The sequence below is a fragment of the Tachypleus tridentatus genome, chromosome 1 (genome assembly GCF_004210375.1).
Source record: "Tachypleus tridentatus isolate NWPU-2018 chromosome 1, ASM421037v1, whole genome shotgun sequence".
Classification (NCBI taxonomy): Eukaryota; Metazoa; Arthropoda; class Merostomata; order Xiphosura; family Limulidae; genus Tachypleus; species Tachypleus tridentatus.
The window spans coordinates 70,628,093-70,841,319 of record NC_134825.1 but is presented as its reverse complement, the minus strand read 5'-3'; the positions used below and the strand labels follow the sequence as shown (position 1 = coordinate 70,841,319).

At 32.8% G+C, this 213,227-nt stretch overlaps 4 protein-coding genes across 14 annotated transcripts; 3 read left to right on the top strand and 1 right to left on the bottom strand.

Moving 5' to 3' along the window:
• Positions 1-4,347: 4,347 nt before the first annotated feature.
• LOC143251799 (transcriptional adapter 2-beta-like) lies at positions 4,348-59,622 on the top strand. Of its 2 annotated transcripts, XM_076503044.1 has the most exons (18): positions 4,348-4,655; positions 4,770-4,867; positions 11,723-11,782; positions 13,650-13,750; positions 16,235-16,272; positions 16,707-16,757; positions 24,733-24,789; positions 25,264-25,367; positions 27,847-27,919; positions 37,062-37,224; positions 38,006-38,085; positions 43,321-43,392; positions 46,783-46,847; positions 48,942-48,994; positions 49,754-49,788; positions 51,225-51,310; positions 52,145-52,207; positions 54,456-59,622. In XM_076503044.1, the coding sequence occupies exons 1-18, from the start codon at positions 4,649-4,651 to the stop codon at positions 54,576-54,578; spliced, it is 1,329 nt and encodes a 442-aa protein (XP_076359159.1). In that variant the 5' UTR covers positions 4,348-4,648; the 3' UTR covers positions 54,579-59,622. The 2 variants fall into 2 exon arrangements, with proteins under 2 accessions (XP_076359159.1, XP_076359166.1); XM_076503051.1 differs by lacking the exon at positions 11,723-11,782 and having other exon boundaries at positions 4,518-4,655.
• A 4,910-nt stretch (positions 59,623-64,532) lies between these two features.
• LOC143251817 (ubiquitin thioesterase OTUB1-like) lies at positions 64,533-93,658 on the bottom strand. The gene is made up of 8 exons (XM_076503060.1): positions 93,505-93,658; positions 86,304-86,362; positions 85,529-85,627; positions 80,766-80,884; positions 68,435-68,519; positions 68,013-68,116; positions 65,576-65,666; positions 64,533-65,393 (listed from the first exon to the last, which is right to left on the bottom strand). Exons 1-8 carry the CDS (start codon positions 93,587-93,589, stop codon positions 65,196-65,198), a joined length of 840 nt encoding a protein of 279 aa, XP_076359175.1. The 5' UTR covers positions 93,590-93,658; the 3' UTR covers positions 64,533-65,195.
• A 9,907-nt stretch (positions 93,659-103,565) lies between these two features.
• Positions 103,566-144,753, top strand: LOC143251762 (synaptosomal-associated protein 25-like). 5 transcript variants are annotated; one of them, XM_076503022.1, is made up of 8 exons: positions 103,566-103,835; positions 108,875-108,999; positions 117,108-117,149; positions 124,970-125,018; positions 133,475-133,592; positions 138,612-138,740; positions 140,984-141,128; positions 142,840-144,753. In XM_076503022.1, the coding sequence occupies exons 2-8, from the start codon at positions 108,919-108,921 to the stop codon at positions 142,900-142,902; spliced, it is 627 nt and encodes a 208-aa protein (XP_076359137.1). In that variant the 5' UTR covers positions 103,566-103,835; positions 108,875-108,918; the 3' UTR covers positions 142,903-144,753. The 5 variants fall into 5 exon arrangements, with proteins under 5 accessions (XP_076359137.1, XP_076359143.1, XP_076359123.1 ...); XM_076503028.1 differs by lacking the exon at positions 124,970-125,018 and adding an exon at positions 124,325-124,373; XM_076503008.1 differs by having other exon boundaries at positions 142,933-143,148.
• Positions 144,754-164,500: 19,747 nt separating this feature from the next.
• LOC143251722 (BTB/POZ domain-containing protein 3-like) lies at positions 164,501-211,920 on the top strand. 6 transcript variants are annotated; one of them, XM_076502973.1, is made up of 3 exons: positions 164,501-164,749; positions 208,663-209,077; positions 210,379-211,920. In XM_076502973.1, exons 1-3 carry the CDS (start codon positions 164,671-164,673, stop codon positions 211,424-211,426), a joined length of 1,542 nt encoding a protein of 513 aa, XP_076359088.1. In that variant the 5' UTR covers positions 164,501-164,670; the 3' UTR covers positions 211,427-211,920. The 6 variants fall into 6 exon arrangements, with proteins under 6 accessions (XP_076359088.1, XP_076359108.1, XP_076359113.1 ...); XM_076502993.1 differs by lacking the exon at positions 164,501-164,749 and adding an exon at positions 182,812-182,953; XM_076502998.1 differs by lacking the exon at positions 164,501-164,749 and adding an exon at positions 182,911-183,130.
• The last annotated feature ends 1,307 nt before the right edge of the window (positions 211,921-213,227 follow it).

Sequence of the window (213,227 nt, the reverse complement as noted above, 5' to 3'; positions counted from 1 at the left end):
AGCTTCAGTTCATTTCATAGACTGCTACAAACACCTTTTAGCTACTTTTTTCTTTACAATCTGTTTTATTCTTTATTTTTGTGAGTTTCTGTTTCAACTCTTAAAATTGTGTCACAAACAGAACACCCATTATAAACTATTATAAATACCATTACTGTACTTTATTATTTACTTTACATGTTATTTTGTTCAATAAAGTTATGCCTACTTGAGTTTGTTTTTCTGACTGTGTAAAATGTTTTTAAATGGTCAAGAAAATGAAGCTTTAATGCTTTGTGTGAAAACAAAAGAATAAAGAAAGTTGAAGCAAAGACCATGAGAGCTACTGCAAATGTTTTTTAGAGTTGTGACTAGTTAATAATATTTCAACCATGTGTTTTATGCTGTTGCTAATAAGACCTTTCATTTATCTGAACTCAATAACTAAGTAATATTGAATATACAAGTAGTAGAGGCTGTGACATACTGATGTACTCTTAAATAATATTCATTGTGGTCAAAAGATAATTATATAATTAAGAGATTTTAAATGTGTTTTCTGGTAAACAGTTGTATTTACTGATTTTTGTCTGCTTAAGTGTATGAGAACAGAAAGACAATCCTTTAAAAATATTGATATTTTTGAGTTATAACTATGATATTATCATACTTTAAAATGATTGTAAATGAGCATTCAATTATATTAAATATAAAAATATCAAACTAAAATGTATTAAAAGCAAAGGAAAAACATGAAGTACTTTGAACATTATTTAAATGCTTTATTGGAACTAACTGCTTAAGTGCTAATGTAAAAGTAAAATGCCATTAAATTCTAAAACAATTAAAGATGAGAGTTAACCTGAGAATAGGAGTAGCAAGTTATTCTCCACTGGCATGTCGAGACAGTTTCTTTAAAAGCTTTAAATAGAGAGATTTATTTCTTTGCTTAACAACAACAACAAAAGTCTAACAATTAGTCATTTCTGTGACACGTTACAAATGTTAATCAACACTAGGCAGAAACTTGACAAGCCACGCTTCAATAAGTGTGATGAGCTTATTAGACACTGCTTGGAATAGAGAAGTGAAAATTTTTAGCATTAAAACATCTCAATCTGTAATTATATAAAACAAAACTAAGTATTGCGATTAACAGTATAAAAATCTAAAATGGTAGATTATGGTTTTGGTACATTTTTAAAACGAAGCTTTAAAGCTTATACATTGCAATGTTAAGCAATTTTAATTGGAAATTAACCAATAAAGGAATCTTGTTTCATTTTCCTTATGCTTTTAGTATTTTTTTCTTGCATCAATCCTGTAATGGGCCCCTCAGTGGTATGTCTGCGGACTTACAATGCTAAAGACCGGGTTTCGATACCCGTGGTGGACAGAGCACAGATAGCCCATTGTGTAGCTTTGTGCTTTATTCAAAACAACAACAACAACAATCATGTAATAGTTTAGAAGAAAATAGGAAATCACACTGTGTGATATAGAAAAGCATCATATAAGAAATAATATGTTGAAAGGACATCAGAACTAGGTTCAAATTTGATAAATATACCAATAGAGAATGTTTATGAGAATAACACTCAAATATGTCTGATACCCTCTAATAGAGATGACAAAACTTAAATTGTTTTCAACCAGATCTATAAAATTCAATACATCTCTGAATCCTACAAAGCACCTGTTGAATCCAACTTGCTAACATGGAGCATTTATCTTCCACTGATTTTTAAACTATCCTTCATTAATGATTAGGAAAAAACTGATCACACTATTTAACAAAATTTTTACTTTTTCTTGTTCCTTGGGAGAAAGTGTTATTTCCAAATTGCTTATGCCAAAAGTAAATGGAAAAGACCTATTTTTCTCTTCTAACTTTTCCAGAACATTCCAGGTACATTCAGTATTGAGTAGCTGATAGAGAATTTTCAAGAACTTTCTAGAATGTTGTAGAACTTCACTCGTCAAGATGGGCTCTGTTTCTGCCACAATGTATCTGATCTGCACAAGGCAATTGGAATTGCCTGTAACCCGAACGAGTGGTGCTTCTTCATTGATAGCTCATCCAGAAGCCTTAGAGCTGTGCTGCTCCATAATGAGAATAAATATCTGGCTCATTTGGTGCATATCAAAGAGGAATACAACAGCATAAAAATCTTGCTAAAAGCCTCGAAGTATGATGAGTATGGGTGGGAGGTTATTGGAGACTTCAAAATTGTGGCATTCCTGATGAGTCTCCAAGGAGGCTTTACCAAGTTTTCCTGTTATCTTTGCTTTTGGGACAGCAAGGACACCACAGCACACTACAGCAGGAAGCACTGGCCACAACGGGCCAAGTTCTCTGTGAGAAGGCACATTGTTAACTGTGAGTCACTAATGGACCTCTAGAAGGTGTTGTTCCCACCATTGCACATAAAATTGGGTCTTATGAAACGATTTGTCACAGCTCTTGGTAAAGAGTCTGCAGCCTTCAAGTACCTTCGAGACTTCTTCCCTAAGCTGCCCGAGGCAAAGGTCAAAGTTGGTTTCTTTGTTGGACCACAAATAAAGAAGATACTGGAGTGCACAGAATTTCACAAGAAGGTCAGTAGGAAGGAAAAAAAAATTGGGGCAGCTTTGTCGCAGTGGTTCGGGGCTTCTTAGGTAATCAGAAGGTCGAAAATTATGTGGAACTGGTTGAGACTCTGGTCAAGAACTACGGCAAAATGAGCTGCAGGATGTCTCTGAAAGTCCATATTCTTGACGCTCATATTAATAAATTCAAGGAGAACATGGGAGCGTACCTAGATGAGCTAAGCTAGCGCTTCCACCAAGATAAACTGGACTTTGAACGCCGCTACCAAGGAGCGTATAACAAAGACATGATGGGAGACTATGGCTGGGGGCTAATACGTGAAAGTGATTTACATTACAGTCGCAAATCTCGAAAAACTACTCGCTTCTAAACATTTTTGTTCATTTTTTATAACTTTAGTATAAATACATGTAACAACTATTTTTAATAGGATATGGTTGTATACCTTGATTGGTTTATATGTACACAGAATATTCGAATATAATTCATAAATATAATTACTTTCTTCAATATCGCACCATTAATCAAAGATGTTATAAACAATTGTTTTTTTGTTTGCGTGTAATTAAATGCAAAGCTACGCAATGAGCTATCTGTGCTGCTGGTATTCTAACAGAACCAGCAAGCAACCCATTAGTGCATCTTTCGCCAAGATTTGCTAATACTGTGTACATCATAGTAGTTTTGACCTCTTCATGCTCAAATCTATCAAACTAGAATACGAAAGCAAAGTTTGAAGTATTAATTAAATATCAAACACGCCTAAAGTATATTATTCCAATATAGAGTATTAACCAACTTTTGTTACTTCTCATTTATATACTTCTAGGTGTACGAAATAATAATTGTATTACATAGAGGCGTAAATCAGTTGTGCTTTTTTTATTAATGTTATTTCAGTATGTTATAAGTAATCGAGAAATTGCCCGAAACTAGTCAAAACATGCATATAGTTATGTTTCCAAAGAAACTTGATTTTCGTTTATCATCTTTGACACACATTTGATAAAACGTAAAGTTAAAAAAATGAAAAAATGACTTAATAATTTTAAAATTATATTATTTTCAACATGCTCTACTACTGATATCATACGAACCTAACTATGGTTACCGATATTTTTACCAGCTGAGTACAAATACTATAAACTAAAGCAGCCTCATTTATGTCACGTTAATTAATCACAGGATAAGCAACTATTATAAATTTGAGAGATAAAAACTAAACCTACCATAATATGACTTGCTTCAATTATTTATTTATATTTTATTAGTAAAGTAACTACAATAATTATTTGCCAATACGTTTAATTGGCTATATAATGATGCCTGGTGCGGACATTTCATTTTCTTAGGTTTTCGTTTTGAACACGTATTGACAACTGTGATGGCCCGGCATGGCCTAGCGCGTAAGGCGTGCGACTCGTAATCCGAGGGTCGCGGGTTCGCGCCCGCGTCGCGCTAAACATGCTCGCCCTCCCAGCCGTGGGGGTGTATAATGTGACGGTCAATCCCACTATTCGTTGGTAAAGAGTAGCCCAAGAGTTGGCGGTGGGTGGTGATGACTAGCTGCCTTCCCTCTAGTCTTACACTGCTAAATTAGGGACGGCTAGCACAGATAGCCCTCGAGTAGCTTTGTGCGAAATTTCCAAACAAACAAACAAACAAACAAAAGACAACTGTGAAGAACAGCTATATTAAATACGGCATGAAATGTCTGTTTTACAGCGTTTTTAGGAATAACTACTTTATATATAAAGCAACGCCATAACGCATCCTGATATACAAAGCAGAGCAGAGAGCATGGCAGTAGTTTCGGTTTAAAATTATCTGATCTTAATCTGAAGCTAATGATTAAATATAACCGGGGGCGTTCAGAAGTATTGTTTCTCTTCGCCCCGTCCATGGTAGTGATTGTTGAGTGACTTATACATTTAGAGTTTGCGAGACAAAAACTCAAAAACAAGATCAGTGTATACATTTATATATAGCTTCTATTTGATTACTTGCTGTTCAATAACACGAACTGTACTGTGGGACAGAGTTTGACGTCACTCGGCGTCTCTCGTCGACAAAAGGAACATGGCGGGTAAGTTTTGTCCTTGGAAGTTAATTTCGGGTTTTGTAGCATGGAGGTATGTAACATCCAGTTAAAATAACAGAAAGTAGTGTTTAACATCGTAATTTGTATTTATTTTTACAGGACTTATTGCTAAATATCATTGTAATTACTGCCAGGAAGATATAACAGGATTGAGGGTGAAGTGTGCCGAGTGCCCAGACTTTGACTTATGTTTACAGGTAAGTCACATGACTTATTTTATTCTGGCACTCGTTCTTTCGATTGACACTATCAGGAATGGGAATTATTGTGTAGCGGTAGTTCCAGTTTAGCTGACAAATTATTCCTCTCACAGGCTGCTTTAGTTTGTAGTATTTGTACTCAGCTGGTAAAAATATCGGCAACCGTAGTTAAGTTCGTATGATATCAGTGGTAGAGTATGTTGAAAATAATGTAATTTTTAAATTATTAAGTCATTTTTTTCAACTATACGTTTTATCAAATGTGTGTCCTTTATTAAAAATTGAGTCTTTTAACTTAAATAAAAAGTTAAGTTATAATTTGCATGTGGCAAATTGATGATGGTAAAATAAAAAAATACAATTGTAATGTTAAAGTACTGAGATACTGATTTAAAGTATTGAAATAATAATATCTTTATAGTCGTGTAGATTTGAATATAATTTCTCTTAGTGTTGGTGGGAAGTACACAAGGGTGCCCTCAGAAATGTTTTCAAGAGGAAACAAAACATATGTAGAGGATCAACTTTTATAATGTAAAGTCAACAGACTAAAAGATTGTGTTTTGTGTGCTTAAATCCAAACACAGATTTACAGTTTTAATTCAGATTATGAAAAAAAATATTTAGTTTAACTACAGTGCTGAGTTTATATCATAATACATGCAATTATTTGTGAAATTGCCTTTTCCTGCAGGTGTCCTTGTAAGTACAAGTTAGTATTTTTTGTTTTCAATGAAAGGGTATTCTGAAAAATTAAAAGAAAGTTTTAAATATATGAAGATGGTTAGACTAAACTTGTATAGTATTTCTTTGTATGTTGACATACTACCTCTAGTACCTGTACATGTATCAAAATAAATATTTAACTTAGTCATAAAAGATATGGAAAAAAATAAATATTGTTATATAATAGCGTGAACAATGGCATAAACTGTTGTTGGAGTTATACTCATTATGTTATCTTTGTTATGATTGCATGCTTTTTGAAAACCATTGTCATTTACATTAGACTATGCTAAAATATTTATAAAAACATTTACTGATTACAACCATGAGTCACCCTTGAGAACTTTTGACACTGTCAGTAAGGGAAAACAGTAGTGCTATCCCATAGCTACTACACTAGTCTATATATCACAAAATTTTAGGATCGGACAAGAAACAAATATTATTATTTGTTTATTAAACCTAGACTTGTTGGTTAAGGGTATTTAGAGTAATATGCAACTCTCTTTATCTTAATATAAAAATAAGTACTTGTAATATGAGTTTAACATTTGCCTATTCTAACATTTTGTAACACAAGTATTCTCACCAGAGTACATTGGTATGATAAAGGAGTAGAAATTCTGTAGACTATGAATAAAATTGTCACCAATTTGAGTAAAATATTTTTATCAATATGGGAAATGTTCGTTTCCAGTCCAGACTGAAACCTAAAATAAGATTACTGTAACATGCTGGCTTACTTTTACGGCAGAAGTGAAGGTGGCTAGATAGGCCGGTATGAGTACTAGTTGCTTAAATATAAATTTTAAAAAAATGCTTAAAAGTAAAAAGTAATGTAAGTTTAACAAAAAAACAGGGCACCATCTGACAGACAGTGAATCTAGTAACATACTGTTTATTTTGTATTTTATTTTACAGGCAACATTTTTAAAATTGTTATTATCACAAATGTAACAGCCTTAAAGCATATGTTGCAAATTATTGCTCCCCGAGTGCGTTAAGCACTTTCTCAAATAAAACCTTTATAAAATGCATTCAGTGATGTAAATCAGTGTGTGCTGTATTCTAGTTTTCTATTTAACACTAAGTTTTTTTCCAGTTCTAAATAAATATATAAATAACAGAGTTACGAGAGTGGATATTTCTTTTCTTACCTCACCTATCTTAGTGTTTGTTTGTTTTTCACAAGTTTTCATAGTGGACACTTTTGAGGTACAGTTAGCTCAGAGGTAAATTGCTTGTTTCACATCCACACATATCAAGGGAAAAGCATAGTCTTGTAGACTGCATAAGTTTATGGGTGAAGGAATGGGAATGAATATGTGTAAGATAGATAGGTTAAAGAACAAGAAACACTAAAATCTGTATTAAATAGTGTTTGTAGAATATGCATAAAAAAGAACCTTTGGGGTAATTGTTTAAACTTGTGTCTTTTTATGTAACATGGTTTAAAGGTGTTTCATGCCTAAAGCAAAACAGTAATTAGAGCAATCAGTGTCAGGGCATACAAGTGAATGTAGGCATTAAGTTTCTGGTTTTGTATGTTTTCAGTCTTACTACAAGTTTTGTATTTTAAGCAGTTTAATATAGAAGTAGTGAACATGCTCTTGAAGTGGTGACCGACAACTGGATTTAATACCCAAATTTGTGGTCTAGAAGCCTTGGGCAGAGAGTATGTCTGGAGCCCAGTATTGGCAATATAATGTTTAATATACATGTAATACTTTTGGTTAAAGAGAGGTTACAATAAAGTGCGTAACTATAAAGCTTCATTCTTGTCATTATGAGTGGTATTTGTAATGAAGTTATGGGAAATGAAAGGTTTTTACAGACATTCAAGAGAATGTAATGTTTGTAATAAAGTGAAACAAGGACAGTTTTCCATATAAATACTAGTTAATTAATTTTAATGGTGTTTATATTTTAAACTGTTTTTGTTGAAAAATTTCTTAAGATATTCCCAACAGTTGCAGGAATGTATTGGAGGGATAAAACAAATACTCAGTATTGTTAAGGTAATCTGTATCTATAGATTTAGTGGGTGGAGGAGCTTGTGGTGAAAGTTTGGAACCCACTTCCCTACTTTACTTGATCAGATAGAAGTGGTTACTGAGAAATTGTTTAATGGGTTTGGGATTATTATTCATGTGAATACTGTGCAATAATTATGGAAAAGCAATTTTAAACACATTGTTTAAGATTGTATGGAGTTAAATTGTGAGGAAGAGAGATTTTTTGAAATGGTGCAGCAGGATGGTTTTCTGTACCAAGTGGTCTTAGAGCTAATTAGAGGAAATGCCATTTTAGATTCATTGCTGGCTTCTAATGAGGATATGATTGCACAAGTTGAAGTAGGGTTAAATTTAGGAACTAGTTGTCATTACATAGTTAGGTTTAATGTTTTGTTATATATTGAGATAACAGGAAATGAAATTTATAGTTCCAAGTTTTCAGAAAGCTAATTTAAGACCATAAGACAAGATTTATTATCATCAATGGACTGATGAGTGGGTTGAAAGTTGATGAGAGGCAGATTTGAGAAGTACTTGAAAATTAATTGCCTTTAATTCAGCATGTTTCAAATTTTGTAAATATTCTTTGTTGTATTATTTGTACTGTTTTCTAAACTTGCATTGTTCTATAGCTATAACGTAGTAAAATTAAGTAAAACTAAGTAAAATTTGTTATTGATATTTTTATATGTCTGAGTTTACTTATTCTTGACTAAGTGGCGTAATAAAAGTAAATATTCAAAACATTTTCTAAAATCTATATCAGGAGATGTATGTACCCATCATAAAATAAATTTGTTGATCTTGTCTTTCATGTTGGCAATCGTGTATTTTTTTCATATAACTTGTATTTTAAGGAGTGTTTAAGTAAGAACTTTAACATGTTTTCTCTTGTAATTTTGTAAAATGTTGTGATATACAAAAGCTGTAAATGATTTCTGAAGAATTGGACTCTTACACATTTATGTAGATGTGTATATATATTTTTTTTATTGTATTCTAGTAGTATACATTCACTATTACAGGTTTTATGTCACTTATATTGATTATATATTAAGCAAGTCATTTTTATCTGTTGTTTATGCAACTATTCTATGACATATTTAATCAATTTGATTTTTATAGATGTTGCTTTTACATTCAGTGATTATGTTTGTATAGTGCTTATGCCATATTCATGCTCAGAATTAATAATGTTTTGAGTTTACTTAATTGCTTCCTTACTAATTTTCAGTGTCCTATTAATGCATGACAAACACCCCATTTGTTTTATACCTGTCAACTTATTCTCTGTATGTCAATCCTATTCATATTTGAAAATAAAACTATACTTCCTGAAAGCATGTACTTACACTTTTTTATGTTTTACCTTTCTGATTGTTTGTGAGATTTGGTGGTTTGTCTAAAAATGTTTTGAAAAGCAAACAGTTTTTCCTATTGATTAGGGCAGATATCTTAGTTTGTGTTTACTATAAATATGCTATTAATCTTATAAAGGACTGTTTATGTATAGGCTTATATATTGCTATGTAGACATTTTTCAAATTTGTTTCTTAAGAATATACATGTAAATAAATTGCTTATAAAATTGTAAAATTCACAAGGGATAGTAATTTAATTTAGTCGATGAAGGGTGGTCATCTAGTAACATTTTAGAAGCTAATCTATTGTTCATTTGAAACAAAAGTGGTTCCTATCTGTTCATCTGTAATTATTTTAATTTTACACTGTCAGAAATTGATTAATCTGTTTCTTATTTAGTTAAGAAAGGTCAGTGTATATTGCAGTTTTCTGTTTTAGTTTAAAAGTAAACACTTTTCAGTTTAATTGTAACTTCTAGGTAAAATTTTAAAGCGTTATTAAGTATTCTATTTTTGTCCTGTTTAAATCCATGTGTACATATGTTTATACAACTGTGTTGCTGTATTGCTTTTAGATTGATAAACCCTTTCCGGAGCGTATAGTGAACATTGCATACAATTTTATTTTGTTTTTGCTTTACTTTACATGGAATTTTATAAGATTTAACCATCACAGATATAAAAGGAAAAGACATAAATGCTAGATAAACCAATAATTTTTCAATGTATGTTATATTTTGCTTATTTCAAATAAAATTTGGCAATATGACATCCTACAGATAGAGAATGGTGTACTGTGTTACATACATTCTATTTTTATAATATGGTTTTATGGTTATATTGCAAAAACTATTGGCCAGCTTATGATACTTAATCTGACTTTTTGCCTACTTTAGTTGTTTTTTGTTTTTGTTTTTAGTATATGATGTCTTTATGTATATTTACCTTTCTGTTCTGGATTTTGTTCTTGTAAGACTTGTGTTGTTTGTGCATGTGTGTTTAGTATCTTGTTTTACAGTCAGGAAGTGAATGGATATATGTAGCACAAGATTAACACATTTTTCTGGCATGTATATGAGGTAACTGCTATGAAAATGTTTAATTGTTTAACATAAAAACAAGAAGGTAAGAAATGATGCTTAAAGATTATGAGATCCCAAGTGTTAACAGCAGACTAGCTCAGGAATCCATTTTGAAAAGATGGCTAAGAAATATCCTTTACATCACTGTAGCTTAGATGCTTATTGTCAATAAAGATCAAAGTGTTTGTAACTAAAGCTGAGTGGTCTTCACTTTTAAATATGTGTATTGTAACTTATTAAATTATCCTCATTGAAAAGATGAGAATCCTCCTACATTCATAGTTTCCTGTCACTCAGAGTAAGTTTAAATTATCTGTTAAACATTCATGAACAACTGTTAACATGCTTAAGAAAATATAAAGTGAAAATTGATGCTTGTTTCTAACCAGTACACATCTTTTAACACTTTATTTGTACAATAGCACTGTGCCAGTCATTAACTTTTTATAGTTAAAGCTAGTAGAAAAGCTCTGTTTTATATTTGAAAGAAATATTTTCCCCATATATACACCTTAATAAATATGGTTATGATTGTTCAGGGGGGTTACCTCCCACTACCACCACAATATAAATAATTCTGGGTGTAATGTGTAATTGCATTCAGAATTCAATAATTATATACCTAAATTGCTTAAGTAATAATCAAACCATCTTAGGAGTATAGATAATTCTTTTTAAGGTGTTTGATTAAATTACTCAGACATGGAGACAGTGATATCAAGTGTTGGGTTGAAGCTGGAAATTTGACTGTCTTGAGATGTCAAAGATAGTTTTTACTGATATTAAGTGTGTGGAGAAATGTTCTTTTTGAGAGGTTAAAAGTTTTAAATTTTGTTTGGATGACTTTGCACTGACTTGTAAAAGGTAAGTAATATGAAATTATATTGATTCTTTAATTCTCTTCCAAAAATATTTAAACATTGTGGATGATGCTTTAAACTTTAGTAATCTTTGATATTTTGCAGAAATTTGTAGTTTTTAACTTTTCTGTGACTTGTTATAACAAATAAGAGATGCAGACAGAGAAAAAAGTACATCTAGCAATTAAGGCATTTTTCTGGGTGCCTGAGTATTGGGCCAAAGTTTTCCCACCAGTTGTTGTATTAGTTTACTTCTTTTTTTTTTTTTTTACCAAAAAAGGCTGCCTGGAACATTCACTTTGGAAATTTTTAATTCCTTGGACTTTTTTTTTTTAGTATGATAATTTACTATTGATGTTATGTATTTTTCAAGATAGATCAACAGGATAAAATAGAGGACTGCTAAAACTCCAACCTATAACCTTAGCAAACCTATGTGTTGGTTAATGCATTTGGAAGAATCAACCCCAGAGCTCTGCACATTTTAACTCTTACATTAGTTTCCCCTCGTGGAGTAAGTTCATCCGGAAAGGGTTTAAAACCCACAGTAGTATTGTCTCATGGCATTTTTTTATTTATTCATTTCTTTTATTTTATTTTTTCCTGGATTTACACTTCTGTGACAAAAACAAAGACTGCATGTAGATTAAATAAACTCCTTTTTTAATCTCCAGAAGTGTTCTGCTTTTGAGTTAAATGCCATGAGTTATATAGCCTGTAACATTTGCATGTATGTAAGTGTACTGACTAATGTCATGCTAGATCCAGCTTATCTCATGATTATTTTATTTTTACTTTTATTTTTCAGTGTTTCTCGTGTAGAGCTGAAATAGGAGAACACGAGTTCAATCATCGTTATCAGCTTATAGTGCGTAATTTTCCTCTTCTTTACTTATATTAGAAGCCTAATACAGATAATTATAATAGACCACAGCAGATTAAATATTCTTAAAGATTTCACTATTTAACATACTTCTGATCACAATTTGATGAGCTCTTGTTTTATGAATTAAAAAGAAAACACTTTGAAGCTTCTCTGTAGCAAAGGGGTAAAAGTTTCTATATAACAGGTAAAGTGTTGATGTATATTTAAATACTAAGCTTTTCAATCTACAACAATAAGCAAGAACTTACCACTAGGTTGTTTGATAAATAGTTTTAAGATTCATATAGTAACAAAAGTTTGCACACGTGATTATAGGTTTCGGTTTTGTACCTTGCAGTGGAGTTTGTTTTTTTTAAGTCTTGTTGGATGTTCTTGTTTATTCAAAAGAAAAAGAAAATTCAGAAAAGATAAATCACATTTTTTAAAGAAAGGTTTCCATCCGAGACTTGTAGCCTTTAAAGAAAGTGCAAAAATAGAAGAGTGCCAGAAAAATGTCAGTTTATTGTAAAAACATACAACAGCTGTATATTTGCCTAATTATATTACTGAATAAATGTTACATATTTGGTCACAAGTGTACTGTCTCAGTGTAAAATTTTACTGCTTTATATAAAGATGTTTTAATACTAACTGTTATTTTATTTATTCATTGTAGATGTTTTTAGTTGTTTTATGTTTTAGTAGTAGAGTAAATCAAATGTTGGAGGTGTGGTCATCTGAAAACTCTTACACCCATTGATAACAGTTGTACACTGGCTCAAAAATGCTTAGTATTAGGCTTAATCATTTTCATTGATTGTGAGTTACAAAAAGTATCTTTATGAATAATTTATAAAACGTTTTGATAGTGGTGACCAAAAATCATCTGCCCTATGTTATTGGACTTAATAAATTTCATCTGCTGCTTGAAATAGAAACTCATTCATTATTTCTGTTGATGCTGAAATATAGTAACAATTTAAGCTAAAGAAGCAGCATTTTTGTAATATACATGCATCTTCATGGAAATATAATTAAATTATGAATTGATGGTGGTTTGATACTTAAAAATGAATGTTTCAATCAGCTTCAATGAAACTAGACTTTTAGAAAGCAGTTGTAACTCATTCTTTACATTTATTTAATGTGTCAGCTTATGCAGTTAGAGTGATAATGCCTACTTCCTTTTCCTTTAATGTAAGTTAAATGTTTTTAAAATATATATTTTAATAAAATTAAAAAAAACATAAGTTATCTGAACAACAATTTCATATTTTGACTGTTGTACTGTAAAATATATTTTATCAAAAGTAATGTGTGTACCATTATCCTCTTTCTACTGATAATTATTTTGTTAACTAATTCACTTTTAGTTTTCAATAACAATGTTCATTTTTATTAGAGCCTGATTTAATTGTAATTAAACTCAAATAAAACGAAAACATTAAAATTGGTTAGATTTGTCAAGATACTATTGAATTTAATGAAAAAGTTTTATAAGTTACTTTCGGAAGCCAAATATTAATTGTATAACAAATTTAATATTCTAAAAACAAATCAGAGTTAAAAGTAACAGTTCTGTAAGTTTGAGAATTACAAATAGCCTTTTCAAGTATAAGATAGAGGTTAATATGAAATTAAGTAAAAGAACAAACTTGGGTGCAATAGTTTTTCTAAGTACAAACAAATTTAAGTTGAGTACATTGAACTTGAGTAGTTATTTTATAGTGGAGGTATGAATGTTATAATTAAAATCACATGGACTGAAAGTAGAATATTCAGGTATTTTTTATTTTGAAGTAAGTATTGCGTTTATGTATTCATGAACATTAGATAATTTATAGATCAAATGTGTGTGCTTCTGTTATAGGACTGTGGTAATATTCCTATATTTCAACCACCTCACGACTGGAAGGCTAAAGAAGAACTTGCTTTACTAGAGATTGTTGAACACTTTGGATTTGGAAATTGGTAAGATTTAATGCAAGGTTTAAATGACTAGAAGTACCTTTAAATCTACAAGTTTTGTGACAAGAAATGTGATACTTAATGTTAAAAGTAATGTATGTTATAAATACAAGGCTCAGTGAACAACATCAAAATAAAAAGTATCTAATACTCTTTTGCATAATCTGTTGTAAATTAACAGTATTGGTAACTGGATTTGTCTTTGACTTAATACAGCAATATTAGGAGTTGAAATAGTTGTAACCTTAGTGTGACTGAAAATTGTTACATGGCTAGAGCAAAAGGCACTTAACTGAATTTTTTTTATATAAATGTTTATAAATATTTTTTATTTACTTTGCAGTTTACCAAAAGAGAGTGAATTTTTATTTTTTAAGTAGTGAATCTGATTTCTTTTGTTTGTATATTTTATATTATTGTGAAAGTACAAGTCATGACTTCTTTAAATGCAATAATTTAAGTACAGCATGGATGTGAGAAGGTTGTGTGCTTTTAATATTTCTATACCTGAGATAAAGTTCATATTCTACAACAATTGAACTTACTTGAATGGATGGAAACTGCCTGTTGTAGAAACACAGGTGTGGAGGATGATGTTTTTAAAGTTTTCTGCCTTTCATCTTGAAGCGAAAGATGGAATACTTTGAAGTGTCGTCCTCTATGTTTGTGTTTCTACAACAGACAGTTACTACTTATTCATGTAAATGTCATTGTAGATACTCTGCCTGAACTCATTGTTTTGTACAAGTCTTTGTACAGCAACTCGAGTATGACTCTGCTCTTAAACTTGCTGGGCTGTGTTTCCAAGAGCAGAATCATAGTCATTTCAAGTTGTACAGAGACTTGTACAAGATAATGAGTTTAGGCTTATCTCCATCCAGTACATTTAATGGAATGATCACTGACATCAGTAATCTAAAAACTGTAAATAACACATTGTGGCATCAGTCTGTCTTAACTATGTGTTACCTCATTCTTCTGGCCTTTGTCCTGTACATATGAAAATCATCCGTAAGCACCATCAGTAAGCTTCTCATCAAAGTGGAAACTGGTGAATAAGAAAAAAATTACACCTTTTTTGTATGGTTAAAAGTTTGTTCTACTTGTACACTGGTTAATTTTATTTACTTTCCTTTTATGAAATAACTCCCTGTATAACATTTCTGAAACCAGTAGTTTGTAAATATTTGATATTTTATGGTAGATATCATTGTAACCACAAAAGTGTTAAACTGTATTCATACTTGAAATCAGTAATGTTCACCATCCATGAGAAAAAGTACCTTATTAAAATTTTAGTTTAAAAATGAGCTATCATCACAGAGTAGATTTTATTGAAGTATATTTTTGTAGATGCGTAGTTATCAATAAAAGTGTCTTGCTTTTCTGTTATAACACTTGTGAGAGTTTCAATAATGACAAATAATTTGTTACACTTACTCTTTTTATTTTGTAACTCGTATTGTAAATCTCAAAGTTACTCTTTTTTCTTAATAATTTTTAATTGTTAAACCTGAAACATATCATTTTATGTGGAAATTTCACTTATTCTAATTATTGCTCAATTATAAAAGTACTGCCCAGTTATAAAAATATTACCCAGTTATGATTGGTGTTGATTGATATGGTAAATTCCAATATCTGAATTTTTGATGTATATATCACAAACTCTTTGTAATAAGATTATAAAGAAGGAATAATATCATAACACTTTGGTTTATCATGCAATACACAGTAGACAACTTTTAATTGGGCTTGACACTGAATTTCAGTGGAGTAATAATTTAGATTATTGTGTTATTGGGTAAAAAATAGTTTAAGAATAAGAAAAGTGCTGGTGATATAAAAGTTTTAAAGTGTTGAGTCAATATTTATGATACTAATCAAACTGAAAGAGCATGGAATCAGGTAATAATCTAATCCATAACTTTGAAGAATAATATTGACAGTGTCCTTGTCTTATAAGTGAAGTCATTTGTGGTTAATTCCTGAGGAAAAGCCATTAGATATTCATTTTTAAATTTAAGTTCTAAATAGCAGTTCTGAATTCTTAGTGTTGCATAACATATAAACTAGTGTTTACATAACATGTAAATTAGAAACAGATTGTTTGGCCTATCATGGAAACTTGAGTGTTGATATCTAAGACTTGCAGAAATTTAGTTAACACGGTAAAATTAAACACTGTGATGAAAATAGTCTTTGAAACTACTACTGACAACTACAATGCCTACATTATAAGTTTAATCATTACACAAGAAATATTTTCAGTAAATGAATGGAGGGTCAGTTTGAACTTAATGAAGATAGGTGGAATGTTCTCGGATAGCTCAATCTTAACTTCAGTGGAGTGTTTCAAATGGCATTTGTAATCAGTTATATTTACTTTGAGTCAATTTATTTAAATCTTAAATTCAAAGATACTTTAGTTTTTTCTGAGATTGAATACAAATGTGTTTTTTTTTTACTGTTTGTGTTTAAATTTAGGGAAGATGTGTCTGAAAGCATTGGAAAGACAACAGAGGGTAAGAAAGAGAAAATTATATTTAACTGCATGCTGCAGTTGTTGTTTTAATTTCACAACTTAGATTACCTTCCCAGATTTATTTTAAAAATATATATTCTAGAATAAGAGATATAATTATCTTCTTTGTTTCCTCTTAGAATAACTTTTTTTTCTCAGTCTCGCTTGATGTTATTTTGATCTAGAATTCTTGATTTGGATTTTTTTATTTTTTGTTAGAAAGTCAAACAAATGTGGAATTTTCATTGTTTTTTTTTTTGGTGTATTTGTTATTTTGTTCAGGTTGCTATACATCCTTAGGACCTTGTCTCATCATTTTGTCTTATTAGATTGTCATGTTTAAATAATGTTGAAAACGAATACTGAGTGTATTTTGGAGATTAAATTCAAATTCCTAATATTAAAAGAAGTTAATTTTGTTTATTGTATCCACAGAAGTATGTGAACATTACAACAACTTGTTTGTTTATGGGAACATAGGAAGAGGTAAGGTTTTCATTGTTAATTAAACTTTTGTTTAAATCATTGAAATTTTAATGACTTGAAACTAACTGCTCTTAGGAATTTGCAATTCTCCCTCCTCATTATGAAATAAATAAAAGCAGCAAAGTTAAGTCTTGTATTTCAGCTATTCTAATATAAATTTTTTGAGTTTACTGCATTTTTGAAAGTGTGAAAAGTTTGTAATGTAGCATATTTTAGACCACTAAAATGTTGTTTAATTCTTTTGCAATGGGTTTGGTATAATATACTTGACTTCCTCTATACATTTGCACACATTAACTGTTTGCACTATACCTTTTGATACAGCACGTGTATCTTCAGAGAATTTGATAGACTTTTAGTAAAGATTGCAATTCAGTTGTACACAATTAGATTTATTTGTGAAAGTATCAGGACTGTTTCCTTGCTCGTCTGAGTGCAAAGCAATTTTATGTTGTGATTAAAAAATTATTCTTTGTCCCAAAAATCTCAGATATTATTTGCATAATCTCTAACACCTAAATACATTTCAAATGTTTGTTTTCAGTAAGACTTTGTATTTTGTTATTTTCTGTATCCTAACTATGTGGAGTCTTTCACTTGAAAAACCTTGTAAACATCATAAAAAATTAGGAAATAAATATAAATTGTTTTTTGTGCTAGAATGACAATACGTAACACGAAAATATAAATGTTTAGTCTAAGTAGCTTAAGACTCATAATGCTATATATATATTTATTATTATATTGACCTTCCAGTCATGCTTAGCTAACATGACATAACTTGTATTGACTCTGTAGACGTGCACTCATGTTGCACATCCTATAATATAAAATTGACCTTTAGTCTTTCCTGTCTCCTCTCAGTGTGGATTCCAGTACGTGGTGAGGGGCCCTCCCAGGGAAGGTTCTGTTCTTTCAGTTTACCTTCTATGGGATCTAAACATCCACCCATGTGTTTGCTATGTGTGGCAACCCGTGAAGGGGAGGAGAGGATCCTGGGGGGTGAGGGGTCCAACCCTAACACACCACTTTGGCCTTGAATTCCTGTAGACGGGTGACTCCACCTTGGGTAAGTCAGCTGGTCGATTTGAGTTAGGGTCAACCAAGTACCAGTGTTGGATGTTCTCAACAGTTGTTGTGGACATTGTATCTAATGTTGGTGTTTGAGTATAGTGCTCACGAAACTCTGGCGTTGCTGCACTGTCCTTGTTTGACATTGTAGTGCATCTCCTTATAGGGCTCCTTGGTGGGTGGGGTCAGTAGGCACCAAAATTTTCCTCTTTTTTTTTATTATGGATCCTCCAAATACAAAATTAAATAAAATAGTGAAAAACCAGTCGATAGGTAAATGACTATGTCTTGAAGATTCTGAGCAGCAATCTTGAACATATGTACCACCTGTTGTAAGTCATTTTCTTATCCTACATTCTCTTTCAGACAAACCTTTAAGGGAAATGTCTCCCCTTTTTATTCAGAAGGGCCTGGAGGGACTTGCTGGCTCTCCAAAGTCAGTAAAGAAGCTTCGATTTGGTGACATATTGGTAGAAACATCTACATTTCAACATAGTGAATTCCTCTTGCATTCAACGGCAATTGGGGATATACTTATTGAGATTACACCTCATACTGCTTTGAATTCATCATGAGGAGTTATTGTTGAGAGGGATTTCAAGAACATCCCCGAGTTAGAGATTCTTACTGGTTTCTCTGCTCAAGGAGTTTCTGCAGTGAGGTGTATCTCCACTCCCAAAGATGTAATTACAGTTCTGACCAATATCTTTGTTCTGACATTTATATCACCATGTCCACCTGCCACCATCAAGGCAGGTTATCTTAATTGCAGGGTTCGGCCATACATTCCAAATCCTCTCTGATGTTCCCAGTGTCAGAGATTTGGTCACTCAAAGATGTCATGTCGTGGTTCCCTGACGTGTGCTCATTGTGTTGGCAAGGACCATGATGCCAACAAGTGTGAAATGGACCCTCATTGCATCACTTGCAATGGCTCTCACCCATCCCACTTTTGTTCTTGTCCTAAGTGGTTGGAAGAAAAAGAAGTGCAGATTTTGAAAGTGATTCATAACATTGCTTATCCTTAGGCTCGAAAGTTGCTGTCCACCACTTCATCTCAGACAAATGCTGCTGCACTTCGTTCCATAACTACAGTGGGAGTGCAGACAGATCTCTCTGTGCCTCCCAAAAAATTGTTCTTAAATCAAATGAAGTCTTTTGACCTCCATGGTAAAAACGTTGATGAATCAACTTCAAAACAATCATTCTTTCATGTCCTCAATCACTGGAATCCCCTTTCAACAACAAAGACCTGCCCAATCAACCCAGTGCAGGATCCATGGAGGTTGATAGACCTCCCTCAAATAAGGACAGTAAGGAATAAGGTCGTGGTCGTAAACAGAAGGGTTCTCCATCCAATTAGCCTACACATAAATAAAAACGGCCACCCTGATACAATGGAACTGTTGAGGTCTGTGTTCTAATCTGGATGACATCAAAAAACTGATTGCTTCCTACCATCCTGTATGTTTTTCCTTACAGGAAACATTTTTCAAACCTGCCAATACAGTCACCTTTCCGCAGTTTTCTTTGTGTAGATATAATAGGCTGTGTGATGGACGAGTGCATGGAGAGGTGACACTGTTGGTTGATCAGCATGTCACCACCCTATGTTTGCCACTCAACACACACTTGGAAGCCATAGCCGTTCGTGTTTCCTTGGGTCATACCATCACTGTTTGTTCTATGAAGAGACATATGATCAATCAGACCTTGATGCTTTCATTGAACAGTTGCTGTCTCCCTTTTTAATCCTGGGGGACTTTAATGGACATCATCCCCTCCCCTCTGGGAAGGTGCTGGTATTGATAGGAGGGGTCGCTCTGTTGAGCATTTGCTCTCTAATCACAATGTTTCTCTTTTCAATACTGGTTCTTGTACTTATATTTATGCATCTAGTCAGTCCTTTACTGCTATTACTCTTAATTTGCTCCCCTTCATTATTTTTCATTTTTCACTGAGGGTTGACAATCCACGAGGCAGTGATCATTTTCCTATAATTTTGAGAGAGATTGGCTGTGGTCAGTGCCACCTGACCCATCTGCCCTGGTGGAAGCTGGATCTGGCAAACTGGCCCTCTTTCGCTGTTCTCACAGAATTTGATCCTGCCATCATCTGTAAGCCATCAATAGACATCTGTATGGCAGCAGTAGCTGACTGTATTATATAAGCAGCTGCTCAATGTATTCCTAAAACCATGACATGTTTTCTACTATATCCTCATCCGTGATGGAATCCTGCCTGCCACATGGCACGGTAGGCTTTAAAGCGGGCCTGGGATACATTCTATAGATACCCTACACTCTCGAACTGCTTCGCTTTCCAGCGAGTCCATGCACATACTCAGTGGGTAAAATGTGAAAGCCAGAAGGAATCTTGGATTAAGTTCACAACCGGTATATCTTCTACCACCAATTCCAAAGTCATATGGGACAAGATTCGAAAGGTCAGTGGGCAATATAATTCTGTTCCCTTCTCGATCTTGCTCTCTGATGGCCAGGAAGTAGTTGATACCCAGAGTATTGCCGATTGAAAGTTTTTGCTGGGTATCTAGCACTTCTGCTTGTTCCTTCACCTTCTTAGCCATCAAGAGTTGGGCAGAGCTATCACCTTTCCTTTCTGGTTGATTATTTCTATGATTATAATTGCCTCTTTACATTGGTGGAACTCAAGCTGGCTCTTCATTGGTCTGGTAGTACATTGGGTGAACCTGATGATGTACACTATGACATGCTGCATCATCTATCTTCTGCTTCTCTTGCTGTTCTTCTGGTTGTTTGTAATTGGATGTGGCAGAAGAATGTTTTTCCAGATGCCTGGTGCCTGTCTATTGTCCTTCCTTTCTCCAAGCCTGGGAAAGATCCCAAGATTCCTACAGACTACCATCCAGTTGCTTTGACGAGCTGTCTCTGTAAGACCTGAGAGAGGATGGTTAATGCTTGTCTTGTTTGGTTCCTCAAATCAAACAACCTCCTCTCGCCCACCCAGTGTGGGTTCTGACAACAACGCTCTACCATGCACCATCTGATTCGGCTTGAAACGTCAATCAGAGAAGCCTTTCTGAAATGACAACATCTTTTGTTGAAATATATAATTCAGAAGGCTTTTGATACAACATGGAGGTATGACACTTTGTGAGACCTCCATATATATGGGTTATGTGGCCATTTGCTCACTTTTATTAAAAATTTTTTAATGGACAGGAGATTCCAAGTTCGTGTGGATTTGACACTTTCCCGTTCTTTTCTACAGGAACTTGGAGTCCCTCAGGGCTATGTTTTGAGTGTCACATTTTTCAGTATAAAAATTAATGCCATCATTGAACAACTCCCTCTCACTGTTGCGAGCTAGACTCCGTGTCAATGACTTTCACATCTCATGTCAGTCATCAAACATGAGGTATATTGAGTGGCAGCTACAGACTGCCCTCAATTGTTTACTGAAGAGGACCACAGCAAACAGCTTTAACTTCTCTCTCTCTAACACTGTTTGCATGCTCTTTTGTTACGAACTCCATATATGATCCTGAACTCCATATAGGAGAAGTTGTGCTGCCTGTGGTCCTTGAGTTCTTGGGGCTTATCTTTGACCGTAAGCTGACCTTTATACTACACATCAAGCAACTATGGGTCAAATGTGCAAGAGCACTGAACATTCTCCATGTCCTCTCTTCCACCACTTGGGGAGTAGATTGATGTTCTGTGCTAAAGATATATTGTGCTCTTATTTGATCGAAACTCGACTATGGATCACTGGTCTATGGCTCTGCCACACCCTTAGCCTTAAAGATGCTGGACCTTATTCATCATCAAGGACTTTGGCTCTGCACTGGAGCTTTCAGCATTTCCCCAGTTCAGAGCTTATACATACAGTCTCATGAACTTTCTTTGCACCTCTGTCGTTTGCAGATGTCTTTACTATATGCTTCAAAACTTCTTTCCTTATAAAAGCATCCTGCCTGGGGTGGTGTTTATCTTCCTCGGTGGGCCATATGTTTTCAGAACAGACGATTTGCCATTGCTCCTTTTGGCCTTCGTATCCATGCACAGTTGGATGAATCAGGTCTGTCCTTGGATAACACTGCTGTATCCACTGGGTCAGCCCCATCCCACCATGGCTTCTTACAGTCCCCAGCTGTGACCTATCTTTAAGTCATCTGAGAAAAGCAGACATTTCCGATTGGAAATACTGTCTGTATAAATCGTTTGTTTGGCCTCGGTGCTACGTTTCTTCCTAAGCCTAAATTGTATATCTCATTTGTTTGGCTACAGTGCTACATTTCTTCGTAAGCCTAAACAACTGATACTACGTTTATTCCCATACCTTAACAACTGATTTACTTATGGTATGTTATTTGCTGAGCATCTTTCAAACCATCCTTCCATTCCTATTTATACAGATGGTTCGAAATCAGGTGACTTTGGGCTCTACCATGGTTTGTTGTGGTTTGATGGTTGCATGCAGGAATCCCCTCTACAGTTTCTGTGTTCACTGCTGGACTGTATGTCATTTCTCTTGCCCTGGATCACATAGAAGCTAAGCAGTACTCAAACTGCACTATTTATACTGACTCGCTTAGTTTGGGTTGACATAGCCTAGCTGCTTTGTGCCATAAAACACTAAATGAACCAACCGACCAATTTCCCTGTCTTAGCTGTGTTTTAGTGGACTAGTATTCTTAATATACAGTTATATTTCAATTAATATACATTATATATGTATACAGATTGTTAATATTTAAAAACAAATTATTAAACTTATTTTTATTAAAATATAGAAAAAATATAAAGAAGTAAAGCAAACAATTATCTTTTCTAGCTGTGACCTTTGAACTCAGTTGCTGCTGGGCATAGGTTGTTAAGCCTTTTAAAATTTCACACATAAAGGATACCAAACAGTGTTTTTTTATAGGTTATATATATATATATCAGTTGAATAACCCCCAAAAAAACTGTACTTATACCATAGAATTACACTATAATTTATTAACCTTAGTAACTAAGATCTATTTAGATTTTTAAAAAATATGAAACTTCAACCAGATTAAAGACACAACCTATCTTCTTTAAATCTTGATTCAAAAGAAAGCAGTAGCCTTTTCACAGAATAAAGTGGCTGAGAAAACCACAAGGGGACATTCTAAATTGTTCATTGGTTATTCACATGTCATATATTGAAGTAACTATATATAAGGGATCATTCCCAAAAATGAAAAGAGATGAACAGGGTCACTGTCTTTAATTCAGTACAGAAGCCATATCTCAGTAAAATAAAAATACATGATGTTCTTGTTTTATATTATAGCTTGATGATATTAGTAATTTGAGTTTCTACTTTGTATTTTAACACCACAAACATCTAATTTGTAACAGTGCTTTATTTAACCTACCACCTGACTCACTAAAATCTATATTTGGATGTGTTCTTTTAATATTTATTTTTAAAATAAGTTTATTCATATATAATATTAGTTTGAATTATAATCTACAATTTGATTCCACATTTATTGACATAAGCTCATAAAACAGTTATGATTCAAATCAACAAACACAATAACGTGGCCTTTGACACATGACTTGTTGCAAAAGGGTTAAGTTGCATTGTGGTTGAATGCTATCTCTACTGAAATCTGACAAGGTTTTTAGTTGGGCACTTTGGACATGAAACAAGAATAAAAAGTTATATAACTTACTGTTATATTGTTTTTGAACTAAATGTGACCTAATGACATCCAAAGTTGCACTTGAAACAATGCCTTTCAAGAAAACAAAATGAGAGAAAATGAGAAAATATTGTGTTAATAACCTTGACACGTCTTTGTCCAGGGAAAGAAAACATTACTGCAAGAATAGAAATAAGGTTGTAAACAGTAATGCTGAAAATTCTTAGTCATTAATTCAGCCAAAGAAAAGGCTGAAACCTTGTCTAGATGGAAGAAAAATATTCTAAAGGTAGCAGCAGAAATCAGGAAATGACAAGAGATAGCACCATAAAAATGTATAAGAAAGATAGTTACCTAGAGCTTAATCACTCTTAAGATTTAGTACCAAAAAAAACCTATGAGAAGTGTAAAATATTTATGAATAAAAAAGGAAATTATAGCAGCAGAAATCAGGAAGTGACAAGAGATAGCACCATAAAAATGTATTAGAAAGATAGTTACCTAGAGCTTAATCACTCTTAAGATTTAGTACCAAAAAAACCTATGAGAAATGTAAAATATTTCTGAATAAAAAAAGGAAATTATGAACTAGGAATGGGAGTATTAAAAAGTAAGGAAACAAAGTATAAATGTGCATGATAATGTCTACAGTACTTGATGGTTTTTGATACAGTGCAACCTTAAAGAGGGTGTGGCTATCATTCCTCCCATTTCTAGTTCATTTTTTTCTCTGAACTTTGATTACAGACTTGAATTGGGTTTTATCAGTAACTAACTCTTTCTAAATAAAAATTAGCAGTTTTTATTCTATTCTTTTGGCCCACTTCTTACCAGTTAGATAGCTATAGTGTCTCCCATAATCAAAGTAATGACCATTGAAGCTTCTTGTGTCGCTTCTTATATCAAACACCGTGCTCATGAAACATGCAGGGTATCAGGGTCATCTAATTTGATAACATACATGGATCTATACTTGCTAACTGAAACAAAGTAATTTACAATAGAGTAATTTAGCTATATACACTCTTCATTTAGTTTGAACAATTACAAAGTTAGCAAAAGTGCATAAAGTAAGAATGGATGGAATGATAGCCATACCCACTTTGGGGTTGCACCAGTTAGATATTTGTGATACCCTCTTTTTAAATTTAAAGAAATGTAATAACAAACTTTTGATATGGCTGTGGTTATGTTCATATACATTATTAAAATTTACTGTATGATAATATGTGTTTATTATAGCAACATGGTTATCAAGGAATGGTCACCAAGTTCAAGACCACACTTGCCCAGAAAATGGTGAGTGATTCTCTAATTAAGATGAAAATCACCATTTTATACTAATTATGTTAATGCTTTCCATGTGGAATCAGTTAGTGTGACTGACCTTATTACCACAAAATAACCATCAGGGTTTTCTCTATAATAACATTTAATGTCTTTTGTATATATTCACAAAATTTAACAAGGTCTCATTAAATATTATAAGTCTTTTGTATACAAAACAAAAAACATGTTTTGATCAGTGCTGACATCTCCACATGTAAAATGATTTCCATGTTAAGATTAAAAATACTTTTCTTTACATGGAAGTTTTCAAGTGTTATTTGAGTAATCTCTAAAACCTCCATTGGTTCTAGTTTCAGTAAATTGTTCAATATAGCAACAGTTTTGATGATAGGTACTTTTATATCATATATAATTAAATTTTAACAGTTTTTTTAACATTTATTTTATTTTGTACCATTTATTAACCCCATTTTACTTTTACAGGTCCTTTATCTCCTAGCCTCACAACACCACTACCTCCATTAGAACTATCTTCACAAGAACAACAAGAACTGGGATATATGCCTGATAGAGATGATTTTGAAAGGGTGTGTAATCGTACTTTTATACATAAGCATATATTTATGCATGTATGGATGAACTCTTTCAACACAGGTTCAGTCAAAGGAAAGTGCTGGATAGGTATTTAGGTTAATTTATAATTTCGTTCTCCTTTGGGGAACGAAAAATAACCAGGGGTGGTTAGAAACTATTGTTTCTCTTCACCCCACATGAGGTAAGAATAAATTAGTCACCTGATCACGAAGATAATTAACTGAATTGGAGTGGCATGTTGGTTGTTAATCAAGAGCGATGGTCACTAATGACCTTAAGTTAACAGTTTTATGTATCTAATTGAGGAGCGTCGGGAAACAGCTGAGAAGTAGGCCGACGAGCCGGAGGAGAACGAAGGGAAAAGGTTCAGCACAACATTTACAAGCTTCTGAAGAATTACGTGGTGTAAATATTGTCGAAGTGAAGGGAGCAGAGAGATGCAAACACAGTATGCCGACATAATTAAGACACATGACTTGGATTGACTGGATTTTAAACACTTAAAATTTAGGCACTAAAGTGACGGACCTCTTTTCAGGGCTGGGATCTATAGATCCTATGAAACTGAACTTTTGCTGTGGGGGGGGAAACGGGAGTACCCCAAGAAAACCCACTTTCACTGGTGGGGTGCCAAATAAAGGCCCTGACCATGCCCAGAAGAAGAGCTGTAAGGAAAGAAAAATACAAGGATTAATTACAAGAGACATACAGTAGCACTAACAATAACAAAGAGATGTGCAAATGATAAACATAGATTGCAACTAGGGTGCATTTAAAACGAAGAATGTTCTAAAGGACATGACAGATCATCTGTGATGCATAGATCTGATTTCAGCTTGGGCGTAGGAGGATTGATGATGAAATTCTTCTTTCTAGGTGGAAAGTGTATAATCCGGGTTTCTTCCTGTACTAACTTGCTGGATGCTCTCGTGAGTCACATGTTTCCAGGAAACTGGGTTTCTTTATGATTCATGGCTATGCTTGTTTGAGAAACAGCGTCTGCTGTTTGGATATTATCGGTCGAAGCAGAGAGTTCACGAATTTTAGTCTCTTCAGTGGTTGTTTGGGTGCTCTGAGATGTTTCGTTACCAAAATCTGTTTGGGTACACTTGTTGGATGATTGATTTATAACTTGCGGAGGGTAGATGGGCGAAGTAGATACTACGTTAGGTTGCAAGACAGGTTCAGGTTGTTTAGGTGTCCTTGGTTTGGTTGGGTGGCATCAGGGGCGTTCGGCACAAAAATGATAGTAGCAGCCATTCCATAGAATGGTATTGGCAATATGTTTACTGGGTGTTACAATTTTCATGATGTTGGTAGCTTGCTGGGAGGATTTCAAGTATATATTCACGGTGTATATCACGGACTTGGTTTGGTTTTCAACTTCTAGAGTGGAAAAACACATGGAGGAAATTTTAAGCCTTTGATTGGTCATAAAACCATGAGAGAGAGAGAGAGAATCAGGCACACATGAGGAAATATTTTCAAAATTAGAAGAAGTAGGTGGGGCCAGCTGCTTTGTTTGATTTGCTAAATACAGTTATATCTCAGCAAAGAGATATTCATATTGGTAATTTGAGTTCCTGATTTATGCAAAACTATATAATTTATCCTTTGATATCATAAACATCTAATTTGACCAGTGCTGCATTCAACATACCATGTGAAACACAAAAACCAATGTTTAAATTTTTATATTCACTTTCAAGTTAAGAAATGGAATAATGTATAATAGTAAAATTTGAATTGCAATCTACAATTTGATACCAAACGTGTTGAAATTGAATGCAAATTACCAATATGGCCTTTGACCCATGTGACCTGTAGTGTTAGGGTTATTCAGTAATGGTGAAAAACTGACTTGAATAAAAATAGTTGCATTTTCTGGAGTAATATTAATAATTTGTGTATTTTTGTATGATTTTTTAAACAACAAATACAACTCTCTCTAGTTGGCACTACAGGCTATAAACTTATAAACAGGTGATTTGTTCCTCAAAAGTTGATGCTTTTTATTTATTAAAACATATCTTGTTAATTAAGCTTGATTACTTCAACAACTATGTTCCAAATGAAAGATCAAGATATTTACTTATTTCTTACATCTTATTGGAAATGTATTTGTAACAAAGAAAAACTAGTTTCTTTTAAGATCAATTTAAAATCTTTTATTATTGACTCTCTGTTAGTAATGAAATAAATAGCTATAATGAATGTGCAAGGTAGAGCTGTTTAACAATAAAAACTTTTGATTTCATGAGTTTATGCCCCATATTTTGATAAGTTGTAAGATAAGTACTTGCTATTTTTTCCCTCACCACACTCCCTAAAATTATTTTAAAGATATGAAAATGAACATAGGGTAATATACTTAAGGATCAAGGCAACATTAAATATTTGTTTTATTTTCCACATTTTTGTTTGTGGTGGAAAGAATTTCTTTTCCTCAAATAATTTTTTTTTTTTTTACAGGAATATGACAATGATGCAGAGGCGGTAACCTGTAATCTCAGCATTCACAATGATGATGAAGACATTGATATAGGTAAACACTTGACTCAGATATCTCGTGTGAATCTTGAAACTAATTCTAGTATCACTTTTCAGCAACCATTTGTATCATACTTTTATTATTGTGAGACTTGGCTTGTGTGTTTTCACATAGTAATTTCCATACAACTTTATGCTGAGAATAATGAGAGATAAAAAAATTTAAGAACTAAATACATTAAACACAAAACAAGGCCATAGTTGTAGTTCTTTTAGAATTTCAATTTGTAAAGTGATTTTTTTTCCAAAAATCACAAAGGATACTACATTTTAATTATATGACAGGATTTCTGAGTAAATTGTGTTTAACTTTTATATCCATAACTTTTTCTACAAATATATTACAGTTGTGTTGTTTTTTTCATAGGTCTCTCACTATGGATTTGGTTGAGTTCCTTATCCTAAATTAACCTTCATAGTTTCTATACTACAAGTAAATAATAAATCTTTATGTGTTATCTGTTATTTTCTTTACATTAACTCTATAAAAGGCTGGTCAATTTGATCAACCTTGTAACAAGTAAAAATGCTTTGAAGTAAATCTAAATTACCCTTTTTTCCTTTTAGAATGACTTCAGATTATAATGTGAAACAATATTTGTTTATCCTAAATAACTTTAAACTTGTAAAACATCTGTTTATACATAAATTTTTGTTGTTTTGCTGCATTTTGAACTAAGCTAAACTAATTCCTAGAACAGAAGTCGTAAACCTCTTTGGGAACCTTTAACTCATGTTATCTTATCATATTAAACAAAGGTTGCAAGTTGTTCACTAGTGTACCACATGAAAAATGTTATTTTTCTTTTTTATTTTACTTTATCAAATTTTAAAAGTTTCTAATTTTTGTTATTTCTGTTACCTCTTGTTTTTTGCTGTCGATTGTCAATTAAACTTAATCCTACTTTTTTATACAAACAGTACTACTGCAATAAATAATTTTTATTTAATCAAATAATACACCAAAGAACACAGAATAATAACATGAAAAAAGCAAACAATGTCCCATAACTATTACAATTTTTCTAGCTTTCTAATAATCCGACAAGCTGTGCTTATCGACGTGTTTACCATGGAAATAAAGTTTTGACTGAAAGTGAAATATTTCATTCTCTGTAAAAACAACTTAATATGACACATCATTTTATTGATTAAAGCCATGGCTTTTATTAATGGTAAATAATATAGTATTCAACAGAGAGAACTATTGGCAGTTTGTGAAAGAGAGGAATTGAGAAGTGGGCATGACAAAACAGGTCTGATTTTCTATCTTGTAGTTTATAATGCAATAATATTGAGTCTATAAAAATTATGTTGTGCCTGAGTTTTGACAGTATTAAAATAAGTAATTTAGATTAAATTACTTTTCAGAGGGATAAATAAAGTGAAAAAGAGAGAAGGCTTAGAGAGCAAATTTTACAATTCTCAGAGTATGGGAAATTGGGGATTGTTTTTTGATATTGTCTTGTATAATTAAAACTTTTATGTTAAAAATCAGATTATTAGCTGTGTTTATATGCCAAATTTGTATATTATGAGAAGAAAGTAGTGACATTTGCACAAAATGGTTCTCGTTCTGGAAGAGTTAATAAACCTTTCACCAAGTTTTTATATTATTGGAGGGTAATTTTTCTATAGATAAATAAAAACCAGTATGAATAGAAGCAACTTCCATATGATTGCTAGTGTAACTCACCCACTGATACTAATTTTGAAATCGCAAAGTGCTGGCTGGGGGGGAATAGAAAATAATCTATTTTTATAATGTGAAGGGATGTATGTTTTTATCTGCCATAATATACCTTAATGCTGAATATATCTGGTAAGAGACCTTTGTCAAAGTCAGCTGCTACACTTAACGAAATGTTCTGACCAAGCTCTAAAACTAGATACAAAAATGTTACATTATTGTGCCAAAAAAGTTGGGGTAGGAATGTATTTCCTTTTTTCCCTTTAAAATAATGGGAAAGTGTTTTCAATTTACATTTCTTTATTCACTACGTACTTAAAGAATGTATCTCTTTCAGAAGGATACCTGTAAGTATATCTAAGTAGTAATATAGTTTTATAAAATGGTAGTACGTGGTTGCTACCTCTATTCTAAATCAGCAGAACGTATAATACAATACTTGCATTGTATTTTATATGTATGTAAGTGTGCAACATTAACCACCAATTTGTCAAAGTTTAATATGAGTGTTTTTCAATTCAAAAGTAAAACTGTAATTTCAGTTTGTAAAAAGTATCTCCAAATTTTAGTTGAAGTGTTCATAAATAATTGTTCATATGTTATATTACTTTTAAAATGATACATGAAAGTAAGTTTTCATTCAGGATATGTCTGATACGATTTAAATATATCTGTTCTTTCATTTCTGTCTGGAAGCATAATAGGAATTTTAAGTTAATTTTGTGTATAACTAGAGTCAGGTGATTAGTGGTATTTGCTGATTAATTGTGATCATTGATTGATTATTTTCACATGGCACTAATTTTTCTATTTTCAGCTTGTTCTCGGTTTTTTAAAAGCATCCATTGTTTAATATGATGAACATCATCAAGTACAACAACTTAGGTGGGTGCTGCTAACTGGCTTTATTTTTTTTCTAATGAATAATTTAAGAAGAAAAAAAAATTAAAATGTTGCCAGTGGGCATTGCAAGACAGTTGCCTTTCCTCTGGTTAGTTGTTCAAAATAATGAAAGAAAAAAACAATACAAATAGGAAGAAAGTTGCTGGTGGTTGCTAACAACTAGTTGCTCTCCCTCTAGCCAGCAGCTCAAAATTAATGATAGTGCCAGATAGGCTTTATAGCTTTATCATAGCAAAGACAGAGCAAAGAACCATAGCAATGGAAACTGAAGACCTTTGAATGGTAAATCCCCCTTCCCAACTCACCAAAGCCAAACAAGCTTGAAATAAAAAAAACAAAACAAAAACAGTTGTAAAGCCTCAAACCAAGCAGAGCATGAACAGCTCATTGCCTGACTTTGTGGTAAAAACAATAAACAAACATAATAGCAATGTATCAATTACATTAATGTTGGAACAGCTAAATTATACGTTAAGTTAGTTGATTATTATCTTTATGGTTGATTTAATAATAATTTTAATTGATTGTTGAAATAATTGCAAACAGCAGCAATGAAAACTAATTTTGATAACCAATGTAACCCTAATTTCAGAGAATCAATTGATTTACTTGCAACTAAGCTTATAATTGCTTCTCATGGATATTTGATTATTCAGTTAAATTGTTCAACTGTAATGTGTGATAAGCAGCAAAAAATTTGGGTAAAACAAATTTATGCTGTTTTAAAAAAAGAAAAAAAAGGCAGTAAAGTATTTAATGGTAAGGTAAGAAAACTTGTGATATTAGATGGCCTTTGCAGAGATTATAATGATTTATAAAGTGGAAATGAAAGCATTATAAGGCATAATTGTATTTATATTTAAAAATAGTAAAAAAAATTATAAAGAATGCCAAATATTTTTAAGCAAATAACTGTGTGTGAACAAATGATTAGAGAAAACAACTTACTAATAATCACATTAAAATAAATTTACATTTTACAGCACAGAAAGAAAGTGCAGAAACACTAGTGCTTGCTGAAAAATCAATAAATCAAACAAATTTAAATCTTACTTTGCTAAAGAAAGCCAGTCAAAATTGTTTTTCCCTTTTCAGCTAAAATTAGTTAATCCTTTGCATGAAGGTATGGGTCATAGTGCTTGTCATCGTGCTTTGTAAATTTATATTCATAATTTTATTAAACTACTGGTTAATGAATGCATGTCCATAAATTTGAAATTAAACTTTAGTTTTTTTTATTCAAATTTTTATAATATACGTTATATAGTTTTGTAGTTCAAAAGTATTACAGTTATGACAGAAAGTGTTCGTACCCCTGGGTCCCGAGTAGTTTTTTGCTCATAACTTAAAAAATATCACGATTAGGCTAATAGACGTATAATGTATTATAAATATTATACTAACGCATACCCACATAAATTTTTATGTAAATTGAATGACAAATAAACTGTTTATAAACAAATAACTAAACATAGGAGGGGAAGAAAGTGTTCGTGCGTCTACTTTAATGGTCAGTTTTGTAGCCTTTCAGGTGAATTACTTGGCGCAGTCTCGTTCGTTTTACAGTACACGACTGGTGTTTTCTTCCATTCTTCTTTACAGAAGGCGTCCAACTCTTGCAAGTTTTTTGGATGACGCTGATGAACCCTGGTCTTCAACTCATGCCAACGTTTTCAATTGGGTTGAGATCAGGTGACTGCGATGGCCACTCCAGAAAGCTTATATGGTTCCTCTGCAACTAGGTTTGCACATATTTCGATGTGTGCTTAGGGTCATTGTCATGCTGGAAGATCCAATGACGCCCAAGCCACAAGTTCCAAGCATCATTCTTGATATAGGTGCCTAATATATCAACGTACTCTTTTTTTCATGATTCCGTTGACGGGGTGAAGGCTGTCTACATCAGAAGAACTCAAGGAACCCCATAGCATGATTGAGCCACCTTTTGTTTAACTGTAGGGACAGTGTTCTTTGGAAGATTTCGTTCTCCCTTCTTACTGAAATATTGCAAACATCGTGTGGCCGAAAAGCTCGATTTTAGTCTCGTCTGACCAAAGAATACTCTTCCAATAGGTAAAGGGTTTATCTACATGCTTTCTTTCATACCTCAAACATGCTTCTAAATGAACAGGCTTTAAATATGGAGTTCTACGAGGATGACATGCTTTGAACCCAGAAGAAAGTAACATGTTCTTAACTGTAGAGGTGCTTACTTCAACTCCAGTTTCCCTTACCAGATTCAGTATTTCATTACTTGTTAAATGAGGGTTTCTAATAACTTCTCTGAGAATCTTTCTCTTGGTTCTCTCTGGAATTTTGGTGGGGCATCTGGAACGAGGGAGGTTAGCAGTTGATCCTGTAAGCTTAAACTTGGCAATTGTGCTTTGAACAGTAGATTTGGGCACATTAAGTTATGTAGCAATACTGGAAAGAGACACACGAGACTTGTATTTTACAATAATTTGGTTTTTTTAAATCACTGGACAGTTGTTTCATGTTCACCACGGTGACACAGCAGATGATGGAGACGGCATTAAATTGCCAGAAGTAAATTTTTGCTGGTTAAATTCCAATAATTATGAACTCAGCGTTTAGTTCTGGAATGGTATAATGTAGTTTATTTGCTAAACTAAACAAAATGTTTATGGGAGTATTAGTTTTCACATGTTCTGAACTGTACGAACACTTTCTGCTCCTTCTATTTTTTGTTATTTGTTTATAAACAGTTTATTTGTTGTTTAATTTACATAAAATTTATGTAGATGTGTGTTTGTATAATATTTATAATATATTATACGTCTATTAGCCTAATCGTGATACTTTTTAAGTTATGAACAAAAAACTACTCAAGACGAAGGGGTATGAACACACTGTCGTAACTGTAAAACTAAAATTACTAAATACCAATTTTTTGTGTTGCATGTTACATAATTTTCTGCTTTTGTTCAAAGTGTATTGTGAGCATCATAAAATATTAAGTCTACAGTTTCTAACAATTTAAAAGCTCAAATTACTAATATTGGCAAACTAGAATATAAGATAAGAATCTCCCACCTTATTTTCATATATAATATTATATTTGATGAAAACCACCTATGTGACTCTATTCACCTCTTCCTCATTTGAAACTACTTGTTTAGGTGTGTGTTTATAACATATCAAAAACACTCATTCTGAACTATGTAATCCTGTCAGACTTCATAAAATATTTATGTGGATAGAGCTGTTATGACCATTGAAGTGTTTGAAGAGTGGTGACCAAGATGATATGCTAATCAGAAATTAGATTTTTTTTTTCTTTCACAAATATAGCTTAGAAACCCTTTGTTGGTGGTATAATAATTTGTAATTTAATTTGTTATTTCAAAATGCACATATTAAACCTAGAAAAACCTGTTTTGGACATTCTCCCCAAGTGAAATTTGACAAGGCTTAGTAAATACAGTGCAAAAATACAAAAAGCTTATTAACATCGTAAGTACTAGAGGTGATTGTTTTTTATATAATTTATATTTACTGTTCTAGGTCCTAAGAGTAACTGGGTATCAAGAATTTATTTGTAAACAGCAATAATATATAAACATATAATATGTGCTAACCACTTTGTCACTGTATTGTACAAAATACTGGAACACTAGTACTAAGACTAAGAAAGGCAAAACATTTGTATTTTGCAAATGCCAGTTTTATGTTGTTCAGTATGTTAGCATGAGCTGCACATGCACCTCCTTATTTACAACTTGTTGGCAGGATTATTACTTAAACAATAAAGCAAAAAAATTAATAAAAATAAATAGAAGTATAATTTTACAACAATTAAACTATTTGAAAAAAATATTTGTAGTTTTCTATTTCAATTTTTAGTCATTTCAGAAAGAAAAAAAAAAAAGAGTAGTTTAGATTTATTTCCTAATTCTGTATTATCATAAGGACAGTCAAATTTACCAACTGCCATATAAAGTACAAAAAATAATGTAATTTTTTTTCTAAACAAATGTTTAATATTTATTTAGGAGGTGACAGAAACTGTGCAACTAAAATTTGATAACTTATAGATGAAGAAAAGAATTTGTAATATTAAAATGACCTTTAAAAGTTGAATATTCATAATTCTGATAGAAAAAATTCACAGGCAAATGTTTAATTACAATATATTAATACGTAATTTAAAAACATGATTTTTTTTTTGTATAAGATTCTTGTAATGTTTACTGATGCTCTGTGAAATTCTGCAATGTTATACACGTATCAAAAAGTGAACATAGTCATCACTGTGGCTAGTTATGTAATCAGTTACTGTGGGGTCACTCTTTTACTCTTGTGAGTAGTGTACAAGCAGAATTAATGCATACCATTGAACCCATTTGTACCAAGAGAAGTAGTACAAGCTAACTTAATTATTTAGACAGTTTAGTAGTTGGACATGCAAGCTTTGTTTTATTGATCATTATCATAAGTTAATTACTTATCTCATTCTTTTTATTAACATTTTCACTAAGAACATCTTTTTCTGGTCATGTAATAAGTGAGTTACATTCAAAATATAAATAAAGTACTTTCCTGTTATGAATAAACTTGACATAAAACATAGCTAGTGATCCAATTTTAATATTTGGTACGTTCTGAGTACCTAATTTCACAAGACAGTATTTAAAATAAATTCTGAATTTCCTTGGCATGAGAATTGTGACATATTTTCTCTTGCTATCTCTTTCTCTAATTTATTTATCATCTCTCTGAGAAGTATGAAATTTAATGGAAATTACTCATGATGATGTTTTCATTACTCAGGCATGGCATTATTTTTATAGCTTTCAATCTTTAAATTACAGAGCCATAAAAACAAAAAAGATCATCTTGCCATGAACACCTGTAACATTTTCTCTTTCAGGAATTGCTGATAGTTCTCTCTGATGTTAAATACTACATTATTTAGAATTACTAGAAAGCCAAGTTTTGATCTGTCAAGTGATGTATTATATTGCTTTCTGTATAGACAACTGCATGTTTCCTTTCCAGTTTAAACTATTCCCATGGGAAACACACTTATGAGCTTAGCTGAATTTTTAATGTTTCATGTCACATAGTTAGGAAACCAGAAAAATTGTAATAATTATGAGACTTTACTTTTTGTCTGTTTTTACATTGTGTTCTTTGGTGCATTATTTAATTAAATAAAAATTATTTAGTGCAATATTACTACTAGTTTAAAATAGTAGGGTTAAGTCTAATCAACAGGAAAAAAAAAAGACATAGGTAACTATTGTATTTCTTTTTTTTCATGCATGTTTTTTTACATTTTAGTTACTTTTATAATAATAAATAAATAAGAACTTTTTTAGATTAGGTAAAATATAGTTAAATAATAATTTTCATTTGCTATGCTAACAAGCAACTTGCAAATAGACAGTGTAATATGAACTGCACTTTCATCACATGAGACCAGACTCACCTTTCAATAGTGTTTTGCTGTAATGCACAGACTTTATAACTGATAACATTAGAAGTGTTCTTGCTGACATACCATGGTTGGTCTGTAACAGACAAACTTTTGTGTGCCATTTGTATTTAAAAAAGTAGGGTTAAGTGTCATCAACAATCAGCAGTAATAAATATATATAGATAATTACTTGATTTCATGTTTTTTCATATGTATTTTTCATTTATTATTATAAAAATAACTAAAATGTAAAAATTAAGAACTTTTAGATTAGGTAAAATAATTTTTCATTGTTTATGCTAAGAGGTAAACTGTAAATTATATAATTTGATAGGTAATGTTAGGTACATATTTTCTAAATGATTTAAAAATCTTATGGTAAAGATATTAGTTAGAAAGAGTTCAAAGTGCAGTAAAACGGTAACATTTAGATGCAGACAGGTGGATACTGTTGAGGGTTTAAAGCTACTTAGGATAAACAAATGTAATTTCATGTTACAATTTGAAGTCATTCTAGAAAAGAAGGGCGGTTTAGTTTTATTTTGATTTCTTTTCATTGTTATGAGGTTGGTCAAATTTAAGGTTGAGAAAATAATAAAATAAAAAGTTTTACTGAAAGAAAAACCATCTAAAATTTATTTACTAGGGTGTAGAGATTTAGAGATGAAGAACAGTATTTTTAATCTTAACATGAAATTCACTATGCACTCAGAGCAGTCAACACTTTGGTTCCATATATTTATAGAGAACTTTTAGGGAACAATATTGTATCAAAAATTGTATTTTTTTTCTGCAAATGACTTAATAATTACTGAAAACATGCAATATATTGTGAAGGTATATAAAACATATCAGAAGTTATGATATAGAAACTATAATGATTTATTCTGTTTTTATGTTCTTAGTCAGTTTGACTAATCTTGTTGAGAGTTAATTTGCTATTTTATGTGAAACCAGTCAATGTAATCAACATTCGTAAGTAATCCATTATATTGATAAATGTGAGTTTATTAATTTTTTCTTTTATTCAAGATATGAAAGTAGAAACTTGTAATTTTCACTGCCTAATCTTGTTTTGTTTTTTTTATGTTTTCCCATTTACAGCATTAAAGTTAGCTCACATTGATATTTATTCAAGAAAATTAAAAGAACGTTTTCGGAGAAAAAAGATAGCCAGAGAATATGGCCTAGTCAGTCAGTTTTTCAATAGTTCAAGCTCTAATAAGCAAAAATCTATGAATACTAAAAAATCAGCACGAGAAGACAAGTAAGTAAGAGATTGTTGAAACTTAATGCACTTATTGCATATTTTAAATTGAGCTTAACAACTTGTTTTTCATACCCATCACATTGATATTTGTCTTTTTTAATGTGAAAACAACTTGTGCAGACATAATTCATTAGTAACTTATGATAATTGATAATGTTATAAAACTATTGCTTGAGCACATTTTTGCTAATGGTTATATATTTAAAATGTAATTCTGTGGTGATAATAGGGTTTAAGTCTTCAAATACTGCATTAAATCTCTTCCTTTTTACATTTGATACAAGATTTTCTGAACTTCAATTTGATGAGATTAGTTACAAAAACTGTGAACAAATGCAGTGTCTTATTTTTTGTTAGTTTTTTATATTCTTTTTGTGTAGTTTAATTTACTTCGTCCCTTTCCAAATTTAGTATGTATGTACTGAGCATTAAGTTTTTATGATGCTTTTACTAATATTTGAGGTAATAAATGACTGTTTAGACATATATTTTATTCAGTTTGAGGCATATCATTTTTGCAGTTGTAGGAAAGTTTTTATCTACATGTCATTTTCAAGGGATTATCTTGGGGTCACCAACACTGTTGATGTGACTGGCATAACCAGTTAGCTTTTTCTTCTGTAAAATCTAATGTTAAAACTCTAGAATTTCGTATGTATTTTCACAATGATTTTTTTTTTCTGCAGTGATAAAGTTTATCTGGCTTACTGGATCTTTATTATGTTTATTCATAAAACATTTCTTGTGTACATGGATGCTTTTTTATTATTATTATTAGAGATATGCAAGAAAAGATGAGAGTGTTTTGCCAGTTTCAAGCTGCCACAGAACAAGAACAGTTTTATCAAAACCTGCAAAGTAAGTTATCTGTTTTTTTATATATTTGTTTCTTAACTCTAGTTAGTCACTAAATTTTTGTCACCAGGACTTTCAGAGTGCAGTTTATGTTGTCTATCCTGGAAATGAATGAGAAAATATATTAGCCCAGGCTATTATTTTATGAATAGGTTTCATGATTGAAGTTACACACAGTTTGCCTTCTCTGTTTTTCTAATCTTCTTGATACAGTTAGGTCAAAGTGTTTGTTATAGTGTTATCAATGTATATGAAGAAACCTGCTCTCAAAGTTCAGTGGTAAACACAATTTCACTTTTTTAATTTTGAAAAAGGAATAATTAAACAAATCCCCAATTTCTTGTATAAGAATCATACATTTCTTTGCATGGTCTTGTTCATCCTTTATTTCTTTATCATAGTACATATGTTTATAAGGCAATATCTAATTTTTATAGCCTTCAATCTTTGTTTATACAGGTGTAACTAAAAAGTTACTCACTTGCCACATCCTCTCTTTAACAAATTGTCAATAATGCTCTCTGATATTTTGTATTTATAAATAATAGAAAGACAATATTTTAATTTACCAACTGATGTATATTGCTACATTATAATACTCACTACAGAAGATTAGTTATATCTTCTGTTGTTTGAAAGTTACTTTCTTCCTCAGTGTAGATTGAGTAGTTGAGAGTTATTTTAAGACATACATGTCTTAGTCAGAAAGTCAGTTAAGTTATAATAGTAATAGGACTTTGTGCTATTATTCTGTATTTTTATATGCATCCTTCAGGCAAATAAAAATTGGTTCATCATTTCTCTCTATGTGGAGGTTGACATGACACAACTGAGTGATTTTCAAAATTTATTAGAACTCCTTAATTATCATGGTATATGGGTAAACTGCATTAAAAGTTAGGTAATCAAATTTTAATATAAGTTTTAAGTTCTTAATTGTATAAGAAATTATTTTAAAAATCTTCAATCTCTCTAAGTATGAGGATTGTAATATTCACTCTCTAGGCCTCTTCTCTTCTCTAATTTATTTACCACCCCTCCAAGAAGTATGAAATTTAACATAAATTACTCAAAGTATAATTTTTATACCTTCAATATCATTTATTTATAGGACCATAAACTAGAACTTCAGACCCACCCGTTGTAATATTATTTATAAACAATAGAAAATCAAAGTTTTAGTCCATTAAATGACATATTACATTATGTTGTTTTCAGTATGGAGAATTGTCCATTTTGCTACTAGTTTAAAGTTTCCTCGCATGGGGAAACAACCAATCTTTGATGAATTTATTGGCTGTCATTGTATTTATAGTTCAGAAACCTGTGGACATTGTCATGTTATTATCATTTGTTCTTTGGTGCATTGTTTAATTAAATAAGAAATTTAGTGCAGTAGTACCATTACAAACTCAGCTGATTTGAATGAGTCTGTAGTGAGAGGATTAACAATGGGTGTTGCTCTTTAATCCTATCATCATGGGTATCCTTTACTGTGCATGACATAACATTTTAGCATCTTACATTCAACATTTTATTAAACTACTTTGTGTTTATTTTATACCAATTAGTATAACATCAAATCTGAGTTAATAATCTATATTTTAATAATATCTCAGTTTTAAGTTCTTAACTTTACAAGGCAATGTTAGAAAAATTTTTAATTTCTGCTAGTGTAACATCTCTAGGCATCTTCTTTTCTCTATTTTTCCAAAACGAACAAAATTGAGCGTAAATCACTCATTGTTAAATCTTCATTGCTCAAACAGACTGTAATTCTTAGTCTTAAATTTTTGTTTCATTACAGAACTGTCAAGTACAAAATCAGACCCCTCCTGCCACATTTACCTGTTTTTATTCTGTCTTTCAGATTTGTTAGTAGTTTTCTCTTACATTTAATAATATTATCTATGAGCGACAGGAAGTTGAGTAGTACATAGGTAATGTAATTCGATTACAGAACATGAACTGCTTGTGCTCCAATTTATTTACAACTTATAATGGTGCAGCCACAGTTCAATGAACAATAAAGTTTAATTATAAATATAGATGTATACTGTTATGAGCTTAAAGCTGCTCAAGCTAAACAAAGGTAATTTCATGTTACAATATGAAATCATTTTAGAAAGTAAAAAAAGGGGTAATTTAGATTTATTTTTGATGGTTACAAGACTGGTCAAATTGACCAATCATGTTTTGAGATAGAGTAAAAAAATAACAGATAAAATATAAAGTTTTACTGGGAAAAGTTTGAAATGTATATAGGAAGTTTTAGGGATAACACAGAGAAAATTTGAGATGAAGAAAAGTATTTTTAATCGTAACATGAAAATCACTGTGCACACAGACTATTCAGAAGAAATACTTTACTAAAATATATGATTTTTTTGTGTGAAAGTTTTATAATGTTAACTGAAAGACTGCAAAGGTTTCTTGGTGAATGTATATGTTTTATGTTCTATTTTCTCCACCATTTAACTCCAACTATTGTCATTAACAGTGCAATAAAATGTTCAAAATTAAGAAATTTGAATATATAAGTACCTTTTATTAGTTCGTTGAATAACCTTAAAATATCTTCTTACTATTTAATTTATTTAATATTTAATTTCAAGTATTTACTTTTTTACAAATTTTATATTTTTACTGTTTTATTTTCCTTTTCAATTTTTTATCTTGTACATTGACTCACTTCAACAGATGTCCTCAGGCTATATAACTTTATCATCAGCAGAGATGGCTGACAAGATATAGTTTGTATCTGCCATTTTAGGAAAAATATTTTGAGTAAGGTGAAGTTTAGAATAATATTTTTAAAAAATCATCAAACCTTTTAAATGTTAATTTTAAAATATGAATAATACATAATTACCTGAAACATAAAAGTAAAACCTGAATACAATTTAACTGTGAATTAAACTATTATGTATAAGATCGGAAAATTCCCAAGCAATACAATTAATATTCTCAACAACACTTAGTGACAGTTTGCATATCATTTAAAAATAAGTTATCACTAATATTTCTTGGTAAGCTTGAGAGATTAGACTCAGAAATTTGTTCTTTTTGTTGGTTATAAGCATGCCATCACAATTCTAGAAAAGGCTGTCATTTAGCAACAGATTATTTTGGAATGTGGACATGGCATCCATCAGAGGGGGAGAAAGAAATAATTAATGAATCATTAATCTATTTTAATATGGAACTTGAGTTCAGAACACAACTTTGTACAGGTAGTAGCTTGTCTAGACTGTTGCTGAGATTAAGATGAATAGAAACAGAAGAAATCAAAGCTCAAATATTTTTACTGAAAGCATATCATGTAACAGAAAAACTGAAGATTTAATTGTTCTGTAAATTTGTTTTGAAATAAAGGAATAATTTTGATTGTAGAAGACTTCGGATTATAACATATTTGATAACACTAGTTTCAGTAAAATACACTGATAGTAAAGTGGGTTAATTAAATTTTGAATGCAACTCAGTCGTACTTTTTGGAACATGCAGTGAAAGGAATTTGAAACTTGTACCAGAAGTCATGGGGTTAACTCGTACTGTTGACTGAGTTTCGTTAGTTAATTGGAACTCTTTTGAAACTTATATTTGGAATATTGACTCTTCTAGTTTAGATCAAATTAAGAAAACTTAGTAGTATTTTTATCTTTAACTTGCCTGCTAATGTACCTTACTGTTCTTGCCACTGAACCTCAGAATCTATGACGAAATCATAAAAGAAGCCACTGTGATAACTATGTTTGATTTCAGTGATGCTTCAGAGTTTGCATTATTGCCTTGAGTGCATGGGTTTTGCATAATGTTTATGTCATCACAGCTGATGGATGAGGACACATTACTCATTGATGAATATTAAATGCAGGTTCTGGAACTTATGTTAGTACATTTAGGCCTTTGAAATTTAAAATATAAAAATTGTTATAGGAAGTTTTGTTCAGCTGTCTCATCACTGGAAATGCCAATTTAGGGAGAATCAGTTCACTTGAATGTATGTCATTTAGTGTACCAGTTCTTTCAATGAATACCATAATAGCAGACCTAGCACCCCATGGAGTTGAAGAGAAGACAAAGAGCCAGAGCTCCAAAAGGTCTAAGAATAAATCCTGTTAAGTCTAAATCTGCCCAGATGAAAGCCCTACATAAAATACAGTGTGTGGGTATTTCAGTTCTGGTTTTGGAAGTAACCACTACATAACACTAGAGCATCAACTTCAACATCTGTACTCTCAATTCATACAATGGCTTCGAAGTTGAGGGTTGAAAGGTTAGGTTGTCCACAAAGCTTCTCACTGAGTTAGAATAGCAATTCATCTTAAATCATTCAGTAATTTTGAAATATCACTCTCAAAATCAGAGAGTCAGGTGGATAGGAGCTTAACTGGTTTATAATCATGAAGAAAATTGTCTTTTGAAGTATAGAGACCTGTATGTACTCAGTTCTTGCATGAGAGGTGCCAGACTGCAATGGCACAGTAGAGATCTTAATCTATATTGGAGTATTTGTTTTTGTGGCTTCTCTAGATGAGTACCTCCAATGAAGAGTGTATATGTATGGTCTAGGATTAAGGTTTTGCTTTGTATACTTTTGTTTAAAATTTACATTTAGAAATCTTGTGTTCATTTGTACAATTCTGATTTGCATATTTTATATATATGTAATTATTTCCTGTGATGAAGCTTTGTCAAACTGATACGAGTGTTTGAACAGTCTTCATTCTGCTGTTATCAGTTTAATACAATTCCAGAGAGTTTTGTTTTTTATTGTGTTGTTATTTGTTTACTAATACTTGTGTCAGTGGTAACTTTCTTCCATACTATCCTGAAAGTAAATTTAAAAGATCATTAAATCCTTTACTCACGTATTCTCCAACTAACTTCTTCAGTGAGTATGGCACAAAGAGCCATTTGTGTATCTTTAAGCTAAACATCAAACAAATGTATTGAATCTCCAGTTAGTAGGACCACCTGAATGCTCTGTGAGAATATCCTTTTGTATTGTAAATGCTACAATATTGCATTTTTGTATATTTATTTCATCCAACAAGGCTCTTAAAAATAGTTTACTTGTGAATATTTTTCTTATAATTGATAGTATAGAACACTATATAAAAAAATGAAAATGTGTAGGAGAATATAGTCATATTGGGGGCACAAAAGTTTGCAATTTACGTAAGCAGTTTATTGTTATGAACTAATACAATTTACAGAATTTCCTAATTTCAGAAGAAAAAGAAGTGAAATCAAGGATTAAAGAACTCATGAGATATAGAAGAAATGGTCTCACAAAATTAGAAGGTAAGAAAGATATTAGTGTTTTTCATCCAGTTTTTTATGTTTTATTGCAAGATGTCTAAGAAGAAGGCTTACGTGATCAGGTAAATATTTTTCAGACATAGTGGTAATAAAATGTGGCTAATGATAAAAGCCTCCTTCGTAGTGGCTCAGTGATTACCTTGAGAGCTTATGCACTAAAATTCAGGTTTTAGCACCCATGATGGACACAGTGCAGATAATCCATTGTATAAATGTGTCTCAGGACAGCTGGTATGGGTTTCTTGTCATCACAAATTCCATTGTATAGTTTTATGTGTAAACATAAAACAAACATTGCTGATAAAGATTAAAACCTACAATGTTGTAATGTGCAATGCCTTGTCTTTGAGCAACAACTAAAACCTAGATTAACAACAAAGAAAGGAGAATTATAGTTTTCAACTGATAAAAGTTATGTCTGGATTAAGAAATTCAACATGTAAGCAAGGTTGTCAGGAAAACAAAAGTTTAATTGTTGAATTAATTTTCTTAGGCATAATTATCCAGTTTCTGATGACATTCTTTTGCATTTGAGCTGCTTGTTTTAATGTGTCTACAAGAATATTAAGGTGATTATATATGTATATATATATATATATATTCACACTGATGGCCAAAATCTTAAGGCCAATGAACATAAAGAAAAAAATATGCATTTTGCATTGTTAGACTCAACCACTTATTTGAGTAGAGCTTCAAAAGATGATAATAAGAAAAGGGAAAATAAAAATAAATGTTTTATTTAATAGGGAAAATGTGAACACTATGAAATTAGCCTAAATACTAGCTGGTTAAAACTTTAAGACCATACGAAAAAGAAGTCCAAAACAGGATATGAAACGCCCAGCAAGAGGTCTCAGTAGTGAGTTGCACGGCCGTCATTGCAAATAACTTCATGCATTCACTTTGGCATGGTCGATATAAGTGTTTGCAGAAGGCTGGCTTCAATGTTATTCCAAGTGGTGAAGATAGCTTCACAAAGATCATGCACTGCTTGGAATTGACGTACATTTCTATAAACATCCCTTGCCATCCACCCCCAAACATTTTCAATGGGGTTCAGTTCGGGCAAACATGCTGGATGGTCCAAAAGAATCACGTTATTCGCTATGAAAAAGTCCTTTCTCCTGTGGGCATTGTGGATTGCATGTTTGTCTCACTGAAAGATCCAGTCATTTCCACACAAGCAAGGGCCTTCAATCAATAATGATGCTTTCTTCAACATGCCAATGTAGCCAACTGCTGTTTGACGTCCCTGTATAATCTGAAGCTCCATTGTTCCATAGAAGGAGAAAGCACCCCAGATCATGATGGAACCTCCTCCACAGTTTTTAAAGCCTTTTTCTCGTAAATGCCATTTTATTGTTCTTGAGCTGCATTCTGTGTCTGTAAGGGCCTTAATCTGGTTCAATGATCGGCTGGTGTTTTGCTGGACAACCCGTTGAATCCTCGTGCTTAACGCTGGCGAAATTTTCATGGGCCTACCACTTGAAATTCTCATTCCATATCCCTCAGAGTCTTTTAAGAAATTTACAACAGCAGTTTTACTATGCCCAATCTCACCAGCGATGGCAAACTGAAAGAGACCTTGCTTTTGCAGCCCAACAATTCTGCCACATTCAAACTCTGTGAACTTTTTAGCCTTTGCCATGTTTTTACCCAGTGTAACAGTGGAGATTTCAGTGGGAGATGTTGACAATGCTAATGCTTGAACACAAATGACTAAATTTCGTAATGTGTTTACCGATTAATGCTTCATTTTTGTATGGTCTTAAACTTTTAACCAGCTAGTATTTAGGCTAATTTCATAGTGTTCACATTTTCCCTATTAAATGCTAAAACATTTATTTTTATTTTCCCTTTTCTTATTATCATCTTTTGAAGCTCTACTCAAATAAGTGGTTGAGTCTAACAATGCAAAATGCATATTTTTTCTTCATGTTCATTGGCCTTAAGATTTTGGCCAGCAGTGTATATATATATCCTAGAAACAAGAAAATTTTGAATCTTCTGCTCTGTCATTCTGCTAAACCGTACCGTAGGAAATTTAGTTTTTTCTCCTATCTCATTTTGTTAGGAGTATTAGTAGCAATTTATTTATTTCATTATCTAGCTGTTCTTGCCATTTCTTAGATTAACTCGCATATGGTATAGTGATAAGAATTTTTTGTCTCTAATCACATAATGGATTGTGAAACCTCAGTGAGCTTTGTTTAGTAAGATAAGATTTTAGTGGTAGCTTGTACAAATCATTATTTATTTTCTGAATAGCAAATATTATTTACATTTCAGATACATTAAAAACTTGTTTTTGTACATGATTTTAAAGCAGTGGTATGGATTAAAGGCCTTTTTCACCTGTTTAAGGTTTATTTGTTCCACATTATCAATAAGATATATTGGAAAGATATTTATGTACTTAACTGATGAACTAGCAATTTATTTAAATCATTTTTGTATACATCATTTATCTGTTTTTGGTGCTTACTTTTCTTCTAGTAGGCTGGTTCAGGAAACCTATCTGAAATTTATGAGATATTTACCAGAAAAACAAATCACAAAAAATTGTCAGTAAATTTTGATAATTAATTAATTTTATAATTATAGTTATTTGTACTAAGTATTTAAAAACTACATTTTTTTAAAGACTGATTTATAAGAGTAAATTTAACCCCTGTTTTGCTGCAGCAAACCCAAAGTCTAGTTTGTAAGTTTTTGTATTGAAACTAAAAAAATACAAGCCTAGGTGTTGTTTATTTCATTAAACTCCTGGCAATTGTTTTAAAATATTTTAACAACCAAGAAGCTAGGTTTAGTCTTATTTTAGCAACTAAATGTCTTGGTGTGGTCTGCTAGTTAGGGCACTTGACTCGTAACCTGCAGGTCTCAGGATAAAACTGTTGCTGAAAGTACTTGTTTTTGCAGCAATTCATGCATTATAACACGATGACCAATCTTGCCACTCATTAGAAAAGAGTAACTCAAGAATTGGATTATGTATTGCTTTAGGCCCATCATGGCCAGGTGGTTAAAGCACTAGTAATCCAAGGGTCCTGGGTTTGAATCCCTGTTGCACCAAATGTGCTTGCCCTTTCAGCTGTGTTATAATGTGACGGTCAATCCCACTATTCGTTGGTAAAAGAGTAGCCCAAGAGTTGGCAGTGGGTGATGACAAATAGCCGTCTTCTCTCTAGTCTTACACTATAAATTAGGGATGGTTAGTACAGATAGCCCTTGTTTAGCTTTGCACGAAATTCAAAACAAAACAATGTATTGCATTTGAACAAAATTTTGAATGAAAACATAAGTCTATTAATAAAACTTCTTTGTTGTGTTCTAAATGAAATAACATTGGTTATTATTATCTTATAGAATGTGCAGCATTTGAGACTGCCAGGTACAAGAGGGAGAGAAAAAAAGAAAACAAGAAAAAATCGGTAAGTTTGTGAACTATTTTTAGCACCCAGTCTGTAAGTCATGGAAACATTTTCGTGGACTGATTCCCAAATAAAACTTTCTAGTACTCTCTTTTCAAAAATAATTCAAACAGAAATATGAACTTTTTACAATATCTGGAACCTGTACTACCCACCATTATGTTTTAACTCGTACAGGTTTCCAGGCTATGAGGAAGTAAAACCCGTACCCTCTTGCAGAATTCCATGCAAAACACAGTAGTAGTACAGTACATGATCTGAATACTCATACCTTTGAAGCCCATTTCTTCAAGTTTTTTTATAGTGATGGCATTTCCAGTCATCGTTGTCTTTGTGATGATGGTTTCTCTTTGGAATCACAGACAGTTACCTGCCAAGTTGGTTACAGGAGCTAGTCCATTGTGTGAAAGATGAGATGGCAGCAGCTGTACCAGAGTTGCATGAATAGTAACAGCAGTATCAGAGGTTGGCAGTGGCAATAGTAGCAGTAATACTAGGGTAGCATCATCAGCATGGCACATTAGAGAACATAGACCAACCAGTTATTTTATGTTGTAGACCAATCATGGTATGCCAGCAAAAACACTTCTAATGTTATCAGTAACCAAGTCTGTGCATTTTTGTAGCTAAGCACTATTGAGAGGTGAGTCTGGTCTCATATGATGAAAGTGCAGTTCATATTACCCAATCAAATTACATAATGCACAGTCTGTTTGCGAGTTGCTCGTTAGCATAGCAAATGAAAATTATTATTTAACTGTATTTTACGTAATCTAAAAAGTTCTTAATTTTTACATTTTAATTACTTTTATAATGATAAATAAAGAACACGCATGAAAAACAAGAAATACAATAGTTACATGAGTCTTTTTTTTTGCTGTTGACTGTTGTTTAAACTTAACCCTACTTTTTATTCTCATGGTACTGTTGCACTAAATAATTTGTATTTAATTAAATAATGCACCAAATAACATAGTATAATAACAAGCAAAAGGTAGACAATGTCTCATAATTATTACAATTTTTCTGGTTTCCTAACTATGTGACAAGAGACATTAAAATTCAGCTAAGCTCATAAGTGTGTTTCCCATGGGAATAGTTTAAACTGGAAATGAAACATGCAGTTGTCTATACAGAAAGCAGTATAATACATCACTTGACAGATCAAAACTTGGCTTTCTAGTAATTTTAAATAATGTAGTATTTAACATCAGAGAGAACTACCAGCAATTCCTGAAAGAGAAAATGTTACAGGTGGGCATAGCAAGATGGTCTTATGTTTTTCTTTTATGGCTCTGTAATTAGATAAGATTGAAAGTTATAAAAATAATGCTATGCCTGAGTAATGAAAACATGATCATGAGTAATTTCCATTAAATTTCATATTTCTCAGAGAGATGATAAATAAATTAGAGAAAGAGATAGCAAGAGAAAAAATGTCACAATTCTCATGCCAAAGAAATTCAGGATTTATTTTAAATATTGTCTTGTGAAATTAGGTACTCAGAACGTACAATGCAATGCAAGCATGTAGGTAATGTAAATCATTAGCATAACATGAGCTTCATGTGCCTACAAGTGATCTACAAGTTATAATGGTGCATACAGTAGTTAGTCATGGTTCAAAGGGCAAAAAAAATTAAATTATAAATAGATGTATACTGTTACAAGCATAAAACTTTTTAACATAAATGGAGGTAGTTTTATGTTACAATTTAAAGTCATTCTAGAATCTAAAAAAAGTCATTTGGAATTATTTATTGTTTTTTTAGGGATTACGGAAGGAAATTTGACATGAAAAATATTTTTAATATTAACATGAAAATCAATTTGCATGCAGACTATTCAGAACAAATACTTCACTAAAAATGTGATTTTTTTTGTATGTGAAAGATGTATCAAATTAAGTGAAAAACTGTCAGATTTTGTGACGATGTACACACTATATTGAAAGTTGGAAGTATTAAATCTATAAAAACTTTAAATGAATATAGAGAGGCCAAATTAACTGAGCCCAAGTTGAGAGAGTTAATTAGTCTTTCTGCTTGCTACACAATAAAAAATGAAGTTAAATTTGTTACCTTTTTTTTATAGGGTAGTAGTGGGTCAGTACACAGAAGGTCAACTCTTGTATCAAAGAAACCAGAGTAAGTAATGGTGTTTGTAGATAATTTCAATAATGCTTCTTTCATCTTGTGATATTTGGGTATTGTGATATTCCTTGGACAGTTCTCATATTGTAACATGGAACAAGCTTGGCAGAATTTAGTATGCAACGATTTTATAGGAATTGATATTGATAGTAAAGGTAGCATACTATGAATACTTAGATGTTATTGAAGTGACATTAATTAAATGATTGCATACCAAATTATGCTCTAGTATTATTGTTCAAAAAATTAAGAGGTTGAAAGAGTTTCACAAAGATTAATAAAGTTGATTTTGTTTAAGTTCTTATTTGTAATAATTTGTTTAATATAAAATTTGGGCAACAATATTTTCTGAGTTTGAAAATTTTACAATAATTGTACTGTTTAAATTATAAACTGAATTTTCAAAATGCATCAAAATAAAATAAAATATGGCTGTTGATATTTTCTCAGATTAAATATAAACACCAGCATTCATCAGGAGTTCACACAGTACATAAGATTTGGTGACATTGTAGTTCTAGTATTTCATGTTTATAAATATATGATTGCTAATTAAAATGCACCCAATGCTTTTCAGTTTTACTAACTTTCCTTTTATGTTTATTGATGAAACTTTTCCTATTTAAAAAGTTAACAGGTGTGACAGTTATCAAGTGTCATAATGCAGGGTTTCGTTTTCATGTCTTTTCATTTATATTGTTGACTATTTTTTTCAGTTTTAACTATTGTATTTCATTTTTTCTGTCTTGATAGAGAAAAAGATGGAGAAAGTGGGCAAGATAAACAAGGTAACTATTTGTTCATTGCAGCTTGTATCATCAGATAAAGTAGTCACCATAGACATGAGTTGGTGATATAATTACTTTTATTTTTGTGATACTTCACATGTGGTAGTTTAGAGAGAATGTGTGGAATAGTTGGATTAGAACTCTACCAGGTCATTGTATGCAATACTTGTTGTTTCAATAGATAAAAATATATATGTAGAGGAGCGAACAACGTTTTGACCTTCTTCGGTCATCGTCAGGTTCACAAAGAAAGGAAGAGGTAACTGACCCAAACGAGCCGTTTTTACATATATTTTTCTCCACAAGTGGGTTGTCTCGACATCACTGGTTTCAGTAGATAATGTTTTTACTGGTTGGGTATGTTGTGTCTGTTGGGGGTGTTATGTTAATAAACATATAGTTTGTTTAATTCTTTCATCACTGTTTTTGTGTATGTTCTGATAGGAAGAGAGGAGCTTTAGTCTAGATATTAAAGCAATTAATAAATTGCAGCTAAAAGAAGGGATACAGTTATAAATAAGTCCAAGCATATTAGAAATATAAATATAGCTGAAGCAAGCAATATATATATTTATAGTAAGACTGACGTAAATAGAAAAGTGAACCAATATCATTTTTTTTATACTTACGATATTAATATTGAAAATATATCAATATTACATACATGCAAAAAGTATAATTAAAAGTTGAACATTTTTTTGGAAACATACTTTAGTAATTTATGCTACTGAACACCTGATTTTTTGCAGTCTGTTTTCATTCTTGGTACAATAATAAAATTATTTTAAAATAATACTTTTCAAAACAAAACAATACTTTAATCATGAACCAAGTGTATTAAAACAGCCAGTCACCTTTTTGACACCACCAACATTAAAAGTTACTGTTTTAAAACTATTTAAGGCTGGGAATATGAAAAAACAACAACAAAAAAAAAAGATTTTCAGTATGAATTAGCAGCAGTATGAATTAGCAGCAGTATGTCTAAGGACACAGCAGATAGTTTAATGTGGATTTGTTCTAATAAAAAAACGAAGTATTTCCCAAATTAAATTCCAGTAATGAATCAATTTGTTTTTTTTTTTTAACTGCTTTAATGCAATATTCACCACAAGTGAATGGCGTGTAAGCTTTCCACTGTCTGTTTTATTTTGTAGATGAGTTGAAAGGAGAGATCAGATAGAAGTTTTAGATTTTCCTGATGTTACATACTGAGCTTAAAAGTTTATCAGTCTTTTAGAATTGTTGTACATGTGTGAACAGAATTGTAAATTAAATTAATTACCTTCTAGCAATTCAGTGTATGTTATTCAAACAGAAAGTGAAAATGTTTATTTAAAAAAGTAAAAGTGCATTATTATTGATCTGAAGTTTTAACTTGTGAATGTATGTTGTAATAATGGATTGTATAGAATTAATATTTTTTATTTTTTTAGAAAAAACAGTTTTAAAAGAAGAAATTAAAGAGGTTGACATTTCAACATTACCAAACTATCAGCTTCTTTCTGCCAGAGAAAAATTAGTAAGTAAATTTTAGCTATTACTTTTGTATGATAACAGCATATGTTTTAATTGTCATAATCAAGTAATAATTTATTTAATATCAGGTGACATGTCCTGTTTTTTCATTGTTATTTAATAGAATTACTTTAAACTAAAAATAGGGTAACTGTTATTTCTCACACAAACTGTAAAGTAGTACTGTATGTCCTCTTGACAGTTTTATTTACTTCATAAATGGTTCTTTGGATGTTTTTCATAGTCAGGCTATTTAATCCTACTGATATGGGTCTTCCTGTTGTCACAGGTCAAAGGCCAATTTGTAGACTTACATTCAGTATTTTATTGAACTGCTATTTCATGAATGAATATCTATATGTTTGGTATCAAACTGCAGTTGATAATTATGTTTTAGTAACACATATTAGTTAACTTTTTAATTTAAAGTAAATATTAAAATAACACATTGAAATATCAATTTTTATGTTTCACATGTTATATTGAATGAAACATTATTTCAAATTAGATGTTTTTGATGTCCAAAGGCAAAGTATGTAGTTTCTTATGGATTAGAAACTGCAATAGTCTTTATTCTGACCATTAAAGCTGCTATTCAAAAATTTTGTAGAGGGTAAATGTAAGAAAACAAATATTAATAGTTTACTTCATTTATATAGAAACTACATGGATAGTAAGTGAAGAACATCTTGTTCTAATTTCACTTGTAATGAAGTATGTAGATTACATTATGTATGACTCATTTCTTTTTAGGTCTAGAAAGGTTTTGTTTGTATAGTTAAGTTTGAAAAGTAACATGAAAACAGAAATATAGTTTCAAACTTGAATTTCATTTCAGTTGTGCTCCACAGTAGGACTAAAACCAGCACAGTATATTAGCTTTAAGGCTGTTTTACTAAAGGTAGGTATTAGAGGAGCAACTACTACATATAGAACAAAACTTAACTGTCTGCATCTAGTGGGATTTCTGCATTTATAGTGATCTAAAGTTAGAATAGACTTTCTAATAAAACATTGTGAGCCAGTATAAAAAAAAATAAAACCTAACAAAGTTTGTTTTTATAAAACCTAACAATTTTGATCAGAGTAACAAAACGTTAATAGGCACAAAATTTTACTGATAAATATTTTAGTTGAAGTTTTTATAAAACGTGTTAGTATGTTTTATGTTAAGCAAGAATATCAGCTTATTTATCTTATGTATTATTTGCTTAAATTAAGTAAAAAAATAAATTGACCTACCACTGTTCAGAAATGTACAGCTATTTATTGATTACAAGTTGTACAGTTTTCAGCATTTAAACTAAAATGTTTGCAAAGTATTGAGGAAAAGAGTTTAATGCTGATATATTTGTGGTTTCAGCTTGTAAGTTGGATCATTTTGAAATGACAGTACTGGAAAACTTTTAATTCGGAAGGTTTAACTAATCTCTAAATGCTAACATACCAGTTCTTCTGAATGACATTAAAGTTAATTCAAATAAAATAACAACAACAAAAAATAAATAATATGTTATTAATCCTCACCCTAAGAATCTTGTTTGTAGTTGTTCATGAAAGTTGGTGGCAGTATAAACAATAAAAATAGCATCTGGACCACTACTATGTCTGTTGTATTTCATCTGGTCTGATGAACTCTTCATCCATACAGGATACAGCAGGTGTATTGGGGTTTATATAGCATATTGTTTTTTCTTTCACTCATAAATTCTTGCAAAAGTCTAGCTTTCATTAACACTGTTGGAGAATCCTTTAACATCTAGCTATAAAAATGTTCAAGCTGTACTTTAGAAAATTATAATTTGTTTAAAAAAATGTATTTAATAATCACTCACTTACAGTTCTGTTGGTTCAGTGAAAAGCAGTAATTTACAATGCAGAAAACTTGATGTTTCAACACAAAATTAGGACACGTTTTTTTCTTCATCAAGTTTTGTCAAAATCAGTTCATAATAGCTGCAGTAAACTAGTACATTTATCACTTTAATTACTACAGTGAATAAAGCTGCAGTAAACTAGTACATTTATCACTTTAATTACTACAGTGAATAAAGCTGCAGTAAACTAGTACATTTATCACTTTAATTACTACAGTGAATAAAGCTGCAGTAAACTAGTACATTTATCACTTTAATTACTACAGTGAATAAAGCTGCAGTAAACTAGTACATTTATCACTTTAATTACTACAGTGAATAAAGCTGCAGTAAACTAGTACATTTATCACTTTAATTACTACAGTGAATAAAGCTGCAGTAAACTAGTACATTTATCACTTTAATTACTACAGTGAATAAGTTCTTTTCTCAGCATTACCAGTACTTTAAGTAAACAACACAGGCAGTTAATATTGACAACATCCAACTAGTAAAAGTCCACAGTGATCTTGTTTTTCAAGCAAAATATAACAAAGTTAAAAATCCTCACAAGTAGAAATGAGTTCAGATTCATGAAAACAAAAGTACCTAACCAAGAATTTAGCTTATACCTTTTTCATGGCAAATTGGTTTAAACGTCTTATTAAGTAAAAACTACTGCAAGTTAAGACATGTCAAATTTAAAATCAATGTGACTTTACATTGATGAAACGGTAGAGTTCAGAGGGGTTCACATGACCAATAATCATAAAAATTTTCTTCTACCTGTGATAAAGAATTTTTAAGAAAATTTTAAAACCTTATAGCTTAACTAATATCAATATTTTACCCTGTGAAAAAAAATAATTTTGGTAAACACTCATGGTTATTAATTCACATTTAGCACACTTCTTAATGTTTAAATGAAAAATTATAATCCAGTTGATTTTCTGAATACTTATGAACATGAACAATTTTTTTAATTACTTTTTCTTTATACTAGTATACCACTTATATCCTTCATACCATGTGATATTCCATTGTAAAAACACTAAGTGGAAATCCAATAGAAGGATTGTTGGACAAAAGTTTGTTTTGAAAGTTAGGTAGCACAAATGTTATAGTTAAACATTTAGCAGTGTAATTTAAATAAGTGTTACATTTGTAGAAATTAATTTCTTGTTGGTAAACAGGATGTCATTAAACCAGCAAGAAGTTTTTTTTATTATTATTTGTTAAATGGAGGACTCAAAATATTGATTGTTTCAATCAGTAAACTTTTATATATTTCAGGACCACTTAAAAAAGAAGCAAGGAAACACTGTCAAACCTAAATATCCAGCAGGTCTGGATAAAACTATGAGGAAAAAGATTATCAACTACTTAGTCCACAGTGGATGGATTACTGCACGTTAACTTCCATTACCTCAGGAACCTAAATATAAGAGGGAACATATTTATAAACTAAATGTCAGAACTGTTGTGTCAGTAGATAACACTAGGCTAAGTGACTTCATGAAGAGCCATATTTTTGGTGTGGTAACTGGTAGATCATCCAACTTCCTAGTTTGTATTGTATAAATTCATTAAATGTATAGGGTAGAGTATCAGTCATTGAATAGTATTTTTCGGGAGTCACTTTTGACTGGTATGTACATATTTGTTTGTTTTATGCTGCAAGGTTGATCATGATGTAACAAACCATGTAGAAAAGTATGAATTGAGGTGATATATGAATTTTGATCCTTGGTACAGGACAAAATAGCTTGTGAAATATTCTGGGCCATTGGATCCCACCAGGTGGTACAATAACCTTCAGGGATATGTGTAGGTCTTGGAAGGAGTATGCAAGCTACCTCTTAAAATAATCTAAAAAACGATAGAATTAAATTCAGCAAATTAATAAAAATAAAGTACCATAATGGTACTTTGACACTAGTTAAACTTTCAACACTATAAACATTTGTGTTTGATTCAGTTAAGTTTGCTTTTCCAGTCATGGTTTGAGGTGCTTGTGTTTTGTATTGCTTTTACAGTTGCAGCCTTCTTGCATTAAGTACAATATATTTCGACTGTGATGTTTATTGTATAAAAATAAATGTTTGTGATGTATTGGCATAGAATAAGGACATGTGAAAGTGTAATGTGTAAAAATGCTAATGGTTAGTACTACATGAGTGAAATACTCATGTAAATAAGGATCAGCTTAGGAGTACTTAGTCAAAAAAAAAAGGTGCAGCAGGACATAATCATAAACAAAGTCTGCTATAGGTTTCATTTTTGTTGAAATTAAACACACTAAGTTATTGTTTCTTTTTACAGCAGTATTTTTTATTAAGGATGCTTGTTGCATTTTCTAATGATTTTGAAACAAAATTTAGATAATAAGAGATGCAGATAACCTTTAAACTTTAATTTTAGAAAATATTTGAATTAAAAACATTTTTTACATTAAATATTCATAAATATTTAAAAAATTATTTTCCACATAAATTAACTTGCAGTATGAATATGTAAACTGTGGGCTTTTTGAGTTACATAATGCCAAATACTCACCACCAGAGGATTACTAGTTGTTTTAAAAGATGTTTTCTTTTTTATATTTTAGTGTACCAGTTCAGCTTCTTCAAAAGAACAATGGTTTTAAGTGAACTTAGAAATCAGAATTTTCTGAATCTTACAGTATTTGACTTATAAGTATAACTTTACAGAGTAAATTTATTCCTATAATTTCATGTCAGTTTTTTGTTACAAAGTGAGAATTTTTTGAAAGATGTTCATACATTGTGTTACTTAGAAGATTTTAAACTGTAAATACGTAAAATTGTTGAGACAATCAGTTTGGCTGAAATAGTTAATTTTAAGAAATATTATGTCACTAGCTTATTTCTTATGTAAGATCTCGTATAACAAGGTATTCAATAATATTTACCATAAAGAATACTTGGTTTTCCAGTTTCAACTAGTCTATAAGGTTTATAGAGGTTTTTAACATTTGTATTAGGAATCATTTACTATACAATTTTAAATTTTCTAACATTTATAAAACAATATTTCATTAAAAAGTTCAAATTAGAAACATATGCATAATTGGAAGAAATTAAAAATTTACCTAAGGGTTAAATAATGCATCCTCTGTCATATTAAAACTGCAGTGTAAACATTTGTAATACCTGGGTGAATGACAAAGACATGTCACTGCAGAATGGATCTTTTGGGGATTTTATCATAAACAATTTTATTTATTGAAAGGATTCATCAAAAGGAAATAAGTTACAGTTATTTGACTTTCTTTTATGGAAGATGAATATAGATATTATTTTAACTCTTTGGTGACATTTTTCCACTGATACTGGTGAAAATATGCTAAGTTTGAAAGATATTCATGAGATATTCCATTATTATCCACACACATAGAATAGGGGAATTAGTTCTTTCTATAGAGGAGACATTGGTATTCAGTGTACATAACAATGTTTGTTTCATTAAAAACTAAAGTAAAAGTGAAATTATAGACATGCTAATATCAATGTAATACTGAGTTGTATCAGCTTGGGAAGTTATAAGTATGAGATCCTAAACTTTACTGCATTTTGCCAAGGATCATGCATCATAATACAAAGTTTTCCAAGTTTTCGTACTTGCAAGGTGTACACATAGATATTCAGAATAACTTTAGGAAATATAAACCCTATTGAATGTGTTTAGCTTAACAGTAAGCTAAGGTGTTTGGCTGTATCATAAATATTCTAGATGCATGATTCAAATGGCTTCTAATTTTTAAAAACATTACTGGAAAAGAACATGTGTGTACAACACAAAGAGAAGGTAGGCTAGATAAATATGGTTTCTATGAAAGCAGGGTAGTCATGTAGCTACACTGGAAAAGTATAACAGTTGAAATTCTAGAACATTCCAGTGAAAGTTTGATCAGAAAAAGTGACAAATTAGTTGAGGTATTATGCTATTTTTTGTAATAAATGCGTGGTCTTTATGATATCCTACATCTAAAAGGACAATTCTTATGCAAAGTTTTACATAAGATTACAGATTCTTGTCTGTAATCACAAATAAGAATGCATATTTTTTCTGCTCTTTTTTTTTTTTTTATTGTTAAGGGAATAGCTTTTTAGTCAGAAAATTACACTGAGAACACTTATATTTCATATGCTGCAAAAGAAACTTTTCTTACACCATCAGAACCAAGTGAATTGTTACTTAGTTTAAATAATATTTGTATCAATTTTATACGAGACATGTTAGTACAACAGTTACACTATGTAACAAATTTTGTTACTGGATAGTATGTGTTATTTCTTAATTGCATGTTAATTGCTAGACAACAGTTACACTATGTAACAAATTTTGTTACTGGATAGTATGTGTTATTTCTTAATTGCTTATGTTGTAAAAGTACAGAAAATAGCCATTATTCCCTTCAAACTTTGCTTTTGTGACCTGGACAATTAAATTTAGTGATTAACCTATTTTCCATGCAAAAACACGCAAATTTGCATTTATATAAGGTCTGAATAAAAGAACATATGAATCAAGATTTACGTGTATTTATACTAAAGTTATACAAAAATGTTTAGAAGTGAGTAGTTTTTCGAGATTTGCGACTGTAAATCACTTTCAAGTATCACTCCCAAATAAAGTTTCCCATCATGTTTTCATTATATGCTCCCAGGTCACAAAAGCAAAGTTTGAAGAGAAAAATAGGTCTTTTTCATTTACCTTAAGCATAAGCAATTGGGAAATAACACTTTCTGCCCAGGAACAAGAAAAAGTAAAAATTTTGTTACATAGTGTTATTAATATAATGTTCTGTTGTGTCTACAATCCTATAATCCACTTGCCTGTTTATTACTGATTTCATAGTCTGTCTCTACATTTCTTTCTATGAGTATCAATGAATTTTGAACTTTTATGTAATTTCCTACTGTCACAAAGAAATCAACTGGCTAAATGAGAAATTCCCCAAGATATTCTAGAATTAGATTCCTACAGCACAATAGGCACTTGCATTAGTGTCTTTAAGCTGTTGTTGTGTACTCTAGTAATTTTTATACCTCATGTTAATAATTATGACATAATTAGATCACCTACATACATGTAATTAATTACCAAATCAGCCCCATGTTAAACATCTAATGCTTAGTTAATTAAAGTCACTATTACTTAATTATTATTATAGTTTGCTACATGGTCGTGGGAACAACTTCAGGTCAGTTATTTATGTAATTTTAACCATTATACATTCCTGATAAATTTAATCTTATTTGCCTTTTTTTTTTAATTTGTAAGTTAATAAAATTATATGGTAGTTTAAATTAAGTCTTTATTTATATACAGGACTGGCACAAAGTAAGTTTTGAGTTTAAACTTACAGGTGGTGGAAGAATTATACAGTCTATAGTTTTACCAGATATCGTAGACATGCGAAACCTAAATGGTCAAAGGAAAAGCTCCTACATGGAAGTACAAAATAATTTTTGGTCACAGTGTATCTGCAGAAAGCAATTGCATATTAGTGTAAGTTATATTGAATGTTCAGTATGCCCTCTATCCATTTCCAACAAAAACTGCAGACCAGGTGAGACGTGATAAAAAGCAGCACAGTGTATATATTTAATAGTATGCATAACGTAATATTTTTTTTTGTACCAAGTATCAATAATTAGTAGTGTAATAACTCTTAATCAACAAGTGAATGAATGAGTTCTGACATTGATCTCGTACTTAACTGTAATACGTAACAAAATATTGACAAGGAAATACAGTTTCAAGGTCACATTTCAGTGCCACCTGTGTTAATTTTTTTGGGGTGTATTCATTGTGTTTTTGTGCATGTGACAAAATGAGATTGAACAGTTACCCTGCCACATACACATTTATACTCAACATATTTTGTGCCAGTTCTGTGTTTAAATTATACTTAAAAACCAAGGAAGCTTTCAAAGTATTCAGATGAAGGTTTTGCTGCACTAAAATGAGGAAAACAAACCAAACCAAAGGTGTTTAAGTTTCTTCCAGGATTGGCCATGCATTAATATTTAATCTGTACTTCTCAAAATTGAATCTGTCTGAGCAGAAAATATATGATCAACTTATTACTTTCAAAAGTATCTGTCTTACCCAAACTTCATACTAAAAAACGTAAGTGTTTACTACTTGAAGTAGTAATTAAAATAATTAGTTAAATGTTATGGTTTTTGTATTATTATTATTATTCGAGATCAATTATTGAGTATAATGAAAAATAATAGGAAGGTATACTCTTATGTGTAATGGAGTAACTTTAATTATTTGTAAGATAATACATTTGAATATTTCAACAGTACTCTAATAGACAGCTACATGTTAGTGCCAAGAGGTGATTTCACATCACTGAAGTTTTCACATTATTTATTGTACAGTTTTGTAAAATGTATATAAAATAAAATCTCCAACCTTTGAACTTGTTTCTGTATCTTTCATCAGAGCAAGTGTGAAGAAATGTTTACAAGAAAATATTTTAATTATAGCATCATATTAACCATGTTCTTGATTCCACAAGTATCACTCACTGAAATATTCACACTTTTAACTTCATCAAGTACTGAAAAACTTGGATTTTAAATTTTTTTAAAAATTAAGTTAGAGAACCTATTGTTTAGCCTTGTATTCAAAACATACCTTGGAAATTAGTTCCAGGAAACAAATTTAAAATTTCATAATACAAGCAGCAAAGTGGATGGAAAGTAATTTCAGCTTCTAAAACTTAAATCTGTAGTCCGTATTAAAGATTTATTTCTTAAAAGAAGAAATTAGAATATTTATTAATACAAAAATAACTGTTACTTGTTAAATACCACCTACAAATATTTAATGTTTAAAAATAGAAATTACCTTGAAACTGACCTTGTGCTTCAAAAACATAATTGGTGAAATAATTATATAGCTACATTACAAATTTCCAACTGTGTTGATTAACAAGTGTTTTATCTTTATATATAAAGTTTCCAAATACTTCTACTGTCACTCTTATTATTGACACTTTGTGTGTGTGTGTGTGTGTGTGTGTATATATATAGTGTCAATAATAAGAGTGACAGTAGAAGTATTTGGAAATTTGCTACTGCTGACTGAACCTCAAAATTAATAACATGTTTCACAAGTACTAGACAATCCTATTAAAAAAAACAACTGACCTACACTTTTGTCTTATTGCCAAATTTCATAAAACAAAAATATCTGGTTGTTTCTATATGCCTGGACCCATGCAGAAGTAAAGTTCCAAGGTTTATTTCACACTTTGAAGGAAATAAGACACATGAAACAAAATAATTTCTTAGAAACATGAAGCTTATTACTGATTTAAGAAAAAGTTAAGAAGGCACAGCAAAATAAAGCATAAGGAATCCCAATCAACTGAATGTTAAGAGTTTACACATCTATAATTTGCTTTTAAGAATCAAAATATAATGTATATAAAGAAACATGTCCCTCCCACTTTTCCATTAAAGAGGAACCATTCCAATCATATCTAAATAGTAATAATGGTGTATTCTCAAATAAAATATAGCAACCAATCTCTAAATCCCCACACTAGAAACTATTTATACTCTTGAGAAATGCAACCCTACTGCTGTACAAATCCTAAGGTTTTGTACATTGTTGCAGTTAATTCAAATGAAATTTTTCTTTGCCCTTTTCCTCTTAGTTTGTTTTAATTTACAGAAAACCTTTGACCACTAACATAGTGCTAATGAGGTACTTTTCAGTCTTGTTGTTCCTACTAATTTCTATGAAACTTGCATCCACTTAGACTTCATATCTTTACCATAAAATCTGTTTGTGTAGACTTAAATTATAATTAATTCACAATTTTATATTATGAAATCTGATGATATAAACAGCACCTACACCTCTACATCTATTGTATTCCAGCTGACCTGATGAGTCATAGCATTGAGCAAAAATGTGATTGATGTATTATAACATGTTCTTCTTTATTTTCATTCATAAATTCTTAGAATTACTACCATAGTTTTATTCTTCTGACACTATGGTTGCTTGTTTTCCAGTTCTTCTGAATGATAACAAAGCTATTTCAGATGAAATAATAATAAATAAATAATTAGTGTTAAAAATATTGTGTGATTAACCCTTACCCTAAAATACTTTTCTATATGATTTAAATAGATAATTATTACATTTCACTTAATGTAACTTACATCATAACAAGCATTATTTTTGAAAGCCAATGATATAAATATCTTAACTACAACTATATCTTTCATATCCCAGTTGGCTCATAAGCCCTGCTAGTAGATATAATGAGATTAACATAACAATCTTTTTTACTTTCATTTGCAAGTTCCTAAAATTTGTTTAGGTTTTTTTTTTTTTTATGAGAGATGTATCTACTAAATAAATAACTTTCAATTATTATACATCAGGCAGACATCTAGTTAATAAAAACTTTTTAATTCATGGTATGTTGAAGTTTGTAACTTAATATAACTCTTATTCTGTTTTCACATAAACTGATGATGTTATTAAGGACAACCAACTATTTCAGAATTTATGTCAAAGTTAAAACAATCTAGTGTTTATAATACATATCACACATGATATAATAACTTTCATGACTCAGGACATTAATAAAATTCATAAATAATAACCTAAATGTACACCTTAACTTTATTTTGGTTCTCTAATTCAGTGTATGGCAGCTTGAATTCTTAAAAAAATGCATATTAATGATTTCCAGTAGGTTAACCTTTGAGATGAGTTGGTAAAGCAAGGGTCCCAGGTTCAAATCCTATTTGAGGGAGACAGATTGGTTTGATTTGTTTTGAATTTTGTGCAAAGCCACATGAGGACTATCTGCATTAGCTGTCCCTAATTTAGTAGTGTAAGACTGGAGGGAAGGCAGCTAGTCATCATCCTCCACTGCAACCTCTTGGGCTACCCTTTTACTAATGAATAGTGGGATTGACTGTCAAATTATAATACCCCCACAGCTGAAAGGGTGAGCATGTTTAGTGTGATGGGGAGAGGGAGACAGAAAAATGTTGGATTACCATAAGTAAATTTCCCACCAAGTTACTGGTCATCCTGAAACAAGGTCCAAGAACAGACCTTGTTTGCAAATGGGTAAAATGTGGTAGGTCACATTAAAAAGTAGCAAAGTGCTCTTCTCACAATTTGCTAGGGCTTAACCATTTAGTTCACTTGTTAGAACACTCATCTGGGGGTGTGACAGGTTGTGGGTTCAATTTTATATTGTTGGTATTGTAAGAAATTTCTTGATAGATAATAAAAATAAAATTTGGAAGTTATTGGGATGAAATTTCATATTCATCGAATAAAAAAATAGTATTAAAAATTATAATGTAGTATAAACTATTAATTAAAAATTGGTTTATATGGTAAAATTATATTGTAATAATTAAAAAATGTAATTTATAATTTTTAAACAAACATCGTTTAAATAAATATCAATATTCATGGTAGATTTTAGTATCATTTTTTTTATTAAATATTAATAACTTAAAATGTATTTTAGCAAACCTATAAACATCATAAATGTTTTAATTGTACAAATTAATTTAAGCTTTACATTCAAACTACTTCCTCTAAACAATAAGCCAATCTATATTAAAATAATTGTATAATATCCTATATATCTCAGATATTTGACTATAAATTTCCCTTTAACAAAAGCTAAAATAAAATAATCAAAAATGTTTTTTCAAATAGTTAATATTTACAATATTTTTCTACAGATACTATATTTTACAATGTGATTTCTAACTTTCAAGTAGTAACTTCCCCCTAACTAAATGTACTAAAATAAAAATTTTCTTATTGGTTGGGTGCATTATAACTTGAAATTAATGGATTTACAAGACTTATTCTTTCTTGTCTGGAACTTTCCATGTAATTTGTTGGTTACAATCATCACTGGAATTGTTATGGTTGTAATTCTATCTTGTGAGGCATAATCAAACATGAGCCATGAACTTCCATTTGGCATCAAAACATTCAACCTTTAAGATGATCATTTATCTTGTTGCTTTACATAAATATATTTAGTCACTATCATGGTTAGTAGCTAATACAATCATCTGAGAACTCCTCCATAGGATGAACAGGACATCACCATCTCTAGAAAGATCCATGACAGAATCCTGGTCTCTACCACTACAGAAACAGTCTTCCTTGGGACTGTCCTAAAGATGGCTACAGATTAGCATCCAAAATATTGGATAAAGACTAGTTAGCAATTATTATTTAGTAATAAAAAAGTAATTAATAATTAGACTTGGATGATATAGAAGGTTACTAATCATTACAAATGATTGTTATCCAACAGCCATAACCTTACCAGGAGTACTCCAAAGCTAATTACCAAGTTGTATTTGGTAAAACTGTGCATCTACATCAAAATACAGTGATGCTAGACACTAATAATACTACATTAAGTACATACTCATAATTCTAAACATACTTCTTTTGTATATATTCCTCAATATGTTACAATAGAAAAAGATCAGCTAACAGATTTAGTAATGGATTTTAATTCATAACAAATTTCCAATTAGGCCACTCACAGGCACAATTTCTTTACAGTGACACCATAACCAACAATGGTAAGTAACTATGTATCATATAGTTAAGCACATTTGGTTGGTCATGTTTTTTACCATTCATAGTAAATTATAAACTTAGATTGAACTCACAACTTCAGTTGAGCTTTGTCTACTCATAGTAAAGTACCTATGAAATGTACAGATAAAATTCCATGATTACCTTTAACTGCAAGTAAAACTGCTTATGATTGAGAAACATACATAGGATTATTGTTCCGTGTATTAAGAAAAAAACAACTGTTTTTTTTCTCGCCATTTCATTTTATAAATTATTGTCCATACTGCTAAATTCTGGATGAAACAATTAGGAACATCTTCTTAAATGTTTAGTAAAGCTCATTAATATCCCAAATGTTATGAATAATTACTAGTACTACTGTTTATTTTTTTTAACATTTTAGATTTAATATAAATACAAGAATAAAATAAATCAGTGGTACAATGTAATTATTATTATTACAATGTAATAATTCAATGGTACAATGTAATTCAAACAAACTGATTCTCTCCCCCCCTTTTTTGTCTTGTATTTCTAAGCAGGTAAAAATAAACCCCAGTGGATAAGAGTCAAGATAGAATGAAATAGAAACCTCTACGACATAAAAGAATTGCCAAAACCAAAGGATATTGTTCTCAAAATAGTGTTTTGATGAGTATTTAGGATACTCCTTAAAACTTGCAGCTTAGAATAAATTCTCTAATAAAAAACAAAGACAAGGTCTCTACATATGTTTATAAATAAAGAAAAAAAACTACTGTTTTATTCAGTAAATGAAAATAATAGTTTCTTCTCAAAGTTTCTATTTGGCTTTTACACAGTTAACAACAATTTATAATTAAGTAGTGCAAAAATACCTTGATTCTCTTCCTGTATGTAATATTATTAAAACTTATGACACTGAAATGAAAGAGGTTCCAAGAAACAATGGCAACAAAACAATTATTCAAATTACATAACTGTTGTCCGAAAGTTACCAGTTTGTAGAAGACCAAAGTGGCTTCTAGTTAATAGAACAGTATATATTTTTTACAATATTTACTGAAGTAACATGATACTAAGTAATGTTATTTTTACTGCTTACAAAATGTTCTACTGACCTCAATTGAAAAAAATATATATTAAAATATCAAGAGTCTTTATCATACTGAAAGGTTAACAGATATGCAGTGAGCATACTTGAGAAGAAAGACACACACTGGGCAAAAGGAAGAAGAACTACTGGTCAAGATTCGTTATATCAATCAAACACAACCTGAAAGTCTGAAAGCTGTTTATAACACTAATCACAAAAACTCTAGTGTTACCAGCCATTTCATCCAGAAGGTGTTTTGTTTTCTGTGGAATAACCTGGAATGGTTTTTACAGCTAAACTTTTATTTTATTTTCCAATCATTCATAAAGTATATCATAGTGGCCTGGTCTATAAAGGAGATGAATTCTAGGAGCTTTGTCTTCAGGGAAGTTGTGAGCATTAACCTTATCACTTTCTCCTCTGTCCATGTACTGAATCTTGACTCCTACTCCAAGGGTAAGAGTAAGGGCTATCACATGAATATGGTCACTTTCCTTGTACATAGGTTCCACTTCCTGAAAATATAATGTAACTCATTCTTTACTGGGAGCACACCACACACAAGCTAGAAGTCCTATTTTCACCTAATCAAGATGTAAATTACTCATAATACTAAACCATACAAAATCATCACAATAGTTTTCATGGTTAGCATCCTTAAAATAACATTTTTATAACTAAAAATGCATCATCCTACCTGGTGGCAGAATTCCAATACTGTCCTGTCTCCTTCAATAAAGTTAGAAAAAAAGGCTTCTTCTTTGCGTAAATATCCAGAAGTCAGGAGTCTATTTCAAGAATGGAATGAGATAAATACTGTAAAGTTGCAGTACATGCATTTTAAGTTACCAGATATCAGGAGTTTTAAGCAATAATGTGTGCTCATGACATTATAAGAATAATATCATTAGTAAAATATCTATTACATGAAATAAAATATCTACACAGCTTCTGAAATAAAGAATTTGTTTGTTCTACCAACATTGTTACAACTTTATGATAAAAAGTTTAGAGAAAATGAACTTTATACTTGAGATATACATAATTTTATTTTTACTTTAACCAACGTCTTCTAAACTTTATCAAAATGTGCAAGTTCCTCCAGTATGCACTACAAATTTTGAAAGACAAAGTTTTTACAAGTCTGTTATTAAATCTATCAAGTTTTCGTTTTTACTTCAAATATAACCAACAAAAGTTTATTAACTTCTCTATACAATTTTTCAATTCACAGTTTAAATGTCATGACCAAATACACATCTATAGTGTAAAGGATTTGTGGTACATATTTTTAAGTAGTTCTGAAAATATATATATTATTTTGGCAAGTGAAGTGAGTGCTGTTCATTTACTTTTTTTAATTTATCATGAACAAGTTACATACACCTACTATATATGAATCCTAATCACAACAACAACACGGTATACATTTGTACTATTAAAAGCCTTTAAATGAAAATTAGCAAATATAATAGCCTTAATATATGACATAGTAGAGGTAAAACATACATACATGAGGAAATTCAACAATAGAGTATAAATAAAGCAAAACATGCACTAAAGCCTACATAAAGGATACAAATAAAGCATGCAATAACACCTACACAAAGGATACAAATCAAGTGAAATGTGTAACAAAGCCTACATAAAATTAATCAAAACAAACTCATCAAATGAATGACACACAAAAAATGAGGAAATGGGAAAAACAAAACTTATCTATTGGTCATGACTTTTTGAAAGAATAGTTTAACACACAAATAAATGTTAGGTATTCTCACAGTAGTTATGTAATTTATTGTTTTATCTTTTTTCTTCCACGGGCATTTGTTAATTTCTTTTTCTGTGTCACTTTTCTCTGATAGAAGCCCAAAATTATTAACTAAAATCTGTTTTATTTTTGCTTTCTTATACTTGTTACTGTGTATGTATTTAACTTTTTATTTTACTTGAGTTTATAGCTGTTCAATAACATCCTTGACTTAAAGCAATTCACAGTAAATACAGTCTGAGAAATATTTTTAAACTTCACTTAATGTAGTTTCTTTACTACTCTACAAAATAAATTTTACCAGTCTTTTGTTTGTTTGGTTTGAATTTTGCACAAAGCTACACAACAGCTATCTGTGCTAGCCATCCCTAATTGAAATGTGTCAGAATAGAGGGAAGACAGCTAGTCATCACAACCCACTGCTAACACTTGGGCTACTCTTTTAACAATGAATAGTGAAATTGCCTGTTACATTATAATGCCCCCACAGCTAAAATGGCAAGCATGTTTGGTGCAAGGTGAATTTTAACTCAGAACTCACAGATTATGAGTCAAGCACCCTAACCACCCAGCCATGTTGGGCCTATCTTTTATGCATTTAATCACGTTTTTAGTTTTCAACATAAATGCTGTCATGTCACCATCAATTTCATTAGTATGTTTTGTAGCTGCTTAATTTTTATAAAACATAAAAGATAACATCCAAATTGGGTTTAAGTCCAAGATTATTTTCAGAATATGAATTTATTTAGATGCCCTGCAATACCAGAAACAAAATAAAACGAAAATTGAATTTTTATTATTATTTACTATGAGATTTCTTGCTAATAAGCACAGCCCATACTTAACTTAAACACTTAAGACAAGTTACAATGTTTTATAAACAGAATCAGTCATGTTCAGAATAGTTACAAGTTACTTTTAGTTTATAATATTTCTCCTCATACATCACCCACTTCCACAACTTACATATTCTACTTTCATTAAAATAACTCAAAGAAGAATATTGGAAATGCACTGATTGCCTAAAGGTTGATAATGCTACAGATAGAAACTGAATTTATCATTTGGAAATTTCCTATAAATATCAGTAACAAGCTATACAATAGTTAACTGTTCAATATATGAAACTGAATTTACAAAAGTACTATAATAGTACACAATCTATAGGAGAAGAGAAATCAAGTACTTACGATTTGTAAACTTCACACCAAAGTTCTTATTGTCAAATATGCAAATGATAATAATTTACTTAGGGTGTTCAAAGACAAAATAAAGCAAAGCAAATACAATGCATGATTAAATGAAAAAAATAAAGTAAAATAAGTTGATACAAATACTAAAATATCTGTATTTCTCTTACCTCATATATACCACAATGTAGTCTGAGTATCCCTGGTCATTCAGTATATTAAGGAGTTCTTCTTCTGATATCTGTGACTCAATTTTATTTAGTACTTCCAAGAACTGAGGGAAAGTAAATAATTATTTAACTAAAACAACTAAGTCATTATATTTAAAATAAACAGAAAAAGTCCACATTTTTAAACCTCTTATGTTATAATACAATGAAAAAATATCAATTAACACAGAAAAGAAAAAACCAAATTAAAGTTTTGTGTTTAGACAAACAAAACTTTTATAAAAACTGTCAAATCAGATAAAAGTTAGAAACTGTTCAAAAATCTCAATGTCTAGTTTTTAAATAAGCTTTGTACATTTAGTAATAATATTTAATGCATAACAGAAAGACTTGTGTCAAAAAAGATGTAATTAAATACTTACTGTATCATGAAAATCTTCTATAGTAAATTGAGGAAATCCTAAGGCAATTAAATCTTGTTTACTTCTGGCAACAACAGTTTTAAATCTGCAGGCATAAAAATGTCATTCACCAATTTTCCAAAATTCTTTGATAAGAAATAAATCAGAAAAACATAACTTTATATAAATAAATTAAAATGAAACAGAAAAAAAAAAGCAAGTTCTTAATGTAATTTTATAATATACTATTTCAAGTTTTCTACTTATGGTAAACATGTCAAAAAGGCAACAAACTCACTTTTATATATGTTACACATGTCTGCCTGTGTTCACAGTTTGACAATTTAAATGGCACCATGTTGTTTACAGGGAAGGCATCTCCAAGTAGTGTAGAAATGTGATTGTAAATGTTCTTTTTTCTTTAGAAATTACAATGAATAAATACTAAAAAGTGACAACATACCAATTCTAAAATATTGTGGAGTTAAAACTTTATAGTTAGAAATATTATGTATTTTAATCTTAATTTGGAAATTTTATATGCAAATATGCATTCAACAAGTGACAGCTGCTCACCAGTTGTAACAGGATGAATGTGCTTATAAAGCCATATTGTTTTTTTACATAATTTACCTATTGCTACACAATCATAGGTTAGCAGCACAGTCACTGCATGATCAAATTCTGAATTTCTAAAATTAGTAAAGTCAAACATAAACCAGCATTACAAGAACTACTTAGAAAATCTGATTAATGGCCTGTCAAAAGACATCTAAGGTCAAAAACTGAGTTCATTGTTTTTATTTCGTTAAAAAAATAAGCATTAAACTGTTGACAATGATGGAAATACATTAATTATACCAAACAAGCTCTTCAATATTATGTTTTTACTTTAGATAAGATTTGCATAAAAATTTGGCACAACCAATGTATAATTTTCACTTTTTGCATTATTAGCAATTCTACAATGCATAATTTTAAATGGTTATCAACACAACTTTAATTTTGTTACAGTAAACAGGAAACTATCATAAAATTAAGATACAAAAAACAATAGTTGTTGTACATAGAAATACTATCAAGTAGATAGACCTTGGCCCACAGGGATAATAATAATAATAATAATAATAGAGAAAAAAATTTAAAAAAAGGTCTTTCTTTTAACATTTGATTACAACTAGATAGTTGTTTATCTTAAACATTAAATTCTAAATGGCTGCATAATCTTTAGAATGTTATAATTTTCCTATATTAAAAATTTATTTCCAATAGGCATTTCATTCCACTCACATAAAAACTTATTTCAATTCAGTGCTGCCCTTTATATGTAAAAATATTTTTCTCATGCTATAAGCCTTGACTCTAAGGTTCAAGGAAGGTTCAAATGATTCAAATGTGTCTTGTATGCAAAATCATCACATGCCAACCCTCCACCAATAAGAGTGTGGTTGGTTGGTTTGGTGTTTTATGGCACAAAGCAACTAGGCTATCTGTACCAAATATATGGTAAAAAGTTAAAATTAAAGTAAAATTATCAAAATAATTTCATAAAAGGAAATCAAGGTAAAACAAAACAAAGTTTAATATCTGAATTAAAAACATAAATAACATTAAATCCAATTTTTACATCTAGTCTATAGTGGTAAGAGAAAAACTACAGTAATACAAGTTGTAAAAGACTTTCTGTAGCATAATTGTAATTATCATAACTCACCACAATGAGTAACAGGTAGTTCAAACAGCAGCATTAGTCACCTGAAGTCAGCCTTTCCAGTCCTGGTTTTGAATTATTTAACATTACGACCATTTTCTAATTTCAGGTCAAACTAGATGTACTTTGAGTCTTAAAATGGGAATCACATTAAAAAAAAGGTATGATGTATAAATTAAAAAACTTAAATAGCATTAAAAAGATTAATAACTTTTAAAAAACTAAAAATATTTCTAGATGGACAGTGTCACAATCACCAATAACACTGTCTAACGTCACAGAAAAACCTTCGTACAAAGCATGTTTAAACTGGTGCCATCGTTGAGAATTGTAACAACGGCAAGACAGTAAAATGTGGCTTATTGTGACCCAAGTATCACACAGACAACACATTGGTGCATCAGTCCGAGATAAAAGTAAACAATGAGTTAAAAAAACTCTGACCTATGTGTAGTCTAGTTAGGCCAACTTCCTCTTTCTGATCCTTATGGATGGCCAAAGTTCAATAGAGGGTTTAATTTCAAAAAGCTCATTTTCACATTGCTCTCTCTAAATTGACTGACAACTGGCACAGAGCCAAACCTTGAATACAGGACCATAGTCCACATATGGATCAGGCACAGTAGTGATAATGCCAGAGCAGACAGATTTAGCTGCGATGTCGGCGAGCCCATTCCCACCAATACCAATGAGGCCTGGTATCAAGAAAAACTGGATAGAAGTAAATGTGAAAGAGAAATGGGCCAGTTGGTTTCAAATATCGGTGATAACAGGGTGAGAACTAATGTGAAATGATTCCAGGACCAGTAGAGAACTAAGCGAGTCAGAATAAAGAGTACAATTTGAGTACTGCTTAGATTCCATGTGATCTAGGGCAAGAGAAATGGCATACAGTTCAGCAGTGAACACAGAAACTGAAGAGAGGATTTTGCACACAACAAACCATGACAGAGCCCACAGAGTCACCTAATTTTCAACCATCCATATAAATAGGAAAGGAAGGATCATTCAAAAGATGTTCAGCAAATAACAGACAGTATTTCCAATCAGGAGTATCTGCTTTTCTCAGATGACTTAAAGAAAGGTCATACTTGGGGGCTGTAATAATGATGGGAAGGGCTAACCAGTGGATACAGCAATGTTCATACAACTTCACCTGGATACAAAAGACACAAAGAGCAATGGTAGATCGTCTGTTCTGAAAAAACATGGCTCACTGAGGGAGGAAACACAACCCCAGGTGGGATGCTTTGGTAAAGAACGAAGTTTAGAAGCATACAATAAAGGCAGCTGCAAACGGCAGAGATGTAGAGGAGGTTCACGAGCCTCTGTGTATAAGCTCTGAACTGGGGAAGTGTGGAAAGCCCTGGTGCAGAGCAGAGGTCCTTGATGATGAACAGGGTTCAACATCTTAAAGGCCAAGGTCCTGGCAGAGCCTTAGACCAGTGATCCATAGTCTAGTTTTAATCAAATAAGAGCACGATATATCTTTAGCACAGAACATTGATCTGCTCCCCAAATGTTGGAAGAGAGGACATGGAGGATATTCAGTGCTCTTGTACATTTGACCCATAGCTGTTTGATGTGTGGTATAAAGATAAGTTTACAGTCAAGGACAAGCCCCAAGAACTTTGTCTCAGGGACCACACGTAGCACAACCTCACCAATACGAAGTTCAGGATCAGACTGAATACCCTGGTGGTGTCAAAAGCACACGCAAATGGTTTTAGAGAGAGAGAAGTTAGAACTGTTTACTGTTGTCCACTTCAGTAAATGACTCAGGGTAGTCTGTAGCTGCTGCTCAATATACCTCATGCTCGACAACTGACACGAGATGCGGAAGTCGTCAACAAATAGCCCATTTGAATAGTAAGAGCGAGTTGTTCAGTGGTGGCATTAATCTTTATACTGAAAAGTGTGGCACTCAAAACACAACCCTAAAGGACTCCAAGTTCCTGTAGAAAAAAAAAAGGAAAGTGTCAAACCCACATGAACTTGGAATTGCCTGTCCAGAAAATATGTTTAATAAGAATGAGCAAATGGCTACCTAATCCATATATATGAAGGTCTCGCAAAATGTCATACCTCCATGTTGTATCATAAGCCTTCTCAATGTCAAAGAATATTGATACAAGATGTTGTCATTTGAGAAAGGCTTCTCTGATTGATGTTAAGTCGAATCAGGTGGTCCATAGTGGAATACTATCACCTGAACCAACACTGGATGAGCGATAGTAGGTTGTTTGATTCAAGGAACCAAACAAGACGAGCATTAACCATCCTCTCTAAGGTATTACAAAGACAGCTGTCAAAGTAATTGGACGGTAGTTTGAAGGATTCTTGGGACACTTCCCAGACTTAGAGAAAGGTAGGACAATGGCCTGGTGCCAAGCATCAGGAAAAACATTCTCCTATCAGATCAAGTTAAAAACAATCAGAAAAATAGTAAGAAAAGCAGGAGACAGATGGTGCAGTATTTCATAGAGTATATCATAAGATCTGACCAATGCACTACCATACTGATGAAAGGCCAGTTTGAATTCCACCAGTATAAAAGGATGATTATAATCACAAAGACAATCAGCTCAAAAGGAAAAAAGTGATCACTTTGCCCTAGTCTCAATGGTCAAGAAGGTTGAGGATGAAGCAGAAGTGCTAGATACCTGGCAAAAGCTTTCACCTATAGTATTGGTGATGCCCCGAGTATCAGCTACTTCCTGGCCATCAGAGAGCAAGATTGAGAGGGGCACAGAATTATATTGCTGACTAACCTTTCGAATCTTATCCCATATGACTTTGGAACTGGTGATAGAAGATATGCTGGTTGTGAACTTAATCCAAGAGTCCTTCTGGCTTTGACATCTTACCTGCCAAGCATGTGCATGGGCCTGCTGAAAAGCGATGGAGATCAAGAGTGTGAGATACCTACGTAAAGTATCCCAGGCCCGTTTTTGAGCCTTCCATGCCATGTGGTAGGCAGGATTGCACCATGGACAAGGATATTGTGGAAAATGTGTTGAGGTTTTAGAAAAACGCTGTATAATACAGTCAGTTACTGTTGCCAGACAGTTGTCTACTGATGTCTTACAGACAATGGCAGGATCAAGTTCTGCGAGAGTAGTGAAAGAGGGCCAGTTTGCTTGATCCAGCTTCCACCGGTGCATGCAGGTTGGGTGGCATTGACCACAGCCAGTCTCTCTCAAAATTATAGGAAAATGATCACTGCCTTGTGAGTTACTGTCAACCCTCCATGAAAAGTAGGAGAATAGTGAAGGGGAGCAACTTGAGAGATCAATAGCAGTATAGGACTAACTAGGTGCATGAAAACTAGTATAAAAACCAGTATTGAAAAGAGAGAGGTTAGAATCAGAGAGCATATGATCTATGGAGCAACCCCTCCCATCAATATCAGCATTTCCCCAAAGGGGATGATGCCCATTAAAGTCCCCCAGGATTAAAAATGGAGACAGCAACTTTTCAGTGAGAGCATCAAAGGCTGATTGCTCATCAGTTTCTCCAGGCGACAGGTAGAGAGAACAAACAGTGATGTCTACAGCCTCCAAGGATGTGTTGAATAAAACTGCCAAAAGGTGACTGTATCAGTAGGTTTCATAAATTTTTCCTGTAAGACAATCAGGATGGTAGGAAGCAATCAGTGCTTTGATGTAATCCACATTAGAATGTAAACTTCGACAGTGCCATTGTATCAAGGTGGCTATTTTTATTTATGTGTAGGCAAGTTAGGTGGGGAAATCTTCTGTTTACGACCATGTCTTTTTTCTTTATTGTCTTTATTCAAGGGAGGTCTGTCAACCTCCACAGATATTGCCCTGGGTCAATAGGGCAGGTCTAACACAATGAGGGTCCATTTCACACTCACAGGCATCTTGGTCCTTGCCAATGCAATGTGCACATGTCAAGGAACCTCAACATGATGTCTTCGAGTGACCAAACTGCTGACACTGGAAACATCTGAGAGGGTTGGGAATGTATGGCCATACCTTGCAATTAAGATAACCTGCCTTGATGGTGGCAGGTGAACAAGGTGATGTAAATGTTAAAATGAAAACATTGGTTGGCATCATAATTCCATCTTTATGAGTGGAGATATGCCTCACTGCAGAAACTCCTTGGGTGGAGAAACCAGCGAGAAACCCTGACTCGGGGATGTTCTTCAAATCCCTCTCCACAATAACTCCTTGTGATGAATTCAAAGTAACATGAGGCTTATACTCAACAGGTATATCCCCAATTGCCTTTAAATGCAACAGAAGTTCACTGTGTTGAGATGTGGATGTTTCCACCAATATGCTGCCAGATGAAACTTTTTGACTAAGTTTGAAGAGCCAGCAAGTCCCTCTAGTCTCTTCTGAATGAAAAAGAGAGAGGCATTTGCCCTAAAGGTTTGTCTGAAAGAGAATGTAGTATAAGAAAATGAAGTATAGATGTTGAAGATTGTTGCTCAGAATCTCCTAGATGTGGAAATTTACCTATGGAATGTTTTTTCACTATTTAAGTTTTTATTTGGAAGATTCATAATAAAAAAGTAGTATTTCAGTACCAATTGACTTCACCTACCATGAAGTTCTATGAGGGGATGTACTACAATGCCAAACAAGGACACTGCAGCAACACCAGGGTTTCATAAGCACTATACCCAAACACCAGCATCAGTTACAATGACCACAACACCTGTTGAGAACATCCAACACTGGTACTTAGTTGACCCTAGAGGTGGCCACCCAAAGGCGACCCACCTACGGGAATTCAAGACCAATGTGGTGTGTTAGGGTTGGACCCCTCAACCATCAGGATCCTCTCCTCCCCTTCACAGGTCACCAGAGGAGGTAAACAGAAAGAACAGAATCTTCCTTGAGAGGTCCCCTCACCACGTACAGGAATCCACACTGAGGGGATAAGAGCGTGATACACTCTACTGATGCATGCAATTCTTTCTGTTCAATTCTAATGAACTATTACTTCGAGTTTTGGCATAAACGGAAGCATCAGTTTTCATTGAAGAGAATGGGTGGAAAGGGCAAAAGGAAGTAAGTACCTATCAGAATTACATGTTCAGTATAGAGAAATTATAAATTTATATACATTATAAAATACCACACTGAATAGGTGGAGGGACCACCACAAGTGAAAGACAGATCTGAAAGACTCAATAAAAGAGTAAATCCTGACACAAAGAATTATACACCACTTCTGTACCAGGTATACTCTTTGCTCAGTGTAAAAAAAAAAAAAAAAAAAAAGATGTCACAGATATGGGTAGAAATTGGGAGGAGTTCATCCAAAAGAGTACTATAATTCAACAGGGATCCAAACCACATAATATATGAATCTCAATCTCTTTGTGCATCAAGGTAGATGTAAATAAAAGGATGTTCCTACAAATGTAGAGTGGCTAGGGAATGATCTACTGCACATGGCAAGTCAACTACACCCAAAATCAAGCAGCCAGGAACAGATATCCAAGTTGAGATAGGAAAGAGGATCGTACTGTCAGCTAGTCAACTACAATCCACAACCCAACTGTCTGGTGGGGGTAAGAAAGAGGATCATAATGCCTTCACCTTAACTGCAAGAGGCCAGAAGGAATCTCTTACCTCCCCAATCTATTAACGGGACACATGATAACACTATTAGAAATTTACTGACTGATCCAGGAACCTAACATCTGGCATCGTAAAGATGTCTTTTGAACGCTAACCATCTCGTTCAAACTGACAAGAAATGCCTTTAGTGCAATAACAGTCTTGGAATAATAAAATCATTGAGGAATAGCATAAGAGGAAGAACCACATTAACGTGCAAGAACCTCTGCCATGACCCACAACATGAATGCAGGAATATGGGTGTTATTGAGTGAAGAAATGCAGAAACCTGTTATATATATGTGTGTGAGGACTTATGTTGATTGGTTCAGCTTTTTATCCAAAACTCAGCTATTGAACTGATATCCGTGTGGAAGTAGGATGAGGGATTCCAATCAAAGGGGTGAATACATAATGGAGGACATCTCATCATCTACACCAGCAGATCCCACTGCCCTACTCTCAGCTGAATGTTTTTATAATTTTATGTATATGATATATTTCATCACCACATTCAGAAAGATGCTTCCATAGTACACTACCCCAGCAGCTTGGAACTAGAAAGTGATAAGGACTCCCATACTCCACTAGAAGAAAAATGGAGAGAAAGTGCAGTGGATAGTTCAGAAAAATGACAACACCTCAATCAGTGCAATGGGAGGACATGAAAACCCTATTTTTAAAATATATACACATATAAATATATAAATATTTTTAGTATATATACTAAAAAGGTATCTGACCCACTCACAATCTCATTGAAATTTGAAGAATGACATCAGGTGGATGACGGTACCCCAACAAGAAAGAAACTGCTACCCAAAGCAGAGAACTGGAGATGAAGGTATGAGGTGTAGTCCCAGTGCTAGATAGACAAAGTACCTCTAATAGTTGATATACATGGGAAAGGGAAAGTACATAATCGAAGTGAAGACTCCAGGAAATGATGGTGGCAAGAAGGAGACAAGGTATAAAAAGGCCAATCAAATCGCAATCCAAACCCAACAGATAATAGATGAAGAGGGAAAAAAATCACAGATTAAGAAGTAGAGAAAGGGAAGAAAATTGCAAGAAAAATATTCAATGGAAAGAAGCATTGAAACTAATGAAGCAGCCCACAGCATGTACTAAATAAAAGTTATCTAGATCCAACCTATAGTAAAGGTAGAAGATGGCAAGAAACAAAAAAATAAAAAAAGAATATACCACATGAACCTACAAAAAGTAAGCTAATAAAATTGATCCAGAACAAAATAAACATATTGAGCTTAACAAGCAGGTAAAACCAGATCTGTGCCAGCCAGGAAAGATCAATCAGAAATAGCTCAACTTAAATGACATGGTTAAACAAACTTTTGGGGAAAAAAGAAGAAAAAACTAATGTTATAAGCTGGATGTAATCCCATCTGATTACATTGACAGCTAGGACAAACAGATGAGGAACCAAAGAACAAAAACAAATGAGGTTACTTGGAATCAATAAAAGATTCAAGAATTTCAGGTGGAGGAGTACCCACAGGAAGCAGAGCCACCAAACATTTACAGGATCAAAAGATCACTCTTTGAGAGAAAGTGTGTTGAATTGGAAAGTCAATCAGTAATGAAGACAAACATAACTTGGAACATAACTTCCTAAAAAATGTATATCAAGTGGGTGGGTTCATAAAGGGAAATATTGTCCATGTGATATAAGCTATCATCATCATCAAATAGTCAAAATGAAACCTGAATAATCTAATTCAGACAAAAGCACATTGAACTGGCAGAAGAGCCAAAATGTGAAGAAGATAAAACTTTTTTTTGACTGTAGACCACTGTCCTGAAGCCTCCTACCAGAAGAGAGGGAGGGAGCTGTAAACCTGACAATGTGGGGAAATATGTTCAACTATCAATGAATGTTGCTGAAGAGGGAAGAAAGGAAGTTAAAAAAGAAATCCACAGTAGTGGCTCAGATAAAAGAAAACACCATCAAATGCATTCATGGAGGAAAATGGATGGTTCTGGTGAAGAGGTTGTTTAAAAATACACTCCCCAAAGAGATTATGATGTGAGATATGGAACAGGAAGAACTTATTCAACTACCCAAACTGATTGTGCAATAAGTAAATGAGTATGTTAAATCTACCTCCATTTGGAAGGAGCTAACTGAAGCTAGATATATATCCAAATAAAAGCATAGGTAAACTTGCCCAAAATGTGTAAGTTGGGTGAAATGCACATTGCTCCATAAAAAGACATATATTGAACTGAAACAAGTCCAAAGGGCAAGACACAAAACTAGTACCAAATCGTGTGGTAAAACAGCGTGCTAAAAAATAAGAACTTGTATCAAGGGCATTCTCAGTCATGCAAAACTAGCCTACCCAAATGTGATCAAAGACTAAATATTAATATAAAAGTCAGTGTGGCAGAATCAATCGATCCAGAACACCTATCAGCATTATGCATACACAATTAATAAATAAAACATGAAGGACAGGCAAAGGATGGAAAGACACCAGACATGTAAAGTGAATAAAGATAACAATGGTTAAGAATGAAACAAAAGAGCTACAAAAAAAAAAAAAAAATGAATCTAGCATTGCAGATACTCCATGCAAGACTAAGTTCCTATGAGCAGTGAATGGTAAGTAAATGGTAGCATCTCACCCTAAAAAATCCATATAGCAAAGAAGCCATGTTGAGAGGGAAAGAACTGAAGATGGTAAATGCCTCGGCATGGAGGGAAGAAGGAACAGGAATCCCACAAATATCCCCAAGTATAATAGAAATACCTAGGAAAGGAAGTGTAAAGTAAACATTACCTTTAAGAGATAATAATAAGAGTAATATGTTTGTTTGTTTTTTTGAATTTCACACAAAGCTACTCAAGGGCTATCTGTGTTAGCCATCCCTAATTTAGCAGTGTAAGACTAGAGGGAAGGTAGCTAGTCATCACCATCCACTGCCAACTCTTGGGCTACTCTTTTACCAATGAATAGTGGGATTTACAGTCACATTATAATGCCCCCAAGGCTGAAAGGGCGAGCATGTTTGGCGCGATCGGGATGTGAACCTGCAATCCTCAGATTACGAGTCGCACGCCTCAACAAGCTTGGCCATGCCAGGCCATGGAGTAATATGAAGCTGAAGAACTAGGTAGGAAATAAAATACATAGGATTAACAGAGATCCAAATAAAATAAATTAAAAAGAACAACTGCCTGATGGTGAGCCATGGCAAAAAGAATTAACACCTTGTAGGGAAAAGCTTGCAAGTACCACTGTTGAAAGAAAGATAAAAAGATCATCATGAAGCAATGTCAAGAGATGAAGAGGAATATTCTGTGAAATGCATCTAAAACAAACCAAACTGAGATAGGCCTAGAAAATTCTGCAGTAGAGATCTGGAAGGTAATCCATGACCAGGTGGAGGAAAAGTGAAAACATCTCAGTCATATGAAATGAGTTCAGCCTTTGTAGGAGGAAGAGAAGCACTTCTGAGAGCAAATAGTGTGGATCCTGGCCTCCAAGGTTCCTCACAAATGAAGGTAATGGTAAGAAATATAAATCATAAATTAAATAAAATAAACAAAAAAATGAAACAGTCAATATTTGGTAAATGTTAAAAATTTTATTATGAAAAAGCATATGTAGTGGATGTTACAAATTGAAGAAAACAAGATGCGTAACCTAATTACTAATTAACCCATAAGTAGAAATACAAGTAAATCAAAAATAACATACACTTGTTAAGCCTAACTGAATAGTGCTAGACAAAGGATATCACTAAGCTCTAAAATAAAAATCTTAATCTAACAAGTATGTACAATATTGGGAAAAGAAATTTATATCAAACTCAATTCAAAAGTTCTACACAAACCTAGTTAATATGAAGAAATATAAAAGATAAACAATAAAGAAAATGAAACATGTTATTTTATAAAATGAAGTAAGTGTGTATTAATAACATACATACAAGATGTGGTGTATGGAGGGAACAAAATATATTTAAACTAATGATTGGTGTACCAGTAAGATCAATTATAGGTAATCCTATAATGACTAAGACTCATAGCAAGCCTAAGCAAATGATATATGACAAAGGATACAAGTAAGCCTAATTTCAAACATGAACTTGATGAGTACAAACCAATCAAATGAAACTTGTTATGGAATCCAAATAACTATAGGAAATTGTATTACATTAACAATAAAATTATTAAAAATCATAACAGTATAACATCATGTCTTTCCAAATTTGCAGACTGTATTTCAAAAAGTGTGAGTCCTCAAAAGTAAGGAGAGGCCCAACAAGGGTCAGTTCATTGAATAATCCGTCTCCCACAAAAATAAAGCCAATAATTTCCTGTGCAGTACATCAGCTAAAATCTATGTAAATGTGTTGATAGAGCACATAATCTCTTAAGTGAGAATTTGTAATTTGTAATTCAAAATTAATAACCAAACACAACAGTGAAATAAAAAATTTTTGTATTGAAGTAACAAGTTCTGTAACTCAGAAGAAATATAAAAGAATTCCACTTCAGAATAACTCAACAAGATACAAAAGTCACTTCTGTATAATAAATAATAAACATGGTGATAAAAGCTGATAAAAGTATGGAAAACAAAAAACTTGAAGAAAGCACAAACTAATGTTACAGAATTAGTACACCAAACAAGAAGTAACAGTTAAGTAGGATCTAATAGAAGAAGTCACATGTCAGGATAGTGTTGCACTCTTAGTGGTGGAGGGTTGTCACATGATGACTTGCATGCGAGATGCATTTGAATAAACTGAATGTAAAGAACATGGGAGTTTCAAGGCTCGTGGCATCCATAAAACATTTTTGCATACGGAGGGCAGCACTAAACAAGAATAGCTATTTATGTGAGCACAGGTAATGTACTGTATTGGAATTTTGGCTATTGATTTTTGAAAGATATATACCCTTGCTTTGAAAGCTTTAGTTAACTATAACACACTGAACAATAAAGACCAAACAGTTCACAAACTCTTTCCAAAGAGAACTTACATACTTTTTTGCAAAACCTACCTGAGATATTCTTGTTTGTCATGTAGTAAACTTTCAAGATAAGCAAAGCTAAAGGCTCTGAAAAAGCAGTTACCATCTGGTCTTGTCCTTCGCATGAACTGGTATTTGTTTTTCAAATCCTAGATAAATGAACTATAATAACTTGGAATTGACCACACTCATACAAATACAAAACATGCATTTATAACCCTAGATTACTGCTTCATGTATGATCACATGAAGCTTAGATCATTTCTAGGCAACCTCAGTAGTTCTCCAAGTTTTAATGACAAAATCTTTATTTAAATTTTAAAACTTCCACATGCCAATAGTAAACAATACTTTACTACTAGCCAGATGAAAGTTTTAGGGTTATGGTTCAAGATTTAGTACTCTTATATCTAATTCATGTTCTCTTAAATAGAGTGCCAAACAAATACATAGTTGTATGTTGTATAAAAAATACTAACACTAAAAGCAAACAACTTAGCAATAACACACAAACTAAAACACACTTTAGTTAACAATGACTGAGTTAACTATCAATCACAGTTAATTTTATGCAACTGAGTAAAATATTAACATTAACCACAACCCAATGAAAGTCTCAAAGTGGGCCAAGCCAAGTTGTAAGTATGCCAACAAATTATTACAACATTCCAATAACAAAAAATCCTAACAGCCTAATTGAAAATTCACAATTTATAATGTAAAAAGTAAAAATAATAATTCAGAAAGTTTTACGTGCAGCATTCCTACTCTTTGGGCTTTTCTCAAGATCTTGAGATTTAGAGGTTGACCTTGGGATCTTAAAAATTTACTATAAAATTCCATCAGATTTTGTATTTTTCAAGATATAAGGATTATAAAGTTTTTCAGGTTTCCTTTCCAAGAATCTTGAGTAGTAAGAAAAAATTAAGATATGAAACATTATCTTGGTAACATCCTGTTCCAAGAATCAAATGTCTGATATTTTCTGGATGTGAAGCAAGGCCTGTCTGGATTGATAAAGCAATAGGGCATTTAAGCCAAGTTGTTCAACAGGTGTTGTCACGTCACGACATTGCATAAGACATGAAAAAACTGTCTCTTCTTCTGCAGAGTCCATATTTGGCATCTTGTAATTGTACAATGCACAATGGTGAGTTGCAATAGTAGTATTCACCATCTCAGAACATTGCATTTTTCAATAATAATCTGTCTTGTTTAATAGAATAGTATTCATCTTGTAAAGTTTAGTGGTAAGACATACAACTTTTCTCCTTATTTAAGCTGTACCTGTTAATGTGATTTCAGTTCTGTTGGTAGAAAATATGTATTTAATATGGCAAACTTGTATTTCTGTTGTTTCCAGTTAAGAGGGTTCTGCTATCTTGTGTTCACTGTTCTTTTTAAATTGCCTGTCTTTAGAAGAAGCTAAATTTAAAATAAATTTAGCATCATTATTTCTTATCTTTACATTATAAACTATCCACCTTAATGACAATAACTGAAGGCTGAAAATATTTAAAGATATATTCTTGGGGTGCAGCAATCCAATATTAATTCACTTCACATTGATATACAACATATTAAACATACTGTATTCTCTACATGATACTTAAACTTTATATTCTCCCATGCAAATAAAGTAACTTGTTAAATGATTAATGACAATAAAATATTTTTCTCACAACCCTCAAATTGTTTCTTCTTCCAACCTTGGGCAACTAAAAATGAACATTAAAGCTGAAATTCCCTTCACTGAATATTTAAAAAAATTTTTGAATAAGTTTCATTCACTCCAGAGATAAGTGTCCATAATGATACCACAGTTTGTTAAATAGTATACACAGACATTGAACACTGATTAGCTGAAGGATTCAAACTTGATGCATTGGAACACGAGCAATTCAAATGAAATATACTTTTATTTTCTCATAGTGCGACTATAAGATGAAGGAAGAAAACAGTCTGGTTTTAATGAAGCATAAAACCACAAATACACATACTGCATTCCAAGCTAAACAAAGAACAGTAAGATCAGTACTTTTTACAACAAACAAACAGAACAATATATCAATAAAATGACTGTAAGAGCTGAAGTTTTGCTATTTGAATTCACAGCTGAGCAGAAATTTTTTCCTTTATGTCGACCATCTGAATGAGGTAATGAAAACAAAGCTTCCAGACAGTAAAATTTCCCAAAAGATCAAAATGGAAAGAAACAAGTCATTGCATTTGACAAAAGAAAAAATCACTTTGGAAAAGAGTCAGTTGTTGTTGTCATTTTGCAAGTAAAATAAGTTTTGTCTATTGATGAATACACTGACTTTCTATATCCTAAGTTCTTGCTGTTATTTTGAGATTTTACCACAGTAGGAAAATAAATAATATGTTTGATGAGGAATCAATTTATATCAATAATATAACTGGATTTAGAAGTGATAACTGCTCAACAATGATGGGGGAAATACTGGCTTCCAAACTCATCTGAAAGGCATGGACATCCACAGTTATTAAATTTCAAACAAGGTTGGTCAAATTGACCAATCTTGTAACCAATTTTGCATTTTTAAGGATCCCCTACTATAACTTATAATACATTTTGTGTATCTTCACAAAATGTGGCAGATGTTTAGTAAACATTATAAATCTTTTTTAAACAAAAAAGCAAATGTTTTAATGAAGTATTTTTACTAAAGATTTGTCTGTGAATATATACAGCTTTCTATATACTAGTCAGAAGAACTGTTTTTTTCACATTTTTCCTTGCCTCAGATTCTATTTGTGTAATCTCTAAACCTTCTAAATAAATTTCAAATGTTCCTTCATGTAAAACTTCAAATTGTTTTATATTATTTTCTCTACCCTAGCTTTATACAAGCTTGGTCAATATGACTGACTTCAATCATAAAATAAATCTGAATAAATCTAAATTAACCTTTTTCTCTTTGTAGAATGACTTCAAATTGTAATATGAAAATTCATTTGTTTACCCTAAACAGCTTTAAGCTCATAACAATACACATCTATTTACACTTAAATTTTATTGTTTTATTGCCCTTTAAACCAGGTTCTAACTATTATTTGTGCCATTATAAGTTGTAAATCACTTAACAAATGTACAGCTTGCATTACACTTTCAACTTATATTATCACCAGTTGCTTGTGAGCATACCTCATGAACAAAAATATTATTATTATTTATTTCCCCTACTTTATGTTTTCATTACTTTTGTAATAATGAATAAAATATACACATGAAAAACAAAAAAAAAGTTCTCACTTTTTTATTTTTTTGCTGTCATCTGCTAATGATATTTAACCTACTTTTTAAACTAATGGTACTATTGCACTACATTTTTTATTTAATTGAATAATGCACCAAAGAACACAGAATAGCAAAATGCCAAAAGCAAACAATTCCCAATAACTATCACAGTTTTTGTGGTTTTCTAACTATGTGACAAAAACCATTAAAACTTCATATGAACTCATTAATGTGTCTCCCATGAGAATCAAGCTTGAACTGAAAGCAAATTTGATAATTCTCTTTACAGAGAACAACGTAATATGACACATCATTTGACAGATGAAAATGGTTGCTTTCTATTGGATAAATACTACATTGTTGAATGTCATAGAAACTATTGGCAATTTGTGAAAAAGAGGATGTGACAGATGGGCATGGCAAGAGGGTTCTGGTTGACTATTTCATCGCTCTATAACCAAATAAGATTGAAGGCTATGAAAGCTATAATTTACTTGATGAATGATGAAATTATAATAATTAACTTATATTAAATTTTGTACTTTTTTGGAGGAGTGGTAAATAAATTATAGAAAAAGGGATGCCCAGAGAGCAAATCTCACAATTCTCCCACTAGAGGAAATTCCAGATTTTTTTTTTTAAATATTGCCTTATAAAAGTAACAATTTAAAACTTAAGTACTACTAAAATATGAATTATTAATTACACTTTTATGCCATATTTATTGTGCATACTCTGAAAAGAAAGTAGTTCAATTAAATTTTGAAGGTAGTACACTAAAACCTCGTGACATGAAGAGAGGGTTACTGAATAAAACAATACATGTTTTAAAGTAAAGTAATAGTTTTGTGGTTCATCTATATAAAAAATCATTCTGAACCTTTATATTAGAAAATTAAAAACTTCCACTGTCATTTTTTTTTCTCAAAATTCAAATGTAAACTGGAGAGATTTTCATAAATTTTAAACTTGACAAAATTCAAAATTAGTGATAAACAACTGGTGTAAGTACAAAAATTTTTTTTTACAGTTATCAGATTAACTTCATATTTTTTAAGTAAAATAATTAGCTTTTAAGCTCTTTTAATTTCTCAGTATATCTTGATTTCTTATTCTTGATATTTTGATAACTATTTACACAAAAAACTATTAGCATAGAAACAAGAAAGCTTAACACTGTACATATACAGAAATGAAAACAAAATTAACAAAGTATAACATTCCTTTGAAAGGGTAGTTATATAACTTTGCTACCAAAAGAACTAAAAGTTGGGACATTTTGTACTGGATTATTTAGTTTAAAACATTTTTAAAGCTAAAGTTGAATTTCACCAAGAGAAGTTAACCTTAAAGCTCACAAATCTAAATGTGTTGTTTGGAATTTGTGTATACAAAACCTAACCCATTACACCACTGAAGATTTATTAATTAGTGGAGTTTTTCATCTAATCACTAAATTATCATCTATTCACATGTTGTTTCAGAATTTAATAAAAGATGTTCTGACAGACATATGAAACTGGTGCATTACCTTTATTTTTTGTATGTATATCTTATCATCATCTGCATACTCATTCTGAAGGCAGGACAAATCAATTAGAGGCCCAATCAGAGGAACCACATCTGCAATCTAAATATAACAATAAATACATTTATAAACATACAGCTTTTCCTATTTTATTATATACATAAAAATGGGATAAGTTATATGTATATAAAGATCATTATTCCATTTCTAAAATCTTAAAAATATCAAAACTTAAGAATTTGTAGATAGCATACAATGTACATTTGCATATATAGATTGAAACATATGCTTACGTACAGTATAACCTTGACATTAAGAGCACTTTTCTGACTGCATCCAAATGCCCTCAAAAGCAAGATGCTCTCAATATAAAAAATGTGCCACAGTTATAAAATCCTCTTTCTCTTTCAGCAAATTTATTCATCAACCATTATTCACAAATGCTTAAATTTTTGTTATTTCTATTAAAACATAGAAAATAAATAAAAACACCTTTGAAAAACAAAGATTCTGAGTACTTACACTGTTATGAATAAATTTATTTGATAAAATCTTAAAAATATTAAAAATGAAACTAAAGACACTTTCCATAACCAGAATATCAAGGTGACTATTATTGTGATATTTATTTTGGTTACAAATAGTAGAAAAAGAAAGAGACTAAAAAAGTCTGCCCTAAATGGTAGAATGCCTGTTGTGTCAAGGTGCCCATTAATTAAGGTTTTACCAAATAAATATTTAAATATGTGCACAGTTTTAAGTCTACACACCACCTTACCTCTCTCTCAATTTCTTTTACTTGTGCAAGAATAGCTTCATCTGGGTTAACTTCTGAACCTATAAAACAGAAACTCTCCATGAAAAATAATATCCTAATTTTATTACTGTTTTGAAAAATTATTATGTGGTAAACAGGACTGCTTATAGTTAGACAAACTACTTTTTATAAACATTATAAATGTCAATGCTCAAATTTAGCCATTTTCTACTGTATGTGAAATAATAATTTGATACACAATATCATGAATTCATTTTTGGTGTCATGTGTCAGTACTCAAATAAATTATCTGTTACTGAGCTTGCTTTAATAACTTTAATGAGTCATATGTAATATTTTGTTTGTCCACAAGTAACTTGTAGTACAGTATACCAGCCTTTTAAACCTTAAAGAGAATCTATGCATGTCACGATAAGATTAATGAGAGAAATCAGAGTTTCTTTACTGATATTAAATCTCATTATTTGGAATTTTGACTTAATGGTTCTGCTTTATTTATGTAATATAATGTTAACTACTGAATGTATTTCCTGTAAAAAGTCAAAATATGATTCTCAATAAACAAAAACAAAGTAAAATGAAATGCCTTTTGGTGATTACAAAACAACTCTAGCAGGGTCGAAGCAGTTATAGAAGTGAGAAAACTATCACCTTCTCTTGCTGCCAGTCTTAGGATCCAACTTCAAGATGTGGTCATTTACATATAGACTGTTTTTTCACTATTTTATTAAGATTTTCAATTGGAGTATCCATAATAAGGAAAGGGGAATTTTGGTGCCCACTGACCCCATTCACCATGGAGCCCCATGAGGGGAGGCACTACAATGCCAAACAAGGATACTGCAGCAACTCCAGGGTTTTGTGAGCACTATACCCAAACACCAGTATCAGATACAATGTCCACAACACCTGTTGAGAACATCCAACACTGGTACTTTGTTGACCCTAGCCCAAGTGGGCCATCCAACAGACTCAAGGGGGGCCACCCCAAGACCACCCGTCTACAGGAATTCAAGACCAAAGTGGTGTGTTAGGGTTGGACCTCTCAACCACCAGGATCATCTCCTCCACTTCATGGGTTGCCATGCACGGCAAACATGTGGGTGGATGTTTAAATCCCAGAGGAGGTAAACTGAAAGAACAGAACCTTCCCAAGAAGGTTCCCTCACCATGTACAGGAATCCACACCAAAGGGGATTTAAACACAACAAAAAATCTCTGTTACAGACAAATTGGTGGGAAGGCACACAAGTGCAATCCTGTCCAGTTCTGACTAAATCCATCTGTTGCCAATGCCCAAGGATGAAGTACTGGTAACCAAAATTTTCATAGTTGAGAGTTCCATTGAGAGTGATACATCGATTATTAGTATCCTGAACCAAAAGCAAATTCCAAATAAACCTCCTAGTGCTGCATCCATTCAATCAGGGTAATATTGTTGGGTTAAGATAAATGATCTGCCATTAAGTTCATCACCTGCATAGCATGACAAGACAGCAGGCTGATATGACTGGATCACCCTGGTGGGAAATGTAAGATAGCACCTTGAAATTGTCAGAATGAAGCATGGTGATTTTTCACTTCAATAATTCTAGACCCTGAAACACTACCCTTTAGACAGCAAGATGCTTCAAAATACTGATGTGAAGCAAAAATTTTCGCTCATCCCCAAGTCCAGAAACTATTGACCATTGATATACACACCCTATCAATGAAGGGAGGTATCTGTGAGGAGATGGATTACTGGATGAGGGGATGGAAAAGGAACAGCTACTGTAGTATTGTTTTGGTATTACTGGATCACTGTTCATGATCCATTGGTCACTCAGTGACCACTTAAAGGATCTCATGTGAAATTAAAGACTCAAGGGGTGCCCACATCCTCAAAAGAGAAAGAACCATTCATACAGTAGAAGGAGAAATGAATAAGAGTCTGACTGCCCATTCCATAGCAAAGAGCCAGATTGAAATTAGCTGAGCCCAACTGATACAAATGTTGAAAAAAGTTGCCCAGATAGACAATGTATTGAGTTAGTATGAGAACAGCTCTCTCAGTTCTGATAATAAAGCCTACGTTGGTGGCTTCTGATTCTGGGTGAAACGTTCCACCAACAGGAATAACCAGTCATCCATATAATGGTGTATGTACAGGCCTGGAGAATGAATGTGATGAGAAATGAAAAAAAGCTCATATTATTCTGCAGAACACATATGGTGCAAATGCCAGTCCAAAGAGAAGAGCCCTGGGCTGTAGTACCTGACTATTGTGCATGAAGCATAGAGAGCAACAGGATAACTCCACTATGGGAATCTACAGATAGGCATTGGCAACATCAAACTTTGTCATCCATAGTCCTGGTGAAAAATGCTAACATAGGGTGAGGAATGATTCCATTTTGAATCTGGGAGGATCTAAAAATTGGTTGAAATAAGAAAGATTGATGATTGGATGCCAATCTTCCATTTTCTTGGCCATAACAAATAGATGGGGATAAAATTCCAGAAGAACTGACTCAACTCTCTGAGAACCCTAGAATAACATTCCATAATCTAAGGATCTGTTAGAGGAGAAAACACTACACATCAGGGGATAATGGTGGTGAAATATGAACTGAATGACCAACCCCAATGCAAGAACCTGAAGTATCTATAAATCTGTAGTAAAGGGATTCTATGTCCAGAAAATGTTGTATCTGTGCTCCCAAAACCCCATTGGCACAGGGTAGTCACTTACCACACTAGTAATGGTCTGCCTAAGTGGAGAAGCCTCTTTAATAAATCTGGATACCAAAAGATTGAGAGGTTGAAGAAGTCAGGGTCAGGAAACATTATGAACAGTAGAGCCTTGACTCCCTGCAGAAGTAGAAGAAAGTTGAAAGGCCTATGATGACAATGACGAATGTAAATGGACAATATCAATTTATGATTCCAACACTTCTGGAATATCCACAAACATCAAAGAATGAAAAAAGAGCTTCGGGTAACTCACAGAAAGTGGCAACCGGTAGAGACAAATGATCTCCAACAAGGCATCTTTTACCCGATAAGTTTCAACAGCATACCAGCCAAGAAACCAAAGAAAGAGCAGAAGATGATAATCGTATTAAGGTAAATGTCAGCCAAAGTAACAAAATCATCATCATATTCATGTGGTAATCCCAGAGACTTCTGACAAAATTTGTAGGAATGTTAAATATTTCTAAACTGTAGTGAAGGTCAGATGAATCCCAGAATATGGTGACCTGTTATCACAGGCTCCCTTCTGGAAATCCACATTTACAAAAGTGGATATATGCATCGTTCTGGCAGTAGTAAGCTAAAGTATGTTGTTCTGACAAATATGGTGGACAAAGCATAGTTATCCCTTCGCATGACTGAATAGTATACCTCCGTATATAAGCAGCAAAACTGAGAAAACCCCAAAACCTCACACACCTGAGTAACCACCTAAAAAATAGAGCTGGAGGTGGCTGAATTTTTTTTTTTTTTTTTTTAAGTTTCTTCAAACTTGGTGATACCACACAGTGAACTCATAGTTGATTCCCACTATCACTAAAGTTCCTTTACTTTTGTCTGTTATTGCAAAACTACTACTGCTATATGCAAATATCTAATTTTAAACTGCTGAACACAGGGAGGGCAACTGATTGGCAATCAACACTTGCCATGAACTCTTGTTGTTTTTCCCCTCTTGAACTGCTTATTACAGAGATGGCTACTATTTGCCACATTTTCTTTTTCTTTCATTTTTTTCTTTACTTTATCTTCTTCAACTGCTAACTATAGGAAAAACAAATGATATGCAGCTTTACTGCCTACTTTTTTTTTCACTTGTATTCACTATGATTATTACAGTCATAAATTAATCAATTAGCAAACATTATTGCATATCTTGCTATAAACAGAAATATTAAAACACTAAACTAGATAAAGTTGAGCTAAGTTTTTTCCAGGATTTTAAAAAAGGTCAAAAATCAGATTCTCTTTCTTTTTTGGCAGCCAATAGACAATGAGCAGGTGCCTAAAGTTGTAGAGCTATTAATATTACTCTTATTTTTAAAGGAGAGATTACCTTAAATTTTTCAGCTCTTGTAACTTCATCCTCATCAGTTATTAACAATGAATCTAAAATTACCACTCCTCTGGTTGGCTTCATGACCACATTATATATTAACTTAAAGAATACGTTTTAAAAATTACCAAATTTTTTATATTTTTATTTTGAGAGGATGATATTTTCAGCTAGCACTCTTCTTCAAATCATACTGACTCACCTCAATAACCTTCCTTCTTCACTAGTTAACTTTGTACAACCTAAATCTGTGTATAAAAACAGATCTCGCCTCAATATTATTGTATCAGTAACTGTATTAATAATAACCTTTATTTCATGAAATAATTTCTCACTGACAGCACCTATATCACTAGGTGACCTGTAACAGCTGCCAATTAAAAGCCTTCTATTCCTAGAACTATTCATCCTCTTTGATTACTAGCTTTGTCTTCAGTCCCCACAAGTTACAGCTTAAAACTTGTATTGAGGGCCATTCTACTCCCTCCTTACAAAAAGTTATTACAATTATATAGTTTAAACCTGGAATTTAAAACTAATTCCCATTGTTAATGTTTTTTAAAATCTAAACAAGTTTCAGTAATGTAGTAATTCTCATTCTCTGACAGCCTTCCTTTCCAATTTGAGCCCTGAACTCATCAATTTTCTAACTAATATTCATAACACCAAATTAACAACAGCTAAGCTTATTGTTAACCTATATTTTTCTTCAAAATTATTATTTAATCTGTGTCCTAATTTTTTTCCAATTACCACTTAACCCTAGCAATCTTATCTATTTTTGCCCTCACAATTTCCCAAACTCCCTCATCACATTTAATGTGTGCTAGCTTTAATATGATTTTTAAAGCTTTCCTAAAAACCATACTACCTAGCATATTTAAATAGAGTCCATCTATAGCATATAATTCACTTTAATCTGAATATGTCACACAGGACTATCCACAGCAACTGACTATCTAATCATGTCCCCAATAATCTTTTGTTTAATTGAACCTTTTGAAGCAATTCATTCTGTACATAACCTAAAGGAATACTTCTGTAAAGGTCACTAATACAAACCTGAACAAAGAACACACTAATCCTCAGTATTAGAAACATATTTATCTTATATACCAAAACATAGTAAAGGTGTTCACAAGAATCAGGAGTGGCATGAATTTATTATTCAATGCATGTATATATAACAAATGATAAACTGTTGAGCGACTCAAACTAATCAGTGGTTATTTTAAGTATAAACAAACAATCACACACTTCACAAGAACAGTAAAAAGTTCTCAGGCCATACTGACACTTTGATGATTAGATATTACTGGCCTAAAAGTAAAATGTTATTTAAATTTAAAAAATTATATGAATCTATTTCAAGTTATGTTTTAAAAGAAATTAGAAGAGATCTTCGTACTTACAAAGTATAAGATTAAAGTGGTTTATAAGTAAACTTTGTTTGTGCTATGTTGAGTGGAAAAGAAGAAAAATTATGATAGTTTCCATAAAAACAAGCATGGTACATTTGTTATCACTACTTGGTCTTACAATATACAATGCTGTCCCTGCATATTCCTCCTTAAGAAGGAAAAATTATTCTAACCCTTTAGCTTAAAGTAAACCGTTGATTCTCCTTGAACTCTTGTAAGGTGTTGGCCTCTACTAATGCTTATGGCATTTCATTCTATAACTTAATCAACCTTACAAAAATAAACCTGCAGTATAGCCAGTCTTTTTCAGTAATAAGATCATTTTAACCCTTTTTTGTTTAAAAGAAAGTCAATTTAGAGATTTCAACCTCTCTCCACATAATAACCCATTCATGGCATTATTTTAGTAGTCATCCCTCTGTCCATCCTCTGAACATCTTCAGTGAGTTAATACCTTTCTTAGATAAGGAGACCAAACATATACAATATTCAATGTGAGAGCTAACAAACAATTCGTATAAAACAGAGATAATTATTCTTTTCACTTAAAACCAACGTGTCTACAAATTAGGGTAAAAGTGCATCCTTCAATGTGAAATTTTAACCCTGAGGAGAAAAATTTGTGCCAAAATACTCTTAAATTTCATTTTGCATGAAATCTGCAGTAAGAATATATTAAACCAATTTTAGTATTATCATTATTAGCTTAATAATGTAAAGACACTAGTGCAGTAGCCACAGTTATGGCTTTGAACACATCCCAAAACATTTTCCCTTCTTTTTAAGAACAATAAAATCCTAAAACAGATAAATTTCATTATAGAAATTCAAATGATTCTAACACAGCACAAACATCTTCAGTACTACCTGCGTCTGAAATTCTTGGAATTATAAGTCCAATGTATTATGTGTTTCCCCAAACTTGATTTACAAAATATGGTTACTTTACCACATTAGTTTTATAATTAGAAACAAAACACTGACTCAATAACTTTAATAATTAATCTACCACTATCCCAAAATTCTTCAATTACACCAGTTACTATGTGAAACAAATTACCCACCTCACAGCAATGAAAATGGTTTATCTTGCACTTTTTTTATAAATAAAGGTCATTTGCCAATTATCTGTCAAACTTATCACTGGATGAAAAGCACTCTGTACTGCAATATGTTAACATCTTCAGTACAGTTAAATATACCCCAAAGTTTAATATTATTAACATACTTTATTAATTATGTATAAATGTCATAATTTAATAAAGTAAGAAAAAGACACAAAGCACTTAGTCCTCAGGCATACCACTACTATTACTATAGTGCAAGTAATAACAAAGGATAAAAGTGTCAACGTACACAACCAATATAAATCAAAAGCCACTGCAATTATCAATATCATTCAATAATCATCATTATTTTTGAGCTAGTAAAATATATAGTATAAACCTTGTTACTTGATTTTTAAAAATAAAAAAATTACGGATTTATGGCCGTGATATTAGTGCCAATAAACAATTTTATTTTATACTTTATACATTGCAGTTTTAAGTGATGCTGCTTTTAAGTTTTTAAAGGACTTGTTAATACTAATTTAAACATTTAGAACTAGAGGTTCATTTCATACAACTTCACTGTGTATTTTGACAACATTGAATAAAAGAGTTATTTATAATACGTTAAACGTGAAAGTTTGTCGATGTTTACTTACTCTTTTCATTCCAAGAACTTTTCTCGTTAATTATGTTTTTCTTGTCATTCTGTTCTTCCCCATTAAAAACACTATCGTCTGCCATTTTTAAGTACTTTTATGATGCCCTCTACCATTGACAACATTATTCTTATATACATATATATGCTAGTCCAATTTCAGTCCGTGAATGAAAAAACAAAATTTATTATTCCTTGGGTAAGACTACGCATGTCCTAGGTCCTAATAATAGTAGCTAGCTTGCTTGTGCTGTGAACTGTGGGATTCAATGTTCTCGTCTCGTTGCCACAAAATGATTTTCGCACTTTGGAACATAAAGGTGCTGAAAAGAGTGATGATAAAACCCTATTATACATGTTCAAAGACAAGTTTCATATATCCTGTTGACTACTGTTGACTATATATCCTGATAAGACTCTCTATCTTATCTGTTGAAAATTAGAAAAAACTATGCAAATCTAATCCTTTTTGGGTTTGGCGCAAAAATTCGTAAACAAATAATCAAACTTTTTAAATACTGAACCTATTGGTCCATACCATGAAATAAGAGTCCACATTAAATATTACAATAACAGGCTATCCTAAGCACAGAATTAGTCTTAAAATGGAATGGAACAGAAAATCGTACTTTAAGGGAAATGTATTGTGGAAAATATTAAAACGATAATAAAATTCATTTCTCGTGAGGAAATAGATACCAGAAAAATTAAAGGTAGTCAGAAAGAGAAATGTATTTGAAGAAGTAGGAGATAACCAGAATTAAGTGGCATTGTGCTAAAAAATAATGTACATTGTCAGAAGAAAACACATCTTTCAAAATGAATGAAAGTTATAAACCTGTGATATCATTATTGTAAGCTAAATTGTCAATGTTATAATTTAGTCGCCTGCTAAAAGGAGAAGGATCGTTTAGTATGTAGAGGCAAGTGTTCATTATTTATAAGTACGAGTATGTGGCTAGCAGTGTTACGAACACTCAAACATTAAACATAAGACTTACATATCAAGTTTTATGTACACTCTCAGACATATTTTAAAAATAAAATCATATTTTCAAACTAACAGCTTTCTACATAGTGTTGTGATTGGTTGACGACTTAGATAAGATCAAACATAATATCATACTGATTCACAAAATTCACCATTTTGCTTCATTGAATAAAACAATTTTCTACAAGGCTCCAAGTTCGTTAGTTAAAGAAAACAGACCATGAGTCAACAGGTACACTGATAGGAAGCCTCAAAATATGTATCAACACTGGTCCTTCAACTTTCATAGTTAAATCAAATTTGATAATGATAAAAGAGGAAAGTAGGTATGCTGATGCAAATTGCAAGTGAGCGTAAAGTTCCAGCAAGAAGAAAGTTGGAAGCTTCCTTTATCGGAAGAAGATTCCCTACACCTCATGATGTATAGGTAATATTATGGTGGTACTGGAGATGTGACTACAGTATGTCAAATAACCAGATAACTACAACTTGCCAAACAGATAGAGAATTACAATGAAATAGGAGTCACGAAGGAGCAATAGAACTAAACAGAGAAGAAGGATGGATCAATAAGTTTTTATATGGAATATCAGAACGTGAATGAAGTCAGAAAAAAGGATGCTTACTCATTGTCAAGGACTAATTCTACTTTGGATGTTCTATCTGAATTAAAATATATTTGAACTTTGAATCTGAAAATCGGATATTTGGATGTGCAAGTCAATAAAGGAAGTGGATAGAAGGCAACCTTTAATGAAGGAAATGAAGCATGTAAGATGCCTGCTACATTTTAATGATTTTGTTTATTTATTTCTGAATTTTCATGCAAATCCACTCGAGGGTTGTCTGCGCCAGCCAACCCTAATTTAGCATTGTAAGACTAGAGGGAAGATATCTGGTCATCACCATCCACCGCCAACTTTGATCATCACATTATATCGTCTCCACGGCTAAAACGGCAAGCATGTTTGATCTGGCGGGGATTCGAACCCGTGACCTTAAGATCGCAAGTCGAGCACTCTAACCACCAAGCCATGCCGACTACATAATGGAATGTGTCATCTCTTTGAACTATGAAATGTTATATTCATCTACTTGGATCACGTAATTGTACATGAGAAAGCTTTTGAAAATACTTAAAATGGGCTAACAATATTGTGAATCAGTTGAGGAAGGAGATGTGTGAATTATTCCTCAAATAGGTAAGTTTCCTGGGACACGTAATCAGTGAAGAAATAATGTCTTCTGACTTATGTAAGATTGAGTCTGTTTAAAATTGTCCAACACAAAGGGACTTGCAAGGGGTAAGAGAATGTTTTTGGACTTTTACTATACTTGTTTTGCAAAATCATTCTTTAACATAGTTTGGATTCTACACAAATTACTTGAAAAACCAAATAACTTTTATTGCACTGTTGATAATGATTAGGCATTCAATAATTTAAAATATTTAAAAAATTAACTACTGTATTAGCATACCCAGCTCTTGAAGATTCATTTTTATTACATACAGAAACCAATGATCTGCAGTGGGAGCGGTCTTATCACAAGTATAAGAAAGAAAAGTAAATGTAATTGCCTACTACAGCAAAGCAATGAATGCTGCAGAAAAGTATTATACCATTCAAATAGGGTTTCCAAGTGTTATTCTAGCTGTAGGTCATTTATATCATTACCTATATGAGCAAAAACGTACACTTCAGACAAATATTGGAATATTGAAGTGGCTAAGTTTTTTTTCAATCCATAAGGCTGAACAAAAATGACTCCATAAATTTCAGGAGTACAACATTTTACATAACTCTAAAGCAAATCATGAAAATTGTGATGTACTATACTAAATATGTAAAAAGAGAGAAGTACATTATAATAAAATAACCAATATGAAGTGAAACAGAATTTAATCTAATATGATTAAGATCAGGCATCTCTTTTATTACAGACCCTTCGATATAAGCTACATTAGCCACTTAAAAGTGGCAGACATATCAGACAAACTGAATAGTATGAAATAGAACTCATACAAGTCACCTCTCTTGCTACAAGCAGTCTTAAATCCGTTATCGTCATCCAGTTAGGTTTACCAATATCATGAAGCCATATCTGAAGCTTTGAATGAATGATCGCCTGGGAACTTGGTCAAATATTCATTTGCTTACAAACAAGAGAAAGGTATCAATGCCAGTTATCGAATTCATTTATTTAAAATCAACACAAAATCTTGGCATACTTTCCTCCCTTCAGAGGATCAAGCATTCGTAGAAGGTTGTATCGCCTTGTGCTTTAATATTTGCTTCATCTTGGTGCTGACCACGTTCCAAGTGATACATAAATCTAGCACAAATTTGTTTTATTGGATGTGTGTTACCTTTGTCTTTGATGTGGCGAGTGACTATTATTTGACCCACAAATACATAAGCATACTCAACCAATAAGTCACTGAGTCTCTTTTGGTGCACTGGAACTTTATTGTTTGCACAGTCTTCAATGATTGATTTCAGATATGCTGATTACCACAGTGGAATCCCTCAAAATCAGATCACTGGAATTTCATTAAAACCAGAATGTTTTCTAATTCCCAGTTTTTCTCTTCAGCAATCAATGTATGAAAAACTGAAACTAGAACCTCCTTTTTCTTGAAATCAAAATGTTTTCCAAAATTCTTTGGTATTTATCACCATTAGATTCCATCTAGGAACATAGGGCCGCAATCGCTTGCAAATTCTTCAACAAGTATTTAAGTGAGTAGGTTGTTAGCCCACTGCACCGAGCCGTCCCTAATTTAGCAGTGTAAGACTAGAGGAAAGGCAGCTAGTCATCACCACCCACCGCCAACTCTTGGACTACTCTTTTACCAATGAATAGTGGGATTGACCGTCACTTATAACGCCCCCACAACTGAAATGGCAAGAATATTTGGTGCGACCTTGATTCGAACCCGCGACCCTCAGATTACGAGTCGAACGCCTTAACACGCTTGACCATGCCAGGCCCCTTTGTTATTACAATAGAAATTATTTCTGAAAATTTTACAGCCTTTATTTGACCTAATTTTTTACAATACTGCAGGGTGGTAACACTGTTCAAACTTAGTTGATTGGAAAATTAATTTAAATATATCATTTTAAAATTAAGATATTCAAATTTAAATAATATTAGCATTTTATTTATTAACTATGTTTTGATGCCAAGTTTATTGAAATAAATTGATAATAAAGTAAATTAATCAAATTTTCAAAGTTATTTAGAAAGGTCGTGACGTGTGCACTTTTATACCCACATCCATTAGGTTACATATTCAATATTTATAGTTCCAATGGCTTACGAAAGTAGAATATTTTGTAAAATAAAATATTGAGTTTGTTATGTTTTTGTTTGGCTAATTTCTTTGTATGATATTTAACTTAATTTTTATTAACTACGAAATTCATTTTGTGCTACCAAATATGAATTGTGTTTAAGTCTGCTGTCAATAGCCATCGGGTAGAACTGTTCCTTGAGAAAATGTATAAATTAATTCATGAATTTGAATCTGTTACAAAAACCATAAAATACAAAAAACCATCAAATACAAAAACAAAGAAAACTTCAACTGAGTGTATTTTCTCTGTAATTGAAAGTAATTTTATTTTTAACACATTCAAATTCTGTTTTTCTGGTCCTTGAAGAGAAGTATGGCATTGAAAAATCGAAAGTGTCTGACATTTTGAAGGAAAAGGAATCTACAAAGAATAATGGGAAAAAATATCGTTATTTTCTAATAATTATTATATAAATATAATGTATATTAAATGATAGATTTGGGATTATTTTTCCCAATTATAGGAACAATGTATGTTAAAAGTTTATTTGCTTTATTCTAAACTAAGGGCCCGGCATGGACAAGCGTGTTAAGGCGTTCGACTCGTAATCTGAGAGTCGCGGGTTCGAATCATGGTTGCACCAAATATTCTCGCCATTTCAGCTGTGGGGGCATTATAATGTGACAGTCAATCCCACTATTCGGTGGTGATGACTAGCTGCCTTCCTCAAGTCTTACACTATTAAATTAGGGACGGCTAGTGCAGATAGCCCTCGAGTAGCTTTACGAGAAATTAAAAACAAACTCTAAACTAAGTGTGTCGTAATCCGTAAATTCTTGAAACTTATCACAATCAAAAAGGGGTTATCATTATAAATAAATAAAAAATTGATTTTCAACAACATTCAAGTATTTCAGGGATAGTTACAGATTTTTTTCACCAAGCATTTCATTACAGTAGAACTCTCATTTAGTTTTAAAATATTTTGAAACCAACTTTTTTTTTGGTCCATAAACTGTTTTGTTTACAGGTATTCCCCTGTGTTTGCTAACAGAAGCAATGTAACAGATGCAACACTAGCATTACTGCTTACCTCAGTTAATTTTACTCTATTTATCTCACCTATAATCATTCCTGCTTAAACCTGGATAGCTAATGGCCCATAATTACAAAAACAACTCCATGACTTCATCCTTTCTCGGATATATAACCATGTGAGCTAATTCTGCCTGATTTCTTGAGAAGAAACAGCTCATTCGATAACCATATTACACAGTGCTAAGGTACTTTACTTCATCTGCAGTAAGTACAGAACACCACTTGTGTATACAGAGGTACTATTATTTCCTCTACTATAAACACTCGTGTAATTCATTGTTCCTGAGCTTAATCTGACTAACATCAAATAATTGTTATGTGTAATAACATCAAACTGACTGAATCATTTTGAGGTATGTCTTTCTTGAAGATATGAATGCTATATCTAATGTTGAAAATGACTATTTTTATTCTGTGAATGACATTTTTAGACACCAGCATAAATCTGTCTCCCCATTTGTGTCTAGTCTATTGCCATTTATCAAAACAAAGTTGATGCCCACTAACCATAACAGTGGTCTCACTTGGAGGGTTTGAAATATTCCAAGCTATACTAGTGTGTGGGCTGTTTCTGTGTAAATCAGGAACTCAATCTCTCGTTCTTATTTCACACAAGTATGTGCAAAGCTAAGAAAGCTAGACTAGCAACGATTTTTTAATACGGTTTGTATACTATACTCAACTACTTACTATTTGCTATTGGTTCTCCAGCACATACTGAGCCAGTGGTTTAAATCAATAGCCTCAGCCATCTTGCTGTTGGGCAAAGTATGAGCACTGCTGTTCTTTAGCACCTGCTGAACCACTGGTTGGAATTGATAGTCTTGCTATATTTGTTTTTCAACAAAGTATAGGCAGTTCATTTGCATGTAACTCGACGTGCCACAAGTGAAGCAAATGCTTCACTTTTCCTGTTCCAGTGTTCAGACAAATATATAATTGGCATAAACAACAGCATCCAGACCATGGTAGGTACGTGAGAATCCTTTCCTTTCATGGTAACCAGTGTGATTGCATTATGTGCTAGAATGAGTGGATAGCCTGTTCATTATCGGCATGGCTTGAAATTGGTAAATGAAGGTATGTATTACAAAAATCCATCAAATGTGTAATTACAGAATTTGTCATAGTAGGCTTATTGCTCTACGGTGACTGTCTTGACATTAACAGTGTGAGTGAGGATATTTCTCACACTCAGACCATTCTAATAATCACATTGGGAAGTTCATTGATGAATTAAATAACTCGTCAGCTTTACTTTGCAGATGGTATAGATTGCCCACATAAATGTACAGACTCTCAGTGGTGCTTCTCTCTCGAGTCTTTAACCTGGTCTAATACATTGATTGATTCTCCTCTGTATCAAATGCTCACAACAACTTGGCCACGACTGTCTCTCAGTCTTTTTGTTGGGTCTTGTCCAAATGCTCAAAAAAGATCCAAAGTTGAATTATCCATTCTTGAAATAAGAGTAGACTACCAGCTATTGAGTCTAGTCATTACAAGCAATTAACTGCCTGAAATACTGTTAGCATGTATAGATTATAAATCCAATACTTGGTGGTTTGCATCCTATTGTATAAAGAAATATTCCATCACTACTACAAACAATGTGTGGTGTCGCGATGAGGATTAAAATGGCCCCCACCTTTGCCAACTTCTTTCTTGGATACATCTAAAGTGTTATATTTAATCAACACTATGGAACAGTACCTATTATGTATCTTCGCTACATTGACAGCATACTGAGAACTGCATCCATGTCTAAAACAGATTTAGAAACATTCCACACTTTGTTTCTTTTTTGTACCTTTCTTTAGGCTTTACTTGGGAAATATCCAATACGACAATTCCCTTTCCAAAAAACAAAACAAACAAACGTACTGTTGACTTCTTGAACAACTTGTTGTCGTTTTTTTTTTCTGAATAACTATTTTGTCAGCGAAATCTTCCAAACCTTTTTTTTATATTCAACAAAATGTTTTTTTGTTTTTTGGAAATAAAAGAAGTCTTGTTTGTTTTTGAATTTCGCGCAAAGCTACACAAGGGCTATCTGCGCTAGCCGGCCCTAATTTAATAGTGTAAGACTAGAGGGAAGGCAGCTAGTCATAACTACCCACCGACAACTCTTGGACTACCCTTTTATCAACGAATAGTGGGATTGACCATCACATTATAACGCCCCCGCGGCTGAAAGGGCAAGCATATTTGGTGTGACGGGGGATTTTAACCCACGACCATTTGGGCCCAAAAAGAAGTCATTTTAATAAAGGAATGTAAACCTTTAACAAATAAAACAAAAGGAGTCGGTTTATACTTATACTAGCTCAAGATTGTATGGCTGACGTCATCAATCGGATCAAGTGTCGTGTGAATTTTGCTGTATACCTGATGATGCAACGTTAACAGTGACGAAACTTTGTTTCCAATTGTTTCTATCTCACTTTAGCTGTGTTTTAATTTTTAAAACAAACAAACAAACTCAGAGTAAGCGTTTATCATTCAAATACTTATCAAGCCTTCTCTTGCTGTATTTATCACAACTAAAGGCAATCCATTCCAAAGGCTACTTACCTGTAGGCAAAATAAAATAAAACATTTTGAACTAAAAATGGCTTCTGTCCTGCCAAAATTTATATTTGTTCCCATAGCTCCACCTTACTGACCATTAAATACAAAATAATATGATAATATTAAACATCTTCATCAGGTCTCCCTCTAACTCATCTTCAATTTCAAAATAAAACAAACTAAGAGGTCTTAAGTCTTATCCTATCCTTGTATAACATCCCAGGTGTTATTATAGTATCATTCTTTAGAACATTTTCAAACAACCCAATGTCCTTCCTTAGGTAATGAGCCCAAGACTAAACACAATACCTAAAATATGATCTAACCAGCTACCTATAAAATGATAAATAGCTATTTAGCCTTGTATTTAGTATTTGTTTAGATACAAACAAAAACTTTATTTGTCTTGCAACTCGGACAAGTACACTACTTGGACGGCTTAAGACACTATCAAACACAACACCAAGAACTTTTTATAACACTATCATGATCCTTGCCATAAAAAATGTTCCCAGGTGGGTCAATGACACGTTTACGGGCTTACAATGCTAAAATCTAAGAAAAGATTCCACAAGGTGGACACAGTAGATAGCCCAATGTGGCTTTGCTCTATATAAAAAAAAAAACTCATCAATATTATACTTATCATTCAAATTATAATACATGAAATACACGATTTTGTATTTATTACAACTGAAAACCATCTGTCATTTATTCACTCATCTTATCAAACAATCTAAATCCTTTTGTAAAGAATCAGCATTCTCCTCACAGCTTTAATACCATCAGAAAATTTAAGTAATTTATTAAACATTCCTTCATCTAAGTTATGATCTAAATCAAAAACAGCAAACATTTATGACAACCATCTAGATTAAGTGAATTTGTAAAGAATCCTCTGCTTTCTTCCATTCATCTAGTTTGCCATCCGATAAGAAAGTTTATTGACCACACCTATAGGTATCTATTTTTTGAATAAATCCGTTGTGTAGCTGTGGCTGTATTAAGGTTTAATACGGTCCTAAGCCAAGGTAATATTTGGGAATAATAATAGTAATTCACACTTGCCTCTATTCTAGTATTTTGACGAACGATTTTCTTTTTACTTGGATGGCCTATGCTTTAAACTGACACTATGTGTAGCACCTTGTCAAATGCTTTCTAAAATCCAGATGCGGCAAATCCACATCACCAGTAATTTCTTGAAAGATTTTAAAAATATTAGTAAAACAAGATACCTTCCTGGTGAAACCATAATGCCATCCAACGAAATTTTAAGCTTTGTTAACTGACTTTGCAAAACATCTTTAATTTAATCTTCAAAACTTTTCCTACTACTGATGTAGGCCTGGCATACCCAAGCGCGTAAGGCGTGCGACTCGTAATCTGAGGGTCGCGGGTTCGCGCCCGCGTCGCGCTAAACATGCTCGCCCTCCCAGCCGTGGAGGTGTATAATGTTACGGTCAATCCCACTATTCGTTGGTAAAAGAGTAGCCCAAGAGTTGGCGGTGGGTGGTGATGACTAGCTGCCTTCCCTCTAGTCTTACACTGCTAAATTATGGACGGCTAGCACAGATAGTCCTTGTGTAGCTTTGTGCGAAATTCCAAAACAAAAACAAAAACAAAACAAACTACTGATGTAAAACTAATAAATAATTACGTATATTTTTATTGTTTTTTGTGAAAACAAGAGTAACATTAGTCAACTTCTAATTCTTCTGACACTTGCCCACTATTCGAGAACTTATTAAAAAAGTAGATGCAAGTGTTTTTGTTATTCTTAACGCAAAGCTACACAATGAGTTGTGTGGAATCAAACTCCGAATGTTAACATATAAGTTTGTAAACTTAATACTGATAAACACATGGACAGTAATTAGGGGTTCACAATAACTGTCATAGTGTGAGTTAGACTAAGAAGTTGAAATATAACTTTCACAAATTTTTATTTAAGTCATTTAGAAATCAAAATTATGGTAAGGATTAATGATGCAATATTGTTTACATATTTATTGTTATCCCAATTATTTATTATTATGAATTTTATTCACGAATTAACTTTACTCCACTTTAGAAGAACTAGCGACCTCTCTAGTATAGTTTTTGACAGTCTTTTCGGCAGTTGTGTAGAGCGAGAGTAATTTCTTGACGATTTTTGAGAGTTACAAGTACCTCTATTTTTCTGATCGGTGTTTTACAACTTAATAAACATAATTAGTTATATTGCAAAATAACTATTAGTATTATAATTTATTGTTTAGAGTTGGCTGTTGAACATTAAAAATTAAAATTTAAGCTATTAAACTTCAAAGGTCGTATTAAACTGATAACATTACTTATAACCGGAATTTTTTTCTGTGAAATAGAGAGGTAGGCTTACTCTTACCATATTAATTTTTTTTTTTTAAACTAACAGTGTATATACATATATTTAATCAGTAGTTGGGTTTAATTTTTCTTTAGCGTGTTTTAACATTTAGGCTTTACATTTATGTTTTCTAGCCCAACATTGAAAAGCTTGTGTCATGTATTGCAACTTACAAGAAGTACTTTATTAGAATTTGAAACAAGTTTATTATAAACATGATAAAGTTTCATAAATAAGTTGTATGCAGTTAGCCTTGTTTATACTTGTGGAAAATCCATGTGATTAGAAATTTAAGACATCTGTGATTTACTTTTCAAGTGTTTACTCTTACTACGCTGTAGTCTGTAGCCTTTCTTACCTTATAATATACTTTTGTTGAGTTTTAGCACTATTTTAGTCTTACTGTTTTAACTTAAGGATGTAAAGGGACTCTCTAGATCTACAACTTTTAAAACTGTCCCTGTGTTCCAACCCCCTAAAACAAACAAACAAATGGACAATTTAAAACATCAAATTGTTGTAAGGTGTCAACCTCCATTATTGGTAGAAACAAGCCCAGCCTCACATCTGAGTTGTGAAGCTCATGCATTTTGCTTTGTCTCACAGTTATACTTACCTCGTAAAATTTCATGGAAAAAGTGATGTCAAGTATACTCATAACCAATGATATCAATAGAATTGTGCTAGAAATTAGTGACTCGTGCATAAAGCATTATTAACCATTATTATGGGTGATATATCCAGTTCTGTAAGAAAGAAAAGATTGACTTGCTTTGTAACACTTAGGTTTTTGCATTAGTTAATAATGTAGTGTTGGAAATGGGCAGACCTGAGTTTTTCCAGTAAAGTAACTGTAGGTAAGAAAATAAGCTGTGTTGCCTTGAGAACATTCAAGGAAAAAATAAGTTGATTCTGTGGTGGATACTGTATTAAAATCTGAGTATTTTGTGAGCTGGATGCTTCCGATGGTAACGTTAGTATTATTATATTTTACTTCTGCAGCTATTGTCTCTGCAGAATGAATTTAACATTTTAAATCATATTGTAGAAGCATTGTGATACAATATACAATTTTTTAATGACTATAAACATTTATTGTAAAAAGTTTATGCTTTTAGCATTCCAACACTGCTAAATGTATGAAAATTTGATAAGATAAAAAGGTGAAATGCCCTTGCTTTCTTGTAATTTGAATTCACCAACTTTTAATAAAGTTTTTGAAGTAACTCCTTCATGGTTGAGCTGTTCCATTAATTATTCACTTCCAACACCACTTTATAACAGTCCAAAAATTGTAAGGCTTATTATGGGCCTAATGTGAGAAATATCAAACACTTGGTATTGCTCCTTACATTTTCATTAAAGATGTTTAGTTTTTGTTTCATGTATGCTTTATCCCTAACAATGATCTTGAATGTTATTGGTGTTCTTATAATGTTATGAATTATATATTGCACACCCATCCTTAAGAAAAGTAAATAATTTAAAGCCACCTTTTTTTTTTGGGAAATCATCAGTTTCCCCCTCTTGAACTCCTGTGAAGTGCAAGGTAATGTATGTGAGCAGTATTTTAAGCTATAATTACCATAGTGATAGAAATCAGCTCAGAAGTGTTGTGAAAGAAAAAAAATATTAGTGTGTTGATCAGTCAGTCTCTTAAGCCTTTTAGATAATGTAATGTTGCTGTTAGAAGAGCATATTGGATTTTGGGATATATCTACAGGAATATTGACCACAAGCCAAAGAAAACTTTCTCTGTATAGACATTCTGTGTTATGGCTCATTTAGAGTATTGTGTTCAGTCCTAGGCTCCTCACTTAAAGAGGGTTGTTGAGTTATTGAAGAGTTCAAAAGAGGATTACTACAACTAGGATTATCCCTTGGATAGAGAGATGTTGTATGAAGCCAGGTTAAAATCCTTAAAATGATTTTTTTTCTTGAGAAAAAATGTAAAATTGAAGTGTTCAACATTATAAACAGGATAGATAGAATTTATATATTTTTTATTTTATTTATTGGAAAGAATGGTAAGACTAGTAGATGTACATTTAAAATTTGATGGGGTAAATGCTGTTTAGAAATTAGCATCTTAAGCAACTTTGTTTTTCAGACAGGGTAGTCAACTTTTGGAATAGATTTCTTTAATATATGATAGATGAATCATACTGGGAGAGTTCAAGAGAAAACTTAATCTGTTACAGCTAATATTGGAAGATAGGTTAAAACAGTTAAAAAGGCACAAAGTTTAATGTTGTATGCCAGTTTTATTCATTATGCCCTTTTAAATATTGTTAATGTAAATAAAAAAAGCAATAATAACATTTTGCTGTCTTCTATTCAACCATCACAAAATCCAGTTAATTAGTTTTCCCTGAACTCTACAACAACATGCTCTGCTTTCTTTCATCTAGCCACTCTTCTATCCAAGCTAGTTAACTTATTCTTCACACCTATAGAAATCATTTTTTCACAAGCCTTTTATGTGGTACTTTGTTAAATGCTTTATTAAAATCCAGATGCATCACATCTACATTCTTAGCTATATAAGCAGTAATCTATTCTTTTCAAAGAATCTCAAAGATTTATAAAATACAATTTTCTCACAGTGAAACCATGTTGATTATCCAATAAAATTGTTAAATGGCCATACATCGTATCTTTTATCAGATTTTCCAGAACTTTCCCACACCTCATTTTATTAAATGATTTTATAGAGTTTCATTTATCAGACTCAAGATTTTTTCCACCATAGAACTAAAATTAACTGACTTGTATAGGGCAGTTCTTATTACCCCATTTCCCCCCAATGTTCCAACAGGACGTAAACAGACTTAAAAGGCTAGAAACAAGGTTTCAGTACTCATATTGGGCAGAGCACATATTGCCTTTGGGGTAGCTTTATGCTTACCTGGAAACACTTAAATTTATCCTCTTTAGAAATACAAATAGCATAACTCTCCAAGGCTCTATCACCTGCCCAGTTTCTATTGGTCTGAAAAAAAAATCAAGGGGCACATGTATATATATACCCTTTGATTTCATTTTTTAAGACCGAGGAACTTGGTGTAGAAGAGATTGCTGCTGACCAGTTTCTTTCCTGTGGTTGATGGTTATAAATTAATTTTATTTTTCTAACAAGGTATTTGATTTTTGGAATGGTTTCCTTCAGATGTGTTGAAAGCAGCAAAGTTAAAGTTTAAGGATTGGTAAATTTTTTAATAATACGGTCTACAGACCCCATGTTCTTACCTGTTATCTCGATGACAAATGGGTGTGGATGTATTGTTATTAGTTTGTGAAAAAGCTTTCTATAAGGTGCCAAACAATATATTGGGGATTAGATGGTAGGGAAAGACTACATGTAGTTAACTGTATAGTAGAAGGTTAAATAAAAGAAAAAAGAATGGAGTCCAGTCTAACTTGATCATTGTTACTAATGGAGTGCTGCATAATTCAGTACTCGAGTCTATGATTGTTCTTATTTATATTAATGATATTAACATAATTAGTAAAATCTGTTAGTTTTGTATTTCTATCCATCAGGTGTATGCTACTGCTTTATGAAAGGATTTGAATTGCTTGGTGAGTTTGGCAAATGACAGATGCCCTAGAAATCAGCCAATGAAATCACATCTTACTTAATACAGTCTATATTAATATTGTTATCATTTGAGATTTAGGCACTTATTTTCATGGAACTGAATTTTTTTTACCAAAATCTTGTGCGTGAAATATTTATGAAGTTCATATTAAAGTTATGTTGCTGGAACATCATTCATTCTTTGATGCTGATGAAATAAAGATGTTGTATACTAAAGGGAAAATAAAACTGTCAAATTGCTATCAATAGTACTGTGTGTGCATGTTTCTGATTTCCTCCATTTTTGAAATATCTCCCATTTGTTTCAGATGACATCCACAATGTGTGCTTGAAATTGTGTCTTCCATTTGCTGAAGACATAATTTAATTGCTGTATTAAAATGAAACGTGATAAATTTTAAGTTTAAAAAAAAAAATGTTTTGTGAAATGCAGAGAAAGTTACTTCTGTGTAGAAAACATCTTTAGATAGGTGATCTCATATACGTAGTGATAGAAAGTACAAAAATTTATTAAGCCTAAAATATAAACTTTTTTTATAAAATAAAAATTTAAATAACATTTATATGTCAGTAACTTTGACATGATCTTGGACAATAAGAGTTTGTGTAGTCTCGTACTTCAACCAAAATTTATATTTGAAAACAAAAAATTAAGAATTGGCTGGTAAGTTTTGTAATATTTAGTGTATAAAAAAATAAAAACATAGTTTATATGGTTATTTTTAACTTTTAACAAATTTTGCACAATCTGTTGTATTTATACATTAAAGAAAATAGTATTTCTCATTTCTTGTAATGTTGTCCAGTTGTTTAAGTTGGATCCATGTAGTCAATTAATGTGTTATGGAAGAGCTTTTAAGATTAGTTTTATAGAGAAATATCAAGAATGTGGTTTTATGTTTCTTTGTAAAGATTTCCTGCTGTGGTTTACCAATATTTTTATTTTATCAAATGGTCATCTTGTGTAACTGTTACATAGTTGTACAAATTATACTAAATTTCATTTATGCAATACTTAAATGTAGTAGGTACAACTGAATATTATTACATCCTTATGGTTTCAAAGAATGGAAGTATATAGTTGAATAACTGATACATGAATCATTGTGTAATCAATTATAATTTTCTATTTCACCTATGATTTATTACTTTTAAAAACACTTGTGAACATTAAGTACTAATAACCAGATGCAGCAAAATGTGTGAAATGAAAATGAACATTTGCTACGCTGAAGTACTTTGGGTTGTTATAGATCTATGTCTGATTTATGGTTGCAGCAAAAAGTATTTTTACTAGAAACATCCTATGGTCATATGTAATTGAAACAAGTGGTTACTGTTAAAGTATAGTCTAGGCAGGAAATTAAAAATAAAATGTGTATGTGTGTATATATATATATATATATATATATATATATATATATTTTTTTTTTTTTTCAGTAAACACAAAAGTTGTGGGACACTACCTTTAAGAACTTGTCACCATGTCCAGGCAACATAATGGTACTGCTGGAGTAAGTGAACTAGAACATCTTCAGATGAAAGCTAATCAGATCACAGATGAAGTAAGTGATTAGTTTGTAGCTTTGTATTATAAATAAACTGGTACAATATAGTTAATACAGAAAGTAACAGATGCACTTTGAAATAATTTGGTAGTAATTTTGCTAAAAATTTTATTGAATAGATGTAAAATGTGCAACCAGTTATGCAATATGATTGTGTAGTGGGTCATTTAAAAGTGTATTTTGTCATTCTATGTGCTATTTCAATAACATTGTACCGTGTTTTTAAGCAAAGGAGATTGATTGCAGTACATTTTGATGTCTTTTTTTTTTCCTGTGATTAACTCTAAAGAAGTAAATACAGAGAATGACAGGCATTTGACTATTATAAATGAGATGGTTCATTGTTTAAGCTAATGTATGTAATATAGTTTATACAGAAATGTTGTATTGTTTATGCAGATGTGTATGATTTTATTTATAGGATGTGATGTGTTTTTTAGAAACTGAGCAGTGTGAAAAATAAATTTGAAACAGGTGTTCACATTGTGCTAACACAGTGGTAAAGTAACAAACAACAATTTCTGTGTAGGATATTGTAGAAAACACACTACATGTTTTGAAACTTTGTGTGAAGAAGACAGGCAGTGAAGCCAATGTACTGTCAAAATATGTAGTATGTCTTCTACAGTAAATACCATTGTGTTTACAAATCATTTTTGTTGATATTTGTATGATTTTTTTTTGGAATTTAGGACAATACAAGTATGTTCTACATTACATGTTATTGGTATAAAAAATGTCATTTTACAGTTAAATTCTACTTTCTCAGGGTCCCTGAAAGTGTTCTGTTTCAAGAGTAAATTAAATAAAACCAAAATTAAGAATAACAAATATTTTCATTTCTTGATTTTGTTGAAGTTCATGTGTCCCACTATGTTGTAGCCTAGAGAGTGCATGATTCTTCTCAAGATTCATATAACACCCACATTTTACTGAAATTTTATTATCAGCTGATTGACTGACACTATTGTGGTGCAATTAGTTAAAAGAGGTAATCCTTCCAGAGGCCTTATAGGTGTAAATAATGTGTTGTTCTACAGTTAAGTTCAACTTCAAAAATAAATCTGATGTTGAAAATCTGTAGTACTTCATGTGTGAGTGGTTTCCTTTGTGTAGTTTCATATTATAGAATACATGTTGTTGTCACACTGTTTCTGCTTATTTGTCAGCCAGGCCATTTGTAACATCATTGCAATATCAGAGCAGAGCTGACTGGTTGCATAGGGGATGTTTTACTCTGACCTATTTTTAGTGTCAGACTAACTGCACATGAACATTAATTGTGAGCACTAACACATCTCGCTTTGTGTCTGATGTTTTTTACAGAAGAATATGTATGTGTGTGAAGGATCTAAGTTCATCCTACAACAATTTGGTGGGTATGTGAGCCCTTGCTAAAAGAAAATTCAGTTCTGACCTCTCCTAAGTTTTAGTTGCTTAGGAATATATTGTTTGTCAAAAAATATCCTTAGTTTATTATTATTATTAGCTCAGATTTTTTTATTGGTAAACTGTAAGAGTATAATATTACTCATTGAAACTTCGTATAGAAGGAAATTTTTTCCTTTTGTTTTTATGGCTGCTGGAGATTCTCTTAAAATAAACCAAATGCTTGCACACCTACACACCTACATGTATATATAACTCTGAGAGACATGATTGTTAGCTCAAAAAAATTCCCTCCCATTGCTAACAATTTTGTCCACAACAATGCTAACTTCCTAGGGAAAAGGAGGAGAGAATAACTAGCCTCCAGGACAAGATTAATAATACAACAGTAGAGGTAGGTGAGGTAATCCATGTTAGTTTGTTGTGTGAGATAGCGAATAATATATCACAGGTTTTTTGTCTAGCTTTGTAAAGTAGTATTTATTTCTGAAACAGCAATAATGAAAGTAGATAAATAGATAGCTGATACGACTAATTCATTAGATTGGAGAACATGTCCTTGTATGTATGTATGTGTGTTTATATATATATAAAAAAAAAACATGTTAACCTCTCTGGTGATTTGTTTGTATTTTCAGCTTCTCTCTTAAATCATTTGTTTCACTGTTTTTCTATGCCCCAGTATCATAAATGTATGATAAAATTATACACCATATATAGCATTTTTTGTAAATCAAAATTATTTTTTTCAAACAAGGACTATATAGAAGGGCACTGGTCATTTGTCCTCAAAAATTTGGTCTTTAAAATTTTCGCTGAAGCTTCTTTTAGAATTTTAGTTACTGCAAGATACTATGCCACATTATTGTTACTTGATGTTAGGGTATTTTTTTTTGTTAGATTAGTTGCTAGCCAACAATGATACTGACTGGTACTTGATATTTTCTATATGTTTACATATGTGAGTTGTATTTCAAATATTATGTATACACCTTGGAATCTAATATGCTTATAAACTGTTTAAGTTGAAACACATATATAGTACTTGTTTAAAATATACTATAAAAATCACTTCCTTTGATGTATTCTCATTGGTCATTAATAACCTGCCCTTGAGGTGAATTCTTGTATATGGTGAGGAAACCTTCCAGAGAATGTTCTGTACTCTCAGTTTACCTCTTCTGGGTTCTAAATATTCATTCACGTGTTTGTCATGCGTGGTAACCCATGAAGGGGAGGAAAGGATCCTGGTGGTTGAAGGGTCTAACTCCAACACACCACTTTGAAAGGATCCCGAGATTCCTTCAAACTGCTGTCCAATTGCTTTAATGAATTGTTTCTATAAGATCTTAGAGAGAATGGTTAATGCTTGTCATTTTGGATCCTCAAAGCAAACAACCTTCTCCCACCCACTCAGTATGGGTTCTAACGATGGCACTCCACCACGGATCACCTGAATCGACTTAAAACGTCAATAAGGGAAACCTTTCTTAAGTGACAACATCTTGTTTATGTGTTTTTGACCTTGAGAAAGCTTAAGATACAACATGGGTATCTTATGAGACCCATTCATATGGGTTGCATGGCTGTTTATCCATTTTTATGAGACATTTTTTTAATTAACTGATGATTCCAAGTCTGTGTAGGTTCAACACTTTCTTGTTCTTTCCCACAGGAACTTGGAGTCCCTCAGGGCTGTGTCTTGAGTGTTACACTTTTCATTATAGAGATTCATGCCATCAGTGGATACCCCCCTACAGTTGCAAATAGTCTCTATGTTTACGACTTTCACATCTCGTATCAGTTGTTGAACATGAGGTATATAGAGTGGCAGCTACAGACTGCCCTCAATTGTTTACTAAAGTGGACCACAGCAAATGGCTTTAACTTCTCTCTCTCTCTAAAACTGTTTGCATGCACTTTTGCTGCCAATGGGATATTCAACCTGATCTTGAACTCCATATTGGTAAAGTTGTGCTGCCTGTAGTCCCTGAGACAAAGTTCTTGGGGCTTATCTTTGACTGTAAGTTGACCTTTATTCCACACATCAAGCAGCTGCATGTCAAGTGTACAAGGGCACTGAACATCCTCTGTGTTCTCTCTTCCACCTTTTGGGGAGCAGATTGATGTTCTTTGCTAAAAATCTATTGTGCTCTTTTTTAATCAAAACTGGGTTATAGGTTTTTGGTCTGTTACTTTGTCAGGACCTCAGTCTTGAAGATGTTGAACCCTGTTCACCATCAGGGGTTTCAGCTTTGCACAGGTCCCTTCCACACTTCTGCAGTATAGAGTTTGTACACTGAGTCTTATGAGCCTCCTCTATACCTCTGCCATTTACATCTGTCTTTACTCTGTGCTTCAAAGCTTTGATCTTTACCACAGCATCCCACCTGGGATTGTATTTTCCTTCCTCAGTGAGCCATGTTTGTTTAGAACAGATGGTCTGTCATTGTTTCTTTTGGCCTTCATATCTAGGCACAGTTGGATGAATGGGGTCTGTCCTTGGATAACATAACTGTATCCACTGATCAGCTCATCCCACCATGGCTAATTACCATCCCCAAATGTAACCTTTCTTTGAATAATCTGAAGAAGGTGGATATTCCTGATTGGAAGTATTGCCTTCTATTTGACAAACATCTTTTGAACTATCTTTCCATTTCCATGGATGGTTCAAAATCAGGTGACTCTATGGGCTCTGCTATGGTTTTTTGTGATTTGATTGTTGCACATAGAATCCCTTCTACAGTTTCTGTATTCACAGCTGAATTGTATGCCATTTCTCTTGCCCTGGATCACATAGAAGTTATGCAGTACACGAACTGCACTATTTATACTGACTGTCTTAGCTCTGGAATCGCTTGATGTTAGTTCTTACCTTGTTTTCATCGATATTCAAAACTGACTGACCCGTTTCTCTCTATCATCTACTTCTGTCCAGTTTTTCAAGCCATGTCGGCATTCATGAAAATGAGCTTGCTAACATTGCAGCTAAATATGTCTGCTCTGGTACTATCATAGCTGTCTGTCCCATACATGGACTATGGTCCTGTATTCAGGGCTTGGCTCCACATCATTTGGCATACAACATGAAGTGAGCAATATGATGATAAACTTTTCCAGATCAAACATTCTATTAGTCAGTTTTTAACTCATTGCATTTTTGCACCAGTGTGTGGTCTGTGTGACACTCGGGTCACAATAGCCCACATATTACTCTCAGATGAGGCAATCCATTCAAAAGGCTAACCACCCTGTTAGATAAATAACTCTTATCTGAAAATGACGTATACCCTGCCAAAATTTATATTTGTGTCCTCTACTCCTACTGTTCTCACTGTTAAATATGAAAAAGATAATGCATTAATGTTTCCCTTTGCAATTGCAAACACCTCAATCAGATCCCCCCCATCTCTTCCTTTTTCAGTTGAAAACAATTTGACAGATTTCAACCTCTACTTGTATGACAACCTTTCTATGCACCATTCCAGTAAGCCTTTTAGTTGAACCCATTCCAATAACTTGATGTCATTCCTAAGGTGAGGAGCCCAAGACTGAACAAAATACTCCAAATGTGGCCTAACCAGTGACCTATGCAATGAAATTATAACTTTTTTAAACTCATTCATTATTTTTTTATAAACAACCTAAAATCCTATTTGCCCTACCACTGGCAATAGCATACTGACTGGGTGGCCTAAGAGACTGACCAACTATTACACCAAGATCTCTTTCTTTCATGACACTTAAGGATATTCCCATCCAAGTGATTATAATTCACATGCATTTTATTGCATTTAGTGTAATTAAAACCCATTTGCCTGACTCACTATAGAGTCTAAATCCTTTTGCAAATTACCAGCAGTCTCTTCACAGCTAGCAACACCCAAGACCGTAATATCATCTACAAATTTAAGTACTTTATTGACCGTTTCTTCGATTACATCATTGATGTAAATCTAAAAGAGCAAAGGTCCTAAGGCTTAGCTCTGAGGTACCTCACTTGTGGCATTAAACAAGTTTGACTGAGCTCCACTTGTAACAATCCTCTGCTTTCTTCCATCCAGCCACTCTTCTTTCCAGTTTAACTTATCCCCTACACCAATAAAGATGCTTTTCACAAATCTTTTATGTGGCTCTTTTTCAAATGATTTATTTCTCAAAATCCATTTACACCATATTTATGTCCTTATCCTCATCTACATAAGCAGTAACATTTTCAAAGAATGTCAAAAGATTGTACCATATTAAACCATTTTAACCATCCAATAAAATTCCAAACTTTGTTAAATGACTTTGCAAACCATCCTTTTTCAGACTTCCCAAAAATTTTCCCACAACTGATGTAAGAGTAATGTGTCTAAAATTGCTGGTATAATTGGTATCACCTCCCATGAGAAGAGGAGTAACATTAGCTAATGTCTAATCCTCTGGTAACTGTCAACAATTCAAGGACTTGCAAAAAAATAGTAGTAAGTGGCTCACATATTGAATCCTTAACCTGTTTCAAAACCCTTGAGGAAATATTATCATTCTTTGAAGTTCCTAATTTTTCTTAACAACCTCAAAATGAATGCAATCATCTTGTTCAACATGTGGAATACTGTTTCAGTCTTTGTTAATTAAAACTAAAGATAAAGCAACATTTAATAAGCCAAACACCTCAATCATTAGATCTGAGCCTTTCTTTATCATCCCTAAAGGGCCTTACTGTTAAGTTTTACATCTTCAGCCAACGTTTTGTCATTACACCCTTTTATGATATCCTAATTTCCTATTTCATTAACTTGATTTGTTTAATCTTTTAAATCTCAGGGTCTCTTTTTGGATGTCCTGGGCTTTAAAATTGTCCTTTTTTTTCATTTGTCAGTGCCATTAAATACAAGGGCTATCTCCTTGTTGGAAATTCCCAGTCTCCAGTCTGAATACATTTTTGTAATCTGAGTTTATGAATATTTAGCAGTTAGAAGGGCTATTACATAACCATCCCAAAAACACAGTTCTCAAAAGCATTACAATACCTAAGAAATGCAAAAAAAATTTCAAGGTGTTTTAATACATTCCATTACAGCTTGATATCAGCTGTGAGTGTGACATGACTTGCTTATTTGCATATGAACCCTCTGTATATACAAGTGAACCATATCTTGGAAAAAGCCCTGGCATAAACATTAATTAAACAGCCTTACCATAGTGATTGTAAGATTGCGTACTTTTATATGCTGAGTTGCAGCACCAGTAGGTTACAGATTCATAATTACATTTCTTGCATTTTTTGATTTTGAAATGTGTACGAGAAAAAAAATTTTCTTCACTTAACTGTCAGAAGCACTAAAGAGTAGTTCAAAATGAATTAATGTTTAACAACAACACAAAAGTGCTTCTTGCAACACACTATTTCTGACACCATAAAGTGTTTCCTTTTGAACACTATTCTTATTTTTTTTGGAGGTGTAGGGGGAGAGAGATAGTAAATGTTCTTAAAGTTCAATGAAAAGTAATGTGTTTTGAAATCAAATTATATATTGTTTCTTTGGTGTCAAGGGCAATAAGTGTGTAGATGACTATAGAAATAAATGTAAGGTTTTTTGTGGCCATTCAACCAGAATAATGTATATACCATTTTCTAAATGATTATTGATTTGGAGTAAAACTAAAAGTGGATGAGAGTATTTTGGAAAACAGAGTAAGAAGTGGTTTTCTGTGTTGTAAGCTAGCTGTAAGGATATGATTAAGGTTGTATAGATTGTGTAATGACAACATTTAGGATGTAACCCTGAAATATTTCTTAGCAATAAGGAAAATTAATATAAATGAACATCATGCATTGGCTTACATGTAGAGTGGATACAATATGTAAGCTATTGCATAACATGTTTCTAGATTCTGCATGTTTTGACTAAATTGAATGCTAGAGATGAAATTTAGTTTATAAATGATTGTTGGACTTTATAAAACTGGTTTCTGATTTCCTAACAATTTTCAAATGTGGATCTTTTTTCATTTTAATAACAATGGATATTGATTTGAAAGCATGATTTGAAAACATTGGTTTGTCAAACAAGAGTGTAAAACCATACTTGTATAATTAGTTTTATAACATAATTTTTGTGTTTGGTTATGATATTTTTCTATTTTCTAATAACGTCCTTGCAGGGAGTTAATGGTTAGCCTGCTTGACTGTAGAAATAGGGTTGTCATAACAACAAAAAACAATATAGTTTGTTGCCTGACTGCATTATAAAAATAATGGTTAAGTCCCACTATTTAATTGGCATAGCCCAGAAGCTGACAATATGTGCTGTTGGCTGGCTGCCTTTCCTGTTGCATAGCAACTTAAAATTAGTGATGGCTAAAATAGATAGTCCTTGAATAGTTTTGCATAACTAATGAAGTGAACTATGAAGTTAGATAGATATGCTGTAAAGTAGTTTTATGGAAAAAGGAAAAACTCATAAAATAACATATTGGAGATTTCCTATATAGTGTAACTATCGTATTAATGGAATCATTAAAATGGAAAATTATAATTTGTGGATCTCACTAGGTTAACAAAAGATTTGTGAAGAAAATATGAAAATGTCCAATGAAGACAATAAATTAAAAGCTGTTAAGATAAATGCTAGTCAGATAATTCAAGTATCAGGTGAGATGAATCAAAGATCTGTGTTGGATATTAAAAATGAATTGATAATATCTTGTCTTTTACTTCATAGTCTCTGGAGTCAACAAGACGAATGCTGACATTATGTGAAGAGGTTAGTGTGGATTATAGTTTTTCTGAAGTCCCTGAACTGTTAGTTACATTTTTTAAAATAATTATCTAAATTTAAAAATGTGTTCTGTTTTTTGGCTTTTGTTTTATCTTAGGCCTAGTAAATGTTAATTGCCTGTTTGATAATACTTCTTTTATGTAACATTCAGAAAATAAGTAAAAAGAAATAATTATAGTACAAGGTGTAATGGAGGTTATTTCTGTACTTAAATTTCATACTGGCCTAAATAAGTCATGAGTTCATAGAATTTGTAAGTTTCTTTTTTTATACTGTGCAGAAATACTTTGCATTAAGTTCAGTTCCTCTGCTTTACTCTTTATTGATTTCTCAAAATCCCTTCAGGTAATGGCTTTATTAAACTATAGATAAGAAAATGAAAGACTTGTAATTCTAATCTTGTGCATTATTATAAATGGATGGGAAATTCACAAGACATGCATGTAAAAGATACAGTTTTAAGAATTTCTTAAATACATAGGTGTTCAAATAGTTAAGCCAGTGTTTTATATAGTTATTGACAGTTGTTGAATTTTATTTTTAGGTTTAGTCTTTTTAATACTAATATAATTCTCCAGGAATATTTGTATCAAATAAGAATGGCCAAGGTACTCAACAGTTATGATACAAATATGCATGTTAAAATATCAAAAAGGACACAGAGTTCACACAAAATGATTATCACTCACTTTTGTTTCTCTACTCACCAAACTTATAAACAAGACAACAACCTATTGCTAAGGTACTAAAACAGAAAGTGACCCAGCCATCAAATTGGTCCTTTTCTTGTTTTTCAGTTGAGAGAACTTTACAGCTACTTTATCACTAATGTCAGTTTAAACCTAAATCTACTGTGTTTCTGGACAAGGCATGATGTCATTGCTTAGTCATAATAATTAATTTTTTTTTAATTATAGTTTTAGTGTAAACAGTGTTATCATAAACTCTTCAAGTTATCTTGTTCATATAAATTTGGTAATCTCTTAAAGAGCTTAAGTACAGGGTGAAACAGAAATTACAAGCCAATAGTAGACGGACATTAGATGACTGTAATACATAAAACACTCACTTTGTACATTACACAGTTGGTGTCTTTAGGAAGCTAACCCCTATATTATATATGAAGTGAAGGAGTAAAAGAATTCCACAATTCATAATATTAAACATTTATCACACATTCATAGAATCCCTTAAATTTCAATTAAAGGGAAAAGATAGAAAAACAATAAAAATATTTTGTAATTGTAAAATGATATAAGGATGGCAGTGTCAAAAAGAATGCAAACAAGAATATTTGGATGATACAGCTCTACATAGATCATTCGTGCATGACTTTCAATATTAAAATTCAATGTTATACTGTAAAATGCATACTTAAATATCACTACAGTTGGAAGTTGTACATTTCTGACTGTTGTTGTGCAGTTTGTTTATTACAATATCATGGTCATTTAGCATAGGCATCAGTGTGGTGTAACTAAGAGTCTAGGACTTGCATATGAGGAAGATCAAGTTGAGTCAAAATATGTCTTGATTATTGCAGACTATTACAGACTTGCTACAAGGTTGGTTGATTTCACCAAATTTGTAAAGATTTTGTACTCATGGCAACATTAATTTTAATATTAAATGTTATATAGGACTGGTCTGTGTGTAGCTGTTTATCCATTTATCCTTATATTCTTTTTTGCATCTTTATTGGTAGTGCTGTCCCAACATCATGTTACATTTACCAAATGTTTTTGTTACTTATGCCATGATGAGTAGTACCACTGTTTCTGTTATTGCTCGTGGTATGAGATATTCTCTAAAGCTGTTACTGAAGATAATTTTGCATATGATACTTAAAGATAACTTGTTCTTTATCTGTTTGTATTAGCTTTGTTTTGCTGGTATGGTAGTAAATTGTTTGCTGCACAATTAATATTTATCTTAGTCTTATTAACTCACTTTAATATGAGTATCTATGGCATTGTGCATAAAAGACAACAGGAAAAGCCCCTTGGTGTGAATTCCTGTACATGGTGAGGGGACCTCCCAGGGAAGGTTCTGTTCTTTCAGTTTACATCCTCTAGGATCTAAATGTCCACCAATGTGTTTGCAGTGCATGGTGACCCATGAAGGGAAGGAGAGGATCCTAGTGGTTGAGGGATCCACCCCTAACACACCACTTTGGCCTTGAATTTCTGTAGATAGGTAATCTTGGGTGGTCCCCTAGTCAACTTGGGCTAGGGTCAACCAAGTACCAGTGTTGGATGCTCTCAACAGGTGTGGACATTGTATCTGATGCTGGAGTTTTGGTACAGTGCTCAAGAAATCTTGGCATTGTAGTTGGTCCCCTACAATGGGCTTCATGGTGGGTGGGGGGTCAGTGAGCACTGACATATTCCTTTTTTTTTATTATGGATCCTCCACATAAAAACTTAAATAAAATAGTGAAAACCAGTCCATAGGTAAATGACCCCGTCTTGAATCTTCAACATCTGTAACACCTGTTGTACCTCATTTTCTTGTACTACATTCTCTTTCAGACAAACCTTTAGGGCAGATGTCTCCCTTTTTCATTCAGAAGGGACTAGAGAAACTTGCTGGCTTTCCAAAGTCAGTAAAGAAGCTTCAATCTGTTGACATATTGGAGGAAAATCCACATCTCAGCAGTGAACTCCTCTTGCATTCCAAGCTGATTGGGGATATACCTATTGAGGTTACACCTCATGCTGCTTTGAATTAATCACAATCATGAGGTGTTGTTGAGAGGGATTTGAAGAACATCCCTGAGTTGGAGATTCTTGCTGGTTTCTCAACCCAAGGAGTTTCTGCAGTGAGGCATATCTCCACTCTCAAAAATGGAATTACGATGCTGACCAGTGTTCTCATTCTGACATTTACATCACCACACCCACTTGCCACAATCAAGGCAGGTTATCGTAATTGCAGGGTACAACCATACATTCCAAACCCTCTCAGATGTTTCCACTGTCAGCGGTTTGGTCACTCAAAGACGTCATGTCATGGTTCCTTGACATGGGCTCATTGTAGTGGCAAGGACCATGATGCCTATGAGTGTGAAATGGACCCTGATTGCATCAACTGCAATGGCTCTCATCCATCCTACTTTTGTTCTTGCCATAAATGGTTGGAAGAAAAAAAGGTGCAGCATTTGAAAATGATTTATAGCATTACTTATCCCAAGGCTCGAAAGTTGCTGCCCACCATTTCATCTTGGATGTGTGCTGCTGCACTTCGTTCCACTACTACAGTGGGAGTGCAGAGGGATCTCACTGTGTCTCCAAGAGAAATTTTCTCAAACTAAATGAAAAATCTTTTGATCTCCATGGTTAAAAAAGTTGATGAATCAACTTTAACACTCATCTTTGTCCCTAACATACATTCCAGCAAGTCCCAAGATCCACTTTGTTTGGTTCCAGGTACAGGCATTTTTTTGGGTACATCTTCTTCTCCCACCCCAATATACAAAAGAATCATTCGTTCATGTCCTCAGTCGTTAGAATCTTTTTCCAACAGCAAAAACCTTCCCAATCGACCCAGGGCAGGATCCATGGAGATTGATAGACCTCCCTCGAATAAAGATAGTAAAAAAAAAGATCTGGTCATAAACAGAAGGGTTCTCCACCCAATTCACCAACACACAAATAAAAATGGCAACCTTGATACAGTGGAACTGTCGAGGTTTATGTTCTAATCTAGATGACATCAAAACACTGATTGCTTCCTACCATTCTGTATGTCTTTCCTTACAGAAACATTTCTAAAACTTGCTGATACAGTCACCTTTTGGTGGTTTTCTTTGAACAGAAATGACAGGCTGTGTGATGGATGAGTGCATGGAGAGGTGGCACTGTTGGTTGATCTGCATGTGTCCACTTTGTCTGCCATTCAACACACCCTTGGAGGCCATAGACATCACTGTTTGTTCTCTCTACCTGTTGCCTGGAGAGACCTATGATCAATCAGACCTTGATGCTCTCATTGAACAGTTGTCGTATCCTGTGGGACTTTAATGGACATCATCCCCAGAGGGATATTGTGATTATTGATAGGAGGGGCTGCTCTGTAGAGCACATGCTCTCTGATCACAACCTTTCTTTTCAATACTGGTTCTTCTGCTTATTTTCATGCATGTAGTCAGTTTGTTCTCCTTCACTATTCTTTCATTTTTCATGGAGAAGCCTTTCTCAAATGACAACATCTTGTATCAATTGTCTTTGACATTGAGATGACTTATAATACAACATGGAGGTATGGCATTTTGTGAGACCTCCATATATGGGTTATGTGGCCATGTGCCCACTTTCAATAACAGGACCCTTTTAAACATGTTCTGTCCCAAGGTTTGTTCATAACATTAGACAGTGTTATTGGTGATGATGACACTGTCCACCCTGGTAAAGTTTTTAGTTTTTTGAAGGACATTAATCTTTTTAATGCTATTAAAGTTTTTTTTATTTATACATTAAACCTTTTTAATGTGGTTCCTTTTTAGGAATCACAGTCCATCTAGTTCGATTTGAAATTAGAAAATGGCTGTAATATGAAATAACTTGACACCAGGACTGGAAAGGCTAACTTCAGGTGACAAATGCTGCTGTTTAAACTTCCCTTTAGTCATTTTTAAAATTTTGCTACATGACTTTTAAAACTTTTATTACTTTACTTTTTGAAAATGGCCATAACATCAAATAACTCAGAACCAGGACTGGAAAGGCCAACTTCAGGTGACTGACAGTGGTTTTTGTAGTTACCTGTAAGCCTTCCTGGCGAGTTATGATAATTACAATTATGCTACAGAAAGTCCTTTACAACTTCTGTTACTGTAGTTCTTCTCATAACATTGTAGACTAGATGTAAACATTGGCTTTATGCTATTTATAGTTTTGTTGTTGTTGTGTGTTACCTTAATTTCCTTTTCTAAATTTTACTAAATTTACTTTAATTTTACCTTTTTACTGGATGTTTGGTGCAGATAGTCTAGCTGCTTTGTGCCATAAAACACTAAATCAAGCAACCAACCACACCCTTTTCTTGCTTATATTCAAAACTGACTGGCCCATTTCTCTTTAACATCTACTTCTCTCCAGTTTTTAGAATACTGAGCTACATTGTTATTCGTAGGAACAAGCTTGCTGATACCACTCTGGCACTCTCCGTGCTGTGCTTGTTCGATGCATGTGCTATGGTCCTGCATTCAAGGCTTGGCTCTGTGCCAGTTGGCAGTTGACTTGGAGTGAGCAATGTGAAAACAAGCTTTTCCAAATAAAATCCTCTATTGGACTTTGGCCATCTTGCTTCTATAGGGATCGGAAAGAGGATGTTGTTCCAACTAGACTACGCATTGGTCAGAGTATTTTAGCTCATTATTTTCTTTTATCTGGGAATGATACACCAATGTGTTGTCTGTGTAACACTCAGATCACAATAAACCACAATTAACTGTCTTGCCATCATTATGATTTTCAATTACAGCACCATTTTAAACATGTTCTGGCCCAAAGTATATCCATAATGTTAGACAGTGTTATTGGTGATAGTGACACTATCCACCTTAGAAATATTTTTAGTTTTTTGAAGGTCATTAATCTTTTTAATGCTGTTTAAGTTTTCAATTTATACATTAGATCTTTTTAAGAATCCAAGTCCATCTAGTTCGATTTGAAATTAGAAAATGGCTGTAACATCAAACAACTCGAAATCAGGACTGGAAAGGCCAACTTCAGGTGACTAATGCTACTGTTTGAACTACCCATCAGTCATCCTGGCAAATTATTATTAAAATTTTGCTGCAAGTCTTTTAAAACTTTTATTACTTTCTGAAAATGGCCATAATTTCAAATAACTTGGAACTAGGACTGGAAAGGCCAACTTTAGGTGACTGATGGTGGTTTTTGAACTTACCTTTTTAGTCTTCCTGATGAGTTATGATAATTACAATTATGCTACAGAAAGTCTTTTACAACTTGAATTACTATAGTTTTTCTCTTAACACTGTAGACTAGATATAAACATTGGTTTTATGGTATTTATATTTTTTTTGTTTGTTTTGTTTTTCCTTAATTTCCTTTTATGAAGTTTACTACATTTACTTTAATTCTAACTTTTTACTGGACGTTTGCAGATAGCCTAGCTGCTTTGTGCTATAATACACCAACCAACCAACCAACCAACAGGAAAAGTACTACATTACTTTAATTAGCACTTGTTAGTCAATTTCAACTTTTTTAACTTAAATTGTCAAGTGAGCAAGTTACTATACTTCTGAGTTGACAGGTAATTTATGTGATAAATTTCATTGTGTTGTCATGACATGTCTTGTGAACACACAATATCTAAGGTATTCTTCATGCATCTAATTATGCTAATAAAGGTATCTCCCTCAGTGTTCTTACTTGAAATATGTCTTTAGCTTTGCTAATGCATGGGTTAAGCATTGGCTGAAGCTTTTATTTTGTGAATCAATCAGTTATGTTTTGGTTTTACTCAGGACTTTGAAACTAATTTTATTTTTGGCCACTGCAAAATGTTACTTTAAAAACTACTAGCAAAAGTGCCAGCCATGTTGTCAAAAAAACAAAAAGCTGTATTTTTTAAACCAACATTACCATTTGTATACAATGAAACTGTTGACAGTGATCCTCATAATCTGATCAGTAGGGTTTGTGTCCAGGCTACAGCACCATTCATTTTTTCATTCTGTTAATGATGTTAAAGCCCTTTTTACAGCATACAGTAGATATGGAGTAAAAGTCACTGTATTGTGTATTAGTTATATCTTCACCATCATTAAGATGTAATTTAAGGAAGTGATGATAGAAAAAGGCTTAAAGTATTAACTACTTGTTAATGTAATTAGTGGGTCCTGATTTTAAGTTTAAAAAAACTAATATTTACAGCAAGTTTCTGATAACTTAAATTTCATCTTTACTTGTAAAACATTTTTAAGAGATGAAGGAAAGGTTTATATTTTTGGTACCAGTATCAAATGTATTATAAACATCAGCAATTTTAATAGTTTAAAAATGTTTGGCATCTATTATATTAATTTGGTCTGGAGAACACTGGCTTTATATGTTACTAGCCTATTTACCATTTTCCATTTTCCAATGGAAACATGATTTTATTCCTTTTAATGCTTCAAACCTCAGAGCAAAGAGGCAGGGATTCGAACACTAGTGGCCCTTGATGATCAAGGAGGTAAGAATTAGCCATTAGTGGCATTCATTTTTTCCCTCTTCCCTGTAATTGAAATGTATTTTTTAATTTGTAGTTTTAACTACAATAGGTAAAAGTAATTTATATATTTCTTTGCATATGATTGTGTGTGTATTTTTTCCATTTACAGAAAAAAAACACTATCATATTTTGGTTTTTCCTTTCATTCCCAAATCTCAAGATCTTGTGAATAGAATATCAAGATGTCTTAGTTGTTCCAGTTTTAAAAATGTTGACCTTAACCCTTCTAGTTTTATCACAGTAGCAGCTTCAGCATGGTGTGATATCCTTGTTATGCTGGAAAATTTGTCATTAAACACAGTGCTTTTAGTGCATCAAAGTGGCTTGGTTGGAGTACATAATTCAGTTATCATGCCTGAGCTTTTATTATAGAATGAAGGAAAACAGGTGATTAGTAATTTGTGATGTCCTGTGCCAAATAAATAGCTAATTTTGAATAGTTTTAGAATGGAATATCCTAAGACTTTTTTGTTATTAATTGCTCAGCTTGTTTAAAACTGTTTTTGTTGTGTGATTATCTTTTGTTTTTGTTTTTTTCTTTTTTTTGCTTTATTTAGAGTCAAGATGTAGGAATAAAAACATTGGTTATGTTGGATGAGCAAGGGGGTAAGGCTTTATTTTTAAAGTGGAATTAATTACTTAAATTTGTTAAATTGTTTTTAATCCTTTGATTACCATTTTGTTTTGTCATCTATGTTGTTGTCTATAAAAACTAGATAACTGCTATTTAACCGCATTAAAAAACAACTCTTGCTGATTATGGTCTTTTGTTATTTATCTTAATTTGATGGTTTACGTTTTTGCTTCTTTTCTTTTTTTTGATGAAAGGTTTTCAAAACATATTTCTTTGTTATGAAAGCTTGTTTTTTGGTTTGTTCAAAGATTTTGAAAAAACCATGGCTACAGGCTTGCGAGTTCTACTTTCTACACTGGTTTACAGTGTTGTAAGTGGCAGCAAAGAATTAATCTGATATCTCTAACCTGTTTGAATTTTTCATTTATTATAGTTTATCGAAGTACTTCATTTTTGTTAATAATGTTGTAGAAAAATAACTATGAAAAAGTTTTATCACTAACTTTTTGTATCTTTCAACACAATTGCTTGCACTGTTGCTAAGTTATGAAAAAATCCTTCCTACTTTATTGCATTATTTTGTAAACTTTCCACCTTTGACATTTGTCACATTTCTGTGTAGCACATCTTTTTTAAGTTTCTTTCCTTGCATGCAGTATAGTTAGTGTATTGAATATCTAATGAACATGTTTTTATGTTTGCTGTGATTTTAACAAGCATTCAGATATTGTGAACAGTTTTAACTGACCACTATTTACAATCATATATAGTAGTCTCCTATCACAATATTTGTTTGTTTTTAAATTTACATGTAGAGAAATGTAACTGCTCTTTTATAATAAGTGTGAGTTACTTTATTTGTAGCTACAAATTTGGTATTTGTTTTCATTAGCTACAATTGTTTGAAAAAGGTACCTGGTTTAGTCATAAAATTAAGTTAAGGAGTTTTACAGTGTACACGATAGGTTGATTGTAACTGCACAGCAAGATTCAAAAGGTTATAAGGAATTAAATGTTACTAAACATTCAGAAAAATATTTTTGGAAGATTGCTATATATCTATAATGTTACTTTGTTTATACTTACATTCTTTATTGTAGTGACTTGAGTGAGATCTAAAATTAAACATTGGTTAATTATGTTTGTATTAAACTGGACTGAATAAATTAAATATTGATTTCTGGGTATATCTATGTATATATCATTGATTGCATTAACAAACATTCGATTTCAAGCATATCAGTAAAATAGTTAAAACAATGTTGCAAGGTAATCTTTTTTGTAATGTACTAGATGTAACTTTGTAACATTTTTGTTCCTTTTTATATCAAAGGCAAAAAATCTAAGAGTTTTTCTAATCACTTGTGTTTTTAATTTCCTTTGTATATCAGCATTTCTGTACAAGTTGGAATGATATTGTTTTTAAATGTAATCTTCTCCATTGCACAGAAAGCTGCATATTACATACACTCATGAGAAACATTTACATCAAAAGAAAATTAAATGGTCTCTAAGGCTGCTTGCATCATTTGCCAGTTAAAATTCTTAATTTCAATACAACACGTCCTCTCTCACACAACAGCTTCTCTTGTTGTTCTACTGTCCACTAATGCATTTAAAAAAATTTTCCCACTTGTTGCATTTGCCTTTATACCTAACAAGTTTTAGCTTCTCATTTAGCATGTACAGAGAACTTGTGACAACTCTCCACCAGTAGGAGCATGACACACCTTCCTAGAGCATCTGGCTTCCTCTGTATTATTTTGTGAATACCTCACTTTTTAAATTGGCACTCTACAAGTTAAGATGTGTTTTTCACTTGCTTTCAGTTTTCAGTACATTGTGTTATATGCATTTTGCTACAGCCAAATTAATTTTAAATTTGCTTAGATAATTATTGCATTTTAAAGTGTTTGTAATTGTCATTTACCACTCTTGTTGCAAATTACAAATTCATGATTTATCATGACTGTTGCATATCACTGTGGTTCCTAATGTTTCTGGAGGCTCAAGTGGGCCTTGGGAATAATATAGTCTGCTGAGGAGGTGCAAGCCTTGGTTCATCAGGAGTTAGTTTCTTGCATAGGTTTGGGTCTCCTCCTTCCACATGCGAGTTGGTGCTACTTTCAGCTGGTGAGCATATTCAGAATGAAGATGATTTGGACAGCATATTTCCTACTCCTTCAGTTTATGTGCTTCCAGTTCAAGCACATTTTTGAGGAGTTTCATCTTTCTGCTCCTTTTCTCCAATTAATTAAACAGGTTTGCCTCACTTTCCCTCTTGTGTGAGCTTTGTAATTTATACTAGTTGTTGTTTTCTTATTTACATGACAGTTATGATGTTCTTGCTCAGTGGTTTTCCTCTTGGGTATGTTCAAGGGGTTTATGTGCCTTGACCTTTTCAAGTTTCACACTTCATTATTTCATCACTGTTGGAATTTTTATTGGGAATCACAAAGACTGAATCCACTTTTAGTTCTTTAAGGTTTGAATCCTGAGACTTTTATCTTTTTTTTTCAGACACAGTTTCAATGGACTTATTTTTTACCCTTACTAAAATTTTGTGTCATTTCTCTATATACATTTTGTCAGAGGCTTTTCTTTGTTCTCCTGACAAATGTTGATGAACCTTGGATCTGTTCTGTGGTCAATGTTGGCTAGTTTATCTTCATTGTTCCTTTTCCTTCCTGGTTGCTTTGTTGTTGTGCAAAGATGTTTTTGTCACTCATCTGAACAACAAATTGTCATCTTTCTTGTGTTCTGGTTTCTCATCCTAAAGCTTTGGTGTAGATGCCTTCAGTCAGGATTGGAGGGATCTTCACCATTATACCCTCCATCATATACATCTCCCCAAAGCTATTTGTCATCCACATCACTTTGTGTCAGGATCTCTTGGTGGTTCCATTTTGGCTGGCTCATCTTTGGTACCTTAGGTTGGGTGAGTCAGCTGATTTGATTGGATTACTCTTCCCTCTCCTCAGAAAGGTGTAATCTTTATTGTGTCTTGCCTCATTAGATTTTCTATATCACCATGTCTCCAGCTGTTTATTTTATTTTCATCATTCTCCTGGCAAAATCATTGAGGTGAGAATGTCTACTACCCATACTTTTCTCTTTGCCTGCATCATTGGGCTGTATCCTTTGGTTGACATTGGCCACCTCCTCCACATGCACCTGTTTTAACTCGAACTTGTGTGCCTTTTTATGTTTTGTTTTATTCCACTGATTTCATTTTCTTCAATAATAACTTAACTCCCATTCAGTATTGCCTAGTCAGGTATGCTTCTCCCTCCTTTAAATTCTTTACAGTTATAATGCACACTGGTGAGATGGGGTGTTCTGCAAGATCGTTAGTTTACCTAGTCTTATGTATATATATTTCTCTGTATGTAATATTCTATTAAGACTTGGTGGACCATCTCTCATGAACTATCATGAGTAAAGCAGCGTAGGATTACTTCCCACCCCAGCCACTCCTTCAATTGAATAAATCAGGAGTGGTATGCTTTTGAAAATAGGGTTTCACAATCACCCACTGTATGTTCTTCCAGATTCCCCATTGCCTTTTACCCCTTTTTTTACCAAATGAAGTTTGGGAGTTCTTTCCAGCTCCTAACTGCTTTGGTGGTGGACCGTGGAGGCTTTTTCATGAGTGTTTACTGCATGTCATAATATTATATATCACTACATTCAGTTGAAATGAAGGCAAGGCTAGAATACCCTACCTTTTCCCTGTGGAAGTTTTGTTTGTAGATGTGCTAATGTAGGTGGAAGCTGGACCAGCTAGGGATAGATCCTTTCTGTAATGCAAGGTTCAGGTAGATAGTCATGTATTCTTACTGATGAAATCAGTAGACTTTCCACTTTGTTTTTGCAATTCTACTTGTAGGACATGTTTCAATTATCTGAAGACTTTTTTTGCCTCATAATATCATTTGTGGTATGTAGTGCAATGTTCTTATGGTTGAGTTGAAATTCCATATTCACCTTGTAAAGCTTGGTGAAAGGCTTTTCTTATCTATTGTTACGGTTGCATTTATTTTTTTCCTGATCATATAATATTGGGTTCTAATATGTGGGTTGTGGCTTAGAAACAGTCCTGTAATCTTGGGTTCACTTTGTTGCATTTCTTGTTTCCTACTTTTGGTGTGGAAGTTTGTCCAGAATTTCCAGTAATTTCTATAATTCTGGTTGCTTGCAGTATAGCACTAGGTTTACATATGGTTGGTATTGGTGCACATCTTGTTTGTGATCCACTTGCCTTGATCACAATACTACTTTTGTTATTTGGGCAGTATTCCATGTCATAATACTGAGAAAAGGATATGGAACCTTATCTGTACAGATAAGGTTCAATATATACTGTTTGTTTCTTTTAATAACAGGCCTCAATGCAGCCCATTTCTTGACACACCACTTTTTTGATGTTGAGGAAGCATACCTGTTCCAGATGTGGTATGGTTCACTACAGATGTGGTTCCCATCTATTATGAAGCACCCATGTTTAATTCTCTATGGACACTTTCCACAGGGGGATCTCTTATTCTATACTGTTCATCAATCCCTCCACCAACTCATTCTGGGATTAAAGCTGTAACATTAGCAGAGGTATGTATTGTATCAGGATTTATTATTTTCTTGCACAGAAAATAGATTTTTTCATAGATACTTCTTACTCTTCTTCTCCACTTCCAGTGTTCTTATATTTATTGTGTGCCTATTCTCAAAAATGAGGTACACATAGAATAATATAGAGGGAGCCAACTCCTTCAAAAGGGCATGTTGTGCTCCTGTTGGTGTTGGGTTGTTGCATACTCTATGTATGCTAAATGACCAGTTCACACTTATGGGATATAAAGATTTGTGTATAATATGAAAAAAAGTTTATTTTCAATGCATGGGAGCTTGAGAAAAGTTACGTGAGAAGAAGAAAGTATATATTTATATTCAATGTAAGAAAATTATAAAATTCCATACTTTCAGATCAAGCGATTACAGTTAAAAATATCACTTGTGGCAAGGGTAACTTATTAACCCTTTTGCAACAGGTCACAGGTCAAAAAACGTCATCTTGTTTGACTTGCATTCAAAATTTTATTGAACTACTGTATGAATTCATGTCAATGAATTTGGAGTCAAAGTGTAGATTATAATTCAAACTTTAATACTATATATGAGTTAATTTCTTAATTTAAAAGTAAATATTAAAAGAACACTTCCAAATATAGATTTTAGTGAGTTAGGTGGTATGTTGAATAAAGCAGTTTAAAATTAGATGTTTGTGATGTTAAAATACCATGTCTGTAGTTTCATAGAAACTAGGAATTCAAACTACTAATATTATCAAGCTAGAATATAAACTAAAAACCTCATATCTTTTTATTTTACTGAAATATGGCTTATGTACTGAATCAAAGACAGTGATCCTGTTTGTCTCTTTCCATTTTTGGGAATGATCCCTTATATACAGTTACTTCAATATATGATATGTGAATAACCAATCAACAATTTAGAATGTCCCCTTGTGGTTTTCTCAGCCATTTTATTCTGTGAAAAGGCTACCTCTTTCTTTTGAACCAAGATTTCAAGAAGATAGGTTGTGTCTTTAGTCTGGTTGAAGTTTCATATTTTTTAAAAATCTAAATAGATCTTAGTTACTAAGGTTAATAAATTATAGTGTAATTCTATAGTATAAGTACAGTTTGTATTTTTGGTTATTCAACTGTGTGTGTGTGTACATATATAAAGCCTATAAAAAAAAAAACTTTGTTTGGTATCCTTTATGTGTGTCCAGCAGCAACCGAATTCAAAGGTCACAGGTAGAAGGAATAATTGTTTGCTTTACTTCTTTCTTTAATGTTCTAAACCAGTTTAATAATTTGTTTCTAAATAGTAATAATCCATATATAAATTATAATCTTTGAAATATGATTGTATATTACAAATACTAATCCACTAAAGCACAGCCAAGATAGGGAAGACTAAAAGTCAGTTTCATATTACAGGATATGTGACATGAGTGCATGTGCACAACATCAATGCAAGTTATGTAATATTAGCTGAACATCATTGGAAGGTCAATATAATAATAAATTAATAAATATATATATTGTGTTGTGAGACTTAAGCTACTTAGCTAAACATTTATATTTTCATGTTATAATATGTAGTTGTTCTAGCATACAAAAAAACAATTTATATTTATTTCCTAATTTTTTATGTTTACAAGGTTGGTCAAGTGACAGATCCCACATAGAGTATAGAAAATAACAAAATATATAGTCTTACTGAAAACTAACATTTGAAAAGAATTTAGAACATTTAGAAATTGTGGAAATATTTGAAAATTTTGTGATGAAGTTATTTTTAATCACAACATGAATCCACTTTTCACTCAGACTAGAAATGAAACACTATTTTCACAATCTTTAGGAAAAATATTTCATTTAAAAGAAAAATATTTTTTATATACAAAAGACTTGTAATCTTTACTAAAATTTTACCAAATTTTGGTAAGAGACATTTGTATCAAAAGTTATAGTACAAGTACGTGATGTGTGCAAGTATGTAGATGAACTCGTATATTATACCAAATCTGCAGCAAAAAGGTTAATCAATGGATTCTAATCATTATTTGTAAAAATCAGATATTTATTTAGCTTTAGCCATCACTGGATTGATTTGTTGTGCTGATATATTGGTAATTTGCTTTGATTAGAAGTTAATGAAAATCTGTAGGTTTCTTTGCCAATTTAATCTGGTGATCTTTAAAATAATTTATATTTTATAACAGTGAAGGAAATATCTTGTGTAGTTTGTATGATGCAGAGGTAGAAATAATGAAATAAAATTGCATTCGATATGAGATAAAGCTATCAGGAAGATTACATTCCCTCATGGAAAGTTACACTTTGTGAATTTTTTTTTTTTTTTATTTAATCCATAAAATATGTTCACTTGGGAAAGACAACTACAAAGATGAAATTTGTTAAAAATGTAGAAATATAATATTTTGATTCCTGATGTTGCTTCTTGGTTTACGATTAATATTTTTTTATTGATTTGTTCCAAGGCTTTTGTTTTTTTGCTTTCTGTGTGTCTTATTCGTATATTTCTGTGTTTTGAGCTTTTTTACTACTTTCTACTTTCTTTCTAACAGCAATTTTGCAGTTGATGTGATTTGAATTGCATGTAATTTCAACTGATTTTTATTATTACAGAATCATTTTCATTTTATATCAAACAATATCTTGGCATCTCTTTTTGTTATTCTTAATGTCTGTATATCACTCCACTAACCTTTTTTTATTTATCTAAATCCAAAAACAAGCAGTGAAGTAAACTAAGTGCAAGATTGACTAAAAAAAATTGAACTGGAGAAAATACAGAAACTTCATGAAAAGAAACTTTAATTAGCCTTTAGCTGTTAATTAAGAACTAAAATTTCAACCTTTATATTTCAATACTATAGAAATGTTTAAGGACACCAATCAGATAAATAGAATTACTAGCAAATTATGCAAAAGAGCCCTTCATCACAATGATGTCTACAAATTCCAGTCTTCAAATAGCTCATCAATCTAATAACAGAACACCAAATTATCTCAAATTAGTTATCAAACTCGAGCAGTTGTTTTGAATTGATTATATCACACATGGAAAAAGCATATAGAAATATATATTGTGTGAGAAGTGTTTTAATGGAATTTATATAAACATATTGGCATAAATAATGTTACATGATAAAATCTAAACTCTCAAAATCCTGTTTCTTATTACTAACCATAATTTCAACAAGCATAATTTTATGCAAGAATTTATATTTTATGTTAAATGTGTGTGTTATTTCTTTCCTACTTGAAGCCATAAAGAAAAATGACAGTGCATTCCTTCTGAACAAATAACTTTTAAAATTTGAGAGAAAACTGTTAAAATCAAGAAAAATTCACACGTTTCATTCCTGTAGTATACTTTTGAGAAATACATCAGAAAGCTGCTGACTACCAAGACTAGAAGGGGTAGGATTGAATTGAACAAACAAATTCCTCTCTGTGCTTATCTTTCTTAACTAATTCCTCAGAGCATAAACTTTTTAATCAAATCCTTATAAATTGAAACAATATAAGCATTTTAAGGTAAATTTAGTAACATTTTCTGTTTCTACATGATTATTCACTATAATTTTATCTTATTTGTGACTTATGGTATATTTAAGTAAAAGACGTTCAGTCACGTAGTTACGATGAGTTAATGTTGTACACAGATTTATGCATTTCTTTGGTCAGTGATTTTGATTAAGATGTGTAAAGAGATGATAATTATCTATTTATGTTAAGAACATTTTTTTGTTTTTGTATGTCTGTAGGCTGTATTTTCTTTCTGACCTATGTATATTTTATGAAATTGAGAAATTAAAATAACTGTTGCTTAATTATAGAGAACTTTCTATGGTATGTAAGAGTTTTTAACCCATATTTTCACAAACCAGAACAACTTGATAGAGTTGAGGAGGACATGGACAAAATCAATGCAGATATGAAAGAAGCTGAAAAAAATTTAACAGGAATGGACAAATTTTGTGGTCTATGTATTTGTCCTTGTAATAAGTAGGTATTGTACATGCAAGTTATTTAATATATGTTGATAGCAATAAAAAAAAATTTGTAAAGAAAGTATAACTTATAAACAAAAATTTGATTAAAAACTTTTTTTAAATTAGGTAAAATATCAGAGAAGACTATTTTTTATGAACTATTACTGGAGTTTTTTTGGATGTTGGGATTTAAGGGATGAGGGTCCTGCTGGATGATTAAATTTAATATTGTGATCAGATTTGCGGTGAAAAAAGATTTTTCAGTAATTAAAATTGCAGTCTTACGTTGCCTGAAAATGGTCTTATCCTACAAGATGGAATATCATAATTTGAATGACTAAAAACATTCACTGTTTGGCTGTTCACGATATTATATTTTTGAATGTTGATTTAAATATTTCCATTGTTGCTGAGAAAAAGTTTTTATTTGTTTTAAGAATCTGTTTGAAATGTTACAAAAATAAAGAAGCTGTATCAAGATATTAGAATAACAAAGAAAATTTGTAAGAATAAGCTTTGTTTTATGCTAAGTAGGTGGCTGAAATCAGTTTTTATGATATAATTGTAATAGCTTGGATTGTTTATGAGATAATTATATAGGGCAGTATGTATGCATGAACAAAAGTATGTAATATCTTATAAATATTTTTCATGTATTGTGGAATATAAGTACAAAGTTTAGTTGTAATTATTTGGAAAATGATAAAATTCTTAGTTTAACAGTACTTGTGTCTCTAGAGAATAAACAATTAATATCTTGTACCACTTCAAAAAGTTTTTGCACATGTGTCAAATCTTCATATGAAACTTTCATCCCTAGACATAATGTGTACTCTCTGGTTATGATGTAATCAGAATTTTAGCATATTCTTACACCAATAGGAGGTTAACATAACCTCCATGTGTTGTACTCCTCTTGAGCTTTTTACGTATTCCAAAAACTTTCATTTTGTAGACACCACTATATTCAATAGTGTTATATTTCTTTCCTTTTATTTATTTCAGTAAAGAAAGATGCAAATTTTTAAATTGCTCTTCCAATGTGCATTCATTATCTTATATACACCCTTGTGCCAATTAATTGAAACAAATGGTCATTTTACAATATTTTCATCATGGTGGCTGGTGTAGGCTCACTGGACCTGCTGATTTCCTTTAATAGTCATTTTTTCACACAGATGGCATCAGTAGCTGTGTTTTGCAGTATGATCAATATGTTTTTGGGATATATGACAAAATTTTGAGGAATAATACATCATTCGAAATTGTGTTGGAAGGGCAAGGAGACCAGTCAAAAAACAACTTTTTACCAACTCAGTGAAGAAAAAACGGAATCAATGGGGTCTGAAATACAAGAAATAGATGCAAGAACAATGGAGGAAGGTGTTATTCAGTGACGAGACTCATTTCTTTGTACAGGGTCAAAGAAGTCTGCATGTTCGCAGAGATCCAGGTGAGAAACTTTGAGAATCTCACATCAATCAGTTCGTAAAACATCCCTTAAAGATGTTTTGGGGCTTTTTCAGCTACTATGGCATCGGAGGCATACATATCGTAGAAGGTATGATGCGAGGACCACAGTACATCAAAGTTTTGCAGAGAAGAGTCATTCCAGAATTGAAAAAGAGATTTCCAGATGGATCTGGCATTTTTGAGCAAGATCTGGCTCCGTGCCACACATCGAAACTTGTGAAGAATTTTTTGACTACAATGCGAATAAAGGTGCTAGACTGTCCTGGAAACTCTTCGGACTTAAATCCTATTGAAAATCTTTGGGCTATTTGTAAAGAAAGACTTTGGGAAAAGACTGTACTATGAAAGATAAGCTAATTGAGGTGTGGTATCACATCCAAAAATTAGTAAAGATTGCAGTTAACTCGTGGACTCGATGCCAAAGTGGATTAATGATCTTCTGAAAAATAAAGGTGGTCATATCATATTAATTTGTAATTTGTGAGTAATATTTGGATTCTCAGAAATAAAATGCAAAAACTTGAAAAAAATCAATTTTCTGTCTTGTTTCAATTAATTTGCACAAGGGTGTGTGCATGTGTGTGTGTGTATATATATTACATTGATTTCTTCTACTACTGAAACTACAGGATTTCAGAACACACATGCCAGTCTGTGACATGGTTTCTCTAATAGAAATGTTTCCCAGTGTTTGAGTTTCAGCAGACACATTAATATGTAATCTGTTTTTACAATATGAAAGCTATCAAAGCCTGTATACCTGAGATAAGAATAATTTAAAATCAATAATATTAATACTTTCCATAAATTTACTTTCGTGGATCTATTTTGCTATGACTTCTCATAGCCAAATTTCTGAAACTTCCCAAGTATCAGACTCTCCTTCACAGGAGTTGTTTTCATTTCCTTAAATAGTGACTAGGGTTATTCTGACAGTGAGCATCATTATTATTGTAGCCTTTTGTTTCTGTAAGGCTTTTTGGGCTTGCCTGGTCTTTGGACAACTTTGAATAGCTCTTCCTACAACTCTTCTCTGCTTCTAGTTCTACAGGGTGTTTGGAAAGTCACTGTGCAGTTTTAACAGCAGCAATAACAGCATTCATTCAGTCTATTTCAAGCCAGCTACTGATAGCAGTGTTTAGAAACAAAATAAGAAGGATCCAAGCCTGTATTGATGCCAACGGGGGTCACTTTCAACATTGTTTATAATTGTCATTCATATTTACCTCCTGTATTTTATATTGAAACATGTCTGTTAATAAACATATAAGTACATAGTGACTTTCCAAACACCTGTATCTTTTGAAAAGGTCAGGTAACAGCCACCTTTTCCTTTCACCGCTCTTTTATCTTAGGTGTAAACATTTTTTTACTTTAGTTGTTTGTGCCAGTTATTGAGTGAGCTTTTTGCTTCTAAAATTTTTTTTTTTACCTTTCCTCTCTTTCTCCCTTGTTTTGATTATTGCAGATTATTTCTGTCTATTTTGTGCTGATCTAAATTGTCACATTCTTTCTAAATTTGACTTTCTCTGTAGCCTGTGGTTGGAATTCCTCTTTTCTAGGTTTCTTATCCCTTGAATCTTTTCTCTTATCACAAGGCCTGCTCTTTTCTCCTACATTATTTTTTAGTATCAAACTGCTTGTCTTTTACTTTCTTACTTACTTAGCTTTCTCTTCTCTTTTCCCTTTCTTTCTGAGGCTTTACATCACAACCCAACATTTCACTGGGTGAAGTTGGACTAACCCATTCTTTGTTTATCCATTTTTTTCTTCAGCATTTGTCCAATTAACATGCCTTTTTGTTTCAGAAGTTTGCATCATTGGGATACTTTATTTTCTAGACTTAGACTCCCTTAGTTTTATCTTGAACTGTTTCATTTCCTTTCTCCATGCAGAAGTTTGTTTCTCATCCTATGCTCTCTTACTAATGTATTCCCTACCAGGAGTATGGCCATTGTGGAGCTTGATGATCAATTGTTTCTGACACTACCCCTCATCTTTTGTCCTGTGATAGCTTAGCTTTGCACTTCGCAAAAGACTCTTGGATAACGAAAATTTTTCTTAAAGAAGTTTCTTTGTCTGCTTTCAAATAACCCTTCAAAGAATTCACATGGAAAATGCACTCACTGTGTCTGCATCCTCAAATTATATTGAGACTTTGTATCTCCTAGCACTGTCCCAAGAGGCATCATCTGCTATGACCTCCCTTGTCTTCTTTTTTGGAGTCTGCTCATTTGGGTTGGCTGGTCAGGCTCCAAAGCTAGTATTGACTTTCATCCAGCATCTAATTCATATTAGAGTCATGATCGTCTCATTTACTGGATGGGTATAACCTTCTACTTTTACATTTTAAAAATATAACATTTCTAGTTTTTAAAAGTTCTATATCTCGATTTCTTCTTATACATAAGATTGTCTGTTTTGGAGAGTCTTGCATCTTTTTTATTGCTTTTTCCTGTGGATATTTCCTTTTGTGTCCCCTTCAGTGGAATATGCCCTATTTTCCACTGTCTTCTCTTATCTCTCCACCTCCATCTCTACATCTCACTGTCATGGTGACTCAAATGTTTCCACACAACTCTAAACATTCATCTTTCTCCACCCTTTCCAGACTTAATACCTGTTCACAGATGCTTCTCTACCTGGACGTAATGCTGTACTGGATACTTCCCTGATTTTTATTATTAGGTATTTTGGGGAGCAGTCTTTATACATTAATGTCCTTGAGACTTGGGCTCCCTGCCACTGTCTTTTGTTACAGCTGTCTGAACATCCTGTTTTCATCTATTTTGACAACTTCACTCTTGTTGTTTTTTTTCAACTGACAGAGGGTTCTTGCCCTCAAAACCTCTTTTCTTGTTCTCAAGCTCTATTTGTGGGCTTACAACAACATGTTTTTTTGCTTCCACATTCTGAGAATTTTGAATTTAGTAGTTAATTGGCAGCTTTTTCTAAACTGAATTTTATTGCTAGAGTGGCTCTTACATCTGTTGTGTCTTTGTATTTGCCCTTACTTTAGGAGCACTCTTCTTTGTCAGTCTCATTTGTGGTATCTAATTGTTTTCTTCATAATTATTGTAGCCTTGGATGTATACTTTCACCACAATGTTCCATGCCTTAATCTTTATGTGGTTTTTGTCCATTCCTTTACAAGATGGGAAGTTTTTTATATTTACAGAGTAGGTTTGCTAGCTCTTGTTGGCCATCCACTCTTGTACGTTTTCACCACAAATAAATAATTTATCAAAACTGGTACATTAAACACTCCCTTCTTTCAGATCGTACCATTATTTAACTAAAAGTAGCCCAAGAGTTGTCAGTGACTGCTGCTGACTAGTTACCTACCCTCTAATCTATCAGTTCAAAATTTGGGGCAGCTAGTGCAGATAACCTCTGTATAGCTTTGCACAAATTTTAGGGACAATTTTGTATATATAGTATCATTCTAAGTATTATATACAAACCACATATATGGTTATGATTTATACCCCATAATTTACATGTGTGCAGTAACTGTTATTTTGGTCAAAATGTGGATAAACTTGTATTATTAAAATAGAGTCAACAAGTTTCGGGAAGATTCTGGCACTTGGAAAGGTAATGAAGATGGAAAAGTTGTAAGTAATCAACCAACACGAATAATGGACAATAGGAATGGAGCAGGTCCCACTGGAAACTATATAACAAAGTAAGTAGAGTCATTCGTATATACAGTTTTATTTGTTAACATGATAATTTTACATTCAGATGTTATCACTTTTAATAGTTGAATCTTTTGGAAGCAAAACCAAAGCAATATTTATTATTTCCAGATTTGAAACTAGATTTTGCATTTAAGTATATTGTTTTATAGTTTTCTATTATAAAGAAGTGTAAAATTCTTGAATAACTTGCAAATATAGCTAACGTTTATTTTTTGCACTAAAGCTGATGAGCAATTGTATTACTTAATTTTGGGGTGCATCTTGCATATTGAACAACGTCAAACATCCCAGTTTTCTCATATCAATTACTCCAGAAATTGGTGAAGATAAGTTTCTTTAATATTTTAGTTATTACTTGCACCAACTTAATAGCAAGCACCACCTTGTTTTGTAATGCTGATAAAGTAAAATTTTAGCATTTATCATAATAGTACATGTTAACTTTGAAGACTTGAAGCCCACAGTTGTAATTTGCCTTGTACATGCTCTTTTTGAACAGCTATGTCACACTAAAAAACATTGTCTCAAATATTTTATAACGGTTTGTATATTTTCCTGAAAATTCTAAGACCAAGAGTTATGGTTTCCCAGCTCCTCTTTTGTTAATAATATAATTATCAGTTGTTGGATGTTAATATTTAAAAAAATACGTATTAGAGATAAAAAGAACTCTTAGGGTTTCAAGAAATTTTGCATTATTGTTTGGTGTCATGTCAAAGAATTAACTAATGGCCAACACGATGATTATTAAAGGGAACTTTGACCAGATTTAGCTTTAAAGACTGTAAGTCACATATGACTGTTGTAATTTTTCTGGAATAATGTGGTAATCACAGATTTTAATGCTATATATATGTGCATTTGAAGTTAATTTGATACTTGACATATTCCTTGGAGTTTTGTATATTGTAGCATTGTATTTTGCATGTTGCTGTTACATTTTATAATGATCATATTTTCATCTTGCATAAGTACAAATTTTAGGCTTAATATTGTCAGTGAGGAACGTAGCATACAAATATTGACCAATAAGGCCAAGGAGAATCAGAAATAAACTTTTAAAAAATCCTGTATACACTTGAAAGTAGTGCACCATTTCTGTAAAGCATACAAATTATCAGCTAGTTACGGTGAGAAATAATGTTTAAGTCCTGTTTTCTGTGTTGTAAAGGATTTTTACTGTAATATTTCCTGTGTTTATTTTTTTGTTGAGTATTATGGCTCATTTATGTGAGTGCATGTGCTTGTAATGAGTAAAATAGTATGACTGATATAGGTGTTTATTTATATCAAGACTTCATTAGTCCACACTTTAACAGTCCTAGGTTATTTACAGTGTAGATAATTTTTAATACAGAAATACCTTCACAATGACACATTTCATCAACAATCTATATATTCTCATTCCAATTCTAAATAGGTATTGTTTTATGAAAAAACATGCATTTTCTACAGATATTCAGTAATTTTTACATCACTTTATGCCAAGTAAGGGTCAATTAGAACAGGACATTCAAAGATAATTGCCCACCAGAAACACATGCACTCATAGTGGTTTCAGTTTATGACAATATTTCTGTTAAAGGCCTTCACAAAAAGCGATGTTTGAGGTCATCAGAGTGATTTTTCCTACAGTTGTGTCAAATCATAGTGTTCCAAAATGAAGAATCATAGAATGATCAGCAGCATTAATGTATATTTATTTATACAAGAAAGCAAATCCAAGTTCAAGACTTGGTACCATGTAAAGATTGTGATATAATTTATAATTTAAATTGCATAATTATTAACAGTGTGTTGATAAATTCATTGTACATAAAGTTTCTGTGTGGTTATCACTTGCATATTCACAATTTCTAGTTTACACATTTACATTTTACTAAATTACAATTATTATCAGTAGAATGTCTGTTGTATTCAGTGACCATCTGGACATCTCAATAAAGATTACTTTATTAGAAATGTTTGGATTAATAAAATTACAAGATCTTAAAATCTCGTAAAAATAAATAAATAGTTTACATTAAAAGTGGAAGAGGAAAATGTTATTGATCCTAAAGTATAAGCATTGTTTTGCTCTATTACCCAGAAAGGTAAAACTAACACTTTGGTTTAGTGTCTAACAGAAGTGATTAAATCAAAAAGAAATGCTTTATTTTTTCAATAATTATTTTATGTTGCTAGCATAGAAATTTAAATAAATTAGTAAAATGTTTTATTGTCTTAGAATAACAAATGATGCTCACGAAGAGGAAATGGAGGAAAATATGCAACAGGTAGGCACAGTAATTGGAAATCTTCGAAACATGGCTATTGATATGGGAAGTGAGATTGATTCCCAGAACCATCAGTTAACCAGAATTAATCAGAAGGTATGTCTGCATGATGTAAATCTGTTTTTATAGGTCATTTTAAGCAGTAACTTTTAACAACCACTGATTTATCTTTGAAAGTTAATATTCTCCCAGTGTGTTGTCATTTTTTTTCAGTATGTTTCACAAACAAGGCTCCAGTTTTATGTAGTAAATAAAATTTTAATTATGCAACCAAGTATTTGAAAATATATGCCAAAGAATTGCTGATTATGCAAGAAACATTATGCAGATCTTAACTAAAAGAAAAAGTAACTTAACATTTTAGAAGATATATACATAATGTACAAAGTCCACCATCTGCAATTAAACACTTTTATGAAGTAGCAAAAAAATGCACTTTTAGACTTTAGAAATCTTTTGACCAGCCATTAATCAGACTAACTGTCCATGAGGCACCACTTGTCAAGTAACGAACTAAATCATTATTGACCAGTAACAATGAACAACGTTACTGAGTCCAGAAATTCAGACTATGGTTATGCAATCAACTACTGATTTTGTGGTCATATATGAATTATGCAATGTATGTTGCAGTACCCATAATTATGTTAAACTTGAGAACCCTATGAGTGAAGAACGTGCTTTAAGTTATTTTCTTTTTTGCATTTTCTGTACTTGATGACAGAAGTTTATGCAATATATGCTGTAGTATGCATAATCATGTTAAACTTGAGGATCCTGCTAGTGAAGAACATGTTTTAAGCTATTTTCTGTTTTGCATTTTCTGTACTTGGTGACAGGTAGTGTGTAAACTAGACTTCAGTTGAAGTTGTGTAAACAAAAAACAAACTTGGTATTGCATTTACTTGAAACCAAAGTTTGCAACATTGTAACTACAATTATAAAAGAAATAAGTATTTCCTTTACATATTAAAACTTGAACCATTTAGCTACACATAAGAATAGTTATGAAAGTCTCTGAAATTTTTTTGCTCTAAATACTTCCTGGTATTGTACTCAGTTTTGTTATGAATATTTTAGAAACAAATCTTTCTATCTTGTATATATTTTTTTAGTTTTTCTTAATTTTTGTAAAATAATTCCAGTAAATCTTAAATCTGTACACAACAGAAATTATGTTAAAAATAAACTAGGATTTTATAATAACAGTACATTGTAAAATATCATAGTAATTATTATAATTTTTTGGGGGGAGGGAAGAATTTCTGGAAACAAAGAAACCTTTTAAATATATTTATCAATCAAAAATGCACTTCATATATGATGTGATATTAATGTTTGCTTTAAAGGGGCAATATGAAGAGTGTATACAAAACACTTATATTTAACATCCCTGCTTGTTAAGGTTTTATTTTCTCTGTTAATTATTTTCCATATGTATTAATATTTTTCTATTGGTTTTCCAGCTCATGGTTGATTTTTTTTTCTTTCAGTTTCTGTATTAATTGTAATGTGTTGCATGTATGCAGTTGTTTGTAATAAGTTTATTTTACATTTAATGACATACAATGATGGTTTGTGCTTGTTAATTCTTAAACCTTATTATCTTCCTCTTTCGTTCTCATATTTGCCTCTGCATGCCCATTGAACTTTATTCAAATACAGCTGAATAAATTTTTTCTGAGACACATGAAGTTTTTTGTTTGTTTTTTATAGGCTGTTTTATTCTTCATTATGTTTGGAAAGGTTTTGGTTTTAGTTGCATCATCCTTTTTTTTTTTGTTGTTGTTCTCCCAAAATTCTACAGGCAGGATCAAATGAAATGCGTATTGAAGGTGCTAACAAGAAGGCTCATAAGCTGATGAAGTGATATTTTCCCAAATTCTGTATCACATTCCAGGCACAGTCAAATGAATCACGGATAACTATTGCTAACCAGAAAGCCACAAAGCTCCTCAAGGATTAGGAGAGAGAAACTCAAAACTGGATGTGAAAATTTCTTCTCTGTTTGAAGCTATAGCACTGGGTGTGATACATATAAGTGTTGTCAACTGCCACTTCTTGCTGACTTTGCTTTTGTTCTTATGTTGTATTAGATCAGTAATTGAGTTAGTTTCTATTTCTAATTTGAGTTGTTTGCTTAAATGTTTTATTGTTGCACGTATCTAATTGAACTGACTAGTTAAATTTAAAAGAACGTATGTGATTTAGGAATTGCTCATTATTCCTTAATTCGTAGAATTATTCATTTTATTTATTAATCAAAAACATACAATATATATTTTCATTTTCAATTATTTTTCCATCGTTAGGCATTTAGTTCATGTATCTGTATCATAGAAATTCAAAAATATGGCAATTGCTGTTTGTAGTAATTTCTGTGGTTTTAGTGACCTGTGCATCTAGTAGCATTTAGTGTGTTTGATTCTGTGGTTTCAAAACATCACTGCAATTATAGTGTTTTATTAGTATTACTTGAAGGATTCAGGTTTAATTTATTTCATGTTGCCATTCAGGTCTATTTTGTACTTGTTGTTACACATGCATTTAATTTGAAAGTATTTTTTATGTGATTAAAGTCAGCATTTTCACTTAATGCACTTTTACCATTCTGCTGTTTAAGTTAGTTTGTCAATAATCATAAAATTAGTAGAAACAAAGATGTACTTACAAGCTGACCTGTGAGGGTTCTGTAGCATTTTATTGTGTACAGAGGGAGTTATAATCACTTAAAAGTAAAAATTTCTTTACAATTTAAGAAATCTCTTGCTAGATATAATTTTTCATAGTATGATGTTTCAAACTATCATATAAATTCTCAAGATTTTAATTTTAAGCTCAAACCAAAGGCACTCATTTAATGAACTAATTTTTAGTTAGTTATTCAGTAATGGAAGGAAAAAAATTTTGTATACTTCTCTGAAGAATATCAAGCATATTTATGTTGCATAAAACTCTGCATTGTTCCCAGTAAATTCTGTTTCTTGCATTTAATTTTGATCTCATAGGAGAAAGTGTTTGTTAGGGACATTTTGCACTATTACACCATTCTTGTGTTAAATTACAAAAACAGTACAAAGAAAAAAGTGGAAAAAAAATATATAATGTTTTGTTATAGATAACATTAGCTTTCACTGTTAGGTAGATGACTTAGTTTGTGCAACAACATATGTAGTTATAATGGGCCAGTTTAATTTTGTGAATATTGAAATAGTCTAATACAAATAAAGGAATAGAAATCATACACTTTCATAATAAGAACAGACTTTAAAAAGCATCCAACAAAATACTGATATAATGGCATTCTTGACTCGGATATAATAAGCGTCTTATCTTTAAGTAGAATGTAATTTAAAGACCATTTCATATGTATAGTTGCTTAGCAAAATATCTAGTATCCCTCTGTTTACATCAGTTAATCAATTAGATTTTTCTTCCTGTAAAAATAAGTTTGAACCAAGAAAACATTTGTTTTGGTTAAAATAAAACTTTTATCATTTATAATGTATTATAACATTTATTATGTATTATAGAGAAACAAAATGGTGCACTGAATTCTACAAAATTTCTCTTAGAACAGCTAGTTTTCATCACTTAAGTCAATTTCTGTACATTCCGTAGTAGCACAGATGTGTAAGCGATTGCAAGTCATCTTTTGCTTGGGTTAAATAAGTCTGTACAGTTACCTACAAGTAAAGATGTTGTGTGTTTAGAGAAGAAAGGAAACCATAATATTTTCTCATGTGAGTGTAGACCATGCAAGTAACAAATATGATTGTAAATGTTCCATAGAATTTTGCAAAAATTGTGTATCTTAGCAATGAGACTTGGTTTATAAGTGTTGAGGTAAGTTATTAGGTGTCAGGTGGGAAACGTCATTCCTAGGTACTCGATTAAAGCTTGTGGTTGTTTCAACCTCACATCCTCAAGTGTGTACTTAAGAGGTGCAGATACCTAGTCATTGATATATAGGGTTGTCTTTTAGGATAACACAGGATGCCTAATTATTTTCAATAAACATGTTAAAATCTCCACATTTTGTGGGGAGAACATGTTGAAAGCAAATAAGTTTTGCTAAAATATTTTTAACATACTTTATAGTACTGTATTATAAAAGGCTTAGAAGCAGCATTATCTTCAGAAAGAATGCATTTTATTTTCTTATTCATAATTTATAAAGTTTCATTTTGAACTCTTATTTGGCTTTATATCAGTTTCTGATGTTTCAGCAACCAGATAACATAATTTTAGAAAGAACTTTAACAGGCCTAATTTAAGATGGTTAAATGTGTTAATTATTAATGTATCAGTCTTTTGCATACCTGTTGTCCAAGATAGATTTTTCAGTTTTATTTTCAATTAATTAAATTGTATTTCACAATGAGATGTCTTTTCTGTCTAATCTTGTAGTATTATCTATTTATTGGAAACAGTGTTATTGTAAATCAATTTTTTATATGTTTATAGCATTAGAATAATTTTGGTTATGATCTATTACAAGCCTCAGTGTTTTAATTTGTCTGTATTTTCTTTCAATGTAGGGTTTTTATCTCAACTGTAAAATATGGCAGTTAATTTCATTACATATATATTTTTAAAAGAAAATATTGTTTTTGTTTTTACAATTAAACTTATGAAACCACTCTTATAATACAACTGTGAACCTCATTATTTATAAATGTATAAGTGGAGTGGTCTAAAATTACTGGTATTAGTTAAATACAGTTTTCTTATCATTATGTTTGTTATAATACAAGCTGTGTATTTAAAGCATTGGAATTATTTTTACTGTTTATGTCATGCATTGTGTGTGAAGTTGTTTATCATGCATAGGACAAAAATACTTAAATTAGAAACTGAGTTTCCTCAAATTTGTGGAAGATAAAATGTAAAGTATGTATTGAGTTGTTTTTTGTTGCATTTAATTTCTTTAATCTGAGCTTGCATGTAATCATTTTTCTAGTGACTTGATTATGTGAACGCATACAAATTCGTGATTTATTTCATTGAAAAGTGTGTTTAAACAAAAGGATGAAATTCAACCTATAATTACTGTAAATTAATAAGTTTTCTCCACTTTTCAGTCACTGAGAATTTTAATAAGGAATTGGTTCATGATATTCAAAAATGTCAGTGATGAACAAAAACAAATCTAATGAATGAAGAATTAACTTTTTAAAATTTGTTGTTGAATAGTAATTTGCCATAAGTACTTTAGTAAAATAATTCTGAAAATATTAAGCCAAAGATAAAAGAGATATATTATTGTATTCCCATTTATGTTCTCTGTGTAAAGATTTCTGGATATGGAGATCAATATTTTTTTATTTGTTGTTGTTTTTGAGAACAAACTATATTACAAATCATTTTAAAAAATACTGCAAGGGTCTTCATAATATGGTCAGTGTTTCTGGTGGTGTCAATATTGGAAAGCCAATTTATTGTTGTATCTCAAACACGTTTTTCTTCTATTTGATATTGTTTATAAGTTAATTTTTCAATGCCAGGATCAGTGATTTGTAAAGAGTGTTTCCCAGAAAACTTTCATAATAGTACTATAAAAACATGTTACAAAATTCATAAGTTTTAACTGTGAAGAATACAAATAATTTAATTATGTACAAAAAAATGAGAGTTATCTGACTAATATTCACAAAACCACATTGTGAGATTGTTTTAACTTTTTCAACATGCAGTTATGTTTTTCACAAACTAAGATGATATTATCAGAAACAAGTTTTTATTTTGTCACTTATTTGCAAATGATTCATTCAAATTTTTAGTGATTTCATATGAAAAAGTCTTGCAAATAAGTTCTCTGCTTATGTTATGTAAATGTGTATAGTTTCAATAACTAGCTTATATTCTAGATCATGTGATTTTCTTTAATATGATTAATCTTGTTTGAATATAATTTTATTGTATTTGTATAAGAACTGCTGCAATCATTTAACTTTTTTGTTCTACTACAGAATTATCCATTTTATTTAATGTGGAATACAAGTTTCTTGTGTAATCTGTTTTGTTTTGTTTTTTATTTATTTAAATCTCGAAAAGAATGTCTTATTTCAGGTACTGTAGATTTTTGTCTGATTAGTATAAGAGACATCAGAACTATATTCACCATGGACCTCATGAAAGAACTGTAAGTGTATTGTTAAAGTAGTAAATGGAAAAATATTTCATTTGGAATTTATCATGGAAACGTAACTTAATTTGTACTGATATAAGATACTGTCTTTAAAATACTCGTAAGATTGACAGTTAAAGCTAAGTGTTAACTTTAAAACAGTATGAAAAACAGTAAAGACCAATTAAAGACTAGAATTTGTATGTTTGCAAAATGTGATTCATTAATTATTAATATGTATACTATTACACCAAAAAGAAATTGAATGATTTTAATCACACTCCACTCTTTACGTAATTTTATGCTCGATTTTAGTTATATATATATAACAGCACAATGGCACTTGACTGTTATTTAATTAGAAATTTTGTCAGCTAAACGTACTAATATAGACCGATTGTTAACTGGTTTAAATAATAGACTTTAAATTACAGTAGAAATTTATACTGTTAGATAAATGAATTTTAAACCACTAATTTGCTTTAAATTGTAACAGATAATAGTATTTCTGACCTCTAGCTGTAAAACAAATAATGCATTACGAAAACTAGGATGCGCTTGTTGATTGATAAAATATCCTTGGAAGATGTCCTATTAGCTAATAGTGGGTTGAATGTTTGTTTCTCTTAGGTGTAGAAATAAAGTTCAAGTCGTAAGACATACGTAAAGCATTTCCCTAGATTTTTAAAAATCATTTTAAATGATTTTTTTCTAATTTAAATTATTTTTTGTACTCATAAATCGAAATATCGGATATCACGGGGCCTGCCTCAATTGAAGGTTCGTTCTATCTTGTAATTTGCAGAAAAGTAACTGACAGACGTATTTTTTGTTTTGTCAGTTACTAATATACAAATAAGGGGTGATTTTTTTTCTATACTTAAACTATATTTCTAAATTTTTTTTAATATAAAAATGTGCGGATATTTTTCTACCGAACATGCTCTCTTTGTACTCCATTGTCGTTTATTGATAGCTTAATAAGCGAACAAGCTTCACGAGATTCATATTCAGTGATGTTTTTACAGGTATAGAACTTAAGTATATAATGTGTCAAGTTTTAAGACCGAAGTTATGCGGAAACATTACATAAAAACAACTGATATTTAAGTGTCTTGTTTTAAATGCTTCATATGTGTGTATATATATAAAACATAACCGAAGAAAGAAAATATGAATACAACATGCTGTAGTAAAAGAGAATAATAATTTATTTGGTTTTAATATCTACAACCCTTGTAGAAACATTCTTATCCTTGTATTTTCCGTGAAGCAGTGGCAGGAGTTCTGATTGTTTAAATTACAAGGTATTAAGCGTCGTCACTTTTACAGCTTCTCCGACATGTGTTAGATGTACTGTGTGTAATTAAATTAACACTGATAGTTGGATAATTGTTATGGGTTATATAACTAGTAACTATTCCTTAGTTCACGAGATATCAGGGAATTAAGACAATTCGGGGGACTCGTACCAGTATATCTAATCATTACAAGATGTATTAGTTGGTTCCTGTAGTGTGGTTCACGAATAAAAATGTAAAGCGTCAATTAAGAAACAATTTCCTGCTTAGGTTTTTGCCTTTAATATTACTCTGATTAAAATTGTCATCTGTTGTGGTATTATAAACCAGTCCCCCAGGGGATTAACGATAATTTTACAGGCTTATGACGTTAAAATCCAGAGTTCAATACCCCGATATGGACACAGCAAATAGCTCAATATGGCTGCTGTAAAAGAAATAACTACAAACCAATTAATTACCTGCGGTTGTTGCTCTAACTACAAATAAATATCAAACTATAAGGCGGCGTATTTTGCTCATGCATTGAGTTTCCGCACTCAGTTATTTCAAAATAACAATAAAAAAATAAAATTGTCGAAGAAGGATTAATTTTAAATAAGTCGTCAAGAGTTATCGTGGAGCAGGGTAACAAACAACAATTTAGTTTGTTACAGAAAGTTGGTTTAGAAACTAGACGGTGCCGAGAGAACTTCAAAACTATACTGGCGGTTAGTTTAAAATCTAAACAGCATTGAGGTTTAACTTAAAGTGTAGATGGTCTCAAGTGGTGATGTTCTTTGTCTACTTTTCTGCCACGTCGTGCAACTTGTGCGTTTATTAAGCTATTAGTAAATTATTTAATAAAAAGCGGAATATTTATCTCCATGGAAATCTCTGCTATATTCAAAAGGTCTGAATTTGACATATGAATATTGTTATAATTATGTTCCGTGCTCAATAAAAAAATTTAAATATATAACCATACATGGTTGAATTCGTTATGGGTTAAAGTTACAGTAATTATAGTTAGAATGAAACTATAGACGTATCGTGTTCTCTGGGTCGATCAACTTGCAACAATGGTGGCTATTATATGTAATATATAGTTTCAGGGTCAATCAAAAGAAAAAAAACTTTCAGAGGATGTTCATTTTTATCACTACTAAATTTTTAAATGTAGCAGTTAAGATGAAATAAATTATTTTAGATCTGATATAAAACAATATTTTTATGGATATTTGTGTACTTTGAATCAGTCTTTTGTAACGATATGATGCTTTATTCTCCAATCTTCCTCAAACTGAAAAAAAAGTATTCTCGAATAACTTTGCGAGTCAATAATTGTGTGACGCGCAACGTCATTGTGAATTACTGAGGCTTCCTTTCTCTAGTTTTATAATATTATCAGACGTTTAGAAACACGTCTCTTCACAGAATATAAATGTGGCTATTTTTTCTTCAAAGAGAAGGTAACTAATGAGATTCGCTCCTTTCGCAAAATTGAACTTTATTTGACGTCAACATTGTCTGTATAATTAAAATTTGTAATTTATCTTCTAACCGAATTTGTTGAATGTTTAAACTCGGTGATTAAAAGAATAAAAAGAAAATAGAATAATTTTTTAATAAAACTGATGTATATGCTTAACTTAATGAGCTATATCTTAAAAAGTCACGTGCCTGAGACGTCGTAAATGTGTATATATACTCTGGTAATGATAGACTTTTCTACCTGAATGGAGTTTTAAATTCACATTTTCTCATTCAGTATTCATGGTGTTTGCTATTTTGATCCGAACGTATCAATACACTGTATCACTTACATTTTTTTTTTTTTTTCAAATATATAGTTTTATTTCTTGTGAAACGAGAATAAAACTTGTTTAGTCAGTCTTAAGATATATTCTAACCATGAGGTTAATGTGTTTCAGTAAACGGAATATTAGAAATTCGTTTTAGTGTTAAAATTTATTTTCGTTGGTCAAGTTATTTGGGATATAGACTTATACCTCAAATGTGTTCTTCGTTTTAGGAGGTTTTGTTTTGATGGTTAATAACTTTAAGAAAAATCTCTTAAAACGAAGAACACATTTTACGAAATGGCATTTATGGGTTACACCGTATTTTTGTAAGGTTGAATGTAGAGCGTGTTCGATCATATCTTCTAAGCCTAAGTTACTACAAAGCCAACGTACACTTTTCATGAACTTCGTTTATAAGGTCTAATATTATGAGAATTTCTGTTATGTGATTTAGATAGTATGTTTCATAAATAGATCCATATTAAAAATAATACGTTAAACGATTTCGTCAAAGCTAATTAAAAGCTTCCTCTAAATTAAGCCTGTTATTTTAGACTTACTGATTTCAGAAACATGGAAGGTATCCATTGATCTTGAAATCCAGTAATATATTGTGAACACACACAGATGTATATTGCAAAACTAGTTTGAAAGCTATGTAAGAATCACTCAAAGTTGTAATGTTTCTATAGTCATCATGGCATGCATGGATGTTAAATTGTATGCAATAAAAATTGGTGATATATTGTATGAATACAAATAAAAACTAACCTAATAAGCAAATTATAACAATTATTGGCTTTTATTAAAAGGATTCTAAATGGAATAAATATGAAGTCAGTGTGAGCGTACGTTCAACATTGAGTCATTTTGAATATGAAAAGAAAAACAAGTTCACATATTTTTTAAATTTGATAATGTCTATTATTGCAATTACTCAGAAGTATAAAAAGTAAAGAAAAATATTTTAGACAAATTTACGAGGTTTGGCCCAATAACTTGTTAATTCAATTATAGTTTTTATATTTGTGATTTTCAAAATTTAAGTATATTTTGTGCATTTATTTTTAAATGTAAATAGTCACTATTTGTGAACCTTGCTGTGTTCATGGCTATAAATATTTATATATGTGTGCATGTTTACGATATATCAAAAATGGTTTATGTACACTTCCCGTGAGATGTGCTTGATAATTAGATAAATGCGTCCCTCACACTTGTATATCATTAACAATCCTGGGGTGATTGCATATCCTTGTTAACATAGTTTATTTTGATGGAAGTAATGTATAAAGATCGAAATTATGAAATAAATATGTATGCTTTGGTATTGTCGCACTATTTGTGTGTACGCATGAATCATTCCTAACTTTGAACTTATTCACTATGTTGTTCAGTATCCAGTATTACACCATTGTTAACGTTGTTTAGACTGCAGGCAGACGTAAACATTCTGTTCATAGACCACCACAAAGAAACCACTAGTTATGGGAAAACATTTGTTAATTTACTACACATTCTTATAAAACCTGGCGGTTCATGATTGAAAACGGCTTTGTTATTCGTGATTGGTCTAATAATAATATTTGTGTGCAAATATAAATAATGAACATACCATTAAACGCTGTTTTTAGTATTATTTTGGTTTGGCCATAAAAATATGGGGTAAAAGTTATTTATCAATCATTAGTGGCCCAAAAATGTGTTTAAGAATTTTTGAAATTAAATCTTTCTTAGAAAAGGTCATTCGGTTAGGTATTATGCGCAGTTATTCATACTGGTAAAAAGAAAGAAAAATGAAGATATCAAATACTGGCAAAAATAATTACAATTATAAATTTTGTACTAGTGAAACAAAAACACCCTATTCACACTTCTTTAGTGTTAGGTTTTGATTTCTGTATATTAAAAAGATACAGGATCAGGATTTTCATCAAAAAATAGGTTCAGTGTGCCCTAGAAAATGTTACGTAGTAATGTACGTGTTCTTTGCAATACTTTTTCACACAAGACCACAAACGTTGATGCATCAACTGCTTTTTCCTTCAGAGCTTTGGAAACGTTATAAAAACATATATTTATGAATATAACGCTAATCGCTATTATATTACATCACGCCTAACTGCAATACTTCATTTTTAGTTTAGCATGATCTCACGCGCAGCTAAGCGACTCGTGTTTAGTTCTAACCGGAATTAGTCCTGTTATAGAGCCAGTATGTTTTCCCTCTTAACCGGTGGTGGTTCGTAACCGTAAAAAGTAAATAACAATTAGTAAGAAATGAACGTATTTCGATTAAAGTAAATAACTGAGAAACAAAGGTTAAAGTGATAGGCTTAATATAAAATTACACGACGTGTGTCAACAACAACACGTTTTCATCATGAATCAATCATTCACGCCATCACGAAGTTTTGAGACCGAAAATACACCAATGTTTCTCAACTGGGTAGATGGTTCAGTCAGGGGTTATTTTTTTGTTTTTGAATTTCGCGCAAAGCTACTCGAAAGCTATCTGCGCTAGCCGTCCCTAATTTAGCAGTATAAGACTAGAGGGAAGGCTGCTAGTCATCACCACCAACCGTCAACTCTTGGGCTACTCTTTTACCAACGAATAGTGGGAGTGAGCGTCACCTTATAACGCCCCTACGGTTGGGAGGGTTGGTGCGACCAGGATTCCAACCCGCGACTCTCGGATTATGAATCGAACGCCTTAACATGCTTGGCCATGCCAGCCATGGGTTAATGAGATCGTAATCGGGATAAATGAGTATTAGTAATTATACAACGAATTCAAGAAAAAAAATCATTAGTTATTATTTGTTTTAGTTGTAGTTTAATAAATACATTTATGTTTCTTTTATTTTACGTTCATTCTAGTTGTAAATTGATGTATATTTAAGCAATAATAAATCATTTTAATTTAGTTTGTTGTTGTTTTTCGCACTGTTGTGACTTAGCTGTTGTGAAAAACTTACAGCGGTGAATGATATTGGCAAAGGTTGAGAAGCACAGAACTAAAGTATTAATACAATGTGTCAAGTTACTCTAATCGGAGTACCATACCAATTGACTGTAGCAAATATTCGGTATAGGTGTAACAAATACAATAATATATATTTTTACTGGCTTTACAATGTATTGACTCTAACTACAAAAGCAAGCAATTAATAATTTGTAAATGACATTCCCCATCTCTAACATTTTTTGAAAACTTTGTTTTTATCTTAGTTTTCGTTTATGTTATACCTATTAACATATTGCTAGTAATTGAAACATAAAATACTCCATATCAAATAAATCAGAATTGAATTACATTTTTGCAAAAATTAATAAAAATATATTTCTTATATTACGCACTTTATATATATGTATGTTTGTGTGTAGGACCGCCTGATACTTCTGGAGGTACTGCTTTCACGTTTACATGACAACAGTAACCGCAGTTAATGGAGGAACGCGTGTAAATATTATGTAGGAGTAAATCTGTATTCTCTGTTTATGATTTTGAAGAAAAGATATCAAACACAAAATAAAATTAATGAGAAAGGTAATCTTCATTAACAAAATTAAAGACATACAAGCGCATTTAACGATGAACAGAGATTCTTCAGGAAATTAAGACTTACTTGAGTGAATTGTGAGTTATTTTTCTCTTTAAAAGTTTGTTAACTTGTTCTAGACTAAGAGAACATAGCATTACGTGGATATTCTATTATGTCGCCCCTTTCAATACACATGTCACTCCAATAGCAAAATAAGGGAGTGTATATCCTCAAAATCATATATACTTAATGGAAAATATTTCTGTCTTCCTTTACGTCATGTGTTTCACTACATGGCAATCAGTTATACGAGAAAGTACATGTAATAGGAGAATGACCCGGAACAATAGATAGTTAGAATGAAAGGAAATTGGTGACATACCCTTGTCAATGTTTTGTTATCAAAACTGCTCATGGTTAAAAATGTTTGAACAATTTTGAAAATTCTAAGTAAACTTTGAGATGCTCTGGCTGTCCTTAAACTTAAATTTTAAACTTTCCTAATTTACATGTAGCTCCCTAAAAATATTTACACAACATAACACATACAAATGACAGAAAACACAACCCTTTTAACTAAAACAATTTAATCTAATAATAAAAATCAAAATACACTTTAACAATGATATTACTTAGCAATGTATAATAAATGAATAAGACTAAATCATAGCCAGAACTGAAGAAAATGATAACTATGAAATTATTAGTGAAGAGAAGTTATGTATGTTCAGTACATACGCATAAAAAAACTTGTTGATAAGACTTGAATAGCTGACAAAGAGTAAACTTATCTAACTCAGTACGCATGTTATGCATTAAAGAATACTAATAACCCCTTAGTTACTAAATAATACAGAAGAATATCATACGTTTTGCTTGCACATAAAACACTTGGATGATAGTTATTAAGTCATCAATGATAAATCGAGATTATTTTGTATATTGAATAACACTAATATCTGTTTGTTGTGAGAAGGGGAAACCCACTATACACTTTAAATAAAAGTCCAGAGGGGTACAACTTTTGAATAAATAATCAAATCAAAGTATACTTTTTGACATTTACTAATATCTTCTGTCAATTATCAAATGAAAAGGGAAATGCCATTCATTATTTTACACTTCACTTATTCCCTACAAGTGGTATTATAACTAATAAGTTATGGACTAGAAATGATAACATCATATACTTACGAAAACAGTACGAATCGTTATTACATCACTCCTAACTGCGATGTTTCAATATATTTAGTAAATAACACAGAAATAAAGATTTAATTGATAGGCCTAATATAATATAATATCGCTTATGACCACATAAGTGGTATTATGTTGTATTAAGCCAGTCACGATCTAGACCAGACCGCCATTCCAAACTAAGCAAGCGGGCAAGCAGAAAACTTGTTAGAGGGTGCCACTATGAAGCCAGTAATGACCATGAAAGATATGTATTGTTCCATGTCTGGGATGATAGTCAGTATTCAGACATCGTGAGTATCCTGGTCCCTATACGAAGCTGGCCTGTATAGACCAGTGGCAAAAAAATACCATTAAAGAAAAATAATCATCTTAAATCTCGCATGAAGTTTGTAACAAAGCATTTAAATGGTATTGTAGACATGTGGTAGAAGGTCTTATGGTCAAACGAGACGAAAATTGAGCTGTTTGATCCAAATTCAAAGCGTTAAATTTGGTGTAAGCCCAATACAACACCATCCCAACTGTCAAGAATAGTGGTAGTAACATCATATTATGAGAATGTTTCTCATCAGCATGGACTGAAAAGCTCGTCAGGTGAATCCTGGAAAAAATATTGCTTGAGTAAGCCATAAATCCAAAGCTGAGTCGAAAATTCAGATTTCAGCAGGACAATAACCCAAAACAAAAGGCCAAAATCACATTTGAGTGGTTTCAAAAGAAGAAAGTGATTACCCTGGAGTGACACAGTGAAAGTCTCGACTTGAATCCAATGGGAGGTTCATGACGAGACTTGAAGATTGCAGTCCATCAATGATCCCCAACGACCTTGTCAGAATTGGGACAATTTTGAGAAGAAGAATGGGCAACAATTGCGTAATTCCATTGTGCAAAGTTGGTAGAGAATTATCCAGAAAGACTCACAGCAGCTGAATACTTGTGAAATCAACAAATTTCTATCCCCAACGACCTTGTCAGAATTGGGACAATTTTGCCTTTAAAAAAAAAATTATGTAGCATTAGATAAACTTAAAACTTTTTAACCAACATTCCTTCAGCCAGGATTAATATTTGTGCTTTATACTGCATTATATATCAACAAATACATAAAACAGTAAAGGCTAAATACAATATTCTATATCAAAATTCATTCACTATCCTAGTCATCTCTATGGGTCTTCCTGTGGTCATAGTTAAAAAGCCATTTTATCTCGTTTGCAGACTCAATCCAAAAGTCAATTGAATGCCTGTAAATAACTTTGATATAAAATTGTAGATTATAGTCCAAAATTTATATTTATATATTAGTTAACTTTTAATTTAATTTTTTTCGTTCGTAAATATCGATTTTTATCTGTCACATGAGTATGCTGAATGCAACATTGGTTCAGTTTAGGCATTCGTGATGTTCAAATACAAAGTCTATAATTTCTTAAGAATTAGGAATTCAAGTTACCGATATTTACATGTCAGAAAATAAAATGAGAACCTCCTTTCTTTGTATCGCTACATTTATTGAATCAAATATAATGGCCACGCCCACCTTTGCCCATTTTTGAAAAGACTTGCTTACATACACCTGCTTTTGTATATGAGGAGTGAAAAACTAATCCAAAGCTAAGAATGTCTCGTTGTGGCTGTCTCAGCCTCTTTGAGGTATTTGGGGCAAACTCGTTCTTTTGAAGTTAATATCAAGCGATAAAGTGAAACCTCAGTGAGCTCGAAATTATATATTTTTAGACCCAAATACAACTTAGTTACTAAGCTTAACAAATTATAGTAGAATTTTGTGGTAATGATATATTAATTTATTATTTTAAAATGTATATATAAAACCTTAATAAATTATTTCATTTCACATCCTTTAATTGTGAAATTTGATAACGCTTAGCTACTTACGACAAGCAGCAAACGGATTAAAGTTCGTAACTAGAAGAGATAATTGTTTTCTATAATCCTTTAGCGATATGTCTACGGATTTACGATGGTCTTAGCAGATAGCCCGTTGTGGCTTTGCAATAAGAAAATAAAACACACACATATAATTCTTTATTTACTGATCTATGTTTTAAGAAAGCTTACTGAAATTTAAGAACTTATTTGTAAATAGTGTGGCCTGGCATAGCCAAACGCGTAAGGAGTGCGACTCGTAATCCGAGAGTCGCGGGTTCGTGCCCGCGTCGCGCCAAACATGCTCGCCCTCCCAGCCGTGGGGGCGTTATAATGTTACGGTCAATCCCACTATTCGTTGATAAAAGAGTAGCCCAAGAGTTGGCGGTGGGTGGTGATGACTAGCTGCCTTCCCTCTAGTCTTACACTGCTAAATTAGGGACGGCACGGTGCAGTGGGCTAACAACCTGCTCACTTAAATACTTGTTGAAAAATCCGCAAGCGATTGCGGCCCTATGTTCCTCGATGGAATCTAATGGTGATAACTAACTAAACTAATTAATTTGTAAATAGTAATAATGCATATATAATGTTTTATAACTGAAATGTGACTGTATTTTACAAAATGAGTCACTAAGGCACAGCCAAGACAATCACTTGGTAAAGGCAAGTTTTATACTTTTGGATACAATAATACGATTGCGTGTGAACCGCATCATAAAACGTTTATAACGTTAGTCAGACACAGCTAGAGGGTCAATATAATAAAAGTAATAAATACACTGCTGACCAAAATATGAACATAAAGACAAAATATGCATTTTGCGTTGTTAGACTCTACCATTTGTTTGAGTGAAGCTTCGAAAGATGAAAATAAGAAAAGGGAAAATAAAAATAAAAACTTTTTAGCATTTAATAGGGTGTGTTTTTTTCTTTTAACAAAGCCACAAAGGCTACCTACTCAGCCCACCAAGGGGAATCGAACCCCTGATTTTAGCGTTGTAAATCCGGAGACATACCGCTGTACTAGCGGGTGGCATTTAATATGGAAAACGTGAACACTATGAAATTAGCCTAAATACTAGCTGGTCAAAAGTTTAAGACCATACCAAAAGGAAGTCCTAAATAGGACGGGAAATGCCCAACAAGAGTTCTCAGTAGTGAGTTGTACGGCCATCATTGTGAATAACTTCAAACATTCGCTTTGGCATGGTCGATATAAGCATTTGCAGAAGGCTGGCTGGAATGTTATTCCAAGTGGTGAAGATAGCTTCACGAAGATCATGCATTGCTTGAAATTGACGTCCATTTCTATAGACTTCCCTTGTCATCCATCCCAAACATTTTCAATGGGGTTCAGTTCAGGCGAACACGCTGGATGGTCCAAAAGAGTCACGTTATTCGCCATGAAAAAGTCCTTTGTCCTGTGGGCATTGTGGATTCTAGCGTTGTCCTGATCAAAGATCCAATCATTTCCACACAAGCGAGGGCCTTCAGTCAATAAGGATGCTTTCTTCAAGATGCCAATGTAGCCAACTGCTGTTTGACGTCCCTGTATAACCTAAAGCTCCATTGTTTCATGGAAGGAGAATACACCCCAGATCATGATGGAACCTCCTCCACTGTGTCGTGTAGAAAATTTCTCCAGTGGGATATTCTTATCGTGCCAGTATCGCTGGAAGCCATCTGGAACTTCTAGATTAATTTTTTTTCTCATTAGAGAGCAAAACCTTCTACTTTTATACATCCTGTGTTTGGTGCTTCTCAGCAAAGTTTAACCGAGCTGTTTCGTGGTGTGAAAGGAGACGTGGCCTTTGAAGATGTTTACGGTTTCTAAATCCTTTCTCTCGTAGATGCCGTTTTATTGTTCTTGAGCTGCATTCTGCGTCCGTAAGGGCCTTAATCTGGTTCGACGATCGGCTGATGTCTTGCCGGACAACTCGTCGAATCCTCCTGCTCAACGCCGGCGAAATTTTCTTGGGCCGACCATTTGAAGTTCTCGTTCCGTATCCCTCAGGGTCTTTTAAGAAATTTGCAACAGCAGTTTTACTTCGCCCAATCTCACCAGCGATAACACGTTGAGAGAGACCTTGCATTTGCAGCTCGACAATTCTGCCACGTTCAAACAGTCAACGTTTTAGCCTTTGCCATGTTTTTACCCAATGTAACACAGGAGATATTAGTGGGAGATTTTGACAACGCTAATGTTTGAACACAAACGACTAAATTCGTTACGTGGTAACCGATTAACTCTTCGTTTCAGTATGGTCTTATACTGAGCAGAATAATGCTGGGAAACTGGTAAGCCTACGGATTTACAATGTCAAAATTAAGGATTCGATTCCCCTCGGTGAACACAGCACACACACCTAATGTGGCTATGTTATCAGAAAAAAATAATAATTATCCGGAGGTTATAAAGATTTTACCTGCGAAATTTGAAAATGTTCTGATGCATAAAAGTATTTTAATATTATAATCAAAATTGCTTAGCATGTTGAATAGTTAACATTCTGTATGAGAAAATTTCACAAGAAAATCTTTAATTCAAAATCTTAATACTTAATTTATAAACTTAATACTTTGTATACGAAAGCCTTGTAACGTTCACTAATATTCTGCAAAATTTTGTAAAGATATGCCTACATTATAAAAACAATCATACTATAATTATTCTCATGGATATCTTTGTGGTTATAAGCTGGCAAAATCCAGTGAAAGACACATTTTCCTCTTAAACACATAACTTACTGATTCTTATTCTGTACTGAGAACGAACAACAACATCTTACATATGCACTTTTTATATGCACTTCTTTGTGTGTTCACGCAACATAAACTTTCCATTTACATAACAAGCTCAGATGACTTATTGTTTATCCATCCATGTTCAGATATTCAGGTCTTGTCTTTAAAATAATCAGATGGAAGAGTATGGGTAGCATTGATGTGGAAGATCTTGCCTTAAAAATGTTCAGATGGAAGAATATGAATAGCATTAACATGGAAGGTCTTGTCTTTAAAATGTTCAAATGAAAGAGTATGGGTAGCATTGACTTGGAAGGTCTTGTCTTTAAGGTGTTCAGATGGAAGAGTATGAGTAGCATTGACTTGGAAGGTCTTGTCTTTAAAATGTTCAAATGAAAGAGTATGGGTAGCATTGACTTGGAAGGTCTTGTCTTTAAGGTGTTCAGATGGAAGAGTATGAGTAGCATTGACTTGGAAGGTCTTGTCTTTAAAATATTAAGATGGAAGAGTATTGGTAGCATTGATATGGAAGGTCTTGTCTTGAAAATGTTCAGGTGGAAGAGTATGGGTAGCATTGACTTAGAAGGTCTTGTCTTTAAGGTGTTCAAGTGGAAGAGGATGGGTAGCATTGATGCGGAAGGTCTTTTCTTCAAGATGCTCTGGTGAACCTTGCTTGATAATTTTAGCAATCTTGTCTTCAAAGTGTCAGAGAAAAATGGGTGGATAACCAATTTGGAAGATCTTGTCTTCAAGATGCTCTATTGAACCTAAGTATATAATATTCATTTGAAAAGTTTTGTTTACAAGATATTCTGATTAAAATAGATGGAAAACATTGACTTTTAAGGCCTATTCTACACTATAAACTTACTACATTCATTAAAAGTCCCAATATGTGTCATAATTTAAAAACAAATTAGGACTGATGGAAGATAATTTCAATGAAGCTTTCCACTTTAAAATTCATAAGTTCATCGTTAACCATCGCTTGAACTTCTAAACATAAATTTGTTACTTTTAAAAAACAAAAATATGTTGATAAGTCCTGTTTTAACTTTAAGCAGTACAACTATACTAATGAAATAAGTTGTCAATCCCTAATAAATATAATTTATAACAGTGGCCTAAAAAACTGAGGTAAGAATATTTAAATACTACCAACCTCTCAACTTTAGAAAGATTAGATTCATAAAATAATCAAAACTATGTACCAATATTCCAATTAATTTAGGAGCTGAAATCAAACTATACTACTTAGAAGGGGAATATATGCATAATAAAGAAATTACTTAGAATACATTTACATATCAAGATAAATATGAAAGAAAATTTAAATCTTCATTTCAAGTCTAAATTGATACTCTAAGTTGTAATGCAGTACAAAATGGTAGAAGGTGTTTTATATTCTCTTGGTTGACTAATTGACTGCTGATTCGTCATATAGGATATGGTTCTCCTCCAGCAGTTGAATACGAGTGTGCTGTGTACGGTGTGCAAAAATTCCGCGCAAAAGAATAATATGTATTTTTTCAAATTTCTGCATTTTATTTCAGTTCAGTTTGGATGTGGAAATACTTAACTTTTTTTTTCTCATTTTGTAGTTTACTTAGTTGTAGTTCACTTTACAAGGATGAGAACACACACATTGGACTAGTGAGAGAAACAGAACTCACTAAGGTTCCACTTCCTTTCTTTCTATTGCTGATCCAACACAGTCACACTTACATTTGTTTTATTGTTTTACTTGTAATTTATTTTTGTTGCTATTTGATAATCTGCTAATTACTCCACTAACTGGAAACTTATTTTACATCATAGTGTAATAACTGTAAGAGTTAATTACAATATCTTAACTACAAATATTATGCAATAACATTATACATTCTAACATATGCATATTTATTGTTTTCAAAATATTAAATTGAAATTAAAATTCCGATTTGAAGAAAGTAAATACTGGTATTTAAAAAACATTATGGCCTGGCATGGCCAAGCGCGTAAGGCGTGCGACTCGTACTCCGAGGGTCGCGGGTTTGCGCCCGCGTCGCGCTAAACATGCTCGCCCTCCCAGCAGTGGGGGCGTTATAATGTGACGGTCAATCCACTATTCGTTAGGGACGGCTCGGTGCAGTGGGCTAACAACCTGCTCACTTAAATACTTGTTGAAGAATTCGCAAGCGATTGCGGCCCTATGTTCCTAGATGGAATCTAATGGTGATAACTAACTAACTAACTAAAAAAAATTAATTTGCATAAAGTATTGATATAAAAAATGTAAAAAAATTCGGATAGAATTCTAGGTAACATTAATATTATACCCATCACACCTTTACAACACATAGGAGTTATTGTTTAATTCCGTTTTCAGTGTAAGGAACGAATAACAGCGACACATCCCTCTCCTAAACAAGATACCAGCCCACTGCAGCAATCAGATGGTGTTAGTTTAAACCAGAGGTTATTACGTGAACTATTGAACGTTTTCTTAACGTGAAGAATAATGGTTGCTCTCTGAGTGTCTTGAGGTTTGACCAGTTTACTCTCATTATTCTCTCTGTCTGTAGAAAGGCATAAAAGACATCGTTTGTATAATGCTAACACTAAAAACTCACTATCAAAAAAGTTAAAGCACTCTTTACTCTCTTTTTATTCGTATTGCTATTATCATTGAACCATTGTTAAATAACTGTGGTTACTAGGTTATTATCCTTTTTATTGTTATTATAATCACATCTTTTTTTTCGATAAGAAAAACCTGTGATTTAACCAATTAATATTTTCAGTAGTCAAATTTTCTAGGGCCGGATTATTTATAGTAAGCGACAGTGACTTGATGGCGATAAATTCAAACAATAAACTGGCAGTATATAATCTATATATTTTAAATAATATATTCAAATCAAGTCAAACGTATATGCAAAATTTCTTTACATTATAGGATATCCCAATCGTACCTAAAACTCTAAATAATTATCTTTCCTTCTGAAAAGTCCACACAGGCTGGTTCAGTTAATTTAGAACCAAACTGACAATACAAATTATATTTTCTACTCTGTTTCTTACTATATAATATGTGATAAATTCACTTATGCTACCCCATGGATTACTAACAGTTTTATCCAGAACTTTAACTAATTGTCTCTTTTCGTAAAAGTCCACGCAGGCAGGTTTAATTACATTAGAACACCCTTTATCTAAACAAATTATTATCCTTTATCTCTGTTAAACTGTAAACTCACTTTAAGTATTGCCAGTTAAAACTAAACTAACAATTTCACAGTCTAACTTCACTTTTATTGACTTAACGTCTTTTGTTGATTACTACCGTTGTATCTAATGTCTTAAATAATTTTCTCTCTTTCTTTTTCTTTCATCAAAAGTCCACACAGTTTGAATCAATTACTTCAGAACACAAATGATAAGACAAATTATTTTCATATCACTGTTGTTACAATGTTGTTGTTGTTGTTTTGGAATTTCGCACAAAGCTACTCGAGGGCTATCTGTGCTAGCTGTCCCTAATTTTGCAGTGTAAGACTAGAGGGAAGGCAGCTAGTCATCACCACCCACCGCCAACTCTTGGGCTACTCTTTTACCAACGAATAGTGGGATTGATCGTACATTATACACCCCCACGGCTGGGAGGGCGAGCATGTTTAGCGCGATGTGGGCGCGAACCCGCGACCCTCGGATTACGAGTCGCACGCCTTACGCGCTTCTGTTGTTACAATAAAGCTGTGAAACACGCTAAAGAAATCACCCGGTGAGGCTAATTTTTCACGCGTCGGCTAACTCCACGTTTTCTTTCGCTAACCGATTTTCTGATTGAATTTCTTCTGACTTAACTTGCGTTCACTTGGTCGCCTATAAATAAATAAATATATGTAAGCCAACAGGGGCCTAGATCTTTTTAAAACTGCGAGATGCTATGATGTAACAATACTCACGTAAGGGAACAATAGAAAAGGAGTAATGTGATGTGAAATTAAAACAATTGAACTATACACACAACTCACGACTCTTACCGAGTTAATTGCATAACGTCACTTGCCAGAACTATCGTTTTTAAAATAAATAATTTTTTTAACAATCTTGTTATGAAAACTTAATAATCTTTCTTGATGAGGGGAAACCCACTTCAAATAAAAATTTATCTCAGAACGGCTGATATGGGTATTAACGCTTTTATTGATAAGCAGAGAACAACGTTTCGACAAAGTGTTAATATACCAGCCGTTCTGAGATACACAAATAAACTTTAAATACTAAATAACTAAATGAAATAAATATTAACTTTTACATTAAACAATTTCTTAGATTCAAAATCAGTTATTGCAGATTGAATATCGACACACAAACGGCGTTATGTAATAATATAAAATTCGTAATTAAAATGAATATAAATGAATAACTTAGTTGTTCCAGTACCTTTTAAATCTTGACAAATTTTACACAAAGCTCTGAAAACAAATATCACGAATAAACGTTTGTAAAATATATTTTGATTGTTTGTTATCATAACTAAAAAATATTTATATGTTTTTGAAACATAATATCTGGTAAATAGAGCGAGAGGATATTGTAAATGTACAAGGTTAATAATAAATTCGCTGTTTTAACGTCAAATACACTTGTTTTACAAAATAAAGCTTCCTATTGATCCAGCGGTTCTGCTGATTTATAACGCTAGAAACCAGATTTTGTAATTCGTGGTTGGCAAATCACAGACAGTCTATTGTGTAGCTTTGTGCTTGACTTTAAACAAACAAACATACAAAATAAAACGATACATGCAAGCACAAACAAATATGTGCTCCATCTTAAAAACAACAACAACAGTACTTCCTATAAGATTTGTTGTAGATGGCGCAGCGGTTCATAACTAAAGTGAAAAAAAAAGTGTTAGACTAAATGGCGACGTTGTTTGTGGCTATTAATAGTTCACTGCTAGTTACATACCGTAACAATTAAATACTGTAGTAAGTTTATAGTATCATGTATTTCAGCTAATTTTAATTTCATAAGTTATAATTATTGATCTATATGAACTTCAACATGTCGGGAAAAACTACGAGGAGAAAGGATGATTCAACTAATAATCCAGGAAAACCGTGGATTTTGGGTAAAGTCTAACGTTTGTTAATCTAAGTATCTGGTAATTAATGTCATGATATGTTTTGTACATATGTTAATAACACAGTTATGAATTCTGTTAAAAAGTAGGTTAATAAACATTAATTAACGGGTTGAATAAACAGGTATATATGTATGTGTATTAGTACTATAATTGTAGTTATTTCGTACATTATACTATACATATACATCTGTACAAGTTAAGCTTGAAGCGTTATAAGTTTTTATTACTTAAATTCAAAAATACTTTTGTTTTAGATTTTAATTTCATTTGTTTAATAAATTAACTATTATTAACTGTACAAATTATGACACTCAGAATTTACATGAAGTTAAAAGTTAGGATATTGCTTCTGCTAAGCTACAGTAATAAAATAAACATAATATAAAGCTAAGTTTCAAACATTTTGATTTAAATTTTTCTACCTCTAGAAACTGTAGTTATTATTATCTTCATTATGAATTTTGAAAATCCTGAAATTTTATTTATGCTAATCTTCGCTTACAACACAAGTTATAGTTTACACACTAATAGATAGCAACACTAAAACAAATAGTGTATATATATATAGCCTTAGGGTATAAAGTTTAATCTGTAAAAATAAACGTCAATATTTCTGTATGTCTGTTCCTTATATATTTCCACATTTCTTGATCGGTAAGCAGAATACTTGACATGATGAAGGTCATGAAGGGATTGGATCCCCATAATTTCATATCTAATTTTAGCAAAACTATCAATGTTGTATATCCCTCAGCATTAGTATGAACTCTGTAATCAATGTTGTTAGACTTGTCTTTTTTCAATATTGATATTGTTATGTATCTTTATTGCACTTTTAATGTTTGTTGGGAAAAAAATGTATATGCTCAGTTTTCTGTCCTTTGTTGTAAACAAGTTTTCATTTTACTTGTTTAATGGATGGGTACTCCAATTAGTGATAAAAATTTTTGATAAAATTAGTTGAGATTGGAATTTGTTCTATGTGTTAATGTTTTTGTGTGATTATAAACTTATTAATGAAGATGTAGCATTCAAAATGATATGGTAGCTAAGTCACAGTTAGTCCAACATGAAATTATAATAGATTATTTTGTACAATGAGTATTCACTGTTTCAAGCATTTGATTCTAAAGTACAAAAGTTAAATGTAACCTAGATGTTTGTGTATTAATGTGAATAATGACTAAACATGGTCTTTATAACTTCTGAGAAGCTTATATTGTGTGTGTGTAAAAGGTAAGTAGGCAATTGTTTTTTGGAATTAGAAAAGAAAACAAAACAAAAAACTGCTTAGTGCTTTGGCTTACATTTGTGATGTCATTTGGTTGCAGAAGTTTAAAATTTAAGTTTTTATTACTGCAGATACGTAAGTTAGAAACACAACATTTAGACAACAGTGGACTGATTGGTCCATCAAAGCTATCCTTGCACAGTTGTTCTTCAGAAAAGTAAAAATTTAAACCCACCCTTTATTTTCAGGAAATGAGTAATTTATCTTTTATGCTCTTGTAAATTGCCAGACTTCACAACTATCAATGACAACTCATCCCATAGACCAGTCACCCTATTAGAAAAAATAAAACTGTCTTTAACTGTAACATAGCTTAGTTCAACTGTTTTCAACAATAACTTTATCATCAGCTTTATTTAAAGTCCCAATTTCAATTTTTGATGTTTTGTTTACATTTAACATGCTTAACAAATGCTGTTAGTTTATCATTATTAGTCAGCTGTTGCTTATAAATGCCTTTGGATTTCTTATTTTATTTTTACAAATCCCTAGGATTTTTGTTGTTGTTTTGTAAATCTTCCATTCTACCTGTTTATTTAACATTCTTAAATTTGCAGCATTTATCCTATATTTTTTTCTTTTCATTTGAGTAATTTACTAAGCTAAATAGGTTTGATCTTTTAAATTATCATTTTTCTCTTTTTAGGAACATGTATATCATGCATTAAAAAACATTTTATTTTTGAATATTTAATTAACTCACTGTCCCAGTTCTATAATGATAAATCTTCTCTCATGGTCTCAGAATTTGCTTTCCGGAGATTGGAAACTAAAATTTCATTTACTTTTGTCTTGGTTATGCAATGATTACTGTACACTGAAAATTCCCATAATTCAGTTTTTGCAATTTATTTCCTCTCTGGCTGGCTCAACTCTTTGATCATTTGGTGTAGAAAACCATTCTAAATCATATCAAGAAATCTATTTTCTCACTCTTTGGCTCCATACTGTCCTAGTCAGTGGGATTAAAATTAATCTCCTATGACTATTGCACGAGTATTCTTATTAGTAACAATCCTGATCTCATTATACAGTTTCTAATTTACCCCTTCTGTGTGCAGTCATGTGGTCTATAACAATTGCCAGCTAAAACCTTACTATCCTTTAAAATCTTCTCTTGAATAATTTACAGCTTGGGATTTCAAATATAATTCCTGTCATAATTATTCCCTAAATATAATCAAGTTTCAGTAATTTCTGCTATATCATGTCTTCCCATCAGAGCATTGAATTTATACGTTTTGTTATGATGCTGTGACATTAAAATAACGACTAAATTTATTCTTGATGCCAATACATTTGCTTATAAATCTTACACATGTATCTCTAAAACTTTTATTTAATGTGATATACCCTGAATTTCTTTTTTTTTTTCTTTTTCTTCTGATGTATAATAAACACTAACTAAGAGTACCAGTCCATTGGATGGGTGAAATAAAAACTTGTTTGTACCAAAGGATAAGAAATTATGCATCTACACAAAGGTACCAATACCGAAAAGAAAAATGTACTGTTTTCAAGGTTTCTAACAGTAGTAGTTGTATAGTTCATTCTTATGCTGAGGAATTACAACAATGGTAGCCATTCTGAAATTAGAGGGGGGAGTTCAAACCTATCAGGACCTTCCTCATTTTATCCTGTACCCTGTGTCAGTTTTGATGCTCATTGATCAAGAAATGTGGAAATGTATAAAAAACAGGTACAAACATATTAACATTAAAAGCTAAAATGCTATTTGCTTTACTATTACTAGCAGAGCACTTTGATAGCTGAGTGAAGTTATGAACTACTTTGTCAAGATACTTTACATCAGTCACATTGTTGAGAGGGTTTCCATTTGTAGAAAACCTGTGCTCAAAGTTCATTATTTTGTATATATTATATTTAAATATTTCTTCAACTTACCAATTGAACATAGTCGTTTTATAGTACTTTAACATCATAAGTAAAATACAAAATATCCAAGATTGTGATGTTATCAATAAGCTTAACTAATTATGTAGAACCACAATTTTTATGAAGCAAAACAAGATTAAAATTGTGTAGCCACAAATTTGAAATTATGTAACATAAGACTGATGGTTATGCAGCTCCATGTGCAAAGCAACAAGAAATAAGCTAAGTCTAGAAATATAATTTTGATTACTCGGTGATTATGAACTCAGCCACTGCTTATGCATTAGTATAAAAGTTTTGCAAAAAATGTCATGCAGTTACGATTAAGTTAAACTTTGGCCCTGTAATTATGTCTCTGTATTGGTATCCTGAATGTAAATACATAAAAGCAAAGGCCCTGCAGGGCTCGAAATTAACCACTGACCGACGTCCCGGGTCGTGTAAATGTTACCTGCTATGTCTATTTCTCGAGCGGCCAAGTGATATTTTACGTACAAATAATTGTTTTATTGGTCATTTTTAACGAATTTTTGCCGATAATGGGCGATAACAGTCTGTCATGAAACTGAAAGTCGAGCAAACAAGCCGTGATTTCTTTCATCAGACATACTCTCCCTGCCGCTTCGGCAACACATGTTGTATCATATAGATTAGAAGGTCCATGTGTAAACTAAGTTGAACAGCCCTTGTTCGGTAGTTTCCGTGTGCCGATGATATCACCTTCGGGTCACGGGGTTTCAGAGTCAACGATTTTTGTGAACAGACACCTTCTCTCCGATATTTGCCTGTTTCCATATAATTTACATAACCCAATAAATCCGTGCGTCCAATAAACGGAACAGCCGTTCTTGTTGTCTGTAGTTAATGTGTGGTTTTACCAAGAGTATGGCTTTGTTGAAATATTTCAAAAAGCGAAGGAAATCTGATGATGAGAGTTTAGAATTGAATACAGAATTATATTAGTAAAGACAATAGTTGTACAAAGTGAAAGGAACTCTGTAGTGAAGATGTTAGGACTGAGAAAGATAAAAATGTCGAGTTAAAAGCAGGCACCACCGCTAGTGTCAGTGGTCACGGTGGGGCCATACCTGCACCTCGGCAGTGAGATCAAGCAGTCAGGGGGGTAACCCAATGCCTTCGGGGAAACGCAATAAAAAGTATGACTTGGAGAAGCGATCTCGGAGTTACCTGTTGAAATGGGAAAAATAATTCCCTTGGTTAGAGTTTGATCGGAAAACTAATGAAATGTTTTGAAAGACATGTAAAAGCCACAAAAACGTGTGCCAAGGAGATAGTGTCTTTGTAAAAGGTACCAGTAATTTTCGTCTACAGTTTATCAAAGCCCACGATAAAGTGGAAGGCATACTACATGTGTTCAAGCTGCCAATGCTGAAGCTAACCCACAGGTTTAGCCAATGGATTTATGCATGGGAAATTTACATGCTCATCAGCTTGAGAAACTGGAAAAACTTTTCACTACCGCCTATTACGTAGTAGTAACAAAACAACCATTTTCTCGCTTTGGATCTTTATATGAGTTACAGAAAATAAATGGAGTGCAGCTAGGAGAAACGTACATAAATGACAAATCAGCGAAAAACTTTATCACATGTATTAATGACATCATGATGCAAGATTTGTGTGCAGAACCTAAAAATGCTGCAGTATTTCCTTCATGTCAGATGGATCTACAGACACTGGAGTAATTGAAGAAGAAATTGTATTTGTAAAGGCAGGAAATGTGATTACAAAATTTTTGGACTTACAGGCCCCACCCAGTGGTACTGCCATAGGATTAAAAACAGCAAATTGAAAAAGCATTTGAGACAGTTGATGTGGAGAACTGGAAAAGAAAGGCAACCAGTTTAGGTTCTGATGGTGCTTCCGTCAATACTGGAGCAGAAAATGGACTAATCGCACTTCTTACAAGAGATGGAATGCCATGGTTAGTTGGGGTATGGTGTGTGGCCCACCTATTTGAAAGGGGACTGTTGTATGCTATGAAGGAAGAAAAGTTTTTATCGGACATAAAAGATCTTTTGTTAGGACTTTACAGACAGTATTGTTTGAGTGCCAAAGCAAGCAGGGAATTAAAGTGTCAGTGATGCTCTAGAAGAAAACAACCCATAAAACCTGTGAACATCCCAGGGACAAGAGCACTTGAATTTCTGCTGAAAAGAAATTTCAAATCCATATGTATGCATTTAGACCATACAATTGAGTCAAAAGATGCTCGTGCTACAATGGTTGGGAGAGCTAGAAAAAACCAACAGGACATGAAAAAATACAAGACTTTGCTGTATATGCATTTCATGCTTGATATCTTGCACGAATAGTCACTATTGAGCTTAAGCTTCCAATGCGACCAGGCTATTCTAACTGGCTCACTTGATTCACTGAATACCTCTTTAGCAAGCATATGAATGGAGAAAATCTAAGGTGCTTTACCCAAGATATTGGTGAAGGCAATTAGTGGCAAGAGATTGAGCTCACCAAATTTGAGCAGGATCTTCAACAGTTTGAAAATGCCAAAGAACGCGTATTGCAGAGAGTCATAGATCATACTCAGAAAAGATTTAAACCTTTTCTGGAGAAGAAGCTAATGCATGCGACCATGGTGATCGATCCAAGAGAGTGGTCTTTCAATGAATCTCAAGAAGCTCTTGCTGTGTTTGGGGTAGATCAAATTAACACTGTGGCAGCTCATTCTGAACAGCCTCTTTTGGTTGTAGGCTATGATAATGCTGCAGCATTACGTGAGTGGCTTGACCTAAAGACGTTTTCTCAAAGGCGAGGCATGGACCTTCATCACTTCTGGAATTGGATTTTTCTTCAGTTCTCCGACAGATTCCAAAATTTGTCTTTTGACACAAATCATTCTCACACTATCAATGAACACACTGAATACCTCTTTAGCAAGCATATGAATGGAGAAAATCTAAGGTGCTTTACCCAAGATATTGGTGAAGGCAATTAGTGGCAAGAGATTGAGCTCACCAAATTTGAGCAGGATCTTCAACAGTTTGAAAATGCCAAAGAACGCGTATTGCAGAGAGTCATAGATCATACTCAGAAAAGATTTAAACCTTTTCTGGAGAAGAAGCTAATGCATGCGACCATGGTGATCGATCCAAGAGAGTGGTCTTTCAATGAATCTCAAGAAGCTCTTGCTGTGTTTGGGGTAGATCAAATTAACACTGTGGCAGCTCATTCTGAACAGCCTCTTTTGGTTGTAGGCTATGATAATGCTGCAGCATTACGTGAGTGGCTTGACCTAAAGACGTTTTCTCAAAGGCGAGGCATGGACCTTCATCACTTCTGGAATTGGATTTTTCTTCAGTTCTCCGACAGATTCCAAAATTTGTCTTTTGACACAAATCATTCTCACACTATCAATGAACACAGCAAGTTGTGAAAGGGGATTTTCCATAATAAAGAAAATCAAGCGTGACTGGAGAGTCATTCTGGATCCAGTCACGCTATCCATGCTTATGAGGATAGCAATAGATGATCCAACACTGGCTGAGCTTAATTCCAGGAAAGCAGTGGAGTACTTGTGGACTCAATCTCGTCGTACTAGGAGGCTTGATTACATTAATGACTAAGTCTAGTTTACCTACTGCTTATCAGTGTACTTACCAGAGTAACTGTTTTCAGGTGTTACTCAGTACTAGTCCACTTTTAGACCAGGTCTAGTCTATCAGGATAATTAACATGATCAAGTGACACCTGATGATGAAGATGCTTATAATCATTGTATGTGGAGTAACTACAAACAACTGAAAATTTCAATGTTTTTATTGAGTATTGTTGTATTTTGAAGTGTTCAGTTTTACAGATATTAAAATGCTTATTATGTTATACTTGTGTTTTATTATTGAAGTCAGTTACTATAATGGTATCTCTGTCTGTTGTAGTTTTTATTTGGGATAGTAACTCCTAAGTGCGGGCAATCAAATATTTTACAAAGGTTACCCTCAGGGCAAGTAGTAAAAAAGTTAGTGCCGAGCCCTGCCCAGTCACTGATTCCTGAGGTTTTTTTTTTACCTTTAATAGGCGTTTAATTGATAAGAATATTTTCAGTCTTTCATCAGATCATTTTACAATGCAAGTAACTGTTTTTTATTAATCACGTATGATGTTATTTTCATAGCTAATCTACATAGCACCCTATATCTAATTTATATAAGAATACTAAGTCCATACCCTTGTGAATGAAGGTATTATACTGTTTATGCCATATTTAGTAGAATAAGAACAAAAATAGACATTCAAAATATACATAATTACACAAAATCAAATTTATTTGAAGAAAGTGTCCAATTACAACTGTTTCGTTTTTTTAATGAGCTTTCTCATGCGATTGAAAGAGAACGCCAATTCTACGGCCTTTTCATGAAGTTCATTTTTCCCCTCATTTTTGCGTACAATTTGATAACGTTAATGTAACTTAACACTTGCGATGAAGTAGGTATTTCTGTTTCCTCACCATCTTTTCTATTTTGTTCATCTTCTGAATCTCTCACACTATTACCATCTTGCAATCTTATTATAGATTTTAAATCAGTTTCATCAGTTTCAATTAAAACATTCTTGTCAATGTTCACAGAATCATCTGCATCAATCTTCTCAATCAGAGTTTGGATTCCACTAGAATCATCATAACAAACAACATCTGCACAACCTCCGCCATTATCAAGAATAAATTCGCTGTTTTCGAAAGTACTTTATTACACACTTGATTGAATGACTTAAAAATGCAATTGCATCTAACACGTCAATTTTCATGGTCATTTCAGATGCTCTCTTACAGTTATCTCCATGTTTGAAATAATATGCTGAAGCATCAATTTTCTGTATTTCAGTATTATAACTGTATAATTCCATTATCTAGTGGCTGTAGAACTGATGTTGTACATGTAGGTAGAAAGAGTAAACGAACATTTGAAAGTTGAACTTTTGGGTGACAAGTTGCATTATCTAGGAAAAGTAGAATATTCCTATTTTCTTGTTCCATTCTTTTGTTTAATTTGTTCAAAATTTCCTCAATATAGCACTTGTTAGCCACGCATTATTATTTGCTTTCCATTTCACAGGAAGTTTATTCTTCCTTTAATATTTGAAACAGTGTGGATTTTCACTTTTACCTATTAACCATGGTAAATTTTCCCTAAATTTTAAAATTAGGAAAGATATGAATTTATTTTTTTTCCTGAAAATTATTGAAAGAATAGAATTTTGCACAAAGACAAATATATTTCTACAAATCATGAATCTAATTTAACCGCAAAAATAATGATGGCAGAAAAAAGAACAGAATATATTTAACCAATACTTATTGTAACAAAATGTCTGAGAAATTATTAATATTTAAACAAATTATTAATTAAACAAGAATTTATTAATATTTAGACAAATTATGAATTAAATAAGAAATTATTTAATCAAAAATATTTTATCCGCATTACTTAGGTTCTAATCCTACTTTTTGATAGATGAGGTAGGTGAAAGATAAGTTTCTTATTTACGTTATGGAAATTATTCCATATAGAGAGCTTTTTATAAAAGAAATCTTAAGATAATGCTGCATTATTATGATATTTCGGCTTGTACAGGTTTCCGCCCTATGCAGTTTCCGGCTTAGGTTTTACTGTAAATCTTTAAATACACATTGGTTTTCTTTTGTGATACCGTATTACCGTATTTTACTAAATGATTATACAAAGCTGCTATTACCAAATGCCAGAAATATTTTCCTATAAAAAGAAAGATTGACCTATAATTTCCAGAACAAACTTCTATTGTGCCTTGTATTAAAAATAAGAGTAACATTAGCTACTTCAAAGGTAATGATAATTTATGACAGTAAAATTATAGACATAAACTCTTTTAGAAAAGTTCAGTTTGAGCATAATACATGGTTTAACAATAAACAGTAATATACTTTTGATAATTCCAATTTGTATTGCCCAATATTCTGTCTGTAACTAATAAACTCTTCACTTGGCTAACTCTCACTAATTTTTGTTGCTAAGAGGTATTTCTTTTAGCCCTATATGTCTATTTAGTTACACTGTATATTCGTCTAAATCTGCCTTTTCCTTCCATATGAAATACAATATTCTCCTCTCTCCAAGCACCAGTCACAAAGAAACACATATTTATTTATTTTGTCTCGGCCAGTTGTATTTCATTTTGTCAGTTCCTACATGTTTTTAATCACAAAATGTCGTTAAATAAATCAGAAATTTCAGTTTGTGCATATGGCAATTTTTAATTGTGCCTGACGTTGAGGAAGTCGACCAGTACCTTAGGCTTTATTCAAAACTCACTTGACATGCGCAAAATGATGTTATTAATATAATTTGCATGAATGGACAGAACGAGCAACGAGCAGTCTAGTTATTGGTTAATGCTTATATACAAATTCGGTTAGGCACTCAAACTATCGATCGGAGCTGCGGAAGACAAGATTCATTCCGTTGACAGCTCGATATTTACTTATTAAAGATATTTACTGTTGACTAGAAATAACTACGATCGATACGTTGAATGATTTACTTTCACCAAAATTCTTGTCGTATTAGTTTTGTTTTTATTATAGTGACATGACATTAATTTTATATGAAGTAGATAATGGAGTGAGCGAGTCCACGATGCGCGAACTAGAATAGGATTGACGTTTCGTGATGTTTTTTTTTTGTTTTGAAAATTATTATTCAGCATTAAATAACTAAGATTCAGCTACGAAACTAAGATAAGAATTGTAGACACTGACAAGTCTACGGTTTTACAACTTTAAAATTCAGGGCTCAGTTCTCGCAGTAAACACAACAGATAGCTCAATGTGGATTTGCTCTGACGCGGACATATATCGATACAGATATGCATATGAATATTATTGGCATATTCAATAAAGTTTGAAGCAAACTATTATTCCTTAAGTACAAATTGTGAGAAATTTCACGAACTAATTTTAAAACACACTTTCCTAAATTAAAAGTGTACATGTCTAGTAGCACAGTGAATACGTTTGCCATTTGATTATTGAAAAACTAAAATATTTACAACTCGTCAAATTGATTGTGTGGCAAACTGTGTATTCGTTGGAGAGAAATCCTTGAATGTTATTTTTCACTCGATCGTTGTTCAGTTAAATTAGGTTATGCCTTAACAAACTGGGCATGATTTAATCTGTAATCTGGTTATTTCAGTTATGTAAGTTAACATTTAGACTGTGTTAATTATATAGTTTTGCGCGTATTAGTTAACTGGAAAAATATTTGAATTTTTTAGGATTTTAGGATAAATAAAAAATGGAAGCACGTCTAAGCCTATTTTACGGTATGTGATGCAGATTTTATATAGTTAAATCTTGACATTTATTAGTTCTAGCCCCAAAAGTTTTTATAGTGAACACTTAGTCTTTGTACTGTAAGACAACAAATAGCTTTTAAAATTTTATCCTTTTTTGATGTGATGATTCTGAATTTATTTATTATGTTCTCCCAGAGAAAGAATGTTTTTATATTGTTTTTTCTTTCGTTTTGGCCCCCCCCCGCTAGTACAGCGGTAAGTCTACGGATTTACAACGCTAAAATTGGGGGTTCGATTCCCCTCGGTGGGCTCAGCAGATAGCCCGATGTAGCTTTGCTATAAGAAAAACACACACTCTTTCCTTTTTCTTCCAAACACTTTTCAATCTCGGCAGATTCACGTGAAACTTTGTAGGGTTATACCTTGGTCCGTTACGCCCAGGTACATTCTTGTTTTTTAATTTATTTGGTTTAGGCCTTTGTAAGGATTTTATAGGATCAAAGGTCAAATCACCCAAAAGCGTATGTATTGGACTCCTGTACTGTATTTACAGTAAGCAAAATGACAATTGACACAAATATATTTTCATACCCCTAACACAGTGACGTACGAAAAGTTGGATTTGAAGTATTTTATAGTCGGAACTCCCAAAAAACGTTACTTGGTGTTTTTTTTTGTCAATTTTTCTCGCTCATATTTTGACCATTTTAAGTGTGGTTTGGTGCAAAGATATTTTTCTACAGGACCCACACATTGACAAACAAAACTGTTGGAATTGCTCATTTTTATTAATTGCAAGTGGTTAAAATGCCACAAAAAACAAATTTACTGGCGTATGGTACAAGGTTACATTTTTATAGGTCCCAAATGGATATGTAGACAGTTTTGCAGTTTTTGTTTATTGTTCATTTTCTCAGCGAGGAAAGCACAGTTGCGGGTTTTCATGAACTATCTGTGTGTGTATGTAAACTAACTTGTATTGGGTTTGATACAAACATCGTGACATTCGCCGTGACGAGAAACCCACATGAAGCAAAACTCTCTTTGTTAACCTGAAGATGACCTGAGAAGGTCGAAAATTATTCTCTACTTTGTTTTAATAAAAGTTTTAATTCCTATACCAGCTGTCTTGAGTTTGGTCGCACGCTCAATCCTTTTTACACAGCTGTTTTTGATTAGATCAGGGGTTCCCAACCTTTTGGCACTCGCGACCCCTTACCTAAAAGTTTGAAAGCCATGTGACTCCCTACTTAGGGCTTACTATCAGCAGCTTAATTTTTCTTTTATTTTCTGTGAAGGAGAGGGAAAGAAACATCTAAAAAATATTTAAAAATTCTGTAATTATTTATTAGCAAATTAAATCACATTGGTCCAACCTGAATTCACAAAAAGAACATATATTTCTTAAAATAATATTAACATAGGTTTGAACAGCTATCCAACCCAGCTAGTGAGATGCCTGATGTTGCATTTCAGCAGCAAGCTTTGAAATTCGTGGCCGAGCGTTTGTTAGATCCAGTCTCATGTCATTTCCAACATCCAATCTGTTCCTATTCTTTGTTTTTATATTGACAAGAGTGGAAAATCCTGCCTCACTCAAGTAGGTAGAAGCAAATGGAACAAGGACACGTAAAGCTATCATGCTGACTTTGAGTATGACTGATACATAGCGCACCAGAACTGAGTCACGGATTTCACCTTGAAGAGATCACGAGCTGAAGAGTCGTTCCTTAGATCCAGAAATTCATCTTGAATATCATCTGGGATGCTGGATACATGAAGTTCAGTACAAAATGGGTTCCTTACCAGGGCCTCCTGTTCCTGTGATAGCTCAGGGAAGTAACGCTCGATTTCCTTTTCTAGAGACTGAAGATGTTCGGTAATCTCATCCTTGAGGAACTGATCCAGTTGGATCTGAGACTCATCCGTTACTCCACAAAGTTTTTCAAACATAGCGATGTTTCCAAGATTGGTTTTCCGACGCCAGTTCTGCAGTTTGGAAACAAAGGCCCGAAGACTATCTTGAAAAAGGAGAACATGTGTTTCCCTTCCTTGAAGCTTCAAATTGAGCTTGTTCAGCTGGTCAAAAATGTCGGCTAGGTACGCAACCCTTTTATTCCATGCTTCATCTTCTAAGTGAGCTACAAGGTCTTTCCTTTCTTGAGTCTCCAGGAATAGCTTTATTTCATCTTTGATTTCAAAGACACGATAACGTTTCCTTTCGACAACCAACATACTGCTGTGTCGAAGAGAAGGACTTCGTGGTCAGCATTCATGTCTTTGCATAGTTCTTTGAATAGGCGAGTGTTGAGTGCTTGAGTCTTCACATAATTTACAATTTTGATTACAGATTCAAGCACTTCCTGCAGAGAGGCAGGGAGAGTCTTACTGGCGAGAGCATATCGGTGAATCATGCAGTGGATGCCCTTTGCTTGAGGTGCTAACTTCTTCACTCTCGACTGGAATCCTGATTTCGATCCCAGCATAGCCGGTGCCCCACCCGTACAAACTCCACAAACGTTTTCTCAATGAAGATCTTCGTCTTGAAATAAAGTTGAAACTTTTCCATGACATCATCAGCTTTTGTTGTGGTTTCAAGTGCACTGCAGAAAAAGAATTCGTCTTTGATGTCACCTGAATTAATGTATCTCACGAAGACAAGCAACTGAGAACATGACTCCCCTTCCAAGACTTCGCGACTCCCCTGCCAAGGCTTTGCGACCCCACAGGGGGTCGCGACCCACCGGTTGGGAACCCCTGGATTAGATACTTTCTTACAGGTCCCAAGCAGTAATATAAACAGTTTTTGATTTTTCTGTTTTTTATGACCATTTCTTTCTGGTGTCAAAATTGTCCATGTTGGGATTGCGTGGCCAAGACATGGGACATTCGTCTGTGAATGTTGGCCTCTAATTTTAGTTTGTTTCTGCATTTCACAAACTACTAGATTAACACTTCCAACACTGTTCCATTTTGTATTTCATATTTTAGCTTATGAAAATTATTTTAATTGTAGAATATGTTATACCTCATATTTTCAAAGTAATTAAAATATAATCATATTAATGCACGTATAACGATGTTGGGATTTGAATATTACCAGGAATCATATGTATCCTACCAAGTGTACAAAAAGTTAAAATAATAGATGCACCATTGTTACCACAATGGTTCCAAAGGAAATGTGTGACGTGTATTAAAGCTGTCGGGGACATAATGTATTGTTTAAACTTGTTACCGAAAGCTCGACTGCGAGGTAGATTACCCAGTTACGGATGAACACATTATAGCCCCATTATCTACCATGCATAAGTTCATACGAGCTATAATCGCGTTATGGTTCTGTGGTGGGTAGTCAACATGGCCATAAAATGCGTTGATTGAACTCGTAATCAGATATCGACAACTCAATGAGTCACTTTTATGACCCTGTAGGATACCCTCTGTAGGTTCTTCATGCGTTGATCCGACTACTAATCGAATGTTCAAAAATTAGTTGAACAAATTACACATGCCTCCTGTGGCTTGCTTAATTTGGAACTCGTGCGTTTCACGCTTCCAGAATAATTAGACTATATTTCGCTTTTCTGTGAGGGTCAAAGTTAAGGAATACTGAAGTAGTTTAGTGTAGCTAATTGCCAGACGCTAATAAGAAAATTCAAACATGGAATTATTTTATTAATGTGCAGAGAACTCGGGCTGAAAACATTCATTTGTACTTAGCGTTTTTCACGTAAACTTCTTCGAATAGTTTCTACTAATGTTTTAGGTTTTGTGCCTTGATGAATTGTAAGTCGTATTCTCTCTAGAACGGGTAGCCATAGTTGCTTAATGTGAGAGCCACATATGATAAACTTCATATGTTTGAGAGTCACAAGACATGAATAAATATTACACGCGTTTTTATTGTTACATACACATTTTGATACATAAATTTTATATAAATATTAATAAATATATGTTTAATAATAAATAATATTAATGTATGTAGTTTTTAAACTGTTAATTTGTAGTAGTTTCAATAATCACAAAGTATTGATTATTGTTTTAACTATATTGAGCATATTTAATACGGTAATGAACAACGGAAACATCTTAGAAAGTATGTAGATTTACGTGGCCAGGTGAGTTACTGTGTTCGACTCGTAATCTGAGGGTAGCGAGTTCGAATCCCCGTTGCACCAAACATGCTTGCCCTTTTTAGCCGTGTGGGCATTATAAGTAACGGTCAATCCTACTATTCGTTGGTAAAAGAGTAGCCCAAGAGCTGGCGGTGGGTGGTGATGACTAGCTACCTTCCCTCTAGTCTTACACTGCTAAATTAGGGATGGCTAGCGCAGATAGCCCTTGTGTAGCTTTGCGCAAAATTAAAAACAAACAAACAAAATTTACTGCAAGTAGAGGTGTTGTGAGTTTTCATCTTGGTTGTGAGTCGTTGAAATTCCGGCTGATGTGTTGTCAAGACTGTATGAATTAGCTCTATCAGGTGTTGATTTGTAAGGATTGTACGATGCTTCGACTTCACAAATTTCATTACAGAGTTCAGTGATTCACAGCAGAATGTTGTACTGAAAATTGAATTGAGTCGCACAGTGGTTTTCTTCAGTTCAGGATATTTTATTTCTGGAACTTGCTTCCAGAACTCAAATGTAGAATGGGATTTATGGATCATCTTTAGATCCAGGTCTTCCTGTAGTCCTATTAGTTCCGTTTCCACAGCAGATGATTCTGTAACCAGAGGTTCGAGAATTCGACAGCCATCATTGATCACGTCAACCATGAATGGATTTACAAGAAAGGCGAATACGGCTTCAGCTTCTGTAACTTGTTTAGAAATTATCAAGCAGTCCTTGTAATTTTGTATTATTCCAGTTTGTGGTCTTTTATTTCAAAATGTTTACTCTCTTTTCGAGATTGTGAAAGCAACTGAAGTTTCTTGACAATATGTCTCTTTGAAAAAGTCTTATTTTATTCTCAAAAAATGAAAATTATCCGAGTTAGATCAGAAACAATCTTATCCTTCCCTTGGAGTGTCAAGTTGAGAGTTTGTAGATGATTCATTATATCAGTAAGGAACATTAGATCTTGCATCCATTCATCATTTCCCAGTTAAGGATAGGATCCTTTCTTTTCTTCAAGAAAAGTAATAATAGGCTCCAACAAATCCACAAACTTATTTAAGACATTGCTGGTTGACAGTCATCTCACAATGCAGTAGAAAGAGACATCACGGGGTTTATCTTCAAGCTCCAGTTCTTCAATAGAATTTTTGAACTGTTGGTGGGTCTTCTCATTTAAGTGTATGAAATTGAAAATTTCAAGAACAAATTTCATAACATCTTGAAGTATCTAGCTACCAGTTGTTCACGATTAATAATGCAATGAACAGGAAGAAACTTTGGAAAGCTGGGATCACTTTTCATAAGTACAATTAATCCTGCATCCCCCCTCTCAATTTCAGGTGACATTTTTAATGTCAACACCGCGAGCTGTTTTTAATAGTGCCACTAAGTCCAACATCTCTTCTTTCACATTTATATCAGAGGAAACATAACGAACAAATACCGCCAGTTATGGGTTGTCTTGTATGTCTGTAGATTCGTCAAGGGCTAAGCTGAATGCAAGGGAATTCTTTAAATCATTTTGTATTTTATCTGCAACATTAGTACTGATCTGACAGATACGTTTCTCTGTAGTGTGGCGTGAAACTAGTGTTTGTGCTATTACTTGAAGTTTTGTGTTATTTGTATTTAACACTGCAACAACTTCAGCTATATTCTTCTTAACAAATTCATCATCAGAATATGGGCGTTTAGCACGAGCAATATTCCATGGTATAAAAAAAAAGCTTCAGTCGTTATATCAACTTCCTCACTTAACGTTGTCAACAGTGTCTGCTGGCTATTTAGTGATGATTTTAACAGTTCTGTAATTCTAATTTAGGTGGATGATCAGACGGAAAGTTTTTGATTTGTTTCATAGTGACCTTTCAAGTTATTGGCTTTGTAATGACCGAGTAACACATTGTAGATAAGACACAAAGGTTTACCTCCTTTAATGGTGATTGCAAAATCTTCCTCCCACTCTGTCTTAAAATTTCTCTTTTTGTCTTCATACTTTCGCTTCTTACAATTTGATGACGCCATCTTCCTTCACAAAAATTTCACAGACACTTCATAAAAATTAAAGTGAAAAGAAACAATAAGCTCCAACACGCACAACGCAACCAAACTGTACAGCGCCCAGTATCACAATAACACTCCGCTAATTTCGTTGCCCGCAATACAGCCACACACGCCATGTTCACGTGATCGCAAGCCACGCCCAATAAAACTGATATTATCAGCACCGGCTTGTACAATTACTGATTCTCCAGCACAATTCCTCTGTAATTCTTGCTGATCCGGAATTCCTTTAATCCTTGACACAAATCTAGCATTAAAATTAGGATTTAAATTCTTAAATATATTTACTCACCATGAACATTGAACTTAATTATAAAGGTTGAAAATTTTTTATTTACCTTTAATATTAATTGTAGTGCAAAAAATGAGCTCAACCAACATATTTTCGCGAGTCGCACATCATATGTCAAAGAGCCGTATGTAGCTCGCGAGCCGCTCTTTGGCCACCCCTGCTCTATATAATTGTACTCCAGGTGTTTTTAAACGTTTCACTCTTTGATATATGTGCTCCGTTGTTAAAAAAAGTGTGCTTCATTTATACATTTAAAGTGTTTAGTGTAAGATATGAACTGTTTGGATTGGTAAACTGTGAGCAGTTTCCCTGATGGTTTTAAGTAAATAAGTTACTTTGAATTCTGGCACAAAGAACACTGTACGAACCGACCCACACACATCTGATAGAAGCAAATGAGAAAAATCGTTTCATTTCATTGGTCGGCAACAATCTGACGTTAGACCCTTGTAATTTGGCGTCATGCCGAAGCTTATTTTTTCGGCGTGTTTTGCAGCCTTGTCCATACTGGACGCAAATGAATAATATGTAAATATTGTCTTATTGGAGTAACAAAAGCAAACAACGTGTGACGTCGCTTTGAAAAAGTTTAACTTTATTAAAATAGTAGCTTTGTTTTTTTCTCTCGTCACACGACTCAAAATAACCCAGGTTATAATAGTAATAACAAAGATAGTGATAAGTTAACGCTCAGTAACAACGTAATAATAATGACGTTGCACGCTAAAAAAACTTTAAAATGTATATGAACAAAACAGGAATAAAGAAGGAATCACCTTAGAAACGTAACTGAGATTGCAGTAAAAGTACTTTAGTTTGTTGAAAATATCAGTTCAAGTGCGCTCCCCGCTAGTACAGCGGTAAGTCTATGGATTTACAACGCTAAAAGCAGGGATTTGGTTCCCCTCGGTGAGCTCAGCAGATAGTCCGATGTGGCTTTGCTATAAAAAAAAACGCACACAGACAGACAGACAGTCTGTTTGAGTTCAAGTGCAGGATGCTACTATCGTTGTGGATATCAGAACTCTTGTTATCAAAACACGACCTATCAAAGCTCTCTCTCATTTGCCCACAAGGAATCCATGAGATTGTTTACTTATATCCAGTTACTTAAAACGTATTCGTGTTTGCTGTGTATTAATATTCGGTGAAATCGTTCGAATCCAGTGTGGACGAGGCTTCTGTTGCAAATGGTGACAAGACGAACGGTAAAGCATTTATTTTAGAAATGTAATATTTGCGAAAATTCACTTTTTATTTTGTCAGTGATCGTATTCAACTTTGAAGAAAATACAAATTTTGTATTGATTATTATATAGGCAGAATTAACCAATTACAAACATTTCGTGATATTTTCACCCCAAGGGAACATACACAGAAAAATTGTAAGTCACAGCCTGATTTATAACTCTCTCTCTCCTTAGTTGTTTGGGTATATAAATTTTGTATACCCGGGAGGGTCAGGTACACTAGACCTCTTCCTTTTCATTGTTAGAGTGGACTCGTTAGTATATTTAAAATTACTACATGAGGGCCAGAGTGATGAACGTAACTCAGGCTCTTTTCAGGGCAATGTCCAAATATATTGTACTTTCAGATTATCTAAGTCTAGAACATAGGTGGTCTGTATTATTTTAGCACTAGTATATATACTATTATTATTATTGATTTTTTACACTTAATTTTAACTTAATGATATAATGTATAAATTAATTGGGGAGAGATGTTTAGGTCTCTCTTCATCATATATGCAATACTTGTCTAGTTTGAATAACAGCTAATTTTTCTCCAATTTTTATCAAAATATTTTATTGTACTATGTAGAAGTCTGTCTGGTATTGTTTGTGCGTGAACTTTGGGTTTGGTTTGGTTTATTTTGAATTTCCTGCAAACTACTCCAGGGCTGTCTGCACTGGAAGTCTTTAATTTAGCAGTTTAAGACTAGAGGGAAGGCAACTAGTTGTTACCACCCACCATCAACTCTTGTGCTACTCTTTTACCAACGAATAGTGGGATTGACCATCACTTTATAACATCCACATGGTTGAAAAGGTGAGTATATTTAGTGTGACAGGGATTCGATCCCGCAACCCTCGGATTACGAGTTGAGTTCCTTAACCAACTGGTCATGTCGGGCCTCATAACTTAGGTAACATTTCTTAAGATTCACTCTTTTTCAGAATCTGGATATAGGCCATTAGCAACCTGAAAAGGTCAGGGTCTTAGTGGGCCTCTTCCTCACTCCTGTACTATGGTTATAAGATATTCTGGACTTTAGGGTTTCCTTAAAAATCCTTGTCCCCACCAGTGTAAATTTTCGTCTGGCCAAATGGTAATATATTATTCAGACAAGTAGCGGGCAGACATTTTCCTAACTATTATTTATAGCAGTTGCCTTTGCATAGTACTATTAGTGTTAACTTGTTGTTATAAAGAAAAGTTGTGTGTACCTTCGTTATTCAAAGCATCCATATACTTTTAGTAGTTTTAATTAAATAATGTGAAACCCATTTAGTTAAACACCCTGAAAGAAGATAACTGTGAGCTTATATAAATTATTTTGTATAAAGCCAGTAAGGTGTGTTTTTTATGTATACAGTCTGACAAAATGACAATTTGGTGTTTACGTCAACGTACAGTATGGTATACAGGAAGAACAGCTTACAGCAACTTAATAAATCTTTAACAGGTTATAATTAAATACTACTTTTGTTTCTCCAATAAACTTGTTTTACCCTTTTGTTTTCAACATCTATTCGTTGTTTTGTGTATGTATAGAGTTGTGTCTTTGAATGTATGCTACCTTATTTTGATAGGTTGCAATGTTATATCAACATATAATGTGCAGACCATGCAGACTAAGGTTATTTCTAAAGTTTAAATTTATACAAATAAAAAAAAAAAGTAGATTCGTGTGGTAGACATACCACAGAATCATGTTTTGTTTGTTGATTGTGCAAACGCTGGGTCAGAATGGAAGTTTTCAGTTTTGTAGTTATGCTTCCTTATAACTAATTCTCTATTTTATCCAACGCTTACTCATGTCACGATTTCAGACTATTTATTTACGAATGTTTGAGATACAAGTACTAGTGTGATCCCAGTAAGAGCCAGAGCTTGAAAATGCGTACGCGTAAGTTATCCACTAAAGTCAATAGTAACGGAGGTCCGGCATGATTAGGTGGACAAAGCACTCGACTTGTAATCCAAGGATCACAGGTTTGAATCCACATCACACTAAATATGCTTGCCCTTTCAGCCGTGGGGACAGTATAATGTGACGGTCAGTCCCACTATTTGTTGGTAAGAGTAGTCCAAGAGTTGGCAGTGGGTGGTGATGACTAGCTGCCTTTACTCTAACTTAGGGAGGGCTAGTGCAGATAGCAGTTGTGTAGCTTTGCACGAAATTCAAACCAAACCAATAATAATGGTCATAGTCACAAATATACCTGCCCTCTCCTGTCACATGTGACATGTACAAAATATTGAAATATTTTCTGGAAGTAGTTCATCTCAGATGTTTGTATTTAGTTTTTGGTAAAAACGTTTCCTGAAGGCATTTGTTATCGGATACATATTTGGTTTTGAAGTTGCTAGTGAAATATAAAATGAAGTGTAGAAACAACTATCCCAAGAAAATTTAAGGAAACACGAACTTTATGAACTCTGTGTTTAGGCATTGGACTTCAATATGCATTTAATTTTGGTAAGTAATATATCAAACTTGTGTTGTTTTATTTTCCTTATGTGTTTTGTCGTGCATAATGTTTATTCAGGTGAAGTCTTGTTTCTTGCTAGTAGTTGACACACACACACACACACAAAGATGGAGAGAGAGTACAGTGCAAAAGTGTTAGGACAGCAAAATATGTTTTCATTATTTCTATTTTATGGGTTAATTTTTCCATGTCGTTACAAAATCTAAATTGCAACATTATGGTAATGTTTCACTAATTCCTGTTGACAACTGAATGAGTCAGGGTGAGAATACTTATTCTTTAAAATTCCCATATCCTTGTACCAAGGGTTTATAATGGTTCTGATTGAATAAATATACTGATCATGGTCTGAAATAATTGTCATGATACCTCATGTAGTGTCTTAAATGATTAGAAAGAAGTTAGCAAGGAGCTGGCATATGGTACAGGTATGTGCAAGAATAAATCAATTTAATGGCACAGATAAAACAAATAGAGCAAAGACTTTGGTCAAAAGCTTTGAGTGATGCTGGTTGGATTCTATGAAAAATTTCTGTAGACTTGAAATGCTCTCCAGAACTGTCAAATACACCTTAGATTGTTAGACCAAGAAAGGTAAATTTTAAAATAGGTAAGGAAGAGGCAGAACACCTAAACTAGATGATACTGATGTTAAATATCTTCATTTATGCAGCCTTCAGGACAGAAAAAAAGACTGCTACTGATCTTAAACACAAGATAAACAACCATGTACCAAATTACAAAAAAATTTCCAGATCTACAGTATCAAGAAGACTCAACGAGAATGGAATATTTTGTGGAGTTGCAGTTAAAAAAAACCTCCAAATGTTTCCAACAGACTAAAATTTGCTAGAAAAAGTACAAAAATTAACTGCACTATGTAACAAAATGTTTACTTTTTCTTGTTCTTGGGCAGAAAAGTGTTATTTCCCAATTGCTTATGGCTAAAGTAAATGAAGGTCTATTTTTCTCTTCAAACTTGCTTTTGTGATCTGGGTAATGAAATTTTCAAATTTAACTATTTTCCAGAACATTCCAAGTATATTCAGTGCTGAGTAGCTGATAGAGAATTTTCTCGAACTTACAGGAATTTTCAAGAACTTTTTAGAATTTTCCTTAGTAATATGTATACAGTGGCTCACCACTCACCACTTCAGTTTAGTTCTAGCTGCCTAAGTGAACACAGACCTATTTGATTTTATCAGAGATGGTATCAAGAAACTGCAAGCATTCTCCAAATGCATTCTGCTATGTATATGGCTAATTATCAAGACGAATAAAAAAGTACTCCATGACAGCATCTGCTAAAATGTGTGAAGCCTACTAGACATATTTCAACATGCCTGTTGGGGATCAAGACAAACCCTGGGCACCTCATGTTACCTGCGAGCACTGCGAAAAAACTCTAGAAGGTAAGATGGACAATTTTTGCTTGCTTAAATAGTAAGATTTTATATTACACAAATTTTTGACCATTTAAATTTAAATATCTTTTTTTTAATTTCTAACAGTATAGAAAAAGTATCACATAAAATATTTTGCATGAATCTCTTACACATTAGTTGTGAATGAAATAAATTTATTCTTCATAATAATTTTATTTTGCTCTTCTGCAGGATGGTACAGATGGAAAAAGAGAGCCATGAATTTGGTGTGAACCCACTGACCACTCAAGCAATTGCTACTTATGCATGGTGGAACCTGTCAAATGTCAGGCTGGCAAGAATGCATCTACTATCATGTATCCGGACCTTCCATCATCCGTTGCTCTAGTGCCACACTGCCCTGAACTCCCTGTACCCACTCTGCCAGAGAGAAAGCAGCCATCCTCAGAGGAGGAGGTAGATGTTGAACATCCAGATTACAATTTCAGAGGTGCAGCAGGTGAGAGAAACCCATACTACCTCAACCAAAGAGACCTCAATGACTTGATCAGAGATCTTGGTCTAACAAAGTTGAATGCCAAGACTGTATTTTGGGGCTGCTATGTGAAAGTGATTTACATTGTACATCTCAAAAAACTACTCACTTCTAAACATTTTTGTTCAATTTTGTATAACTTTAGTATAAATACATGTAAATTGTGATTCATATGTTGTTTTATTCAGACCTTATGTAAATGGAAATGTGCAGATTTACTCATTTTTACATAGAAAATAGATTTGTTTCTAAATTTCATTATTAAGGTCACAAAAGCAAAGTTTGAAGGGAATAATGGCCATTTTCTGTACTTTTACAACATAAGCAATTAAGAAATAACACATACCATCCAGGAACAAAATTTGTGTTACATAGTGCTGTTGGTCATTGGAAAAGTATGTTATGGATGGATGAGCTCAAGTGTGAAATATGTGATTCAAAATGTAAATTGTATGTTCAGTTGTAGAAAGATGAATGATTCTTATTTCAATACATAGCACCTACTATGAACCATGAGGAAAGCAGTGTGGTGATTAGAGGAATGTTTTTCTGCTGATGCAGCAGGAAATATTTTCAAAGTAGATGAAATAATAGACCAACACAAGTACCATCGGATACTGATCTGTCATGGTATAACCAACGGTTTGAGTATTATTGGTAAGTAATTCTATTACTAAGAACATAATAACCCCAAATATTCATCCAGTCTATGCAGAAATTCCTTTGTTAAGAAAGAAACTGCTGGAGTCATTCAAATGATGCAGTGGTCCCCACAGAGCCACAGTCTCAACCCAATTGAACAGATCTGGGATATGGTAGATCAAAAACTGGACAAATCAAATTTTAATTCCAAAGAAGCTTTCTGGGAGTGCATTAGTGACATTTGGAGTAAAATCCCAAAGGGCACTTTGATTAAATATGTTGCAACAATGCCAGAAAGACTGTTTGCAGTTATTAAAGCAAAAGGGACACGGACACAAAATATTAACTGTTTGCTGAAATCAAGCACTTCCACTGAGTTTCTGTTGCGTTAAGTATAAAGATTAATAAAGTTTTGATGTTTTACCTTGATTTACCTTCCATTGTTTTTGAAAATAGAATGAAGTCTAACTTTTGACTTTGTCCTAACACTTTCACATGGTACTGCAAATACAACATCATCGAGATACAAACACCCATTGATATATACACACACACACACACACACACACACACACACATCGTCAACACACAAACTCCCAGTTATACCTATTTCCGTTGGGTTGAAGCATAAACGCTCAGATATTGTTACGTATTGTAATTTATTTCGGGCGAGTCTCCAATTTATTATGTTACGTATTACTATTTCAAATAATGGGAAATTTGAATTTGAATTTAAAAGTTAATTAAATGTTAATATGTATTAAATTTATGTTATTTACCAACAAGATTGATACACAGTTTTCTTTCCTAACACAAATATGTTTTAATATAATATAAAAAACAATACAATTTATTGTAACGAGTATTACTATTAGTTATTACGAAATAATGATTTATATACAACATTTTTACAAACTTGCAGACTGTACTGAGCTTATATCCGGTCTGGAACTGAATGTTTTATCGACGATCCAGGTCTACGATGAACAAATTAATTCTAAGTTGATATTGTCATACCTTCCAAAAGCTAGCTAGCTTGATTGGACTCACACCGGTGAATTTTACCGATGATGGTATTTAATGTTCTTGTAGAAATTCTAAAGTTTGAAGTCGTTCACTGAAGTTGTACGGTTTGTAATGATCGAAATTATAAACGTTCCTGGTCAAATTCCGTAGTTTCCAGATTAATGGACGTTAATCACAATTATAACTTCCTAGGCCTAAAGCACACTGACTGTAGCTGACCAATAACATTTTTCTGTCTCTCGCTAGCTGCTTTTTACACGAATCATGCGAAACTCTAGAACATCCACTAAAGTTCGCTTAACAACAGCACTGTCCGTCATAAGTATTATATATGTACATAGTGCATTGTTGATTCTTACGCTCAAGAATCTTGACAGGCATGGTCAGGTGGTTGCAGGTTCAAATCCCCGTCACACCCAAAATGCTTACCCTTAAAGCCGTGGGGCGTTATAACCTTACAATCAATCCTCTATTAGTTGGTAAAAGAGTAGCTCGATAGTTGACGGCGGGCGGTGATGATTAGCTGCCTTCCCACTAGTTTTACACTGTTAAATTAGGGATGGCTAGCGCAGATAACTGTTGCGTAACTTTGCACGAAATTCAAAACAAACAAACTCAACTTTCTACAGATTTCGAGAACAGGTGGGACATGCACAACACACAGTCAAGAATATACGTCAAATGCAAAAATGAAAATATACAGAAACAAGCGTAGGCACTAAAATTTACAACAGTAAATCTGAGATAAACTTCAAGTTTTACTATCTTACTTGTGATAACCTCTACATTTATGGCGATAAGCCTCCGGCAATAACTCGTATGCTTTCAGGATAGCTGCTTTAACCTTATCGTAATTGGTACAATGTTTGAGAGAGAGAGCAGAATAAGCTACTTGGGCTTTACTTGTCAAATACACACACACACACACACACACACACACACACACACACACACACACACATAAACACACGCAACATTGTCAAAACAAAAACACCCAGATATATATACACAACATTGTCGAAACACAAACATCTAGTAATATATACCCATAAAAATGTCGAATCACACACACACACACACGCACACTGATGAAGGAACTACAGGGTGTTCGGAAAGCACTGTGCAGTTTTGTCTGTTAATAAATATATAAGTGCACAGTGGCTTTCCGAACACCATGTATGTGTATTTTACAGCTTTCGACTGTGTGAGTAATGTTCTTTGTGTATCTGAGTTTTCGTCCAGTTTTTCTTTATTGTCGGACCTGTAATCAAGAAGTGGTGAAGGTGTGAAGTAAATTACTGAGTTATCAACACATGGATATTACAAAGAGATATTACACGTTTGGGCTGAAACTTGTACTTTTATAACATGGTAGTTATAAAAGTACGTATTGCATTGAATTGCCATGAGGTGGGCATTTTTCTAGTTTTCTCAGCTGTAAGATTGGAAGGGTTAGCACTGAATTTAATAACTTGAGTAAGTAATTTGTGTTATAAAAACATGAGTCCCTCTGGAGATATTAAACGACGTCACAGAAATATAATGACGTTCCAGTAACCTGCATCGTCCATTCGATCCTCGTACGTGTAGTTAGTATTGTGAACTTGATGTTCACAGCAGAATTTGAAGAATTAGGGATATTTACTTACATTTTTCTTAAGTTATTTTAACGTAAACGAGACGAACCTTCTCTGATAACATTGTGATAATATTGTTGTATTGTTTCATAAATGCCTGTGATGAAGGTGGTGTTTCTGAGTTATATTTATGTGTTTTTTTGTTGTTTTTTTTTAGTTTTGATCGTGTGAATTTACTCGGAAATATTTTAAAGAACTATTAGAATCTTCATTTTAATACATTTATATTCTATTCACATGTACACGCACTCGCACACACTGCTCATCCCATAGGACAGTGGTAAGTTTACGGGTTTGCAACTGTAAAATCGGGGAGTGCGATTCCCCGCGGTGAACGCAATGTGGTTTTCTTTTAAAACAAACGCAGGGATTCTATGTCTGTGTATAAAAGTTTAGGTAAGTTTACACTGAAATAACATGGTGCCTTTCATCCTACAATGTAACTTAAACAATTCCTTTCACTTCCGAAATGGTGAAATTTAAGGATTTAGAGGTTATGTAAGACAGGTCAAATAAAGTTTTGTTCAATATCTAGAAGAAAAAAAAATCTTGCTGTGTTCCACAATCAAGTAAAAATGCTTTCTCTTGTAAAAACCTCTTGATTTTGCACGGTTTCAATTTTGTTAAAATACAACCATTGGAGGGATGTTAACACGTTTAAAATTATCCTTTCATTAAATAGGTTTTGGTGCTTTAAACTTTGGAACTTATGTTGATAGACGTGCTCAGAGCACGTTTGACAATGACCAGTTATCTCGCTTCACCTACGTGTTTTGAACGGGAAACTGTCGCAACCTGAAAAAGAAACGCTGAACTGGGACAAAAACAAGTAAACAGTTTATATGCGTGACGTAGGTGGCGCTAGAATAATTCAAAATGTAGCATTGTATGGACCAACGAAATTTATCAAAATTCAAACCGTTTCATATGTGTATGTATGCCTGAATATTTTACGATGAACTGGAAATGTGAAGAAATAATCACATTTTGATTTAATAGTCTTCAGTGAAAACATTTCACATAGAAACTGTTGTATTAAAATTAAAATCATCTCGTCTGGTGTTGTGATAATTTGTTTTTAACAACAATAAAAAAGTGAAGCAGAACAAGTTGGAGTGATCACATTGTAGAGTCAACACGCAAATTTGTTATCTATGGTATTCCAATGTAAAATTCAAAATAACCATAATTTCGATGTTTTTTGTTATTTTTTAATTTGATTGTCTGAAAAACATAACTGTCACTAACAGTGATTGTTGGAGATAATGAACTATTTGAAAAGCACGCATTTGTTATGGTACTAAGGTTAATAAATACGTATAGTTGTCATACTCAATTCCACTGTAAAAAGGTACATGTTACGTACATTGTATTGTCCTTCTTACGTACTTGAAGCCGTGGGGTCATTATAATGTTACGGTCAATCCTACTATTCGTTGGTAAAATAGTAGCCTAAGAGTTGACGGTGAGTGTTGATGACGAGCTGACTTCCCTTTTGTCTTACACTGCTAAATTAGGGACGGCTAGCGCAGATAGCCCTCGAGTAGCTTTGCCCGAAATTCAAAACAAACCAATACATACTTCGTGTTATTTGGTTATTCTAGGTCCTAGATTCAAGTCCTGGTACCGGAGTACCTTGTTATTTAAAATTTTATGTTAAATCTACCTTTGTTTTATAACTGAATTTTGATATATATATATGTCAGTAGTGTGTGGATATACTTTGTATGATCCGTTCTGTGTACCTGTCATAACGTAATACGATGATTATACTCATAAAAGCTTTAAATATTAACGTTATAGGTTTGAGGATAGCTTAGTGGTAAAGTACTTTGTGTATTAGCCAGAGGTTCTGGGCTGAAGTCCCGGTTTTTTCACTGGTATAATTAAGTGGCTTTCGTTAAAGAGAAGCTAACACTAGAACATGACGTTAAATTTTTATACAAAGTTAAATATTCATGTGAAGTTGTCAGTGATAGAACCACTTTTCACTTTTGATATATATTTGATATTGAAGCTTTGTGCCTCATCATGTTTACTATGTACTTGTAACACTGACCATGTGTGTCATGTTTTCTAAGTCATGTGACTTGAAATAATACTTTAATCTTCATTATCAGAGATAGGAAGGAGTACGTTTGAGAGATAAAATCGTGAATCAGAAATATTTGTAGCCCAGCATGGCTAAGTGGTTAAGGTGCTTAAATGTAACCTGAGGGTCGCGGGTTAGTATCCCCGTCACACCAAACATGCTTGTCCTTTCAGACGTGAGGACGATATAATGTTACGGTGATAGAGTAGCCCAAGAGTTGGCGGTGGGCGGTAATGACTAGCTGCCTTCCCTCTAGTCTTAAACTGTTAAATTAGGGACGGTTAGCGCAGATAGCCCACGTGTAGCTTTACGCGAAATTAAAAACAAACAACAACAAAAACATAAGTATTTAACGTAAGAAAGAGAAACGTATCTATTATCATAGTTTACGTATTAAAAGTAATTGTTTTTTGGTAGTTCATCGAACATTTGCAGCGCTCGATGTCCGTGACACCCTTTTCATTATTGAAGTGAAGGCCTATCGAAACTAGGGAAAGGTTGCAAGCTGAGTTGTATTGCCATGACTTACCTCAATCAAGTTAGTGTACAGGCCGGTAGTTAGTCGTGATTGCGTATTGTTTGCAGTTGACGAAATCTATTTGCTCGATATTGCAGACTTTGTGGTTTAGCTCGCATGGTGTTATGGAAGATAACGGATGAAACACAGACAGGAGTGTCGTCTGTTCTCATCTAGTCTCTCAGTGCATATATAACTTTAAATATTATTATAAGAGAAAATGCTGGAAATCGCATTTGGTTCCTTACTTAATGGTAAGATTTCTATCTTGGATTCCTGTTTTAACACTCGTGACATTTTACTTTAAATAAGTTGGAAAACTTAAAAAAAAAAAGAATGTCATGATTCGTCAGCAGCAGTTTTGTTTTGTGTTTTTTTCGACACGTAGAAAATACAACTTATGCGTATTACTGTATATAGGTAGTAGCTACCAATATCAGTTGAGTTTACATTAAAATATATACATATTGTATTTATCTGTGCTTTGTCACTTGACCATTTAAGCATCATTAAAATCTAACATTTCTTAAGAGTGTCTGTGCCAAGGCGATTTTTGAGACTTTTACCACTTTATTGTTGACAATTAACCAGAAATACTTGTATGTAGAATAATTAGAATCTTCATTTGAAGAACAATATTTATATTCTTTAGCCATAATTTCTCTTATTCACATAGGACTGTGTCTTCGTCTGTGTGTGTGTGTGTGAGTCAATTTGTGCTGTACAGTATAATAACCTTATCTATAATTAAAAGTGAAATCAAAGAAATAATAAAAACATGGCCTGTTGATTATTATGCTGGACTGTGAAAACTTCATGCAAAAAAATATTGGACTGTAAAATCTGGCTTAGTACTTTGGGGGGTCATGTTTATGATTAGGGCTCTGTTTGTTCATTTTATCTATTCTGGAATCTAAGTTTCCATTCACGTTTCTTCTGGGCATGGTAACTTGAAGGGAAGGAGAGAATTCTGGCATTTGAGTGCATCTTTTATTGGGTATAGTGCTTGAGTTGACATCATAACATACTGCTTTGGTCTTGTTAATAGTTGCTATGATCAGCTAAGCATCTTTACTATTCTTCTGTAACTGGTATCTGTAAAATTGTGGCAAGCATTAGTGCAACTCCTTTTACAAGACTTCAAGTGTAGTAAGGCAAGTGGACAACAAATTTTATTCTATCCTAATAAAAACCTTAATTTTCAAAACCTCAAGGAGGGATGTGAAGAGGCCCCAAACCAAAAACTGCTTATATTCTGATATCCTTTTGTAAATAATCATATGTGCATTATTTCCTATCATCCATTCATTATTTGAGAAATCTTTGCATATATTGGGTTGAGGAATAATTCGTGAGCGTTTTTTCAAGTTAAAAAAATATATTCATAAATGAAATGCTTTCGCAAAATATTTCATGTCATTTGGTAGATAATTTTTTGCTCTAATAGATGGTGTGTTTGATTTTGATATGTCTTTAATATTTACTTTCATTTTCAGCTCATTAAATGGAATGTCAAATGGACAAAATCGAGCATTTTCGACACCATCTGCTTTTCGCATTTAATTTCTTGCAATTTCGTTTAAAACAATGCATACTATATACCTAGGTATTACATGAAATAAAGTATCATAATAAATGTTTTGGGTGTAATGTGTTCATGCATTGAAGTATTGTATAGTCTTGCATGTAATGCTTGAATGAAATTATTTAAAAACGCTCACGAATTATTCCTCAACCTAATATATTTGTCTATAAGTGGGTTTTCTCGACATCACTGATTATTCTTTGCATAAAATTTTCTCAGAGGGAGGGCTTAGTTTGTGTGTTATGCTTGGAAACCAAAGAAAGCTGGGAGACCTGTCTGTCATGTTTATTCAGGACAGCAGTTTGTTAATGTTTCCTTTCAAATTCATAACTGATTATATTGTTTAAACAGCTATGACCCAAAGACATTGGTCCTTTTATTTTGTATCATGATGATAAGGTGATTTTCTGAGAATTGTTAAACACTCAGATAATGTCTCTCACCATTATAGTTCCTCTATCCAACTTTTCTTCCTGATTTCAGATTATTAATAAATGAGTCAAGATCATTCTTTTAAATTTTTGGTTTGATGGTCAGAAGGAATGTAACAGATTTTTCAGGGAGATGTTGTGACATTTCGTTTCTTTAATGTTTTTCTTAAAAATCATGTAGTAGGAAGAAATTTCTTTTATCTATCTATCTATAGTTTGAGGTCATTGCCATCCTTTTCTCAATTCTGGGAAGGATGCCATGGATCTCTCAAATTATAGGCTATTGACTTGACTAATTCTTTAGCAAAGATGGCTAGTGCAAGGCTTGCTTAGGTTCTTGAATTAAATCACCACTTTTCCAACAGTTAGCATGGCTTTTCCCATGATAACAACCATCATAGGCTTAAAACACCCATTAAGAAAACTTTTGTTAGAAGTAAGCATTAATGTATCTTTGTTTCATCTTAAAAGAGATGTGATTCTGCCTAGAAGTACTGTTTTCTTAAAAGACTAATATATATGTTGCATGATCATTTGCACATTTTTATATAGAAAGATATCTTGATGTCCAAAGTGGATCAGTTATTTCAGGATTCTTCAAGAAAGACCTGAATGTTGTATGATGAGCATTACACTTCTTCTATTGAAGTTAATAGTAGTTCAGAGTATCTTCCTCCATTTCAAACTTTTTCAAAGTTGATGGCCCTCAATTTTTTTAGTTACCAGATATGAAGATACTCAAGAGACAGCTTCATAGTTTTCATAATTTAGTTTGTAAGTGGACTACTGCAAACATATTTCACTTTCCACATGTAGAACTGTTTGTCTGAATTTTTATCACTAGTGGGATTTGCATCTTTTGCCCAATTCTTGGGCTGTAGGCTGCTTTAATACATGCAATGGAAGAAACATAGTTCTTAGTGCTGTTCCTTAACATTAAACCAACATTTAATTTCTCCCACCAAACAGTTGAAGGTTAAGCATCTTAGGGCATTAAACATTGTTTAGACTTTCTCTTTAGCACCTTTAAGAGCAGACAGATGTTCTTTGTAATGACTTTTATGGTACATTTAGATTTACTGATTTCCCTGCAAGTAAAGGTAGGAGCTGTAGAACTAGAAACCTCCAGAAAATGTTTTGTGAAACAAAGTGTGGACTATCTTAACATTGGCAGAATTTGAAACAAAGAAAGAAACTGGACTAAGTATATCATACAGTGAAACAATCTTTAATCAGTCACTCACAATCACAGTCAAAGCTTTTAACAGTATGTGTATTTTGGCACTTTTGCTGGCCACTCTCATTGTGAAACAAAGGATATTCTTGACCTACAAGTGGAAGGATTATTGTTGCATTTTTTATACAGTATCTATTGTGCTACAGTAATTTTTCTTGTATGAAAATGTATGTAATATGCTACTTGAATAACCTAATTCTGTGAGTAACTAAGCTGAAAGGAATTTGTTGGCTGCTTTGACTCACTATCTATATTAATAACACGTGTTCAACATGTACATAAAATTGGAAAAATATATATATTAACTGAGGGAGGTAGGAAATGTATGCTTGCACACTACACTTGTCCTCTTTCCCTTTACCTTAAGGCCAAACTAGCTATATCTAACTTTAAAACTTAAAACAACAATTAAAATACCCCAAGCTCTAGTCAACTTACACTGGTCCATGCAAGTAACTTGTCCAACAATATATACCAAGGAAAATATCAACTTTATATACTAAACAAAAGATCACAAGTTATAACAGGAGATGAAATACGACACAATCAAATACTAAAAACAAGACACAATATCAGGAATAATATTTACAAGGAATGAAATAACAAACCCTTGTAAATGGAAATTACATACTAAAATACAAGAAGTACAAAGTGTTAGTAATAAGATAAAAGATGCTGCTTTCAACATATAACTATTTCTTTGTAAAACAAATTTTTTTATACAATAATAGAAGTAAACAATGTAAAAACTTCATCAAAACAATATATTTCAACATTAAAAACTTCAAAACAAAACACAAAGTAAAGTAATATTTATTTTAAAAAAACAAACTTGTAAGACATCTTCTGAATTTTTAAAGTTTATAAGCTAACTTGGTGATGCATAATTCACCCAAAGTGTGAACTTTCTATCATTAAAGATTATATCAGTAGTTTTTAATGAAGGCCACAATTTAAAATGGGTTTTCCTCAGTTGTGTGGTATCAGCATTCAGGAACCATAAGCATATGAACAGCTTACACACTGTACTTCATTCTGCAACTGTAGTAACACTACCTTTATTTTACCATTGCTTTCACCAGTACCAGTCTTTTTGATGGTTATATAAACATCAGAACTTGAGTTGAATGACAGTTGAAGAAAAGATATGTTTGGTCACACTTCTCATCTGAATTATGTACAAGTTTTAGTGAGAGAAGGTAATGGTGCTGCAGTCTGGGAGAAGTTAGCAGCTCATCTGAATTATGTACAAGTTTTAGTGAGAGAAGGTAATGGTGCTGCAGTCTGGGAGAAGTTAGTTATAAAAACTATTAAAAATAGGTATGAAAGATAAATGTGAAGAAGGGGGTGGGTAATAAATAATAATAATTAGTCCTAGATATCACAAAGCAAACAAACTGCATGTTGTGAGTCAAATGCTCTGACCACCAGGACACTTGTCGAGAGAGAGAGAAAAGTTTTATGAATAAGATGGCTCCAAGAAGAGTTCTCAAAATAGGCTCACATCCCTTGCTTTATCAGCTGTGATTAAGGATTGACAAAGTGGAACAGCAGCAAGAAGAGAGACTAAAAGGAAGTTTTACCTCTTCTTTATGAACATGACTGGAGAAATAAATAAGATAAGATGTATGTATGATAGGTATATATTTAATGGCTTCTAACATAGCAAACCCACCAGAGCATAATTCAACATCATCTGTTGTACTGACTCTTGCACCCCAGTGGCACAGTGGTAAGTCTGTGGAGTTATACTGTTAAAAACTGGGTTTTGATACCTGTGGTGGACAGGGCACCAATACCCCTTTGTGTAGCTTTGTACTTAATAATAAACAACAGCAATACTGACTCATCCAAGTTTTGTGTAGTGTGTTAATAATCTTGTATTACCTTTATTTCTACCATTACAGAGTAGTGTATTTATATTAAATGATCGGAATGTGGTTCATACACTTTTCATTGCAGTTTAAAATTTAGTATGCTTTCATATTGAAGGTTGGTGACGTTTTCTGCAGTGTTGCTCATGAGCACTGACTAATCTCGATGTGACTCAAAACAGTGTAATCATTTTGGGATACACTCTGCTATATGAATACTTAGAAAGGTTAAACCCTTGTTCAAAACAAAATTTTTGTTGTTTGCTTTTATGTACTGTTAGTTTGGTGATAAACAAATGTGGAGAATACATTTTGCAGTACTTTTCTCGCTGCTAATTAATTATTATATGTTAAAACAAAATTTAAATTTCAATCCAGCTAACACTGAATTATATCGCTACACGAAACAGGATACACGTTTATGTTTATCAAAATTCGCGCTATAATTATGCGTTAGTTTTCTCGCTGCTAATTAATTATTATATGTTAAAACAAAATTTAAATTTCAATCCAGCTAACACTGAATTATATCGCTACACGAAACAGGATACACGTTTATGTTTATCAAAATTCGCGCTATAATTATGCGTTAGTTTTCTCGCTGCTAATTAATTATTATATGTTAAAACAAAATTTAAATTTCAATCCAGCTAACACTGAATTATATCGCTACACGAAACAGGATACACGTTTATGTTTATCAAAATTCGCGCTATAATTATGCGTTAGAATAGAAAAAGGTCGTGGCAAAAACAAAAATTAAAAATACGTGACTATCATGTTAAAGACATGTTCTTAACAAGGGCACAAACGCATTATAAATGAATGGATTTTCTGTAAATTCACTATGAAACGAGTGGTGGCAAATGCTAATTACATATTGTAAATCATATTTATAAAATTGAATGTCGTTTTTTTTAATTATTGTTTATTGAAGCAACATTAGCATATGTACGAAAATAACGACAATATTTAGCCAAATTATTCAACAAATGGAGATAACAAAAACAGCAAAAAACATGTTTGTTCAAAATAAATGGAATAATTTCAAGGTCCGACCCAGAGTGACAAACTGGAAATGAAGTTTCTGATAGAGTAAACAGTGAAAATTATGCAACGGAATATTTTAAATTTTGAAATATTATTGCTATTAGTTGTATAATAAAGTACACATAATTTACAAATAATATATATATCACAAAAAGTTTGAGTAAAAATATATATATTCTGAGTTAAAGTTGTGTATCTTACCAGTTTTCATTTCTTGTTTTCAATAATAGATTAATATATACAAAACCTTGACATCCTAATTATTACCTTTGTTACTTCACGCAACGCCCAGTTGCCTTTAGTTATTGTGTTTTTCTCACATCTGTCTCAGTTGTGCTTTGTTTAATTGTCAGGATTACATTTTTGAAGTAGGCTACGGTTACTGCTCATGTATAAGTTTAGAATGTCGCTAATATATTTGTTGCACAGTCAGTAATTAAAATCAGGGGATGACAAATTTTAGTCATAACGTTGTTGAGTACTAGTATGAGTATTAGAATTAGATGGTTACAATTAATTTTGTGGTAATGCGGCATTATACACTTTTTCCCCGTTTCTTTGAGGTAAAATAGTTACATTTCTATACTAATAAATTAAAAAAAGATTTTCTTTTTGAATTTCGCGCAAAGTTACACGAGGGCTATCTGCGCGAGCCGTCTCTAATTTAGCAGTGTAAGACTAGAGGGAAGGCAACTAGTCATCACCACCCACCGCCAACTCTTGGGCTGCTAACTTTTACTAACGAATAGTGGGATTCATCGTAACATTATGACGCCCCCCCGGGTGAAAAAGCGAGCGTGTTTGGTGCGACGGGGATTCGAACTCGCGACCCTCAGATTACGAGTCGAACGCCTTAACCCACCTGGCCGTGCCGGACTTAAATAAGGAACCACATGCGTGTTGTGGTATTACAAGATTTATGTTTAATTTGTTGACAAGCGCAAAGTTACAAGGAGGGCTATCTTTGCTGTGCTCATCATGGGTATCGAAACATGGTTTTTTAGGAAGAGAGGAAGGCTTTATAAGTGTTTATTTATCAAGTTTGGCATAAGCAAACTTATATACTATTTGCATGATTATCTAGTGAAAGACAGACCTCGTCGTCAAAGATTTGTAAAAATGTACATAAAAACATGATTCTTTACCCCAAATTTAATATCATTCTCTAAATTTACCGATGATTTTAATAAATAAAAATGTATTACGTTGTTTAGTTAAAGCTTTAAGATTTTGTGAATTAGCTGCCAGGTAAAAAATAAATAATGAAATTTTCAAAGAAGTATAACGGAGTTAATTACACAGATGTTTTCAAAAGGACTTTTTTAAACCTAAATATTTTTGCAACACCAACTATATCGTTATGTACCTCTGGCTACTTAATTAGAAAAAAAAAATCTCTTTATTGCTTGAAAAAAGGTTTCATGGGATATTTAGATTTAATACCATAAGCTCTGGCTGTTAAAAAGTATATTCATGTTAAAATAATTATTTTCATACTTTGCTAACATAATACCATAAATTTAAACCACGACGAGAGCACGTGGTTCGGTGTACTGTTCATGTCGCCCTGTGGCACAGCGGAACATTTGTAGACTTGCACTACTAGAAACAGGGTTTCGATACCCGTGGTGGGCAGAGCACAGTTACCCTTTTGTGTAGCTTTGTGCATTATTCCAAACAAACTTAATGTGTACTGTTCATAATGAAACCGTTTATATATATGTATACACAAAAATGTACGCACTCTTTTTGAAAAGTTGGGAACTTCGTTTTGGTGGCGATGTTGAAACCAATGTTTGATTATTTTGAGGTTTTTATTTTGATTAATTGCCTTATTTTCACATTGATGGTGATATCGGTGTGACAAAATGGTGCAGCAGTATTATTTAGTATAAATAAATGGCTAAAGTATTTCGTAATTTGATGTCATTTTCGAACGATTTAACTTTCACTTCATAGCATCAACAAACAACCGTTTATATTTCATTTGACTTGAAGTGAGGTTCATAGTAAATTTGATAAGGTATGAGATCACTGATATGGACTTTGTACTTTGTCATTTATACTGAATTTTCAAGTCGCAAGATAATAAGATATGATATTTATTAAAGAAATGAAGCTATCTAAAGCTGGTACTTGTGTTTACGTGTAGTTAAAACAATATTTAAACCATTTTTGATCTTTCAGGGGAACAAACATTACTGTTGGCAGTCAGATCTAAACCGATAAGGCAGAAATGAACGAAAAAAACATTTATATAAGAATCTGAAAACAACATTTTAGGTTAATATATTTTAGAGCAAAACCACAATGGGCTAGCTGCTGTGCCCATCGTGGGGAAGCGAACCCCAGATTTTAGTGTTGTAAGGCTGTTAAGTTAAAACTAATGTCAAAAACGGACAATGCCTGATAAATATACAGATTTAAAGTGCTTTAGTTAATGATTTGGTTCATCTCGATATTGACAGCCTTTTGGGAACTATGACACCTCCTGGGCTTGTCCATCACTGAAACAGCAGTAAGTGTATGGGCTTGTAACGCTAAAATTAATGGTTTGATTCCCTTCGGTAAACACAGTTGTTGTATATACAAAACTGTTTAGAGTAGGCGTTATTATATAATGTATTTTGTGAGTGAATACGTAATGATTGTTTTGTTTTTAAGACAGAAGTGTTGACGATTGGTTGTTTTAAAAGTGTTAGTTCTGACAGGCTTCGTTACGTAAGTCTGTACGTGTCATTTGTTGTGTTTGCAATTACATTTTTTTGTCTGGCCTTCACTATTATTGGCGATGTCACGTAACCAAATCTTCTCGTTACCTTAAGTGGCTGTTGTTACCTTACAGCGCCGCTCTCGCGGGTTGTCGAAATTTCGAAACCTCGGATGGGCAAGATATAAACATTGGCGACCGCGCGAACGCAAGTAAAAATCAAAAGTAAAATTCATTCAGAAATTTGTTAGCGAAAGAAAGCGTTTGTTAGCCATAATACACAAAGGTATTTTAAAGTGAGTTACACAGTTTAATAGAGATAAGGAGAATAATCTGTCTTGCCAAAGGGTGTTCTAAAGTAAATAAACCCATGTGTGTGGACTTTGATGAAAAGATTGATTGATTGATTTAGTGGTTTCGTAACCCGCCAGGAAGACTAACAGGCACAACCTGAAGCAGCGAGGCTATCTGCGCCAGACATTCGATAAAAAGGAGCGTTAGTCAAAAAGTTATTTAATAAATAAATAAATAAATAAATGTAGTAATAGACATAAATGGAACTGAAGGTAAAAAATATGTTTAAAATATTGCAAAAACGATGTATAAAACCAATGTTGACACCTAGTCTACAATGTTAAGATAAAAGGTAGAGTATAAGAAGTAACACCATAGTATGTACGGAATAGGCATAGGAGTGATGGTGCTGAAGCAGACATATTTAGCTGCCATGTCTGCAAGCTCGTTCCCGCGAATACCAACATGGCCTGGTATCCAGAAAAACTGGATTGAAGTAGCTGCTAATGAGAAACGGGCCAGTCGGTTACAAATATCAGCGAGAATAGGATGTGAGCCAACGTGTAGCGATTCCAAGGCAAGTATAGAACTAAGCGAATCAGTATAAATAGTGCAGTTGGAGTACTGCTCAGCTGCAAACTGAATGATTGTTTGAAAGATATTCATTGAATAAAAGACGGTACTTCCAATCTGGAGTATCTGCCTTTTTAGGTGACTGAAAGAAAGGTCGGGGCTGTAATAAGCCATGGTGGGATGGGCCGACCTGTGGAACATGCAATGTTATCCAAGGACAGACCCAATTCATCCAATTGCTTCCGGATGCGAAGGCCAAACGGAGCAATGACAGATCGTCTGTTCTGAAAAAGTACTGCCCACCGAGGAAGGAAAACACATTTCCAGGTGGGATGCTTTGGTAAGGAATGAAGTTTCGAAGTATATTGTAAAGATAGTTGCAAACGGCGAAGGTGTAGAGAAGGTTCATGAGATTCAATGTATATACTTTGAACTGGAGAGGTACGGAAAGCCCCAGTGCAGAGTCGAAGTCCTTGGTGATGAACGGGGTCCAGCATCTTTAAGGCTGAGGGTCTGGCAGAGCCATAGACCATTGATCCATAATCGAGTTTCGATCTAATAAGAGCACGATATACCTTTAACATTGAACAGCGATCTGCCCCAACTGGTAGAAGAGAGAACACGGAGGATGTTCAGTGCTCTTGTGCATTTGACCCGAAGCTGCTTTAAGTGTGATATAAAGGTCAGTTTACGATCAAAGATAAGCCCCAAGAACTTGGTCTCCGGGACAACTGGCAGCAAAACTCCACCAATATGAAGTTCAGGATCAGGGTGAATACCCCGTCGACGGCAAAAGTGCATGCACACAGTTTTGGAGAGAGAGAAATTAAAGCCGTTCGCCATAGTCCACTTCCGTACACAATTGAGGGCGGTTTGTAGTTGCCGCTCAATATATCTCATGTTTGACGACTGACATGAGATGTGAAAGTCATCGACATACAGCCCATTCGCAACAGTGAGAGGGAGTTGTTCAGTGATGGCATTTATCTTTATACTGAAGAGTGTAACACTCAATACACATCCTTGAGGGACTCCAAGTTCCTGTACAAAAGAACGGGAAAGTGTCGAACCCACACGAACCCGGAATCTCCTGTCCATTAAAAAATTTTTAATAAACATGGGTAGATGGCCACGTAACCCATATGTATGGAGGTCTCGCAAAACGCCATACCTCCATGTTGTGTCGTAAGCCTTCTATGTCAAAGAATATTGATACAAGATGTTGGCGGTTGAGAAAGGCTTCTCTGATAGATGTTTCAAGACGAATTAGGTGGTCTGTGGTGGAGTGCTGTCGACGGAACCCACACTGGGTGGGCGAGAGGAGGTTGTTTGATTCAAGGAACCAAACAAGACGAGCATTAACCATCCTTTCTAATGTCTTACAGAGACAGCTCGTCAAAGCAATTGGACGGTAGTTTGAAGGAATCTTGGGATCTTTCCCTGGCTTAGAGAAAGGTAAAATAATAGCCTGGCGCCAAGCATCAGGAAAACATTCTTCTGCCAGATCCGGTTGAAAACAATCAGAAGGACATTAAGAGAAGCAGGAGATAAATGGTGCAGCATGTCATAATGAATATCATCAGGTCCAACAGACGTACTGGCAGACCGATGAAGGGCCATTTTTAGTTCCACCAGGGTAAAAGGACGATTATAGTCAAAGAAACAGTTAGTTCAAAAGGAAAGAGGTGATTGCTCCGCCCGAGTCTTGATGGCCAGGAAGGTGGAGGAACAAGCAGAAGTGCTAGATACCCGGCAAAAGCTTTCACCTAGAGTGTTAGCGATGTTCCGAACATCAGTCACCTCCTGACCATCAGAGAGTAAGATCGAGAGGGGGATAGAATTGTAGTGTCCATTAACCTTTCGAATCCTGTCCCATATGATCTTGGAACTGGTGGTAGAAGATATACTGGTTGTGAACTTAATCCAAGATTCCTTCTGGCTGTGACGTCTTACCCACCCAGCATGTGCACGGGCCCGTTGGAAAGCAACCCGGTTTGAAAGTGTGGGATATCTACGAAAAGTATCCCAGGCCCGCTTTTGAGCCTTCCGTGCTAAGTGGCAAGCAGGATTCCACCACGGACAAGGATATCGTGGAAAACGTGTCGAGGTTTTAGGAATACACTGAGCAGCTGCATGTGTAATACAGTCAGTTACCGCTGCTACACAGTCGTCTATTGATGGCTGATTTACGATGGCAGTGAAAGTGGACCAGTCTGCCTGATCCAGCTTCCACTGGGGCACGCGGGTAGGGTGGCATCGACCACGGCCAGTCTCTCTTAAGTCAACCCTCCATGAAAAATGGGAAAATAATGAAGGGGAGCAAACTGAGAGATGAATAGCGGTAAAGGACTGACTAGGTGCATGAAAGTAAGTGGAAGAACCAGTATTGAAAAGAGAAAGATTGTGATCAGAGAGCATCCGCTCTACAGATCGGCCCCTCCCATCAATAATAGCACTTCCCCAGAGGGGATGATGTCCATTAAAACCCCCTAGGATTAGAAACGGAGATGGCAATTGTTCAACGAGAGCATCCAGATCTGATTGATCATATGTCTTTCCAGGGGACAGGTACAGAGAACAAACAGTGATGGTATGACCCAAGGAAATACGGATGGCTACAGCCTCCAAGGTGTGTTGAGTGACAAAGACAGGGTGGGCACGTGTTGATCAACCAACAGTGCCACCCCTCCATGTACTCGACCATCACACAACCTGTCATTTCTGTACAGAGAAAACTGCTGAATGGAGACATTATCAGCAGTTTTGAGAAATGTTTCTTGTAAAGAAAGACAAACAGGATGGTAGGAAGCAATCAGCGTTTTGATATCATCCAGTAAACCTCGACAGTTCCATTGTATCAAGGTGGCCATTTTAAGAACGGGTAGGTGAAGTGGCTGGAGAACCCTTCGGTTTACGACCACGTCTTTTTTCTTTACTGTCTTTAGTTGGAGGAGGTCTATCAACCTCCATGGATCCTGCTCTGTGTCGGGTGGGCAGGTTTTGTTATTGGAAGGGGAGTGACTGAGGACGCGAACGAATAATTGTGTTGTCTCTTGTGGTGGGAGAAAAAGATGTATCAGAAGAAATGCCTGTATTTGAAACTGAAGGACGTGGATTAGCCATAATACACGGGGTATTTTGTCTTTGAAAGTGAGTTACACAGTTTAATGTTGAAGATTGCTGTTCTGAGTATTCAAGACGTGGTCGCTTAGAGAGCACTATACCCAAACACCAGCATAAGTCCACAACACCTGTTGAGAACTTCCAACACTGACTTGGTTGACTCTAGCCCAAGTGGACCAGCCGATAATCAGGAATTCGAGGCCAAAGTGTCAACTTGCGCCAAAGGTGGATGTTCTAAAGGTAACCATAGAACCCATGTGTGTACAGGACTTTGATGAAAAGAAGACAGTTATTTAAATTTCAGGATACAACTGTGGTAACAGGCGGGGTAGCGTAAGTGAATTATTCACTGATACAGTTGCGATAAGAGTTGATAAAAATAGTTTAACTGGATTCTAAGGCATTGAATCTGATTAAGTGTGCTTTTGACAAGAAAATATAGTTATTTAGTGTGTTAGATACACCTGTGATATTCTGTAGTGTAAATAATAATTGTACATACATTTGTGTTTGTTTTGGATATATTATTTTAAAACAAGTGGATTGTGTACTGTCTGTTTATTGTTGACATTTGTCGTCAACAATACACAGACACCTAGTGTATGAGAATCCGTATCTCACACGCGTATAAAACCTGACAACAGCAGATAACCCAATGCGGTTTTTGCTATAAAAGAAACCCACTCCTGAGCTTAGGTAAGTTGTAGTTGAATAGCATATATGTTTACACTTGGTACTAATGCAAATTAGTTATTTTATACGTGTTTATATTTTTAATCAACAAAAATTCTTATTTATAGAAGTTATAATTACCAAATGTAATTATTGTAAGTAGAATAATTAATGTTAATGAAATACAGTGTTCATGATTATAAACGAATTGTGTGATCAGCTTTCAAGATAAATGACCTTGATTTGAAGTGTTCACATAATTCACTTTATCACAAGACTTATCGTGTTTCTATATTTGTAAGTCTCTTTCTGCAACTGCATTTATTTGCTGTTAGTCACAGAAAATTTGTCCCCTATTGGGACACGGGTTAAGTCTTCGGATTTACAACGCTAAAATTAGGGGTTTGATTTCTCTCGGTGGGCACAACAGGTAGCCGGATGTGGGGTTGCTGTGAAACAACGAACGGTAATTAGTAGGTCTGCATATTTACGTTCTCTGTGTAAATTAATGTTAAATTTGGGGTTCATTTTCGGGGAATCCTTGTAAAAGCGTTTTTGCAAAATATCCGGGTTTTATAAGAGGTTGGGTGAAAAATTTTATCTTTTTGCAAACTCTGGGGCCAAGATGATTCCTCTGGTATCAATTAAAAATTAGTGAATCCAGTAGTTTAGGAGAAAGGTGTTTTTGGAAAATCTCCTGGTTCCTCAAGAGGTGGGGTAAAATTTAATATTTGTGCAGTTTCCGGACCGAGACTATTTAGAAGTTAGTGTGATCAGCGCCTTGTGTAGTTGCTTAACACGTGGTTCCGGACTATAACAAGAAGCTGTACAGTGTATTATTTTCTTGTGCCAGAACTCTCTTATGCCCTGGATTAAGTTTACACAGAGAACAATAGTGTCTGGGTTACAAAACAGTTACTTATACTTGTCATGATTATATGTGGTTTTGAAACTGAACAAGTTTTTGTATAGTTTTCAACATATTGTATAGGGCCTCACCTCAGTATGTGAATATCTCATGTTAGTTTATCTGTTTATGGTGATAGTTAAAAGGGAATATAAAAGCTCGTTGACTAGTAGTTTTGTCTCAGTTTATTTTGTGTGTTTGTATTTATTTGTTTCATTTTGAATTTCGCGCAAAGCTACACAAAGGCTATCTGCGCTAGCGTTCCCTAATTTGGTAGTGTAAGACTAGAGGGAAGGCAGCTAGTCATTATCACCCACTGCCAACTCTTGGGCTACGAATAGTGGAATTGAACGTAACATTATAACGTCCTCACAGCTGAAAGCGCGAGCATGTTTGATGTGACGTGGATTCGAACCCATGACCCTCAGGTTACAAATCGAGCGCACTAGGCACCTGTCCATGCCGAGCCTTGTGTGTGTTTATGTGTATAAATTTCAAAACATGATTCAAGTTTGATTTTTAGGGAAATCTTGATTGTGTTTATTTTTAAAATGTTTTGATCTTTAACTCGACTCCTCTGATTTCCGGGATCACTTCTTGAAAATAACTAACATTTAAACACTTGCTATTTGTTTTCGTGTAAATTAGGATATTATGACAGACTGGTTTCGGTTTTTAAATTTGTAAAAAAAAACTTTAGGGTATCCTTTGTTGTGATTTTGCATTTTAAGTTACGCCAAAGTAGAAGTACTTTTTAATATCAATAATATTAAAATGCTATAGTTTTCATTGAATAATTGCTTAAGTTTCGCATAAAAATGTAGTTATATAGAGGATAAATTATTTTGCATTTAGTGTAGTCATTGTGTAATTGCATATATATTGAAGTCTTATTTCTTAATGTATAGGTCAGTTTGGAAACAACGTGGCAACGGCAACAACGGTGATTCAACAGCAGCTCCCCCTGTTAACTACCGCTTCCAGTCCACCTCCATACAAAGGGTCTGGAAGTCTACACATCCTTCCGCCCATGATTGTGCCACCTCTGTCCCCTAACCCAGGTCAGACGTTAGATCCTAATTGGCAAGCAGCCAAAGCAACAGTACGTGAGAGAAATGCTGCTATGTTTAATAATGAATTAATGAGCGACGTACAGTTTATTGTAGGCCCGAAAGGCTCCACTCAACGAATACCAGCACACAAGTACATCTTAGCAACTGGAAGTTCAGTGTTTTTTGCAATGTTTTATGGGGGTCTTGCAGAGGACAAAAGAGAGATTGAAATCCCTGATGTAGAGCCTGCTGCCTTTCTAACTCTTCTTCGGTAACTTGTTTTAGTGAATTTTATATTTAGTTTACGATTAACTTTTAAAACTTTTTGTTGTTTTCTGAGGTTACTAGTCGTACGACTTTTACAGATATTGGTTCTTATGGACATTTTTGTTTATTTCGATTCGTTGTTTCACTTTCAAAATGCTTTCCAATTTTAGTAAATACATTATTTGATTTTCCAAGTTGTTATTTATATCTAAATACCAGAATTTTTTACATTTTAAATTTTTGTGAAAATTGGTTGTTTTTTGTATACAATGTAAAAAAAGGTAAACTGGCAATTATTAAAATTTGTTTTCACTGTTATTATTCTGCCATATTTTTGTAATACTGATAAAAATTTAAATAGCTTAATAATAGTACTCATACTATTGTTAGTTCATGTACTGCTAAACTGTAAATACATTATTCACTCCAAGTAATTTGTTATTTCTTGAGAATCTTCTCATATTGATAAAGCTAGAAGACAATATTGTAATAGTCTGTGTTGTTGGCTAGGTCCCTTTGGATTATTTGGGATAAAAAATATAATAGAAAGTCCAGCACACTTAACGATTCCCTTGGTTGCTGTAACCAAATTTCACCAAAGGACCTAACGTGGCAAATAAATTAAATTTAAACTAATTTCTCATACCAATTAGTTTCATATTTCACTTTCCTTATTGAAATTCAATGTTCATAGACTAATTTATTGGATGATATTGACAGCAACTTGAATAAGTCATGTATTAATAACTAGCTCAGGTAATAGGTTCCAGATGCCCATCATTTTACTTTATAAACTTCCTTCTCCTTAAACTACAGTACAAATTTTCAGACATATCTAAATTAAAAACTATTTATAACAATACATTTATGAATTTAAAATACATTTTGGCAATATTTGATAAAACTGATAAATATATCAATCAGGCTAGGTAATAGATTAAATTGAACTTGTGCAAAGAAATGCTACTTTGCATCAGTCGAAATTTCCAGTAAGTTTCTTCAACATTGAAGTCTTTGAGAGATTTATTTATATGGATTTTAAATTTAAAATAGGAATCAACTTAAAGTATACTTTTATACATATATATATATGTTGTGCACAGCTGATACAGTTAAAATTGATAGTATAATAGTTATACAACTGGTATTGGTTTTTCGAAGTTTAAATAAAATTATACATTAGTTAATTGTCTTGGTATGTATTTCAGATAAACAAACATTGGTAGTACATCATTTGTCAATTTCCCTCTCTCCCAATGTTTTCAGCTTTTGTATTTGCAAGTAACACTGATATTTTTTATTCAGATACTTGTATTATGATGACATCAGCCTGGAAGCAGATACAGTGCTGGCTACTCTCTATGCTGCCAAAAAGTACCTAGTCCCTCATCTAGCCAGAGCATGTGTTTCCTATTTGGAAACTAGCCTTACTGCCAAGAATGCCTGTGTCTTATTGAGCCAGAGTCAGCTGTTTGAAGAACCTGACCTGATGCAGAGATGCTGGGAAGTGATTGATGCTCAAGCAGAGTTGGCTGTAACTTCAGAAGGGTTTGGAGACATTGATTACAACACTCTTGAAACTATTCTCTCTAGGGAGACCTTGAATGTAAAGGAAACAATTCTGTTCCAAGCTGTGATGAACTGGGCAACTGCAGAGTGTCTACGGAGAGACATAGAACCAATTTCTGAAAACAAGAGAAAGGTATTGGGAAAAGCTCTGTATTTAATTCGCATCCCAGGAATGGCTCTAGAAGAATTTGCTAATGGTCCTGCTCAGTCCAGGATATTAACTTTACAGGAAACCACTGATATTTTTCTTCATTTTACAGCCAGTAACAAGCCTATTCTGGACTTTCCTACCTGTCCAAGGATAGGACTCAAATCACAGATCTGTCATCGGTTCCAGTCTTCAGCTTACAGAAGCAACCAGTGGAGGTACCGTGGACGTTGCGACAGCATTCAGTTCTGTGTTGATAAACGCATTTTTATTGTTGGCTTTGGATTGTATGGATCAAGTAATGGTGCTTCTGATTATACAGTAAAAATAGAGCTTAAAAGGATGGGTAAAGTTTTAGCTGAAAATGATACCAAGTTCTTCTCAGATGGTTCAAGCAATACATTTCATGTTTACTTTCAACATCCAATTCAAATTGAATCAGATACCTTCTATACTGCATCTGCAATCTTGGATGGAGCAGAGCTGAGTTACTTTGGTCAAGAAGGTTTAAGTGAGGTCACGGTGGGGAATGTTACATTTCAGTTTCAGTGTTCTTCAGACAGCACAAATGGAACTGGTGTGCAAGGTGGTCAGATACCAGAACTAATCTTTTATGGGACATCCACCCATTCTTGAAATGATCACTGTAATAGTGTGTTCAGTTAATTGCACACAATAAGTAATCAGTACATATATACCCTTTAAGTGACTAACAAAATAAATGTATCCATATAATAAACCAAGTCACTGAAAACTATGCAGTATTCATTACAAGGTGGATTATAATGAAACTTACATCACAGACAAGGCTTACACAATAGACAGTAGCACAATTGCTAGAGCTAACAGTCTTTTTTAAATTTCTAATGCCTTTATGCTGCTGTGTTAAACTATTAAAGCATCATTTATGAAGCTGTTTCCCACTGCTTTCTGTATGCTATCATAAATGAGTAAAGCAGACCACCTGTTGGTGGTGATGGATGTGGGCATGATAGCTTTGCAAGGAGGACAGAAATTCTCATGCTTGATCTGTACATTTAATACCAGTAGAAGTAAAAATCTTTATCTTAACTTAATTATATCTTGGTGTAAATGTTTTTTTAAGTGAAATAAAATCGTCACCATAATTATGATCTGTAAAGTGTGTTTACTTTCACTTAAGATTATTATTTTTTTATATTCTTTAAAAGAAATATAGATACACCAATTAAAAGTATTTGTTCCCACTTCTAATAAGAGAAGAATACATTTAACAGAAGAAAACAAATCTCTTCATTCCAAGAAGGATGATTGTAGAAATTAGTTAAGTTCACTAGTGTGAGGCATAAATTAGAAGATCAAACCTAATTCCAAGATGAATATATCAGGTGTTATTCAAATGTGAACCAAAAATAACAACTAACTGTGAGGAAAGGAGTGAGTTGCTATCTGCTTTGTAAAATAATTAATAGTAACCACATCTTGATCTGTATCAATTAATGATCCATATAAATCCATCTGTTGCCAAGTTGAGCCAGATTGTTGCTACTGAATTTGTTTCTTTTATTTGTAGATGTAATTCACATTATACTCATTCCCCATAGAATAAAGAATAAGTTGTTAAAATGTAGGAAATTCCAAGTTGTCCAACTAACTCAGTGGGTGAAGTATTTCCAACAACTCAGGGTGTACTGCCTGCTTCACTTTTTTTTTTGTGCCTGACTTATTATGGTGGAGTAACATTTCTTTCAGTACTTCCTGGAGATGCTGGAGTGAGTGCTGTACAACTCTGCAGTAAGACAAGTTAGACTTTCATCCTTCTCTTTTAACCCTTAAACAGCAGAAAGGTTGTAGGTGGTAGCATCAATAGATGATAGCTGCCGTTTAAGGGTAAAACTGGAGAATTGTATACTACGTGCTTAGTAAAACTTGGTTTTTCACAATTCATCTAGTACTTCTTTCTCTTAACAACCTTCCTGGCTTTTTGATGCATTATTAGTGCTGCCTGGAAGAGCTTACGGCACAAGGTGAACTACTAAGATAAGCAGCTTCCTTGAAAGATTTTGTTAATTTCATGTTGCTTGCAAGAATAAAAGTTTGTGGTGTGTGAAGTTCCTGTAATATGGCAAGTCTGGCACTGATCAAATTCTAACTTCACAGGTAGCACTGATAATAATTTACAATGATATTAGTTAAAGTATATTATGCCTTTTTTTTGTTTTTAAGTAGTAGTAGTAGTAGTGCAATGACGTCTTTGAAATACTGAAAAACCTGCTGTTGGAGAAATGCTGTTTTAGTATTGGCCTGGTGCAGTGATAACATTGTAGTTATGTCCTTGTCTATATCAAAATAAACTGACACTATAATCATTGAAGTACGAACATGGTTTGTGTAAAGTTACCAAACATGAAATAAGTACAATGTAATGACTGATATTATCCAAGATACATTATTTTTA

Bases quoted from the DNA above. Each gene is read 5' to 3' on its own strand.
- LOC143251799 (XM_076503044.1), top strand. The intron at 38,086-43,320 runs GTAAGTTATCTG...TCCTAATTTCAG, and splicing joins GTTTTATCAAAACCTGCAAA to AAGAAAAAGAAGTGAAATCA. The intron at 43,393-46,782 runs GTAAGAAAGATA...ATTATCTTATAG, and splicing joins TGGTCTCACAAAATTAGAAG to AATGTGCAGCATTTGAGACT.
- LOC143251817 (XM_076503060.1), bottom strand. From the start codon at position 93,589: ATGGCAGACGATAGTGTTTTTAATGGGGAAGAACAGAATGACAAGAAA. The intron at 68,520-80,765 runs GTAGGTTTTGCA...TTATGCCTGCAG, and splicing joins GACAAACAAGAATATCTCAG to ATTTAAAACTGTTGTTGCCA. The intron at 68,117-68,434 runs GTAAGTATTTAA...ACTTTCCCTCAG, and splicing joins TAGAAGATTTTCATGATACA to TTCTTGGAAGTACTAAATAA.
- LOC143251762 (XM_076503008.1), top strand. From the start codon at position 108,919: ATGTCCAGGCAACATAATGGTACTGCTGGAGTAAGTGAACTAGAACAT. The intron at 117,150-124,969 runs GTTAGTGTGGAT...TGCTTTATTTAG, and splicing joins TGCTGACATTATGTGAAGAG to AGTCAAGATGTAGGAATAAA. The intron at 138,741-140,983 runs GTAAGTAGAGTC...TTATTGTCTTAG, and splicing joins ACTGGAAACTATATAACAAA to AATAACAAATGATGCTCACG.
- LOC143251722 (XM_076502967.1), top strand. From the start codon at position 187,156: ATGGTGGAACCTGTCAAATGTCAGGCTGGCAAGAATGCATCTACTATC. The intron at 187,349-208,662 runs GTGAGAGAAACC...CTTAATGTATAG, and splicing joins CAATTTCAGAGGTGCAGCAG to GTCAGTTTGGAAACAACGTG. The intron at 209,078-210,378 runs GTAACTTGTTTT...TTTTTTATTCAG, and splicing joins GCCTTTCTAACTCTTCTTCG to ATACTTGTATTATGATGACA.